The sequence below is a fragment of the Macaca mulatta genome, chromosome 15 (assembly GCF_049350105.2).
Source record: "Macaca mulatta isolate MMU2019108-1 chromosome 15, T2T-MMU8v2.0, whole genome shotgun sequence".
Classification (NCBI taxonomy): Eukaryota; Metazoa; Chordata; class Mammalia; order Primates; family Cercopithecidae; genus Macaca; species Macaca mulatta.
This window is the reverse complement of record NC_133420.1, coordinates 77,003,136-77,291,493: the sequence shown is the minus strand read 5'-3', so window position 1 is coordinate 77,291,493 and position 288,358 is coordinate 77,003,136. Positions and strand designations below refer to the sequence as shown.

The following is a 288,358-nucleotide window of genomic DNA, read 5'->3' as shown; positions in this document are numbered from 1 at the left end:
TTTCTTTTGGAAAAAGTTGTCCATAATTGTTTTTAATGATTCTTTGTATTTCTGTGGTCTCATTTGTTAACTTTCTTTTTTTGTTTGTGATTTTATTTACATGGGTCTTTTCTCTTTTCTTCTTAGTTTAGCTAAAGGTTTGTTAATTTATTTTTTCAAAAAAACCTTTTTGTTCATATTTTGTATTTTTTAGTCTCAATTCCATTTACTTCTGCTCTGATCTTTGTTATTTCTTTCTTTCTACTAAATTTGGTTTTGTTTTGTTCTCTTTTCTAGCTCCTTGAGGTACATCATTAGTTTGTTAATTTGAAGTTCAAAGATAATGTAGAATTACAGTGGTCATTGTAAGGAAGTTTTAACCTAGACAATACTGATCAGTTATGAAGTGGACTGGAAAAGAAGAAATTCAGAATTCCTCAAGAACAGTGGAATGTAGATTTTGATTATCATGCAGAGCCTTCCAAAAGACTCAATGAATCAAAATTTGCCTCTCTTAAAGACTTCTGGCCAGAAGCAGTGGTAATCCTAGCACTTTACGAGGCTGAAGAGGGCAGATTGCTTGAGCTCAGGAGTTTGAGACCAACCTGGACAACATAGGGAAACCTCATCTCTATTAAAAACAAAAATAATAATAACAATTAGCTAGGCATGGTGGCACAAGCCTGCAGTCCCAACTACTCAGGAGGCTGAAGTGGGAGTGTTAGAGTAGGTAGTTAGGCAGACATGAACATCAGAAGAAAAGCCCATCCCCCACCAGTAATGTCAGGCAACCATTAGGTGATGGTCAGGTAGTTGTTAAGCAGTCTCTTTAAAATAATAATTGGTTGCAGCCAGTGCCAGAGAAGGGCAGTCTCCCAATATATAGAAAACACTTGAAGGTGGTGGCCAACAGCTTCCCAATAAGGAGCTGGGCAAGCAGGCTCAAGCATGCACTAAGAGGCAAAATGGCATAGTTTAACTGGTGTATGACCTTCCTCTATGAACACTTGAGAAAAAACACCTCAAGTGAGCATGCACACAACTTCAGTAAATACACTGTGCATGTGGCCTCTCACAAGTGCTGGCAGGCCACTGTGCATGTGGACAGCCCACCCCAAGAAAAAAATCAAGAGAGGAGAGACACAAAACTCCAGAAGAATGCCAACATATAAAACACCAAGTCAAAGGTCAAACAGGGCACTTGGATTTCTCAGGTTACCCACTTGGCCCTCTTCCAAGTTACTTTACTTTCTTTCATTCCTGCTCTAAGACTTTTTAATACACTCTCACTTCTGCTCAAAAACTTGCCTCGGTCTCTCACACTGGCTTATGCCCCCCAGACAAATTCTTTCCTTTGAAGAGGCAAGAATCAAGTTGTTGCAGACCGATACAGATTCATTGCTGCTAACATAGTTTGATGCCACATGGCTTGGATACGTTCCCCAGTGACAAGAAATCTCTATGCCTCTCCTTCTTTGGCTGGAGAAGAAGGAGACCTGTACGCAGTTTTCTTCTCCCCTTTCACTCTCCTGCTTACTAACCAATCCCCAGAACAACTATTCTCAGCCACAGTGGCTCTGCACCCCCTGGCTGATCTCTCAGCTTATCCTGACAGGTGGCTTACGGTGGGAGGGGGAAGGACCTTGGAGTCCACACCATGTAGACCTGAAATACTAATGGCCCACCTAGACAGGAGGCTCACGAGAGTGGTAGGGCTAAAGCCTAAGATTGTGCAATGTCTGCAATTTCCTCTGCTTTTTCAAATATAATTGGCTTTTTCCCCAAAATCCACACCACCTATTCTCCTGTTTTCTCTATGTGTATTCTGAAATGGCCTTGTGTGCCCACCACTCTGTCTGCCTCAGGGGCAAGTATGCCTTTTCTCTTCTTTCGTTTTGTATGCCATGCAAGTTCCTTCTCTACCTTAAACACACACTCCCTGTTATTCGTGCACCCATGGCTCTTGTTGCATTTGTACAGCAGCAGAGAAACAGGCTCCCTTGCAGATGTCTGTTTGCTTGTTGCCAGGATAGACACGAATCAGAACCCCAGTTCTGTCAGCTCCTTATGACTTACCATACACTTTTCATCCTTGTTATGCTCCAGGGTCAAGTTTTTGGTGGCTTTTGAAGCAGTTTTTAATGGATGCATAGAACATCGTTTTATGGTTCTTTAAGGATCTCTCCTACTTGCTTTTTTTGAGTTAGCACCCCTTTGGGAGGAGAGAAAATTCTTCCTTTGCCATTTGTGAGCTCTTATCCCAAGCTCCAAGTTCTCCAAAGATTCCTCTTTATGTCAAGAGGGCAAATAAACATTGGTATTTTGAATCCCAGGGCTGCTGTTTATGTGAGCATATGAAGGCTTTCCATCAGTATTCCTCACGCTTCCTCCCACTTTCTCCTGTAGCAGAGGGATTGTCCTGTCTACTCAAGCATCTGTTCTGGATGTTACCCCAGGAGGACAGGGAACCTCAAAAACAAAATTTTCTCCATTCCTCTAATCACTTCCATACCCTCCTCAATGTACATAAGGACTCTCAAGGTCATATTTAAAGGGAGGGAAGTCCAGCCCCTTGCAGCAGTTGGCTGAAAAACAAGCTTCTCATCTACTTAAAGAACATGGGAAATGGATCATTAAAAAAAGAAAAAAGAGATCATCATTTTGTTGCTAGAATGCTCTGAGTAAGAGTCACTGTAAGATCATGGAGATAAGGATATAGGCCGGCCCAAGGTTGCAGGTGCAAGAGAAAAAGTACCCATAGGACAGAGAGAGATAAAGGCTGGTCCCAGGCTACAGGCACAGAACAGACTACCATTAGAACAGAGATGAAGGCAAGCTTAGGGGTACCCGGTAAAACCGGTTCATTCTGAAACTCCAAGGATAAATAGGGGACCCCTTTTCACTTGGGTATTTCCTCTGTTCTCAAGTGGATAATTGTGATGAGATGGGACAGAGATTTGGGTGCCCAGTAAGACATGTTCATTCTGGAACCCTAATGATGAATGGGGGATGCCCTGTTCAGGAAAGGATAATAGGGAAATAAAAGGAGATACCTTCTTTTTCCTTTTTTTCTCCTTTGTTCTGTCTTCACAGATGGGTAATCACATCTCTATACTACAGTACAAACCCTTCGGATGCATCCTCGAGAACTGAAACTTTGACCCCCAAACCCTGAAAAGGAAAAGGCTAATATTTTTCTATATCACAGCCTGGTTTTAATACAAGCTCCAGGAGCAGAAATCTTGACCAGAAAGTGGAAGCATAAATTTTAATATGCTCTATCAACTAGATTTGTTTTGCCGCTAGCAGGGAAAATAGACAGAAATCCCCTATGTACAGGTCCTAAGAAAAAACCCAGACCTTTGTTGGGCTTGTAAAATTGATCCAGTGATGATAGCAGCCATAGTCAGGCTGCACCATCTGGTTGGTTCGGGAGACCCCTCGTTGGGTTTACCCAGGGCTCAAGCCCTGGAGGAACCAAGAGTGGAGCTTAGCTCAAACCCTACCCTTTGACCCCATTATATCCAAGTCTCCTGGCTTTGGAGCCTTCCCTTTCATACCCAGGGCCATCCTCTGGACACCACCCCCTTGAGTTATGCTCCCTTCAAGAAGTTAGTTGACCTACTAGAGTTCAGACTCCATTTAATATGCAAGACCTGAGTCAAATTAAAACAGAACTACGGAAGCTTATGGAGATCCTGACAAATGCATCAAAGGGTTCCATAAAGTGGGCTTAACATTTGAACTCACTTGGAGGGATCTCTCAGTCATACTAGGACAAACCCTGTCTAAGGGAGAACATGACTCCATTATGGAGGCTCCCCAACAATTTGCAAATGCAATGCACATGTCTCCCTTGGGGGCTACCCTGTATGGGTCACCACAGTTCCTTGGGTCAGCCCCAGTTTGGATTACAATACCCAAGGAATTGCATGTTCCTATGTCTGTTAGAAGGAATGAAAGCTAGCAGAGCCAAGCCTGTAAATTATAATAAAATTGGTCTTAATAAATCAAGGACCTCTTGGAAACCCCACCACTTTCCTAGAGAGGCTACAAGAGGCCCTGGTGAAACACACTAACCTAGACCTAGAGACACCAGAAGGGCAACTGGTCCTAAAGGATCATTTTTTAACTCAGGCAGGCCCACATGTTTGGAGGAAACTCCAAAAACTAGCACTGGACCCCAACACCCTTATGCCTCACATCTTCAAAATAGCTTCCTCTGTCTTTTACAACCAGGACTAGAAGAGGAAATCGCTCAGGGAAAGAAGAGGTGAAAGGAAAAGCAGCAGTTCCAACTATTGTCTGCCCTGAAAATCCACCAGCCCTCTCCAAGTTGCCCTCAGAATACCCTCCCAGTTAACTGCCATCAGTGTGGGAAGCCAAGACACTGGAAGACAAACTGCCACAGTGGGACAGATGGGAAAAATCCCTACATGGCTTGCCCCTTCTGTCACAAACTCAACCATTGGAAATGGGACTACCCTGAGGGCTGAAGGGCCCCTAGGACAGAATCCCAATTCCTAATGGCCTTAAGCTAAAGGGGTCCTCCACTCCAGCCAGCTCCTGGATTGAATATTACTATTGAAGGGATGGAGCTAAGGGCTGCTTTGGATGTGGCAGGTAGGACTATAAGTTTTATTTGGGAAATGGCCTGCTTGGTGCATATCTCTTCATGGGAAATTATCCTCCAAGGTGATGGGGGTAAATTGGGTGCCCATAACCCAAAGGGTCACTCCTCATCTTTGCTGCCTGTGAGAGGAGACTGTCTTTTCTCATGCATTTTTAATGATAGCAGAATGTCCTACACTGCTTTTGAATAGAGATATTTTATTAAGATTGGGGCTCAGTTAACCTTTACCAAAAGCAATCTTATGCCTCAAGGAAGTCACACACAAGGATGAACTTTCCACAGACTTTTCCACTAATCCAGAGACATGGGGCTCAAGAGTACCAGGAAAGGTATTATACCTTTCTGGGGTCACAAGATATTCCAGACTTTCAATACTGGCATATGGTGAAATTATTAAGTCCTTATATCAGGTTCTAAAAGAAGGGACTGATTGGGACCCACTTCTCTGGGAAAAAGATCAGAAGCAAGTAAAAACTGAACTAAAAACTGTCAGTTTTAGTTCTAAACTGCCTTCTCACAAGCCCTAGCCCTTGGGCTACCCATACTAACCAAACCATTTCAACTTTTTGTCACTGAAAGGTAAGTTGTAGCCCTGGAAGTTCTAACTCAAACCATCAGGCCATCAAATGTCCTATAATTTACTTTTTAAAGAACCTAGACCCAGTAGTGCAAGGGTGGCTGCACTGCCTAAATGTAGTGGCTACAGCAGCCCTTTTACTCAAGGAGGCCCTCAAAATCACAGTGCAACAGTCAGGCTCCTGACATCCCACCAAATAGGTCCCTTATTGGATATAGAAAGACCACAATGGATCACTGATAACAAACTGCTAAACTACCAAGTCTTGTTGTCAGAAAGCCCACAGGTAACAGTTGAGTAGTGTTCCACTCTTAACCCAGCATCCTTACTGCCACTACTAGGAGAGGATAACTGAACACATTCATGTTGTGAGATACTTAACCAAATTTATGCCAGCCTGGAAGACTTAAAATATCAGCCCCTAGGTTATCTAGATGAAATATGGTTTTCAGATGGGGTTGGCTTTGTCAAGAATAGAGATAGATATGCACAGTATGCTATAGTGTCCCTTCACCCAGTTACAGAGGCGGTAGCTCTATACCCAGGGACCTCAGTGAAACTAGCCGACTCATCACATTGACCAGAGCCCTAAAACTTGGGGAAAGAAAAAGAATAACCATGTATACAGATTCTAAATATGCCTTCCTGGTGCTTCACACCCACATAGCTATCCGGAAGGGAAGGGGATACTTAACAGCTTGGAATACTCCTATTACGTACAGACCTCCAATCTTAGAGCTACTAGAGGCTGTTCATTTGCCTCAGGAAGTGGCAATAGTGCACTGTAATGAACACCAGAGGGGTTCTGATGAAACCGCATGGGGAAATATGTTAGCTGACCAAAAAGCTAAAGAGGCAGCCATCTCAAAAGATACCTCCGTGGGAACCTTACTGCCCTCTCTCCCAAGTAGACTGTCCCTTCTCCAATACACTAAGGAAGAAATAGATTGGGCCATCCAGCATGGGTATAAAGAAGAAACCAATGGAGGGTACATGTTGGGAGAACTTCTCCATCTACCTAATGCCTCCCAGTGGAAATTCATCAAGTGTTTACATGACTCATGCCACCTTGAAAAGGACAGTCTAGGGCAAATTTGTAAACGGGCGTTCAGTGGGAAGGGACTAAACAAAACTATTCAATAGGTTTGTCAAGCCTGCACCTTGTGCACCATAAATAATCCCCAGATGGGGAAGCCCTCTCCATTAATAAGTCAAATCCAAAGGAGAGATACAAGCCTGGGGAGGACTGGTAGATGGACTTCACTCAGCTACCCACATGCCACAGGTATAAGTACTTCTTGGTCTGTGTAGGTACCTTCACAGACTGGGAAGACTCCGGCCCCACAAGGACTGAAAAGGCACAGAAGATAGCTAACTTGCTCCTAAAGGAACTCATTCCCTGCTTTGAACTCCCCAGGTCATTGCAGAGTGACAATGATTCATCTTTTTTTCCTCAAGTAACTCAACAGGTTAGTAATGTCCTAGGCATAAAGTAGTACCCTCACTTTGCCTGAGAACTGCAATCTTCAGGAAAAGTAGAAAGAATTAACCAAACCCTGAAATGCATCCTCAATAATCTCTGTCAGGAAATAGCAGTCATGGGTAGACCTCTTACCTTTAACCCTCCTTCAAATCTGTATTGCCCCTAAGGCTCCCTAGCAATTATCTTATATGGTAGGCCATTTCTATATTGGGACTTATCTGATACTAGATGAAGAAACTGCCAAAATCACCCAGTATGTTTCTTCTTTAGCAGGCTTCCAACAGACTCTCTGGGAATATGGATTAAAAACAAACCCAGCATCGGAAGGGGAAAAATCCCAGCCTCTGTATCTTCCAGGCTCACTAGTTCTCATTAAAACTTGGAAGGTTGAAACCCCAAATTCCCAACTAACTCCAGTCTGGAGGGGCCACTTCACTGCTCCAGTATCTATTCTCACAGCCATTAAAGTTCCAGAGATAGCCAGCTGGATACATTATACCTGCGTGAAGTCATGGAAAGGCCATGGAACACCAGAGCCAGAACCAACACCCTCAGCTCCAGAATACACTTGTGAGGCACTGGAAGATCTGAAATTCCTCTTTTAGTGAAAACATAAGTAATTCCCCCTCAACATCCTTTCACATCAAAGTAAGGTGATCCTAGTATTCAGAATTTTCCTAATAATTACTCCAATTATTATCACTATTTTAACCCCAACTTGTACACCACCAGGATTTCCAGTGGCAGCTTGCTTTATGATCAATTTATCTCTTTCACAATCACCTTAGGTCACCGTGGCTCTGCCCCTTTTGGTTCTCATACTCATCGCTTTACTGGCAGCACACTGCCATCCTGATTTCCCATTATTAGAAAAAGCTCAGCAATTGCTCCAAAACACAGGATCCCCTCACTCCACCAAATGCTGGTTATGTACTAGCTCTTCTTCTAAAACACCAGGGAGAGCTTATCCAGCCTGTACCAGAGATTGGACAAACATAGACATAGAATTATGTATTTCCTCTCAACAGGACCCTAATCTGAAAGAGCTATTTGGGTCTGCAAATAACATTTTTTGCAAAAGCAAAGCAGTATTTCCTTGACATCCACAAGGAACTTCCCATTTTTGGATCAGTCTTTTCTAATATCACTTTAATGAGAATAACCCCTATTTTGTCTTATGGCCAAAAGAAAAAAAATGGAGTGGATATAGGTTATTTCCCAATATAGCCTGTAATGTTACTCGCTCTGTAGATTCTAACCAACAGACTAATCAAACATACACCCAAAACCAATTCCACCATCAACCAAGATTCCCCAAACCTTCAAATATTATCTTTCTTCAGGGGACTTTGCTAAATAAGTTCATTCAGTTTTGCCAGAAATGCCCAAGCTCATGCAGTACTTGAAATTTCTAGTTCCAGCCTGCTGATTGAAACCAATGTCTGCAAATTGCCAACCTCACCTCCACAGCAGAATGGGTTCTATTGGACTAAACTCAAAATTCTTTTTTGGGAAAATGAAACCAAGGCAGCTAATCAGAATCAAACCCCATGCACCCAAGTATTAGCAGGCATGACTGTAGCTACTGGCTACCTGAGTGTGTTGTCATCCTTGGTGTTTTGGGGGGCTGTCCTCATCTCTTATTTTGTTTCGACATCTATACTTGTCTTAAAACCCAAGGAGCCTTCTGTGTTTGTGGCCAGTTTACCAATGCCTTCTCACTAAATGGACTGGAACTTGTACCATAGATTATGCACCCCTGGCCATCTTTATACTCCCTGGCAATCTCTCTCTTCCAGTACCAATCCATGGGAATTCTATCTTGTCCAGGTGAAAAGGGCTATCCAATTAATTCCCCTTCTTATGGGCCTCAATATTATAGCTGGTACAGGAACCTAAATTGCCAGAATCTCAAAAGCCTCCTTGACCTATAGGCAACTCTCAAAGGAAATAGCCAGCAATTTTAATGTGATAGCTAAAACCTTAACCATGCCAAAACAAATTAACTCTTTAGCAGCTGTAGTCCTCCAAAATTGTCTAGATATGTTAATGGCAGCACAGGGAGAAATTTGTTTAGCCTTAGATGAAAAATGTTGCTTTTGGGTAAATCGATCAGTAAAAGTACAAAACAACATCAGACAACTCCTAAATCGAGCCTCCAGCTTACAAGAACAACCCTCTCATGGTTGGTTAGATTGGTAAGGACCCTGGAAATGGGATCTTCCCTGGGTTCTTCCCTTTTTAGGCCCACATGTTAGCCTCTACTTTTGCTCCTTTCAGTCCATGTCTTCAAAAATCTAATAACCCAATTTGTCTCCTTTCTCTCACCTTTAGATGATCAAGTTCCAGATGATCCTCAGTGAGGGATACCATCCTCTTAGTATTCAAGAGTCACCCTTCTACAGAGGACCCCTAGACTTCCCATCAGTGGGACATGGCAGAGGTGAAATCCTGCCCATCTCCCTTAGACCTGACTGGGTACTACTTTCACCAACCCATGCAGCCACCCTGCCCTGACAGCTAGCAAGAGGCCAAGACTCACGGAACAATCACCACCACACCTCTGTTGGCAGGAAGCAGTTACAGAAGACTGATCATCATCCATTTTCCCAAAGAATTGGGTCGTGAATTCTTGTGGGGGGAAATGTTAGAGTAGGTAATCAGGCAGACATGAGCAAGGGAGGAGAGACCCCCTCCAACTAGGAATGTCAGGTGACCATCAGATGATCGTCAGGTGGTTGTTAAACTCTCTCTCTAAAATAATAATAGGTTGCAACTGGCAACAGGGAAAGACAATCTCCCAATAGATAGAAAACTCCTGAAGCTAGTGATCAGCCGCTTCCTAGTAAGATCTCAGGAGTTGGGCAAGCAGGCTCAAACATGTGCACTAAGAGGCAAAATGGTGGAGTTTAACTGGTATACGGACTTCCTCTAGAAACACATGACTCATGCACATGTGGACAGCCTTCCCGAAGGAAAACTCAAAAGAGGAGAGATGTAAAACCCCAGAAGCATGCCAATATATAAAACCCCAAGTCTAAGGTCAAATAGGGCACTTGGATTTCTCAAGTTGCCCACTTGGCCGTCTTCTAAGTGTACTTTACTTCCTTGCATTCCTGCTCTAAAACTTTTTAAACTTTCACTCCTGCTCAGAAACTTGCCTCAGTCTTTCACTCTGCCTTATGCCCCTTGGAAGAATTATTTCCTTCAAGGAGGCAAAAATCCAGCTGCTGCAGACCCATACAGATTTGCTGCTGCTAACAGGAGGATAGCTTAAGCCCAGAAGGTTAAGGCTGCAGTGAACCATGATTATGCCACTGCTCTCCAGCCTGGCAACAGAATGAGACTCTATTTTTTTTTTCATTCTAATAAGACTTTTTACAAAAAGCAAAATGATAATGGAACTAAAAATGTACGTTGACTGACTTAACTCCAACTGCTTTTTCCCTCAACTGAAACCACCTTTGCAAAAATTATAACAGTGAGAAAATTATGGCAGTAGGGGTGATCTGATCAAGCCAAACTCCATCTTGCCTTTAGCCTTCAAGCTGCCCATAATTATTCCTGGGCTTAGGCCAAGCTAACTTTGGGAGACACTTGGTCTGTAGTTTAAATGATAATAGTCCTTCCCTAACATTCCACCACCTCAGCAAAGCTGATGAGAGGCCAGCAGGCTAGGAGGATAGAGGAACCTGAATTCTGCTAAGGTGTAGATATAAACAATTTCCAGCCACTATTCTGGAGGTCACAAAATACACAACTGCTTCAATTACTCCTGCAGATAACATCAGTATTTTAGAATCTAAGATTGGCCTTTTGAGGTGTCTTTTCAGGTTTTCTGTGTCTGACTACTGATGGCTCCACCTGGACCCACCAACCACTCCTGTGGCCCCTCCAGAAGCGACTCAGCATGCATAAGGACTATTTCCCACACCGCTGTGATTGCATCCCCAACCAATTAGCAGCAAGCACTTATTGCCTAACCAGCCCCATTCCTCCCCAAACCATCCATGAAAAACCCTAGCTTTCAAATTTCCAGGGAAGCTGATCTGAGCAATAATAAAACACGTCTCCCATTTAGCCAACTCTACATGTGTAAAACTCTTTCTCTATTGCAATTCCCCTGCTGCCTTGATAAATGATAAATCAGCTCTATCTGGGCAGCGGGCAAGAAGAACCTGTTGAGTCCTTACAGTATCCTTCTTTCTACACTCCTCTGCCTAATTACTCTGAATCTACTAACTTTTTCACTCAGTTATTTTTCCACTTTGAAGACAAAAAGTTAGAAAAAAAAAATGCCTTTTGAAATTAGTCCCTCAGAATAAACCAGCTGGGCTTTCTTTAGCCACCTGTATGCCTTAGTCAAATCTAAGCTCAGAGACAATAGTGAAAGGCTTTCTTATCCCAAAGGAAAACTCTCAGAAATTTGCTGACGCTCTCCATGCTGAATCTTGGTATAGAACATGCTTTGCCCTATTTACTCATGGGCACCATCCTGAACTCAGTAATCTAGCTTTTTTTTTTAAGCTGGGTTGGGAAGACACAGCTCTAACTGAATTAGTTGCCAAACTATGCTATCTGGCATAAAGATTATTTTGAGAGAGTTACTTTGAGACTCTTTGTAAGAGAAATTTATGTCTACAAAGGAAGTCTATATTTATAAGCTCGTCTCTCTCTCTCTCTGCATCAGGAAGAAAAGAAGGACTAAATCACCAAACAGTCTTAACCAATAGAGAAGGAGTTTAAGTAACAAACCTTCCCTTTGTTTAAGGTGCTTTTTCTGGCTCTCTGCCATTAAGATCTACATTTTCCACCCTGTCTCCTCTGGGACCTGAGGGTTATCTCTTTGACATGCAAATGCCAGGGAGATTACTCACCAGAAGAATAAGAAGAAAAAGAGCTATTTGGAAATTGAGCAAATAAAAAAATCTTGTTTTTTCTCCCAGAAACAGCGAAAAGCTTTAGCCATCTTGTAGATAATCTTAACTTGTTCCATCTGCCAGAAACACAATTTGGATTCAGAAATTCTGTTATAAACTGTTTTTGTATTATTGTACCTGGCACATGGCTACAGTTTTCAAATGAAAACTGTGAAATCTGCTTGTCTGTATTTTATGCATGTCTGTGTATGCATGTATGTGTAATATTTTTCTACCTCTAGAGACTATCCCAAAATTAACTGGTAAAGAGCTGTATTTAATTGCCTTAAAGAAAAAACACTTATACAAATTAAGTATTTTTTAAACTTTCAGAAAAATAAGACCTAGCCCAAATGTTCTTCAAGTTGATATTGTTAAAAGAAAAAACTTCAGCCAAGTTAAACTTAAAAGAGTTTAATTGAGCAATGAATGATTCACGAATCCGGCAGCCCTCAGAGTAACAGCTGATTCATGCAGACTCCAGGGATGCCTCATGGTCAGAAGAAATTTATAGACAAAAAAAGAGAAGTGACATACAGAAATTAGAAGTGAAGTACAGAAACAGCTAGACTGGTTGCAGGTTGGTGTTTGCCTTAGACACTCAGAAGTGTCTAAGTGGTTGAAGTATGGCTATTAGAACTGGCCAAGACTCAGCTATTCTTACAGGCACATACTCCTAAGTTAGGTTTTCAATCTTGTCTACCTGTTAAGTTAGGTTACAGTTCATCTGCAAGGACTCAAATATAGAAGTACAGAGTCCTTCTCAGGCTATCTTTAGTTCTCTTTAACAATATGATATAGGAAAATCTTCAGTAAATAAAAATTAAAGTTTGTTGGATTAACTAAAGCAGGCATGTCTTCAGAGCTGTCAACATTAAATATAATACATACATACACACAGTTTTTTCTACCGGGGTTACTAGGCAAATAAGTTTGTTATCGTAACTAGATGTTTAAGATTATAAAACTATCAGTTTAACAGCAAAAGTGAAAATGTAGTAGCTACTACTTTATTAAGTACAGCAGTAAAGCAAGTATATATTAAGTATAGCAGTAAAGCAAAAAAAAAAAAAGAAAAAAAACAAGTATTTAACTTTTTTTTTTTTTTGAGATGGAGTCTCACTCTGTTTGCCCAGGCTGGAATGCAGTGGCACAATGTCAGCTCACTGCAGCCTCCACCTCCCAGGTTCAAGCGATTCTCCTGCCTCGGCCTCCTGAGTAGCTGGGATTACAGGCATGCGCCACCACGCCTGGCTAATTTTTGTAGTTTTAGTAGAGACGAGGTTTCACCATGTTGGTCAGCCTGGTCTCGAACTCCTGACCTCGTGATCCGCTTGCCTCGGCCTCCCAAAGTGCTGGGATTACAGGCATGAGCCACTGAGCCCGGCCTTAACTTTTTTTTAGGTTCTTGCTTTTGTGATGTTTGGCTAACATACATATGCTTAAAAATAGTTAATAGGAAAATATTAATAACTTGAGATGTTGACTACCTTTGTTTAATGTCTAATGACATTTCACAAATAACTCAATTACAATGAAGAACAATTGGATTAATGTAAATAGAATAGAAATTATAAGTGAACTTTTCAATAGTAATTATTTTTTAATACGGATACTTAAAAACAGTGTCAACTTCTTAACAAAAGAAATGGAGGCAAAATTAATATAAATAGTTTATTTGGGCCAAGTTTGAGAGCTGCAACGTGGGAGACACATCTTCAAGTTTCTATGAATATAAACTCCAGTTAGCAGCAGTTACAAGTGTTTTGTTTTTTTGGTTGTTGTTGTTTTTTAAAAAAAAGAAGGGGCAGTTCTTTAGTTGCATGTAAACTATTGATTGGCTATACATTTTTTTAAATCATAAATTCCAGGAGCATGAACATAATGGGTGAGGGTCACATCCCCTGGGAGTGGGCATGGATTTGGGGCAGGGCGTGACAAAAATCTCATACTCATGTCTCTCTGGGCCTGATAAATTTTGCATACTTTATATAGTTAAGACTGTTCTGAGCTACATTTCTTTCTCTTCCTTTTGGTTGAGTTTTTTTTTTTTCTTCTGAAAGTATTGATCAACATTTTAGATGTAAGTTTGTCCCATGTCACTGGGAAAACTTGGTTTCAGCTAGTCTCATCCCACATTGGAGGAAGAGAGGAGAGAGAAAATGGCTTAAGAATGCAGTGACGTCTCAAGGCCAAGTTGATTGGCAACGCAAAGGGACAGGGCAATGGTATTTCAGGTCATCTGCTTACAAAGGAGCCATGGTATGTTGGATCATTTCTAAGCATCTAGCTATCATTATTTTAGTTTTTTGTTGATTTTAGACATCTAGAAATGCAAAGCATAATCAATTTGAGAATAAAAGACATGATGCAAATAAAGACAATTACTAACAAAACCCACATCTGAAAAATGTTTTTATTTCCAATGGCAATCAAATAAATATGTTGTCTACTTCTTGTGCTGATCTAAAGATCAAGGTATAGGAGATCTCCAGTGTTGAGGTTGTCCACTCAGGCAGAGCTGCCTTTTTAAAATAAAAATTATGAATCCATAAGTCAATGTATTTGAGCTTAGCTCCACAAGTATTGGTTAACAATACAGATATGGTGGCTTCCGAGGTGTTTGGAGGGAGTTTTTTATTTGATGGCGTTCCACATTGGAGGCCATGGTATTTGATGTCTTCATCTCCTGGAACCACACTGTATTCTTTGGACATATCTATCCAGACAGATGATGATAAATTTTGCATACCTCACATAGTTCAGACTGCTCTGAGCTACTTTTCTTTCTCAATAGCTTCTCGTTGTTAACATATGCCTGTAGAGTTTTGCTAAATTAAATTAGATAATGGACATTCACTAAATATTTAGATCATTTCCAAATAACATAAATGCTGAAACATTAATTGCTTAACATAAGTTAATCTACTTTTGGTTTTTATTATAAAGGAACTAAATATATTTACATCTGTTAAAAACACTTTTAAATGTACCATGAGAAAGAATATGCTTCTAGAGAAATTATAAAATGGTATATTTATAGATTTACCAATTTATGGAATTCCCCATAACAGTTCACAATCTCTTATTTCCTAGTTTTCACTAGAAATTGAAGTTACTAAGAGTTAACAATTTTGACTAATATATAGTAGTTAAAAAAACTAAAAATAATAAGGGAGATAATGCAAAGAAAATAAGACATGTTTTTGGTAAGGAAAGCTATAAGGTATAAGGATGTACTTTTTTTTTAAGGAAAAGGAAGAATAATTTTGTCTAGTTTGGAGGTTAAATGTTGTTTCAGAATGAATGAAAGATAAAATCTAAATGGATACAAAAAGGAAGAGAGACGACACACACACAAAATGAATGACTCTTGTAAGGACAAGTTGGCTAGGACTGAATGTATTATAAGGTTTTAAAAATGAGTCTTGACCAAATGCAGTGGCTCACACCTGTAATCCCAGCACTTTGGGAGGCCAAGGCAGGCGGATCACGAGGTCAAGAGATCAAGACCATGGTGAAACCCCATCTCTACTAAAAATACAAAAATTAGCTGGGCGTGGTGGTGCGCACCTGTAGTCCCAGCTACTACGGAGACTGAGGCAGGAGAATCACTTGAACCCAGGAGGCAGAGGTTGCAGTGAACAGAGATCACACCACTGCACTTCAGCCTGGCATCAGAGAGAAACTCCATCTCAAAATAAATAAATAAAAAAGAGTCTTAATATCAAAAGTAAACCAATGCAAAACTAGAATGTGGCCTTCTCTGTGAAAAATGACAGTTTTCTTTTTTAAGAGTGTTGCTCCAGTTTTTAAGAGTCATTGTGAAAAATTTTCCTTTCCGTTGTAACTAATCGGCCTACAAAATGAAGATTTTGTGTTTCTCAAAATAATTCTTTGTGCTTCATGTTGCCTTTTTTTGGTCTTTAATTACTTAAGAAAATTGAATCTTCTCAATAAAATAGCTAAAGTTTTGGTTGTTTTGTTTTGTTTAACAGTTATTAAACTTTATTTGCCTTTGAAACCTTTTAGTTGTTACTTTTTATGTCTTCACAGTGACTTGTGATATATTTAATCAAGTGTTCAAAACATTTGATATTTTTGCCAGACTTCCTAAAACCAAGTTCTAAACTAAATCTGTTTTTTAACCTCAATCTAAGTAGGATTTTCCAGATGGATTCCTGGAATATCTCAAAAGACTTTGTTATCTTTCCTTATAGAAAGAGAGGTCAGGCACAGTGGCTCAGGACTGTCATTCTAGCACTTTGGGAGGTCAAGATAGGCAGATCTCTTGAGCCTGGGAGTTTGAGACCAGCCTGAGCAACATAGGGAGACCCTTCTCTATCAAAATTAGCCTGGCGGCCCAGCATGGTGGCTCATGCCTGTAATCCTAGCACTTTGAGAGGCTAAGGCGGGCTGATTGCCTGAGCTCAGGAGTTCAAGACCAGTCTGGACAGCAAAGTGAAACCCCATCTCTGCTAAAAATACAAAAAATTAGCCTGGCATGGCAATGTGTGCCTGTAGTTGCAGCTACTTGGGAGGCTGAGGCAGGAGGATTGCTTGAACCCGGGAGGCAGAGATTGCAGTAAGCCAAGATCACACCACTGCACTCCAGCCTGGACAACACAGCAAGACTCCATCTCAAAAAAAAAAAAAAAAAAAAAATTAGCCTAACATGGTGTCTCGTGGCTGTAGTCCCAGCTACTTGGGAGGCTGAGGTGGGAGGATCACCTGAGCCTAAGGAGGTTCAGCCTGCAGTGAGCCATGATTATGCTACAGTATTCCAGGCTGGGCAAGAAAGTGAGACCCTGTCTAAAAGGAAAAGAAAAGAAAAGAAAGGAAGGAAAAAGGAAGAAAGGAAGGAAAGAAGGAAGGAAGGGAAAGAAAGAAAGGAAAGAAAGAGAAAGAAGAGAGAAGAAAGAAAGGAAAGAAAGAAAGAAAAAAATAAAAAAATTAAAAGAAGAGACGTTACACTAATTAGGCTGATTTGATATGTTGAATTGCATAGGAAGTTGTCAAATAAGGGTGATGTTTAACCTTTTTACATTATAATGTTATTTATGTAAGTTTTCCAGATGTTCTGTGAACTTCTAGAACTCCGATATGTCCTGATATGTTATCAGTCATAATTTTAGTTACCTTAAAATGTATTTCTCAGAAATAACAAATTATATCGTCAATTGCATTATAATGAACTTTCATCAGATCTTTAACCATGGCCATTTTTAAGTCTCTTGTCATCCACAAACAGTAGTTTTACTCTGATACTTTCCTGAAAGTTATTCCAAATGCTTTGTTTTCAGGAAGATTTATGGAAAATATTGAAAGGTATGGGTTTCTGGTAACTTTAAGGTCATAACATTGGACTGCATAACAATTTCCAGGACTCTATTGGAAAAACTAAGTTTATAAAATTGCTAACCCAAGATCAAGGAGAAGAAAAATTAATTAAATGGTGATATGGTTTGGCTGTGTCCCTACGGAAATCTCAACTTGAATTGTATCTCCCAGAATTCCCACATTTTGTGGGAGGGACCCAGGGAGAGGTTATTGAATCATGGAGCCTGGTCTTTCCCATGCTATTCTCATGATAGTGAATAGGTCTCATGAGATCTGATGGGTTAATCAGGGGTTTCTGCTTTTGCTTCTTCCTCATTTCACCATCAGGTAAGAAGTGCCTTTCACCTCCTGCTATAATTCTGAGGCCTTCCCAGCCATGTGGAACTGTAAGTCCAGTTAAACTTCTTTTTCTTCCCAGTCTCGGGTATGTCGTTATCAGCAGTGTGAAAACAGACTAATGCACATGGGATAAAGTGTATTGATAATAATGATAATTTTATGACTTTTTGTTTGAAAAATTGCTGTTTCTTTAATGTCTTGTTTTTCAGATTTAAGATAACTCTTTTCTTTTTTCCTTAAACTATCTATAGCTTACAGAAATTTAGCAGATTATGCCTTTATCAACAGAAAAGAAGCATATAATTTTTCTCTTACCTGATCCCTCCAGAATTCAGAAACTACTAGCAAGTATTATTATTTCCAAGGCAATATCATTATATGCACAACTGCAATAAGAATGTGTTCTTCTGGGCTGGGTACAGTATCTCATGCCTTTAATCCCAGCACTCTGGGAGGCCAAGGAGGGCTGATCACTTGAGGCTGGGAGTTCAAGACCAGCATGGCCAACATGGTGAAACCCCATCTCTATGAAAAATAATAATAATACAAAAATTAGCCAGGTATGGTGGTGCATACCTGTAATCCCAGCTACTCAGGTGACTGAGGCACAAGAATTGCTTGAACCTGGGAGGTGGAGGCTGAAGTGATCTGAGATTGTGCCACTGCACTCCAGCCTGGGTAAGAGAATGAGATTGTCTCAAAAAAAAAAAAAGAATATATTCTTCCTATAACAAGACACAATTAGAAACACTGGTTGTATTACCAAGGCTTTAACTAGAATATCATATTTAAAAATACACATAAAATTTTATATGACCAGCTGGGCGCGGTAGCTCACGCTTGTAATCCCAGCACTTTGGGAGGCCGAGGCAGGTGGATCACCTGAGGTCAGGAGTTCGAGACCAAGCCTGGTCAACATGGTGAAACCCCGTCTCTACTACAAAAAAATTCGCCAGGCATGATGGCGGGCACCTGTAATCCCCGCTACTCGGGAAGCAGAGGCAGGAGAATTGCTTGAACCTGGGAGGCAGAGGTTGCAGTAAGCCAGGATTGCGCCACTGCACTCCAGCCTGGGCAACAAGAGCGAAACTCTATCTCCAAAAAATAAATAAATAAATAAATAAATAAATAAATAATTATATGACCATACAGTTTTTAGGAACAAAGTTTGACTTTAAGAGCCCAATAAAGCCCCTTGGAAAAAACCGCCCTGGTACCTTGCTCACAGGATTCCTGACCTTACAGATTGAGAGAAAATTTACTTTTTTGAAGGGTGAGGACCCTTAAGGAGATTTTAAGAACCTAACGAAGAAGAGAATTCACCCAAATTTATAGGTATTGCAGATGAAGTCTGATGACAAGTGCTTGGCTTGCCTTCCTAGCTTGGAAAGACTTTTTAAATTCTAATTTGGGACTCCTTATTAAAAGCCCCAGCAAAGTACACTTTAAAAAAGCTTATATAATGAATCACTATTCATATGTAAGTAATCAGGCCAAGTGTAATGGGACTAGGCCTATTTTGCAAACAAATCAGTTTTACTGTGATTATTTTTGGAATGGGCATGACTATAAAGAGAAAAAGTATGTATTAGTAGAAAACTATAGCACACTCATTGTTAGATTCTAGCCTAGTTCACTGTCTTTGAGGTTTTGTTATCTACTTGTAAACTGAACTGGGTCCTGAATTCTAATTTCCTCCAGTATCTGGCTATGACTTCCACGCAGCTAACTACAAATTTGAGGGTCCATTGACCTCTTCCTCACGTTCAATAATTTACCAGAATGATTAACGGGAACTCAGGAAAACACTTTGATTGCCAGTTTATAATGAAAAATACAATTTAGGAATAGCTAAGTGTAAGAGATTCATGGGGCAAGGTGTGGGGGCTCTTTCTTCCATGCCTTCTCCAGGTGCACCATCCTCCTAGCACCTCATTGTGTTCACCAACCCAGAAGCTCTCTGAATCCCAAAGTTTAGAGGTTAGTATGGAGGTTTTATTACATAGGTATGATTACTTAAATTGTCAACCATTGGTGCTTGAACATTATCTTTATTCCCTTCCTTCCCCCAACCCCCAGAAGTGGACAGGGGTGCTAAAAGTTACAACCCTCTTATATTTGCTTTCAGGTGACAACTTTCAAAGTGAGTTGGAGCAAAGACCAAATATGTGTTTGTATGAAATCATGACACCCTATAGTAATATTCGATTTTTCAAACCCTGCACATGTAATAGTTACTTAAAATTTTAAATTAAATTTTAAAATGTACCAGTTATGCAGCTGAATTTTGGTACGTTTTCCCTTGGGTTTGTGTGATATCTGAATCCACCATCATTTCCCTGTACAATGTCTGCCATTGGAGATCCAATTGGGAAAATACATTTAAAGAAAAAATCTAAGAAGCATCTCATAGGCTGTGGCTCCCTTGCATCCACACTCATCACCACGGTATTCTCTTCCCCAAGGTGAGTAATAGTATATCCCTGGCTAATATCAAGATTAGCACTAGCTGTCTGTGGATACCATTTAGAAAAGTTTTCTCTACATGCCTTCTCTCACCACTCCTATTCAACATAGTATTGGAAGTTAAAAAAAAAAAAGTTTTCTCTACTTGAAACTAAAATTTATGGCAGACTGTATGCTTCTGAATGTTCTAAAGCCTCACTAGAAGACAAACACTGTCAAAGGTAGGAGTGTGGCCAAGATGTCAGGTAATGCCCATAACAAATTAAAATCTGGCGATTGCTGCCAAGATACCCACAAAAGTATCAGAGGCAGCTGCTGCTAAAAGACCATAAAGATGATTCTGGAGACCAGAGGCCTGTGGAAGTCAATAAAATAATGATCAAAGTGGACAAGATAAAAATTTAGGATTCAGAAAGAAGCCAATTGTCATTTAGGAAACAATTATTTGACAACAAAACTCAGTGCCCTCTTAGGGCTTCCATTCATGTACATATTAAATATTGTATAACTGATAGGGCTTGGTGGATTATATTTGCCAAAGGTTATTTGTATTTCAAAAAGGAATCAACTTTTGAGACAAAGGAATGCTTTAATTCATTCAACAAGTATTTGCTAAGTACCTACTTTAGGGATATGATGGTGTGTAAAAAAATTTTTGCTGCTATCTTGGAGTTTAGAGTATAGAGGTAAGGCTAATATTAATCTAGCAACATTAAATCTTGTGTAATTGCAGACTGACGTAGATAAGTGCTGAAGAAAAAAAAGGTTCTGTAAAAGCTTATATCAAAGATCCTGATCAAAGAAGTATTCTGGAGGAAATAATCATTAAACTGATAGCTGAAGGAAGAGTTGGGTTGAATGGCCTAAATCTTAAAATGAGATAGGATTTAGGGTTGGTGTATTAGTTTACTAGGGCTGTATAACAAAGTATCACAAATAGCATAGTTTAAATAACAGAAATGTATTGCCTCTAAGTTCTGGAGGCTAAATATCTGAGATCAAGGTGCTGGTAAGGCTGTTTCCTTCTGGGTTGATGAGGGAGATTCTTTTTCATGACTCTCTCCTAGATTCTACTGATTTGCTGGAAATCTGGTGTTTCTTGACTTGCAGACCTCTGCCTTTGTTGTAGATTGAATGTTGTCTCCCCCTAAAATGTATGTGATAAAATCCTAACCCCCAATATGATGGGATTAGGAGGTGACTCTTTGGGGCAACAATTAGGTAATGAGTGTGGAGCCCTCATAAATGGAATTAGTACCCTTAGAAAAAGGAGTCCAGAAAGTTCTCTCATCCCTTCTGCTATGTGGGGACACAGTGACAAGGGGACCATCTGTAAAGCAGAAAACAGGCCCTCACCAGACACTAATTCTGCCAGTGCCTTGATCTTGGACTTCCCAGCCTCCAGAACCATGATAAACAAATTTCTGTTGTTTAAGCCACTAGCTTATGGCATTTTTGTTGTAGTCCAAGCAGACTGAGATAGCCTTCATCTCCACATGGCATTTTTCTGTGTGTCTTTGAGAATAAATTTCTTCTTTTTATAAGGACACCACTCGTATTTGATTAGGAGTCTACTCTAATCCAGTATAAGCTTATCTTATTGAATTACGCCTGTAATGACTCTATTTCCAAACTAAGTGACATTTTGAAGTATTGCAGTTAGGACCTCAACATATGTATTTTTGGGGGGGACACAATACAACCCATACCAGTTGAGAAAGAGACAATGGGAGCAAAGAAGATTTGAAATTTACCTGCTGACCTAGCTAGGTTAATCATGAGAGGACAAAAAGCTTTCGCTTGAAAACGCTTCAGGAAATTCAGTGTCCTCAAAGGAGAGGGTACCTCTACAAGCTTTGGCCCCTTGAGCAGACCAGCAGTGGCGTCACAGCCCCAAAGCAGGGCACAGTTGAAGTGCCTGGGAGCAGTAAGATTGCCCCAGCCTCTCTTGCTGGACAGGGCTTGATGCCAGTTTCTGGCCAAGCAGTCCCACTTCAGCCTGAACTTGTCTAGCCACTCCAAACACCCCTCACCACTGGTATCCTGCCAGGCAACCCTCAATAGAGCTTCCAGCCCAGTAGTCCCACTTCTGTGTCAACTTAGCCCATGGACACAGCCTCCTGTTGTCCCAGGAAGCACTCAGACGTCAAGGCAGGAGAATGTACCCATCCTCACCACTGATAGCCAGGTGGGCAATGCTGCTACAGCTTCTGGCCCAGTGCTCCTACTTCAATGAGGACTCAGCTGGAGGGCTCAGCCTCCCGTTGTCCCAAGAAACACATGGACAGCAGGGTGTGTAGCCCCACCCATTCCCGCCACTGGTAGCCAGGCAGGCAATGCCTCCTAGACCTTCTGGCCCAGAGGACCTATATCTGTGGGAACTCAGCCAATGTGCACAGCCTTCTGTTGTCCCAGGAAGCATCTGGATGGTAGGACTGGTGTCCCCAACCACGCCTGCTGCTAGAAGCCAGGTGAGCCATACCTGTTAGAACTTCTGGCTCAGTGGTCCTACTTCTGCCAGAATTTGCTGAGGGTCACAACCTCCTGCTGCCCTGGAAACATCTGGAGAGGAGGGTGAGCAACTCCACTCATCCCTGCCTCCCATAGCCAGACAGAGCCCACCCACTAGAGCTTCCAACCCAGCAGTTCTGTTCTACCTGAACTCTGTGAACAGACACAAGCCCACATGTCTCCAAGAAGCACATGGATAGCATATTAGTGCTGCCTGGCAAAGATACATCTTGTCTGCCAACAGCAGCTCCTGCCTGAGGGAACACTGTGGACCCAAACACCCAACAAAAGAAACATAGGCACAGAGACAGTAATTGGAGGGGGCTCCTCCAAGACCCAGGAGTGGACTAGAATTGAAACCAGTCAACCAAAGCTGCCTTATACAATAAACACCCAAGGGCATCAAAGAAGAAAAAAGAAAAAAAAAAAATCCACTCAAATTACAGCAATGTTAAAGACTGAAAGAACAGCCCATGCAAATGAGAAAGATCCAGCACAAGAACTCTGGCAACTCAAAAAACCAGAGTGCCCTCTTTACTTCAAAAAACTGCACTAGTTTCCCAGCAAGGGTCCTTAACTAGGCTGAAAGGGCTAAAATGATGGAAATAAAACTCAGAATACAGATAAGAATGAAGATCATTGAGATTCAGACAATGCTGAAACCCAATCCAAGTAAGCTAAGAATCACAATAAAATGATACAGAAGTTGATCGATAAAATAGCCATCATAAAAAAGAACTAAACTGATCTGATATAGCTTAAAGATACACTGTAGGAATTGCAAAATGTAATTACAAATATTAACAGCAGAACAGACCAAGCTGAGGAAAGAATCTCAGAGCTCAAAGACTGGCTCTCTGAAATAACTCATTCAGATAAAAATTTAAAAAAGAATAAACAAAACCTCCAAGAAATAGAGGATTATGTAAGGAGACCAATTATAGGACTCACCGGCATCCATGAAAGAGATGGGGAGAAAGCAAGACACTTGGAAAACATATTTTAGGATATCATACATAAAACTTCCTCAACCTCATGAGACAGGCTAATATTCAACTCCAGGAAATGCAGAGAACCCCTGCTGATATTACACAAAAAGACCATCCCCAAGACCCATAATCAACAGATTCTCCAAGGTTGAAATTAAAAAAAAAAAAAAAATGGTAAAGGCAGCTAGAGAAAAGGGGCAAGTTGCCCACAAAGGGGATCCCATCAGGCTTTCAGGAGACCTTTCAGCAGAAACTTTATAAGCCAGAAGAGAGTTGGAGCCTATATTCAGCATTCTTAAAGAAAAAATTTACAACCAAGAATTTTACATCTGGCCAAACTAAGCTTCATAAGTAAAGAAGAAATAAGATCATTTTCATACTAGCAAATGCTTAGGGAATTCGTTACCAACACACTTGCCTTATAAAAGATCCTGAAAGGAGCACTAAATGTGGAAAGACCATTACAAGCCGCTACAGGAACACATTTAAGTACACAGACCAATGACACGGAAAAGCACACACACACAAAAAAGTCTGCATAATAACCAGCTAAAAACATGATTACAAAATCAAATCCACACACATTAGTACTAACTTAATGGGCTAAATGATCCAATTAAAAGGTGCAGAGTGGCAAGCTGAATAAAGAAGCAAGGCCCAATGGTATGCTGTCTTCAAGGGAACCATCTCACACGCAGCGACATCTTTAGGCTCAAAATGAGGGATGGCGAAAAGTCTGTGAAACAGAAGAAATCAGAGGTTACAATCAATTTCAGACAAGATGGGCTTTAAACAAACAAAGATCAAAAAATATAAAGAAGGGTATTATATAATGCTAAATGGTTCAGTTCAACAAGAAAATATAACTATCCTAAATATGATAGACATCTAACACAAGAGCACCCAGATTCACAGAACAAGTTCTTAGAGACCTACAAAGGGACTTAGAACCCCCTCACAATAATAGTGGGAGCCTTCAACACTCCCACTGACAGAATTAGACAGATCATCAAGGCAGAAAATTAACAAACATATTTAAGACCTAAATGTAATACTTGACCAAATGGACCAAATAGATACCTATAGAACTTGCCATCCAAAAACAACAGGAAATACATTCTTCTCATTGCCAAATGGCACATACTCCAAAATCAAACACAAAATACATTCTTCTCATTGCCAAATGGCACATACTCCAAAATCAAACACAAAATTGGACATAAAACAATACTCAGCAAATTAAAAAAAAAAAAAAAACAAATTATACCAACCACAATCTTGGACCACAGCACAACAAAAATTTAGAAATAAGTACTAAGAACATAACGCAGAACCATAAAATTACATAGGAATTAAACAATCTGCTCCTGAATAACCTTTGGGTAAACAATAAAATTAAGGCAGAAATCAAGAAATTCTTTGAAATTAATGAGAAAAAGATATAACATATCCAAATCTCTGGGAAACAGCTAGGGCCATGTTAAGAGAGGAAAGTTTTTAGCACTAAATACCCATGTCAAAAATTTAGAGAGATCTCAAATTAACAGCCTAACATCACAACCAGAAGAACTAGAGAAGCAAGAGCAAAGCAAGACCCCCAAAGCCACCAGAAGACAAGAAATAACCAAAATCACAGCTGAACTGAAGAAAACTGAGACACTAAAAACCATACAAAAGATCAACAAATCCAGGAGTTGGTTATTAGAAAATATTGATAAGATTGATAGACTACTGGCTAAACTGATAAAGAAAAAAAGACAGAAGTTCCAAATAAACACAATTAGAAATGATAAAGGAGACGTTACCACTGAACCCACAGATATATAAAAAAACCAAAGACTACTATAAACACTTTTAAGCACACAAACTAGAAAATTTAGAAGTCTGGGTGCGGTGGATCATGCCTGTAATCCCAGCACTTTGGGAGGCCAAGGGTGGATCACAAGGTCAGGAGATCGTGATCATCCTGGCCAACATGGTGAAATCCCATCTCTACTAAAATACCAAAAAAAAAAAAAAAAAATTAGCCGGACATGGTGGCACGTACCTGTAATCCCAGCTACTTGGGAGGCTGAGGCAGAGGAATCACTTGAACCCAGGAGGCAGGTTGCTGTGAGCCGAGATTGTGCCACTGCACTCCAGCCTGGTGACAGAGTGAGACTCCATCTCAAACAAACAAACAAACAGAAAACATGAAAGAAAATTTAGAAGAAATGGATGAATTCCAAGACACATAACACCATCCCAACAATGAACCAGAAAGAACTGAATCCCTAAACAGACAATGAGTTCCAACGTCAAGTCAGTAATAAAAAGCCAACTGTATTAATGTGTTCTTATGTTGCTATAAAGAAATACCTGAGATTGGGTAACTATAAAGAAAAGAGGTTTAATTGGTTCACAGTTCTGCAAGCTGTACAGGAAGTATGACAGCTTCTTGGAAGACTTCAGGGAACTTTTAATCATTGCAGAAGGTAAAGGGAAAGCATGTATGTCTTACATGGCCAGAGCAGGGGGAAGAGAGAGAGAGGGGAGATGCTACACACTTTTAAACAATCAGATTTGTGAGAACTCTATCATGAAAACAGCAGTAGTGGGATGGTGCTAAACCATTAGAAACCACTCCCATGAACCAATCACCCCCCACAAGGCCCCACCTCCAACACAGCGGATTAAAATTGAACATGAGATTTGGGTGGGGACACAGGTCCAAACCATATCATCTAACAAACATAAAAAGTCCAGGACTACACAGATTCACAGCTGAATTCTACCAGATGTAGACAGAATAGCTGGTGCCATTAATAATGAAACTATTCCAAAAAATTGAGGAAAAGGGACTCCTCCCCAACTCCTTCTGTGAGGCCAACATCATCCTGATAACAAAACATGGCACAGACAAAACAAAAAAAAGAAAACTTCAGGCCATTATCCTTGATGAACATATATGCAAAACTCCTCAACAAAACACTAGCAACTGAATCCAGCAGCACAGTGTAAAGCTAATCCACCACAATCAAGTAGGCTTTATCCCTGGGATGCAAGATTGGTTTAATATATACAAAACATATGTTTGTGTGATTCATTACACAAACAGAACTAAAACTGAAAACCACATGATAATTTCAATACATGCAGAAAAGGCTTTTGATAAAATTCAGCATCCCTTCATGTTAAAAACTCTCGATAAACTATGTATTGAAGAAACATACCTCAAAATAATAACAGCCATGTATTGCAAACTGAATGTATGTTGCCTTCTTTCAGTATGATCATACTGAATGGGCAAAAGTTGGAAGCATTTCCCTTGAAAACTGGAACAAGCCAGACACAATGGCTCATGCCTGTAATCTCAGCAATTTGGGAAGCAAAGGCAGGCAGACCACTTGAGCCCAGGAGTTTGAGATCAGCCTGGTCAACAGAGGGAAACCCTGTCTTTACAAAAAAATAACAAAAATTAGCCAGGCGTAATGGCGCACCCCTGTGGTCCCAGCTACTCAGGAGGCTGAAGTGGTAGGATCACCTGAGCCTAGGAGCTCAAGGTTGCAGTGAGCTGTGATCACACTACTGCACTCAAGCCTGGGTGAGAGTGAAAACCTGCCAAAAAAGAGAAAAAAAAAAAAAAGAGGCCAGGCGCGGTGGCTCAGGCCTGTAATCCCAGCACTTTGGGAGGCCCAGCACCTCAGGTTGGGAGTTCGAGACCAGCCTGACCAACATGGAGAAACCCTATCTCTACTAAAAGTACAAAATTATTGGGCATGGTGGCACATGCCTGTAATCCCAGCTACTCGGGAGGCTGAGGCAGGAGAATCGCTTGAACCCAGGAGGCAGAGGTTGCAGTGAGCTGAGATCATGCCATTGCACTGCAGCCTGGGCAACAAGAGAAAAAAAAAAAGAAGAAAAAAAAAAAGGAAGAAAAAAGAAAGAAAGAAAAGAAAACTGGCACAAACATGCTCTCTCTCACAACTCCTATTTGACATAGTATTGGAAGTGCTGGCTGGAGCAATTAGGCAAGAGAAAGAAATAAAAGGCATCCAAGTAGGAGGAGAGGGAGTCAAACTATCCCTGTTTCAAATGACATGATTCTATACCTAGAAAACCCCATAGTCTCTGCCCCAAAGCTCATTAATCTGATTCACATCTTCAGCAAATTTTCTGCATACAAAATCAACGTACAAAAGTCAGTTGCATTCCTGTACCCTGATAGCATTCAAGCTGATAGCCAAATCAGGAACACAATCCCACCACAATTGTTACAAAAAGAACAAAATACCTAGAAATACAGCTAGCCAGGGATGTGGAAGATCTCTGCAACAGGAATTATATAACACTGCTCAAAGAAATCTGAGACGACACAAACAAATGGAAACACATTTCATGCTCATGGATAAGAAAAATCAATATCATTAATATGACCATAGCACCCAATGCAATTTACAGATTCAATGTTATTCCTAACAAACTAGCAATGCCATTAGTCACAGAACCTAAAAAAAGATGTTTTAAACTCCATATGAAACCAGAAAAGATCCCTTATAGACAAGGCAATCTTAAGCAAAAAGAACAAAGCTGGAGGCATCACATTACCCAACTTCAAACTATGCTACAGGGCTACAGTAACCAAAACAGCATGGTACTGGCACAAAAACAGGCACATGGATCAATGGAACAGAATAGAGAGCCCAGAAATAAGGCCACAACCACTTGATATTTGACAAAGCTGACATCATTCTACCATAAAGATACATTCACACAAGTGTTCATTGCAGCACTGAAGACAAGCAATGGGGAAAGGACTCCCCTTTCAATAAATGGTGCTGGAATAACTGGCAAACCATATGCAGAAGACAGAAGCTGGACCCCGACCTTACACCACACACCTTAAGTTCCTATAAGGAACTTAAATAAATTTACAAAACAAAACAAAACAAATAACGCCATTAAAAAGTGGGCAAAGAACATGAACAGACACTGCTCAAAAGAAGACATACATACAGACAAAAAATGCTCAACATCACCAGTTATTAGAGAAATGCAAATCAAAACCACAATGAGATACCATCTATATTAACCCATTCTCACACTGCTGTAAATAGCTACCTGAACTGGGTAATTTATAAAGAAAAGAGGTTTAATTGACTCACAGTTCCACATGGCTCAGGAGGCCTCAGGAAACTTACAATCATGGGGGAAGGTGAAGGAGAAGCAAGCACCTTCTTCATAAGGTGGCAGGAAGTGGGTTGCAGGGGGAGTGCCACACTTTTAAACCATCAGATCTTGTGAGAACGAACTCACTATCATGAGAACAGCATGGGGGAAATTCACCTCCATGATCCAATTGCTTCCCACAGAGTCCCTCTCCGGACATGAGGAAATTACAATTTGACATAAGATTTTGGTGGGGACACAGAACCAAACCATATCACCATCATAGACTAGTCAGAATGGCTACTAATAGAAAGCAAAAAAATAACAAGTGTTGTTAAGGTTGTAGGGAAAAGGGAACACGTATACACTGCTGGTGGAACTGTAAATTAGTTCATCCATTGTGGAAAGTAGTATAGCAATTCCTCAAATAACTCACAAAAAAATTACCATTCAACCCAGCAATCCCATTATCAGGTATATACCCAAAGGGATATGCATCATTCTACCACAGAGATACATGCACACAAATGTTCGTTGCAGCACTATTCACAATAGCAAAGATGGGAATCAACCTAAATGCCCATCAAAGGCAGAGTAGATAAAGAAAATGTGATACATATACACCATGTAATACTATGCAGACATAAAAAGGTATGAGATCATGTCCTTTACAGCAAAATAAATGGAGCTGGAGGTCATTATCCTAAGCAAACTAACACAGGATCAGAAAACCATAATACCACATGTTCTTACTTATAATTGGGAGCTAAATGTGAGAACACATGGATACTAGGAGGGGTACAACAGACACTGTTGCCTACTTGAGGGTGGAGAGTGGGAGGAGGGAGAGCATCAGAAAAAATACCTATTGGGTACTATGTTTATTGCCCAGTGATGAAATTTTCTGTACACCAAACCCTTCTAACACACAGTTCATCTATATAACAAATCTGCACATGTACCATTGAACCTAAAATAACTATTAAAATAAGTAAATAAATACTTTAAAAAATCATTAAGAATGTCAGAAAATTCCAGGATTGTATTATTCTGCTCTTGCACTGTTATAAATAAACACCTGTGACTGGGTAATTTATAAAGAAAAGAGGTTTAATTGGCTCACAATTCCACTGACTGTACAGAAAGCATGACAGCTTCTGGGGAGGCCTCAGGAAACTTTCAATCATGGCAGAAGGCAAAGGGCAAGCAGGCATGTCTTACATGGCTGGAGCAGGAGGGAGAGAGAGAAAGTAGAGGGGCTACACACTTACACAACCAGATCTCGTGTGAACTCTATCACAAGAACAGCACTAGAGGGATGGTGCTAAACCATTAGAAACCACCCGCACGATCCAATCACCAGACCCACAAGGACCCACCTCCAACACTGGGGATTGATTGAACTTGAGATTTGTTTAGGGACACAGATCCAAACTATATCAAGGATAGAGTGTAGAATATGACAAAATAATCTAACTGTATTACAAATGTGTGAAACAACCTCACTGCAAGTGGTGGTGAAAGAAGTGCAGACCTAAGAAACTTTTGGAAATTAGTGGAGTCTCTAATACTAAATGAAAAACTGTGTATAAACACCACACTCTTGTTTTTCACAGGGATATGGGTTAACAAGTCTAACACTTCTATAGACGTGTATTGGAATTGAGCAGTTAAGTAAATTATGGTAAATTGTGGATAGTGAGGCTGGTTTCTCTCTGCTGGAGTGAGAATTTATGCCTATTCAAAGGGAGGAAGCTAAAATAATCTCTGTGGTAATGGATTACAGTTGGATATATTAAGATTAAATCACATTTGGCTTAATGTAGATACACATGGCTACATATACATACACATGGCTACATATAGACACATATAGATAAGTGTGCATACATGATTAGTATACAAACATTTCCTTCCACTGACAAATGAGAAAGCCTAGAAGCAACAGTACCCCAGTAGTAACAAGCACATCTGGCATCCAGTTCATGGTTTGTAATAGCACTCTGCAATAAAGGGAAACAGGGCTTCTCAGAAAAATTGGTGTTTCTAGGACTAGGGCAGGAAATATACAAGATGAACCTGTAACATTTTGTAGTGCCAGAAAGTAAAGAAGTGCTAACAACAAAAACAAGCCCACAAAGATGGGGCTGTGTCAAAGAGATGTACTGAAAGAACCAAGAGCTCCTGACGCCAAATCTGGAACAGTCTGGGGAACCAAATAAAGCAGTATTGAATTGTAACACAAAGTATAAAATAGATAACCACGAGTCTACACTAATGCAAGTAAATAAGTGAATAAAAATAAATAAGTAAATAAATAAATAAATAAGTGGTGGCAAAGAAACAATCTTGCATGCAGAAAAAATCCAAATGATTTATGTAGATACTCCAGCCTAAAGGAAATAAAGCATAACTCCTCACTGTTACAGTTCAGGCCACACATAGTGACTTTCTTCCAAATAGTACAGTATGAAAAAGGGAAATAAAAGAGCAACTTGTGATGGAAAAGCCTGACATGCACAAATTACCTCAGCGGGGTGATCAGGGTCAACATAAACAGTAATAAATCATATCAACAGTATGTTCTCTTAATATATGATGAAAATCCCCCCCCCCTTTTTTTTAAGATGGAGTCTTGCTCTTGTCGCCCTGGCTGGAGTGCAATGGAGTGATTTCGGCTCACTGCAACCTCCCCTTCCTGGGTTCAAGCGATTCTCCTGACTCAGCCTCCCGAGTAGCTGGGATTACAGGTGCCTGCCACCATGCCCAGCTAATTTTTGTATTTTTAGTAGAGACAGGGTTTCACCATGTTGACCAGGCTGGTCTTGAACTCCTAACCTTGGGTGATCCACTCTCCTTGGCCCGCGAAAGTGCTGGGATTACAGGCGTGAGCCACCATGCCAGGCTGAAAATTACCCTTAACCTCTGTAGTCTTCTTCCCAAAAAAACCATTGTCCCATCTAATAATGAGAAAAACATCTAACAAATCCCAAAAGATAGATATTTAAAAAACATCTGACCCATTCTTCTCAAACTGTCAAGGTGACCAAAGCAAGGAACAACTGAAAAGCTGTCACAACCAAGAGGGGCCTGAGAAGACAAGATGATGAAATGTTATATGGTATTCTGGATGGGTTCTTGGTTTGCAAAGGGAATTTATGCAAAAACTAAGGAAATTTGATTAAAACATGGACTTTGGATTGTGGTAATGTATTGATATCGGTTCATTAATTGCAATAAATATACCTTGCTAATGTAATATGTTCATAAAGGGGAAACTAGGTACAGGGTTAATGAGAACTCACTAGACTATATTCTAATATTTCTATAAATCTAAAACTATTGTAAAAATCAAGTGTACTTTAAAAATATTACTGACTGTCTTGCTTCTGTTTTACTACCTTTTTTTTCTTTTTTTGAGTTAGGATCTCCGTCTCTCACCCAGGCTGGAGTGCAGTGGGGTGATCTTGGCTCACTGCAACCTCTGCCTCCCAGGTTCAAGCAATTCTCCCACCTCAGCCTCAGAGGTTTGAATAATACTTTGTTTCAATCATTCAGCTCAGATTAAAAACAACACCTAATTTCTTAATGTCAACTATTGCCTTGCCCTCTGTTATACCCTACCTTCTCCCATTCGCTATACTAACTGTCTAGTATGGTATTGAGTTGGGGATGTGCATCTGCCCAACTAATTTTTATACTTTTTGTAGAGATGGGGTTTTGCCATGTTGCCCAGGCTAGTCTTAAACTCCTGAGCTCAAGCAGTCTGCCCACCTTGGCCTCCCAAAGTGCTGAGATTACAAGTATGAGCCACATTGCCCAGCCATTTCCATTTACTTTTCTTTCCCATTGAGCCTGATTCTTAAAAACATCCAGTGGCAGTTTAGCTCCGGTGTCCTCGTTCAGCTCTGGAGGTTTGAATGATACTTCTTTGTTTTAATCATTCAGCTCAGATTAAAAACAACAACTAATTTCTTAATGTCAACTATTGGCTTGCCGTCTGTTATATTCTACCTTCTTCCATTCAGTATCCTAACTCTCTAGTATGGTATTGAGTTGGGGTTGTGCACACACAGGCAAACACACACTCATCCACATCCACATACATACACAGTGGTGTGCTGAAACTGTCTCAAACCAGCTAGTGAGATCCAATTGTTAAATTTTCAAGAACATGGCAAACCAGTTGTTAAGCACATCCATTATTAAAAATTACAAGATAAAGTTACAATTAAGTAAATCATATTAAAAACAAAGGTTATAAATAATATCATTACTCCCTATTTATTTTACTATTATCTATACTTTTGAGGTTATGTCTATTGTATTTCTATAATGGAAATACTGCATATTGGTGTGCTTCTTCTTGATTTTATATTTGGTGATGTCACCCTGATATAACATCATATCATTGATATGATATGAAATAGACCATGGGTGGAGTATTTCTACCATGGATATTGAAAAAACTTAAAATGGAGCTTGAGTTATTGTTTTTTTGATTGTCTACTTAAAAAAAATGAATGTGCTTAATAACTGGCCTTAAAATGATGGGGGGAAATGTTAACATGGTTAATACTGTAGGTTAAACTCTAAAATGTCTGTAGCTGTTACATTGTGAATACCACAAAATATTGAGGAATATTCTTTAAGTGTTTGAAAACAGTTTTAAACTCAGCAAAGAGGTTAACTGATATTGTTAACAAGACTCAACTTCAGACATTCAATTCTATTGTTATACTCTCATCTTACTCATCAATATAAATGAAATTGTCAATCGATATTTATTTCAGAATTACTTTCATTTGTTAATTGCAACCATAGGTTAACTAAAGATACAAGAGTTTGGCTAAATCGGTGAGAATATTCTATGATAATAAGTTCACCATACAGAATACAGAATATTGTATATTTTATTATTATTTGTAAATTGTGTATTACATATCCTTTATTTCAGTAACATTTATAATAAACATGTATATATTTATTTTTTGCAGTTTGTTATTAAACAGTTACTAGCAAATTGCTGTTTACACACATTCCTCATCAAAAACATAAATGAGAACATATGAGGTTATAAGTAGTAGGTACAATCTTAAAGAGACAAACCACAAGTATGGTTGATACTTCCACTAGACATCTTGTCAAGAGAATTATATTCCCAAATAAGTATCACCACAAATTTTGTTGAAACTAGACCTTTCCACAAGTTATGGGTTCCTATAAATCCATATTTTTACCAGAGTTTCTTCATCTAATTAGATTTTCAAATTGTAGTAAGAATAAGATTCAGAGAAATCAATTAGATGCAGCCTGGCCAATACGATGAAACCCCATCTCTACTAAAAATACAAAAATTAGCCAGTGTGGTGGCAGGTGCCTGTCATCCCAGCTACTCAGGAGGCTGAGGCAGAAGAATCGCTTGAACCCAGGAGGCGGAGGTTACAGTGAGCTGAGATCACACCACTGCACTCCAGCCTGGGCGACAGAGCAAGACTCCATCTCAAAAAAAAAAAAAAAAAAAAAAAAGAAAAGAAAAAGAAGAAAGAAAGCAACTAGGTATATTAATTAGGAATCTGCTATGAACTGAATTGTGTTCCCCCAAGATTTATATGTTGAAGCTCTAACCTCCAATGTGACAATATTTACAGATCAGGCCTTTAGAGGTAATTGAGGCTAAATGAGGTTGTAAGGGTGGGGCCCTAATCCAGTAGAACTGGAGTCTTTACAAGAAGAGGAAGACACACCAAGGGTGCATGTGCACAGAGAAAAGGCCATGTAAGGACATAGTGGAAAGTGGCCATCTGCAAGTCAATGAAAGAGGCCTCAGGAGAAACCAAACCTGTCAACATCAACATCTTGATCTTGTACTTCCAGCCTCCAGACAATGAAAAAACAACTATTGTTTAAGCCGCCCTCTCTGTGGTATACCATGTACCATGGTATTTGTAGGGAAGCCCTAGTAAACTAAAACAAAATCTTAGATTGTAAGTAATAGAAATCAACTCTAGGTAGATTATAGCAGAAAGAGGACAGAAATGCAGGTAAAAGTTACAGTTGGAAACTGCAGTGCTATAGGAAGTCCAAGATGTTCTCTTTTTCTGTATCTGTTCTCTGCTATATCCTGCTATCTATTTTATTCTGCACATCTTTATCCCACAGCTATACTGTCCAATATGATAGGCACAAGGAACATGGGGCTTTTTAGATTTAATGAAATTCAGTACTTCAGTCACATTAAAGACATTGCAAATATTAAATAGCTATAATATGGCTACTGCGTTGGACACTGTAAATATAGCACATCTCCATCATTGTAGATAGCTCTTTTGGACAGCACTGGATTATAGGATTACCAGAGATCAAGGTAAACTTCCCTTGAAGTTGAAGGTAAACTTCCATTTAACCATCAGGACACCTCAGCTGTATCACTCCCTTTAAAGGACTATATTTAGTTTTGAATTTATAGTTTTTTATCATTTTTCTTAGGGACTGATATCACCAGTGACCTCTAGGGAAAGAAGTAGTAGTGAGGAGAAACACTAATTTTATTTTGTATTGTTTGAACGTAAATACATCCATGTACAAACTGCATAATATTTTTTAAGGTATCGGAGTTTTGTATTGCTCATCATTGTATCCAAACACCCAGTATAGTACCTTAACAGGTAATGTTAGGAAGTCTAAGAGATGGACATACGGTTAATACTAAATCCTGTGATGGTGAGAAGATGCTCTGGTTATGCTTAATTCTTTCTACTTCAAGCTCAGCTAGGTCTGGGAATTGCTTGGGGAAACTGGAAGCCTGAACCAGAGGACTGCGTGTGTGTGTGTATGTGTATGTGTGTGTGTGTGTACTGGTAGGTAATAACTACTGTGTATCTGACACTATGGTAATTTATATTTTTATGTCTACTCTAAACAACAACACTACAAAGTAGTTACCCTTGTACCCATTTTATAAATGAGGAAAATAAGATTAACTCATTTATCCTGGTGTGTTCTTTTTTCTTTTCCTGTTAGTGCAATTTGACAGTTACACAATTGTTACTAAATAGAATGTGGCCAATTCTGGAGAAACTTCATCCTACCAGTGCTTATTTTATTATTTTATTAGATAATTCATCACTTGAATCAAAAACTGGTAGCAAATTGTATTTAGTACTAAGTAAATCTTCCTCCACACACTACCCTCAGGCAGCAGTCAATAACTTCTTGTGTGTCTTTACAGAAATATTTTATGTATATACAACACACATATGAATACTTCTAAAATTTAATTTGGAGTATTTTACATACTCCAAATCTTTCTTTTTTTCACCCAACAATATATCTTGAAAATCATTACATATTACTAGATCTGCTGAATTTCTTTTAATAGCTATATGTTATTTGTTGTAGGAAAGCCTCAAATTTTATTCAAATCCCTACTCATTTATGATTGTTGTTTCGTATCTTTTGTTATTACAAAGCTTCAGTGACCATTCTTATAAATGGGCCCTTTTGCACATGTGCAAATATATCTGCAGAATAAATCTCTAGAGCTGGAGTTGCTGAGTCAAATTTAAAGACAAAGGGTCTTTAAACTTTTCTTAGATATTGCTAATTTTTATCCATAGATATTATACAAATATACTTCCCCTCAGCAATGTTTATCCATACCCTTTTCAATACTAAGGGAACACTTTCTTGTACAAGAGAAAAACAAAGAAAGAAAAATCAATCTAATTTGCCTATAGGCACCTAAATATAGATATACATTTTTTTGCCTTGCCCAGAAGTTATGCGTTTCAATCAACCCTACCCTCACCATCCCCATTTCCTGGAATATTAATACTACTTTCCAGCTGAAACTGTGAGATCACGTTCTTTCTTTTCTATTTAATTCAATACTGGTCTACTTTACATATGACTGGGATGGAGATTATTCATTCTGCTCATCTGTGTATTATGCAAATTTCCCTCCAAGCAGATGGGCCTCTTGCAACCCTGAGTCACTTTCTGACCGCACTTTCTTGAAGTCTTTGGTCCTGTGGTAGTACCCAGTGGACAATCTCACTTTCCTGTGAGCTACTTACTTGGGGTATTTTCCTTAACAACATGAAATACATTCCATTTCTCTCCTTGCTCTTTACATCAATCTCATTTCAATGGTCCTTAAAAAACACTTTTTTGATTATTATTTAGCTTTGTAATACTTATTTCTTCAGTTTCCCATCTATAAAGTCTTTGATTTAGAGGTCAAATCTGTTTTGCTTTACTATTCCTATCTAAAGCTTGAAAGTATGGCAATTAATAAAAACATTCTACATGTTAAATTAGCTTTAACATTAGCTTTAAAAGAAGATAGCAGTTAATCAGTCTTGATGACTTAGAGGTTGACAAGTAGAAGGATCCTAAAATTTACTTCCTGGGCTGCTAACTTCAAATCTCGTCTGTATCAATAGTTTTCTCACTTAAGTCATGAACATCAAAAATTATTTTATTAAATGATTTATAATTGGGAGAGTAATATTTCTCTTTCTCCCCACCTCCAATTATGAGAAAATACTTATCCCTAGCTTTTTCTAGGTAGAGCTATTCAATTTTTTGTTTTTTTAGATGGAATTTCACTCTTGTTACCTAGGCTGGAGTGCATTACTGCAATATCTGCTCATTGCAACCTCCACCTCCCAGGTTCAAGCGAGTCTCTGGAGTAGCTGCGATTACAGGCAAGTGACACCACTCCCGGCTAATTTTTGTGTTTTTAGTAGGAATGGGGTTTCACCATGTTAGTCAGGCTGGTCTCGAACTCCTGACCTCATGTGATCCACCCGCCTCTGCCTTACAAAGTGCTGGGATTACAGGCGTGCACCACTGCACCCAGCCCAATTTGCTTTTTAAATCTTTTTGGCACTCTTTACCAAATCATGAAGACTCGTCTTAGTTAGGGGAACAGGAGGGATTTGGTCTGTTAATAAATTTTTCTCCATGCCATGGGGAAGACTCTCTCAGAAGGCAGCATCTAGAACAGAACATTGAAAAGTTTATGAACAACACCAGTACTTACTACTTTTGTTTTATCTTCCCTTTGAGATAGATGTTTAGTCCTTTGCTGTTATTACCTAGCACAGTACCTGGCACACAGTAGGTGGCCACTGATTATTTCTTGAATGAAGTAAGGAATGAGAATATTACTTACAGAGTTAGAGCTCTGCACATTACTTCCTTCCAGATTTTATGTATCTTTTTTTTTAGTAATGAGTGCAAACAGACTTTGGGGCAGCTACATTATCCTTCTGAATGGAGACAGGGATTTGGCAATGCTTATTTTCAATTTCTTCAGAAATGCCTTAAAGATATTAATGGAAGTAACAACTTAAATAATCTCAAATGGTAATCCATAGACAGAAAATGTAACAGCTACGTCCTCTGATCTGTTCTTTGGCTTCTATTCCCTAGAGAAAAAGTTCTCTAAGACCAAACAGTCTATAGATAGAATTGTAGCAACAGTCAATTACTATTTTTGAGAGATATTTGAGAGACAGTTGAGAATTCGGAAAACTACTGAAATGTAAGACAACTAACTCAAAGAAAAGTTCTAATAGTGGAAAAGGGAAATGATGATGTATTCATTTATTTTGTTCTGTTTTTTCCAATTTCAAAGGGTAGAAAGTGCTGCCCATTTAATTAATTAACTAATTAATTAATTTTTCCATAAGTTATTGGGGTACAGGTGGTATTTGGTTACATGAGTAAGTTCTGTATCGGTGATTTGTGAGATTTTGGTGCACCCTTCACCTGAGCAGGATACACTGCAACATATTTGTAGTCTTTTATCCCTCACCCCTCGCTGTCTTCCCCCTAAGTCTCCAAAGTCCATGGTATCATTATTACGCCTTTGCATCCTCATAGCTTAGCTCCCACATATCAGTGAGAACATATGATGCTTGGTTTTCCATTCCTGAGTTACTTCACTTAGAATAATAGTCTCTATTCTCATCCAGGCCACTGCAAATGCTGTCAATTCATTCCTTTTTATGGCTGTGTAGTATTCCATTATATATATACCACAGTTTCTTTATCCACTCATTGATTGATGGGCTTTTGGGTTGGTTCCACGATTTTGCTATTGTGAATTGTGCTGCTATAAACATGCATGTGCAAGTATCTTTTCCAAATAATGACTCCTTTTCCTTTGGGTAGAAACCTAGTAGTGGGATTGCTGGATCAAACGGTAGTTCTACTGTTAGTTCTTTAAGGAATCTCCACAGTTTTCCACAGTGGCTGTACTAGTTTATATTCCCACCAGTGGTGTAAAGGTGTTCCCTGCTCACCACACCCACACCAACGTCTACTGTTTTTTGAATTTTTTATTATGGCCATTCTTGCAGGAGTATCGCATTGTGATTTTGATTTGCATTTCTCTGATCATTAGTGATGTTGAGCATTTTGTGGGTCACTTGTATATCTTCTTTTGAGAATTGTCTTTTCATGTCCTTAGCCCACTTTTTAATGGAATTGTTTTTTTTTTTACAGATTTGTTTGAGTTCATTGTAGATTCTGGATATTAGTCCCTTGTCAGATGCATAGATTGTGAAGGTTTTCTCCCACTCTGAGGGTTGTCTGTTTACTCTGCCTACTGTTCCTTTCGCTGTGGAAAAACTCTTTAGTTTAATTATGTCCCAGCTATTTACCTTTGATTTTAATGCATTTGCAATTTGGTTCTTGGTCATGAAATCCTTGTCTAGTCAATGTCTAGAAGGATTTTTCCTATATTATCATCTAGAATTTTTGTAGTTTCAGGTCATAGGTTTATGTCCTTAATCCATCATGAGTTGACTTTTGTATAAGGTGAGAGATGAGGATCCAGTTTCATCCTCCTACACGTGGCTAGCCAATTATCCCAACATCATTTGTTTAAAATGGTGTCCTTTCCCCATTTTATATTTTTGTTTGCTGTGTCAAAGATCAGTTGGCTGTAAGTATTTGGGTTTATTTCTGAGTTCTCTATTCTGTTCCATCAGTCTATGTGCCTATTTTTATACTAGTACCATGCTGTTTTGGTGACTATGCCTTTATAGTAAAGTTTGAAATCAGTAAGCATGATGCCTCCACATTTGTTCTTTTTGCTTAGTCTTACTTTGGCTATGTGGGCTCTTTTTTGGTTTTATATGAATTTTAGAATTGTTTTTTCTAATTCCGTGAAGAATGATGGTGGTATTTTGATGGGGATTGCATTGAATTTGTAGATTGTTTTTGGTGGTATGGTCATTTTCCCAATATTGATTCTACTCATCCATGAGCATGGGATATGTTTCAATTTGTATGTTGTCTATGATTTCTTTCAGCAGTGTTTTGTAGTTTTTCTTGTAGAGGTCTTTTGACTCCTTGGTAAGGCATATTCCTAAGTACTTGATTTTATTTTATTTTATTTTATTTTATTTATTTATTTATTTATTTATTTTAGCTGCTATTGTAAAAGGGGTTAAGTTCTTGATTTGATTTTCTGCTTCGTTGCTGTTTGTGTATAGAAGAGCTACTGATTTGTGTACATTAATCTTGTATCCACAAACTTTGCTGAATTATTTTATCAATTCTAGTAGCTTTCTGCAGGAGTCCTTAAGGTTTTCAAGGTAAACAATCATCGTCAGCAAACAGTGACAGTTTGACTTCCTTTTTACCGATTTGGATACCCTTTATTTTTCTCTCTTGTCTGATTGCTCTGGCCAGGACTTTCAGTCCTAGCCAGTTGAAGAGGAGTGGTGAGAGTGGGCATCCTTGTTCCAGTTCTCAGAGGGAATGTTTTCAACTTTTCCCATTCAGTATTATGTTGGCTGTGGCTTTTCATAGATGGCTTTTATTACATTAAGGTATGTCCCTTGTATGCCAATTTTGCTGAGAGTTTTAATCATAACGGGATGCTGAATTTTGTCAAATGCTTTTTCTGCATCTATTGAGATGATCATTTGATTTTTCGTTTTTAATTCTGTTTTCGTGGTGTATCACATTTATTGACTGGTATATGTTAAACCATTCCTACATTCCTGGTGTGAAACCCACTTGATCATGTCATGGTGGATTTTTTTTTTTTTTTGATGTGTTGTTGGATTCTGTTAGCTAGTATTTTGTTAAGGATTTTAGCATCAATGTTCAACAAGGATATCAATCTGTAGTTTTTAAATGTGCTTTTCTGGACCGGCACCGTGGCTAACGCCTGTAATCCCAACACTTTGGGAGGTCGAAGAGGGCGGACCACTTGAGGTCAGGAGTTCGAGATCAGCCTGGCCAAAATGGTGAAAATCCGTCTCTACTAAAAATACAAAAACTAGCCAGGTGTTGTCGCGGGCGCCTGTAATCCCAGCTGCTCAGGAGGCTGAGGCAGGAGAATCGCTTGAACGCAGGAGGCGGAGGTTGCAGTGAGCCGAGATCGCGCCACTGCACTACAGCTTTGGCGACAGAGAAAGACTCTGTCTCAAAAAAAAAAAAAAAAAAAAAGGTTCTTTTCTGCTATTTCCTGAACTTGATTACGTAAATAAGGCACGTGAGATCTGGAAGGAGGTGGAGGTGAAGTGAAGACCCTCCCACCTGGCCGCATCCAGAGTACCTGGGTGTAGGGCACTGGCGTGGGCCCCAGGGAGGATCCCAGCGAGTTTTGGTGCTGGAGGCCCGGCCAAGGGAAGGGCTGCTCTCCCGTCCCGCGGGCTCCGAGGTCGCCGCACCCCGGGCGCGCCTGGACCTCGCCAACCTCCTGGCGCGCGCCCCAAAGGAAGCTTTTACAGGTTTCGGTCGGCAGAGCCTTTTATTCCCCCTCTGCTCCACAGCCCAGGCGCTCAGTCGGTTGGTTCGGAGGTTTCTTTAGTCCGTGGTTATGGAAAGCCCTCGCCTCCAAACTGCAGTCCCGCATTCAATTCTGCAGCCTCAGGGCCTGGAACAGCCATGCTTAGAACCCATCCTTCTTTCCTGCTCCATCCACCCTTTCCCTCTGGTTTCTGTTTTTTTTCACTGGAGAAAGCCCACCCGAGTCTCTCAGCCTGCTTCGGAGGTTACTGCGGCCTCCTCCACCGGTAGTTCTGGGACCTGGGTCTAGTCCTCAGTTCCGGAGCAGGTCCTTCCCTGGAGTCGTCAGGCCCAGTACGCGTGTGCTCGGTGTGCTCGGGAAACGCGTGGCAGCTTTAACAGCAGATCTCCATAAAAAGGTCCCGGAGATAGGCTCTTCCTGGCCTGAGGTCCAGCGCCTCAAAGCGGACGCCTTTGCGCTCCCCGAGGTGCTCACACCACAGCGGAGCCTGCTGGCGAGTGGAGCGTAGGACTGCGAATCAGCAATCGCCCGAGAAGCGGCGAGGGGGAGGGGAATGTCTTCGAACCGGTTATCCCTCCCACCCCCAGCAGAAGTCGGGGAAATGGGGGTGGAAGGGGGAAAAAAGGGAGAGAACAGGAGTGGGGTTGAGGAAGGGTAAGGAGGACGGCGAGCTTCCTACAGTTGCGGGGGGAGGTGGAGAAATTTTTCAGGGGGACAGCTGAGTGGTAGAGCTAGCGAGCTTCAGAGAAATGTTGACAGACGGATGCCCAGAAAGTGAGGATGCCGGGCATGGGCACTGAGTACCAGACACAGGAGATATATGGAGGCAGGAAATTGGCACATCAGAAGCATTTGACCTTCCTGCCCTAAAACACAAATTGAACAACAACAAAAGATAATAGCGAAAGTGGCACAGTAGTGAGCTCATAGGGCCCATTCCTATACAGAAACACAGAAAAATAAGCAAAAGCTGCCAGAATTGACTTCGTGGGAACTCAGGGAAACAGTAAGAAACTTTACAGCAACCAAGGGAGTGCTGAACCCAGACAAACGTAATTGAAACACAATGATAGGGAAGAGGGGCAGGGAAGTGTTGGGTAGACAAAGACGGGTCCCTGGTAAGGGCCCTCCCCTGGGCCTATGCCCACTGGACCTAGGTGAGGACAGGCACTCCTTCCTTCATGCCCAAATGTTGCATATCCCAAGACCACCCTGTCCCGCCACGCTCCCATCCTTTGCCTATGAAAACCCTGAGACCCTAGCAGGCAGACACACAAGCGGCAGTACGTCCAGAGGAACTCATCGGAGGAACTGGACGTGGAGCTGGGCACCCCAGCGGCAGGGAGCACGCCAGTGGAAGAGCACACCGACAGCCCATAGGAGTCGGTCTGTTATCATAGTATAATAATATTATAAAATTATTATAATACAATAAAATATAAAAATATAAATAATAATTAATGTAATAAATAGAAATAAAATAATAATTACATATTTGTATTTATATGAGAACACTATGAATAAATTTAAGCCAAAAAAACAACTCGATGTTCATCACTGGATGAGTAGATGAGCAATTTCCAGTATATTCATGCAATGGAATATGATTCAGCCATAAAATGAAATGAAGTACTGATACATGCTGCTGCAGGAATGAACTCCTCAAACACTACACTTGGTGAAAGAAGCCAGACACGGAAGGTCACATATTGTATGATCCCATTTATAAGAAATATTCAGAATAGAGACAAAAGGAGATTTGTAGTTGCCAGGGGCTGGAGGCAAGAAGGGTTTAACAGGTATGCTTAACGCGGCCTCCTATGCAGTTGACGAAAATGTTTCGGGCTACATAAGTGATGGTTGCATAACATTGTTCTAAATGCCACTGAATTCTACTCTTTAAAAGTTTTAGTTTTATGTTATGTGGCATGTACCTAAAAAAAAAAAAAAAAAAAAATAGAGGCGCGGTGCTCCAGCCTGGGATGAGGCAGCGTGGACAGGAGCATCTCCCAACCCCAGTGAAGTCTGAGCTGCGTGCCTGCAACAATCCCACTGTGGCAGAGAACCGCAGAGTTCCTTCCGGTTTGGCGGCAGTCATTCGCAACCTCACATCCCTCTGGAACCGGGGAGCCAAGTCGGATTCCGAGACTGTGGGCCAGGTTTAGCCGGATTCAGTTACCTGGCTGAGGCCTAGTGAGCAAAATATCCCAGACCTCGCGTGATTTGGAACCGGAAGTCGGATAAATACGGATCTCCAGATGTGCTAGTCTACCGATATGAGGTCGCCCTAGAGTTTCTATTCACCATTTTAACAGCATTTCATCCATCTTGAGACACGCTTTTTGATATTTTATCATCTCAAGATAGTGTTGGATGTCTAACAGCAGCGTTTTTCTAAGAGATACATGAAACAACAGTGTCAGAAACGATGCTATATTCCATGCAATTAAATTGTTGTAATAGGTGCTCAATAAATGTTGATAATATATAAGTGAATGAATGAAAATTATTTTATTTTTATTTGAGCTTTGGTTCTGCCATTTGCTAGCAATGTGACTCAAGAGAAGCCAGTAACCCCTCTGAGCTTGCCTAGTTCACAAAAGCCTGTAATGATGTCGACAGCTTCCTCAGGCTGCGAGGCTCGCAAGAAGTGCTCACATAAATGTGCACTTAGGACGTGAGTACTCACTCCCGAAAACTCCAACACAGTGAAAAGGCAGAAGCGGTGTTTTTCTTTTTTACATTTTTATAACAATATATAAAAGATGACATAAATGGAAATTTACGGTAGTGGGGGAAGGCGTATATCTACTTCAAAAGGCAGGTCATTTTTAAAAGCTCTATTTTCTAAATTAAAACTACGAAAGCGGGGTGGGTTGTGGTGGGGGCAGTTGTAGCCCTGTAGGACCTTCGGTGATTGATGATCTAAGTTTCCGGAGGTGTCTCAGAGCCTCGGTGGATCTTTCAATCGGGGATGCCTGCGGAGGGCAGAAAGAAAACAGGCGTTAGAAACCAGAGGTCAAAGATGTGTGGCGCATCCCGCCCTCCTCTCTTGCCGTCCCTACCGGCATTGAAGTACTTATGGACAAGGTTCTCGCAATGGCTTCACGTGCATGTACCCGCCACCACCGCTCTCCCACACCTTCCTGGTCCAGCAGCGAGTCCACTGCCCGGCTGGCTGCTCCAGGCGCGCCGACCGCTCAAGCGCTCCAGGTCCGCCCGGTCGAGGGCAGAGAAAGCGCGACCGCCCGGCCCGCGGGGTTGCAAGAAGAAAACGAGTGTTATGTAATGACTGTCAGTGGTTGCTCACCATGCAAAGGCGAGAAGATGTGGCCTTTCCCTTCCCGCCTTCCCAGGCATCTTTTGCACCTGGTGCGGAATGAGCCAGCCAGCTAGCGATAACCAAAGGGCGCCTCAGGCTCTGGCGTTCCTCGGCTGAATCCCGTAGCTTCCCTGCGCATGCCTGCTTCTACAAACCCACAAATGGTTTCCTATCATTTCTGAAACAAAATGGATGCTCATTTATTCATATGATCTGGCTTCTGCCTTTCTCTCTAATCTCGTTGTGTACGGGCTCCAGCTTGCCGTTTGGTTCTCCCGAGGCAGCATTTACACTTGAGAGTCTCAAGTTTATTTTATTCCTGGGGCAGCATTTGCACTTGAGAGTTTCTTTTTATGTTTATTCCTGAGGCAGCATTTGCACTTGAGAGTTTCTTCCTCCCTAGCTTTCATTAGATTCTCCAACCACTCTTTATTTTCTCCTCCTATTCACACTTCATATTTACCCATTGCATTGGTTTTATAAACTGGCTCTCTGAAAATAGGTTGTTATCTTGCTTAACGTCTATTTCCCAGGTCGGCCACGATAGCTTGGGACTGTAATCCCAGTACTTCAGGAGGAGGGGGGAGGATCGCTTGAGCCCAGACAACAGGGTGAACCCTCGTCTCTATTAACAACAACAACAAAAACAAAAACAAACAAACAAAAACAGGCATCGTGGCGCGCACCTGTGGTCCCAGCTAGTCGGGAGACTGAGGTGGGAGAACCCCTTTAGCCAGGGAGGTTGAGGCTGCAGTGAGCTGTGATCGCGCCATGCACTCCAGGCTGGGCAATAGATCGACCCTGTCTCCAAATGTAAACCCCATGAGGGCAAGACTCTTGTTTGGTCTCATTCACCTTGGCGTGCCCACCACCTAGAATAGGGCTGATCACGCAGTAGAATCTAACCATGTAATTAATTGTGCTTGAAGAGGGGGTGTTGGGGAGTAAGAGAAGGAAGGGAGGAAGGAAGAAATGAAAGACTTGTGTGCTTGGATTAAATATCTTCGGTTTGGTTGAGTCGTTCAATTTATTCATTTGCTTGTGGCCCAATTCGATAGTTTTACTCCCTCTCCCACTTGGCTCCTCCAGCTTTTCGCTCAACCCTGGAACCGAGCTGTAATTGGCAACTCCTTCTAAATCCGGACCGGATGCTAGTTGTAATTGGAGGCGAAGTCTCCTTCTTCACCGGGACCCGGATGCTAGCTGTAACTGGAGGGAATTGGTGGGGAGCAGAGGCCGAGTAAAGAAGAACTTCGCGTCTTTAACTTCGAAGGTGATTTTGCGTTCTGTATTTACAGCATCTCCAAGTAGAGGGCTTAGAGCTAACTCTCCACCCCGTCCTCTCCAGCTCCCCTATGGCCCAGGGAGCCCAGTGCCCCGTTCTGGGCCAAAATAAGGTGGATTTCAGAATCTTCAAGGTCATGTTTTACCTTAAATATTCGTGTTAATTCCCGTGTATTGCTTCATATATATATATATTTTTAAAGGTGTTCCTCCTCTAGAAACAATTGAGTAATGTTGGCACTTTCAGCAGACAGCTGTGGGGGTAAGGAACTGGGGTCATGGAATGGGGGCGGAGGGAGGATGTTTTGAGATCGCAAAAAGGAAAGGCAAGGGCAAGGAGGACCACAATTCTATCTTCATCTCTCAGTGATCTCTTGCACAAGTTTAAGAGGGAAAGGAGAGGGCCTCTGTCTGCCACAGAGTGCTGCAAATTCCGGTGCACAGACTGCCAGGGTCAGCGAAGTCTTGGTCCTATTGCCCTCAGAATCCCCTGGGGCAGCTCTGGAAAACTCTACCGCATAAAGCGGAGGGTCAGATTAGTTGAGTTGTGCAGAAGAGCCGAGATTGAGAGATCTCCAGATGATGTCACGCATAATTGGGTTTGGAAATCCTGGGGTTGGTCCAGCCAGCTTGGTATGCAAATGAGGAAACATACCTGGTAAGTGGATGCAACTGGCCCTAGTTTGGAGGAAGAGGGGGCACTAGACCTCTAGCCTCTTGAGTCTTCACTGCTCCGCAGTCTAGGCCTTGAACTAGGAGAGGGTAGGTATGCTTTGGGAAGTATAATGTACAGAATGGGCTTTCACGTGCGCAAGTTCATGTCGGGATTATTTCCCATTTGCTGCCCTGGCGGGGAAGAGCGATCGGGAGACTCAGGCCCTCCCATGGATTGGCACGTGAGCTGAGGCAAGACCCGAGACTGGTCTCCCGGGCTGAACTTTCTGTGCTGGAAAATGAATGGTCTGAGCTTTGGAAGCTCTCCGGGTACAAATCCTTAGATCATCAGTCCTCACCTGAGGGACCTTCCGCGGCATCTATGCGGGCATGGCTACTGCCTCTGGTGCCCCCCGCAGCCGCGCGCAGGTACCGTGCGACATCGCGATGGCCCCGCTCCTCAGCCAGGTCCACGGGCAGACGGCCCCAGGCATCGTGTACGTCCAGCCGCGCCCCAGCCCGGTGCAGCACCGCCAGCGTGTCCAGGAAGCCCTCCCGGGCAGCGTCGTGCACGGGTCGGGTGAGAGTGGCGGGGTCGGCGCAGTTGGGCTCTGCGCCGTGGAGCAGCAGCAGCTCCGCCACGCGGGCGCTGCCCATCATCATGACCTGCCAGAGAGAGCAGAGTGGTCAGAGCCAGGGTAGGGGCCGGCATGATGGAAAGGAAGCTTGTGTGAAGCCCCCTCACCGCCAAGCAGACACCCACACAAGCCACAGGTGTCTAATTACCCCTACATTTGCTTCCAGTTTCCAATTTCCTTCTCGAGTTCTATATCACATTGAATTCCATTATAACCTCTGAACTTCTGCGGAGCTGTCGCCACAGGCAGAGAGCACTGTGAGGCATGGGCAAAATAGCAAAGGGGCAGGGACAAACTGACTTTTACTCCAGTCTAACTTCCTGTATTTCCCTTGAGATAAAACTACTGAAATTTCTTCCTGAAATTATGTTAGGCCTGGAGATTTTTTTTTTTTTTTTTTTTTTTTTTTTTTTGGTTCTCTGCTGTATATCCAAGCGCAGAATGTGGTAATTGTTAAAAAGAGAAAACTTGTTTGTTTGTTTTTTTAAACAAATTCTCACAAAACTTTTAAGTTACCCTTAGTTTCTGGGAACGTTGAACTTAAATTTCTTTTTCATTAAATTAGTTTTAAAATTACATATTGGCATAGTACAGTTGTATATATTTATGTGGTACAATATGAAGTTATGATCTTTGAACACAATGTGGAATTAAGTCAAGCTAATTAACCCATCCATCATCTCAAATATTTGATATTTTTGTCAAATGAGAGCATTTGGGATTTACTATTTAGCTATATTTATCATGCTGTGAAACACATCTCAAAAAAAATCAAACTTATTTCTTCCATCTTAACTGAGGCTTTGTATCTTGATTACCACTCCCCATTCCTCCCACTGCCCCCCTCCCCAGCTCCAGCAACCACCATTCTACTCTTTACTGCTAAGAATGTATTTGTTTTATATTTCACAGATAAGTGAGAACATGTGATATTTGTCTTTCTGTGTTTGGCTTATTTCATTTAGCATAATGCTCTCCAATTCCAAAAATTCAATTTCTTCAAGTATAAAATAAGAATGCTAGACTAGCCCTAAAATTCCTTCCTGTGGTAGGTTGAATAAGGTCCCCCCCCCCACAAATGTCTATGTCCTGATCCTCAAAAACTGTTAATTTATTAACTTATGTAGCAAAAGAGGCTTTGCAGATGTGATTTAAGTAATGGTCTTGAGGGAGATTATCCAGAATTTTCAGGGTGGGCCCAATAGAACCCCAAGTGTTTTTATTAGAGGGTCACAGTCAGAGAGAAGATAAAAGAATGGAAGCACAGGCCACAGAGAAAATACAGGGAATATGAGCCAAGGAATTTGATGGTCACTAGAAGCTGGAAAAGACAAGGAAACAGATTGTCCCTTAGAGTTTCCCAAAGTGGACCCATTTTTGACTTCTGATCTCTAGAACTGTACTGTAAAATAATAATTTTGTTTGTTTTAGCTAACACATTTGTGGTAATTTGTAACAGCAGCAATAGGAAACGAAAAGGCTTCCCAGGTTTATGATTTGAGAGTTCATTAAACAAGAGATGGTCACCTTTTTGGTTCCTAAATCATCTTGGAAACAAAGCCATTTCCAGAGAGGAATTTTAAAATACTGTCTCCAGTCATAGCAACCTTAAAATTTGAGTGTTGCATGGTGGAAATAAACAATTTATTTTAGGATAACTGTTATTTGTTATATTAGCTTGAGGATGGTTGTGTTAAAGAGGAATTACTTATTTTTAGGTACATTTCATACTAAACACAAATTGCATAATTTGCCTAAATCAAGGAATTATACTAAATTATATTATGGTTATTAAATGCTGTCCTGAGAAAGTGAAACTGACTTAGTTTTCAAAGAGACAAAGAGAAAGTATAAGCAAACCAAATTGCAGCTACAAAAAGAAAGACAAAATGTTGCAGCATATTTATTGTTCCGTGTGTTCACTGAAGTTCTCTTCGTCTTGGTCATAAAACTAGCCTTAAAGGTTTTTATTATATTTCATAGAATGAAAAACCTAAAAAGTAACCCATATGTAAATATTTAAATCATGATATAAATCCAAAGCAAAAAGAAAATGAATTCATTGAATTAAAATGTGTAGGATGCTTAAACCCATTTGATAATAAATTGATATGAATTTAGCATTTAAAAATATTATACAAATAAGTGTTCCTATATTAAACACCAGTGTAGTTAGGATTCTAAGCCAACAACACTTCCCCTTTTCTACATGTTCTTCTCCCTTCCCCATTAAAAATTGTCAAAACTATCCACTTTTCTTTTTCCTTTTTGTTTTTAAACAAATAAGGTCTCTTCTAAGATATTTTAGGACTACAAAGCCAAATTCCCGGGTCCAAGCTGTTGGCAAAATTTTAGAGATGCTAAGTTACCCATGCATTAATTACTTTTAAATCATCCCCTAACTCCCTCACAAAACCGGAGTAGGGAGAGGAGAAACACCACTGTTCAAAAATGAGGAATTGAAAACTCTATCACAAAATAAACTATTATCAAGTAAGCTAAAGATAGCAAAACAGTAAAAATATTAGCAGATATTCCCAAAATGGTGACTACATATTACTTCTGGCACGATCACATGAATGTAGCTCATTATTTCCTAAGTTCCTACAGCAAACATGTATTTATTTGCCCTACTCAGTTAAAAATAAACACAATATGTAGTTGCTTCTGAATGCTTTTTTTTTTTTTTTATCTCTCTCTTTCTCTTTCTTTCTTTCGACAGTCTCACTCTGTCACCCAGGCTGGAGTGAAGTGGCTCCCTCTCGCTGTTCACTGCAACCTCAGCCTCCCGGGTTCAAGCGATTCTCCTGCCTCAACCTCCCGAGTAGCTGGGATTACAGGCGCCTGCCACCACCCCCCGGCTAAGTTTTGTATTTTTAGTAGAGGCGGGGTTTCACCTGTTGGCCAGGCTGGTCTCGAACTCTTAGGTGATCCCCCCGCTCCTTGAGCTCCCAAAGTGATGGGATTATAAGGCGTGAGGCACTGCGCCCGGCAGCTTCTGAATAATTTCGATCAGAAATTTATATTCGATATTTATTCCAACATACACCACAGATTTCCACTGATAATCCCTACTAGTAAGAAAGATAAACTCCATCCAGGCATCTGTGAATTGGGGGCTAAGTAGTCCCAGCACATCTTACATTTCTTTAAGACTCCCGTTTTATCTCAAACCTTCGTAAGTTTTGTATCTGATAGAGCATACTTCCATCTAATACAAATATGTTCCCCCCTTCAGATCTTCACAGCATTCGAGAGATCGGCACGCGCGTGCCTCCTCATTCCTTCCTTGGCTTCGCAAGCACCCAGGGCTTCGCCAGCAGGAGGTCTGTGATTACAAACCCCTTCTGAAAACTCCCCAGGAAGCCCTTTTTTCCAGACTCAAAGCGCTACCTGATTCCGACTCCCCTGCAAACTTCGTCCTCCAGAGTCGCCCGCCATCCCCTGCTCCCGCTGCAGACCCTCCACCCACCTGGATCGGCCTCCGACCGTAACTATTCGGTGCGTTGGGCAGCGCCCCCGCCTCGAGCAGCGCCCGCACCTCCTCTACCCGACCCCGGGCCGCAGCCGTGGCCAGCCAGTCCGCCGAAGGCTCCATGCTGCTCCCGGCTGCTCGCTCCCTGCTCTCCCACTCTCCGCAGCGGCCAAGTGCACGCGGCCGCCCCACCCTCTGGTGACCAGCCAGCCCCTCCTCTTTGTTCCTCCGGTGCTGGCGGAAGAGCCCCCTCGGCCTCTGTCCCTCAACTCCTCTGGAGGGATCGCGGTATCTTTCCAGGCAGGGGGGCGCCGTTCGCGAGTGCTTGGAGGAGGTGCTATTAACTCCGAGCACGTAGAGAATGTGGCACCCCTGAAGTCGCCCCAGGGTGGGCCTCCCCCGGGGGCACCAGCCGGAAGCAGCCCCCGCCAGAGCCAGCGTTGGCAAGGAAGGAGGACTGGGCTCCTCCTCCTCACCTGCCCCCAACACCGCCCTCCGGCCTCCCTGCTCCCAGCCGCGCTCCCCCGCCTGCCAGCAAAGGCGCGTTCGAGTGCGTTCACTCAGTTAAAAAGAAAAAAAGAAATCCCCCCGCCCCCCGCCCCGTTTCCTTCCTGCGCGGTACAACCTTCCTAACTGCCAAATTGAATCGGGGTGTTTGGTGTCATAGGGAAAGTATAGCTTCTTCTTTTAATCATAAGAAAAAGCAAAACTGTTCCTTCCTAGTTGTGAGAGCCCCACCGAGAATCGAAATCACCTGTACGACTAGAAAGTGTCCCCCTACCCCCTCAACCCTTGATTTTCGAGAGCGCGGGGTTCACTAACTCAGAAATCCTAGTTCAAAGGATTCCTTTTGGAGAGTTGGCCTACCCTCTCCTTCTCCACCCCTTCCCCTCCTACGTGTAAAATGGCTGTCTGGGGCAAGGGTTTCTCAGACGTGTACATTGCCTGGTATAACAGCAGACTCTGAAAAGATGAGGTTTATTTAATACGGGGGAGATTTCTGCCTGTAGGCAGATAGGAAAATGGAGATGGAGTCATTGGAAGGACGGACTACATTCTCAAAGTCATAATTCCTAGACCAGAAAAAGTGCTCAGTGTTCTAGAGGCAGAGTTGCACAGTGATCCAAAGACCCGCTTTACACATTGTCCTGTCTCCTACACACTCCTCACATTTCTCTTTCCTACTGAAAATACTTTGCATTTTTCTTAGTTATAAAGGGAGAAGGGAATATGAGTACCCCCTGCTTTACAGGGGTGTTGTGAGTTTAAATGAATTGTTGTATATTAATACATATAAGACTTAAGAACACTGCCACACATCCTAAACTAATACCTGTTAGCTCTTGAATTATCCGTTTTGAGGATTGGCTTGCAATCTTGTTTTGAGGCATAGAAAGAAAATGCTTTGGAGCCGGACGCGGTGGTTCACGCCTGTAATCCCAGCACTTTGGGAAGTTGAGGCGGGCAGATACCTGAGGTCAGGAGTTCGAGGCCAGCTTTGGCCGTCTGTACTAAAAATACAAAACTTAGCCGGGCGTGGTGGCGCACGTGTGTAATTCCAGCTACTCAGGAGGCTGAGGCAGGAGAATCGCTGGAACCCAGGAGGTAGAGGTTGCCGTGAGCCGAGATCGCGCCACCGCCTTCCAGCCTGGGTGACAGAATGAGACTCCGATTCAAAAAAAAAAAAAAAAAAAAAAAAAAAAAGCTTTGGATAGAATTATCACTATTATATAAAAGGAAAGGCTGGACGCGGTGGCTCACGCCTATAATCCCAGCATTCTGGGAGACTGAGACAGGAGGATCACCTGAGGTCAGGAGTTCGAGACAATCCTGACCAATATGGCGAAACCCTGTCTCTACTAAAAAATACAAAATTAGCTGGGCTTGGTGGTGCATGCCTGTGATCCCAGCTACTGGGAGGCTGATGTAGGAGAATCGCTTGAACCTAGGAGGAGGCGCAGGTTGCAGTGAGCCAAGATCGCGCCATTGCACTCCAGCCTGGGAGACAAGAGCGAAACTCGGTCTCAAAAAAAAAAAAAAAAAAAAGAAAAAAAAGAAAGAAAGATCAAGAAGACCTTATTCCCTGAAAAGATTATGGGCCCCTCCACCACCCTCACTTATAAAGAAAAGTTAAACAGCACTAAAGAGTATAACAAGTGCAAGGAGGTAAAAGTTCTAATTTTTCCTGTGACTATTACTTTTTAAGCTTTTCAAAAACATATATTACGTTTTTAAAAAATGGATTGCTCAGACTTTGCTGATGCCTTAAGCACATGCTTAACCTACCTACTGGATAATCCAGCTCTGTTTAAAAGTTATATTTCAATCCCTGGTTGACTTAAACCTTGTAGACCCAGTATATCTTGTACTTTTAGTGTCTGCTTGATGTTAAAACACGTAGTTTTTAAAATGAAGCCAATGGAAACAATTTGGGATGTCAAGTATGTTATTAAAATCTACAATGCATTACTGTGCCATTTATATTTTCCTCGGAGTACCTCTCATTTAGCTGTGTAGCAATGATATGGAAAATTCAAACTATCGATAAATAAAATTTGTTTAGTTTAGCTTAAGGTATTTTATGATGGAGGAGGAAGAAAGAGTGGTTGCCAGGTTGGGAGGGAGGGAACACATTTCCATCACTAATACAATGGGTTTTTTGTTTGTTTTTTGAGATGGAGTTTCGCTCTGTTGCCCAGGCTGGAGTGCAATGGCACGATCTCAGCTCACTGCAACCTCCACCTCCCGCGTTCAAGCGATTCTCCTGCCTCAGCTTCCCGAGTAGACTAGCTGGGATTAGAGGCGCATGCCACCACACCCAGCTAATTTTTGTATTATTAGTAGAGACGGGATTTCACTATGTTGGCCAGGCTGGTCTCGAACTCCTGACCTCAGGTGATCCACTCACCTCGGCCTCCCAAAGTGCTGGGATTACAGGCCTGAGCCATTATGCCCGTCCTACAATGGTTCTTAATGGGGGTGGGAGAGTGGGAAGAGTAGGCTCCTTCAAGAGGCTGCTGAAATGCCTTCTTCTCAAAAAATAAAGTATGTAATGATTTTTTTTAAAAGATGTGTTCACTTCCACATGTATTTCTAGATAAAACTTTCAGGGAATTCAGGGATTTCTCTGAAACTCTACCATGGATTTCTACATCAAGAACTCTTTCAGCTCTTCTGAAATACATGTATAGCTATTGGTGAAGAAGATGGGAGATGCAACCATACAAAAAACAACATTTGGATGCATCATATACAGGTGTAAAAGTTGACTGCTTTGGAAATACCAAGAACAAGTTTTAGATATGTATACACTCTCTTACCTTGCAGTAGAGCACTGGAAGGATTATGGCCTCCTTGGGTGGGGCCCTTTTGCTCTAGAAATTGAAGTCCATTATCTATTATAAATCTTATGTAAATAGTTAATAATAGTGGGAAAACTTTCCTAGTTTTTCTATTAAAGAACCCACCACGCTCCCAGTTTACTCATACGTATCGACCTGAGTTGCAAACCCCTAGAAGAATGAAAATATACAGTCCTGGATCTCGGTGCTCCTCATGCCAGCCTCAGATTTCCTATGTGCAAAATGAGATTATAATATATTTCATGTGGTCATAAAATATGATAATGTATGTCCAAAAGCTTTTAATGTAAAAATTTACTACATTTACTAGAATTTACTAAAGTTTGTTGGTTATTGTTATTATTATTCTCACACTTACTTTTCCTCTTTCCTGAGAATGCCATTCTTTTTTAGATTTGCAATGCCTTGGCAGTTTTGAAAATCTATACTGTGAAATTTAAACCTGACTTAATTCTGATCAGTCTTATAACAAAAAAAGACTACCACCTGTTCATTCATTCAGCAAGCTCAGACGCTAAGGGCCGACATGGGGTGGGGGTAGGGGGAAGTAGGTCAAACATAATATCCTAGAGTCAGACTGCCAGGGTTCAAACCTCAGCTGTTCCACTTATTGGTTAACTTTTAACAAAGTTACTCAACATGTCTGGGCCTCTGTTTTCTCATTTGCGTGATTAGGATAATAACTGTACTTGCCTCAAACAGTTGTTTAGGGATTAAATGAGGCATGTAATGCTCTTAGAAGAGCAAAATAAAGTGTAGAATGATACAAGAAAATGAAAAGGGGACAAAACTCATTCTCATTTGTCTCTAGTAGGCAAAGGCTTCCTGGATGCTGAGAGCTGATCCCAGTCTTGAAGAATGATGTGAGTTTAAAGATGGAAAAGCAGGAGAAAGATATTCTAGGCAGAGGTAGAGGATGTGCAAAGGCATAGACATTTAGGAAAACTGAAAGTAATTCATTTAGACTTATTCCTGAAAAACAGCCTGTGAAGGACTCCTCAGACAGTCAAAAGAAAAACTAGGAGAAGGGGTGGCAAGGAAGTGAGGACACTGTGTTGACTACTCTTTCATAACTTGGTTGTGATAGTTCAAGGCCCTATGCCATGAAGTGAGGCAGATGGAAGGTGGAAGAGACCTGAACACACACATACCTAGAAGGGCAAGTGCCAAGTGAAGAGAAGGGAAAGTCAGAAGAGAATAAAAGTGAAGTACACAGGTAAGATAGGATATTTTTGAGGACCCGAGGTCCCTCAAAAGTAATGAAGAAATAGAACTCAATGTACAGTGGTGGTTATAGATTTTGTCACAAGAGATACATGGATTTGGGAGGGAGAAAAGGTCAGAATGGGGACGAAGTTGAGGCACTTCATTCCATGAATAAGGAGGTTAGCTTGTTTGCAGAGTGAAAATAAGATGGTGGGTTAGGAAGTTTGAGAATGGTAAAGGTTTGGAATACCTCTTATGAGTAGAGAGGAGTAAGACTCAGATAGAGAAGCGTTTTGTTTTGTTTTTTAAAATCAGAGTGGAGAACCCAACTGAGGGTTCATGACACAGTAGGGACACCTGATTACTTTCTTTAAAGAAAGCCCTGCAGTGGTGTTACTACTTCAGCAACCCTACAAATCAAAGACTAGTCATACTAGATGTGAATATTAATTCAACGTATTACCAGAAAGAGACAGAAAGATACTTGAGAAAGTAGTGTCCTAGAGTTAGGTTCTGGTTCTGACGTGGCATTGTGGGATTGGCAAGGTACAATATGCACGTATTTCATGTGATAAGCAGATGATTTCATTAAGAAAATAAAAGGATTTGAGGCAATAGCTCTACACTGAGACCAAGTGACAGTTCTCATTTATCTAATGAGAGAGTTCTCATGTATCTCATGTATCTATTTTTTTGACTGTGAAATCTTTTGAGATTATATCTAGATTCATTGTCCATAATTTTCAAAATGGGCTCTCTCTTGTTCTATTCTTTATACTTGAAGTGAGATAATACACACATATTTCTTTATCACTTTCAACATTATTATTAAAGATAATTGTTTTAAATATAGCTTGATGTTAAAAACAAAATATACATAGAATATCTCTGGGGAGATACAGGAAAAGCTGTTACCCGTGAGGCAAGGAAATAAAGAACTGGGATGGGCATGTGACTTACTTTTCACATTCCATGATTTGTACTGTTTGAATTTTGTACTATATGCATGGCCTTTCTAATGAATTAAATAAACATAATAAAACTAGCAGACAAAAAAGAGTTACTTTTATTAGAATTATCATTCATAACTGTATTTGAAAAAGAGTAACTGAGTACCTACTATATGTCAGGCACTGGGCTTAAAGTTGTCAATATTAATTAAGAAAGAAGGGTTCTTAGTCAAGAGCATGTATTGGTAACAACCATCAATATATTTGTTTCTCTGGAGGAGGAAGGTGGTATCAACTGGGATGAGCTCTTGAGTAGAGCCCACAGTAATCATTTGAGGAGGGAAGACTGGAGTGATGCATTCTGATAAATGACACTTCACACTTGTGTTACCAGGAAAAAAAGGTTTCAGAGTCTGGAGACAATCCCATAATTAAAGAGAATTCCTTAGGAAGTAGCTTATGAGAGCAAGACATATGCCCTGTAAAGGAGTTCCTAGGTGCAGCTGTGTTAAGCCTTCTTGATGAGTTCTAGAATAGGATATTGGGTGCAATAGATAATTATTTGAAGGCAAAGGCGATGGAGGAATAATTCCATGCATCCCTTTAATTTAGGAAAGCAATAATGTAAGGAAATTAGAGTCCCTGGCCTAGCTCTACCACCTACTTTATTACCCTGAATAAATGACGTTTTTTTTTTCTAGCTTCAATGTCTTGATCTACAAAATGGGCAAATCACAAATGTGTGAAAACAGATTGTGGTTTGGCCCTGAAGTGCCAAAGTGCTCCTGAAGCTGCCCCAGATAAAAATTAAAAATTCTGATAATTAAGGTCCAATGTGGGTGGTGAGAGTATTTTAAATGGGAAAGAAGTACTTTCTTAGGTAAATAATTGCAAGGTATTTAATTATTTATTTTCTACAAGGAAAAAAGATCGCTTCAGCATGAAAGGGAGACCTCTGAGAAAGTAGAGCAGACCTCCAAACAGATTTGCTAAGAAAAAACAATGTGTCCCCTGGGAGCAGATCTGTAGAAGTTTCAAGACAGAGGATGTTTCTTTCTCCCCTTTACTATCCTCTATTTAATTAAATTCAGTATAACACAATTATTTAGTATTTGCTATAAGGAAGGTACTCTTTTAGAAACTCTATGCTATCTTCGCTCATTCAGAATTATTGTAAAATTTCTCTTCCTGCTCAAACTGGATCTTAGCAAGGAGTACAAAATGCAAAATTCTTTGATGTTTTGCAGATTTAATGCCTAATTATAGTTAAGTCATAATTTCCAATCTTAGTTTCCAAAATGTTAACTGGATGTAGAATTAGCAGTACCTATTATCATCTTCCCAAGAATATTCTGAAGGAAACTTAAAAGTATATTACTTATTATATAGCAGGTGTCTTTTCTAAATTATGTGCAAAACAAATGTGATTTTAAATCTATGTAAGAAATTTACTATTAAAATGTCTCTAGGGTGTATGCTTGTGAAATGAGGAATCTTTGCAGCTCATGAAAACAATTATTCCCTAACATTTTGGTAAATGTTTTTTATGTTGATAAATTACTTGTGGTGAATTACTTATACCTATTTGTAGCTATTTGATCAGCTGAGAACACTAAAACATTAGCACAGTATGTATGTATGTACATATTATATGCACATATTTGGTATATATGTATATTATGTACAGCACAGATATTGAGAATTGGCCTCATCCTGAGGAACAAAATAAGTAATAAACATAATTAGAGGAGATAGGCAGGAAGAAATAGAGATAATAAAAAATTCATTAAAAGTTGCCCAGAAAATAACGGCTATCATTTTTTGAACCCCAACTATGTGACAAGCATTAAGCAGTTTTATACGTGTAATTTACAATTCCACAGCTGTCCCATGGGATAGGGAGTATTATTCTTTCTTCATAATGCAGACAACAAAAGGCTCAGAGTGCTTAAGTAATAAGGAAAATAAGATAAAGTTCAAACTTAAGGTTCTCAGTTCTGTTTGAGAGGTCCTCACTCTCCCTACTACAATATGTTTTCCTAATGATAATTTATCCAGTATGTGGTGGACAACTCATCAATGCTTCCTTTTCTTTGAGGATTGTGCTTTAGAGCAAGTTGCAAAACCTGGGCCAAGATTACTGACTCTCCATTTTCAGAAACTACTGTGCTTCTATGATTATTCTTCAGTAGTAATACATAGTGATAGAAATTTGGAACTTAAAGACACGCAAAGTCTCCTGAAAGTCACTTAATTCAGTCCCCTCATTTTTGAATGATTTGCTTTCCTGATTAAAGCTCACACATGTAAAAATAATTAAGGAATTAGCTGCACATAGAAGATGAAAAACTACCCTACACAAAGCAATAATTATTAACATTTTGAAATACTTCCTCTTTTTCTTTGCTTAATCTTTACATTGTGAATATTATGCAATTTTGAAATGAGCTTTTTCTAACTTATTAGAGCATTTTCCAAACTTCTCCAAAAACACTTCATAAATGCTACTTTTGACAGCTGTAACACATTCCATTGGAAAAATAGTTATAATTTACTTAATGATGTCCCTGTTGTCAGATATTTAAGGTGTTTCTAATTGCTACTAAAATTAGTATTGCAGTTTTTTAAGGGTAGAAAGGTCTTGAATATATTGCAAAACTGCTTTTTTTAAAGTCACCATTTTGATTTATAGATAACAAAATGGAGGAGTGGTACATATTGAGGAACTATGTAGCTATGGTTACTCAGCTAATAAATGTTTGCTTTAACTGTTGAACTCAGTTCCTCTCTCCATTCTCCATTCTTTCTATGGCCACAGCTACTTAATTGGACTTAATGTGGGTGGGGGGAAATGCCAACCATATCCTTAATCATAATGAAAATGACACATATGCAAGTGGGACAAGGCTAGTCTTTAAACTCAGATAGAACTGACCTCTCATTTACCAGCTCTGTGGGCTTGAATAAGTTATGTAAACTTTCTGAGCCTTTATTTCCTCACTTCACAAACTGGGGAAAATAAAATTTACCCCGTAAGGTTACTGTGAGGAATAGAGAATGTCAGATATATAAAAATCCGGGTGCAGGGTAGGCTCTCAATAAATGGTGCTTTTTAATTTTTTGAGAATATGTATGACATTTATTATCAAGTTATTTATTTAGGTCATCAAAATAAATGTCCTTTTGAGTAATTTTTCATTAATTCCTGTACATTCTGGCAGGTATCTGTGATTTCAACAAGCAAATTCTCTTCTAAAAGGTGTGATGCTACCTCTGAATTCTAACTTCCTAAAAAAAACAGCTTCTTTGTAACAAAGCTGCCCATGTTATGACAGAAGAATTTCCAAAAAAAATCCCTCATTAAATCATGAGAAGTGACACTGGAGAGTGTCACCGTGTTCAGTATTTCCTCTGCATTCATTGCTACCCACCTCCACTGCTTGGAGTGCATTTTAAGTGGAAGGTACAATGGGGAAACTACAGTTAAAACTGAGGAATTGCAAAATTTTCTGTCTCTAAACTTCTATTCCTAACCTCCCTCTTTTTCCTTCTTGATGGGACAGATTTTCCCCTCTCAAACATGCTGTCCTTTTTAGTTGCTAACACAAGCATATATAATATCTCATTTCTGCTTATGCTGCTGATGGATGTATGTGCTGTTAGAGCTCTGAGATAATGTTGAAAGTTACAGGTAAATAATATTGTATTCGGTTTTCACTCCCGGGAGTGGAGGTTTAGTATTCATGGTTCACTGATAGGTTTAACAATGGTTTAGGATACTCTAATTTCAGGGGGACCACCTACATGGAAGCTTTCCTCATCAAATGGAGAATGGTTGTCCCCCTTTTGCCCCTCTAAAAAACTATCATTTAAAAGTAGCCTGCTTTTTTGGGACTTTATAGTCTTACTGTTAATGTTCAATTTTCTGTGTCCTTTCCTGAACTTAGGAGAGTTCTGAAGCCAATCTCCCCTCTGATATTATTAAAGATTGCAAGAAAATTTTCTTGTGTTAGACCATTCTTCCTCAAATCACATTCTTCACCTGATAATGTGATTTAACTCCCCTCAGGGGAATCAACTTCTTGATGAAATGTAATCAACTTTGATTAAATAAGTAAATGCTTCCTATTCATGTTTTAGCAGTTTTCACAGGCAGATTTAACATTTCCACTCATGTTTTCCTTTGAGTCTCTGACTTGAGGGTAGAGTTTTATCTTTTGTGTTGTCATAGTTAAGATAACTTCCATAATTAATTTCTCGAAATGGCAGTGATAACAGAATACACTGTATATTTACTCTGTACTGATTTAAAACCCCCAAGTCAATTTAGCCTTAAGAAAGCATACTATTTAGTGTATTTTGTGTCTTTCTTTGATATCCTACTGTTTAATATTTCTTTAATGATTATGAATACTAGAAGAGTTTAGAGGCACACCCTAAAGGTCACCATATAGAGCTTCTGTACAGATGTGAATTTAAAAGTATGCAAATTTACACTGATTTTACCTAACATCTTGGAATATACCAGGAGTCTGAATACATACATTTTTATTATATGTATATTTTTAAAGTGGAGTTTAGAAATTTCTAGCTACACTGAAAAATTATAATGAAGTAGGTATTTACTGTAAAAAACTAATGTGCTTTCTTAAGGGCATAGTTTAGTTAGGCACTATAATAACTGACAAACATATGCTGTTTAAAAATTTACAGTGAATCTTCACACATACTATTTTATCTACCTCTTATTACCTGAATACCATAGGGTCTCAGGTTTACAGATGAGAACATGAAAGCACTGAGAGTTTCTCATGCTTCATTCTGGTACCATGACAGCTATTAAGTAAACGAAATACAATCTGCTCACAGGTCATGTGAATGCTAAAGAAAGTAATCTTTCAACTGCATGCTTCAAGTGGTTCCTGTGCTGGTGAATAGGTATCCCATTTATTGCTTTTAAATTAAGGTAGGAATAAGTAATTTATACGTACAGTCATATGAGAATTTTTCATTGGTTTTATTTTGATCAAAAAATAAATTTTTGAAAGATGTTAACCTCTTTTCAACCAATAAATATTTACTGTGACTTATATGACTGATGCTTGAGTATAGCAGAGGCCCAAAGGGGTTAAGCAACTTTCAAAAGAATAATTAACTAAAAAAGATGGAGCTGAAACCATATAAATATGTACAGCACTCCATGGGCAACCAAGTTCAACTATATACGAATTACCAGTCAATGACTTTTGGCAGGCCATGCAACCTATCTGATCCTCAGTCTCCAGATCTATGAAATGAAAAAATGAAACATCTAAAACATAAAGATATTGTGATAATTAAATGAGATAATGGAAATTGAAGTGTCCTATTATTGTTAAGCTCCTCCTAATTATTTTTGAAGAAAATGATAACTTTACCATGTGATTTAGGAAGAAAGTTTTAATAAGCTTCTTTTAAAAATTAAATGTTTAATATATTCAACTTCAACTATTCAGTATGTAAATTGCATGGAGTAAAATTCAAAGTGTCCGATGTTGGACATTTACCAATTAGATTTTCAACTGGGGGAGTCACTGTTCTCTAGATAGCTGCTGTTTCTTTAAATTGGGTGAGAGAGTTATACAATTGCTGAGTCAGATGATCTGGCAGCCTGAAAGAGAATGAGAGCAAGAAAATGGTGGCACTCGAGAAAAGAAAGCAAAACAAGCTTTTTCCTAATACATCAGCAAAGTCACTGGTGTAATATTAGACAAACTGTAGCTTAAAAGCAGAAAAATGATCATTTGAAAGGCATGATATTTTAGTTTTTCCTATAATTGTTACTTTTTAGCTTACATTTTCCATCTATATTTTCCCCCTTCTCACTGTGCTTTTACAGAGACATAAAGACCCATCATTTTGTCCATAAATGCTTTATTCTGCTATGGCTACATTTTCATGCAATCTTGCCCTGATCTTAGATAAGCACAAGTTAAACCTGTGAAACACTTGTGCTTTGATTTTTCTTTCTTACATAATTTTAGGTTGTCATGTTTATTACGAGCCTGGTCTGGATCATAAAATGAAAGAAACCCCCATTACAACACACACACACACACACACACACACACACACACACACACACACACAGAGATCCATTCATTCTGTACAAAAAGAAGTAAGTGTATATAGTGTTTTAAAAAGACAACGTATAGCCTATGTGGAAAATTTCTGTATGGTTCTGTAAGCTTTAAAACACAAATATACCTTGTTATATTTTTTCTCTTAAACTATGTTCTGATTGTAAAAATGTAGTATCTAAGAGAAATTCTTTTCCAATTCATACAAAGGATCCCATAATAATAAAGGGTCTCCTTCATTTGGTGAAATAACTCCTCCACTGATTACTCAGACTGTCCTCCCTGGGATCCAGTAAACTGACTCTAAACTTAAAATCTTACCTAAAATCCTGGACCTCAGTTCAAAGATAAATAAGCAGAAATAAGGTTAAAAAAGTAAAATTGGTCATATTCATCAAATTGTGTCCCAATGGGCCACTTGTAATAGTATCTCCTTTAAGTGTTTATTTAAAATGCAGACTTATGGGACCCACAGCAAATCTGAATCAAATTTTCTGAAAGTGAACCCCAGAAATACGTATTTTTAAAGGCAGCCCAGGTAATAATGCTGTTGTTAACCTTTGCCATATTTTTAAAATTTCTAGTTACTCACATTATTCAATTAAGAAAGCAAAGACTTTTTCAATTTACATTACCTCTATTGTACGATTTTATTAGTTTCAATTTGATTAAGAGATTACATGTCTTTGTTCATATAATTCTGAACCTCTATAAAACCTTTCTCTCTTAAAAAAATCCTACTGCCTTCACAACTATTTAAATAATTTATGATATTTTATTTTGAAGGTGAAAGAGAAAACTAAGAAATAGTTGAAGAAGAATTAAAAAGTCCTTTGTGATAACATGTTTATATTTTCATGAACAAAGCCAATCAATATGTCATAAAAAATAAAAATCAACGTACTATTTTTTGAAAGGATCTCTGATGCTTTGGGAATTTCAGTCTTGTAGTTGATGGCTTTCACTTTTTTTTTCCTTTTATTACTTCTTTTTGATTGTATAGTTCTGCCAAAATGCAACCATCATTCCAGGGCTCATTAATTAAATAAATGCACTGAGAGACACTGACAAGCACTCAGAATTTCTTCAACCACCCTTTTTAAAAAGCAAATGCTAATTGGACATAAAGATGAGAACAACAGACATTGGGGACTACCAGATGGAGGAGAAAGGGAAGGAGCCAGGGCTGAAATACTACCTACTGGGTACTGTGCTCACTACTTGAGTGACAGATTCAGTCGTACTCAAAACCTCAGCATGGTGCAATATACCTTTGTAATTAACCTACACATGTGCCCCCTCTTTCTAAAATAAAAGTTAAAAAAAAATCTACGGGGCATTATATATTTTTTAAAAAATATCACTATGTACAATGCACTGTGCTATATCTGGAACTACAAATATTAGTTAAACAGTCCAAGACTCAGTGGGTTCAGGGACTCTAAGGATTTGCCACTCCTTTTAGATGGAAACCTTCCTTGGTCCACCAAGCCCTATCTTTCTGCCCTTTGAAAATTCTCCCTCACTTTCTTCATAATGCCGTCCTTGATTAATTCTCCTCTAGCAATACTACTGGTTTTTTGTATTTAAAATCATTCCTGTAATTTCTTCTGTTTAGATGGCTTCGTACATGAGATTCACGTTCAACAAATAGAAAAAAAACGCTATTGACATTTGGTAGCTTCGACAATTGTAAACACATGTGGGTTTGCTGAATACACATTAAAATAGCATGAATTAGGATATGGTGAATCTGTTGAGGTCCCAAGTTGGTGGGTATTTTCCAGGAAGGGTCAGACCCTTTAAAAGGACCTTTTATCATCTACCAAACAAATCCTTCATTTATTAATTCCTAAGGTTTTTTCCATCGGTTGGTTTACTGTCATGGAAATTGATCTTGTTTTAATAGCTACTGTCGTTTTTTTATTCTAATCAATGATTTCATTTGAAAAGAAAATTTTCAAACATGGGGAAAGCTGCAATACAAGAAGAAAACAATGGACAGACATCATCACTGGAAAAATACTACGGGCCACTCTCTATACCATCCTGCACCACCAGATGGAGAAACTGAGGGAAGGCGAGGCCTTTCAACACTCTTGGGTCTCCATCTGGCATGTAAGGGAACGAAATGGCTGTGGAGTCTCGAAGCGCACTTTCCCCGTGGTTTCTCCGAGTAACCCTGACTCACTTCTCATCTACCCATCCCCTCCAAAACAAGGCCTAGCCAGTTCCAAGCTGGAGAGGTGACCCAGAGTTGCCTTCTGTCATGTCTTGCCTTTCGTCCACTAAGCCCACTCAGACTCTGTCTGCTCCAACCCCCACTCCGGCTAGTGAAATCCCAATCGTCCTCCACGTGGAACCCCAGGTCTGCAGTTATGATAGCGGATCACATCGCTCCTGTGGAAAGTGCGCGCGGTGGAGTGATAATTGGACCAAGCGTCTAAATTCTTGATGGAGGACCTCGCTCCAGCTGCCAGTTAAACCTCTGGGATCCGCAGCGTCTCTAGGAATTGAGAGAGTGGGGAAGTTAGGATCGAGGAGGAGGATGGTGGGGGCTGAGGAATGGAGGAGCAGCGTGCATCTCATCTCTTGTCGTCGGTCGCTCTTTGGGGTCCAGGGCCCTTGCATCCCCAGCGTGGCTCGGAGGCAGCGAGACCTGCCTGAAATTGATTGGAGGGGACTAGAGTGTGCTTGTAGGGTGGGGTAGTGGGGGCGGAGAGAAGGGATCCCAAGAAGGGCGCCAAGTGCTGTTACCAGAGGCCTAACACGAGGAACCTTGGAAACAGGTATAGCTACGGATTTATGGGTTTAAAAATGGAACTTCTTGGTGAACGGACATAGCGTACATTACAGTCTGAAGTCACAGGCCTCGCAGGTTTTCCCAGACCTTAAAGCCACGTTCTCGTGTATGACACTTAAACAACTCAGTTTCCTTGTCTTTCCTCCCTCCCTCCCTACCTAAGGCTAGAGAAGTTCTCAGTTCATCCACTGTGTAGGATTGTTACCGTGTCAAAGGCTTTGGAAATGTATATTTTACTGGTGATGGTCATAGCACTTTGGAAAACTCAAAAGTGAAACGAAGAAAATAAGTATCACCAACCATTTTCCCAACCCCTCTCATCCTGAGGAAACCATTATAACTAATGGGGGAGGGGGGGAAGGAGAGAGAGAGAGAGAGAGAGAGAGAGAGAGAGAGAGAGAGAGAGGAAACTGTTTACTGTTTTGAATCTTGCTTTAAAAAAAACCTGACTTTATAATGCAATCATTTAACCGTCTATGAAATATTCTTCAGATATCTGATGATCCAGAATATAACTGTACCATAATTTAACACTTTATTGCTAGAATTTTATGCAGTTTTTTATTTCTTGCTACTACTTATCCATCTGTATTAATCTTTGTCAGAACCTTTCTTTCCTTAGGATGATGCCTGAATATAAAATAGCTGAATGAAAGTGGATGGGTTCATTTTAAAATACAAAATTGTTTTTCTTGACGGTGAGGTGTTTAAGAGGTGGATTAATCTCACTGGGCAAAAAATAGAGAAGATATTAGTAATATGAGAATCAGAATTTAGATAATTTGTCTTAAAAGTTCGTATTCAATGTAATAATTTTATATTTAGAAAATGAAACTGTACCCATTGTTTATATAACTTAAACTGCCAAAATAAAGCACCACAAAAACTTTTTATCAGGTTGATTTTTGTATCAGGCTGGGCTTTGCAGCAGATGGAAAGGCTAGGGCAAGCTTGTCCAACCTGTGGGCCCGAGGGCCACATGCAGCTCAGGATGGTTTTGAATGTCGCCCAACACAAATTCATACACTTTCTTAAAATATCATGTTTTTGTTTTTTTTTTTAAACTCATCAGCTATCGTTAGTGTTAGTGTATTTAATACGTATCCCAAGACAATTCTTCTTCTTCCTATGTGGCTCAGGGAAGGTAAAAGATTGGACACGCCTGGCCTACAGTGTTCCACTATGAAGTTTCAGTTTTAGTTCGGCCTATAATGTTTTAGTACAGAAGGCAAGTGAGATTTTCTCTGTTTCTCCAAGGATTTTTGAAAAAGTGTAAAAGCACTTGGTCCACTGTTGAACCCTGCTATAAAAAATATTTTTGATACCATTTGTATCGCTTTACTAACAGGAATTGTTCATATGTTGGGAAAATGGTTTAGCTTAACTCTACCATGGTAGTTGATAGTGATGAACTAACATGGAATAACAGACCTGTAAGCCATCATAGATGGTACTAGGCTATGTTGTTGCTACCTTAAGATGATAACAGACTTTCTAAAATTCAAGAGTACGCAAAGTAGTAAAATGAATATTAAGTTTTAATTTCTAGAAGGGCTATGATTCATTTGGAAGTGCGAATCATGTACACATTGGGAATAATGGTTTATACTAACTGTACAGTGCTTACCTTGAGAGAACTCTATGCTCTTAAAGAAAAAAATAATGTGAGCCTTCTAAAGTAGCTATAAACAAATTACTATTTAACTTCATAATAAAAATATGACTATTTTGTAAATGCACCAAGGTAGAAGTAACAAATCAGCTGAGGCAATTTATCAGGTTTCTGTGGTTAAGAAATTGGTAATGTGGAATTTTAGTATACATATTTCCAATCATATAAAAATAAAAAGTAATAAACATATTTGCAGAAACTTAAAAAAATTTTAAAATAACATCTTATTTGCAATGATATTAAATAATTCATACGGGTAATTTTCAGCATGTGTGCCTCTCAAGGAATTGTATAAATCCTAACACAATTAGTATCCATATATATTCCCAAATCAATGTAACCATAGGCATAAAATATATTAATGTGAAATATATAATTACGTATCATTATAATTAACACCGCTAGATTTTATATTATGTATATCCTTTTACATATGAAATTGGAAAAGCGCATATATTTCAAGGCAAACATTCTATCCAAGCTGTGTGTTCTATTTTCAGAAACTTCCTGAAGATTGGGCTTTTCACATATGTCCTGAATATTGATTTATACCTAAATAACAAAAAATGATTTATTTCAATGAACCTATCATTTAAATAGTTTTGCATTTCATGCATATACATTAACATACTATAAAATATTTTCTCTAACTTAAAATCACCACAGTGTTATGTTTTATAGGCCTAAACTAAAAAATACATATTTATGGCATTTATATACATTGATATGTTCTACTTTGTTACTATAGATTTTCAGAAGCAAATTAATAATTTAAATAAAATGATTTTATATAGAATAATATTAACTAGAGTAATAAATATTTTTATATAGACAATAATATTAAGAACTATATTCAAACAGTTATGGATCACAGTGGCTAAATTTTTGCTGATACGGCTAAACCACTGTTAAAAAAACAACCACCAGGGTCTTTCAATGTTTCAAAATGAATTAAAATCAAATCCAGCAACAGGCCCTGAAATCCTTTATAAGCTCCTTTGACTAAATTAAAAAAAAATTAACTTTCATAATATGAAAAGTAAAATATGCTTTTATCCTATAGATTATAAATTTTTGCTAATAGAAAGTGAGACACTAAATTAAACACTGATAGTTTTAACAGATTTATATTTCCATGTCAAAGAGACAATTAACATTGCAGTAAAAAAATAATTACCCCTCCGCTGGCCTTTGCTTTTTGAAGCTATATATTCCTGGCGAAGCCTCATTAAATTACTTTTAGACTTATTATACAAGTTTTAATTAGCATTGTGCACATTTTAACTGTATATATATTCTTTCAGTTTTCCTGGTTATAGGAAATTACACCGGCTGTGTCAACATTTGTCAATGTGAGGACAAAACTACCTCCGATTCTGTTTTTCAAGAAGTAGGCCTCATTTTTAAACTGTGCTAACTGTAGTCTGAGATGACTAAAATATTATCAGTTGGGATTTTTCAGGAACAGTTCTGCATTTCTGTCGTTTGCTAAACATACGAGCAAAGTCCCGAGCAGTTTCAATCACTCAGGCCGCCGGACCTCTACCTCTAACTCACAAAGAAAGCCCATTTTCCTGTTGGCTGCAAAACTCCCCCCAGAAGCAAGTGCTGGCTCCTCGCAGCAGTAACTGATCCTACGATCCTTGTTAGCATTTCAGGAAGTCACTGCCTGCGTGGTCCTTCTCTCTCGGGTCCTCCACTCTCCTGGAAGGTGGGAGAAGGTGACCCCGCCGGCAGGTTGGGGAGAAAAAAGGCCGCCTCCAGAAAACTTCGATGGTTAGCAATAATTCCCCCCAAGGAGAAAGAAAGTGTGCTTGAAATACACCTTTCCTACTGTGTGTGTGTGTGTGTGTGTGTGTGTGTGTGTGTGTGTGTGTGTCTTAGTCATTCCTACCCAGGATATTCGGGAGTCACTGACTTCTGAGGTGGGTTTAGAAGCTCTGTTCGCCTCAGTTTCACACGATTGAGGGTGCTGTGTGAAGGGAGGTCCAGGTTCAGTGGTACTGCGAGAACCACATGTCTAAGTCGTTGTAACCCGAATGGAGAAGCCTCCACCGCCGGTTATCTCCTCCTCCTAGCCTAGGCTAGAGACGAATTATCTGTTTACGAAATCACACCAAACAAAACAAGTGTCGAATGCGCCCCGGACTTTGCGAGGGCCTTTCCTACCTGGTCTTCTAGGATGCGGCTGCTGCCCTAGACGCTGGCTCCTCAGTAGCATCAGCACGAGGGCCACAGCGGCGGGCGCCCCTGGCGCTGCCCACTCCCCCGCGAGCCGCGGGATGTGAACCACGAAAACCCTCACTCGCGGCGGGCCGCACGCGCGCCGAATCCGGAGGGTCACCAAGAACCTGCGCACCATGTTCTCGCCGCCTCCACTGCCGAGCTCGGCAGCCGCTGCGCCGCCCTTTGGCACCAGAGGTGAGCAGCGCCGCTCCTGCCCCCCTAACTGCAGACTGGGACCCACGCGCCGCCCCCTGCCCATCTCCGCCCTGCAGGCGCGCACCCGCCTTCCCTGAGCGCGCCCGCCCCCCACCTCCACCCCCACCCCCACCCCCGCCCCCACTTCCACCCGGACCTCCAAGATCTCGGAACGGCTCTGAGCCCTGCGCACGCGGGAAGGGCTGCAGGAGGCGCCGGTAGAGAGGCGCGCGCGCGGGCGGCTCGGGGCCCGCGTTCCTCTCCCTCCCGCCTACCGCCACTTTCCCGCCCTGTGTGCGCCCCCACCCCCACCACCATCTTCCCACCCTCAGCGCGGGCGCCCCGCGGTGACGGCCCAGGGGCCGGACGCCTGGAACGCAACTCCAGGCAGCTCGCCCCCTAGCTACATCCGTCACCTGACACGGCCCTACCAGGAACAGCCGCGCTCCCGCGGGTTCTGGTGCTGCTCGCGTCCCCGCTCCCCTATTCCCCTTGCTTTATTCCTAGCTCCCCTCGTCGAAAGTCTTACATTCTTCGAACTAGATTGTTTAAAAAAGCAAAAGGAAGAAAGGAAAGCGAGGTCATCTCATTGCTCTCTCCGCCAATCAGGAGGCTGAATGTCAGTTTTGAACTAAAAGCCGCTCCGCTCCTCTTCTAGATTGGGAAAACAAGCGAAATTAAACGAAACCGCTGCACGCCTCCGACGCGACATCTGGACACGGCGTGGCGCTGGCGCTGCGGGAGCTGCGGGCCCGGCCTGGCGCCGGACTAGGTAGGTGGAGTCGCACCCGGGGGTCCCAACTGGGTCCGGGCGCCCCTTCCCCTCCCAGCTGCTCCGTCGCCGAGGGCGCCGGACTGGGACAAGAACGGAGTCCTTTGTGTCTAGCCCATTTTTATTTTCGGTTTTAACCTTCATGACAGGCGCAGAGCATCAGAGCGCTTCTTCCTCTTTCCTCTTCCCCCCGCGCTCTCCTCCCCTGCGGGCCGCTCTCCTCCTGTCGCCGCGTCCTCGCGTAGAATGGTTGTCTTGGCCACCGTTGACTGCAGCCGCCTCCACGCTCTTTCAGGCGCCCAGACACCCCGACACCCCTTGATCCCGCCGCCTGACTCCTAGGCGTAAGCTCTCGCTCCTGTCTCCCCCTCCGTGTCCCCTCCTCCCCTTTTCTTCCACATCGCCGATCCTTTCTGGACTGTCTGTCTCCCTTCTTCCTTTCCAGCCGGGGCACAGGAAAAGCGGTCCTGTCTGGGAACAGTAAAAGCAGGGCAAGGAAAGGAAGGAGCGGCAGAAAGGAGGGGTGAGTCGAGGACACAGGGGTAGCCCGAGAATGCGGAGGAGCCGGGTCCTGAGCGCGGTCTAAGCGAGGCTCGGCTCTCGGCCAGGAACTCCGACGCGGGCTCGCAGGCTCTCCGCGCGCGGGAAGTCGAGCCCAGGACGCCGCCTTCAGGCCGGCGCGCTGACCCGGTGCCCCGACCCGGAGTCTGCGGTCTGCTTGGATCTGTCCTAAACCCGCGGCCTGAGTGGCTGGGTGTGTGCCAGAGGATACGGGACTAGGCCCAGCTCCCGGAACCTGGAAATGTGGCCAGCTTCTCAGTGGCTTCCTGTTCATGCGCTTGGGCCTAGTGGCCTAGTTGAAGAAGTGGAACCACAGCGTGAGCCGACAGGGCCTTACAGATCAGAAGTCAAGCCCCCCAACCTTACAGGGGAGGAAAGTGAGGCCTGCACTGGCGGAGCCACCCACTAAAGGCGGTGCGGTAGCCTAGAGGAGCGGCAGACTTCTCTTTCCCCATCCCCCGCCCCATCGCTTGACTTTGCTGCCGGACCTCTGTCCAAACCCAAGACAAAACGGGGCCGTTTGGATAAAGTGAGATTTAGTGATCACTCTTACGTGGCCACTCTAAATATCTATCTAGATATTTACAAATGCACCTCACCGGTAGGTAGAGTTCACTTAGAATTTACCCAACACCGTGCTTTGTGCTGGGGCCACATGCCACCTGTCTGTCTAGTATGACTGCTCTTTCTCCCTCTTCACAAATCTAGCTCTTTTTCCTTCAGGTCTCTTCTGAAGTAGCCCATCCTCAGAAATGCTTCCCTTTCCAGGCACCCTCATACCACCGTGATTTTTTCCTTTGTTTACTTTTTTGTTGTGTAGAATGTCAGCTCCATGGGAACCAGATCCTTCTATGTGTCTTCCTGTGCACCTATGCCATGCCCCCAGCATTCCCCTCCTCCCACCACCTTCACCAGGCCTCTGCCTCTGTAGGAGGGCATTAGATTTTGTGTCCTACAGACAAAGGGCGCTTTAGAAAGGGTTAGTTCATCCTGGAAGAAAAAGGATGTCGGATGCCAGCATAGTGTCATTTAAAGATACTGGAGGAATGGAGTGGGGGCGGTGAAGAGTTTCTTGGGCCTAGACAATGTAACTAGTTGTTGCAATGAAGCATGGTAGGGGAAGGAGAAAAGGCAACTTATTAAACATCTTTTGAAGTCGCTATCTATATCAGTCAGTTCTCCAGAGAAACAGAACCAATCGTGTGTGTGTGCGTGCCACACATATGTATATGTATATACACACAGTCATGGGGTTGCTTAACAACAGAGATACATTCTCAGACATGTATGTTTAGGCGATTTCATTGTTGTGCAAACATCATATGCAAACCTGGATGGTATAGTCTATTATACATCTAGGTTATATGGTATGGTCTATTGCTCCTAGGCTACAAACCTGTACAACATGTTACTATACTGAATACTGTAGATAATTGTAACAGAATATAGTTTTATATCTAAACATACCTAAACACAGAAAAGGTAGTATGTTGTGCTACAACTTTAGGACAGCTATGACATCACTAGGGGGTAGGAATTTTTCACCTCCATTATAATCTTATGGGACACCATCAATATGTGACTGTGGTTGACTGAAGCATCGTTATCCAGCACATGACTCTGTGTGTGTATACAATTTTATGTATACATACATTATATGTCTACACACATATGTTGGGGGGGGGAGAAAGGGAGAGAGAGAGAAAATACTTATTTTAAGGAATTATCTCAGAAGATGGTGGGGGTTGACAAATTGGAGACACAGGGGAGAGTTGATGTTGCAAGTCTTGAATCCAAAGGCAATCTGGAGGCAGAATTTCTTCTTCCTTGAGGGACCTCAGTCATTTCTCTTAAGCTCTTCAACTGCTTGGATGAGGACCACCCATATTATTGAGAATAATCTGCTTTTTAAAGTCCAGTGACTTAAATGTTAATCACATCTAAAAAATACCTCCACAGCAATATTTAGACTGGTGTTTGACTAAAACACTGCGTACCACAGCCTAGCCAAGTTGACATACCAAATTAACCATCATATTATCCCATCGTGCCTGAGGGGTTCTCTGACCCTCAGTTTTCTGAGGATCAAATTTAAATTGAGGGATCTGTTTTTATTTATTGGACCCATATAGCTCAAAGTATAATCATTTTCTCTCCACAGGAACTAGACCTAGAGATAAGGGTAATTGCTTATTTCAGAGGAATGCCATCTGAATAAGAGGATAATTACATAGTAAGCTCTCTGTTCAAAAAATGTAAATGTTAAAATTTGAACTCTGAAATTCCATCTTAGTTTCCGCCACTGCTGCTGCCCAATAACTGTTCTCTTTCAGTTGCAGTATGCAGGGGAATTTTAAGTTTAATATTAGTCTCAGCAAAATACAATGATGAAGATGACTCTCTAGCATAACAATGGGTATGTGGTATTCCAAATCCTTTTGGAATTTGGAGTGAGTTTTGGCTATGTGCTCTTCAAAAAATTAATAATGAAGAACCGAGCATGCACTTTCACTTATATTACTTATTTTATCCTCACAGTGGCCTTTCAAAATTGGGATTATTACTCCTGTTTTACAGGTGAAAAGAATGAGGCCTAGAAAGGCTCAAATCTTGAACACTTCACAGCCAGAAAGAGCCAGGGCTGGAATCATCAGGCAGGCCTTTGGGCTACAAGCCTTGTGCCCTTTTTGTTGTCCCAAAGGCCAGGGTCGATAGGGAGTGAGTTATCTGTGGGTCAGTTACACAGACAGAATCACTGAATATTGGAACTTTTTGGGGTTCTCTTCCATTGGCCTAATAACCTGAGTTAATTGAGTTTTTTTAACAGGGTAAACAATTTGCTGTTTTAGATCAGTGAATTCATTCCATAGGTGGAGATAGGAGAGAAAAATATTAGTGAATATCCCTTGTCTTGTTCTCCTCCTCCCGCAACTTAATGTCCTAGGACACTAGCTTTATCCCTTAGGTAACTCTTCATTATCCAAATTTCATGAGAAACTTTCCTAACATTGCACATGCTCAAAGTCAAAATCCCAAAGTCATAAGAAAAAAGATGCCATAAGCAAGATTAAAAAACAATTATTTGATCATATACGTTAAGAGTAATTACTAGACTCTATAAGTAAATACATAATCCAGTAAAACAACAATTGAATTAAAAAGGGCGAAGGATATAATAGTTTATAGTAGAATATGTGCAAATGGTAAAAAAAATGAAAAGATAATCTTACTCATTAATAAACAAATGTAAACAGAAACAATGACATATAACCACAAGTGTGGCAAAAAGAAAAAAGACTACTTTGACAAAGTTGTCAGGAAACAATCACTCTTACTATTACAACTTGGCATAATTGTTTTGAAAGGCAGCATTACAATATCTATCAAAACTGTATGTTCATATTTGTACCCTCTGACTCAGCTATTCCACTATTTTAAGTATGTAAAGACACACAAATAATGTATGGCAATATATACACACATACATACTATATAATATATAGTTCATATGTATATGTTTATGTATATATCTATATACTTATATACACCCTTCGACTCAGCAATTCTATTCCTATAACTCATATATGAAACATATATAATACATATGTTTATATACACATACGTACACACATATCTGTAAGTATGGGAAGATGTACACACACATACACATATATACATACTTATGTATATATGTATTTTATGTATGGATACATATGTATATATGGATAGATTTTACACCCACAGACACATTTAGATGTGTAACTTCAGCTAAAGCAATTTCACTCCTATATAAATTGCTACAGACAACTTGTATAAGTATGCAGAAATGTTTCTTTATAGCTGTGTGTATTAGCAAATAAAGTGCAAGAAAGAGAAAAACAATTGACATGCTTGTGAGGAGACTGTTTTATTTATTTATTTATTTTTTTGTTAGGGCTCATTCATAAAATACAAAACCGTGCAGCCATAAAAAATAATGAAGTACATCTATATGCACTGACAACAGAAGTTGTCAAAGATCTATTGCTAATTAAAGAAAGCAAATGACAGAATAGTATGATCCCATTCATGTTTTCCAAATACACGTGCTGGGGGAGAGATGTTTGCAATTATATGTACTTATATTTCTGGAAGGATAATTAAATATTTGTAATAGTGGTTACCTTTGGGTAGTAAGAATGAGAGTGGGAAAGTTTCAGATTTTTGCTTACCACTTTTTGCTTTCTGGACTGTTTGAAAGTTTACCATAAAGCAAGAATTATTAAATAACAACCACAGGAATGTTGGGGCTCAAACCTAGAAATTCTAATTTTGTACACCTGGAGCTGATCAGCAAGTCTAAATGTTAAAACATCCCCATGGGTGATTCTGACATGGAGCCAGGGTTGAGAAATAATTTTCTCAAATGGAAGGGATTTTAAACTTGTTGCCCTCAAATGACTACTGAGGCAAACACCATTCTTACAGACATAAGAAACACTTGGAGCAAATGTGTAATAAAGTGTTATGCTTCCCTAGAAAGGGGACGACCTTAAATCTTTCTGTTTATGGTGGTATTTAAACATATTAGAAACTCCTAATTTTGGAATAGGCTTATTGTGATAAATCTAAATATCAAAGGCAGTCCAGAGATTAGCAAGTAATGGAGGATGATCAAATGTTTCTCAGAAAATATTATAGGTGGCATTTGGGCAGGAGATTCCGAGAATGGCGAAAGGGTACCTCTGTGCCCTAGGAAAAGTGATAGAGCTTAGAAACTCAGAACTCAGATGGAATGAGGAGCCATGCCATATACATCTTTCCAACAGTCACCCTCCAGAAGAAAACTCTGTGTTGACAAAAATCTGCTGACTTGTCTGTGGGTTTGTGAACAGAATAAACTGTTTCTTCTTTTATGTTTATGTATTATTGCTTATAACTATATTCTAAAATATATAATAACAAATAATAACAGTACTTGCAGCTTAATGAAAGAAAAAATGCAAGTATCTTATTTATACTAAGAGAGGAGAGAAAACTGAAGAACAATGGATTATCCTTACATATTTGGTTTGGGATTACATTGAGAGCTACCTAAATACCAGAAACTCATTCTTGGTCCTGACTCCTACTCTGTTATCCATAGCTCAGTACCTACTATCTGGTGCAGAAAGAAGTGGAATGGAATTATCAGGAAGACCCAGTTTTTAGCCAAGACTAAAAGTTTTTAGCTAAGGGGATAGAAGAATTTGTGCACAGATAGAAGGCAGATGGGAATTTGTTTAAAACGGAATGGAGACCCAGAGGTCACATAAGACAGGGTTTAGAGGAAGTAGCCCCAACAACATCATAATACAGAGCACTGATAATGAGATGATAGATAGATTATGCATTTGGGGAGGAGGCCAAATATAAAAAATAAGACATGGTTTATTTACTGTAATTGGTCTTAAAGTTTTGAGTGGAACTCTGTTGTAAAATATTTTCTGTGCCAGAGCTGACTCCTTATACCTACTGGAAGTCTAATGCCAGGGGCTTCTGAGTGGGAAGTGGATTAGTAGGTGTTTGGGGTCCTTTGTAAACTTCTAGTGTAATATGAATAGCTGTGAGGTAGTCAGCGTGTCATCTTAATACATTGTTCTTAGTTCTTTTTCCAGCAAACTCTTTGTTTTACATTTAGTTCACACCGCAAATTAGTAAGTCAGGCTTGGTGCTTTTTGACCCACACATTAATTTACAATTAATGTGCTTAATGTACACTCCGTGCCAGTTACATATTATTAATTAGTGGCACTAGTATTAGTTCAAATTTTCTTTTATTATGTAATTAATAGGGCCTATGTTTGAAAGTTACTGTGTTTCTGTAAAATGAAGTATTTTTTTCCTTATAAAAGGAATGACATTAAAATCTCCTGAGTAGGGAATTTAAGAGGCAAGAAAGGAGTAATTTCATTTGGATAGCTGAAATTGAGAAAAGTTTTATAGAAACTTTTCAGGTATGAAGGATAGTAGTAGAGATGTTACATGAGTTAGCACTCATATATTGAATTAGTTAAGGAACCAATGTGGGAATCTAGGTCTTCTATCTTCCAGTCAAGTCCTAGTTTCACTTTTCTTCATTCCCTCTTCCTTTCCTGTCGTTATGAGTAGAATAGGAAGATACTGAAAGTGTTGAGGCTCAACTGTTGCTCCTTTAAGTAATTTCTAAAATTAAAATTGTCTTATTTTCATATATATGTGATTGTGTATCTAGGTATCTATTTGTAGCTTAGTAGTTGAACACCGTGAATTACACCAACCTAAGCATTATTTTCCAAGTTTTCATCAAATAACTAGTTTCTGTTAATACTGAAAATCTAGTAAACGTGTCAGAATTTGGTTATGATTAGTTGCTGACATAAAACATGAGGGCAGACTTCACTGTACTTTAGAAGATACTGGCTTTCACATTTGCCACAGAAGGGAATTCACATGAGTGCTTCTTCAGATAACGTCTCTAAGTTTTGCATATCATTAGTTCTACTTGCTCCACTTTTGATAGAGTGGCAATGTATTGAACATTGTAAAAATTATGCCCTATGATTAAAAAAATCCATCTCTGGTAAAGCATAAAAAGAAAATGAGTATATTTTTCACTGTTTAAAATAATTGAGGGAGTAATTATAGAGTCAGCAAAAAGAAAAAAAGAACCCTACTGACTTATCACATATCAATGCACACAGTGTGTTTTTAATATTTTCAAAAAAGGGAAGGCAATCTCAATGTAAGTGTAAATGAAATTAGTTTTTGCATATATTTGCTGAAGGTCAGTTACCTAGCTTCATACGATAAATTATTTGGCCCTGGACACAATATTGTGTTTGCCATACTAGGGAAATGAAATATGAAAGTATTCCTAAGTATAGATTTTCCTAGAGGCATTTGGGGTTTTATCAGTCTCGAGCTCTCCTCTTGAAACTGTTTCATTCCTTAGTTATGAAATTACTAATTTTAACCATTTAAGGCACAGGAAATTTTACATAATTTTGATTCAATAGCAAAATACCCTTTAAAAAATTAATCCACTTAGGTGAAAAAGACAAAAATGAAGCCAAATGAATGTTATTAAATTTATAAATTTATTTTACTTTCCAGATCTTCTTGGAATAAATGTCAGTAGAATTTGTATAAACCTTGGTAATGTCTTAGACTTAGATACAAACTTAACAGGTATATTTAATTTTCTGTAATTCCACAATGGAGCCAGAAGCAGGACTCATGAAAATAGTAACTATATGTTTTTGCATGTATCCTTCAAAGTGAAATCCTTAACAAATTTAACAGTATATATTAGGCTGCTGATGAAACAGCTAAACCTGTCTGCCAGGTGGCTTCGAATATGGAATTAATTTTTACATGGCATCGATAAGTTACTATTTCAATACAACCATGTGGTAATTGATACCTAATAATGTTTTAGGTTTGTACCCGCCCCCCCCCCAAGAAAAAAACCTAACAAAACTAAAAAGCAGTGTAATATAGTACTGTGGGATCCACAATAGCATTTTCTTTAGTTTCCCTTAATATCAGGTTGTCATTAGGAAAGATTCCACAAGTTATTTAAACTAGAAATGAAGTAACATGTTTCATATCTATTTCAAGGGATAATTTTTCATGACCCAGTATAATGCAACTAACAAATTTAAACGTCTTGGAATTTAAGATATAGAGGTCATATTAAGGGATTTTATAAATCAAACGGCAGATTTTAAATTATCAACTGACTTCCTTTACATAGAATGTTTTCTAGTAATTGTAAAATACTGTCACTTTAAAAATATTATTCTTGTAACCTCTAATGATTGAGTGCTTAAGTGATAACTAGAAATATATTTTCTGTCTCTGTGCTTCAGTTTGAAAATGGAGGTTCCATAATCTTTGTTCCAAACATTTGGGTTCTTATAGGTGTTTTTTTTGGGGGGTATTCTCCATATTGTTGACATTTTAAAATAGTTTTCAAACAAGCTGTTTATATTCACTAGAAGTTAGAGAAAGAAAAGCCTCCTTAGGAACTTACAAGGGAGATCACTGTGTATTTCTGCTTTTTTTTTTTTTTTTAAGTTATCTTCATGTGTATCATTATTGATTTTGGAGGACAAGCTGGTGCAACGGGAAGAAAAGCAAGACAACCATAATCAGCTTTGGAACTAGATGCACTTACTTTGTGCACCCATGGAATGAATATCTTGTGATCTTTGGCAAGTTATTTGATATTTCTTTGCCTCATTGTCCTCATCTGGGAAACAATACCTCTCAGGTTTATGTATTAAATGAACAAATATATTTTAATGCATACCTGGTACAGATTATGTGTCAATAAATATATCCTTTCCCCAATAATATAAGATCTGATTCTCAACTAACTTTCCCCAGTAATATGTTCACTTTGGGAATAGGAATTGGTAGAGAAGTAAAGATTTGTGTATTCAACTCAGATGTACTCCTTCTTATAAGTCTCCACTCTCCAATTACTTTTTTCTGTTCCTTTTTTATCTTTTAAATGTGTATCTAGTGGAATGAGCATTTAGAAGCATAATACATGTATAAATTTTGTGTTTAATTTTCTATGGCATATGTAAGCAGTTTTTATGAATTGCTGGTATTGCTTCTGAGCAATTATTACAAATGTTGAGAGAAGGGAACCCCTGTGAACCTTTAACATTTCTCAGGAGTTAGTGGTAAATCCATGAACATACATTTTTAAACCAAATTACCCACCTCTTGGAGTTCAATCTCTGTTAATTCTTTATGAAAGCAGTGAAGTATCAGTTCCAATGATATAATGATAAAGCAACCCTGGAAATTAAATCCCAAAGCAGTGCACCTTTAGATTGTTCAGGAGATAGTAGGACATCCCATGAGCCATCACATATTTTCAAGTTTTTATAGTCAATCTATTTTTTCAGCAATCTTTTGGGAAATATGCCAAGACAATTTACTGCATACGTGCATCTATCTTCTAAAAGACATTTGGGATATTTCTTAGTCTGACCTCTGCACCCTGAGACACTCTATAAAGGAAACAATCAGAAAAATTTAACAAAGAAATAAATAGGTTAAGAAGAAAGCAATCTAGGCATTTGCACTGAGTTTGCTACAGCGCCATTGCTACATTTAAGAGCTGTAGTTCTTCCTCACATTTTAACTGAGAGCCACCAGTTATAATGTTACTTAAAATCTCCCCATTAAATAAGACAGTTGCTGAACAACTAAAAAGTACAAAATATCACAAAATCAAAAAGCAGCAAGTCACAAGGCGATTTCCGCATCCTAGCATATGTGTGTGTGTGTGTGTGTGTGTGTATGAAAGAAAACGTTACAGTTAACCGTTAAAATTGCTTTCACTCCATTCCACCACCTCATCCTGTGGAGTCTGCCTCCGGAACGCCGCGGGAATCTCTCAGTGTAGTTAAAGCAAAGGCCAGCACCCTCTGCAAAGGTGCTCTGCGGCGTCGTGATCCAGGGATTTTAGGATCTGTCGTGGCTTGCACATCCTCTCTTACCCCTCTGCTATCTGGTGGAGTTGGGCGCGGGTCTCCAGGGCTTCCAGAGAGTGTCGTTTCGCGTGTTACTTGCCATGCACACAAATTAAAGCGCCGCCGGGCACTTACTGAAGCCCACCTCTGCCCTCGTCCACTTTGTCCTCAGTCTTCAGGTTTTCCTTTTTGCCTCTAGGGCCTAACTTGTGGGTTCGCCTTAACTCCTCAGCAGACAGTGGAGTGAACGCATCGACTGCCCCCACCCAAATGCCAATCACTGCCTTCTCCCGCTCGGCGCTGGAGTCATTCCATCGGAAGATTCTTCTGTAGCCACCAGGGCCGGTCAAGGATTTCATATGCACTTTCCCTCAGAAAAACCTCTGGAACGTCACACACTCCTAAATATCCCTGGAAATCTGCGTCTCTGTGTTTGGCTTCATGGTGAGTATCGAGGGCCAGATCCAGACAAAGAAAAAAATGTATGGAAGGTTATTCCCGGTCGGCTCCTCCTTCCTGCGAGTCTCAGACAGGCTTGTAGGCTTACAGGCTTTCCGCCACTCCCCGTTGGCAGCCTTCATCGAATTAGGTGGGTGGGGGTGGGAAATTGGGGAAGAAAATAAAGTCGTTGTGGGCAGCTGGGGAACCGGGCGGCTGGGGAACCTGGCGTCAGTCCCCCGTGGCCGCGCGCAGGTACCCTGCAACGTCACGGTGGCCCCGCTCCTCGGCCAGGTCCACGGGCAGACGACCCCAGGCATCGCGCACGTCCAGCCGCGCCCCAGCCCGGTGCAGCACCACCAGCGTGTCCAGGAAGCCCTCCCGGGCAGCGTCATGCACCGGTCGGGTGAGAGTGGCGGGGTCAGCGCAGTTGGGCTCTGCGCCGTGGAGCAGCAGCAGCTCCGCCACGCGGGCGCTGCCCATCATCATGACCTGCCAGAGAGAGCAGAGTGGTCAGAGCCAGGGTGGGGGCAGGTATGGGAGATGCCGGCAGGGGCAAGGCAGGTGGAGCCATTTAAAGAAACACCTATTTGTGAAGTATTCACCCAGTGCAGAGGTGTTCAGGTCTCTGGTGTCTGGTGTTTCTTCATTTGCTGATGCAATCCGCTTTCCCACCCCACCTTCAGGTTATACTCCACTCAGTACAAATTAAATGCCATTTTATTCTCTAAACGTGTAGAGACAAGAAAGTTGATGGTAAAGTGATGATCGTCATTGTGGAAAAACAAATCTTGATTTCCATCGGAACATGGGAATCTATTTTGTTAAGTGATTTATGGGCAGAGTTAAATTTATTTGGCTTTTAAAGTTTTAAATTATTTGCCTTCCTGACCCCTCCTCCATAATCCAGGTCCAAAAATGTTTATTAGGTACTCAACTACTGTTTGTTAGAAGTTGGGAGTAATGGTTTAGGGGAGAAAATAAACAATTAAGTTTCTTTTTTCTTCCTTTCTTTTTAAAATTTATTTAGTTCTCATAGCAAATCCTGTGTGGAAGGCTTTTGTTTGTCATGTGTCTGTGCTCATAACTGGATTGTACTGTGATAATTTGAGCCAAAGTTGGAGATTAGAAGGGAAAAGTAAATTAAATCATGCAAAATCTTATAAAATTACAAGAATAAATGATTTTTCCTTAATAAACAGTTCATCATTTTTATTTTAGAGTATAACATTTTTAATGTAACATAAAACTAACTATATATACTACAGGATTTTATAATAGCTAAGATTTAAAAACGTTAAACAGTAAATATTTTGCTGTATAAAAAGAGCTTGGGCCAGGCACAGTGGCTTATGCTTGTAATTCCAGCACTTTGGGAGGCCAAAGTGGGCAGATCACCTGAGGTCAGGAGTTCGAGACCAGCCTGGCCAATATGGTGAAATCCCGTCTGTACTACAATAAATAAATAAATAAATAAGATGGGCATGGTGGGGCGTGCCTGAAGTCCCAGCAACTCAGGAGGCTGAGGCAGGAGAATCACTTGCACCCTGAAAGCAGAGGTTGCAGTGAGCTGAGATCACACCAGTGCACTCCAGCCTGGCTGACAAAGTGAGGCCTCGTCTCAAATAAATAAATAAATAAATAAATAAATAAATAGAGCTTGGATGTTAGCAATCAGGATGATGCATAACTTAGAAAAAAATGATGTTTTGCAGGAGTAATCCTGTAGCAGCCGTTTGTGAACATGAACATTATGAAAACATTTGCTGTCATATTTTAAGTTAATTATAAGACAATTTTTGGTAACAAATGTCTAAAATTGAGTTATTTGTTATGGGTTTATGTACTTTAAAATATACCATTTAATTGAAAGGCAGTATACTTCTCATGTTTTGTCAGCTTGTTTCATTAATATTAGAAATGTTCATTTCATCTCTTGAAAACCATAAGTTATATCTACTAGTGATGTAAGGATAGTTTACATAGAAAAAAGAGGGGAAAATAGCTGTTCTTAGTATTTCAGAAAATGGTGAATTACATATATAACTTGTTTTATAATTATTAATAGAATTTTAAGTTTTTAAGAAGCACTTTACAATAGTTTTGCTCCTTTAAAAATCCCTTATTTGTTATACCACTATTCTAAGAATTCAAAAGAAATGAACACTTCTTTAAAATCTACACTATTAACAAGATTCCTTAATATTAGCTTAGTTTTGGAGGGTGATAGTGAGGTGAATACTGAATATGGCCAATAGCCAACAGTAAAGTACAAAAGCATTGTCCTAGATTGTAAAATAAATTAAAAATATCAGTACTAATTAAAGCAGGATTCGTAAACATTGAATAAGTGTATTTTAACGATGAAGATAAGGATGCATTATTTATGAAGATCCTTTGCCATTCAAAAAGGACCTAACAGTTGCTGCAGGAATATTTTTGTAATCTGGGCACTGAGTATGATAATTAAAGAATGAGAAACCTATAGAACTATATATTTTTTCTCTTATGCATCACTCATAAGACACTGCTAACATAAAAGGAACTAAGTGCTGTGGCTGAGGATTCCGGTCTCATTCCTTTGAATTCAATTAGCCTCCATGAGAAAACAATACAACAGATTTCATATAGTAGCTTAAAAGTTTACACTGATTTTTTTCCATGTACTATGATTTTGTAGAATTCCTTAAATCCAATCCAGAATGTGTAACTTATAGTTTACTTATCTTTATCGTTGAAAGCAAACAGACAAGATAATCGTCCTCCCTAAATAACCTTTCCTTTTCGCCTTTTCTCCCCAATTCAATCTATTCCTTGCATCTCTGATGATGAGATGGCAGAACAAAAACCACTAGAAAAGCTTAAACAGTGGATTTTTCAATGTCTCTCTTTAGAATTTTTGCTGGATAAAAGCTTGTTTTACGCCTGGGCTGCACACCTCCGGCCAAGGGAGACTGCTATACAAATCTACATCGGCGATCTTGATTCCAGCCCCGACCCGCCGAGGCCGCGCCCCGCGTTCGCGCGCCCCCTGCCGGCGAGGCCCTGGGGCCCCAGCTACCTGGATCGCGCGCCTCCCGAAGCGGTTGACTCCGTTGGGATCCGCGCCGGCTTCCAGGAGCTGTCGCACCTTCTCCACTAGTCCCCGCGCCGCGGCGCTGGTCAGGCCCTCATCGCTGCCGCCTCCACTGGGCATGCCCTTGTTCTCCTCGCGCATTCCGCAGTCCCCAGACGCGCAGAGGCCCGGATAATCCACCGTTGGCCGTAAACTTAACGACACTCCTCCCTTCTTTCCCACGCTGCTCCGGCGCACTCTCTCCTTCCTAGAAGAGCTGGGCTCAGCTTCATTACCCTCCCGCCGTCCTTCTGCGGCTTGGGGCCCCGTGCAATGGTCGAGCCGCCGGTAGTTAGCTCCGGGCTTTTCCTGGCGCTCAAGAACTAGCGGGCGCTCCTGGATTGCTTCTGGGGAAAAGCGCCTAGCGCGGCCGCAGCTGAGCTCAAAGCGGCTCTGGCCGCAGGGTGCGGACGCGTCGCGGAGTCCTCACTACCCCGCCTCGCTCTGGCAGAGTGGGGAGCCAGCCGGCAAAGAATTCCGTTTTCAGCTGGGCCAAGGGGCCGGCCTCTCCCCACCCCCTTAGGCTCCGCCCCCTGTCCGCTGTGCTCGCCGGGAGGCCAGGCCCCGGCCGACGCGTCACGAGGGAGGGGAAGCCTGCCCAAAGGTGCTGAGACGCATGCGCCAGAGACTGGGCCAGGGAGCCGCCAGGAATGCCGGCTGGACTGCTCGCTGGATGTCCGGTAAAGCCAAGGCTAATATTTTGGGAATGTTGACCCACTACCCTCAGCAACTAATCCCCAGTAGGCGGAGCAGAGGATTTCTGTTCCTTCAGCCTTATGCCAGTTGGTTTCACTGTGGAGACGTTAGTGGCTCCCTTGTGGCCGAGAGAAAGGCATTGAAAATAACTCTGTCTTTCTTAAGATGTCTGAGAGCGACAGCTCTGCACCTGTCATACAAGTTAAATTCATCCCTAGGCAGTACTTGAACTTCACAAGTTTCATATCTTGTGTCAACCTTAGCGGTTTTCTCTTGGATGTGTCTTTCTATTTGAATTTGTCAACCATAAAAATAGAGAAAAATCCCGAGAATCATGTTTTGCATGTGCTTTTTAATTCTTTCCATGTTTGCATTATGGATACAACCCTTAAAAGAGAGAGAGAGAGAGAGAGAGAGAGAGAGAAAACTAGTTCGAGATTGAGAGTGGCAACCTAGCACACAAGACAAAAAAAAATTGTGCTTTAAGAATCTGAGATCCCAGTTTCATCATATTTGCACAGTAAATCTTTGCACTCTTACCTATTTAAACCCACTTTGTCAAGTATTTTATTTTTATTTATCATGAGTAATAAAGGAAATTTATGCAGTAATAATGAAACATAAGAGAGGGGTGTGGTGCTGGGCTTGTCATTAAACAGGCTGAACCTGTCATTAAATTCTCTTCTGAAGATTTAAATGCCAAGTGCTTTTATTTTCTTTCTAATCTTCCTGGGTGAGTTTGAATCAACATTTATTACTTTAAATATTTAAAACATTTCAGCGGATGCTACATTGGATAGGAAGAGAACCACAAGTTATGGATTTGTTGCCTAAAAACTTTGGTGAGGAACTACATAAGTGGACCTCTCCTAAAAGTGAACAATTTTTATTTACAGAATCATTTTGGTTCGGAGTGCTGAGGAAGAAAAAGTCTTAACAGGAGGGCAATTGCTTGCTTATTGCAAAATGAGAGTCTTCACGTTTTTTTTTTTTTTGGAAACCTTAGCTCTGACTCCTCATTACCCCAAATCCCTGTAGAATTTTAAAAAGCTCTTTATTTTAAAGGCAATGGGGCCCATGGAAGTGGTGGTTAGGGCTGAAAATCTACTGATAGAGCCTCAACAGAGCTGAAATCAACCTGGACAGGGAAGGGAACCGGGTAGCATTAGTAACAACTTCTTTCTCTTTCCCATCCAACCACCATTTCCTAGTCTTCGGTTTCTTAATTTCTTTACCTTTTACTCTTACGCTTTTGCTTTGACCTTTGAGTTTCTCTGAAACCTATCAAAAAAGTTAGGACAAGATAGTCTGAGCCAATTCCTGAGCCATTTTCTTAGGTAGTAAATGTCTCTGAAAAATGAAAACTGTTTGGAGTTGATAAGGAAAGGGAAGATGATGTTTTTCTTTGAGGGGGACATAAAGAATGGTGATAGGGAAAGAATCAATGAGTAAGTAGAATGACTGAGAATCTTCCACGAAGCAGACGTGTGAGCTTTGCGAAGCAAGTTGACTGAATGCAAAACAACCTTGGGTAGGGAGAATGTTGCCGGGGGCATTCGCGCTTCCTAGCACCACGGACAGCGCTTTGCTTATACTCATGCCTGGGTGGTCCTGACCAGCTCCAGACAGAATTCTAAAGCTTCACACTTGATCTTCCAAAGCCCCTTTTCTCCCATCAAGTAGAAAGAACATTATGGGAGCTCAATGGATTTCTTTGAAAAATCAACCTGCTCAACCTGGTTTTCAAATATTATTGGATTTTATCTAATATTCTCTGTATAAAGAATATTATATAGTCTATATTTAGAAGAAGAGAAGAGAAATCAAACTTATTGTGTACTCTGTACCAAGTGCTTTACAACTGTTGTTTCATTTAACACTCATAGAACTCCTCTGTGGCATGTGTCCATATTTCAATTTTACAGACAACCCTAAAGGATCAGAGAAGTTGAGTGACTTGTATACTAGCTAATCATGTTTGGAGGTGGGTATAACTTGTGCGACTTCAGAGTCTTTTTATCCTTTATACTACATAGTGTGTTTTTAGCAGCTGTCATGGTAGGCTTAACTGGAAAAATGTAATAAACTGGCTTATAATTATTTTTCAGTCTACACTGTGTTTTCCAGATGGCTCACTTCACAGCACACCCTTAACAGACTTCAAAGATGACATTTCACATGTAATACAATAGCACATTTGTCTTGGACAACAGAGTGAGATTATGAAACATTCTACCTCTCTTCCTCTCTTTGAAACCCAGCTGTCTCTAGGGTGAAACACAATCTGTTGTTAATGCTTTAAACACATTTAAAAGGTGAAGTGGATGGGAACATAGTGGGCAGCTGAAACTTGGAATTGTCAGAGTCATGTCTTTTAATAGGTGCATAATTTATAATGAGAAGAAAGAGAAAGTTAATGGCAAATTGGCATGGAATTTTGGAGGTCAGTGGAAGGGAATGATTAGTATCCATTCCAATGTTGCACATAACTCAGATCACTAGTAATAATATTTTTATATTCTAGTTGGTGAAATTGTCTGTATATGACCTTGCTATAAAAGTATGAATAGATCCGCCATCCTCTTTTTCCTCAACAAGGTGGCTGAGCTGCAGACGCAGATATGCAGCTCTTTGTGGAGACCCTCACGGGCAAGACCATCATCCTTGAGGTCGAGCCCAGTTACACCACTGAGAATTTCAAAGCCAAAATTCAAGACAAAGAGGGTATCCCACCTGACCAGCAGTGTCTGATATTTGCTGGCAAGCAGCTGGAGGATGGCTGCACTCTCTCAGACTACAACATCCAAAAACAGTCCACCATGCACCTGGTTCTGCACCTGCAAGGTGGCATTACTGAGTCTTCCCTCTGCCAGCTCACCTAGAAATACAGCTGCAACAAGATGATCTGCCACAAGTGCTATGCTCGCCTGCACCCCTGTGCTGTCAACTGCCGCAAGAAGTGTGGCCACACCAACAGCCTGTGCCCCAAGAAGGTCAAATAAAGCTCTTCCTTCCTCGGAGGGCAGCCTCCTGCCCAGGCCCCATGGCCCTGGAGCCTTAATAAAGTGTCCCTTTCATTGACTAGAAAAAAAATGTATGAATAGAACTAGTTGACTGGCCAAGAGAAACAGCAACCTAACCTTGCCCTCATTTATGCACACTTTTGCATATGGTTAGGTCTAAGATAGTGTTTATAAGTGAGAAGAGAAGAAAATTCATAGTCTCTTTTGGGGCTTTTTCAAGTTTTTTATGACACACCTTCCCATCAGGAGGTTTGATTTTCTCCATTTTATGAGTTGGAATTTATTGCCCCATGATCCACAGTATATCCACTTCTGTATTCCCATGTGTTTTTCAAGATTAATTAAATGGTGGACTTGTTCATCATTTTAGCATCTGTATTAGTTTGCTAGGGCTGCCATAACAAAATATCACAGACTGAGTAGCTTAAACAACAAATATTTATTTTCTCAGAGTTTTAGCTTCTCCTGAGGCCTCTCTTCTTGACTTGCAGATGGCCATCCTGCTACTGCCTCTTCACATAGTCATCCCTCTGTGCACACATGCCCCTGGATCTCTTCTGTGTGTCCAAATTTCCTCCTCTTTTGAGGACACCAGTCAGATTGGATTAGGGCCCACCCCAGTGGCCTTATTTAACTTAGTCACTTTAAGGGCTCTATTTCCAAATACAGTCAAATTGTGAGGTATTGGAGTTAGGACTTTAACATAAGAATTTTGAGGAGACAGAATTTACCCATAAAAACAGCATCTTAATTTTTACACATTTTACTTTTCATTTCTTTTAAAACTGTTATTAATAATTTATTCATTTGAATAAGGATTAAAATAAGGCTAGGACATTGAAATTGGTTGAAATAGCTACCAGTCTCTTGTATCTCTCTGTCTCTTTTTCTTAATAAGGGACAGATTTTACCTTGTCGACCAGGCTGGAGTGCAGTAATGTGAGCAAGGGTCACTGCTGCCTCGAACTGCTGGGCTTAAGGGATCCTCCTGCCTCAGCCTCCAGAGTATCTGGGACTACAGGTGTTGGCCACCATGACTGGCTAATATTTTTACTTTTTTGTAGAGATGAAGTCTTGCCATCTGGCCCAGGCTGGTCTCGAACTCCTGGGCTCACACAGTTCTTTCACCTCAGCCTCCCAAAGTGCTGGATTACAAGCGTGAACCACTGCAGCTGGCCTCTTGTTTCCTTTAATCTACAGTTTCCCCCTTTTTTCCTTTCAATTTATCTATTGCGGAAATCAGCTTTATCTGTAGTTTTCTAAAGCTTGTATTTTACTAAATGCTTCTTTATAATGACACTTAACATTTTTCTTTGTCATTTGTATTTCTCATATTTTATTATTTAGGCCTAGAGTCTGTATGTGATTCAGGTTTGCTATTTGGGCAAAAGTATTTAATAAGTGGTGTTATGTACTTTCACCAAGAGACACATAATATGGTTGTCTCTTTCTATGATTCTAGCAGCCATGGATAATTATTTCATAGCTTATTATTTTCTTGGGGGTGGTAAAATGGTGATATTCTAATTTTACTATCCCGTCATTTACGAGCTGGAATGTCTTTCTAAATTTTCTATTTATTTATTTATTATTATTTGAGACAGAGTCTCGTGCAGTCACCCAGGCTGGAGTGCAGTGGTGTGATCATAGCTCACTGTAACTTGCAACTCCCAGGATCAAGTGATTCTCCCACCTCAGCTTCCCCAATAGCTAGTACTACAGGCACACACCACCTGGCTAATTTTTAAATTTTTTTGTAGAGACGAGGGTCTTGCTTTTTTGTGCAGGCTGGTCTCAAACTCCTGGGCTCAAGTAATCCTCCTGCTTCAGCCTCCCAAAGTGTTGGGATTACAGACATAAGCCAGTGTACCTGGCCTGGAATATTTCTATATAGAAAGTTCTCTTCATTATCTACTTGATTGCCTTCAGGCATATGTAAGAAAAACAGGATAAGCCACTAGATTTTGAAATGCATTTATAAATTTTCAAAATAATGAGTTGAGTCTCTAGCATCTTTCAAAGGTGACTAATGATTTTAACATTACTATAAACCTATAGATTTAAACATAATTGTTGTGTTTCAACCCATTATAGTTATTACTCCTGTTGATGATCAAGCTCTGTCTTTGGCCAGTGGGAGCCTCTGCAAATTGATTTCTGAATCTTTTTGACATGGAACTATTAGTCTTTGACAAAATCTTTGATTTCTGATATGACAATCTATTCCAGTTTTATCTTATACACTTCCAGTCCTATATATAATATTAACTATTTTTCAAAGAATTGCTGGTTTTATTTTTAGTGGGAAATGGCATTTAAAATAAGGAAGTCAGCCAGGCGCGATGGCTCACACCTGTAATCCCAGCACTTTGGGAGGCCGAGGAGGGCAGATCACAAGGTCAGGAGTTCAAGACCAGCCTGGCCAATATGGTGAAACCCTGTCTCTACTAAAAACAAACAAAATTAGCTGGGCGTGGTGGCACATGCCTGTAGTCCCAGCTACTCAGGAGGCTGAAGCAGAAAAAAGTAAATAAAATAAGGAAGTCTGCCTATATGGGTTATCCACTTCTTTTTTAGGGCTCAGCCTACCCCTTTCACACAAACCCAACTGAATTCGGACTCTCTATGTGCTAGGCAAGTTTGAGCTTTTTCAGGTGTATACACGGGGTTTACTGAACTCTGGCATAGAATAGTTTATTTCTTCATTTTATCAAGTTTTGTCCTATCATTGAAATTCATTCTTGAATAAAGTTATTATATATAGTTCAGTTACAGCAGAGATCCCATTTTGAAAAATTATGTCAACATTGGGTTGTGTACGTTGTCACATCAGTAATGTACAGTTCTTATTTGCCAGAAATTTTTGTATGAACAACATATTGAAGTTATTAAGTTAATGAATTCTGCCAAGGTATTGATATATATTTGTTTATTATAAGCGTTTAAAAACAAAGGGAACCTTTTAAAGTTGAAGATGATTTAATAGGCTGTTGCATGCAAAGATGTATTGCATTAGTAACCAAACTTAAGCTACTGCTGAAACAACTTTATGCTTGAGTTACATATGTTGATGGCAGCCAATAATTATTTGTGAAATTTCTGTATCCAGACTCTCTTCTGCTCTACTTTTAATGGATCTAGTGTTAATGTTAGAATCTAGTGCATTTCACAACTGTTGCTATTATAGATAGAATATCAGGAGGGATAGTGAGGTATTGAGTTAGATGCAAACATTTTCTAAAAGTATCTCATGCCTGTAATCCCAGCACTTTGGGAGGCTGAGGCAGGTGGATCACCTGAGGTCAGGAGTTTGAGACCAGTCTGACCAACATGGTGAAACCCCGTCTCTACTAAAAATACAAAAATTAGCTGGGGGTGGGGGCAGGCAGCTGTAATCCCAGCTACCCAGGAGGCCGAGGCAGGAGAATTGCTTGAACCCAGGAGGCAGAAGTTGAGTTTTTCCCACAGCTTTGGATCCTGATGACTTTTTTTTTTATTGTTACTTTCAACTTCCTTGCCTTGACTGAAGCCATACTTACATATTACTGATAACATATGCCATGGGCCGGGCATGGTGGCTCACGCCTGTAATCCCAGCACTTTGGGAGGCCGAGGCGAGCGGATCACCTGAGGTCAGCCGTTCAGACCAACCTGGCCAACATGGTGAAACCCTGTCTCTACTAAAAACACAAAAATTAGCTGGGCTTGGTGATGGACGCCTGTAATCCCAGCTATTCAGGAGGCTGAGGGAGGAGAATTGCTTGAACCTGGGAGGCAGAGGTTGCAGTGAGCCAAGATCAGGCCACTGCACTCCAGTCTGGGTGACAGAGCAAGACTTCATCTAAAAACAAACAAACAAAAACATAATCCATGTATGTGATGTAAAGAGCACCAACATGTTTATATCCTCCTATTTCAATCTACTTTTACTTCATCTACATTTTTAGCAATAATGTGAACATGAAATCTTAAATAATTAGCTATCTGTAATATATTTACTCATCCACTCAAAATATTGAGCCCCCCAATAAACATCATACACTATATTCTAGGTACAGGTGATAAACAATTCAGAGAGTATTAATTTCAAAACATGGTAAGTGCCATGAAATAAAAATCCTGGATGCTATGTAAATGGATAGTGAGAGAGCTGATCTGGTCTGGTAGTTGAAGGACTCGAGATATTTGAGTTGAGGTCTGCAGTATTATAGAAAATTAGCTAATCAAAAGACAGGCAGTCTTTCCAAGGAAGGGCATGTGAGTCAGAAGAAACTGCATATGGCAAGCTCTGAGGTGGGATAAAACATGGACACATCGAAGGAATCGTGACTGGAGCATAGGGATGGAGGAAAATATTGTAGCTAGCTGAGAAATAAGCATGGAAAAATGTTGTAGAGTTGTATAGGCCATGTTAAGGACTTTTGTCTTTATCTTAAGGAGAAGCCATTGATGTGTTTATGAAGACACTTGATGTGATCAGATTTTCAGTTAAAATTAAAAAATACTTGGAATGCATTTTGGAGAATGGTTTGGGGGAGAGGCAAGAGTGGATTCTGTGAGCCAGTATTTCAGAGGATGTGTTATGGTAGCTTGGACTAAAGTGCCTAAGCCAAGATGGAGAGAAGTAGACTGCTTTAAGACATATTTGAAGAATAACATCAGCAGCGCTTAGCAATGAACTGGAGATGGAAGATGAGGGAAGGGAAGGTGTTAGGCAGATTTTTACAATGAGAGAGGTTGGTGATCATAGCCATCAAGATAGGGAATGCTGGATAAGAATGTAGTTTAAGGTGAAGATTATGAGTTCAGGTTCAGCAAAACTGAACTTGAGACATGGTGAACGATATATCAAGGTGCAGATATCCAATGGAAGTTAGAGAGAGTGGTCTAGAGCTCAGGGAGGAGTGTATATCCCTAATTTAGACTAATTTACACTAACAGATATAGTAATGCAATTTTCTTTATACTGAAATGCAGATATTTGAGTATAGCAGACATTTGAATATAGAACAAAGATTTATTTTTTTCAGAAAAAGAATAGTAGAGTGTAAGCAATAATATTTAATCCTAGGAATTAATTTCAAACCCTTTTTTATTAACTTTTATTTTAAGTTCAGGGGTACATGTGCAGGTTTGTTACGTAGGTTAAACTTCTGTCATGGGAGTTTGTTGCACAGATTGTTTCATCACCCAGGTATTAAGCCTAGTACTCATTAGTTATTTTTCCTGATGTTATCCCTTCTCCCACCTTACACCTTCCAATAGGCCCCAGTGTGTGTTGTTCCGCTCTGTGTGTCCATGTGTTCTCATCATTTATCTCCCACTTATAAGTGAGAACATGTGGTATTTGGTTTTCTGTTCCTGCATTAGTTTGCTAAGGATAATGGCTTCCAGCTCCATCCATGTCCCTGCAAAAAGACATGCTCTTGTTCTTTTTTTATGACTGCATAGTATTCCATGGTGTATATGTACCACATTTTCTTTATCCAGTCTATTATTGATGGCATTTATGTTGATTCAATTTTTTTGGCTATTGTGAATACTATTGCAATGAATATACACATACAAGTGTCTTCATAATAGAATGATTTATATTCCTTTGGGTATATAACCAGTAATGGGATTGCTGGGTTGAATGGTATTTCTGTCTTTAGGTCTTTGAGGAATCATCACACCATCCTCCACAATGGCTGAACCAATTTATACTCAAGAGTGTCTAAGTGTTCCTTTTTCTCCACTACCTCAACAGCATCTGTTATTTTTTTGACTTTTTAATAATAGCCATTCTGACTTATGTGAGGTAGTATATCATTGTGGTTTTGATTTGCATTTTTCTAATGATCAGTGATGTTGAGCTTTTCTTCCTATGATTGTTAGCCACATGTATGTCTTCTTTTGAACAGTGTCTGTTCCTGTCCTTTGCCTATTTTTTACTATGGGTGTTTTATTCTTATAAATTTGTTTAAGGTCTTTATAGATGCTAGATATTAGACCTTTGTCAGATGCATAGTTTAAACAATTTTTCTCCCATTCTGTAGGTTGTCTGTTTACTCTGTTGATAATTTCTCTTACTGTGCAGAAGATTTTTAGTTTAATTAAATTCCATTTGTCAATTTTTGCTTTTTATGCGATTGTTCGTTGTGTCTTCCTCATGAAATCTTTGCCTCTGCCTATATTCTGAATGGTATTCCCTAGATTGTCTTCCAGGGTTTTGATAGTTTTGGGTTTTACATTTAAGTCTTTACTCTATCTTGAGTTAATTTTTGTATATGTGTAAGGAAGGGGTCCAGATTTAATCTTCTGTATATAGCTAGCCAGTTATCTCAGCACCATTTATTGAATAGGGAATCTGTTCTCCATTGCTTGTTTTTGTCAGGTTTGTTGAAGATCAGATAGTTGGAGGTGTGTGGTCTTATTTCTGGATTCTCTATTGTGTTCCATTAGTCTGTGTCTGTTTTTTTTTTTTAATTTTTAAAATTTATTTATATTTATTTATTTATTTATTTTTACCAGTGCCATGTTGTTTTGGTTGCTGTAGCCCTGTAGTATAGTTTGAAGTCAGGTAATGTGATGCCTCCAGCTTTGTTCTTTCTGCTTAGGATTACCTTGGACAATTAGGGCTCTTTTTTGGTTCCATATGAATTTTAAAATAGTTTTTTCTAGTTCTATGAAAAGGTTCAATGGTAGTTTTGTAGGTATAGCATTGACTCAATAAATTGCTTTGGCCAATATGGTCATTTTCACAATACTGTTTCTTCCTATACATGAGCATGGAATGCTTTTCCATTTGTTTATGTTATCTCTGATTTCCTTGAGCAGTAGTTTATAGTTCTCCTTGTAGAGATTTTTCACTTCCTGGTTAGCTGTATTCCTAGGCATTTTATTCTTTTTCTGGCAATTTTGAATGGGGATTTGCTCCTAATTTGGCTCTGGGCTTGACTGTTGTTAGCGCATTGCAATGCTAGTAATTTTTGCATATTGATTTTGTATCCTGAGACTTTGCTGAAGTTGTTTATCAGCTTAAGAAGCTTTTGGGCTGAGACAATGGGGTCTTCTAGATGTAGGATCATGTGATCTGCAAACAAAGATAGTTTGACTTCCTCTCTTCCTATTTGGATGCCCTTTATTTCTTTCTCTTGCCTGATTGCTCTGGCCAGAATATTCAATGCTATGTTGAATAGAAGTGGTGACAGAGGGCATCCTTGTCTTGTGCCAGTTTTCAAGGGGAATGCTTCCAGCTCTTGCCCATTCAGTATGATGTTGGCTGTGGGCTTGTCATAGATGGCTCTTATTATTTTGAGGTATGTTCCTTCAATACCTAGTTTATTAAAAGCTTTTTAACATGAATGGATGTTGAACTTTATTGAGGGACTTTTCTGCATCTATTGAAGTACTTATGTGGTTTTTGTTTTAGTTCTGTTTATGTGATGAATCATATACATTGATTTGCATATACTGAGTCAATTTTGCATCTCAGGGATAAAGCCTACTTGATTGTGGTGGATAAGGTTTTTCAGGTGTTGCTGGATTCAGTTTGCCAGTATTTTGTTGAGGGTTTTTGCATCAGTGTTCATCAAGGATATTGGCTTGAAGTATTCCTTTTTTGTTGTATCTCTGTTAGGTTTCAGTATAAGGATGATACTGGCCTCATAGAATAAATTAGGGAGGAGTCCCTCCTCCTCATTTTTTTGAAATAGTTCAGTAGGAATGGTGCCAGTTCTTCCTTATACATCTGGTAGAATTCAGCTGTGAATACCTGTGGTCCTGGGGTTTTTTTGGTTGGTAGGCTATTAATTACTGCCTCAGTTTCAGAGCTTCTTATTGGTCTGTTCAGTGATTCGATTTCTCCCTGGTTTAGTCTTTGGAGGGTGTAGTTTCCAGGAATTTGTCAATTTCTTCTAGATATTCTAGTTTATGCGCATAGAGGTGTTCATGATATTTCCTGATTGTTGTTTGTATATCCGTGGGGTCAGTGGTAATATCCCCCTTGTCATTTCTGATTGTGTTTATTTGAATCTTCTCTCTTTCCTACTTTATTCATCTAGCTAGTGGTATATCTATTTTTATTATTTTTTTCACAAAACCAACTCCTGGATTTGTAGATCTTTTGAATTGTTTTTGTGTCTCTATCTCCTTCAGTTCAGTTCTGATTTTGGTTATCTCCTGTCTTTTGCTAGCTTTGGGATTTGTTTGCTCTTGGTTCTCTAGTTCTTTAGTTGTGATGCTAGGTTGCTAACTTGAGATCATTCTAACCTTTTGATGTGGGCAGGCATTTAGTGCTAGAAATTTCCCTCTTAACACTGCCTTAACTTTGTCCCAGAGATTCTGGTATGTTGCATCTTTTGTTCTCATTAGTTTCAAAGAACTTCTTGATTTCTACCTTAATTTAATTGTTTACCCAAAAGTCATTCAGGAGCAGGCATTTTACTTTCCATGTAATTGTATGGTTTTGAGTGAATTTCTTAGTATTGATCTGTAATTTGATTGTGCTGTGGTCTGGGAGACTGTTATGATTTCAGTTCTTTTGCATTTGCTGAGGAGTGTTTTACTTCCAATTATGTGATCAATTTTAGAATATGTTCCATGTGGTAATGAAAAGAATGTATATTCTCTTGTTTTTCACTGGAGAGTTTTGTATATATCTATCAGGTTCATTTGATCCAGTGTTGAGTTCAGGTTCTGAACATCTTTGTTAATTTTCTGTCTTGGTGATCTGTCTAATATTGTCACTGGGGTGTTAAAGTCTCCCACTATTATTCTGTGGGAGTCTAAGTCTCTTTGAAGGTCTCTAAGAACATGATTATGAATGTGGGTGTTCCTGTGTTGTGTGCATATATATTTAGGAGAGTTAATTTTTCTCATTGAATTGAACCCTTTACCATTATGTAATGCCTTTCTTTGTCTCTTTTGTTCTTGTTGGTTTAACGTCTGTTTTGTCAGAAACTAGGATTGGAACCCTGCTTTTTGCTGATTTCCATTTGCTTGATATATTTTTCTCCAACCTTTTATTTTGAGGCTATCTCATTGCATGTGAGATGGAGCTCTTGAAGACAGCATTCCAATGTGTCTTGGCTCTTTATTCAACTTGCCACTCTATCTTCTAATTGGTGCATTTAGCCCATTTACATTTAAGGTTATGATCCTGTCATCATGATGCTAGCTGGTTGTTTTGCAGACTTGTTTTTGTGGTTGCTTTATAGTGTTACTGATTTATGCACTTCAGTGTGTTTTCATAGTGACTGGTAATGGTCTTTCCTTTCCATATTTAGTGCTTCCTTCAGGAGCTCTTGTAAGGTACGTCTGGTGGTAACTAATTCCTTCAGCATTTGCTTGTCTGCAAAGGATCTTATTTTTCCTTCACTTATGAAACTTAGTTTGGCCAGATACAAAATTCTGGGTTGGAGTTTCTTGTCTTTAAAAACGTTGAATATTGGCCTCCAATCACTTCTGGCTTGTAGGGTTTCAGCTGAGAGGTCTGCTCTTAGTCTGATGGGGTTCCCTTTGTGATCTGGCTTTTCTCTGGCTGCGTTTAACATTTGTTCTTTCATTTTGACCTTAGAGAATATGATGATTATGTGTCTTGGGGATGATCTTATTATGGAGTATCTTACTGGGGTTCTCTGCATTTCCTGAACTTGAATGTTGGCCTCTCTGGCTAGGATGGGGGAGTTCTCATAGATGATATCTTAAAATATGTTTTCCAAGTTGGTTACACTATCTTCCATCTTTTTCAGGTACACCAATGAATTGTAGATGTGGTCTCTATACAATATTTCTAGGAGGTTTTGTTTATTCATTTTTATTCTTTTTTTCTCTATTCTTGTCTGCTTTTCTAATTTTGGAAAGGTAGTCTTCAAGCTTGGAAATTCTCTCCTTCACTTCGTCTATTCTGTTATTAATACTTGTGGTTGCATTATGAAATTTTTGGGGCTGGGAGTGGTGGCTCACACCTGTAATCCCAGCACTTTGGGAGGCTGAGGCAGGTGGATCATTTGAGGTCAGGAGTTTGAGACCAGTCTGGCCAATGTGGTGAAACCCCACCACTACTAAAAATGACAAAACAAAAAACAAAAAACAAAAAACAAAATAGCTGGGCATGGTGGCACATGCCTGTAACCCCAGCTACTGGGGAGACTGAGGCAGGAGAATTGCTTGAACCTGGGAGACGAAGGTTGCAGTGAACCGAGATCATGTCACTGCACTCCAGCCTGGATGAGTTGAGACTCTGTCTCAAAAACAAACCTACACATTTTTTGTGGCGTGTTTTTAGCTCTATCAAGTCAGTTACATTCTTCTGTATTCTAGCTATTTTATCTGTAAGCCCCTCCAATGTTTTACTATAATTTTTAGTTCCTTTGCATTTTGTTACAACATACTCCTATAGCTCTGTGAACTTCATTCCTATCCATATTCTGAATTCTGCTTCTGTCATTTCAGCCATCTCAGCCTCAGCCTGGTACTGAACCCTTGCCAGAGAGGTAGTGTGGTCCTTTGGAGGAAAGAAGGTACTCTGACTTTTTGAGTTTTCAGTGGTCTTGTGCTGATTATTTCTCATCTTTGTGGGCTTATCTACCTTCAATCTTTGAGGCTGCTGACATTTGGATTTTTTTTTTTCCTTTTATCCTATTTGATGACCTTGAGGGTTTGATTGTGGTATAAGGTCGATTCAACCAACTGGCTTTGTATCTGCAAGATTTTAGGGTGCCATCCCAACTCCTGGACTGCATGCTTTAACTCTGGATGACTTGTATTGGGCCCCAGCTTTGTTCTCTGGTTCCTTGAGGTTTGGAGTCTACTTTGCTGGGGGGACCAAGGTGTGGCAGCTGCAGCTGAGTGCTAGCAGATTCAGGAGTGCCTGCCTCCCTGTGAGCATTCACCATGCCATTGGAGGCAATTCATTTTTGTGGGGAACAGGGGACTCCTGCTATAGGCTCTCCGTGCGTTTGCAATGGAGGTGGTGTTGGTTTGGGGTGAGGCGCTGGCCAGTGCAGATCTGATTGCCTTCTTGGTCACCTGCAAGCGGGAGGGATTGCTCAGGGTGTGGGAGGATCCTCTGTTCTCCATGCAGCATTACCACAAGAGTGAGGCACTTTCAGCAGCAGGGCTTGCTGGCTGTGTGCCGCTAAGGTTCTGTCTGCAATGGTGGTAGGCAGAGGTCAAGGGGCATACTTCATTCCTGTACGTTGGTGGGGCAAGTAAAGCAAAATCCACCTGTGCAGACATATGCCTACAAAGTGATGTGGGGAGTCTCCATGGGCTCAGAGGAAGCTGCAGTATGGGGAGCAAACACCTGGGCTGGTGTGCAGCAGTAAGGGCTGTCTTGCTGGAGTTCTCCACTGGTCAGGCATGGTCCACTGGTGCAGAAGCTACTGTGGGCCACCACAGCACTCAAGATGTCCCTGAAAGAGGCCAGCAGACCAAGGAGCGCTCAGGTTGCACCAGCCCTGACTGATGTGCAAGACCACTCTGCAGAGATCAGGTCTGAAAATTCCCTTAGGGCCAAAGTCTCTTATGGGAGCAAGTTGAGCCTAGAGGGATCACCATCCCTGTCCATGCTCTGCTATAGACACTCCTGCACTAAACCTTCTGGGCTCCACATCAGCTGGCTTGCTGCTCTACCACTTTGCTTGTCTCCTGGGGGCTCCGCCCGAGAGAGATGTGGGTCAACAGTTGCTCAGTTCAGTCAGCCCAAGATGGAGAGTCTGTGCTGTGGGCCCAAGCTGGGGGCTCCCTGTCTACTGAGGAGCAGTTGAGGGGTGAGGTGGGACCTGTGGGAGATGGACTGGCCTCCTCTCCTTGAGTCAACTGCTGCTTATTGGAGGTGTGGATACGACACTTAGGGTCCTTGCTCCTTTATTAGTCAGAGGGTAGCAAGGACAGTTCCACTGCAGAGGTAGTGGCAGAGAGGCTTTCAGTTGTCCCTGGAAGCTCTGTCCAGGGAGTGGCTGAGTTGCTATTGGCTTGATAGCTCTGATGGGGTGTGGCTACAGGTCCAGGCCTGGAGGACCTGCTTGTTGAGGAGATATGGGAATGGGCACCCACATAACAGTCTGTCCACTTATCCACAGGGCTGCTGTAGTATGCTGGGGACCTGCTCCAGTCCCTAGTCACTTCAGATTTTCCAGTACGTGGAGGTATCACCAGTGAAAGCTGTGAAAAAGCAAAGATGGCGGCCTTCCTCTTTCTCTGGGAGCTCTGTCCCTGGGAAATACAGGCCTGTTGCTGGCCCGAACACACCTGTAGGACATGGCTGAATACACTAGTTGGGAGAACTCACCCAGTCAGGAGGAATGGGATCAGGGACCTGTTTCAAAAGTAGTCTGGCCCCATTTTCATAGAGCAGTTGTGCCATGCTGGGGGTATGCTTTAGCTCCTGATCGCCTCAGACACTCTGAAGTCCAAAGGCTGGAATGGCTAATTTGCTTAAACAGCAAATATGGTGGGCTACTCCTCTCCCTGGGACAAAGGTCCCATGGAGGTCTGAAACTTCTGTCAGTCAGAGAACACCAGTTGGGGTAACCAGAGACCCCAGTTGGGAGACTCTACCCAGTGATGAGGAATAGGATTGGGGACCCGCTAAAAAAAAGTAGTGTGGCCACATTTTTGTCGGGCAGCTGTTCTGTGCTGGGGTACCCCTTCCACCCTGGTTGGCTTAAGCTCTCCAAAGCCTGAAGGCTGGAATGGCTAAGTTGCCCAAACAGCAAAAATGGCAGTCTGCCCCTCCCTCTGGGAGCTCTGTCCCAGGGAGTTTTCAAATCTCTGTCAGCTGGAGAACACTGGCAGGCATGGCTGGAGGCCCCAGTTGGGAGGTCCCGCCTGGTAAGGATGAATAGGATTGGGGACCCACTTAAAGCAGCAGTCTGGCCACATTTTGATAGAGCAGCTGTGCTGCGGGATCTCTTTCACCGCTGGTTAGTTTGGACTCTCCAAAGCCCAAAGGCCATAATGGCTACGTTGCCCAAACAGCAGAGACGGGGACCTGCCCCTCCTCCTGGGAGCTTTGTACCAGGGAGGCACAATGTTGCTACTGGTGACTAGCTGGAATTCCAAGCCAGTGGGTCTTATCCTGTGAGGCGCTGTGGAAGTGGGGCCTGTAGACCTTCTCTGCTGATCTTGCTGGATTCAGCCTCTTTCCTGGGGTATATATGGGAGTCTAACCTCCTGGGGTATGTTTGGGGGTCTAACCTCCAGCTTTGCAAGAGTCGCAGCTACTTTTGCCCAGACACCCAGAAAGTTGGAGTATCTAAAACTCTTGGGTCTCCGTGCATGCTTGAGTGGCTGCTCTGCTGAGACTCCACGTAGCTGTCTGTGTCAGACTGAAGGCCTTAATAGAGTGAGTTAACAAGGGGATCTCCTGATCTGAGGATTGCAAAGATCTGTGAGAGCAGTGTGGGTTCCCAGGGTTGCGCATTCACTCACCACTTCTCTGGGAAGGGGAGCTTCCCTTGACTCCATGTCTCTCCCAGGTGGGGTGTCTTCCTGCCTTGATTTGCTCTGGTCTCCGTGGGTCAAGTTGTTTCCTTGATTAGTTCCAATGCAAATACCTTAATGTTTCAGTTGAAGGTGCTGTATTTAGTCACCCCTTTTGCTTCTCCCTGTGAGAGTCACACACATTAACTGCTTCTAGTTGGCCATCTTGGCCACTGCTGCCCTAAACCTTTCTAGCCAAAAACAAAACAAAACAAAACAAAACGTTAATAACATGTTGATCGACCTCTTCTCTCTCTTTAAATTTAATCACTCTGAATTTTTTTTTACATTTCTTTACATTGTTAAGCTGTTTTATTTTAAAAATTGTAGGTCCAGCTCTTCCTGGATTACTTTTATATAAGGAACATATCTCAAGAAATAAATAAAATTCACATTTAGATGCAGAAGAATCTATTGGGAAAAATTCAGAGGACAGGATAAAAGCACTCAGAAACAATGCCAGGAGAAGGCGTTTATCACATAATATAGCTGATAAGAGTCGCTCAAAAATTTTTCTCTCTCTCTTCATTCTTACCAAATACAGAAAGTGAACAAAACAATATTAGTATTAGAAAAAAAATCTAAAAATAATGACCTTTCTGAATGAAGACTGCTTTTTTTCATGGTTACTCTTTTTGGGGTACAGTTCTATGTTGATTTATTCAATTTATCAAATAGCCATTCAACAAATATTTATTGAGTGTCTATTATGTCACAGGCACTCTTTTTGGTCCTTAAAATACATCAGTGACAAAGAGTAAAAGATTCCTGTTCGTGGCTCTTACATTCCAGGAGGGATAGCAATTTCTGTTGTAAAGTTAATCACACAACAGAAATGCGAAATGATATTGATGCTGTAGGGAAAGGAAAAATAAATGAAATAAATTAAAAAAGAAATGTGACATAATATTTAAAAGAGGCTATATTTTATTGAATAAAAATAAAAGAGACTATGTTTTATTGAATATGCTCTCTGTTTTATACTATATCATAAAATATACAAACATACAAGATCTGGCTTTTAAGAAATCAATATCTTCATCAATATCTTCATTCAGACTAATCTAGATTAGATTACTCTGAATCTAATCACATAGAGACTTGTCTGACAAATCCAGATTTTTTGGATGTTCTGCAGGACTATTTGTCAGGACATTTCACAGGATTCTAAGACAGAATATTGGTGTCCATGCTATGATGATTCCTCAGCTCCTCCCATCTGATAAAATATTGATTTCTTATAAATATAAAACAAAAAAACACATTTAAAATATTTTTTGTTATATGAGTGAATCAATAATAAAACCATTATCTCAGTAATCATAAACTGATTTCAAAGTGATTGTTCATCTCAGAAAAACCTTGGCAGTCAAAATAAAAGTTTCAAAATACAGAACTTAGTATTGAGTTCTGTAATTTTACAAAATTAAGGCAGTGTTAGGTTTCTAATTTTGCGATTCACATGTTAAATGAATATTCAAAACTCAGTAGCTAATACTAGCTAGGGTTTTAAATAAGACATAGTTAAAATGAAAGTTTAAAAAAGGAATCACAAACGTCGGTATCATCATAATGGCAGTTTTAGGATTTTAATTTTGACACCCTAGTCTCAAGTTTGTATTTAATGTGGTTATATAGCTAGGCAGTGCTGAAGTGAAAGTTTCAAAACAAATTAAAATCAAAAGTTAAGAAAAAAATATGAAGGCAATTTTAGGGTGTTTAATTTGGCACTGTAGTTTCAAAGTAGTACCTGAAACTTAATAGCAAAGTATCAGATTCATTTATAAAACAATGTGACTGCTCTTTCTGTATGGTTTGTGAAACATTTATGCAGTGTCACTTCAGAAAACTCTGCCATTATAGACTTGAATTGATTAAGGATATCCACTCCTTTCCTTGGCATGATACAAATAAATTACTAAAGTATAATAGTGACAATGATAAATATAAGTGACAATACCACCATATTACCATGAAACACTTACAGATTGATTATGGTATAATGCAATTTAGCATCTCCATATTTTTGAAAATGAACTTGTTTCTCTATCTAGCTTAATTTGGGACAATTTGGACATCAAAAAGAATGACAATGCAACTTAAACCATACCAAAAAAAAAATAATAATAATAATCCAAGGGGTGGTAGTGAAAGTCTTCTTTCTAGAAGAATAGCAGCTAATATACATAGAATGAATCTTAGAATTAGAATATCAGTATATATATATATTCATATATAGTGATTTTTTTTTTTTTTTTTCCGAGATGGAGTCTTGTTGTGTCACCCAGGCTGGAGTGCAGTGGCGCGATCTTGCAAGCTCCGTCTCTCGGGTTCACGCCATTCTCCTGCCTCAGCTTCCCCAGTAGCTGGGACTACAGGCGCCCGCCACCTCGCCCGGCTAATTTTTTGTATTTATAGTAGAGACGGAGTTTCACCGCGTTAGCCAGGATGGTCTCGATTTCCTGACCTTGTGATCCGCCCACATCGGCCTCTCAGAGTGTTGGGATTACAGGCGTGAGCCACCGCGCCCGGCTAATTTTTTGTATTTTTAGTAGAGACGGGGTTTTGCCGTGTTAGCCAGGATGGTCTCGATTTCCTGACCTCGTGATCCGCCCACCTCAGCCTCCCAGAGTGCTGGGATTACAGGCGTGAGCCACCGCGCCCGGCCGAAAATCACTATATTTTGATCCCCTTTCCCAAAGGGTGACAAAACCATTGGTAGACAGTGGTTGGGAAACAGAATAGTCTCAGGATATCACTCCATGGATTTATTTATTAATTAAAAAGGGAAAATGTGCTTTGCGAGAGAGAAAGCTATTACCGTCTTTACCAAATAGAAGAGCCTGATCATGTGTGGTCTGAAGTTTATTTAAATGGGATTCCTGATGGAATGTTTAGTCTGAATGCAATCACATAGAGACTTGTTTGACAAATCCAGATTTTTTGGATGTTCTGCAGGACTATTTGCCACGACATTTCTATTTGCCATGACATTTCAAAGGATTCCAAGAGAGAATATTGGTGTCCATGCTATGATGATTCCTCAGCTCCTCTCATCTGATCTCTGTCCTTGCTTCCATGACTTTCTTTGTGGTAGTTAGGGTGTGATATGTGCCACTGAGGCCCACACCTATTGCTGTATGTGCTGTTTGGGAAATCATCTTTCAGGGCTGTGTGATAAAAGAGCCATGGGGAAATGTCTCTTCCAAATTTAATCTTTACATTATTAGAAAATATTTTAATAACCTGTTTTCAAATATTTTCTTATAATTTTCCATTTTCATGTATTTATTCTGACAGTTTATTTTATCTTGTGTTTGTAATCACTAAGGTGTTAGTATTGTGATATTAATATTACATGATTTAAATTAGGAAAAATGTGTTTTCTATTACAAAATGGATAGTGGATAATTTAAGTACAGGAAGTAATATTTTCTATATGGGACCATTTCACTCTCTGTAATTTCCTGAATTCTAATTCCCACCGTAGTGAGCTATAACTTTACTAATCAGTTTTCTTACAATTGATTTTAAGTCTATTTTGCTAGATCTAAAGACATAAAGCTAAAAGTTCTTGAAGAGAAGCACATTTTGTTACGTTTATAACTTGAAATATCTGGTTTTAGTCAAAACTCACATGTCATACTGAAAAAAAGAAGGGAGGTGTTGTCTTTTCTTGAGGAGAGACTTCTCTGCAGTTAAACAGCTCACCACGTGTTTAGAGTACATAGACTATACACTTCCTCCTTTGTAATGTAGATGTCAGCTTTTTGCTTATAGAGTTATCATTGGCGTGGAGGTTATACAGGGAAAGTAGTGAAAAATGTAGCCAACACCAGGAACCTTAGAAAGTGTCTGAACTTCATCTTTTCTGTTGCTCCTTTGCCCTTAGGGGGTGAGTGTGAAAGAGTTTGGGCTAGGAAGAGATTGCTTCTTTTACTCTATTTAGTTTGTACTTCCTATCTGGGTATTTGGCAATAAATGACTCATTCTCTTTGTTTGCCCTGGTGTTGAAAAATTTTCCCATATGCCAGAGAAAAAATGTTACAATGATACTATGTAAAATTGTAAGAGGTGGAACAATACGAGGTATGGAAGTTCAGCCCTTTAAAACTATTGGCAGAGTAGATTTTACACAGGCTTCAGTTAAGTAGACCTGAATGTAAATTCAGCTCTGCAACTTATTAGGTAAGTGACTTTTATCCTCTTTAAGGTTTAATTTCCTCATTATAGGATATAATAATACAATTTTTCTGAGGTAAGTATTAATTGAAATAGTATATGTACATTCTAGCATACAGTGATCCCCTAATAAATGGAAGTTATCATTAATACATTGCTAGGAAAAGAAAAACATATCAGGGAACAAATGATGTAACTGTCTTATTGATAACAGGGGATGGATTCTTGTGGACAAAAAATTTATAATTGAATTTTCAAGGAGTCATTTCTTTCACCAGCTGTAGTTAGGTTTGCTCTTACGGTGACAATATGTCTGTTTAACTTCTTAAACCAGCATCATGGAACATTAATTAATAAACAGAATTCAATGTATTTGTGGGGCATTTTATTTTTTATGCAATCATTTGTATATATCACCTTCACAATGCATGCCACATTCTCAGACCGCCTATTATGTTATTTTCTTAACATTTCTCTTCAAATTCACTCACCTTTTTAAAAACTTCATTGAAGTCTCACTTAAACACATAATTTGTAAAATCATGGGTTTGTTGTACAAGTTATGTTTTTCTAATGCACTCTAAACCAAATCCTTAAACGAGTTACACCAACAATCCATATACCACCCATAATCATCTCAAGTACCTCCAGTGCTTGTTACTGCACTTTGGAAAACACTAACATACATTATTCTCCTTAGTTTTTATAATAGTTATATGAGGTGAATAGAGAAGGCATAACTATACCCATTTTAAAGATGAGAAAAGCAGGTTCATGGATAAAATCTCATAGTAAATTGCTAGAATTGGTCCTGATACTCATGCTTTCTTTAGATCAACCCAGTGCTCTTACTGTAATTAATACCAAATTCTTTAAGGAAACTTAGAGCTAAAGGCAAAATTTTTTATATTTAGACCTGACTATTTTGTGGTGACTTGAATATAGGTCAATATGAAAAAAAAAAAAAAAAAAAAAAAAAAGAGGAAACAAAGAAACTGAGAGTAGATCACCAAGTTGTGGTAGGTTAGTGTAAGATGGCTTTTGGTTTTCTCAGCCTTCTAGTAGTCACAGCTTTGTGTAATCCCCTCCACTTGAGTAACTTGCTCCTACCAATAGAATATGGCAGTAGAGTAGATATCACCTCTCTGATAAGTTTACAGAAGATTGTGACCTCTGTCTTGCCAGAGTACTTCCTCTCTTGCTGGTTTTGATGAAGCAGGCTGCCATAGGAAAGAGGCTCACATGGCAGGGACCTGAGGGCAGACTCTGGCCAACAGCAAGCAGTAAACAGATGCCCTCAGTTCAACACCTCTCAAAGAAATGAATCTTACCAACAGTCAGTTGTGTTATCTGGGAAGCAAATCTTTCCCTAAGGGAGACTTCAGATGAGGCCCCAGCTTTGGTGGACACCTTGATTGCAGTCTTGTGAGAGACTGTGAAGCAGAGCTATTCTCAGAATCCATAGGTGTTTTAAGCTATGAGGTTTTTATTTTAGGGGGAGAGTGGTCATTTGTGATTCAGCTATGCATAAGTCTACAAGAGTCATTCCAGAAGTGATTGAGTGGAGGTAGAATCATGTGGCTGTGAGCCCTGGGCACTTGGAGTTCTGATAGAATTGTGACTTCTAACACTGGACACCTTTTCTTTCTCTCTTATTCTCCCATTTTTTTTCCTTTCTTCTTTTCCTCCCTTCCTTCCCTCTACTTTTCCTGTACTTGTAATTAATAGAGCAGTTGGAAACACAAAAGCAATGTCTGTGTCTACAAAATGTCATTATTTATACTTTATATCCACAATGCCCTGCCTAGGGCTTCATGGCTGAGGTGCATCTGTAGAAGGTGCTCAACAAAGGCTTGGCTGTTGGTATTACTGAATCACTGTGGAGTTTATTCATTGTTGTCCATGCCATTTTGAATTTTCATTTATGAGAGTGTCTTTATTCTTTTAAAGAGCTTTGTTTGTATCCTCATGTTTTCTCTCTCTCTGTTCCTCCACAGGCAATTTATAGCACTGATCTGTCATCAATACCACTTGCTGTCTTGGATGTGAAGATGATTTTTCCTGCAGGGATTCCCTCTACAAAATTAAACACACTGGGCATGAGGAAATAATATTCATGCTTTAAATTGTCTTTTCAATTCACTACACCAGGGGTCCCCAACCCCTAGGCCACAGACTGGCCCTGGTGTAATGAATAGAAAAGACAATTTAAAGCATGAATATTATTTCCTCATACCCAGTGTTTTTAATTTTGTACCGGGCTGTGACCTGTTAGAAACCAGGCTGCACAGCAGAAGGTGGGCAGCAGGTGAGCAAGCATTACTGCTTGAGTTCTGCGTCCTGTCAGATCAGCAGCGGCATTAGATTCTCATAGGAGCACACACCCTATTATGAACTGCACATGCAAGGGATCTAGGTTGCGCGCCCTTTATGAGAATCTAACTAATGGCTGATGATCTGAGGTGGAACAGTTTCAACCCAGAGCACCCCCCACCCACCTGCAGAAAAATTAACTTTTACAAAACCAGTCCCTGGTGCCAAAAAGGTTGGGGACCACCGCTGCACTACACTACCTAAAAGATTTTCACTTTCACAGTATTGCTTGCTTCTGTTTTACATGCACAAGCACCTAAAGCTAGCCTTCTGGTAAATGAAGGGGCAGAGCAGATGGTGCAGGAGTATATACGGATGAATTTGAATCACAATTTCCTCACTGTATGCCAGCAAAATTTAGTAATAGCACCTAAACATACAAATGCATATGTAAATGAGTCACACTATAAACACTTTTAACAAGTACTGGCAAGTCAGATGGCAGACTTACCCCGAAACCTGCCACTCCAATAAAAACCTCATAATTAAAAACAAGGCTGTCCGTAAAGCATAACATATAATAATTATTTGCAACTGGTACAAAGCTAGATTAGAAAGTTAAAAGTTATCTTTCTCAGGTAAAAATGCTTTTCCTATGCAGTATGCAGTCAGCAGTTTATCATCCATACTTTGAGTAGTGAGATGCCACTTGCTCCAACAATCAACACCTTTTGACTTTGGTCCAAGAAGAGACTGAGGTGATGCAGTTTCACCTGTTTTGTAAGAACAACACTGGTGTTTGCCATCTATTGACAGAATGCCTACTATGTGCCACATGCTTTGTTGGCACTGAATATGCTATCTCATTCCAGTTTCTTTATACTCAGTGAAAAACCAACCACATTTATATTGCACTGAGGCTTAAAAAGTCGTTTACTGACTTGCCTAAGATTATACAAGTAGTAGGTGGCCATAGCAGGGTTTGAACCCAAGTATGCTTGCTTCCCCAAACCATGCTTTTTAAAAAATCAAGGGTGTAGCTTTTATGAAAGACGTGAAGTTAATGAATATATGAAAGCTGGTGAATAGATACAATGTGGCCTTAGGCCAGATCCTGTTGAACATGTGGTGGGATAGATAAGAGAAGGTTCTTCTCTGTTGCTACCTGGTTCTCAATTGGTTATTACTTGATGTGCTTTCCATATTAAAATTCTATTATTCTGGTCTATAAATTCACCCACCCAGGCTTGCCTAAACTAATTAAACCCTGAAATTTGGCATGTCTTTTTTTCAGACTGCCTCTATGATAGGTGGTGAGAATGAAAATGGAATTAAAAGTTTTGTGAAGCTATAGCACTACTTTTTCATTGTGTTCCTCCCTGACTTTCTGCCTTAGGTGTTTACTTTGGTGAAATATCCTGGGAGAAACTGAGGTGAAAAGAAGCCGGAGTTAGGATTGGGGAAGAGATGAAGTAGTCAATAAAATTCAAATTTCTTGTATTCTGAAATGCAACTATTCTTTCTCCAACTTGGTTTTGGACAGAATGTCTTAGGGTAGCTGTTAACAAAGAAATTGATGACAATTAACTCCCATTTCTCAGAATTTCATCATTCTTTGAAAGTATTTATCATACTCAAACTTCCAAAAATCCTTAAGGCATACTACAGTGTAGAGGTTGGCAAACTTTTTCTATAGAAGTCCTGATAGTAGCTTGTTTCGCTTTTGAGGGCCATAGAATTTCTGTCACAACTACTCATCTCTGCTGTTGTAGTAAAGACTCACCCATAGACAATACATGAATGAATGAGTATCTATGTTCCAATAAGACTTTTAAAAATAAAATTAGGCAGCAAGACTGATTTGACATAAGGGTCATAATTTGCTGACCTGTGGTATAGTGATAGGAGTTCAACTAGAGTTTGATTATGGCTCTGCCATTCTAGTTGAGTATTTTTAGGAAAGCTATTTAATTTAGATTTGATGTAGTTTTCTTATATGTAAAATGGGGATAATAAAACCTGCTTCACAAGACTTCTATGAAGAGTAAGCTATGTAGCTAAATATAGCAAAATATCTGGCATCTAATAGATCCCTAATAAATGGCGACTATAATGATTATTATCATTACTGTATTATTTTAAACATTTCTCTTAGTTTTTTTTAGGTTGTTTGTTGTCTAATGTATTTAGAGAAAATAAGTGCTGTTGAGGGCAGCTGGAACTGTTTTGCTGGTTCATCAGTGACGTTCTAGTTCTTGTTGGTGCTTATTTCATAATTATGAAACTAATTCTTTTGAAAAGAACTTGAAGTAGAGCAACAAGAATTAAGAGAGAACTAACACCATTCTCTCTCAGTTCTTATTGCTCTACTTCAAGTTCTTTTGAAAAGAATTACATAGATATGGGTGCATGTGTTTACTTTATTTCTTTATTTTCCTTGTTGGGTAATCGTGAACATGTTGATTGGCATCAAACATGGGTCTCACCTATCCCCACGGCAATCAGCTTCTGTTGACTTGAATTCTGACTAGTCCTGGTGGCCCTGTGAGTGGGAAAGTCTAGGTGTGTCTAACTTGGTCTGTGGTTCCAGGAGGGGTTGGATGCACCTGTTCTACTTGTGGAATGTTGACACCAATATAGTGGCTGCTTCTCCGAGTATTTGCCTTTCTCTTCTTTGTGAAAGGTCACTGGCTGGTTTGAGCTACTGGGCTGTTTATGCCACATCCTGTGCATGCCACACTGGCTTTCTTTCTGTGGTGTTTCTAGAGATAAGTTTGCCTCATAGGAGTCAGACTCTGTGGCTTTTTATCATTATAGATTTTTCTAGAAGGAGAAGAGGCCATGATCACATCTGAGGAATCCGAGTCATTATAGACATGTACTGAATTAAAGAGAATTTTTTGACTAAAGGAGAAAATTGCATCAATCACAGCGAAAGAGATGCCACAGGACAGGGCCTGGGGTGTTGGCTTAGCCACAGATGTAAGGGCTACAGTTAACAGACAACTTTCAGTTTCCGCTATTGGAAGGGATGGTCAGTCCTTCCTTCCTCTCTTTTCTTGAGCCCCATTTTTCACCTTTCTTTTTCTCTCTACTTTCTTATGATGAAGAATAAAGACAAATGATAACAGATCTACCTGCGGCTGATATAGGGCAGGGAATCCATTTAATAACAAAAGGTGGGTCAAAAATCACTTTTCTCCTTTCAAATTGAAGTTATATTGTGCATGGGCTAATTAGATTGAATGCTGTAAACATGAAGATAATGCTTGCAAAGCAGCTACAGAGACAGAGAAAAAGCCTAAAACAACCAGTAGTGCTTAGGACCAATAGTATAAGTCTTCACACACTACATTTGAATAATACTGTAAGACACAATTTTTTGATAGGTTAAATAGCAAATCCAAGTCCCCCCAAATTATAAAAAATTGTCATTATAATTCTAGCGGTGTAACACAATAGTGTGTAAGTTGCATCAAATAACAGTCTACAGCCTAAATTGTTTCCTCCTGCTTTTTTCACTTCTATGCATATTTTTTTACTTCCATGCTAGAGCTACCTCATTCTTTTAAAATTATGAACTATTCTATAATTTATTTGCATTCCCCTATTAATATATTTTTAGCTTATTAGTTTACTTTAAAAGGTTTATATTTGCCTTCTAATGGCAAAGTTAGGAGTCGTGTGTCCATTTAACAGGTGGTATTTTCTTGTGTAACTCCTCTGCCTTCATGTAAACCTTTGAGAATGATCTCTTGAAACAAGGCTAAAATGCCTTTGGAGAGGTATTATAGATGATCATATCTACTTTGTGCCTATTTCCATGACTTAGCTGCATTAGAGGCCCAGCTGTATAGGTGTAACTCAAAATCTACCAAAACTAATACTGTGGTTAGATTCTGGTCAAACAAGTTGCCACTGATCCAGATGTAGGATGGGATTGAAAGGTGGCTCTTCCACACCCTGACATGAATGTACCAATTTGCCTCTGTGCATTCTTTCTCCCCTTCTCCCTTTACCACCCTCATATAATTTTTTGTGTACATGTCTGGCTTCGTCACTACTCTGATGGCAAGGATCACGCATGCTTTATTCATATTTGAATTATTCAAGGATTCTACTCTGGGTTCTATTATGAGGCTTGGCCTAAAGTGGTTGTTCAAGAAATGTGTGTTAGAGAAATCATACATAAACTAGAAATTCTCATTTGCATTTGTGTATCTGAACAACTAACTTACAGCTTCTTCAGTGGGATAAAGAAGAAAAATGGGGTTTAAAGTGCATACTATTCAGTATTAATGTAGAGTTTAACAGCTGCCATCCAAGTGCAGAATCCTGTAGTTTCCCAGTGTTAACCTCCCTTCTATCTCTAGCCATGTCTCAATGCTGGGTGACTCTTTCCTGGCATGTTCTGGCAAGACTCCACCTGGTTTGCATAATCTACATTGGCTTCTAGTTTCCACAAGAATTGTTTATATGCATTTAATTTTAGCTCTTGGGCTATAACATGTCATTGTTCTTTTTACTTATCTCCTCTTACTTTTGGAAACAGGGCAGGCATCTTCGATACTTGCTGTTCCTGTTTGGTGTGCTCTTAGATTAATTTTAGCTTTGCTCTTCAGCTTTCATGACACTTCAAGACATTTTCCAGTCATATTTCCTGTACAAGAAAATACAGACTATGTCACCACAAAGGGAAGTGGAGACTGGGGGGCATAATTTAATTCATTCAGGGAACTCGTATTTTGGTGTGAATGGAAATCAAAGCAAAGTATTTGGATTAATTTATCTCCTTTGGTTGTTCTATATTCTATTTAGAGGATAACATATTAAGCTGTTACTCAATTTTGTCTGTTATGGTCATAGTGAATCTGGGAAAAATATATCTGGGGCTTAGTTTTCATATTTAGGGGAAAATGAATACCCTAGGGAATAATAATAAACGTTAGGGAAAATAATATTTTCCTAAGAGTAGGCAATGAAAAACTGAAGGTACTCAAAGCAGTCTTGCACAAGTGCTTTGAAAAGCCTCTTGCACAATTTTATTTCTTTATAGTACTTACACAATCATATTTCATAATGGCTTGCTATAAACAATGTTCTTGACAAGAAGCTTAAAGATGCAAAACTAAAGGAAGCACTTTTTGGAGAAAATACTTTTATATTTGCTTACTTCTACACTATAACAGATGTAAAACTATGGATTTTTTTCAGTGCAATTTTCATATGTCAGTTCTAGGAGACAGGAAATGTGAAACACTGTAGGAGGTATGAGTTTGCCACCTAGAGGAGAGAGATGAAATTCAACTTTTCTCTGATTTCTTTAGTAGAATTAATTAATTTATTTAATTATTTACTCATTTAATTATTCAAAAATAATTATCTACCAAGCTTAACTATTTTGCCCGTGCAGATTTGATAAATCTGTTCAAGATTTATGAGCTCAAAGCAACCACAAAGTGCATCTTACTTTAATTGCTCAGCTGCCTCTTTTAAAAATCTTTTACTTTTAAGAGAGTATAATACAAATATTTGAACAATTCTAAATATCCATACTTGGGATGGATATTACTTTGAGCTCTTGCACTATAATAAAACTTTATTCTTTTGTACTAATTCAGTCCTTTTACTTTTTCTTTTTTAATGTTTAAGAAACAAGTTGGATATGGACAAGATGTAATTTCTTCTGTCAAGGAACCCACAGGATAACAGGTTAGCGATAGAGACCAACAATGCTGACGCATTTTTAATGACGGGGATAATGTCTAGAAAAAATCCGTTATTTGGTAAAGACGAAGTATGCATGTGTATTCCTTTGTTTCAATTATTTTTAAAGTTAAAAAACAATTATTTATCTCCTTTTGTACTACAAGCAATATCTGGTGTAGTGTGTGCATAGTAAGTATTCAAGAAATAGTAATTTCATTGTTGACTTGGTTATGTTGGAGTGGAACTTACTCTGGAAGAGATCCTAACATTCGTTTATCTGAAAAACTTTCCAGTTAGGACATGGACATTTTTTTCTTGTCAATATTTATTCTTAATGGGTTTAGAATTTTAGAAAATGGGTTTAGGGATTTAGAAATTTCTTTACTAAATAATTCTAGGGAACAATACCTTAACAAATATTTAAAATGACAAAAATTGTAAACCACATCTAATTTTTTAAGGCCAAGAATCATTAAAAAGGGATCCAAAGCTTTAGACTTCATTGCTCAGTGGAACTAGAATCATTAATATCTCACTCAGAGGAAGCCATGTCAACTCAGTGGTTTAATCTCCTGTGAGCTTCCCATGTGCTCTCCCTGCAAGGACCATCTCAAATCCCTCAGCAGTCCTGTCTTTATGAAACCGGTATAATGTTTCTTTTCGTTCTTGTCCTTCACCTTCCTGTGGCAACAAGAGTCAATTCTCCATATGTAAATCCTCGGTCACTGTTTTAGCTGTATCTTAATTGTGCAACATCTGTTTACTCTGTGTTTTAACATCTGCATGCATAGCAGTGTTGTTGTAATATTTTGGCTGTAAGCTTCCAGGAGGTAGAGGCCAGCATTTTTTCCTCCATTTTTAGGATGAGAAAATACACATCACTACAATCAAAGTAGAATGACAACTGATAATAGATATTTGTATAATTTATATAGTCTCTTAAAAAACAGATTATAGTAAGAAGTGGCTGAGCAATTAACTATGGCACACTGCATGGTTTTTCTGACCTCTCAGCTCCTAAATAAACTTTGCCAAATCTTCAGGCCCTCAAATTTTTTTCGTTCCATTTGTTTTGAGCTGAATTGTGTTCCCCCGAAATGACTATGTTGAAGTTCTAACTTCTAGTGCTTCAGAATGTGACCTTATTTGGAAACAGGGTCATTGCAAATATAATTAGTTAAGATGCGATTTTACTGACATAGGAGAAGCTCCTAATCATGGTGTCCTTATAAAAAGTAGGATTTTGGCTATAGAGACATGCACTAGGAGAATGCTGTTTAAAGACTGGAGCTATGCTGCTAAAAGTCACAAAATTAACAGAAGCTAGGGAAGAGACCTTGAATAAATTCTTCCCTGTAGCCTTGAGGGAGAGGATGGCCCTGCCAACTGCTAATCTCAGACATCTAGGTTCCAGAGCTGTGAGACAATTTCTCTTTTTAGGTCACTCAGTTTGTGGCACTTTGTACAGCAGTCTTAGGTGACTAACACACCACTGTAACTGTTGATCAAGGCAAGAGCCTGTGATCATGTATTATCTTGATTATTCCTCATTAGTATTCTATGGAGTAGATATTAGTGCCATCTATATATAAATTAGGAAATGGAGCCTCATAGAAATTAAATGACAAGTTCAAGCTTTCATGGCTATTTCAACATAGTGCCATTGTTTGAACACAAGTCAATTTGACTCCAAAACATCATTACTCTACTCAATTCTAGTTCAATCCAGATGTTCACAAACAACCAGACTATAGTAGAGATGTGGGTGGTGGGTTGAGAAGGAGATCATAACCAACATCGGACGGTCAATGAAGCAGGCTGGGAGAAATTATATGAAGCCAAGCAACTGTGCAGGGTACAGTAGAGATGGTCAGATTGTTCAGATATATGGATTCCATCTTCTGAGGAATGAACTCCTTGATATTCCTGAGTTAGTCCAGTTTAGGCAAGAGTAAACAGAAGGTAAACAGAAGATTGGAGACTGTGTATGCACGAATGCCTCCCTTGCAGCTGAGCGTCTAACATCATGAACAGCCACACTCACATGAATATAGAGATATATGATTTACAAATTAATGCAACATAAAACTCTCATGCAGTTGGATTTCATCTTATTGACATTTCTGTCAGATGGAGTCAGTGTTAGCATCTTAATTATATAAATGTGGAAACTGAAGTATTCAGGAGGTTCCCTGACTTCCCAGGCCACACGGTAAGCTTTGGTGCTAGAATGTATCTCTAGGCTTTCTCATTTCAACCCAGCATTCGTTATGCTGTTGCTCACTGCATGTAGAATCAGATTTGATTTCTCTGACTTTTCTTAGTCACTTCTGTGGTTTCGCACCACTCCCTCTCTCTCACTAAATAACTGCCTGCAAAAGTAAAAATTTCAATGAAAACAGAAAACAGATGTACCAGAAATGTTGATGGTATAAGTGGTAAAACTGGGATAAAGAGAAGATGTGTTGGAAAGTGGTGTCCTTTAATGCAACAGAAAAGTATATTAGGAGAAAAAGAAAAGAGAGAAAAATAGACTATCTGAAGTGGTGAGAGGAGCAAATGCTACAGATGTACCTGAACCTCTTCAGTAGGTGTGATCCTAAAGAGTTGTGTATAACAACAATGAACAAAAATAAAATGTACTGTGAAAATTATCTAGCTGTTGAGATCCTACTGTGCGATATTTTTCAAAGTGAAAACTCCAATCAACCCTGGCTTATTTATGGAGAAGACTTTGCCCCACTGTACCCAGAAAGTTTCTTCACAATATCACACATGCATAATAACCCTGACACAATTTTTGTTTACCAGGAAAAGATATAAAAGGGAACATTAAACTTTGTCTAGTTCTACTGCATAAACATGTGATAATGTGCATGGTGACCTTCTGTTGTAAATGGAAAGAGTTAGGCTCTCTGAATCTACTGCTGAAAGGTGAAAACACTTCCTTAGGGCTTTGAACTTCAGTTGGACTCTTACTGAAAAAAACACTACAAACTGTATTTTCTTTAAATTTGAAGATACTTTACATAAAAATCTAAAGCAGTTTGACTTATGTTTTCATCCACTTGAGAAGGAAACTCACAGACTCCAAAGCAACTGTTGTCTGTTTTGAAAAAAAATTCAGAAATCACCAGAAGCAATAGGGAGTGGCCTTGATTCCTGTTCTTTTATTTATGGGTAGCTAAAGTTCATATTTCTCAACATACCATAATCTCTGTGTAATTGGCCAAATTCCATGGTGGATAATTAGATCTAGCTTACCAGGGCAGATTTGGATGGTGAGAGCAGTCACACTGTTCTGGGAATATGTTAGCCAAGTTTACTATGTTTTACATGAGTTGACAGACTCACCTCACTTGCTGAAGGACTAGCCCAGCAGGTTCTACGGGTGAGATCACTGCTAGCTCATTCAGTGCTGGGCTTGGTAGGCACAAGAGGCCAAGAAATAAATAATGTGAACTTGGGCTTCAGAAGCTCTCTTTCCTATTTTCTTTTCTAAACCCTTTCTTCTACTAGCTGTCTAGGGGCCAAAACATTTTCATACATTTCTTAACTAATTCAACAAATATTTGCCAACTATGTTTCAGGCACTGAGCACTAGAAATATAATAGTGAACTAGACATTTTCTGCCTTCAAGGGTCTATGAACAAACAATTACAATACTCAGTGAAAAATACTACAATTCACAGAGCTCAGTAATCCAAATCCTTATTATTTCTGTCTTAAAAAGCAGAAAGTAAAAAATGCTCATAAAAGAGGATGGCATAGAAATGTATTTATGCATTGCAACAGATAAAATTAAGGAATGCACGAAGACTGGTTCATCTGTTTGGTTGTGAGTCAAGAATAAATTCCACCCTCCCTAAAGTACTCAGACTCTACCTTGCCCCATGGCCACCACTGTGGCCCAATGGAAGCACCAGTCCAGGGGGTCTCCATTCATGCTGTCTTTGGGTGTCTTCAGAATGTTGTTTCACAAGTACTCAAACTCAACAGTAAGATTTTAAAAACTGTCCATAATATTAACATTGGCATTATTATGTTAAAGAAAGCAAAACAGATATCACTGAATTTACTTCTCAAAAAAACCTTACGTTTCTGCAAAAGTTTCTTGAATTCTGACTCTTTCATACAATCACACAAGAATGGCTATACTTAAACCCTTCTAATCAATTATATCCTTAATATATATGACTGAGTGATGTGTTCTCATGATTATTAAATGTATACATGTTTGGAAAATCTATTCACAATAGAGTTTTATGATATTCCTATTAACAGGCTGTCATTGTAACATGTTTATGCAGGAATTGTAATTCCATCTATTTTTATTTTTACCATCTTTTCTCCCCATCCCCCAAATTGTAAGGAGCTATCAGGTCTGTATTTTATTTGGTTTTGAAGCTTTAGGTTATTTGTAGTTATAATAGCCATATCAATTATTCATTTAGCAAAAATGTATTGAGTGCTACTATGTACTTAGATTTTTCCAATATTGTGAAGGATAATTGGCTAAAACTTTTCCACTTTTATTAGTAATCTGAGAGTTTTTTTTCTCCATGGATTTTAGTCACTGGTAAAGGCTGTTTCATACTCATAGATTTTTTTCTACAGTAAGAAACATATGATGTTGAATAAGATATGAATTACAAATTAAGGCTTTTCCACATTCGCTGCCTTTATAATATTTTTTTTTTCTTCATCAAAATCTATTCACACACACACACAGACACACACGTGCTGTTTTGATTTTCTTCAGATATATCCAGTGTTCAGTTCTTGAGCACATATTAATATACTTGCCTAGATGAAGACTATGTGTCCTCAGGAATTTATAAGATAGCAGATGACAGATTTGCTTCTTTCAAAATGTGACTCTACCTCCCCACTTCTTAGGTTGTGAAAGCAGTTGTTTATGCTTTATTTCATTGTTTTCCAAACTTTAGTTATTTAAGTACCATCTTCATGATTATGCTATTCACATACCACCTGTACTATTATACTTCTGAAAATATACTATGATTTTCAACTTAATTAAATTTGTTTAATAATAACAATATCTGTGGCCGAGTGCGGTGACTCATGCCTGTAATCCCAGCACTTTGGGAGGCCGAGGTGGGCAGATCACAAGGTCAGCAGATCAAGACCATCCTGGCTAACACGGTGAAACCCCGTCTGTACTAAAAATACAAAAAATTAGCCTGGCCAGGTGGCGGGCGCCTGTAGTCCCAGCTACTGGGGAGGCTGAGGCAGGAGAATGGCGTGAACCCGGGAGGCAGAGCTTGCAGGGAGCCGAGATCGCGCCACAGCACTCCAGCCTGGGTGACAAAGCGAGACTCCGACTCAAAAACAACAACAACAACAAAAAAGCCCCCCAAAACAATATCTGTTACATCACTAGGTTGATGTGCTAGTTAAAAATTTTTAAATATACTTTAATATAAATATGTTACTACTAAATTATTTTTTTGTCTGTATGCATCCAAAATCTTGCCTTTAGTAGTACTACACATATCATGCTTTGGGAAACTCTACCCATGAGATTCACCTTCAAGTGTGAGGAATGGTAAAAGAAAATACAGAAATAATGATAGTAACCATAGCAATGGTAATAAGAGCTATTGTTTATTGAGGACTTTACATATGTCATTTATCTTATTTTATCTTCACAACAAATTTTAGGCATGAATATCAGATAAATAGGAGGCAAAAGGGCAGGAAAGAAGGAACAGTGGAAGTCAAACTTTTTTTTTGCCTAGGTCAGGTATAACTAACACGACATGATGTTTTAGTATTTGTACTTTTTTTTTAGTCAGCTCAGATTTCACACCTGATTATTTTACAAAAATTTGGATGTGATGGTGGAAGATTAACATACTTATTTTCAGCAATTATTATGGAACAAATTAGATAAAGATTGTAAAATGCTTAGAAACAGAGTAGAATATCCTATAATTAAGTTATCAAACAATTACTCTGATTATTTTTCACAGTAGTTCAATTAAAGTGTAACTTTGGGTCTGTTAGTATACATGAGTGTGAATGCTCTGGAGTTTTGATCCTTGGCTTTCCTATGTAAGTATATACATATGTGTGTGTGTGTGTGTGTGTGTGTGTGTGTGTATATGTTATTATCCTGTAAATAACTGAATTATAGTACAGTGATTCTGTAAAAAAACACTTTAGTTATTAATATTCCTTGGTGTGAAGTTCACATTAAAAATTGTTATATTTCCAGAACCTAGATTTTACCTGTGAAAGTCAATGCATCCTTCTTTTAATCCTCTGCATTGGTTTTGTATAACTTGATGAAATATGACATGCTTCTCCTCCCTCCCCCTCCTTCCTGTGCCTGTATCCCCACCAGTTTTTTTCTATTCCTCTTGGTACTGGACTTCTTTTTCTGCCAAATGAGTCAGTAAGAGAGGAAATGTTTAACCCACATTTGTCATCTTGGCTGGGAAAGAAGTTTGAAGGCAAAAGGTGCCTGAATATGTTTCACTAGGATGCTGACACAACCTTTTTGACTCTCTCCTGAGAATGCTACTCTATATTCAAGTTATAAAGTGCTAAATGATCCATTTCCACCATGCATACATTTCACATGATTAATACTTATTTTGTAACTTTTTTCGTTGAGAAGTATTTTTCTTTTGGAAAAATATCATTTATTATGTGTGTGTGTGTGTGTGTGTGTGTGTGTGTATTTATTTTCTTTTAATATGTGGTCTCCCTACACAAAGGATTTCATTTTACAAACATGAGCAATAGGATTAAGAGGATAAAGGAAAAATAGGAGAAGGAAATATGAGTATCATGATAAGGTAAAAATGAATTGCTTGTATTCTAACATAGAATAGCTACTACCTGTTGAGTGTTTGTTATATATTAGACATTTAACACTAATCAAAATATCTAATCTAATGAAATAGTCACTGTTTTGAATTTGTTTGGATTTAGTAGATGTAGAAACTGAGACTTAGAGAGGTTAATTTACTCAACTCCAAACTGCTAATCACTGGTGAAAGCGGAATTTGAATCCTCTGGTTTTCTCATCCAGCACATCGTCACTATAACCCTTATAGTTTGCTTTTGGCACAAGTATTCATTATTAATGGAAATGCATAGTATTATCTCAGCAAATGTACAATAGTTTAGCTTCACTAAACTAGTCAATTTTTTTTCTAAACATCAATGCTTAGGAAGCAAAATAGGCTGGGGGAACAGTAGTTGTCCTGGTGGCAGCTGTGGTGCTGATGGAGGAAGTGGTGGAATGCATAGGCTGCTCATGCTTTTGGTCACAATGAAGGTCAAAAAGTAGATCACTTAAAGTCTAAAGTCATCCTTGGGTGTCATACTCTTCACCAAAAACTAAATAAACATATAGACTTAGTAATATGCTATAAAAGTGAAGATATAGCACTATAAAATTCTACCATAAAGTAAATTGTTCAAGATTGTGGTCCAAGCTCTTCAAAATGCTCATAAATCAGAAGGTGCATTTATTAAACAATATTTTATATGTACCTATAATAACACAATACTATACTACACGAATTGGAACTAAAATGAATTCACTTGCTATATTAAATATTAAACATTAAATAGACAGAAACTTTGTTTGCACTGGACTTAGAATGTAAGAAGAAAATTTGGGACAACTTCAATAGTTCAGGTCTCTTGAGAAACCCTTCAGCTTCTTTTCTTCCAAATAAATTTCTCTGTAGCAAATGGAAGTCATCCAAATGATTCCCTAGCTACCTCAAAGTACTGTAATTTGTCTACTTCACAAAGTAGAGGGCTATATCTAGCAATAATTCAAGAGAATGCAGCGACACCCATTATGTCTTAGGCACTATGCTAGGAACTTTATGCATATCATTTAATTTGATTTTAATAGTAACTTCATGAAATAAATCATCATAATAAATCACTATTTCAGATATTGAGAAACCACAGAAAGATAGAGAAGTTAAATAATTTTCCTGTGAAAGACCACATCAGTGATGAAGCCAGAATTTGAGCTCATGTACTTAACCATTGGACTACTTGCCTGCTCTGTCAAGGAACTGCTAAGGTTGTCATAGAGACTTGACTGTGTATAGATAGTTGTTTCAAGAGAGAAAAAAGGCAGGAGGATCTGGGGCATAGGTTTAAATCAGGCATTGGCATCTGTACTAGAATTGAAAGGTGGAACTATTATTGTGTTCTATTTAGTGAGTATAGGTATACCATATTCAATGTATTTCTCTGCTTTATACACTATCCAAGGTGATAAAAGGTTTATGAAGAGGGATTAGGAAATATCTGCTATGTTTAGGTCACAGTCCAACCAAAGGATTAATTAACATTTGCCTATTTTTTCTCCTACATCCAGTCTCCCTTTTGATGAGAATAAGCCTCATTCTGATTCAACAGCAGAGATCAAAGAAAAGATTTCTGTTTTCTGGCCACCAGATATATGTTATCTGTGATTAAAGAATTGAAAAACACACATCAAAGGAGCATTCCCTTGGAAAGAGAGGTAATGAGATACAGTGAAAGAAAATGTAGATTCTTTATATCACAGTTACCTAGGATCAAATCCTGTGATTAGCACTTTTTAGTAATGTAGCCTACTTCATTTCTTTGAGCCCTAGTTTATTTTTCTGAAACATGAGGGTGATCTAAATTGCTTCTGGAGTAGTAATAAAGATAAAATCCATGTGATACAGGTAAATTCATGACAATAATAGACATGAAACAAATAGAGTCTTTCATCTCCCTCCTTTGCTCAAGCATTGCTTTGTTCTTCTCATCTCCTTTCCATTCCTTTTTCTTTTCTTCCTCTTTGTTTTGTCTGTACACAATAGTTTTTCCCAAGCCTTAAAACTTTGTATTTATATATTGTTGCAGCAAAATGTATAAAGGAAACACTTATTATTTGCATCCATTTATATGCTGATATAAATATTTCATCCTCACAAGTTTCAGAGAGAAAGACTGGATGCTGGTGATTTGGTGGGAAAGAAGCAACTATTTCTGTGATTTAATTTCAACCTGAGCATTAAAGAGGCACCCCTTCACTACTGTTAGTAACTCCATGCTTCCAAGAACTAATGAGCTGAAGAACTTAGCACTTGTGATGGGTTAGTCAAGCAAAAATTATGAAGTGAGTGTAACATTATAGTACATTACAAATACTGACATATATTATTATTTATTATGATTCTTATAGCTCATTTATACAGTACAAAATTCCTTCCATCATTTTATGAAGATGTTATACATATACATAACAAAACATAGCTAATTAGATACAAAGAATATAGAACCAAATAACTCTTTTCTAAATATTTTCCCTTTAAGGAGGTTTTGCAATCCAGCTTTGCTGTGGTTAGACACTGTTTATGAGAAAACTTTTTTTTTTTTAAAAGACAGGGAATCATTCTGTCCTCAGGCTGTAATGCAGTGGCACAATCATGGCTCATTGCAGCCTCAACCTCTTGGGCTATAGTTGTCCTCCTGCCTCAGTCTTCTGAGTAGCTGGGACTATGTGGTGCGCACTCCCATGCCCGGCTAATTTTTGTATTTTTTTTTTTTTGTAGAGGTGGATTTTCAACATGTTGCCCAGGCTGATCTTGAGCTCCTAGGCTCAAGGGATCCACCTGTCTCAGCCTGTCAAAGTGCTGGGATTACAGGTGTGAGTCACTGCGCCTGGCCTAGATGAGAAAATATTGAGTTGGAAACCCAAAAGATGACATAAATAATTTGATATATTTTAGAGCTGGATTTCAACAACTTTTCAACACTGTCATCCTGTAAATGTCTTCCCACCTTAATCCCATTGCCCATGCACTCAGCAGAAGTGTGTGCCTCTAAGGTGGATGCTGGTATGAAATATCTCAGCTGGGGCAGGCTCTGAAAGGGAGAGATCTGGTTAAAGTGCTCATACCAAACAAAGCTCCTCATCATGCTGGCCTAACTATCCCAATCCTGCATTTCTCAACAAAACTTTTTCTTCTTCTCTTTCCCGTAACTCCCATGGAATAATTTCCATTGAATTGCATGGAAGAGGCTGTTCATGGGGTTAGTCTGGCAGTTAAGAGGTCTCCATTGGATCTTTTCATTTTGCAATCAGTTTCACACATATACATACATACTTTTCTTGGAGTCATAGTTCATTCTCAGGTCTTTTAGAGTTAAATATCTTTCATTTCTTCTTTTAAGGTCTTACTTTTTTTTTTTTTTAGTTTCGTGGGAGATAACCAGTCGCCAGTCCAATCCATGTCAGGGGAAAAGTATGACAAATGAATGAAATTTGTAACCACCTTGGATGATGGAATAAGACATTTGGGAGAACACAGGAGAAGTGGGGAGGTCAAGGAGGGATAGCTCTGTGAAAATTTTGCATTACTCTTGCCTGAGGTCTACTCTTCCTTGTCATGTTGGTGGCTGTTGTGACAATGAGAAATATTTAATGGCAAACTTAGTCTTCTAATTTGAAAATGGAAATCATAACAATTCTTGCCTCATAGGGATAGTGTGAGACAAATGAAATAATCCATGTAAAAGGTATAGTACTATGCTTGCCATTCTGTAAGAGCTCAACAAATGTTCGCTTTTTACCTATTAGTATCAGTCTCAATTCTAAAATTCTATTATTTAAGTATTTTCCAGTGGTGTTTCTAAATAATATCTAATAACTAGGCTAATACACTATGTGGTTCTTCCAGGGTTCAAGCATTATTGTTAGGTGTGCTGGAATCCTTTCCCAAGTCAGTACTGCTTTCTAGAACAAAACCGGGAGATCCATTTGGAATGTATCTAACTCCAAAGAAACCATCAGAGGTAATAGGTGGGGGATATGAAACAACCTTTTAGACATGAACCCTAATTGAATAAAAGTTGTCAAGCAGCTCATCCCAAACATCTGAAGAAGAGTTTTAGTCTAAATGGAATGGCTGGAGAGTACAGGAAGAGTTCTTTCCTGCTCTGTCTAAACACAAGCCTCTGTGACATTTATCAAAGAAATGCAGCCCTTTAAAGCTGGGTATAAATCCCAAAGGTGCTTTCCTCATGAAGCTTCTTTTGTCCTCTGCTTTTAGAACTCTTTCTGCACACTGCTTTCTCTATGTCACCCTCCAGTACATCTGCTCTTACACAAGGGGCCCCACAGGGACTGGCCCACACACCAGCCAGGGCACATGGGCCAACTTTTAATAGCAAAAGAAAATGCTAAATCCTAGAGTAGGGACAGATGAGAAAAATGGCATTCTTCAGAGAGCCAAGATGGCTCAGATTAAGATCAAGGTCCCCGAAGTAAGACAGACCTGAGTCTGAATCTCAATTCCAACAATAAATTTGTTTATACACTTAAGGCATCATGTATAGTACTGTTAAATAATAGATACTTTACAAGATTGTGACTAAGAGGAAGCAAAATAATGTCTGTAAAGTGTTTCATAGATTGGCCAGCATATAGTAAACATATAATAATTAGTAGCTATTATTATTTTTCCTTAAAATATTTTTTTTTCTGGCTTCCTAGCAATCATAAAATTTAGTCTTGTGTAAACTCCATGGCTAGGACTTGCAGAATTAAAAATGGTCTGAACAATTTAGACATTGCCTTTTTTTTCCTCAAACCAAGGGGTGAATTTTTATTATAAAATATCCAGATTGTCCATATTACTTAACCAGTTAAGTGGTAAGTCTGTATTTCTCTTTTATGCAATTGGGAAACATTAAAAAGTTGAATGTATGTACTGTACACATACATGCACACACATAGACTTAAGTACATAAATGTGTGTATACCTTCTATAGCACTTAGCTCATCTGTTCTTTCCTATGACTTTTTCTATAATCCTGTGAGGTAGATTTTATATTATCCTGTTTTGTGGTTAAAGGAGAAGGGAACACAGAAAAGCAGCCTGGCTTGGCCAGAGGCCTCGCAATTGATTATGTATAGAGACAGGGAGTCCTGACTGCTTTTCAGTTTTTCTTCCTCTGTACTGCTCTGATGACTGTGGAAGTGAAATACTTCTTTGGCTGCCAAGGAAGTCCCAGCTGAAAGGTAACCAAAGGAAAGGAGTATTTGGGAGCAGCATGGCTGAAATCCAGTTAACAGTTAAAATCCCGTTGGGCAATTTCTCCTTAACTGACAACAGGAATTGCTGCCACTGTCCTGTCTAGCCACTTTCAAACAGTGGGGATGTTAACAAGAGCTCCCAGTGAATGCTTCCTAGGGGACCAGTGATTGCTTTGGCTAGCTTCTGCTGTAGCAGTTTTCTGGCAGTAAAAAGTCTGTACTAAGACAATTGGAGGTGGTAATCATTTGCTAATAACCACCTCAGGCTTTTGGCACCTAATTCGCTGGCGCGGTCTAGGGAAGCTCCTTTTGCTACCTCATGCTTCTTGTCATGTCAATCTGCTTATCTATTTTGCTGGGAAATCTGGTATCACCCTTCAAATAGTTCACCTCAGTGGGATCCAGTGTGTGCCCTGCAAAGTGCTCAAGGAAGAGTCTGATGGGCTCTGACAAGCAAACAGCAGAAAGAAGTTTTGAAAAAACGGCTACTGTTTTTGCAGCTTTTTCACTGTGGTTCCATGGTGTTTGAAATCAGAATGTAATATTGAGTTAATGACACAAGGAAACACTTGGATGTTCATATTGTCTACTAGGTTTTCATGAACCTCACATGGACTGGCTTCATCCTGTTTCAGAGTCCATTCAACTGTAATTGCCACTCCACTTCCTGTGCAGGCCTTCCTCTGGTTTGTGGGCTGTACATTTCAGCCTACTCCTTTAAGAGGCCCCCTGAGCTGAAAATGAAAGAGACTTTTTGTTGCTTCTGCTACTTGCTTATCATCCATTCCCAATCTCAGGTTTTCTTTTTCTATTTTTTAAACCCGAGTAGCACTTTTCCAACTTGTGTGTAGCTTTTTCTTTCAATTCTCTGCTCTTCACAGTAATTAAACAAGAGCTAGCTTCCTTTTCCAAACGTTGTTTTTGTAATACCTTTATTCCCAAAGAGTTATGCTTATAAGACTAACATAAATATGTTAAACTTGGTATTGATTTGATGATTTCATAAACCCCAGACTCCTTGAAATTCTGCAGGTTTTTGTGAAAGGACTTGCTTAAAATCTTTGCTAATCTACCTGAATTTTCTTCCAAAGGCAGTTACATACAATGTTTCTTAAAACTAGTTCTCTAAATTTGCAACTTGTCAGCATCCTACTGGGACTCTCAAGGGTTGATAAATCATGGAGAGTAGGTATTCATATCGGAACTATGAAAGCTCTATGTAGTAAACACTACTTAAGAAGGCCCTAAATTTCATAAAAAGTTCAGAGATTTTTGTGGAGATTCATAAAATGCATCCTTTATATCAGTGAAGTTTTTGCTTCTAGGTATATTATACTCACATTGAAACACTCCAGGGATTTTGTTTTCAACCTGAATATACTGTGTCTATTTATAACCTGGATAGATAAACTAGATGTGTACATTTACAGGAGTTTGCATCAGCTGCTGCTAGGACGTTTTCCTTGTGTTAGTTAAGATCCTGTGAAACAACCCTTGACATTTCACTAGCTGCACAGTTTGTAATAAAATCTACTTTAGCCTGAGGTTAAATGATGACTGTGGTCCTCACAGCATGGTGGGGGATTCTGATGGTCAGATAAAAGGAAACTCTACATTCTCATTTCTGACTTCCCTACAAACTTACATTAAGACCTTAATTGAAAAACTTATTGCCTCTTTCACCAAAATATTGCAAATTTTAATAGTTTCCCCCAACCAAGAAATGAAATTACAAACACTATATTACTTTTGTCAGTGCCCTTGAAATTTTAAGGCTGGCTGGGGGGCTTCAATGTCTGACTCATTAAGTGTTCTATATATAGAGCCCTACATGGTCCCTAGAGCATAGTAGGTACTCAGTGAATGAAATGAATGAACGAAAATCTAGAGTCACATTTTGGTGACCTAACTGTATATTTTCAGAGTAATGTAGTTTTTAAAAAAGGACAATGATAACATGTTTCTACGAAGAGATGCATGACAGATAACACTTCTCAAGAAGAAGGAATTTAGCTTCTGTCATTTGATCTAGGTGTTCAATTACAGAGGCATTGAGAATTTCCTGTGGCTGGATAAGGGCGAATCTTTAAGGCAAATTGAAGACCCAGGCTGCCCATGTGGACATCAATACTCCCACAGAGCACTCTTCATGAAGAAAAGTGTGGGCTTGCTGTCTTTTCATCAAAACTCCTAGAGTTTGGCTGACTGCCTGGTTTATCCCAGGACATTAGTCAGCCCACAAATCCCGCATTTGTTTATTCAGTCCAGAGCAAGTGAATGCTGCCATTCTCTCATCTCCTTTGTTGGCAACACTTTGTTAACCTGAATTGAGTTCTGCAACATAAAATGAAGTGACTAATCTTTTGGGGGGTTCCCCCTCCCAGGTTCTTGTATAAGCAACTAAATCTATACACCACAAAGCCCCATGCTGTCATTTTTTCTCATGCTGCCCCTTTATTTTGATGATTCCGCATTGTAGTTCATGAAACCAATACCTTCTAGAGTGTGGTTGAACTGGCGCCAGCATTAAGAAAAGGAGTTTCCAAACTTTGGTTTTGTGAGAAAATGTTAGAGGAAGAGGGAGGTTAGGTTGATTATTTATACTTATGTAATCTTCTGTGAATTTGCAGTAGTTATCACCTTGTACTCTCAAAAGTTTTCTGGCTCTGAGTATGTGAGTCTGAAAGTGCAGGAAGTAGTAATCTTAGCACAAAACAACCAGTTTGGATTATCACACAATTAAATATGGGGCAGAGCTGGAGTATGGACCTAACCAGAATGTATATTCTTTATCATTAGGTTATTTATCTATCTACAAATGTCTAGGAAGACCTGGGCTGTTTTAGCAAAAGTTTGAGAATCTAGGTTTCTAAGTTTCCATTGACCATGAAAGAGTGATTAGTTTTAGAAGATAGTTGGGGGCAACATCATGCAAGACAGAAGAGGGGATGAAGAAAATCATAAAGCTGAACATGTTCACCATAGGCCCAGGCTGTTTTTCAGCGTGTTTCACCTAGCAGCTTGGCAGATTATTCTCAGTGATCATTAGGTCTATGGAAGTTCTATTTGGTTTATAAAGTTTTAGCCCTGACTATGTGTACCACTGATAACTTGTTTTTCTCTCTCCTTCTTCCCTTTTCCTCCAACTCATAGCCAGAGCTACCTTCCAGATGACTTCTTTCTACCAATTTCTTTCTTCCCAGTGTAAGAGAATGCAAGTATGTGCTGATGTTTGGAGCAAGAACGTTCAAAAATTTTCTTATTAACGTAACTTCTAATGGAAATGCAGTATACTACTATGGTGCATATGAAGAAGAAATAGTAACATATATTCATTTTAGACCTGGTTGCTGTCTTTTATTCCTTAGGTCCTCCTTGATGTCTTGTAGACTGTCACTAGCTGATTGTTATAGCCATCGAAGGAAAAAATAAGGATTTTTACCTAGGACATACATAACAGAAAAAGAGATGGTTTAGTGAAAAAGCATAGGCTTTTCAATAAGGCAGCCTTGAATTAAAAAAAAAAATAACTCCTAACTAACTGTGTGACCTGGGATAAGTTACTGACCCTCTTTAGGGCTGAGGGTCCTAATCTGTAAAACAGAAATTATAATAATAACCTTAGCTAGCATTTACTGTGCACACACTATAAGCTGGTGATAATTTATACACACTATCTCATTTAATCCTCACAACAATCCTATGAGAGAGGTACTATTATAATTTCTGTTTTACAGATGAAGAATCCAGACATAAGAAGCAAAGTTAAGTAACTCTCTCAAGGTCACACAGCTACTATATGATGGAGCTGGAATGTGAATCTCTGCAGTTTATTGCCAGAGTGCATGCTCTTAGTCGCTGCAACGTTTGTCTACAAATCTAAAACACATAAGACACATAGCAGGTGCTCAGTTGGTAGTACATATTATTAAATCAGACTACAAATAATCACCAGACAACACTTGAAAGGCCACAAACAATTTCTTAGGATTTGTGACAATACAAATAGTTATAACTGATTATGAGCCTACCTTGTGTCAGGCACTTCTTTTCATAGTAATTCAGTAATTCAATAACTATTTAAGAGATTTATTCTTATTTTTATTTTTCTAGTGAGAAAACTGAGGCTCGAAAAAGCCGACAAATTTGTTTAGGATTACAAACATATCAAATGATAGGATTGAAAATCAAATCCACCTCTTTCCTATGTGGAAACCTGTGTTCTTTCTGCTCTGCTGCCTTTTTATTTTTATTCATTTTATTTTATTTGTTGTTGCTGCTGTTTTTTTCTTGAGACAGAGTCTCACTCTGTTTCAGCTCACTGCAACCTCCACCTCCTGTGTTCAAGCAATTCTCCTGCATCTGCCTCCCAAGGAGCTGGGATTACAGGCACCTGCCACCATGCCTGGCTTATTTTTGTATTTTTAGTAGAGATGGGGTTTCACCACATTGGCCAGGCTGGTCTTGAACTCCTGACCTCAAGTGATCTGCCCGCCTTGGCCTCCCAAAGTGCTGGGATTTACAGGTGTGAGTCACCATGCCCGGCCTGCCTGACTTTTTAAAATTATTAAACTCATATTTATTATTTATCAGATGCCTCTGCCTCTTTATTTTTTAAAAATTTATTTATTTTTATTAAGGTATAGTTAATAACAATTCTATGTATTTATTGTGTACAGTGGAATGTTTCGATATATGTATACATTGTAAAATGGTTAAATCAAGCTAAGATATTTGTCACCTCATATGCATGCCATATTTTTGTGGTGAGAACATTTATGATCTACTCTCTTAGCGGGTTTTAATATTCTGCTGTTTGACTTCTAACCTAAGGTTTGGATTAGGACAGTCTTTGTAGCTTAGTTTTAGGTTCAGGGATAACAAAAGTTGTTTCATCCTTTGGGCTTTTGCAACTTGCCATTTTCATAATGAAGATCTGGGGGAAAGATTAGTTTAAATGGTTTTTTAAATAGCCATTAGCTCAGGACATATTCAGCCAAAGCAGGATAAGTAGTGTTGCCAGCATTCTCCTATAGGTAGGTAGGTTGGGTTTTTTTGTTGTTGTTGTTTGTTTTTATTTGCCACAGTCTTTTAAAAAAGATAACTTGAAAAAACCCTTTGTTTTCTGGGATTGGTCTCTTTCACTATTTTTCTATAGAGGGCCAGGAATATGAGTAAATAATTCTTGGGCTTGGGTGCAGGTGATCCACGTGCTGGCAGACAGAAATCTAAAGGGACAAAAGAGGTTGTCCTTTGAAGATACTTTTCCTGGCTTGGGTTCTATGGTTTTGGATTTGATTCAGTGAAAATTTTTATTGAGGACCTACTGCATACCAGACACTCAGCTACAATATGAGGGGTTTGGGAGCCTATATTGGGATATAGGGAGGATGAATAAAGAATACAAACAATTACAGTACAAATCAGAATAAAATTTGGCATGCAATGGGCTATCAGATAGTACGGAAGAAGAGAGTATATTTTATTTGTGGAGTTAGGAAATGTGTTACAAAGTTGATGGCATTCTTGATGGGTCTTGAAGGATAGATAGATTTTTTTTTCCTTTTTTCTTTTTGAGACAGAGTCTTGCACTGTCGCTTGGGCTGGAGTGCAGTGGTGCAATCTTGCATTCCGGGTTCAAGCGACTCTTCTGCCTCAGCCTCCCAAGTAACTCGGATTATAGGCACCTGCCACCACGTCCAGCTATTTTTTTGTGTGTGTGTGTGTATATATATATACAATATAAATATAAATATAAATATAAATATAAATAAAATTACATATGTATTATATATTATATATAAATAAAATATAAATATATATATATTTTAGTAGAGACGGGGTTTCACCATGTTGGCCAGACTGGTCTTGAACTCCTGACCTCATGATTCGCCTGCCTCAGCCTCCCAAAGTGCTGGGATTACAGGTGTGAGCCACCACGCCCGGCGGACAGAGAGCATTTTGACAGATGAGGAGGTATTCCAATGCAGAAGAATAATAGGAACAAAAGCACAGTGGCGAGAAATTGGAGGGGAACTGTGAAAATTGCCACATAGATTAGAGGCAGGAAAATAAAGGACGGCTAGGTTTGTATAACAGTGAGCTGCATGGACACAGGTGACTGTTGTCTCCTTTTTGAACCCCTGCTTACTCCAGAGTCACCACCTCTCCTGGCTTTCTGCCAATCTTCTTGGCCACAGTTCTCAGTCTTCTTTTCTGGCTTCTCTTCCTTGGCCTGAATGCTACACATTGAATGATGTCAGCTTCAGTTTTCTTAACCTCTCTTCTCTTAAGTTGCTATCATTCAAATATCTTTAAATATCATCTACATCCAAGTGACCTCTAAACCAGTAACTTTACCCATGCCCCATCTCCTGAACTCCAGATTGTATATAAAATTGTCTACTAAACATCCTCACTTTTGATGTCTAAATCTCTATGTCCAATTTAGAATTCTTGATTCTTTGCTTTCCCTCTCTGCTGGAAATCCTGCTCTTACCAGTCTTCCCCATCTTAATTAAAGAACCTGATATTCACCTAGTAGCTTAGTCCTCAAAACTAGGGATTAATCTAGATTTAGTCATTTTTCTTACTCTTGCCATAAAATGGCATATTATTTTGAGTTTACCTCTACCTGACCCCAAATAGGTAACTGCTGCTTTTGTTATAAGATAGTAATAGTAATATTTGCCTCTGAGTGTATGTGAATTATTTTGGTAAAAATAAATATTATTTTTAAAATATTAATTTTACAGGGGTTGTCTCTTGATTTCTTTCCAGAAGTTAACTCATAAGTTGTTCAGCAGAGCTATGTATTCTTCAGTATGTTATAATTTTGTTCCATCTTCCAAAAGAGGCTTCACATTCTCCTGGCTTACAGACTCAGGTGCTATGGATTAGATACACAAGTACATGTTCCTGTATATCTATTATATGGTGAATATAACAATTATGATTGTGATCTTCAAAAGCTCATATTTTTAATCAAAATTAATTAAATATTCTGAGCCAAAGAATAAAGGTAGATGCAGCATCTAGTCAAAACGATATTTCTGCTGGCCACACTCAGGAAGACTTAAAGATATAGTTGTAGAAAATGATATAGTATTGGCCAGGTGTGGTGGCTCACACCTGTAATCTCAGCACTTTGGGAGGCCAAGGTGGGCAGATTGCTTGAGCTCAGCAGTTCAAGACCAGTTTGGGCAACATGGTGTAAACCCCATATCTACAAAAAAATACAAAAATTAGCCAGCTGTGGTGGTGGGCACTTGGAGTCTCAGCTACTCAGGAGGCAGAGGTGGAGGATTGCTTCAGCCTGCGAGGTGGAGGCTGCAGTGAGCTGAGATAGTGCCACTGCACTCCAGGCTGGGCGATAGAGTGAGACCCTGTCTCAAAAATAAAAACAAAAAACAAACAAACAAAAAACCAAAAAACCCAGTGATAGGCAGGGCACGGTGGCTCAGGCCTGTAATTCCAGCAGTTTGAGAGGCCAAGGCGGATGTATCACCTGAGGTCAGGAGTTCGCGACCAGCCTGGCCAACATGGTGAAACCCTGTCTCTACTAAAAATATAAAAAAGTAGCCAGGTGTGGTGGTGGGCACCTGTAATCCCAGCTACTGGGGAGGCTGAGGCAGGAGATTTGCTTGAACGTGGTAGGCAGAGGCTGCAGTGAGCCGAGATTGTGCCATTGCACTTCAGCCTGGGCAACAAGAGCGAAACTCCATTTCAAAAACAAAATAAAACAAAACAAAACAAACCCAGTGAAAACCAGTATTGAAAATAGATGGCCTTTCCCTTGCTTCATGGTCTATTCTTATGCAATTTTCAAGATAAGTTTATTTTGGTGGGTACTGACAAATTTCCATTTGTTTACTTTTTTCCCTTACATTCATATCTTCTCAGTCTCTCCAATGAACACCTTCACTGATATCCAAAGCATGAAGACACACCAGGGAAAAACATGGACCTAACACAGGACAAATGGAATTATTAGAAACATTTTCTAGGAGAAGAACACTATTCTGTTGCCATTTGAATCTTTGCTTCTTTCTAGGTTTGACAATGAGCCTATCATACAAGCCCAAATGTAAACAGAGAGAGGTTGAATCAGTCACGATAAACCCAGTTATGCTGTGGTAACAAACAACCTCAAAGTCTCACTGGCTTAAAATACACAGAATTATTCTTACTCATGGCACATATCCATCAATCATCTGCAGGGGATCTGCTCACTGAAGTCACTTAGGAACTTCAACTGATGGAACTGCCACTTTTTGGTCGCTATATGTATTAATCTGTTTTCATGCTGCTGATAAAGACCCAAAACTGGGAACAAAAAGAAGTTTAACCAGACTTACAGTTCTGCATGGCTAAGAAGGCCTCAGAATCATGGTGGGAGGCGAAAGGCACTTCTTATATGGTGGCAGCAAGAGAAAAATGAGGAAGAAGCAAAAGCAGAAACCTCTGCTAAACCCATCAGATCTCATGAGACTTATTTCACTATCAAGAGAACAGCTTGGGAAAGACCAGTCCCCATGAATTAATTACCTCTCCCTGGGCCCCTCCCTCAACATGTGGGAATTCTGGGAGAAACAATTCAAGTTGAGATTTGGTTGGGACACAGCCAAACCATGTTATTTCACCCCTGGCCCCTCCAGATATCATGTCCTCACATTTCAAAACCAACCATGCCTTCTCAATAGTCACCCAAAGTCTTAACTCATTTCAGCATTAATCCAAAAGTCCATAGTCCAAATTCTCATCTGAGACAAGGCAAGTCCCTTCTGCCTATGAGCCTGTAAAATCAAAGCAAGCTAGTTACTTCCTAGATACAATGGTGGTACAGGTATTGGGTAAACACAGCTGTTCCAAATGGAGAAATTGGCCAAAGCAAAGGGGTTACAAGGCCCATGCAAGTCCAGGGATCCAGCGAGGCAGTCAAACTTTGAAGCTCCAAAATGATCTCCTTTGACTCCAGGTCTCATATCCAGGTTATGCTGATGCAAGAGGTGGGTTGTCATGGTCTTGGGCAGCTCCATCCCTGAGGCTTTGCAGGGTACAGCCTCCTTCCAATCTGCTTTTATGGGCTGGTGTTGAGTGTCTGTGTCTTTTCCAGATGAACAGTGTAAGCTATTGGTGGATCTACCATTCTGGGGTCTGGAGGATGGTGGCCCTCTTCTCACAGCTCTACTAGGCAGTGCCTAGGGACTGTTTGTGGGGGCTCTAACCCCACATTTCTCTAGCAGAGGTTCTCCATGAGGGCCCCACTCCAGCAGCAAACTTTTGCCTGGGCATTCAGGCATTTCCATATATCTTTTGAAATGTAAGTGGAGGTTACCAAACCTCAATTCTTGACTTCTGGGTGCCCACAGGGTCAACACCACGTGGTAGCTGCCAAGGCTTGGGGCTTCCACCCTCTGATGCCACAGCCTGAGCTATACGTTGGCCTCTTTCAGCCACAGCTGTAGCAGCAGCTGGCACACAGGGCACTAAATCCCTAGGCTGCCCATGGCACAGGGACCCTGGGTCCAGTCCATGAAACCACTTTTTCCTCCTGGGCCTCTGGGCCTGTGATGGGAGGGGCTGCCATGAAGGTCTCTGACATGATCTGGAGACATTTTCCCCATGGTCTTTGGGATTAGGCCCCGTGCTACTTACGCAAATTTCTGTAGCTGGTTTGAATTTCTCCCCCAAAAATCGGTTTTTCTTTTCTATTGCATAGTCAGGCTGCAAATTTTCTGAACTCTGTTTCCCTTTTAAAACTGAATGCCTTTAACAGTACTCAAGTCACTTCTTGAATGCTTTGCTGCTTAGAAATTTCTTCTACCAGATACCCTAAATCATCTCTCTCAAGTTCAAATTTCCACAAATCTCTAGGGCAGAGGCAAAATACCACCAGTCTCTTTGCTAAAACATAACAAGAATCACCTTTGCTCCAGTTCCCAACAAGTTCCTCATCTCCATCTGAGACCACCTCAGCCTGAATTTTATTGTCCATATCGCTATTGGCAATTTGGGCAAAGCCATTAAACAAATCTCTAGGAAATTCTAAGCATTCCCACATTTTCCTGTCTTCTTTTGAGCCCTTCAAACCGTTCCAATCCCTGCCTGTTACCCAGTTCCAAAGTTACTTCCACTTTTTCGGGTATCTTTTCAGCAACGCCCCACTCTACTGGTACCAATTTATTGTATTAGTCCATTTTCATGCTGCTGATAAAGACATACCTGAAACTGGGAACAAAAAGATGTTTAATTGAACTTACAGTTCCACATGGCTGGAGAGGCCTCAGAATCATGGCAGGAGGTGAAAGGCATGTGGCAGTGGCAAGAGTAAAATGAGGAGGAAGCAAAAGTGGAAACCCCTGATAAACCCATCAGATCTCATGAGACTTATTTCACTATCATGAGAATAGCACAGGAAAGATCGGCCCTCATGATTCAGTTACCCCTCTCTGGGTCCCTCCCACAACAGGTGGGAATTCTGGGAGATACAATTGAAGTTGAGATTTGGTGGGGACATAGGCAAACCATGTCACTATACCACAAGTTTTTTAAAAAAACCAAACTTCTGAGAATCTTGTACTGATAATCAGTATCTGGTCTGGAAGTGAAGCACATTTCATTTTCTTGCAACTGGCCAGAAACCAGCTAGATGGCCCCACCAAGCCAACGTTGTGGGAGAACTGAAATATTTGGCGAACAGCACCCATGACCATCACAGCTGGAAGTTCTCAGTCTGGAACTCCTTCCCCAGGCCTCCCATTTCTGGAACTCTGGGAACAACAATCCAGGAATCCGATGACATCTTTTCCTTTGCTAGCCAAAATCTGATGACATTTTTTCCTTTACTAGCCAAAAGGGAAAACAATAAGCAAATAAACTCAATTTTCTCCCATTTATAGTTTTAAATTTGAGAACCAATTGTGTGTTTATAAGAAAGTGAGGGTTGAACATCATGAAGAAAAATATAAAGATCTGTACAAAGTATATAGTTGGGCCTGGCTACAAACATGGATCATTATTAATATGTGTCTGAATGACATTTAAAATGCATAATAATAATCAAGCCTGTTAGACACAAAATTCATCCATTAATAACAACTAGATATCATTAGATAAGTAGTAGAGATGTGTTTAAAAGAGTAATCTATTTGGAAACAGGAATTAATATTCATAATATTGTTCTTAATATATTTGAAAATTAGATGTGTTTATTTGTCCCAGCCTTACAAGGCGTGTGGTAATGGTTAAGGTATTTCTCCTCTATCTGCCTAAGTTTTCTTCTTTATAAAAAGGGGGAGGGAATAATAGCACCTGATTTTACTTTTGTTGTCAAGATTAAATTTGTACATGTATATCTATATATGCACTTATATATATATGTAAAATATTTAGGCTTGTGCCTGACATTAAGTACTAAACAGTACTAGCTATTATATTTATCCTCATATTATTATCAGATATGACACATTCATAATTTAAACAAAAGCCTTCAAAGAACTTATAAGTTGAAAGAAGATAATCTCTTCACAAGAGAACAAATTTTGGAACAATTTTTTAGAGTCTCTAGACATCTGTTACTGACGTTGTGAGTGAAATGCGTCTGAGAAGGGAGGATACAGGTGGAACTGGGCCAGTGTTTGCAGAGGACAGTGATATTTCTATATCTCTGTTGACTCTTTATTAGTTCTAGAGCTAGTTCAACTAAAGCCTCCATAACCTCTGGACAAGAAAAATGCACCATGCTATTATTAGCATGATGAATGAATTTCTTTTTGTTTAGCTTACGAAAAGTTAATAGTTTTCCAAAGGGTCTTTAGGTATACAATTGAAGATACTGCATTCTTGAAAAGGAAATATTTTATGACCAGTTGATGGGTGCTGACGAGTTGATGGGTGCAGCACACCACCATGGCACATGTATACATATGTAACAAACCTGCACGTTGTGCATATGTACCCTAGAACTGAAAGTATAATAAAAATAAAAAATAAAAAAAAGAAAAGGAAGTATTTACAGCATACAGTTCCCTGGTGCTAATGCCTCATTTCTGGGCATAGCCTGATGTGGAGGTATAGTTTGTGTTCTATCTGAGGAAAATTTAGGTTGATGTTATGTTTTGGGCTAGCTCTGCTGGAAATATTATTCTGTTTTCTTTTAGAGCCAGGACTGTGGGCTGTGTCACTTGTGACTTGGCAGCCCTTACTGGGGCTACACGAGGAAGACATTTCCTTACATGATTCCAAGCGTCTTTCCCTGGGGTTCTGAGGTAGTCTTATCTATGTTTCTTGGAGATATCGTTGGCTGTAAAATTTCCCCTAAGTGAGGTGATATTCTGTCATCTCATGCATGGGTTTTGGAGACTGAAGGGTGTCTGGGCTGGCTCCACCACCTACTAGTTGGGTAACATTGTGTAGTTTTTTTTTTAAACCGTTCTCAGCTTTAGTTTCCTTATTTGAACAGAGTTAAAAATTGGGCTTGAGAGAAGGTTTGGAGATAATATTAGTAGATATTGTTGAATTGGGTGAAGCAGCGGGAGGGGGCAAGTTTGGCTCCCTTGATTTCTGTCTCAAACAAGTGGGTGGTGATGCCTTTGACTGAGGAGATAAGAAAAGTGACATGTGTGTGTGTGAAAGAGAGACACACCCACACACACACACACACACACACACATATATTTATTTATTTAGAGAGAGATTTATATATAAATTTTGGACATATGGTTTCAAGGCATGTTTCTGGATATATAAGTGGAAATGTTCAGTTGAAGTTTTAGTGGTGCTTAGGAGAGAGGTCTGAACTGATAATAGAGATTCCAAAGGCCTTTACATCAAGAGGATAACTGAAGCTATAGGAGCAGATGAGGCACACCTCTAAAGATGAGGAAAGAGGAAAGCCTAGGGTAGCTCTGAGAACTTTGCTATTTAGTGTCCTCATAGAGGGGATGGAGGATTCTTCACAAAAAGTTCAGTTTTGTGATACCACATTCCCCTGATTTTACTCTTACCTCTTGAGACACCAATTTTTTAATGAAGAAGAAAATTATGTTGTCTGCTTAAAGTAAGGAAGGCAGGTGTTGGTGGGATTCCTTAATAGAGATATATAGGTTTAACCCACTATTCACAATAGCAAAGACTTGGAATCAACCCAAATGTCCATCAGTGACAGACTGGATTAAGAAAATGTGGCACATATACACCATGGAATACTATGCAGCCATCAAAAAGGATGAGTTTGTGTCCTTTGTAGGGACATGGATGCTGCTGGAAACCATCATTCTCAGCAAACTATTGCAAGAACAGAAAACCAAACACCGCATGTTCTCACTCATAGGTGGGAACTGAACAATGAGATCACTTGGACTCGGGAAGGGGAACATCACACACTGGGGCCTATCACGGGGAGCGGGGAGCGGGGGAGGGATTGCATTGGGAGTTATACCTGATGTAAATGACGAGTTGATGGGTGCTGATGAGTTGATGGGTGCAGCACACCAACATGGCACAGGTATACATATGTAACAAACCTGCACGTTATCCACATGGACCCTAGAACTTAAAGTATAATAAAAAAAAAAAAAAGAAAACTTAAAAAATAAAAATAAAAAAAAGAAAACCTAATAAAATAAAATAAAATAAAATACCTACAAGAGTAGGAGATAGAATTGATGAAGTAAAAAAATTGAAGAGATTAATTGAAGTCCTAAGATCAGAGACCATATGTTTGTTGTGACAATAATCTGAATTATTGTAACAATGTCTTTAGAAGTATTTAGCCTTGTAGGTACCAAGATCGCATTGATCCTGTGTTAGGAGTTTGCCAGGTGTGTGCAATAGTGAGAGAGACATGAAGGGATTTGAGGTTACTGATGAGTGACCAGTTCAGATGACAACTAGTTTCTTCAACTTCAACTGTCTGTTTTGGGGAAGGCTAGTGGCCTGTGAGGAAATGAAGACTCCGAAGCTGGAGGACTCAAAGAGTTTGGAGAGCAGACATGTGCGAGTGAGGGTTTTGTGAGCCCTGGAGGACAGGCAGCTGAGGCAGAGAGTGTGTTATTTGCAGTTATGATATTGGGTGCAGAGCTATTTTTGGTGACTGTGAAGCTCAGGATTTTTTTTTTTTTTTTTATTATTCTCATAGGTGATGGAGGCTTTTTATTTTGCCACAAAACCACTGCCGACGTTGCCTGTGGCCACCTTGGAGATGACACTGGAGGTACACAGGATGTATCTCTGGAAGTGGCAGGGGTTATAACTTGAGTAGAAGGAGATTTGTTATTGAATATTTAAGGTCTAGGAACAGATCAAGGGTGTTGGGTGGATTGCCCACTAAGACACTGGGGTTTTCTAGCATGATGACAGAAATTGGAGTTGAGGGGGAGAAGAGTTCTATGGTGTCTTGAAGAATGTGATCAGGAGGTATTATGACACAAACATAGAAGTATGCACACTGGCATAGTCAGATGGCATGAGTACCAAGGTGGAAGTGTGGTGGTCCTAAAGTGGCATTAAGGAACCAATAAATTGTCATTCCTACCCTTAGCTCTGTGTCAGATGAAATACACAGCATAGTGTGGGGAGAAAATGTTGAGCTTATTGGGGATGGGTTCTGTTCTTTCACATAAAGGAATAAGATTTCAGATGGCATAGTGCTATGAAAAGAAGAGAAGCCAAAGGGAGGAAGGTCAACAAAGGGTTAAGAATAAGGGGAGGTGAATTGACTTTCTTTCAGCATATGAGGATTATAGGAATGGAAACCTTAATTGGAATTAATTGACCACAAATATGCCAAAGATAGAGTGAGTCAATTAGAGAGAGATATATAAGGGTCTGAGGGTCTGAGGTAGGATTTGGCCCAGTCATGTGTGGGTGGGTTCACTGTGTGGAGCCTGGGGTCTTGAGGATCTGAACATGGGCTGCCTCCTGTGTGCATGGTGGAGGCATCTGGACTTTTCTCCCTGGGATGGACTCATGATGAGCTGAGTGGCCAAACACACAATGGTTTTCATATAACATCTCATTTCTAGCCTAATGATAAATTTAAAAGGTGGGCATAACAATAATGTTAATAAAACATCTGCATTTCTTCCATCCTTGGAGTTGTGAGGATTTAATGCAATTGTTTGTGGGAAAGCACTTTAACAACTCTAAATTACGATATATATGCTAGGTTTTATTGTTACCCACACCTTTGATGTATTTCTCTTTGTGCTCTTCACTGTATCTGTAACACATTCCCTAGGATAATTAGGGCTACCCTTTAACAAAGCCAAGACTCTATTTATAGTGGTAAGCTGGCACCTGGGCTGATTCTCTCTAGTGATTATGTAGTTTTGATGTGGACTGGCATCCTTCCCTGGAGTTTGAGTACCTCCCTCAGCAGTTTCTCCCATCCAGAAGTTCCATCTCTGTGTTTTTCTATTACAAAGCCTAGACTCCCACCTAGGCCACCCACCAGGTTCCTCTTTCCAGTCTTAAGGACATCTTTAGCTCCTGGCTCATTTGTGAAATGGCGTGGACTGACATGCCCTAAGCAAAGATTGCCAGCCTGGTCTAGTTTTCCAGGTCCCCCTTGATGACTGGACAAGAAAGTAACCACTAGACTTTGAGAATTGCAGTTTTACATTGTCCAGAGTTGTCTAGACTTTCATGAAGATAGGCAAATATGATTCTAACCAAGATGTATTAATACCTCCTACTTCCTTTGAAATGTAACTGAGACTGTACTTGAGTTGTTACAATTTCTTGGAAGGGGAAAGGAAGCTTCTGTGATTAAACAAACTTTTTGTTAAGGTAGCTCCCAAGCAGATTCAATAGCTTTGTTCTATCATCACTTTTCTACTGACAGTGATTTTTTTCCTTTCAAGGCCTGGAACATGGAGACTGTTTTTCTGCAGAAACCACATCCCTTGGAGTAATGAGCTACACCTACCTCAATTATTCAGTGCAGTACAACACTCCAGGTCAGCTATTAAGAGGTGCACACATTATTTTTAGAAAATGTGAGTCAGTCTTGGGAGAAACAAGTCTATGCTATATATTGTCTTTACTCACTTGATTTACAATATACTGTGATATATTCTTTTTCTATTCAGCATCTGCTTGTACCGTTCTGAGCATAAATGTGACCTTTTGGCTTCAGGTAGAAACTCTGCCTCAGGAGTACTCCCTGGACACAGAAATTCTTCGAATTATCACTGATTTTGTTTAAGCCTTCATGTTTCCCTGGAAGGCTGATTAACCTTAGCGCCTTCTTTCTCTAATAGCTCATATTGAATTATCTCCCTCTGTCTGATTATATCCATTTGAATCACCACATTTCTTTTGCACTTCTACTGTGAGGGCAATGTGGGTGATGAAGACCTGAAATCTACTAGGTAAGCATTAGCTTTTTTAAAATTCTATTTTTTTAAATTTATTTTTGAGACAGGGCCTCCGTCTGTCACCCAGGCTGGAGTGTATTGGCATGATTACAGCTCACTGCGGCCTTGAACTCCCAGGCTAAAACCTGAGCAGCTGGGACTACAGGTGCACCACCATGCATGGTTAGTTTTTAAATTTGTTTTGTAGATAGGGGGTCTTACTATGTTGCCCAGGCTCATCTCAAATTCCTGGTCTCCAGAGATCCACCCGCCTCAGCCTTCCAAAGTGCTGGAATGACAGACATGAGCCACTGCACTCAGCCAAAAACTCTTGTTCAAATTACATTTTCTGCCTTAGTAATGCTGCTTTCCTAGGTTCTGAGAATTTCTAAAACCCGATGGTAACTTGATACTAAAATTAAAATACGAATGTCCTTTTTAAAACTGCACAATCTCTTTGCTATTGTGAATAGTGCTGCAATAAACATACAATAGCAAAGAGATGGTGCAGCTTTGAAAAAGAACATTTGAATTTTAATTTTAGCATAGAGTTACCATCGGGTCTTAGAAATTCTCAGAAGCTCCTTTCTGCCTGTGGACGCTGCGGAAGAAGCATCATTAAAATCTCTCTTCTCCCTGCCATCATGTCTAAGTCAGAGTCTCCTAAAGAGCCCGAACAGCTGAGAAAGCTCTTCATTGGAGGGTTGAGCTTTGAAACACCTGATGAGAGCCTGAGGAGCCATTTTGAGCAATGGAGAACACTCATGGACTGTGTGGTAATGAGAGATCCAAACATCAAGTGTTGCAGGGGCTTTGGGTTTGTCACATATGCCACTGTGGAGGAGGTGGATGCAGCCATGAATGCAAGGCCACACAAGGTGGATGGAAGAGGTGTGGAACCAAAGAGAGCTGTCTCAAGAGAAGATTCTCAAAGACCAGGTGCCCACTCAACTGTGAAAAAGGTATTTGTTGGTGGCATTAAAGAAGACGCTGAAGAACATCACCTAAGAGATTATTTTGAACAGTGTGGAAAAATTGAAGTGATTGAAATCATGGCTGACCGAGGCAGTGGCAAGAAAAAGGGCTTTGCCTTTGTCACCTTTGATGACCATGACTCCGTGGATAAGACTATCATTCAGAAATACCATACTGTGAATGGCCACAACTGTGAAGTTAGGAAAGCCCTGTCAAAGCAAGAGATGGCTAGTGCTTCATCCAGCCAAAGAGGTCGAAGTGGTTCTGGAAACTTTGGTGGTGGTCGTGGAGGTGGTTTCAGTGGGAATGACAACTTCAGTCATGGAGGAAACTTCAGTGGTTGTGGTGGCTTTGGTGGCAGCCATGGTGGTGGTGGATATGGTGGCAGTGGGGATGGCTATAATGGATTTGGTAATGATGGAAGCAATTTTGGAGGTGGTGGAAGCTACAATGATTTTGGCAATTACAACAATCAGTCTTCAAATTTTGGACCCATGAAGGGAGGAAATTTTGGAGGCAGAATCTCTGGCCCCTATGGCGGTGGAGGCCAATACTTTGCAAAACCACGAAACCAAGGTGGCTATGGCAGTTCTAGCAGCAGCAGTAGCTATGGCAGTGGCAGAAGATTTTAATTAGGAAACAAAGCTTAGCAGGAGAGGGGAGCCAGAGAAGCAACAGGGAAGCTACAGGTTACAACAGATTTGTGAACTCAGCCAAGCACAGCGGTGGCAGGGCCTAGCTGCTACAAAGAAGACATGTGTTAGACAAACACTCATGTGTATGGGCAAAAAACTCAAGGACTGTATTTGTGACTAATTGTGTAACAGGTTATTTTAGTTTCTGTTCTGTGGAAAGTGTAAAGCATTCCAACAAAGGGTTTTAATGTAGATTTTTATTTTTTGCACCCATGCTGTTGATTGCTAAATGTAATAGTCTGATCGTGATGCTGAATAAATGTCTTTTTTTTAATGTGCTGTGTAAAGTTAGTCTACTCTGAAGCAATCTTGGTAAATTTCCCCAACAGTGTGAAGTTAGAATTCCTTCAGGGTGATGCCAGGTTCTATTTGGAATTTATACACAAGCTGCTTGGGTGGAGAGCCATTGTCTTCGGAAACCTTGGTGTAGTTGAACTGATAGTTACTATTGTGACCTGAAGTTCACCATTAAAAGGGATTACCCAAGCAAAATCATGGAATTATTGGTTATAAAATTGATCGTTAGCACATCCTATGCAATATATCTAAATTGAATAATGGTACCAGATAAAATTATAGATGGGAATGAAGCTTGTGTATCATCCATTATCATGTGTAATCCATAAATGATTTAATTCTGTTGAAAAGAAAAGAAATTCTCAGAAGCTAGGAAAGCAGCATTAGTAAGGCAGAAAATGTATTCACAAAAGCAAAGACTTGGAACCAACCCCAATGTCCATCAATGATAGCCTGGATTAAGAAAATGTGGCACATATACACCATGGAATGCTATGCAGCCATAAAAAAGGATGAGTTCATGTCCTTTGTAGGGACATAGATGAAGCTGGAAACCATCATTCTGAGCAAATTATCACAAGGACAGATAACCAAACACCCCGTGTTCTCACTCATAGGTGGGAATTGAACAATGAGAACACTTGGACACAGGGTGGGGAACATCACACACCAGAGCCTGTCATGAGGTGGGAGGAGTGGGAAGGGATAGCATTAGGAGAAATACCTAATGTAAATGATGAGTTAATGGGTGCAGCACACCAACATGGCACATGTATACATATGAAATAAACCTGCATGTTGTGCACATGTACCCTAGAACTTAAAGTATCATAATAAAACAAACAAACAAACAAAAACCCTGCACAATCTCTAATATTCAGATGGAGACTAAGCATGATTTTTCTTATAAGAGAGCAGATCAGAATGTTGTATCTTTTATTCAGAAGACTGGACTTAATCACTGTTATCTTTAGTACTTAGTGCTGCCAAGGCTGTGTGTTCAGAATGAGGACAGGATGTCAAATAAATGAAGCTTCATAGAACAAGAGCAGGGTCGAGTCATGTAAGCAACTATTTTAGCTTCCTCACCTAACTTAGCACCAAAATGTGTTATTACAGAGTGCTGATTTAAAGGAAAATAAAAAGAACACACACACACACACGTGTGCACGTGCACACACACATGTAACTACATGTCTAGGAAGGATGTGGAGAGTTGACATATGAAGGCAAAATAAAGCATTTCTTTCAAAGTATACAGCCTACAGTGGTTAGCACAATGCTGGCCACATAGCAGGGGTTTCATAAATGCTTGTTGATTAAAGTCTCTTTTTTGAAAGCAATAATGTAGAAGTAAAGAGCCTAAAGTGTTTTCATAAATCTTAAGAAGTAGACCTTTATGTTCCAATTCAACAAAACACACATTTGAAGGCAATATGTACATTAGGGTTCAGGTGAGGAAGGCAAAGGAATCAGTGAAATTGGAAAAGCATTCCAATCTGCCTTTTCTCTTAAAATTGTCTTTCTCTCATTCTCTTCTCCCTATTTCAGGAATCCAAATATCCTGTTTCATCAATCTTTTGTTTTCTGACTCAAGATAACAACAATAATTTATTGAGCACAAACCATGACTTGTGGGTCTGTGTAGCCCCCCAGCTTCATAGTTCAATGTCTGACACATAAGAGGGGCTTACTCTACACTTACGTATCAGTTTTGTCCTCACTTTTTCTCTTTCTCAGAGATCTCCCTTTTCCCCTTTTGTATAAGCATGAAAAAAGCTTTCTTTTCATTCTCTCCAAGTTTAATCAGATAACTCCATGTACATACATCTTTGTTCACAACTATGAACAAGACAGAAAGGGTCCTGGACCTCAAGGACTTTACAATCAATTTGGGAAGGCAAACATTTAACATATAACGTCCAGTGTGATAAGTGTTAGGGTAGGAAAACTCAGAATGCAAGAGAATATAATCTAATCTAGGAGATCATGGGAAATATCACTGGGGAATTGGGAACTAAAGGAAAAATAAGATTTGAATAGGGGAAATTGAAGGATCTGGGAGTCAGTGGGAGAAGAGTGTCCCGGCAGATGAGACACTATGTACCAAGCCTGAGCATGATTTCTGGAAGGAATCTAAAAGGTGTAGTTTCCATAGCAGAAGTGTAAGGGTGTTACTCGTAGGAGGTCTCTATTGAACTCTTTTCCGGTGACGTAGTCTGTGGTCTTTAAGTGGCTTTGCAACGCTAATAAGATAAGCACTGCATTACTGAATGAACTCCTTTAGTAAACATGGATTCATGCTTTCTGAATCTATTTGTTTGTTTTTCCCAAGTCATAAACAGTGAATCAAGCAAATGAAACATAATCAAGCTTAGATAGTATCTTCCACTAATTTCCTTGGTCTTAAGTAAGACTGATAGTAAACTGGTGGTCAACCTATTCAATGGGCTTTAACAAGTAGTAGCCACATCCAGTCAACAGTACAGGCAATCAGGGCCCCTGGACTACAGCGTGTCATGGGAATTACGCCAGGGACCTATGCTCTGGGATTTGTCCTTGCTAGCAGCTATAGATGCCATCAGAAACTCATTTACACACTCTTATAACCGATATAAGGGCAGTGGTTAGTCTCTTGTCATTATATGTTAGCTTTCTTTCCCTTTTCTAGGCTTTTTCAGATGCCCCTTTTACATTATTACTTTTAGTGTGAAAATAATGAGTGGGAAATGGGTAGGTCATACAGAGCAATAATTTCATTCCTGGGCCCCTGTCTTGCCGCTCCCTAAGTTTTGCACCTGGCACTCCTCTGGCATAATAACCTCTGGCAAACCCTTGGGTAATTTACTAGAGGAATAGCAAAACCCATGGATAATGGAGGAGTAGCAGGAATATTATGATTAGCTAACAAATTCCCAAAGTACATAGAATTTTTTTTCTCGAATTAACCGCCATAGCTGAGGAATATAGATTAGTGACAAAATTGTGCACTCAAACTCTATTAAAAGTATTTCAGTATTCTAGTTCTTTCCTAGGAAAGAACTCCTAGGAAAATGATTCATTGAGAGATATATGATTGTATAAGTACTGAGAAACAGTCTTTCTTTTTGCTTTTTATTTGTTTATTTTGTAGACATTATAGTTATACATAATTATGGGATATAATTTGATGTTTTGATACATTTTTATGTTATATAATAATCCAATTAAGGTATTTAGTGTATTCAGCACTTCATGCATTTATTATTCCTGTTTGATGAGAACATTCAAAAGCCTCTCTTCTAGCTCTTTCGTAATATCAATACCTTATTGTTAATCACAGTCACTCTACTATGCAATAGAATGCTAGAATTTATTCCTCCTATTGAATTGTAACTTTATACCTATTGACAAACCTCTTCCCATCTTCTTCCCCTTCCTTCTTCCTTCCCCAGTCTCTGGTAGCCACTGTTCTATTCTTTTTTTTTTTTTTGGTGGAATCTCACTGTCGCCCAGACTGGAGTGCAGTGCACAATCTTGTCTCACTGCCACCTCCGCCTCCCAGGTTCAAGTGATTCTTTCTATTCTTTGGGAAAGTGCATTATCTAATACTCAGGTGCCTCAGATTTAATGGTGGTAAATCTCACTCATTTTATGAAAACCAAATGAATACTATCCTAACAATGGGTAGAAAGCAAGATCAGCTCAACTTCATGAAAATATGATTATAAAACCATTCATTATTGCCAAGGGTTGGAGTGGAGTTGAGAGAAAGATGCATTATTTTAAATTGTGTTTTAGGTGACAGAACAGGAGTCAGTAATGTTCCAGTTTGGAGAAATTAGAGTTAATTGGTTAATTGATTGATTTGTTTCAGTCAAATTTATTGAATGCTGTTTCAGACGCTGTATTTGGTTTTGGGAAAACACAGATAAATTAGGCATAGTTTTTTTCCCTTCAAATGTCAGTAGTCCTTGGAGAAGACATGTAAACAAATGAATATAATGTGATACATAGTCCAGTCAAGGCAGGTAGGAAGGTCTAAGTACAATTGAGTGGTCAATTTCACTTAAGGGAAGGGCAATGATCAGAGAAGATTTCCCAGGGAAAGTGATGCTTGGGCAAATAAGCATTTTACATAGAGACAAGGAAGGATAGGGCATCCTGGACAGAGGAAGGACTGTGTACAAAGGCCAAATGACATGTGACAACACTGTACATGAAGGAAACTACCATCAGGCAGAGCTGAAGTGGTGGCACATGGTGAAGTGCTAGTTACTGGTCCCAGCCATGGCAGCAGTGTAACAAATGCCTGCCTCTGGTGCACAGTGAGATATTAAGATTCCTCAAAACAGTTCATATATTTTATAAACTAAGATAGACATTAACAGAAACTCATAGAATCAATAAATGCAAATATAAGTGACGTAAGAGGCATTTTGTTCAGCATAGTTATTGATTTTGCCTGACCCAAAGGATTTGAATTTGGGAAGATGTAGGCCTAGAGTAGCTGTCAGTTATCTTGTGATACATGGGCCTTGAAAGCAAGGTAGAAGGACACAGCAGACAGATAGGGGAAGATTAGGTCCTGGTGATGTGAGTCAAACCACTGGATTAAACCACATCTGAAACGTCTATTTCTGTACTCTTCGGTTACAAGAGATAAGTTAGTTTGAATTATTTGCTTAAGTCAGTTTTTAAAAAATTCAATTGCAACTTAGGAGATACATCTGGCCTCTTCATTTTACAACTTAGGAGACTAATATCTAGTATGACAAAGTGACTTGCTACCAAATGGCTGGTGAAAAACTGAGACTAGGACCCAGGTCTAATGACTCAAAGGCCAGGCTTAGAAATATCTAGCTTTTTTTTTTTTTTTTTTTTTTTTTTCCGGAGTCTTCCTCTGTTGCGCAGGCTGGAGTGCAGTGGTGCAGTCTTCGCTCACTGCAAATTTTCAAAGCATCTACATATGAGGGCCTAAGCATACAAGTACCTAGAAATCTATTTTGTAGCTACTATATATTTGAGAGTGTGATTCAGTTTAGTTTAAAGATGACATTTTTTAAGTGGTCGTGCTGTCAAAAGAACATTGCACTGAATCAAGAATCTGGCATTCTGTGTTCATAGCTCACTTTTGCCACTAATTATTTTTGTGACCCTTGGTATTTCTTTCTGGGACTCTGTTTATTGGCTATGAGTATCTCTAAATCTTCTTTAACTTCTACGATTCTAAATAGATGTACACTCAATTTTCAAGTATCCATTATGGATTTTATATACTGCTATGTATCCTGACAAAATCTTCCTTTTGAATTATTTTTTATTAATGAGTTCGACCTCACAAATATTTACTGAACACCAATTACGAGCTAGGTGATGTAAAAGTGAATAGTTACTTCTAGTCAGTATTGCTTACTTTTGTATTTCACAGTAGCAGTTTGATATTGTTTGTTGTTCCAAAGCATTAAACAATGCCTTTTAATCTAGGACATGTGGAATCTTCAAATAAGAGCAGAATTGCAAAGAGTGTTAGACTGTCACTTTGCATCAGTCTGAGAGGCAAGACCATAAGTGTTCAGCAGTCAGGGGGAGGGACGGAGGAAAGTCCTGAGCAGTGCAGGTGGATTAAGAACTAAAAATGCCTCAAAAGCACATTCATGCCTACATATCATTGGGTTTGGATCATAGGCCTTGATAAGACCTGTACCATCACCGTGGGTAACTTGGGCCCATTTACAGTACTTGCCTCTGAGGGAAATAAAAGTTTGCTAACAGTTTTCTCTAAATGACATTATTATAAGCACTTAATTGCTTGATAGGATTTTTAGATAATTTTTATAATGAAGCAATTAATTTTATTCACCAAAGCAAGTTTCTAGTTTATGTAAAGACCAGATCTGGCCTACTTTTTAGCTTGTCTACTTTTGAGTAGTTCCATTGCTTGAAAATGACCCTGAAGCTTTTCAATCTCACTTGAAGAGTCCAGGGGAGGGGCAGAGCCACTAGTTATGCAGTTTACTAGAGCCAGGTTCCGTTTCATCTCTAATAATTTTTGCCTATGTGAGCCTGCACATATAGCTTAAGCTGTCTAAGCATTAGTTAGTTTTGTCATAAATCAAAGGGGAATAGTGATATCTCCCTCCAAGGGTTGCACAACATGGTGATTATTTATAGCATAGCCAGAATAAATGTCATTAGATAATATAGTCTCAGCCAGGTTTTCCTTGGACCATGTTTTAGTGACATATTAGACTCCAGAGAAGCAAAATGCCAGAAGCACAAGACAGCCTAACTTCTGAGTTGATGTGCAGTGTGAAGATGCTCCACAGGTTTAGAATTTCAGTTGACTAGAAGAATAAGTGGTAGAATTTGTCCCTCGTTGACCACTATCTTTACTTTGTGTCTTTGGGGAAATATTTAAGCTCTCCAGACTTCTATTTCTTCATGGTTAAATCGGGAATAATATTCCTATTTCATAGAAATTGAAAGGAGATAAATAGGAAAGTGTTTATGAGAGTAGAAATCATAAGTGTGAAAGTTCATGCTATTATGGCACAATTGATATTGAAAGTTGATATTACAGACCATTCCTTTTTTGCACAGTGAAAATTGTTTTATATCCATATTGGCCCCTGTCACATATTAAAATATTATTTTCTCTTATTAATTTCTGTGAGAATAATACTGTCTTCATACTTTTATAAAGGGACCTAGAAAACCAATATTTGTCTAATGATTCAGGCTAAAGAGTAAAAAGGAACAGGTATACTCTTGAAAATAGATGGCTATTGTCAATATTTTTCCTACCAAAAAAACAATTCCTTCTCTGTAAAGAGCTGTTACTGTTTAGAGCAATATTTTCACAATTCAGAAAGATTATCTGACCATAACTGACCCCTGCAAAATATTTTAAAAGCACTCTGCATCTAGGCTGGGAAGTATGCAAAATTAGCAAAAATCCCCTAGCATTTTCACACCAAGCCATGTGTATTTAATATACACCACCTCAAAGAGGAACATTACCACCCTAGCACTATGAGTGAGGTGAGACAGAGAGATTTCTAAGAATATATGGGTGTAATTTTCTGTTAACTGAGAATGATTGACAGTTCGTGGAAATCTGCCTCCAAAAAACCTGTTTTGCAGCACCCTTAGTTTTATTTGATATGAAGAAACTGCCTGTTGTTTTGACCCATTTAGCTACTAGGAACTCTGTTTACTACCCTAACTGTCTAAATCCCTATGGATAAATTAGGCAGTATCCGTTTATTTTAGTTTACATTTATTTTTAAAACCAGTGTTCCTTTGACTGTTCTTACTATATCTATGAAATAAGATATATTGAAATAAGATCATGTAAATAAAAATACAATGCAGTCTAGATCTAAAGTCACTGTACATACCTAGATAAATTTTTTTTTTTTTTTTTTTTTTGAGACAGGATCTTGCTCTGTCTCCCAGGCTGGAGAGCAGTGTTATGATCAGAGCTTACTGCAGCCTTTGCCTCCTGGACTCAGGTGATCCTCCCATCTCAGCCTCCCTAGTAGTTGGGACTACAGGTGTGTGCCACCACAGCTAGATAACTTTTCTGTTTTTTTTTTTTTTTGAGATGGAGTCTCACTTTGTCACCCAGGCTGGAGTGCAGTGGCCAGATCTCAGCTCACTGCAAGCTCCGCTTCCCGGGTTCATGCCATTCTCCTGCCTCAGCTTCCTGAGTAGCTGGGAATACAGGCGCCCGCCACCTCGCCTGGCTAGTTTCTTGTATTTTTGTAGAGATGGGGTTCTGCCATGTTGCCCAGGCTGGTCTCGAATTCCTAGGCTCAAGTCATCTGCTCACCTTGGCCTCCCAAATGAGAGGCATTACACGTGTGAACCACTGTGCTTGGCACCTAGAGGATTTCAATAAAATTTGAGGTCCTATGATTTTTAAGATCACATTTCCAAAGGAAGGAGTTTTGCTTCATTTCAAATGCATGGACAATGAGCAACTATGTTGTTTTGGTAAAACTAGTAGTCCCAAATAAGAAAGAGGGCCTACTAGTCCCTAGTAGTCTAGTACTTTGACTAGAAGAAAAAATCAAGCCCAATTTATTTTATTTGCAGGACTTGGTTTAAGGGGGATTATAAAACTATCACCACATAAAGTCTTTGATGAAGAGGACATAGGGGGAGGTATGTAGGGAGTACTTCAGAGATGCATCTGGTCACTCTGGAATACATAACATATTTATGTAAATATATATGTAAGTAAACTTCAGATTTCATGTATTTGTTTCCTTTTGTTTCCCTGTTGAAAATCTTTATCCAAGCTGTCAATCACAGCACACTGCTCATGTAGAAGCCACTGCTGAGAGCTGGAAGCTGAGAGTAAAGTGGGCTGGAGAGTGACTTTCTTCGGACTATTCTGCTTTTCTTGCACTTTACTAGGTTCCTGTTCTTCCCCACCCACTACCTCTCCTGGGCACTGATTCCAGGCAAGTGAGGTGCATATCTGTGGACTATGGTTAAGTGAAAGCCTTGTCCTGGAAAGCTCTATCTGGTTTCTCTTATGCCAGACAGACCAGCTTGCCATGAAGGCTTTCACAGGCTCTGATCCACACTTCAGACTTCAACTGATCTGCTACTGACATTCTAGACTATTGCTTCTCCAAGTAAAGAATAAGTATACCATTGGTGGTGGAAGAGAGAATTTTAGGTGGTACATAGACAAATGTTTTTATTGTGATTGTTATGTATTTTTAATTCATGTGAGAAAAATGTTTTCCATTCATGGTAGCAATATACAATTTCTTCTTTAATTACATTTACTTAAAAAATGTGAGTTGATTTAAAGAGAAATATTAATAAGACTTCTGGAGAAACTCAGGCATGACAAAAAACATGAAGGTGACATGTGAGTAGTTGAGGTTTAGAAAGCACTGCAATGTTATAGACTCTAGGCTACCTCCCTCCCTATCCCTAGGTCAGTTAACTAGTTGAATTCTCTCAAGTCAGGATGTCTTTGCCTGTTGGCCTTTACCTTAAGAATGTCAGGCAATGATGAGGAATTACACGTCAGGAGATTGTAGGAGACCTTCAACTTAAAAAGTGGTGATGAATATGAAAGAAGGAGTCATAGTATATGACCAAAGTAGAGAGGACTTTGAGACTCAGCGGTTGGGATGTAGGAGGGTTTCCTGTAAAAAGAAGTTCTTAACTGGGCTTCAAAGGATGAACAGGAATTATCCTGTGGAGATAGGATATGACATATGCCAAGACATAAGCAGGAGAATGACATATGCCAAGTTTGTTTCTTAAAATCACAACCCCCAAATTGTGGGCTCTGGGTCTTCATTTGGTGGGGATGGGAAGCACCAGGCTATCTGTGACTTCTTTTCTGACACGGGCTTTCAAGTGCATGTAACTTGACATTTACGATTTCCTCTGCAAAAGAAGAAAGGAACAGGGTGATGGTGCCTCTATCATCAGTTGCACTTATGGGTGCAACAGCAAAGGAGGTGGGACACCTAAGGGACAACCGTTCATGTGAAATTGAGGAGGGATGAGAAGAAATTCCCCTTTGTATTTCATACATCCCAGAAATGAACCACTTTATTATCTGGGACTGTTAAAGCAGAGAAACTATACATTTCTAAGAATGGGAGCTCTGCTCAAATCTTTGTACTACAGTACAAAGAAGGGTGAGGGCAGGAAGCAGTGGTGATCTTGCTCTTTTTGGAAGAATTTGTGTCTGTCCTTTTAAAGTCAGGTATGATTGATAGGAAAGTAAAGTACTGGCATCCTCAGATTGGAGTTTTTTTCTTTTTTTTTTTTAAATGGAGTCTTGCTCTTGTCGTCCAGGCTGGCAATGGCATGATTTCAGCTCACTGCAACCTCTGCCTCTTGGGTTCAAGCAATTCTGTCTCAACCTCCCCAGTAGCTGGATTACAGGTGCCCGCCACCACGTCCATCTTAAATTTTGTATTTTTAGTAGAGACAGGGTTTCCCCATGTTGGCCAGGCTGATCTCGAACTCCTGACCTCAGGTGATCCACCCACCTCGGCCTCCCAAAGTGCTGGGATTACAGATGTTAGCCACCACACCCAGCCTGAGCTTAACATAAGCAAAGAAATAAAAATAATATAATCTCTCAAAATAGCAAAGAACAGGGTTGTCTAGTCAAAATATATAACTACATATTTTTAATGGCCACATTACAAAAGTAAAGAGAAACAGGTGAAATTAATTTAACGTTAAAAATATATTTTAAGGTATACAACATGATGCTATGAGTAAAATGGTTATTACAGTGAAACAAATTAACATCTCCATCATCTCACATAGTTACCAGCTTCCCTTCCCACTCCCAACCCCTCATTGCAAGAGCAGCTATAATTTACTCATTTAGCAAAAATCCTGAATACAATTCACCATTTTTATTATTTTTTTAATTTATTTTTTTGAGACAAGGTCTCACTCTGTCACCCAGGCTGGAGTGCAGTGGCACAATCTTGGCTCACTGCAACCTCCACCTCCCATGCTCAAGCGATCCTCTCTCCTGAGCCTTGCGAGTAGCTGGGACTACAGGCACGGGCCACTACATTTGGCTAATTTTTGTAGAGACAGGGTTTCACCATGTTGCTCAGGCTGGTCTCTAACTCCTTGGGCTTAAGTGATCTGCCCACCTCGGCCTCCCAAAGTGCTGGGATTACAGGCGTGAGCCGTCACGCCTGGCCTACAATGCACTAATATTAACTATAGTTGGCAGTTTGGGCATTAGATCTCCAGACTTCTTCTTCCTACATATTTGCTACTTTGTATCCCTTGAGGTACATCTCCCCATTTCCTCCACCCACCCTACCTCTGGTAATCACTATTTTATTCTCTATTTCTGTATATTTGACTTTTAAAAAAATTCCATACATATGTAAAATAATGCAATAGTTTTCTTTTTGTATCTGGCATATTTTACTGAATATAATTTAAACAATATACTTCATTTAGCTCGATATATTTAAAGTATTTTAACATATAATGAATGTAAAAATATTGAAATATTTTGCACTTTTTTCATGTATGTATTTAAAATTTGGGGTATATGTTACAGTACATGCCATTTAGGATATTAAGTTACCACTGGAAATAATATTTAGATTTTATAACATTTGCAGTTGAAAAAATAGATACATGTATCCAAGTTGTTCTCAACATACTTAAAGTTTTCCAATAACTGAATTAAATATCAGTTTAATATAAATAATTAGGTTAAATGAAAATAAAATTTCAGTTCTTTGGCTCCGTTAGCCATGGTTCAGGAGCAGAATAGTCACCTGAGGCTAGTAACAACCCTTTTGGATCATAGGAAAGAAGAAAAAAAATCAAAATAATTTTTCTTGGTCACTTTTAGCTCCTTTTCTTCCAGGATGATTATGGAGCTACGAATTTCCTACAAAGCTGGGTGATAAAAGCACTTTGGACAAAAACACAGATAGCTTCATTCTATACCAGGATCCATCACTGATTAGCTGTATTATATTTGTCTATACTGTAATTTGAGGAGAATGATACCTGCTTCTGTATCTTGTTGGGTTTTACAGATGATGTATTGAAAGTTCAATAAAATCTATAAACAATAAATCTCTGTGGGTTGAATGGTCCTCAGATGTCTTGACTAATGATTCTCAAATGCTTAACCATAGACCGTTTTCTCCCCCCACATGACACTGCTTCGTATTTTTAAGTTTTTTTTCACCAAATATTTTATTTAATCCATCTTCAAGCCCTGAAACTTTTTTTCTCCCTCAGACATGACTTCAACTTTACTATCCTGGTTCCTTTCTATTGAATATGTTTTGTTTGTGTCTATATTTCTTATTATGTCTTGAACTGATTGTACTTACGATATGATTTGACTAGCATAAGATAGAATAGGGCAGTCATCTTCTTTGATCTAGACTACATGCTATCCTTCTATTAATGCAGTTGCTAGTTTTATATTTGCTTGATTTCAACATTTTTTTTTTTTTTAGATTTTGGTAGCCACAGTTACTTGACTCATATCAAACTTATCAGTAACTAAAACCCCCATTTTCCCTCTTCCTGTACTTATTTGACTAGTTTTGTTGCACTTTCTGAAATGTCTCTCATTTGTTTTTGACCAAAAAATAAAAATAACAAATGCCATTGATTCTGTGTCTATACTGTTTGAGGCAGTTAGGCCTTTACTTACTCCTTCCAATATTTTAAGCAGTGTTGCATTCAATTTGAACAAGAGGAATAAAAAGGCTTGAGAAATCTTAGGGAAGTGTGTCTCAAGCTTTAGCAAACAACAGATCTGCAGGAGATCTTGTTAAAATGCTAAATTCTGATTCAGCAGGTCTGGAGTAGCATCCAAGATTTTACATTTCTAGTAAGTTTCTATGGATTATGTTTTGAGCAACAAATTCTTAGAGTGTCTGAAAGGTTTTTAAAATAACTGATCTCCCTTCGACATCTTCTTCATTAGCAGTAAAATATACATCTTCTCACTCTGTAAATCAGCTCTGAGATCTTTTATAATCTTAGCTGAGGTTTGGGTATGCAGAGTTTTGAAACTCTTATTTGCTTAAGAGAAGGAGCCACGTATGATCTTCTTTTGGGTTTCCCCATTGTCTGGTAAAATGAGGAGCATTACTAAATGGCACTCACTTTTACTGAGTTTGTTTGGATTCCCCAGAGAACTGAAAAACATCACCATTATGGAAGTCTTATCAGAGAGATGGGGAGAACTCACCCCAAAGCAGTTGTCAATATCTGGAAAATATTTTTTCTAGTTGGCCTTATATTTCATTTCTATTTTCCTCAGTTCTAATCAGTTTATCACAATTAAAAAGAAACCAATGAAAAACATAAATATTGGAGATCATTTAATTTCATTGGAGGCTGGAAAGGAGAGAAAGGCTGAAAAAGGGGCCGTGCGCAGTGGCTCATGCCTATAATCCCAGCACTTTGGGAAGCCAAGGTGGGTGGATCACCTGAGGTCAGGAGTTCGAGACCAGCTTGGCTAACATGGTGAAACCCCATCTCTACTAAAAATAAATACAAAAATGAGTCCGGTGTGGTGACACGTGCCTGTAGTCCCAGCTACTTGGGAGGCTGAAGCAGGAGACTTGCTTGAACCCAGGAAGCGGAGGTTGCAGTAAGCCGAGACTGTGCCACTGCACTCCGGCTTGGGTGACAGAGCAAGACAGAGTGTGACAGAGCGAGACACCATCTAAAAAAAAAAAGAAAGAAAGAAAAAAAAAGGCTGAAGGGTGTGCTGGGTCTCATCCTGGGTGAGGGAACAACTTGTGGAAAAGTGAATTGAGGCCTATTGGAATGTTTGGGGCTCCTCAACACTGTTTACACTCTGAGATACAGACCAAAAGTGAGGTAAAAAGTGAGTGTTTCCTTTTTTTCAGAATAGGACTTTACTCCAGATTTTCTTACTCTTCTCTTGATTCCTTGACCATCCTTGATCTACATTCACCTCGAATGCCCATGTCCCTTCTCCACTGGCAAAGCTTGTTTTCTTCTTAATCTTCTTGTGTTCATCTAGCCTTACATTGCATTTGTCACACTTCTTTGAAAACCTACTGTTTGTCAAAGTGTCTTTCTAGTAATCCAGATACCTCTCCCCCCATGCCTTTGGTGTGGTTTTGGTAGAGTCATACAGAGCAGCAATGCCTTATGAAAATGAATTTGACAGAATCTGCCTGTTCATCAAAGGAGGCCAGACAGGAGGTGAGAAAAACCAGGTGTGTCCCACACCAGTCTCAATGAAGCCTTTTGGGGTGTCTTGTGCTCTTGACTAAATCTCAGATGATACTGAATTAATAATTACCAAAGGCGTGAGCTGTTAAGGAATCCCAGTTTGGCAGGCTCTGTGCAGTCAGATGTAGCCAGCCCTGTTTATGTGTGAAAGGATTGGGTTTTCCCCAAGCTGTTTGGTAATGTTGCAAGAACAGACTTTCCCCTCCCTGGCTCCCTGGAGTAAAATGGCTGCCAAAGTATTTTGGAACAGAAACTTAGAAATGTACTGACCACTAGAAGAGAGTAACAAGGGTCCTTTGATATTTTCCGTGTTCACTATGATCAAGTTGGCATCTGTTTCCTTCTGAGCTAAAGATTCTGAGCTATCATTGGCTGATGTGAGCTTGTGACCTAGCTACTTCTCTTCAGAATACACTGCGGAGGGGCAGCGGGGGCAGCCCTGTTTGGATTGAGAGTCCTTAAGGAGAGCTTTACAGATGAGTTCTAGTGGAGCCCATAAGGAAGAAGAAAACTAAACACAATGTGTGGTCCTGTGTTCTACTACACCACTCTATGGAAATGGGCTGTTGGGAGGAAGACTATATTTCTGACAGTTTACAGAGCCAAAAACCTGTTGAAGGCTTTTTGTCAGGTAGTGGAGAAAATGGCAAAACCTTTAAAACTTCAGGGAAATTACTTGATAGTTCTGATGACCACAGGCCACCAGACTGCTGGGCCATGGAATTACAGCAATATTACAAAGAAAATAGGAGGGTGGGCTGAGCCGGACTCAGAAACTATTCCAAATGTACTGTGACTTTTTAGGAAGCTAGTTCTTTTTATTTGAAATATTTTGTGGTTTTTTTGCATGAGAATTAGCCTATGCTTCTTAAAAATATCATAAAATGCCAGTTAGCAGAAAAATAAACAGTTTAATCTCCAGTCCCACTACCTAGAGTCAACCCTTGTTCATACTGCAGTACATTTTATTTTCTTTTAGTTCTTTTCTACGCTTTAAATAAAAACATAATTATGTCAATATGGCAATATAATTTTGACTCCTTTTAAAACTGTAGCTTATATCATAAGTCTATTTCATATTGTTTTGAAGTTGTCATATAAATTTTGTCATGCAAGTTTTTAATGGCTGTTTTTATGGAGTTGTGCCCCAAGTTACTTATTCATTCCCATGTTGTCAGATATGTTGTTCTTTAGCTTTTTTTTTTTCCCATTATAACTAATGAAGCAATGTGTCTTGAGTATTTTGGATTAACTCTCTAGAATTGATTCTCAGGGAGGTTATTTACTTTGAAGTGATGGACAGAGTCTGGTGGATTTATGAGTGAACTCTTGTGTGATTTGGAAAGATAGAGTTGTTTAGGCTAGGTATTACCAACCCAAAGTTGACACTTGAGTCACCTAAGTTCTTCTCTACTCCAGAGGCTTGGCCCTGCTTGGCCTGATCCCAGGAAAAGAGATTTTAGGGATTACAGAAATGGGAACTAGTTGTGGCTCTGAGCGCAGCATGCAAATTAATTCAACACAGTCCCTGGGACAGGCTCATGATCAGTGAGCGGAAACTCCCCCTTCGAGTGCTTTCATGATTAGACTCCTGCCTAGGAAGCTTGTCTATTAGTTGTGTAATCTTGGAAAAATCTCTTAACACTCCTCTGACTCCATTTCCCCATATGGCACCCAATCTTTTATAGTGTTGTGAAAAATAGAGAAAATGTAGAAGGGAAGAACGTGGCACCCAATCCATAATGGACACTCAGTGAAAGTTAGCTATCATCATTTTTGCTGTTTTTGTGTCCTGCAAATGTATTTTCCCAGGAGTTTTTTTAATTCTATCTCCTCTTTTCCTCCACATACCCCCAGCCAGTGGCTGAGGTCTTGCTTCAACCACCATGTACCTTTCTGAAATCCAAAAGTTTTACTCCCTGATAAAGGTATTGACCTCTTGTTGGTCTCATCCTCCAGATCTACCTATACCTAAGAAAATGACATCTCTTTAAGCTGGTCCCCAGTTCACTTGTTTTCCCTAACACTTTAATTCACAAGATCAATCACTTTCCTTACAGGCCAGCCTTACTGCAGAGTTGATTTTTATAGTTTTGGGCCTGTTGGTCTGGTTGTACTTTTCTCTTTCTGCTGGTCTGCTAGTTGCAGCGGGTCTTGAAAGCAGTGATATGTTATGACATTGTCATCACCCTCATTATTGCTCTTTATATAACAGTAGCAGCATAACTGTGTTTTGATTTCTTGTACAAGGCATAAAGTGTGCTAGTGGCTCACTATTCACATCAATTTCATCAGAAAATGTTATTTCCTCCTTCTATTGATCATGATGTAGAGGCCCAGTGACATTAGGTAACTTGCCCAAGATCACACATGTGGAAAGCTGCAGAGTCAGACTTGGAACTGAGTCCATTATATCTGAATCCCACTGCACTCCAAAATTTGTTGAATGAAGGAATAGATAAACGTATCATGATTTTGATGTTCTGACTAATTCCTAGCCAGTACTTTACTGTTATTGGAGCTTAAGCTTTAAGTACTGGCTAGGAATTAGTCAGAATTTTATTTTTAAGGAGGAGCATATAATTATATATATTTTATACCTGTAGTGAATTGGGCACTATAGAAAACATGTAGAGGATTGTGTTTACCAACTTCATGTGGAGTCAGGATACCCGACTCTGGCTTGCTGATAGTCAGGTAAGTCAGACATGGGCAGGGCATAAACCAAATTAGACTATTTCCATTTGATTAAGCCATATAATCAGGTGTAAGCCACGGAAAGAAATCTGGAAGGACAGGTGCAACATTAGAAGATGCCACACGACAGTGATTGTTAGAGGTTCAGACTTGAGAAAGCCAATTGGAATCAAGAAGGCCTAACCCTGGGATTCTCTCACTGAAAAGAAGACTGGTAGCAGGAAGAGGACATGTAACATGAATTACATTATTAGATTTGTGTCATAATAACAAAAACAATAATGATAATAACACTAATAGCTTGTTATATACCATGCCCTGTACTAAGAACTATACATATGTTATCCCATCTAAATCACATTTAATAGATTCCCATTTTTCTCATGAGAAAATTGCATCATACAGAGATGAACTAACTTGCTCAAGGCTATAGACCTGGTCATCAGCAAAGCAGGGATTTGAATTTAGATGTATTTTTCTCTGAAGCCTGGGTTTAGATAAATGGATCTGGAAGCACTGGGAAGGATGAATTAATGGGATGGAGTATAGGGGATGCAGAGTGCCCACTTATGGAATGATTTCATTCAAGAGAGACAGGAGGGCCAGAGGTAAGAATGCTGCTGCTGGGACAGAGAAGAAGGTACAGATATGAGATATGGTAAGAAGGTATACTACAGCAGTGGCTCCCAGATCTCAATGAGTAGCCAATTCTCATGGAGGTTCTGTTTATTTATTTTTGATGACGATTCCCATGGCATACCTTGAATCTTCTGAATCAGAATCTCTGGAATACAAGTTGGTATTCTTATAAAGCACCCTAGGTGATGCTGAAGCTCTGCCAGGTTCAAGAACCACAGCTCAATCGGCCTTGATTTAGAGGTTTGGGGTGGAGCATGAGAGAAAGAAAAGATTTTGGGGTGGCATCCAGGTTTCTGAATTTTGTGACTAAATGAAGTTTTTGGAGGGTAGGTAAGATGCTGAGTTCAGTTTTGGATATGTTGAGATGGTCTGGTCCTGTGGATTTAGTTGGATATTAGCGTCTAAAGCTTAGAACAGAAGTCAAGGCTGTAGATTTAGATATAGAGGACACTGGTGTTTGGGTGGTGGTTGTTCTATATTTTACATGGAATTTTCAAAATACTCAAAACTTCAGTTTTCCCTCAATAATTAAATAATCACTTTACATCTTTGTGATCTTAGATCTCTTTCTGACCATTGATTGAAACTTTTGCTTTTAAAATTTATGTTACCATTTCTTAATAGTTCCTTAAGAGTCATGCATTATTATAAGTACTTATTTGCACCATCTCATTGGATTCAAACCAACAATTGTTAAAGTAAAATTTATTGTTCCTGTGTTTTAGATGAAGAGACTTAGGCACGTTATGTAACACACCCAAGGTAATATAGTCAAATAATCGAGCCAGGATTTGAGCCCAAGTCTCTTTCTGACTCTAGGCTTAGAGCTTTTGGGCTATTTCACAAAAGGGTTGTTCCTAGGTCAGGCAGATAACTTCTATATTACCTTCATAAAAGAAGAATATAATCTACCACGATAAGATTTTGCAGGTTAATGTCATATTATGTTTAAATACAGAAAAGTTTATTTAAAAGTCAGTTGAATTTCTCTTGAGAAATTGGCCATGTAGTAAATTATATTTAATAAAAGAGTGTGTGTACTTCCCAGGGAGCAGAGTATTAGCCTGATCAAAGCACCTTTCAACCTTTGTTTAACAGCATGTGGGTAGTCTACATTTTTTGTACTCTCAGAGAAAGCGGGTGGGGAGGGGTGTGACATTGGTTTTTGTCTCTGGGAGTTCTGTTGCATGATTTGACTTCCCAACTTGTTTTGTGGGGCATATCCAACTTTGGGTTGAAACTAAAATGGGTTCTTGGTAATCTCAGATTGAAAATATGTCTCAGCAGTAACATTGTTTATCTTCAAGTTTAGGTAAATACAGACATTTACCATGCCTTCTTGGTAGCAATGTAAGAATGAGTAGGGCTATGAAAAATGCACAGGGCATTCATTATGAAGACTGGCTGGTTAAAACTGATAAACTAAAGAAATTGCATTCTTTTCCACAAGCTGAGTCATACAAATGAAATTGTGGAATCATCTGGGCCAGCAGCTGTAATATGATACTTAATCTCCATAAGTGACAGATATCTAAGATAACACTAACACCCAGACGACAACTCAGGCAACACCAGCACAGTGTTTTGGTATGAGAACAGAAGAAATGTTAGTAGAGTGAGCATTTTTCCACAGAGAACTCAAATATGGTAACACTCTCATAGCTTTGATAATCCCCAATAAAGTGTGGTTACTAAAATGCATGACAAAAAGAACTTCTATCTCTAAAGAACTTCTTTATATATTTCCATGTATAAGACATGGAAATACTTGGGTTAGGATCAAGGAGAAAAAAGTTTATCAGTTAATTAAGAGTTAGGTAGCTAGTTTGCCCACAGATTAATTTGTATGAGGCAAAGGAAATCGCACCTAAATAGGAAAAAGCAAGCTTACCCTCAAGGTATGCTTTTCCCAACCCCACCTTGCCAGGTGCACTCCTTATTCCTCAGGTGTGCCTGTTTATCCCACGGACCTTGCCACACTTACATCTTGTTCTGGCCCCACAGCAAGGAACATATAAAAGATCCCTGTCTTGCCGGATGCGGTGCCTCACGCCTGTAATCGCAGCACTTTGGGAGGCCGAGGCGGGGGGATCACGAGGTCAGGAAATCGAGACCATCCTGCCTAACACGGTGAAACCCCGTCTCTACTAAAAATACAAAAAATTAGCCAGGCGTGGTCGTGAGCGCCTGTAGTCCCAGCTACTCGGGAGGCTGAGGCAGGAGAATGGAGTGAACCCGGGAGGCGGAGCTTGCAGAGAGCCGAGATAGAGTCACTGCACTCCAGCCTGGGCGACAGAGACTCCGGCTCAAAAAAAAAAAAAAACAAAAAAAAAGGTCCCTCTCTTTAGATCTCAGGGTATCTTGGAGTCACTATTGATCCTTGACCTCCCTCCTTTCTCTGACCGTGTCTCGACAAGTGTTCGGGTCTCCTGTGCTAAATGTCTATTTGTTGTCTGGATTAGGTTTTGTCTTGTTTTTCTATTTCTTTGCATCTCGTAGCCCATTTCTTTGATTCAATTTCACAACCTCTTGATTTTGTCCTTAAGTATGTGGCAACACAATCCCTCGGGAGGCAGGATAGTTCAATAGAAAGAAGATGAACCTTGGGGATCAGAAGATTTAAACTTCCAGAATTTAAATTTTCATTCTACTATTACTAGATTTATAAACTTTATCAAATCACTCTCCTACTCTGTTCCTTAATTCTACATATTTAAAATTGGCATAAAAATCTCAATGTGGTAGAGCTATTGAGATGAAAATCAGAATAGATACAAAGAACTTGATAGCCCCAAGAAGCTTGATCACTATTTGTTTAATGGCCCTTCCTGTCTTCTCATATCTCAGTTCAGATCCTACTCAGCCATTTATTTTATTTTGTTCCTTTTGGAGTACGGAATAAAGCCAAGAATTATGCTTAAAAATTAGCATAATTAAAAGTATTTAAAACACAAGTAACTTGAGAAAGGTGAGTTGGAGGTTTATGTCTAAACTCAGTATTTTTTGGAGAGAAATTTACCTGTCAGGGTCAGATTAAAACATTTACAAGTCCCATGCACATGTGAGATGAAGATGCCCGTCCACTTACCTCACATGTAAGTTAAAAGTTAAAAAGTGAAAATGTCTACTAGAGTTCAATAATATTCTTAATTTTTTCCCCATGACTTCTCTGAAGCTTTTAGAAAATATGAAATTCTTAAAAACAACAGTAACCCACATTTTTATTGCCCTGGTTTGCCCTATCGTATCTTTCTCCTGCTCACAGGGTCTGAGGCAGCTGGGATGGGAGAGAAGGATTATCAGCCAATCAATATTTTTTGAACCCCAGAGATTATTTATTTATCTATCCATTTATTTATTTTGAGATTATATTTTATCTGGAACCTTAAAAAAATATTAGGTTCCAAACTGTGTCTACTGTGTTTATTTTATCAATATGTCCCAGATTTGTATTACTTATTTGTGATTCTGAATAATATTTTTTCCAAAATTAATTATCAGCCTCTCTATGCCCCCCCAGAATTATTACAACCTATGTTAATGCACACTATGGCAAGCCATGTGAATTTTCTACCCAACAGTTGTTTTCTTCATACTTCCTTGCCAAGAGAACCCCATTATTGGTCAGTTACTAGTCACATGATCTTCTTTAGCCCCTCCTTAGCCCCTGTAGGTGAATCAGGAGTAAGCTAAGGCAATTGTGGTAATTCTCCTTTTTCTTGGAAATGTTTGATTTAGATATGGAGAAGAGGTGCAACCTTGCTTATGAAATGAGAGGGCAAATATGGGAAACTTTGAGGTAAGTTTTCTTTCCCCTTGAAAGGGACCAAAAAGTTGTGGTTTATACTTTCTTGACTTTGGTCACTGTTGGGTGAAGAGTTGGTGCTATAGAAGCCACCTTGAGACCATGAGGGGACAAGTCTGAGGACACAATTACGTGCTACTGGTGGCAGAGGACACTATAGCAAGAACCTGGATCCCTGATGACATTAAACCATTGACTTGGTCTACCGTGGAACCATCAGGAAATAATCCTTAGTTTTTTTGTTTTTTTTTTTTTTGAGATGGAGTCTCGCTCTGTCACCCAGGCTGGAGTGCAGTGGTGCGATCTAGGCTCACTGCAAGCTCCGCCTCCCAGGTTCACGCCATTCTCCTGCCTCAGCCTCCCGAGTTGCTGAGACTACAGGTGCCCGCCACCACGCCCGGCTGATTTTTTGTATTTTTAGTAGAGACGGGGTTTCACCATGTTAGGCAGGATGGTCTCGATCTCCTGACCTCGTGATCCACCCGCCTCAGCCTCCCAAAGTGCTGGGATTACAGGTGTGAGCCACGGCGCCCAGCCAATCCTTAGTTTTTTAAAGATGCTTTTAGTTGTGTTTTCTATTACAAGTATCTGAAAGCATCCTAACTAGTCAATGCTACATGTATCTCTCACAGTTTATGCTTATTTTTCAGAAATGCCTAGTGGAAATTTCTATTGCTGATTGTATTTGTCCTAAATAAATTGAATAGACTGTCAATCTTTTGAAAATAAAAGCATGACTTGATTAGCAATTGTTTAGTCTGATGTTTTCCAAATTTCTGTCATTTGCATACCACTTCTTTGATTTTGTCATATCCTTATATCATCTGCACTAATAGAAATATTTTTCCTTAAGTTGTCTCCTCTTTAAAAAATTAAATCCATTTATTTTGAAGAGAAACTTTTTCACTAACTCTAAATTAAAAACCAATATCATTTGCCTTAAATAGAAGACTGTCATAAAAAGAAATGCTGTGAGTGAAGTAATGTTATTAAATGTTTGTCAGATATAGTTTCCTATGAAGACTCTGAGCTTGTGGCTTGCTGTCTCTGTTGAAAGGAGAGACTAAGGAGTGTTATAGAAGTGGTAAAATAATCCTTCCCCTGACTGAGAATATTTCCTTGCCACAATCAGAAGAACTAAAGGAAAGGAGGATATCTGTTAATATATGAATTTACCTAAATGTCATGCTGTGACTTCTAAAATCATGTGGTGTGCTCGGTTTCCCCTTGGAGCTGACCTAGGCAGAGAGCCCTCTCAAGAGCCTGGCGTCCCAAACGATATGTACTGGAGCAAAGCTCCAGGAAACCCTGAGGAGAAGAGAAGGGCTTAAGGAGCAATCAGCTTTTGATTGGTGGGATTATGAAAGGTCGTAAGAAGCGAATGTTGCAATGTTTTATTATACTTGATATTAAAGCAAGGACCAGTAATAATTTATTATTCTCTCCATGTCAGTGGTATTTACCTTTTTGGAATCATGTGCCCCATTGAGAATTTCTGGAAAACCATGGTTCTTCTACTCAGGAGAATGCACAGTTGCACACATACACAAATGTGCAAACACACACACACATGCACACACACCGAATTTTCACAGAAGGTCAGTAGGTTCACAGGCCCTAGGCTGAGAACCAGCATTCTGTGTATTTTACATGTGTTCTCTTACAAGTCACCGTGTGATTCAGTTCACTCCAAACTGCTGTTAAGTGCAAAACATGGTTTTTGAATATATCTATCAATTAGTAAGAGTGGTATGTTAATTTAAATACACTAAAGTGGAGAATTACTGTCCTCTCAACAGCTACTTTAAATAGACATAAGTTACAGTGATATTGCCTTCCAGGAGGCTTCAAGAGATTAGCTCAGGCTCTATAGAGAAAAAAATCACCCAACCCTATAAAGTTATCCTTGTGAACTTTGAAACACCACTGTATGTACCTAGTAAAAATTATCCCTGGGTAAGCAGACTCCCAGACCTGGGTGGAGTTCACATGAGTCCCTTTGCTAAAATAAACAGAAGTGACTGGGAACTTTGGATTGTCTTTGTCTGAACTTGAGTGTCTGGATGGATCAGCATCAGCAGCATACCACACACCTGCTTGTCCAGCCAAAGAGAAACTCAGAGACTTGGCATTTGTTTTTTACATTGTCAACCGTGCAAAAATATCACATGATTCTAATTTATGAGGGTCCATTCATTTTAAAAACACCCCCTGACATTTTTCTAGCCAAATAATTTTTCCTTTAAAAGGCACAGGTTGAGCAACAAGATTAAGTAGATCACTTTAATCTCTAATTTCAAAAGATAATAGTTAAAAATTCAACTGTAGGACTAACACATTAACTATGTAATAAGACTCAGAATAGTCTTTGGAGCAAATTTCAGTGGATACTTGATCAAACTAATGTTCAAGACAAAATCTTGAATTGATGATATTTATCTGATACAATTCTTTACATAACAAATGTTAAAAAAATTAGAAAAATTTCATAGGTTAGATGTTCATTATCTTCAAGTGAAGTTACTTGTTTTGTATTAAGAACCACAAAAACTTACTGAACTTTTTTTTTTGGACAGGGTCTCACTCTGTCACGGAGGCTGGATTAGAGTGGCTCAATCATAGCTCACTGCAGCTTGACCTACCCAGATTCAAGCGATCTTCCCACCTCAGCCTCCCAAGTAGCTGGGACTATAGGCACATGCCACCATGCCTGGCTAATTTCTTTCTTTTCTTTTTTTTTTTTCCTTATTTTGTAGGGACAAGTTTTCTCCATGTTGCTCAGGCTGGTCTTGAACTCCTGGGCTCAAAGCAATCCTCCCACCTCAGCCTCCCAAAGTGCTGGAGTTACAGGCATGAGCTACTCTGCCCCCCTAAATGTCTTACTTTTTTTTTTTTTAAATTTGGTATTAGATTGAGCCAATGATTAATTTCAAACATTTATAAATGACTAAATTCTAACATGTTACTTCCAACCATTAAAAGGAATGTTTGACTTAAAAGTACTTGATCAACGTAATGTTGAAGAGAAAAAAATCTTGAATTGATAATATTCACCTGATACAATTATTTACATAACAAATGTTAGAAATATGTTAGAAAAACTTCATAAAAACTTAGATGTTCAGTATCTGCAAGTGAAGTTACTTGTTTTATATTACAAAACACCCACCAGCTTCCTTTAGTTTTTAGTTTACTCATGGCTTGGCTAGAGACATCTAAAAGTTATCAAGTGTCTCAAATATCAAGTGTCTTTATTTCAGGTCAGTAAAGAAGAAATTATCTGCCGCACTGGCTTGTGAGCTTAAAATTGTCTCTGGAAGGATTTCAGATTTAATTTCTTTTTTTTTTCTTTTTTTGAAACAGAATCTCATTCTGTTGCCCAGGCTGGAGTGCAGTGGCATGATCTCATCTGAGCTCGCTGCAGCCTCCGCCTCCCAAGTAGGTGGGACTACCAGCATGGGCCACCACATCTGGCTAATTTTTGTGGTGTTTTGTTTTGTTTGTTTGTTTGGTTGGTTTCACCATGTTGGCCAGGCTGATCTCTAACTCCTGACCTCCGTTGATCCACCTGCCTCAGCCTCCTAAAGTGCGGAGATTACAGCCATGAGCTACTATGCCAGCCTCAGATTTAATTTCTTAATAATATCATGAAACTGTAGTAGTAGCCACAAATGTTTATTCAAAATTTATTTTTCCAAAGCAAATAAAGATTGACTGAATTTAGTTGGTGGCAAACGTGTTCCAGGGATTTGAGCACAGAATCAGTTTGATGACAATTAAATTATAATGCTGACTTTCTTTGTGGCCTCTGAAAATGTAAACTCTCCTTCCCCAACTTCTTCATCTATGAAGTGATGCTCTCCATGCATACTTTTTTTTCTTTTTTTACTAATATTGGAGACGTTCACTGGGTAAACTTTCTGAAGTGCATTAAAACATTTCTGATGAATGTGTGAGAAATGTAGTTTAAATGAAACATGAGTAGCTCTTTGTGGGTTACAGAAAACATCAACCCATCATCCTTTATGTAACAATAGGTATATATTTGATATGACTATATATAGTCTAGCGGGGACTGAAATCTAAGACTAGATTGTATGGGGTAATAAAAATAGACTAAAAGTTCTGTTAAGGCTCTCATGTGAACGCACACACTTGCATTTGTCAAAGGAGTGTCTATTTTGTTATTGATTTTATTCTCAATCATTGAAGTATGTTATATTTGCACAAATGCTTTAAGTTGGTGAGTGATAAATGCTTCCTTATAAATAATCCCCTTAAAACAAAAGTTAGTCTTAAATCTTACTGAAAATCCCATTTAGATTCTTAAAAATGGTGTTGGTTTAAAGGAATAAATACACTGATTTAATCCTAGGGCAGTGTTTTAGTGTGGTCCCAGAGCTACCAACTGAAAATCACCAAGAGCTGGTTCAAACTCTAAATGTCTGGGTTTCTGGGCCATAGAACTTTTCTATTGGCCAGAATTTCCTAATGTTTCCCTGCTATTTGACATCTTATTAAATGCCACAGATTATTTTATGTGCTGGGAGGTTAAAACTGTTGTCCTAGAGAGTTTATCTCTGAGGATTCAAGTCATTTCCCTCCCTGAAGAAAGTTAACTGTGAACAGCATTTCCATTTCTTATAGCTCTAGAGGACAGACGGTAGTTTGTTTTAGGTAAGAAGGGAGAATCAAGCTGAAGACATTATCAACATAATCCTTCCTAATCCTGTCCTCTTCTTTATCATCACCACTGCTATAGTTGCTGCCATTTATTGAGCATTTGCCATATGCCAGGCACTGTGCTAATTGCCTTTCAAACATGACCTCATTTAATCCTCATAATGGATTTTATGGCTGCCAGATTACAAGAAAGGAAACAGGAGCTTCAGTTCATGCAGTTGGTACAGGACAGGGCTGGGAAGGGAAGCTTTATGGTTTTCAATAGTGACTTTAAAGTGGTTGTCATGACCTAAAAATAGAGAACTGGGTGAGGAAAGAAGCAACATTTATTATGCACTTTTAGTCAGCCAGATACTTTACATGTGTGGTTATATTTACTACAGTCAACAAACCGTGAGGTGTCTATTTCTATCTTTACATTACAGATGTCAAAACTGAGGCTCAGCAAGTTTAGATACCCACCCTAAGTGACCCTGATATTGGAAAGGCTCAGATAAAACTCTCTCTTTTCTCTTTCCTCCTGCTTCAGCTTTATGCAGAGTCAGGCTATACGGGTTAAAATCTCCATTCTGCCACATGCTAGTTTTGTGATTTACGGCAAATTGTTCAACTGCTCTGTGCCTCAGTTTATTCATTTGTAAAATAGGGATAAAATAATGTGGATGTTAGAGAGATTTTATGAGGATTAAAATGACTGCCATTTACATAATATAAATCACTTAAAACAGTGTGTCACAAATCTAGCACTCTACACGTGCTAATGATAATTATTTTATCGTGAGGGTGGAAATTAGATGCAAAATGTAAAATGATTAATTTTAGAAAAAACTGAAAGAGAATCAATTTCTAGTTTTTTTTAATATATTTTAGTTGGAGGGAGTGAGTTGTAGACTGTATCACGTGGGACAGGATCCTGGTAACCGGGGTTGGAAGAAACTCTTGCAAATAGTGGAGAATGCCCATGATCACACTAAGGAAAACAGATACTAAGGGAAGAGAGACCTCTGCACTGGACATTGAACTCCTGTTTATGAAAAGGAGACTGAACGGTTGTTGCAAAGATTCTTATTCAAACTATTGTTTCTAATTCAAAAGTCAACAAAATCATGATTGTCACTGGAAAAATTTTGAAAATGAGACAAAAACACATTGCTCTTCATTTGTACAATGATAGGAAGCCTGTGTTTGTCCCTAGAATGCTATGTACAATTGTGACCCCTGTAGCTTCTTACAAGATAATTTGGATAAAGACAGGCTCTGAAAGGCAAATATAACAAAAGATGAATGGGCTATTTTATGAGACTCAGACACAAAAGTTGAGAGGACACATAGGAAATCACAAAGGCAATAGATTATGTGAACCACAGAAATATTTTCCAGCTCCCAGGGTTCATGCTAATGGTAGCCTGAGATGACTTTAGAATACAAAAAGAAAAAACTGCTTTATATATTGAAGAGTAAACATGAATCAAATTAGGAGCTGATGGAATATAATTAACTTCAAGAAATAGACAATTAAATTTCACAAGACATTATTTGAATCTTCTTTATGATTGAGGCTTGGGCTGGGAACTGTTGAGGAAGCAAAATAAGACAGTCCTTGCCCTCTAGGAGCTCAAAATCTAGAGCTATACACAAATAAATTATAGTGCAAAATGATGAATGCAACAAAAACCATATAAATGAGAAGGTACACAACAAGAACCAGGGAGCAAGTAGATGAAGAGGAGCCTTCTGTGGGTCAGCATAGTGGTGGGAGGTATTGGTATTACAAAAAGCTTCTCCCCCGTGGGTCAAATCTAAGCTGAGTGTTGAGACATAATTGAAATTCGCAAGACAGATAGGAGATAAGGGTAAGGAATTCTAATCAGAGGGAATAGCTTATGTAAGGCAAACAATACAGTGCATCTGGGAAAGCTATACAATTTTATTGTAATAGGACAAATATTGGGGAATGTTGAGAGATGAGACTGGGAGAGTGAGGCAGAAGTTAGCATTTATTCATTTATTCAGCTGACCTTTATCTGTTACCTACATTGCACTAAGTACTGCATGAGCATTAGAGACAAAAAGTTGAATGAGATTGAACACCATTCATCATGACTGTGATGGACACACTTCATTCATGACTATGAACTTGGCATTGTTCTAGGTACCAGAGATATAATAATGAGAAACAGACATGCTCCCTCCCCTCATTGAGGTTACAGCTTAGTGTGGAGACAGACAGATGCCTAATGCACCATAGTATGGAAGGTGCTATGGACACAGTGCTTAAATCCATAATCTACATAGGTATGAGAGTGAACTGTCTACAACTTAAATCTGATCTTGTTGTTCCCTGCTTAAAATCCTACAGTGGCTCCCAGTAGTGCCTTCTGGTTAAAATACAAGATATATAGTATGCTCTCTCAAGGTCCTTTGTTATTTGTCTCTGGCCACCTCTCCAGTTTTTCACCATGACCCTGGCCCTGTCCCACTGGCATTCCATCTCCAATTACACTGAACTATGTGGAGTTATTAAAATGCCCCATGTTATTTCAAGACTCAGAGATTTAGTGCCTCAGCATGTCTTGTTCCCTCTCTCCTCCTCCACCTGGCCTTCTCCGGCTCGCTCATCAGTCTATTAGACTCAGGCATCACCTGCTTGCCTTCATAACCCTCCCCACCCCCTCGCCTTGCTGGATTCTGTGCCTTTGCTTGCTGGTTCCCAGAGATCCCTGCCCTTATTTTTCTTTGCCTACTGGATTTGCAGTGTTGTGGCCTATATGGTGTAGAAAACCAGCTGAGGCTCCCACTTCTCTGGGCTTATGTGGTCAGACGCAGTCCTGTCTTCCAATCATACAAAAGGCCATCAGGGAGTTTCTTTTGTCTTCTTCACCAGCCCATTCTTAATCTTTCTGATAAATTTTCTGCAGTGTGTGCTGTGACAATTGGGTCAGGGTGATGGTAATTTACAGCATGAGATGGTGATCTTGCTGCCTGTGCTGATGAGCCCATTGGATTTCCCCTAACTAGTCTGTTTCCCTACCCAGGTGGAGAACTTCAGCAAAGGAAGTGGGAGTTAGGAATTTGGGAATGAGGAGCACGGTGGGATTAAACTGGGGCCATTCATATGAGAGTTTAAGAACTCAGGTCAGTGACTTAGGTGAGTAAAAAAATCAGAAAAAGGGAGCGAGGTTACGTGCAACTTGGGCCATAATTAAACTTGTCAATGAAATGAAGGTCTGTTATTCTAATGCGTACATTTTGCCAAACCTTTGTGCTTATAACTTTATCATTTGCTATGATTAACAAAATTGAAAGAATAATAACTACTTACAAAGCCCAGATCACCTCCTTATACCACTAGCTTTTGCTTTCCATACAGACGTAGCTTTAAAAAGTGCAAATCCTATTTTGTACCTGAGCCACAACCCTAAAAGGGAACTTGTTTATAATTCTAAGAATAATATTGTCCTTTAAAGGTGAAGGCTCTCTGGAAAACATGTCATTCATGTGATAAAAAGCAGGTAGCAGGTAGTGCTAAAGACTTACGAGTCTGCATGTTTGTGCTTTCTGCTGCATTCCTCTAATCTCAAGGCAGTATAAGGAGATAAGATCTTCACAGCCCTTTCAGCCCTATTGCAATTTCTTTGACCCTGGCCTGATATAAAAGGCAAACTTAGTTTTTCACTGTTCTAGTCATGCAGTTTCTTTGTGGTTCCCTTTAGAAAGACTTGAGGCTATGAGTCAAAGCTTTTACCTCTTGCTGATAGTTCAGAGTTGTGATGTGAAGCAATAAATAAAATCCCTCTTTCCATATACTTGTCTCCTTGATTAGAATCATTCTGGGCAAATTTAGAGGCTCATAAAGTCCATTTAGATATTTAGTGAAGAAAACCAGCCCTCAGAACCAGAACAGAATGTAGATAATGTAGATGGAATATCTTTCTCTCTCTGTCTCTGTGTGTGTGTATATATATGTATTTATATATGTGTGTATTTATATTATATATGTTTATATTTATATATGTGTGTATATACATTTATATGTGTATATATATTTATAGTAAATATATCACATATATTTACTATATATATACTAAAAAAGAGGGGACTATATCTTTATATGTGTTAGCATTTATTTTAAAAAGAAAACACAGGAAAGATCTAAAAGAAACTATTACTTATAGGGGTTATGGAAAATGCCATGGGCAAGAATTGTGTGTGTGTGTGTGTGTGTGTGTTTTATCACCATGCTTTCTGAAACAACATGATATGTAACACCTTTACAAAAATAAAGTAAAATAAAAAATGAAAAACGAAGTCCACTCGTAACCAACATGTCAGTGGCATGTGTGCTTTCAGGGTACAACAAATGCATTCTATAGCATAGGATGTTCCAGTCACTCTAACAAAAGATGTCCTGTTTGGAACACCAATTCTGTGTCAGTTACTTCAGACACTTTCTCTCATTGAGTCCCTTCAGCAAGCCCTTGTAGGTTTATGTTCTTAGATGAGGAAACGAAGTCTTAGAAACATTAAATGACCAAACTAAGATCAGAGAGTTAGAAATGTCAGAGCCCAGAACTGGCATCTTCTGACTTCAGATCCCGTGTACTTTCCCCTACACTGTGCTGACCACACCTCCATTACTGCAGATGTGTTGATTACATCTAGGGGCCAAAGTACACGTTCATCCAATAAATGCTTACTGAATGCTTACCGTGTTCCGGGCACTGTGGCAATCTTTTGTAATGCAAGAAAAATAAGAGTAGTGAAGACAGTCAAGGAAACAAAGAAGCCTAATACTAGGCAAGAAGTGCTTTTGATGGAATTAAGCACAATGAGGGTGTTAGTACAGAAAGGACATTTAATTGAACTGGGAAAGTTCATGGCAGTTTTCCCAGAGATGAGTCTTGGAGGACAAATGGTATTTAGCCAGGAGGAAAGGGGGTCAAGTGTATTCCAAGGAGCGGGAACAACATGTACAAAAGCACAGTTTTGAAAGAACACTCCATTTTTGAGGAATAGCCAATAGCTGGGCATGTCTAGAGAACAGGGTAGTAGAGAGAAAGGAGGCCGGAAATGGGAAGAGTCTTGAATACCACATTCAGTTATTTGGACTTCATCTTGTAGCAATGGGAGGCTACAAAATTTTAAGTAGAGGAATAAAGAGATTCCATCTAAAACTTAGAAAAATTACTTTGGCAGGGTAAGAGACAATGAATTGATGGGGAGCTGGGTTTGATAGCAAGAAACTGTTTGGGAGACTGTTCTAATTATATATTGTATTATTTTTAGACGCACATATATGTACTTTTTAAATATTTCATTTCTTTCTGAAATTGTAATGAATCTTACAATCAATGGCATGTTATAATTTAATTGGCAGCATTATTTCATCTCTTAAGGGCCCCCAAATAACAGTGTGTCATATAACTGATAGCATCTCAAATTAGATGAAATACAATGGTCCAGGCAAGAAATACTGAGGTGGTGGGGTGGTAAAGAGGGAAAAGATTTGAGCCACATTTAGATCCTGATATGGTATTAATTATTAAGTAAAAAAAATGAATGCGCAGAACATACTCAGTGTGCCACAATTGTGGAAAAAAGGTGTGCATGGACAGATGCACATGTATGTATTCATAAACTTAATGTGGATGCTAAAACGTCTTTAGAATGATACACAAGAAACTAATAACCCTGGTGGCTTTTAGTGGGGGGCATTGGGTGACTGAAGGAGAACAGTGGTAGGAAAATTTTTCATTGTGTTCTATTTTATACATTTAATAGTTTGAACTGTGTATTATGCACTTGAAATATTTAAAAAGGTAAAAAGTAAGAGATATTTAGAAAGGACCATTGGCACGTTTGTTGACAGATTGGTTATGGGATAAAGGCAATAGTGTTTTATTGACTATATTTTATTCTTTTAATTATTCCTCTAATTTCTTAAAACAACTTTATTGAGGTACAACTTACATGCTATAATTTCACCCATTTTAAGTGCATGAATTCAGTGATTTTTAGTAGATTCAATGAGTAGTGTAATGATTCCTACAACAGTTATAGCACATTTTTATCATCCTGATAAGATCCTTCATGCTCATTTGTTTAATCTCCATTCCCATCTCCAGCCCCAGGCAACCATAATTTTCCATGTTTTTTTAAATAGCTTTGCCTATTTTTGGATGTTTCATACAAATGGAATCATACAAAAGGTGGTGTTCTATGTCCAGCTTCTTTCCCTCAGGATAATGTTTTTTAGGTTTATAAACATTGCAAATATCAGTATGATACTTCATTCCTTTTTATTTATGTCTACAAAATACTCTATTGTATGTATATACCATCTTTTGTTTTTCCGTTCATCAATTGAAGAACATTTTAGCTGTTTTTGCTTTTTGACTCTTATGAATAATGCTGTTATAAACATTTATGTTTAAGACTTTGTGTGGAAGTATTTTTTCATTTTCTTGGGTAGACACCTAGGAGTAGGATGTTGTATGGAAAATTAACATTTGACTTTTTAAGAAACTGTTTTCCAAAGTGACTATAGTGGTTTACACTTCTACCAACAATGTATGGAAGTTCCCACTTCTTCACATCTTTGCTTACACTTATTATTGCCTGTCTTTTTGACAGGCGTGAGCCTAGTGGGTGTGAAGTGGTACCTTATTGGGGGTTTGACTTCCATTCTCTTAATGACCAATGATGTCGGACATCTTTCAAGTGCTTATTAACCATTCATGTATCTTCTGTGATGAAATGTCTATTTGAATATTTTGCCCAGTTTAAAATTGGCTTGCTTACCTTCCTATCATTGACTTGTTAGGATTCTTTGTATTCTTAACTTTAATTTGACTGAGGATAACGATCCATCAGTAAGGAGAAACATTTATTTCTGTATTTCTGAAAATCTTTAAAATTCCTCTACCTTTCAGAGAGACCCTTCAACAGCCTGCATTTCTTATTTTCAGAGTATGTGTTTCCATGATAACACAAGGACCAATTATAAATATTCATTACAACTTTCCCTCCTCACTGCAGACTCAACCAAGAGTTATAAATCTGTGTATTACTTTCAATGCTCATAACAATCTTCTTTTTTTTTTTTTTTTTGAGACGGAGTCTCGCTCTGTCGCTCAGGCTGGAGTGCCGTGGCCAGATCTCAGCTCACTGCAAGCTCTACTTCACGGGTTTACGCCATTCTCCTGCCTCAGCCTCCCAAGTAGCTGGGACTACAGGCGCCCGCCACCTCACCCGGCTAATTTTTTGTATTTTTAGTAGAGACGGGGTTTCACCGTGTTAGGCAGGATGGTCTCGATCTCCTGACCTCGTGATCCGCCCGTCTCGGCCTCCCAAAGTGCTGGGATTACAGGCTTGAGCCACAATGCCCGGCCAACAATCTTCTTAAACACCATAGGCAGACTGAAAAAGTCAATCTAGTTGAATTATTTTACTTTATAATGCGTTTATAAGATACTCAGTTTGAAACTGAAAGATAGGTAGCTCTAGAAATGTGATAAATGGCCACAGAAGTAACAACTTTTAATAAAGTAAATTATGGATGCTATGTCAATTTTAAGTAATATTTCAGTTTTATATCTTGTTACCTGACCTAAATATCATTCCCTTTAGTAAAATATCTGTTAATGCTTTGTGACAAAATAAGAACAGAAAAATGGTTTCTGATTTTCAGCTTTCTCTGGTGAATAATTTGTTTTCTTTTACTTTTCCTTCTAAAATAATCACACATTTCATTGCAAGGCCTCTATCCCTAACCCTTTTCAACACACACACACACACATGCACACACACACACACGGCCTCTAGGACTACATGTACAAAAGTAGAAATCAAACTACCATAGAAAAACTAAGAAGTGAGGCCTAGAAGCAAGAGGTGATACACTATCTCATGCTTCAACAAAATATTTATCTCTGACTATACCAAGGATGGGGAGAGCTTGCATGTAAGTGACTTGGGCTAGCAGACTGGGTTTTGAAGGAGGACAACAAGGCCCTATTCTTGGTTCTGTCACAAATTGTCTATGGCACATACCTTAAACACTGTTGGAAGGGTCTATTAGCTCCAGAGACTGCAACCAACTGCATGTGGTCATAATTCAGCTCTCAAACACATTTGGTTGTGCCCATAGAATGCTGTTTTGTTTGCTTTTTAAACAAACACTTAAAATTCAGGGAATTTAAGATAAAACTTGATAAAAATGGGAAGATTTGGCCTTATTGGGCTCATGGTAACAGTGAGATGCTTCTGAATGATAGTGATTCCTCTGAATTGCACAGTTGCTCTTATTTTTACTATAGGCCACTCTCACTTTCTGTTTTTTCCCTGCCTTTGAAATGATCAGTTTTAGTACTGAAAAATTATCTAGGATACTAAAACCAGAATTTCCCTGCTAGATGGCTTGCTCATTACATTATCTACATGATTCTCTGTAAGGGATTGTGTTAGGTTTCTATGGTTGCCATAACTATCGCAAACTTGATGGCTTTAAAACAACAGAAATGTATTTACAGTTTTGGAGGCAGAAAGTCTAAAATCAAGACTTCTGATTTGAGTCTCCCTAAGAGCCTCTGCTGGTACAGCCATGCTCTCAGCAGAGGCTCCTGGGGAGAATCTGTTCCTTGTCTCTTCCACCTTCTGGTGGCTTCAGGTGTTTTGTGGCTTGTAGCTGTATCACACCAATTTCTGTCTCTGTTTTCATAGGCCCTTGTACTCTCTTCCCTTAGTCTCTCCTTTAGGTGGCTGCTTGTAAGACACTCACCTAAAACCCAAAAACAATCTAAAAGATTTTGCAAGTATAAACATTTTAATTATCTTAGAGCCAAAATTTTCTTTTCTGCTAAGTGAGGAGATGGTGCAGAGAGCAGGAGAGATGTGAAACTAGATAGCATACAAAAATAGGTATTCATAGATCTGGGCCTAGCAAGGGTGTGGCCGGCAACTCTGCCCTGCTTTATCAGCATTAGAAAGCCAGTTGTTTCAGAAAGTACCCAGTTAGCTAAATTCATGAGATGATAGACTATTAAGGTGGAATGGACCTCAGAGATGGTCCTCGCTCTCATCCGAGGCTTCACTTGGGCCAGTCAGAAATGTGGGAAAATTGAGGCAGGTCAAATAATCAGGAGTACAAACAAAACACAATCTATCCAGAAACCTAGAAATCTTACTAGTGACTATTCACAGGTTACTTTCTGCATTCTGGGGTTTTCATTCTAGAAAAGTGTGTGTGTGTGTGTGTGTGTGTGTGTGTGTGTGTGTGTGTGTGGTGTGTGTGTGAAGAGAAGGGAGGGCTTCCCAGAAAACCATACCCACTTTCCCACATATCCCAACTACGACGGGGCAATTATGTCATTATCACCACTGATATATAGCTGGAAGAGTTCAGTGTTGCCCTGCTAAGATCTGGATTTTGTTTTCTGGAGCTTGGCTACCGGGGCATTGAGAAGTCCAGCCAGGAGGTTGGTCAGAGGCTAACCCAAAAAGCTTTGCTTAACTCTGGGCTACAGCTGGGGGTTGCCAGAGAGAAGTGCCTGGCATTCCTGCATGCTGACATCAAGCTTCGAAGTTGCTGCCCTCTGGTGAGTCAGCAGCAAAGGCCCACATCGTTCGAGAATGCTGCCCAATCAGAAGATGTGATGCCACACCTCAGAAATCTTTCTAAACCTCAGCATTCTGTAGACTTCAAACAACTCCTCCTGAGAAAGAATGTAGAAATAATTAAATTTATAAGATTAAAGTTATAAAAAACATAGAGCCTATAATAATAACAGCAATAAGATAAACTCCACATTTGCTTTGAAGACAATTTATGTGAGTGGATAGCCAACCGCCCCGTACTGTACTCCTTTAAAAAATGTTTTAGGCTTTTTAAATGCTGAGGCAAGGGGACATACCAAACACTAACAGGCACATTGGGGTTTTCTGGCTATTGAAATAAAAATGTACTGACATAACACTGATGTACTGGAATAGCACTGCATTTCAGTGACAGTTATTGCAACTCAGCCAGCATATCTGTAGCTTGAGAGCTTTTCTTATCAGAATTTTATCTATAAATATACATATATGTAAATTCTATTGTGAAATAAAAATAAAATGTAGAATCTTCTCATCTTTCTTATTAGTCAATATTGTGCTACTCTTTAATAATTTCTCTCAATTTTTTCCTTAAGCAGATATTAGTAGGGAAATATACATGAGGCAGAAGGCAAATTATTTGCTTAGTGCAATGCAAACTTGCTTATCAGGTAAGAGCAGAGTCCCTTCCATAGCATTGCCACCATATGGCATTGCCATATCGTGGAGGCCATAAAGAGGAATGACATTGTAAAGATTAACTGGATTTTACTTGGCAAGGTCAGGCACCTAGATGGCATGCTATAAAATGGTTAGAAGTGGAAAGGAAACCTGTAGCTAGAGGCCATGTGAGATTATGGAAGTGACTTTTCTTACAGTCCTGCCATCTGGTTTGGATTGTCAGGATCAAAACATTTCACTTGCCCAAGTGAGGATGCTCTCTACATGGTTTTGGGGGTGAAGGAGTCTCAGAAATAATGTTTGTGGTACTGTAGCACCACTAGGAAAAGAGAAAAATTGGACCTGACATGAAGAGAAGCATGCAGCCAGCCACTAAGACTACTTCCCACAGAACCGGAAATCTCTACCACTTTACCTCTCCTACATGCTGGGTATACGAAGTTAAAGGGAAGGCAGATTATACTTACCTACTCTTTCCTTCATTCATTCACTCATTCATTTATTCATCCATTCACCATTTGTTTTTTTGTTCATTTACTTATTTAATAAAAATATGTTTTGTATATCCTAGGTGCTGGGCATTGAAGATCCACTGTTATTGTTCTCAAATGACTGACAGCTTAGAGGAGAAAATGGCAGAATAAATAGACACTTTAGAGGAGAAAATGGCAGAATAAATAGAGCAATATAATAGTGCTCTAATAAGAGCAACATATATTGAATACCACTGAATATTAAATACCAGGGACTTTGCAAGGAGCTATAAATTAATCTCCACGGTACATCTAAGATGGAAGTTTTACTATTACTCTCTTTAGGAGGAAACAGGGGTCTATAGAGGTTAAGACCCACAGCCTGGAAGGAGTGAACAAAAAAATACTTAGCCTTAGGTATTCTGACTAGAAGCTTGGGTCCTTAACCACCTACACACCAATTTGAAGAAAGATGATTGAAACCGTAACAGTTACACTGACTCTTGAAAGCAAAGTAACTCTTTAAATGAGGGTATGTGTATACTGACTGGGATATTGTGGGCTCGTGATGACTTGTAGGCAGAGGCAGCTGCACATATGAAGACCATGGAAGGTATACCATCAGCGGAAATGAAAGTGATTAGTGTTGGAGGTTTCAGTGCATATTCTGGTTTTCTATTACTGCAAAACAAATCACCCTAAAATTTAGTGACTTAAATAAACATGATCATTTACTTAGCTCATGAATTTGCAAGTTGTGCAGAGCTTGGCTGGGATAGCTCGCCTTTCTTCCACGCAGTGTCTGCTGGGACTGGATGATTACATGAAGAGGGTCCGGGTAGCTGGAGCTCTTCATGCAACTCTATTTTTGCATGATATTTTCACAAGGTCTCTCAAGCATGGGAGCTTCAGAGAGCAGAACTTCTGACATGACAGCTTAGTCCTTCGAAGGTGTATGTCTGAAAAGAGAGAACCAGGCAGAAGCTATATTGCCTTTTGGGACCAAGGCTTGGAAATCAATAATCGCTCTTGTGTTGAGGTGGTTATAAGATCCTGCCCAGGTTCAGGAGGGAGCATAAATTTCACCTCTGAATGGAGAAATGCTAATGTCCTGAAAAAGCATGTGGGCCCAGAAATACTGTTGTGGCAATTTTCTGAAAAGTGTGATAAAGACAGCATAGTGTAGTCATAAAAAGCAGATTTGGAGCGCGATGTGCTTTGATTTCAACTATGGACTCTATCACTTACTAACTGGGTTACTTTGGTTAAGCTGTTTGACTCTTTTGTTTTTTGAGACAGTCTTGCTCTGTCACCCAGGCTGGAGTGCAATGGCACGATCTTGGCTCACTGCAACCTCTGCCTCCTGGATACAAGCGAATCTCATGCCTCAGCCTCCTGAGTAGCTGGGATTACAGGTGCCTGCCACTACATCTGGATAATCTTTTTTTTTTTTTTTCGAGCCAGAGTCTTGCTCTGTCACCCAGGCAGGAGTGCAGTGGCATGAACTCGGCTCACTGCACCTCCCTTCCAGGTTCAAGCCATTCTCCTGCCTCAGCCTCCTGAGTAGCTGGGATGCACGCACCACCATGCCAGGCTAATTTTTGTATTCTTTATAGAGACGGGGTTTCACCATGTTGGCCAGGTTGGTCTCGAACGCTTGACCTTGTGATCCACCTGCCTTGGCCTCTTAAAGTGCTGGGATTACAGGCATGAGCCACTGCACCCAGCCTAATTTTTGTATTTTCAGTAGAGATGGGGTTTCACCATGTTGGCCAGACTGGTCTGGATTTCCTGAAATCAGGTGATCTGCCTGCCTTGGCTTCCCAAAGTGCTGGGATTACAGGCATGAGCCACTGTGGCCAGCCCAAATTGTTTGACTCTTGATTCTCAGCTTTCTTATTTGTAAAGTGAAGGTGCTAGTACTAATTTGGAGAGTTGTTAAAGATTAAATAATATATGTAAATGCCTTGGCATAAGGGACTGGCACAAAGTAGGCACTTCATATATAAAAGCTGTGATTATTGATGAACCAGTAGTAAAGTACATAACTGGGGAAGGAGAAGGGGCCAGTTTTTGGGAAGGCTTTTGTAGCTATTAATAATAAGGTGGTAAAATAACAATAGTAATAATAACCAAAAGTTACAGAAAACTAAATACAGTGCTAAACTCTTTAAAAGGAGTATCTCATTGGATCTTAACAACAAACTTATGAAACAGGACTAATGTTATCTCATTTTATAAATGAGGAAATGTAAGATCAAACAGGTTAGGAAACTTTCCCAAGTTGATAAGTAGCAAAGACAGGATTCGAACCAAGGTAATGGTCTTATCAGAAACTGTACTAGGATAGTCTGCATTTCATGGTAAAGGCTATCAGATGCCACTAAAACTTTTTAAACAGGGAAGTCTTGTGGTCAAATTTGCTCTTTAGAAGGCAGTATGGAGTGCAGATCAGATGCTGGTAGCAGGGAGATCAGTTAGAAGATGGTTGCTCTAATTCAGGTGAGAAATACTGAGACATCTGAAATATCGAAGACATCAGTAGTGTGGGCGATGTGAAAGTGGTTCTAAGAAGCTAGTGGCAATCATCCTTCATTACTGATTGGGCGTGGAGAGAAAGAGAGGTAACATCGGTAGCTTTAGTCAGCTCTGAGTGCAGGCATTGTGGCATGTGCATTATTACCCAGGGCTCTAAGTGGAGAAAGAAAACAACCCCAGGGTGTCTTCAAACCTAAAGCATATTTCCTAAGCCTTTGCACTCTCAGTCTAGACTGAAAACAAACAAAGCAGCCTCCTCTGAAATGCTGGAAACCCTCCCCACTTGAAACTCTCAGATCTCTTACCTTGCAATTCTAGCTTTCAAATTCCAAGCTGAGCTTCCTTTCCCACACCCTGAGTCCTTGTACTGGGGATTACAATGATCATTTATGTGTACTAGGTGATTGTTCCTTCCACATCAGGGGCCTTGGAGCGGATGACCTAAAGCTGCTTTCTCCTGTCCTGACTTTCTCCACCCAGCACTGCAACCATACATGCAATTTTCTGGTCTTGTAGAGAATGACTGACTGGTCATTATAGTCTTCCAAAAGGATAAGAGATTGGTATCATGATGTGGTCTTCAGGCAGCCAGGGGGAATCTCCACATGAGGTACTTGTTGACTGTATTACTTAGTTTTAGGTGAACTTCCTGTGGAGGGACAATATGTGCTTAGAAGGACAGAGGAGGAATATATTAGGTAAGGCATTCTACATCTCAGATAAAGAACTTCAATGAATTGTTGGGTCAAGGTCTAAGAAACAAACCAGCCATCAGTGGGAAAGTTAACCAAAATGAAGAACCCAACATACAACCCCAAATCCTAGTTTTTCTGACTATGTTTTCTTAAACTGAAATAATTTCTGAGATTAAAAAGAAGTTGCCGTGACTTTGTCTGATAGATGTATTTTTTGTTATATATTTGTTTGGGCCTTCTATCTCTCTTACTCTGTTTTCTTTATAATAGAATTAATCTCTGAAAAGTAACTTTACTGTATCCTGATGCTCCATTTTGAATAAGTCAGTGCTTCTCCCAGTGGGCTCCAGAGATTGGCATTTGATTGAACAGCTTTTGTCTCTTGATTGTTTTCTTTTAGGTAGACTGGGTACTCCATTTAACTCAGTATTTCTGACAATAAATCAGTTGAGAAGGGAGTATTACTCTAATGGTTTGAACACTTGTCTATGCACATTGCTTGGTCATTCAATAAATAGTTATTGATGAGATCTGGCACATTCAGGGTGGTATGGCCATAGACAATAAATGGTTACGACTCTGTCTTCAGCTGTGCCAGTATTTAAGTTATAAGGTACTGAGGCTACACCAGTGCAAAATCATACAGTTTGGTCACAGTCCTACTCGAGGATCTCAAACCTAGCTCCCCTTAACAAACAGGGAGGCTTAAACTTGGCTTTGCACACTGAATTATTCCTTTAGAAAAATACTTGGTATACAACTCAGCCTTTTCATTTACAAAGAAACAAATTTGAGCAGTTTCACAACTTAAAAAGTCTCCCAAATGGATTATATTTAATTGTCCATTTCCAATGAAACTCACTAAATTGGTAAATAGCAGTGAGTGAATAACTGATGAGGTCATACTTCCTTGTTTTGGACTACTACAAACACCACAGAGCAACAACAGATTAGAATATAAAGGTTAGGTAAGGGTTTAGATTTTGTTCAAAAGCTGTTTTGCTTGTTACAAAGGCTACCAAACCATTGAACATCAGACCAAACCAAAACCAAACCAAAATAAAACAAAGAAAACCCCCAAAACTGAAAGATGAAAACATAGTTTGATAACCTAAGCTGTCTTCCTTTATTTAACCTTGAATTTATGAGATTATTTTTTTCCCTAGAAGAAAAATTCTCTTGGGACACCTTCAGCAATTTAATATTTTCTAAGCATTACAGCAAATAAGAGGCAATCATTCTTCAGTCATAAAGATAAGCCAAGGAATGAAAGTGCTTTTGCAGGTCGTCACCTGACAGAAACTTTGGACTGGTCCTTTCCTGGTTCAAGAGTTCAGCCATAATACCCACTTTCCCTATCAGCTGGCTCAAGCTGATAAGGTCCTGAAGCAAGCAAAGGTTCTTTACGAGCTTTTATTTAATTGTCCTTGCCACATAAGGGTTGAGGGGATTCGTCTGTACAGAGTTACTTCTTGTTCTATTTTTTCTTTGGAATAAATCGCCGTCTCCCCTGATTGGGTAGAGTAAATAGAATTTGTTTAAACACTTTTCTTCAAATTCCTAGTGCCTAGTACAGAGCTTTTAACCCTAATAGGTCTCCTGTGAGTACTTATTGAAGGAATAATGACCAACTCTGCCTTAGATTGGTGACTGGCTAGGGAGAAACATGGTTCAAGAGCAGAGTAAGTAAGAGCAAGTATTTTATTGTATGCCCATCTAATGTATTAGATGCTGGTGATGGAGGTAAGAGTGTGATTGAGGCTGAGTTCTCTGAAATTACGTATGAGATGTTGTATGCCATTTAGTATTAGCTGTGTCTGTCTTTTTTTCCAGGAATTTGGCCTTAAATGAGATCATTCAAAAGTATTACCCGAATAGTGATTTATCAGGCTTGTATTGTAGGGTACCTTTAGTGGATTTCAACTGGTATGGTCCCTTTGAAGGGAGCTGGTGCAAGATTTTCCATGCCTAATCATACTCATTTTCCCTTCCACTCCCAATGACCTCCTATCTTTCCTTCTATTTGGTCTGATAAACACCAACAGTAGGATCCTTTCTGCAGCCTCCATCCTAACTTGTATTCTAGTCTTGACACTGCAACAAACTCACTGTTAACTAGAAGTCAGTTGACTTCCCTGAATGTTAGATTCTTCAGCTATAAATAAGCAATTGTGTGAGGTGATGGTTAAGGTGATTTACTAATTTTTCAATTCTATTATTTTATGACTAGACCCTAGTTATGATAGCTTGAAGTAGATACTTAATCCACTATTACTCTCTTCTAAGATATAGTTACTAGTTGATCATATTTTTCCTTAAAGGCTGAACTGAATTCTCTGATATCAGGCAACTAAACATCTCATATTTGTCAGTATGAACATCCACTGGGTGCCTGTTATTTAACCAGGTAGACTTCTTAGCTGTGATGGAAAATCTAGGTATCTCTTCTGGTACTATCACTTGGATAAGTAAAGTTTGAAAACCATTAACTTGACAACTCTAATAGGACTGTGGATTTAACATAGATTCCCAGAAGTCTTGGAATACAACAGCGTACACAGATGAAGATACACTGCTTTTTGGTATTTTCTTCTTGCAAGTGGTACAAATATCTGTATGTCATAGCATCATCACTATGGATCTCATCTTTCAATGAGAGCTTAGTATATGCTACACACTGTCACTAAACATGTAGGATCTTGTTTAGTTTTCTCAAAATGTTGTAGTTACTATGATTATTTTTTGTGTCTTGAAATCATCCTGTATAAGTGCATAAACCATATATCTAGAGTTTATAGAAGAATTAAAATTCAAAAACCCTATACACCTCTCTCATTTTTTAAAAATACAATTTTACCTGTCTTTAGATGCCCTGTATTCCCTCTCCAATCTCTTCCCCCTCCTACTCTTGAAAGTGATCACTATCCAAATTTTGTGCCAAACATTAACTTGTTTTCTTTAGCTTTGCCATCTATGTATATATCCCTAGATAATACATGGCTTAGTTATACTTGTTTTTAAATTTGATGTAAATGCAATTCTATAGTATGAATTTTCTAAGATTTGATTAATTTATTAACATTTTATTTTGAGATTCATCAATATTGATGCGTGTAGCTATAGTTTATTCATTGCTATTGCTGAATAATATTCCATTAGATGACTTTGCTACAATTTATTCTACCATTGTTGGATATTTGGGTTGTTCCCATTTTATTTATTTTATTTTATTGCCATTATGAACAATGTGGCCTTGACCATTCTTGTACATACCTGACATATATATGTATGTATCTATCTGTCTGTTTGACTTTTTGCCTTAAGATGCACTAGAAAACTGAGACCCAGAGTCACCAAGCAACTTGTTTAATGTCAGAGTGAGTTGGTGGTGAAGCCAAAGTCTGAATTCAGCAGTCTGTCACCATAGTTTTCATCCTTAACCACAATACTGTATGAATCCTTATTTTAAAAAGGAAGGTCTGGAGAATTTAAAATAACTTCCTAAAGAGCAGGGATTCAACAAAGCTCAGTCTGACTAATGCCTTCCATTTTAAAAAAATCACCCAAAGCACATATTATGATTCTATTTGTGAAGTATTAGCTAATTACAAGAGAATGAGTTCATACTTGGCACTATTATCTCTTTCTTACAAGTGATCAGATGTCAAAATGTGAAAACTATAAATTTCACATTATCTATATATATTTAATGTAACATTTTTCCTTTAGGAATATGAGTAGAAATAGAAAGACAGGTTTTTACAATGAAATACATTTTTTTTCTCTCTCTCTTTAGCCTACCAAATCTCTTTCACAATACCTAACACTTATAAATGCATTTAATTTCAGTGCCAATTAAAAAAATTCAAAAGTAGATAACAAGATAAGTGAGACAAGCTCCCAGTAAATGTTTATGATGTGACACTGACAAATTATGGGCTGCTATAATCAAGATAGCATTAAAAAGTTAAAAGTGTTTATATGAACAAACCATTTTGGAAGGAGTGTTTGGTGTGGCAGTGAGCAAAAACAACCCAGTAACTATGGCAGTTAGTGTTAAAGCTCTGATTTTGACATGAAAGGAATAAAAATGGAAGTCCGGCTGAATCACAAGTGTCCTGGAGAAACTTGGATGAGTTTCTTGGCTAGAGGTTTTTCCCACCACAGTAAGTATTTTCAAAGGAAAACAAAGTAAAATTTTTCTGTTGTATGAGTCATATCTCTGTTGATTGTAAGTGGCTGAAACTCATCTTGAACTACTAAGGTAAGAGAAGAAACATACTGGTTAATGGAATTCCAGAAAGGACTGAACAATCAAACCATTTTGAAGGACAAGCATAGAGCTGGACTCTAGAACAACCAAAACAAGGGGTTCAACCACTGTGAGGGATCTATGTCCAACTCTTGCTCCGGCTTTTCTCCCTGGCTTGACTTTCTTCTCTTTCACTGTAGATTGGCTTCTCACACATGGCAGGAAACACTGCTGCTAGCACTTCCCGAGTTCTACATCCTACAACATCCACCACTGGTGAGAGATTAGCTTATGGTTTTTCTGGTGAAAAGTTAAAAATTACCTAGGGAAAGTCTGATTGTCTCAGATTGGAGATATTGCCCATCTCTGGACCAATATACTATTATGTGTGGCTGATGGGACTACATAAAAACATGGATATTTTCTTGGAATCACTTGGCTTGACTGTGAGAAAAGCATTCTCAAAACAAAGGGAGTGCAATTTATAGAAGGTAGTAGAATAGGCAGATAAGACAGTAATTCTGGCCGGGTGCGGTGGCTCAAGCCTGTAATCCCAGCACTTTGGGAGGCCGAGATGGGCGGATCACGAGGTCAGGAGATCGAGACCATCCTGGCTAACACGGTGAAACCCCGTCTCTACTAAAAAATACAAAAAACAAAAAACAAAAACTAGCTGGGCGAGGTGGCGGGCGCCTGTAGTCCCAGCTACTCGGGAGGCTGAGGCAGGAGAAAGGTGTGAACCCGGGAGGCAGAGCTTGCAGTGAGCTGAGATCCGGCCACTGCACTCCAGCCTGGGCGAGAGAGCGAGACTCTGTCTCAAAACAAACAAACAAACAAACAAACAAACAAACAAAAAAAACAGTAATTCTTCACTATATAGCTCAAATAAGCCCCATGACATTTTTAGTACATTATAGAGTTCTAAAGTGTTTCCAAACTATTATAGCAAAAATTAATCTTATAATATTTTCTTCTTGAACTATGTATAATTTACCTGAAATATTTTCCAAAAAGTAATCAATGTGAAAAAATGAGAGCCTTGTCTTCTTAAAAAAATGAGTGAAAGTCCACAGGTTCAGAACAAAAGAAAATGAGGTAAGACCTAATTCTAGACAAAGTCACATCAGCAAAACTAGAAGGTTGGTACTGTGCTTCAGTTTACTGCTTGCTGTTTGGTTAAGAGGAGGGATGATGTGATAAAAATAGTGATTAAGTGAGAAAACTTATGTATTAGTTTTCTATTGCATTATAACAAGTCACCACAAACTTAAGAGGCTTAAAATCACGCCCATTTATTATCTTGCAATTCCTGTGGGTCAGACATCTAGGCACTGTGTGGCTTGGCTAGGTTCTCTGCTTAGAATCTCACAAGTCAAAATCAAAGTATCAATGGAAGCTGCAGTTCTCCCAAGCTGGAGCTTGTGTCTGTTTTAAACTCTCAGGCTGCTGGCATAATTTATATCCTTACCAAGCCTTCCATATGATCCTCTCCATCTTCAGGCCAGCAATGGCCTATCAAATCCTTCTCATTCTTTGAAAATCTCTGACTTCCCTTTCAGTCACAGCTCTGTAACTTCTTTTCTCTTCTGCCACCAGCAGAAGAGGTTTTTAAGAGTTTATGGGATCAGATTACATCCCTCTGGATAATCTTTTACTTAAAGGTTAACTATGCTATATAACATAGTCGATCACAGGAGTCAATGATGTCTCATCACATTCGCACACTGCAGAGACTAGGGTATAAAATCTTGGGGGTCATTCCTAGAAATTCTGCCTGCTACAGCCTGGTTTCTTGGTTGGACTCTAGCATATATTTGCTAACTCTCCTAAGCCTCAGTTTCATTATTCACAAAAGTGAGTTTTAATGCTCTTTGCCCTGCTTGCCTCACAGGATCTTAATGTAGATGTAAGATCAAATGTAATAGCATGTCAAACAATGTGTAACTCAGTTATACAAACATTACTGTATCTCATTGGGGATACAAAGCTCTACACACTTGAAGATGGTGAAGGAATATAAAAATGTAAGTTACTGCTTTTATAATAAATGTGTTCCTATTGGCTGAAAATTTCAATATCTGATACAAATAGTCAACTTTCTATTTTACTTTTTCTAATTATGCAAGACCTTGTAATCGCAAATGTAAAAATTGCAAGCCACATGCCACTAGGGCCAAATAAAAATTTATAGAATTCTCTTAAAAGGACTCTATATATAGAGTCCAAATAAAAATACTTTGAGTCATTTTAAAAGGATCCAACCACATATATCAGCTGAACTCTACATGTTACCGAAAACAATGGAACCTTTTCAGATTCTCTAATTGGCCTTTGGAACTTGTGTAGCATCAAGTATGCAAATGAACAACTTCAGACCTTGATTACTCCAACCTCCTCTCCCACTGTCACAACCACTTCTGTCATGACCTAGTTATTCTCAGAAAGTTCCCTCTTATACCTGGTCAAACTTCTCTTACAATCACCTGTTACTCTCCCTCTTGGTCTTGGATCAAATAATCCTAAATACATTAAAAGTCCTGATTCTTCCTGCCCCTTATATTTATCTCTACTTGAATCACTATGTTAGTTCAGGTCCTCTGAGAGAAAGATGCTAAGATGAAATTAGATGTGCAAGAGATTCGTTGAGGAAAACCTTGTGGGAGAAAATGGAGAGGTACCTAGAGGAGCCTGGGCAGACTGTCTGGCTGCTATGTAAGACTCATCCCCATGAAGGAGAAAGGACAGGAAGGCAAAGAAGAAAACCCTTAAGATTTCAATTTTAAGAAAGTTTTGACAAAGCTGATTGGGAGTATTTAAGGCAAAGCTGCCCGCCAGAAGAGTACTGCATCTTTCAGGAACGAACTTGCTTTAGTACATCTGCTGTGCTTAGTAACTGGCTGGGAGCAGCCACAGAAAGCATGGACTCAGAAAAAACTTGGTGATGAATTTCAGAGGCAGCGGCTAAGACCATCAGTCTATTATTATTCTTGCAATAGTTGTCATAATTACTATCAAACAATTTTTTGTGTGTGAATTCATGAGATAATGGTCTTTTCTTTCCTGCTTTCAAGAGCCATGTCATTGAAAGAGCTAATCAATTACATTTATGCTGCATTACTGACTAAATACTTCCATTTATCATACTTTATTTTAAAATACTTTAACTCATAGCCCAATGGTTTTCAGTTAACCAAATTCTCACTTACCATCCTGGTTGCCCCTTTTGTCTTTTCCTTAGAAACGTTATTATAATATTTGCAAGATGTCCTGAATCCTGAACCCCCAATCTTCAATGAGCACCAAATGGTGATTATAGATGCCCAACTGTAGAGATATATCAGACAAAGGAAACTTCATTAGTATGTACCAATGTTTGGACTCCAAACGCTTTTGTGTCTGAGTCAAAAGGACTCCTCTTCCTTGGTGGCTTAAAGTTAGGCTGAAGAAGATTTACATCATGTTGTGCATGACCTCTTTAGTTTGGTTCTACTTATTCTTTCAAGAAGGCAAGAGTGGGGAAGGTGTCCCTTAGTGAGCATATTTTGTACAAATGAAAACAGGGTACTAACACTTATGCCAGGACGCATGCATAAACTAGAGTGGTTCTGAGAAAACCAGGATATATGATCACTCTAGGGTCTCCCCTCTCAGGGGTAAGGGAGACTTAAACCTTTTATATCACCAAGTAAATGGAAAGAAAGACAGCAGGGAAGTGATTCCAAAGAGAAACCTGAAAAAAGCAATGCAGAAAGAGAAACACTTTAGCCTTTTCTTTCTTCTCAAAACTTCACATTCCTTTTCACTCTGCTTCACTTATGCTGCCCTAGTTCCAGAGTGTTTCCTCTCTTGGGTGAAGATGGGAACAAGAACATGGGCCAGCAAGGCATGGGTGGGACCTGTGCTCCCATTAAGGTTCTTCCAGAATCATTTCTACATGATTACCAGCTTGGATCACATGGACTTGGGGACTATTGGTAGTTTTCTGGGGGTAAACAGGGCATATTGTGTCAGAGGACTTATTTTATCTGTAATAATTTGGGGGAATTTTCTTTTCTATTAAGTAAAACTGAGATATGTAATGAATTAGGATGAAAAATTCATCTGAATTTTATAAATGAATCATGAGAACTCAAAGATACTTAGCCCTTGGGACCACTTTATGCTCCTGTTCAAATCCCTTCGGCTAAGCATGATTATTTACTATTTTCAGCTATTAGTTATGTCTTGGAAAAGTTTGAAAAGAACTGCCCAATAAATTAGAGTGTGTGCTCAACATTCTCTTAACTTCTTTGTCTCTTTCCAAAATTGGATCAAACAATATTGGACATGATCAGCTTCCTACTGTTTTGACAACCATCTGAGGATACTTTTATAATTGATAATTTGGACTAGATTACCCAATGTGTGATGAGACACAAGGCAGTCTGGACTCCCCATGATATGGGGGGGTATATCAAATGGATATACATTTGAGTAGGTAGAGAGATGAGCCAGGGTTTATTTCTTCAACTAGTATTTACTGAATGGTCCTATGTGCCACAGCTGTTCTGGAAACTGTGATACATTAATTAACAGATAAAGCCTTTCCCTCACAACGCATAACAGACCTGACAGAGAATAATGTACATACAAACTAGTAAATGAGAAAACAAATAAAAGTATTCAGATAGTGCTATAACTAGTGGGATGTAAATCGAGCAGGAAGGAAGATATAGCCTGCTTGAAGTGGGAGTCAGGGATAGCCTCTCTGAGGAGGTGACATTCGACCGGAGACCTAAATGAGAAGGAGATAGTCAGATGAAAATGAGGGAAGTAGCAATGGCAAGTACAGAGAACTTGAGACAACTTGGCCCATTGGAGGGACAGAGACAAAGCCAATGTGGGACTACAGTGGATGAAAGGGAGACTGATTGGAGAAATAGGCAGTGCTGAGGCCATAAAAGGTCCTATAGGTCATGGAAGGACATTTGGTTACTATTCTAATGACAGTGAGATGTTACTGGGGAGTTTTAAACTGGGGAATGTCATAACTGTCCAGATGTAACCAAACAGTAAAACCATTCTTCCTGAATAACTTGGCTAAAAAGAATATTATGACTACAGATGTACATGAAGATTAAGCAGAACATGGAAGAAAGGCCTCAACTAAACTTGACCTCACATAAATATGGCAAGAAGATCAAATGGAAGCTGGGAGTGTTAAAAGAATGTAAGGGGAATGACTTCTAATAATGAACAAAAGGCTATATTTTATTATGAAGAAAAATATTATGCATCTTATATATGCAGAAGAAATTCCCATTCAAAAGACTTGGAAAAGTCTTGAGTGTTTAATAAACCTTTTAAGATATAGAAAATTCACATATTTAGAGCTTAATTTCTAAAGAGCTCAGACTTCTCAGTGTATTATATACTATGAAATTTTGTTTATTTTTAATTTAACCTACTTGAGTGCAAAATCAATAAGGAAGCTTAAGGAATATAAACAACTATTTAACATGGCCATTTAAATATATTCAAAGTTAAGAATATCAGCACAGTGTGTCTTTGATATGACAACCCCTCCTCCCAGGGCACTTAAATGAAGGGTGGGTGGGGGGAATCTTAACGTGAAATTGAAAACCCTGAAATCATGTTTCCAAGGAAAGAGAAGGAAAATAGGAAAAACAAAAACAAACAGCAGCAACTCATTTGGAAGCTCATGGGAGAGGCAGAGGAGGGTTCATGCATCTCAGACTGGTTTGCCTTAGCAAGTGAATTATTTAAATAGGAAAAAAAACAGGGGTCTGACTCAGCTTCAGCAAACTCTTGCTATCCCCTGCTGAGGTCCTCGCTTGGTGTGGCCCCTGCCACTCTCCTGGGACCTTGCTGCCCTCCTCCTTTGTCACTGTGGAGAAACAGGAAGGAATGTTTATTAGCCAGACTGACTGGGGTCACACCCAAGGCAATATCAGGTTTTTACCTCTCATGGGCCTGGGAAGAGGTTCAAGGATCAAGGACAAGGTCCCGGTTAGAGTGAGAGGCAAGTTCAAACCTTTGAAAAATAAACTCACAGCCAGCATTTGGCACAGGCCTCTGGAGTTTACAGAATGTATCTGCCTGTGTGTGATTTCATTAGTTCCTCCTGCCAATCTAATGAGATTTTATGTCTTGTAACAGGAGGCAATTGGAGTCTCAACAGGGGAAGGAGCTTGCCTAAAACTGTAGGATGGGTAGCACTTGGATCCTGACTTTCTGACTCCTAGGATTGTGCTCTCTTCAGATGATCACATGCCTTCTTGGCAGATGTTTCTAACAAACGAGAGAATTGCCCAGGATGGGACTCTGCTAGCTCCCTTGTCATGAGCCATTCTCTCCACATTGCCTTTTAGTTGCACCACATAGTCACCTTCAATTAGCTGTGTGAATAGGCTCACTCCTATGTTACATGCACTAAAAGTGAAAATGGGGAGAGGGAGAGAGAGATAGAGATAGAGAGAGAGAGAGATAGAGAGAGAGAGAGAAAAAGAGAGAGAGAGAGAGAGAGAGAGAGAGACTCATATTATGGTATGTTCCCTGCCGCACCCCACTTCACTCCCTCTCAACAGGGAGAAAGTACCCAATGAAAATTATTGCTATGAAGGGCATAGCCAGCTAAATGGGTGTCACTTAGTCTGAAAAATCTCAACGATGTCAATAAGCCACTCGAGACAACAAGGAACCTGTTTTCCTGTCGTCATTCCTTCTCAGTCATTGGCTTTGGGAAGGGTAACTTTATGGAAAGAGAAGAACCTCTGTGAAGTTAAAAGCTTTATGAACTTTATTCTCTGGAACAAATCAGTGGAACAGCCTTGTTCCATAGGCTGATGGTTTTCCCTTTCCCTTTCCTTTTTAACAGCTATATATCTCATGGTCCAGACTTGGAGTACAAGTAATAAGAAGAATAAAACTTAATCCCTTAAATAGATTCACCATAAGTTAGCTCAGGGCAATTCCAATACAAGTATGGTCTGTGATCCAACAGGTGGGTGACTCTGCTGCTGAAATTCACATGCAAAATCACTGTGGCCTTTGCTTTTTAGCATACGCTAATCCTTTTGTCCATTTTCATCACACGAACTTCCGAATATAGGATTATTAAATGGATGGGGAGATATTATGAAAATGATTAAAGAAAAAAGTTCTTATTTAGGGGTGCATACCTGCCTATCTCACCATTGTCCTTAGGCAATCAGGATCTTGCTTTAAGAAAAAGTGGGCACTGGAGTCAAGCTGCTGGAGTATGAATCATTATGCTATCATTTTTCATTTGTCTTTCTCTGTGACATTAGGAAAGTTATGTAAAATTTTGTGCCTCAGTTTCCTCATTCAATATGGGTATAATAACTGTGCCTGTCTTATAGGATTATTGTGAGACCCAAGTGCAATAATATATAGTACACTGTGCCTGGCATCTAGTAAGCATTCATTAAGATGACATGAAGATAACACAGATATATCTTAACATGTAATTATGATTTTTCTTATTCAAGGCCAGGCGTTCCAACTTAATGGAGTTAGGCAAACACAGTAAATTAATTGCTCTTTCCTTTTTATGCTACTTCCTTTGAAGAGGCAGTCAAGTTCCATTTGACTGATTTGGAACTTTTTAGCAATGTATATTATGCTGACTTCACTCTCACGTGCCCTCGGGGCTATAATTCATCAAGTTAGGCGAGCAAAGAAGTGTGTTGGTGAAAGAGAAATGAGGAAGAACAAGGAAGAAAAAAAAGGGTCATGAGCTTATTCACTGCCAATATTTGTTATATGAAACAATGACCATCCTTCAGAAGTGTTTGTTCTCTACCGTACCGTAGGTGTGGAAGAATTATCATTGCTCAATAGCTGTCTCAGTCACTACCTGACAGACTTGGGAGGTCTGGCTATTTCAGGGCACATTTGACACACATGACATTTTTGGATTAAAACTTTCATGATGAGTGCCAGTCTGGGTCCGAAATGATTGAAAGCTGTCGCCATCTATAGGCTAGTTGTTTGTAGTAAAATAATTTCCCTTACCGCATTACATTCTTGGTACCATTTATCTAGCAGAGTTCTTCAGTGGGCTTGAGGCTTAGCAGTAAAGTTAAAACAATAACCAACATCCCAAACCCAGTGACTCTCAAATCTCAGTGAGGTGGCATAGAACTTTAGCATGAACTTGGGTTTGGGTTCAGCTAGACTTTCGTATAAATCCTATATGAACACATAGTAGCTCATATGTGTGACCTATATGATCACATATAGTAGCTGTGTGATCCTGGGCACTGATATTAAACCTTTATGAGAAAGCTATCTCTGAAATATGGGAAATAAATCTTCCACTTAGGTTGTTGTGAAGATTCAATGAGTTATAAAGATTGTGTATACTATAATGATCTATATTATAGATGTTTCATAAATATGATTGCCTTCATTTTATTCTTTTCTTGTCTCATTCTTCCCAGTATCTTACAGACAGCACGTTGAACATTGTGGGATGCATAAGCTATTGAGGCCTTTGAAGCTTTCTACTACATGGAGGCTAGGGTCAGAGTCAAGATTTATGTTTTGCAGCACACTGGTCAGCTGTTTTTGCAAATCAGGTTAAATGATTTTTACATGAGGCTGAGAGCATGGGAGATACTAATGTGTGTTCCCTAATGAGCTACTGCATAAGTAAGTGCTTTGTAAAATGTCAAGGGCTCTAGGATTATATGGTATTACTGTCACTGTTGTAAGCACTTCTACCTTTTCTTTCTCCTTTTACAGGTTAGGAAATCGAAACACAGAAAGATGAAAAGTGATTTGCCCAAGCCTATAGATAAAAGCAGTGGCAGAAACAGGACTGGAACCTATATCTCTCTACTAATTTTTTTTATTATAAAAATAATCTTGTTTCAAAATATTAAGAAGTCACAACATATTGGCATATGTCTTTCTGGAATATTTTCCTGTGTTGTCATCATTATCATCTCCATCATCATTATATCCATCATCATCATCATCACCATCATCATCGTCATCATCATTATCATCACCATAGCCAACACATAATGCTTACCTAGTGCCAGATGCTGTCTAGGCATTTTACATATATTACTGGTAACTCATGTAATCCTTATAACAACCTTATAAGGTGGTTGCTATTTTCCCCATGTTACATATGAAGAGACAGAAGCATAAAGAAGTTGTACAGCTGGTAATTGGCTGGGATTTGAACTTAAGCAGTCTAACCTTAGAGTAACGATTTTAACAACTACACTATATACATACAAATTTACAAAATAAAACTGGGCTGAGACAATAAAAACAGCTCTCTTTTCATGTTATAATACTTTTTCACTTCATAACACATAGTCACTAGTGTTTTAAAGATCAAAACAATGCACATAAAATGTATTGGTTTAAAAAAAAAGAGGAAATAGCCACTTACGTCAACCAAACTAACTTGGAGATAGATTGGATTGATAATGGCAAGGGTGATGGGTAGGTGGGTAGAGGTTGCACAAAAAGAAACACAAGATATATCCTCTTTTAAGGGTTCTGATGCTTTGCTCAAAGTTATTTTTTTTAAATAAAAAAATTACTGTACAAAATTCATAGGGTACATATTGGTGCTTTGATATGTATAATGTATAGTGATCAGATCAGGGTAAATAGCATACCCAGTCATCCTATAGTGGTGTGGAACACCAGAACTTATTATTTCTATCTAGCTATAATTTTGTATCCTTTAACAATTCTCTCCCTATCCCTCCCTTCCCCCTACTTTTCTTAGCTTCTAGTATCCTCTGTTCTACTTTTTACTTCTATGAGATCAACTTTTTTAGCTTCTCTATGTGAGTGAGAACATGCGGAGTTAGTAGGAAATTTCTGTTCCTATCTTATTTCACTTAACACAGTGTCCTCCAAGAGCATCCATCCAGCATTTTATTGGCTTTCATGGCTTAATAGTATTCCATTGTGTATATATACCATATTTTTTTTGTCCATTCATTTGTTGTTGGATGCCTGGGTTGATTCAATAACTTGGCTATTGTGAGTAGTACTGCAATAAACATGGTCTGTAGATATCTCTTTGGTACAATGATTTTCTTTCCTTTGAATAAATTGCTAGTAATGGGATTGCTGAATCCATAGTTCTATTTGTATTTTTTTGAGGAACCTCCATTCTGTCCTCCATAGTGGTTGTACTAGTTTATGTTCCCACCAACAGTGTATAAGAATTCCCTTTTTTCTATATCCCTACCAGCATTTTTTTTTTTGTCTTTTTGACAATAGTCATCCTAACTGAGGTGAGATGATACCTCATTGCGGCTTCAATTCCACATTTTCCTGATGATTAGGGATGTTGAGCATTTTTTCATATATTTATTGGCCATTTGTATGTATTCTTTTGGGAAATGTCTGTTCAGATCATTTTCCTACTCTTTAATTGGATTTTTTTTTTTACTGTTGAGATGTTTGAGTTCCTTATATATTCTATATATTAATCCCTTGTCAGATGAGTAGTTTGCAAATATTTTCTTCCATTCTGTAGTTTGTATTTTCACTCTGTTGATTACTTCCTTTGCTGTACAAAAGCTTTTTGGATTGATATAATCCCATTTGTGTATTTTTGTTTGTGTTGCCTGTGTTTTTAAGATATTATTCAGAAAATTTTTGCCCAGACCAAGGTCCTGAAGCATTTCTTCTATGTTTTCTTCTAGCAATTCTATTTTTCATGTCTTACATTTAGGTTTTTGATCCACTTTGCAATGATGTTTATATAGGGTGAGAGATGGGAATATAGTTTCATTCTTCTGCATATAGATATCTAGTTTTTCCCAGCACCATTCATTGAGGAGACTGTCCTTTACCCACTGAGTGTTCTTGATATCTTTGTTAAAAATCAGGTGGTTGTAGATATGTGGATTACTTCTGGTTTCTCTATTCTGTTCTATTGATCTGTGTGTCTATTTTTATACCAGTACCATGCTGTTTTGGTTACTATAGCTTTGTAGTATACTTTGATGTCTGGTAGTGTGATAACTCCAGCTTTGTTCTTTTTGTTCAGGATTGCTTTGGCTGTTCGGGGTCTTTTGTGGTTCCATATAAATTTTAGGATTTTTTTTTCTATTTCTGTGAAGAATGTTATTAGTATTTTGATAGGCATTGCATTGAATCTATAGGTTGCTTTGGGCAGCAGATATCTTTCCATTTGTTTATGTCCTTTTCCATTTGTTTCATCAGTATTTTGTAGTTTTAGTTGTAGAGGTCTTCCACCTCCTTGGTTACATTTATTCCTTGGTATTTTATTGTTTTTGTAGCTATTGTAAATGGGATTGCCTTCTTGATTGCTTTTTCAGCTAGTTCATTGTTCATGTATAGAAATACTACTGATTTTTGTGTACTGATATTGTATTCTGAAACTTTACAGAATTTGTTATCAGCTGAGTTTTTTGGTAGAGTCATTAGATTTTTCTATATATAAAATCATATCATCTGCAAACAGGGACAATTTGACTTCCTCCTTTCCAATTTGGATGTCCTTTATTTCTTTGTCTTGCCTAATTGCTTGGGCTAGGGCTTCCAATACTGTGTTGAATAAGAATGTTAAGAGTGGGCATCCTTGTCTTGTTTCAGTTCTTAGAGGAAATGCTAGTGTAACTGAGGAGAGAAATGAAAACAGGGCGAAAACTTCAGTAGAAGTTAGGGAGAAATAAGCTTGCACCAAAAGAGGTGAGGGATGGAACTGAGGGGAGTCTCGAGGGGTAAGAGAGGCCAAAGAGCTGGCAGATGCTGCTATTAGGATGGCCAAGGATCCAGAAGTAATGATGAATGAGAAGATGGATTAAAAAAACCCTGAAGTTGTTTAATTTGAAGAAGAAGACAGTCAGAGAGAAGTGAGGGCTTACTTTTAATGTTTAAAGGCTATTATGTGGCAAAGGGATTAGATTTATCTGTGTTGTTCTAGAGGACAGAAATAGGTCAAATGTATGCAAATAGAGTGAGGAAGATTTAAAACAAATAGAGAGGACCTTCTAAAATCAACTACAATGACCATAAACAACAACAATGGAAAGGACCATTTTTGCAATTGTGTAGTTCTTGTTCCGTATAGATAGATGTGTAAGCAGAGGCTGAATAACCATTTACTGAAAGTATAAATAGAAACAAAGCAAATTGCAGACAATAAATATTGTATTAGTTCCCATTTTGTAAAACTTATTCAGGTATCATATGCATAGACAAATACACCAAACTGATGAACATTTGCCTTGTATAATCTTTTTTCAGTTTTTTTATGAACATATATTACTCAAACAATTTAGAACAATCAGCAATATATATGTTTTTAAGGTTAGGAAGATTAATTGCATTTTCTGAGGTCACAGCTAAAAGCCAAGATTTTAATCCATTTCTATTTGGTGTAAAGTCTGGTCTTTTTTCAGGAAACCATAATCCCACATTTTAAGGGGATTAAGAAAAGAATGGGTAGACAAAATGTGGAGGTAGTAGATACAGAATACAAAGTTTCAAGAGATTAGAAGCTTCTAAAGTAACAAGCAGCCAATTTGTGGAGTGTCACTGGAAAATGACAAAGAGGACAGTTAAGTTAGTTGGAACTGAATTGAGACCAGACAGAGCTGTGGGACAAGTCAGGGTGTGGTCATTCTGGTAAGCAGCAGATGCAGAATCAAGACAGAGTTGTTTCTCCTTCTCTCTCTCTCTCTGTTTAATTGTAACGCCTTTTATAACAAATATTATGCTTATTTCCGTCTTTAAATTTTTTTCAGTAATTTCTCATCACTTAACCTCTATTTTTTTAAAAAACTAACTTTTCTCTTGTTTTTCTAGTTAAGCTATCATTCACATTTATTATGTGGAACTAGAGGTAGTCCTGGCTACTTGGGTACGGAGTGGAGTCTAGCCATGTCATGGCCAGAAGTGGTCTCAGCTAAGTTAGAATGTGATACCATTATTTACACAAGGGTGGCCTGCCTTCAAGATGGGGTGACGTGTTTTATGACCACAGGCTTTATGAGTTATAGCTATAAAACAATCAATCTTTTAAAGCAAACACATCACAATGTATACATGCAAATGAGAACCGTCCTTCAGGGCTGTGACCTTGGGAAACTTTTCACACATACTAGCATAAAACATATTTAAACTCTTCACTGAAAATTTCTTTCAGACCTAGTTTCTCTCTCAGTCTCTCTCTCTGTTTCTCTCTCACATGTACATGCATGCACACATGTGTGTGTGCACACACACATGCTCACATCATTTTAAGATACATCTCATTTTTAACCAAAACCGTTTTATCTTGCTTGATAACCAATTTTATTTATTAGATGACTTGGCTGTAAATGCCTTTGGCTCTCAGGAAAATAAAATCTATCATTAAAAGACACTGTTACCACTGAAGAAGTAAAAAATGAATGGGCTACTGACTCTGAAGATCATACCCAAAGTAGAGCTGCAAAGATATTTGGAATATTGGTAATATCCAATAAAGAATAACGTTCATGCTATTTTGAGGAGATGTTTAAATGTTGAATTATTGAAATATTTATAAAATAAAAATAAACCAACTCTACTTCATATTCCAACTTGTGTATGACACTTCATTTCATTCCAAATTTATGGTCACTACCCTACTGTCATTCCTCACTAACCATGTGATCAATAGTTCAAAAGCAGCCACTCGCAGAGGTAAGCAAGATATATGGCAAATACTATGTTGACAAAAGTATGCAGAAGCAGTCATATTTATACAGTAGTGGAGGAAATGTAAATTGGACAAACTTTTTGGAAGATTAGTTGAGAATGTCAAAAATCAAAACACACTTTCTGTTTTATTCAGCAATTATGAGTCCTTTGTTTTACAGATATGATCACAAATATATACAAACATGTATGCACAATTATGTTAATTGTGGTATTGTGCTAGGAAAATACTAAAAACAAACCAAATGTTCATCAATAGGGAAATTGTTCAATAAATTATAGTATATGTAAAAATAGAATAATACATGACAACTGAAAAAATGAAATAGTTGATATAAGCAGATATTCCAAGATCTGCCAGACATATTGTTAAATGAAAAATCTAGATATAAAACTGTTTATAGTTCTCTTTCATACTATAGCCAAAGAAAATTCAGAAAAAAACTATTTACAGTTGATCCTTGAATAATGCAGCAGTTAGGGACAGCAGCTTCCTGCACAGTCAAGAACTGCATATAACTTTTGACTCCCCCAAAACTTTACTAATAGCCTACTGTTGATTAGAAGCCTTACCAACAACATAGACAGTCGATTAACACTGGAAAAGGAGGGGTTGGTCTTAGTGTCTCAGGAGTGGCAAAGGCGGAAGAAAAGCCACCTATAAATGAACCCTTGAAGTTCAAACCTACATCTTTCTAGGGCAACCATACATCTATGTGCATATTCATGATGAATAGGTGAAAGCGTACATAAGAAAATGTGATAGTAGTTTCCTTTGGAGAATAAAATGAGAGGTCTATTATAGGTGAGAAAATAATTTTTTATTATATATTCTCTTGTAGGTTTTTTTATGTATATGTATTCTTTTCAAAATAATAAAAACAATAAAAAGATTAAAATATACAAGGGAGAATGCATTAGCTAAGGTTTAGTTGAGAGCAAAGTTTGCTTATATTTTGAAAGAGGTGAACTGAGCTTTTCCTTTTGCTCTTTGGGTACACTTGAATGGGGATGGAGTGAGTGAATTCTAAGGAGTATCTGGAACAGTGATTAAATCAGAAGGTGGGGAGGTGTCATAAGCTTATTTGTAGGTGAAGTATTAAGACTAGAAGAATGACATTGTGCATCAAATCTTTTACATTGTTTGATCTCTTTTACTTAAAAACACAACAAGATACTTTTCTGTTGTTTGATAGATGACCAATTAGTAGCCAGTTGGGGCTAAATGTTTTCTTTTTTTTGTTTTTCTTTTCTTTCTTTTCTTTTCTTTTCTTTTTTTTTTCCTTTTTTTTGAGACATAGTCTCACTCTGTCGCCCAGGCTGGAGTGCAGTGGCATGATCTCGGCTCACTGCAACCTCTGCCGCCTAGGTTAAAGCGATTCTCCTGCCTCAGCCTCCCAAGTAGCTGGGATTACAGGCACCTGCTACCACGCCCGGCTAATTTTTGTAGTTTTGGTAGAGACGGTGTTTCGCCATCTTGGCAAGGCTGGTCTTAAACTCCTGACCTTGTGATCCACCTGCCTCAGCCTCCCAAAGTGCTGGGATTACAGGCATGAGCCACTGCGCCCGGCCTAAATGTTTTGTTTACAAGCAAGGTAAGTATGCCTAGATGCATTGCTTCTTAGTAGTTTTTGAGGATGGATTAGTTTCATTAAATTGCTTCCCTTTCTCACAGCTGGTGAATTAGAAAGATACCGAGTTTACAAGAGCTTTAATGAGAAAAGGATGGTCATTTTTTAACAGAGAAGGATGGTTTGGGTGAGCATTTTTGTGTTTTTAGAGGGGAACATTGAGGGCAATCAGTATTCTACCTGTATCCACTGAGGATCTCCGGGCAGGGTAAAAGGAAGGCAGGGATGAGAGTGAGGAAGGGAGACAGGAGGGTCCCAAGTACCAACTTTGGCTTAACGAGGATGATTACTAGAAGGGAAAGATTGTGGATTCATTGATGAGATGTTGAACCATGAAAACTCTAATTGCAGAACTCACTTCAAACTGAATTGAGTTGGCTTTCAGTAGCAGAAGCCCTTTGTCTACTTCTCTAGTACTGAAGTGAATGCAAATTTCTCAATGTAAGAAAAGTAGAGTGGTGAAATAAGAGTGTGGGTTCCAGGGTCAGACAACTGGGTGCATAAAAAGGGTAAGGATGCTACAACTGGTTAGCCTTGTGTGAATTATTTAATCCTTCTATGTCTCATTCCCCTCATCTGGAAAATGCTGATCATACTAACTCATGAGATGTGTGTACAGAGTAGATATAATATTGAAACATTTCTGATACCTATGCATTGTATTGGATCAATATATATTTTGAAATAAATGATCAACTTTTTATTAATGAAGCTTTAGTACTTATTTCATAACATGAGATTGTTTACTTCTACTTTACTATTTAGTATTGTCTAATACTATTTAATATTTACTATTTAGTATTGTCTAATACTATTTAGGATTTACTATTTAGTATTGTCATTATTATTGTTGCTGTTATACTGCGACTGCTGTTGCTATCAACTCTTTATGAAGTACCTAATATGCTCTAAGCCTTGCTCTAAGTGTTGTATATGAAGTATTTCTAAATCTAAAAACCATCTAAGATGGCTCAGTCTAGCCCATTTTGTAGACGAAGACTGAAGCCAAGAGAGTTGAAATAATGAGTAAAGTTGAGATTTGACTTTGTCTTCCAAATAACTAGAAGTGTAAAGCAAAGTGACAGGGAGGGGCATTAGTTTGGCCCATAGGCTGCAGAGCCTGTGACCACAGAGCCCTATATAGTCCAGTGGTGAATTATATTTGAGAATGTGGCAGACCATATGGCTAAGGCGTCGTTAGACATGAGCTGGAGAGAGGCAGATACATGGTTACGGACTGAGTTGAGCGATGCCATGGAAAGGAGGAAGAGGAGCCTGGGAGTTAGAGCAACTTCACTTATGGGGAGAGAAGCTTATGGGGAGATAAGCTTTACTTCACTTATGGGGAGATAAGCTTCACTTATGGGGAGACAAATAAGGAAGGAGGGATCTCTAGAGGATGTGTATTATGCCTGGTACTTTCATTGTTCTTTTTCCTTATTCTTTATTCTTTTCATTATTTTAACTAGGTTAGATGTTAAATATTTCCTGTTTAGTCAGACTTCCTTTTCTAATTATAAGACTAAACACTAAGATTCATTTGTAGATATAATTATTAGAGAATTTTGATAAAATTTCCAAACAGTGTTCCCTGTGTTTATCATCATGTTCCCTGCCATTATTACTTTACAGTTTGATCTGGAATTACTCCAATTAATCTTGGAGTTTCAGGAGAGACATTGTGCTCAGGGTACATGAGAAGAGAAAGTTTAGAAAGCAAAGGACTTCCCTGTCTAGTTTCTAGCTCAGAAAAGCAAAGATATTCTACTTTCGTATGTATCATAATTGGAGCTGAGCTGACTTTCAAAGCAGATAATTTTTCTCTTTTATCCCCAATAAATAATAATGCTTAGAGCAATGAGTGTTGTTGGTAACAGATTCCACCAATGGGTGTGGTGTGAAGTTGAGCATTTGTGGACTGTGCAGCTTCTGCTATTGTCTACAGCATTTCCTCTCTTGTCTCGGAGGTTCATACTTTCTCAGGCAAGGACACTTTTAACTCCAGATAAATGTCTGGGTTTTTTCACTCCAAGGATAAGAAGGTGGGGGTGATGGAGTGGTGGTGGTAGTTGTGGAGTTGTCTTCCTGGCAGGGATTTCCTTGTGGGGGAAAGTCTGTCTTTAGAAAAGGAATGTAAACTGGGGGGCAAGTAGTCTCATCAGTTAAATGATTTCCTTGTTGATATAAGGTGAGGAAAAGAAGAATAACTTTTGGGAAAAGTAACTGTGAGAATATAAGGGAAGAAGAAAAATAAGGGGTTGAACATTGAGGAAGACTTATGAGAGAGATGAAGTATAAAGGCAGATAATTTGTTCTTTCAATTTGGCATGGGGACAGTAAAAAAATTTTTTCCTACCAAACCAATAAAGCTCATATGTTTTTTCTGCTCTGGGAGCACCAATTATATTGAGCCTCTAAATAAAGAAAGTCGACTTCCACAAGTGTTCTAAATCCCATCTTGTAGTGAGAGTCCTGAAAATTGCAATAGCTAGAGTCAGTATTTGGAGTATATGCATAAGAGGTGGTGTCTCAAATAAGATTAAGGCCTGCTCTTGGCATCTTCTATTATTGATATTGTTTCTCTGTAAATATTGTTTGGTATCACGTTAGACAAAACTGCGTCATCTTTGAGAAAAACTCAGTCTAAACAATGGAAAAAAATGCATAGCTGCACATTTTATTTGCATATAACAAACCCAAAGGATGCTTTAGATACTAACAGTAGCCTGTCCTTTACTCCAACCCATTAGTATTATGATAAATGTGGTCTGGGGAAGTGCTTGATCTGGGTTGTTCAGTTTGTGTTTTTGTTTCCTTCCATCATTCGGGTTTTGAGTCACCTGTTGGTCTGTGTCAGTGTCAGAGCACTGGGTCACATCCTGCATTGTCCAGATTTTATTGGTCCCTTTCTTTAATTAAAGCTGATTTTCCACTTAAAGAGAATTCTGTCTCCTTCTGCAATTGTTCAAAGTCTAACATCTCAAATGCAGACTCTAAAGTGTAAGTATATGTAAAGTGTATATGCTATTTATCTTCTAAGCTTTGAATTCTCTAGAAATGCAATACGCCAGAGGTGTGATTCCTCTGTTATTCAAGAGTGATTTGCAAATTGTCTCAGCCAGCGTGCCTACACAAGTTGTTTGTAACTCAGGGTGTAATGGGAAATGCTTTAAGTGGCTTTTGATGGAAAAACAGACAAACAAGCAAGCAAACAATCAGTGTCCTCCTAAGACTTATACAGTCCTTGAAGCCTTTTAGGCTATTCCTGAGTCTTATGTTGCATCCATACAGACTGTTTAGCCATATTCAACACCATCCTCTTGCTATTTTGTTAAGATTTGACTGTTGATTTTTTTAAATATAAATGTGTGATCACACACACACATACACACAATGATGTGTAACTCATAAACATGAAAAGTGAAAATTTGAATTTTAACAAGAAAAATCAGCATTATTCATAAAAAGCTAGTAAGATATTTCTAAAAGTGGAAATTCATGCAGAAAATCGATTTTTAAGCCCTTACTAAATGCCAGGAACATTTTACCAGCATTTTCTTATTTAATTTTTAAACAACTTTGAGAGATAGAGATGTCTTATCTTATAGATGAGGCAACTGGAGTTCTGAAATGTGAAATAACTTGCAAAGGCTGTGGTTAAGTGCAGGGCCAGCCAGGTGTCTGGTGCCTCTGACATCTGAGATCACACACTCTATGCTGGGCTTCAATTAATTTGCAGCTACTTGTTGCGTTAAATTCACAATCCTGCTTTCATCATAATAAAAACAATAATAATCATATAACACAACTATTTTCAGTGAGCTCTGGCTAAGGCCATTTGATTCAGAGTCAAAACCTTCTATTTGTATAGTATTTTACATTGTCAAAATCTAATAAGCATAGTTTTCATATCTGACGTAAACCAAGCTGATCTCTCTCCATTTGATATAGTGACATATCAAATTGTTACTTTCATAAATTTTAGTCACCCTCTATGTAGACATATGATAGATCATTCTCTATGTTTTAGAAAGTAAAGAATTTAAAATTACTTTTGAAATATTTCTTCTCCATAAACAAAAAGTGATTACATGTCCCTTTGAAATGCAACATCATCTTAATGAGAGAGTAGAGATGAGAATTCACACTCATAACAAAGAGTTTATTGTCTTTCCTAGTATACCATACTACCTGGTAGCTAATCTGTCTAAAGACATGTTTCTCATCTAATAATAGTCCTATTAATAATGTAAGTCCTACTAATAATGTAGCTTTAGATATGCCAAGCTATTACTGGCTGGGGAACTAAAAAAGCTTCCAGAGTTATATCTAGAAAGTCTTTGGGGTTTCTTAATGTTATGTAATTAGCAACTGAAACTGTGACAGGAAGGAAGTCCGCATGAATTGAGCATCTACTATTTTGCAGATTTATCATTAGGCACATTACTTATAATAACTTTGTGAAGCTGATATTAACTTAACAATGGATAACAAGATAGATAAGTTAGTAATTTACCTCCAGTGGTGCAGACAGCAGGATTTGAATCTAGTCTGTCCAACACCAAAGACTCCATACTTTTCATTACCCTGCATCCATCTAGTTTAAAAAACAAATGTACTTGCACCCACAATCCCAGCTACTTGGGAAGTTGAGGCCAGAGGATCACTTGAGCCCAGAAGTTCAAGGTTGCAGTGAGTTATGAGCACTCAACTGCACTCCAGACTGGGTGATAGACAGACCCTATCTCAAAACAAAACAAAACAAAACAAAACAAAACAAAACAAAAAAAAACAGAGCGAGAGAGAGAGAGAGAAGAAAAGAAAAATCAAATCTATTGCATTTCATGTCTGGACCACCCCATGAGAAAATTGGGCACTTTCTCTCTGAAGTAACTCATACTAAAAACAAACACCTTCTTCCCCCCATGAGCTTCCCAAGGTTGAAGAGAGGAACCCTGAAGCTCTGATATGCCTAGGATGCTGTCTGGTGTCATCTGAAATCAAAAGATATCACCTAGAGCACTTATTTATTTATTTATTTATTTATTTATTTATTTATTTATTTGAGACAGAGTCTCGCTCTATCACCCAGGCTGGAGTGCAATGGCATGATCTTGGCTCACTGCAACCCCCGCCTCCCAGGTTCAAGCCATTCTCCTGCCTCAGCCTCTCGAGTAGCTGGGATTACAGGCACACGCTACCACGGCCAGCTAATTTTTGTATTTTTAGTAGAGACGGGGTTTCACCATGTTGGTGAGGCTGGTCTCGAACTCCTGACCTTGTGATCCACCTGCCTCAGCCTCCCAAAGTGCTGGGATTACAGGTGTGAGCCACTATGCCCGGCCAGAGCACTTTTTTGTCTTAATTTTTTATGATGGAATATTTCAAGCATACATTAGGTAGAGAAAATAGTATAATGAACAACTGAATACTTAAACCTGGTTTCAATAATTTTTAATTTTATGTTTTGTCTAATATTGACATAAAGTATAGTTTGTATGTATTTGGTGGTGAGTACATAATGGACGACATGATTTTTACCTTTTAGGTTGTAGTTCTACACCCGTATAGGATGGTTGTTTTTTCTTCCAATACAAAATCTAAAGGGTTGTCAGCAGTGACATTTTTAAAAACACAATATGATACACAACAATAAATCAGCTATTAAAATAAGATAAAGTAGGAATATAAATATTTCACCTTGGAAATAAAGCAAAGTCAGGGGAAGAGTGTGAAGACTGTGAAGATTAGGAGCATGAAAATAAACAATTATTGGGAGCCATTCTATTCCCATGAGTGAATGTGTATTGGTTCCATTCAATGTTGGGAAGGGCAGTAAAAGGGAATAGCCATAAGGATAAGACCACTGGATGACCTGAGAGCCACAGTTGTCCCTTGCCACATGGAGCATCTGCCCTAGGTATTATGGCTCTGTGAGAAATGGAGGTTCAAGGAAAGAAATTTGTTATTTTTCAATTATCCACATAAATGCTTTGGAACAGGGGCATGGCTTATAAACGATGTAAGAATATAAAAAGCATTTGTATTTGACTTTAGAATGTATTGTACTTACATTTGTCTAGAGGTGTGTCTATTCTGGCTACTCTCTTTAAAGGAGCCATTCTATCGTGAACAGATCCTGTTGGAGCTGTTTTCTTGTTCTACCAATCTTCAGCCACCTCTCTGTCTTTCATATTACTTATTGGCAGGGTTTCAAAAGGTTTTAGTCCTTACTTAATATAAACATACATGTACAATATTGACAAAGTTGCAGTTAAGCAGATGAAATTCTGAGAGTTAAGCTGGGATTTTCCAAAATAATCCTGTTAACAGACTTGAAAGCACTTGTCAGTTCTGTCTAATGAAGACATTAGAACACCATAACCTTTCTGACCCATTTTCTTTGTCAACAAGGATTCTTGCCTTATCAACAGCTCACCTCCAGCTTTAGTTTTCCCATGACGGTAAGTCTACTAACCCCCGATCTGTCTTCTGGCCCCTCCTACCCAGGATGGGGAAGGTTTTTGACTTTAATGTTATTCTCAGAACAAATTTTGGGAAGTAAATATAAGGTTTTCCGGCTGGGTGCAGTGGCTCACGCCTATGATCCCAAGCACTTTGGGAAACCAAGGTGGGTGGATCACCTGAGGTGAGGAGTTCGAGACCAGCTTGGCCAATAGGGTGAAACCCCGTCTCTACAAAAATAGGTGGGCGTGGCGGTGGGCACCTGTAAATCCAGCTACTCAGGAGGCTGAGGCAAGAGAATTGCTTGAACCCGCGAGGTTGCAGTGAACTGAGATCACGCCACTGCATTCTAGCCTGGGTGACAAGAGTGAAACTCCATTTCCAAAAAAAAACAGATAAGGTTTTCCTTAAGAGCACTAACCTACTATACTGCACAGGTGCCTGTATTCATGCATCCCACACAGGAAGAGAAAAATACTTGTCTTATCTTGTCCATAAATTCGGAATCCTGCCCCTTAACTTGTATAAACCTGGCATACTCTTATCTGAAAACTCACTCTATTAGAAAAGCAAAGCACTGTGATTTTCCCATCCTGATTACCTGGCACTGTTTTTTATATCAATGCTTCTGTTTCTTTGCCATGTAAATGCCTGTGATTTGCCAGGTGATTTGTCCTGATTTTAGTTCAAACAGTGCAGTCATGATACTTGCAGAATGATACAAAATAATATAAAATATATTGCCTTTGTACTAAACAGAAGTGCCTCTCTGTGAAATAATATAAACAAAAATAATAATTAGTGATACTTATTGTGTGTTCACTCTCTACTAGCACTGTATTGAGTGCTTTACCTGCATTGCTTCATTTTCTCCTCACAGTATCCCTATTAGGTAAATTCAGTTATAATTCCCATTTTACAGATGGGGGCATTGAGGCTTGATGAGGTTAGTCAACCTGCTTCATGGTAGTAAAAGCAGAGCTTGGATTTGAGCACAGCATGAATGAGTCCAGAGCTTACACACACTCACACACATATCCCCACACACACCCACTCACACAAGGAGAGAGAGGGGGAGAGAGAGAGAGAGAGAGAGAGAGAGAGAGAGACAACTGCTGAACATAGACCCAAGGCAAAATATCCTTGACTAGAGGAACAGTGTGAGAGTGAAGCTGTAGTGCTGGTTAGGGTTAATCAGGATGGGCTCACTGGGCAAGACCAGGTTGTGGGAGGCAAAGGAGATGGAAAATTGTGTGAAGAGAAGAAGGGTGGTCAGTGGACTAGGTAGATAAAGGTAGTAGACTAGGTTATAAAGGTGGTAATTAAGACATCCACTTTAGGCTGCAAATCACTTTAGGAGAAGTGGTGGTCTATTGCTTTGCCCGTTAGTAGCAACATGATTATTATACAATTTAATAAGATTCTGTCCAATACACTGTTTTAAGGGCTCCCATCTCCCGGATTAGAGCTGAGTTCTAACTTCCTTTTCCAGTGGTAATGATCTGAGAAATTTCCTTCATGTTGCACTTTTTTTTTTTTTTCTAAAGAGTTGACACTGATTGAGAGAAGTGAAACCCACCTATGCTTTTGATTTTGGTGACTAATGTTAATTGTTATGTATTACTAATAGTAAATCTGCATTTTTAAAGTCTTGTTTGAAAGCACATTAGGTGTGTATATAAAGATATTAACCTTGAAAGTATGAAGGTGTCCTCTATAGTTAGTCCTATGATAATTTAAAATTTAACAGGTACTTGACACATTTGATAAAGGCTTTGTCTACTATGGTTTTATTGGAATAGATAACTTATCTTTTCTTAAGGTACATTTTACCTTGGTACCAGGAAACTTGAAACCAAAGTAAAATGTAATACTTTAAAAAATGCCTAAATAGGAACTGTCATATGTAATTATATTTAAGGTTGATTCATATTTTGAAATATATTCTAGAATATAAAAACTACTATATTTTAAAATTACTTTACCAAGCTCTCTAGTAATACCTGTTTACCTTTAAAATCTTGGTCTTTCCCACAGAGGACAAGTTATTATATTTTTAATTGTTAAGCCTTCTGATCATATGAATTCTTTTCATATTTCATTGAAATTATATAAAACATTTTACTTCAAAGGAAAAATGTTATGAATTTATAGGGCTTTTAAAATGTAAAAATCTGTTTCCCATTTTGTTGATTAAGACAGAGAAGCATTGCTTGTGAATAAATAACATGCTATGCTGAAAAGAAAATTATGAATCCTGATGTTTCTCTGCCAGATAGGACAAAAACTAAGGATGCCACAGGAATTTTTCAACATTTTTAACCTCTTGACAATATGTGGGTCGTATAAAGGACAAATGAATGTTTGGATGGACTGAGAATGCCAATTTTAACAGACTGTCCAATCACTGTAGACAAATATTTGTGTTCGTGGGGATTATCTGATTTTTATCAAAGCAAATTGAATTGGAAACATAGCATGTATTAGGTCATTAGTACTTATTGTCTAGTTCTTTTTCCCATAGAAGTGTCTATGTACTGGAAGAGCACTAAGTCATCAGTTAGACATACCATGTAATGATCTTTATCATATCCAGACAAAATAAAAACCTTTTAAGAAGCTACTTCACAAGACAACTGCATAACTTTCTTCACAGGAACTTGTTAAATAAATAATGATTATTAAAGCAATTGGGTCAGTCTCTTACACTAATTTAACAAGAGCAATTCCAAGATGTCTAGCCCATTCCACATTCCATGTGACTAACCATGGTATCCAGAGCTTGGAAAATATCCAGGCAACTCACAGTAGCTTTTCTTAAATGCATTATGGACACTGGAATTTAAGGAAAGTGATAGAACTAGGTGAACAAGAAGAGAGTCTTTAAGGCATACCCATTGTCAATGTCGTAAATGACCTCAATTGTATGTTGAACATTGTTCAAAAGCACCCATGGCTGAAACAGTGTAGATTTAGCTCCTATCTGTATTGAAGTTGATAAATGCACAAATCTTAATGGTTGACATGGAAGTTTATTGTATTCAATGAGACAGATATACTTGGAGTTTTCCACAAACCACCAATAAGAGTCTATTGTGAATTGGAATGATTAGCTTTTAAAGATGTATACATGTTAACCACCCTTTTATATTAGGCTGGTGCACAAGTAATTGTGCTTTCAATGGCAAAAACCGCAATTACTTGTGCACCAACCTAATACTTACAGTTATGCCACGATAGGGGTAGAAGCAGAGGGAAGATTTAGAGTAGGAAGATAGAGAGAAGAGATAGGGAGGACAGGAATTGAGTCAAACAAAGATTCTGGAAAGTCTGTGATTAATTCTGTGGTTGTTAATTAAGTAGGAGAAGCAGATATTATAATACTCAATATACAAGTGGTCAAGTTCAGGAAAAGCCAAGGAGGAGACCAGTTGATATTCTAGGTCCACGTTTCTTGTAAGCAAAATTTGGAAACTAGAACTTTGGCTCTATGTCAAGAGCCCAAGGTAAGAGGCTTTAGAATAAAGTCTAACCCAGGCCCAGAATCTGGGTAACAGAACCAGGGATCTCCTAGGGCACTAGCACTAACAGGTGGCCAAGGCAAGTACTTCTACATTTTCTGCTTTGAGTCCAAACTTGTGAAAATTTTTAGAAGGCCTAAGCCCACAGGTTTATTTTTTCAGCAATTCATATTTATTAGGCACCTATATATGCCAAGCACTGTATTAGGAGCATGGACTATTGGAGAACTCAATGGACATATTATCTGTTTTTATAAAGGAGATTTATGCTGGACCAGTAAATAAAGAAATGAACAATTAGCTCTAGAAGGAAATAAAAAGGGTAATAAATCAGAGAATCTAGGAGAGGGTGTTTTAGATAGAATGATCAGGGAAAGCCTATTCAAAGAAGTGGTGTTTGAGAATGAGAATTAAGTTTGAGAATGAGCAGAGCACATATGTGAGGAGCTGGAAGGAGGACACTCTAAAGTCCAGGCCTAGTGGAAAGGCTTGGAGGGGAGAAAGACCTTGGCATGTTCAAGGTTCAGAAGGAAGTGGATTTAGAGACTAGCAAGCAGAAAAGAGAGGGTGTGAGTTGGGGCATAGAGAAGTTGGTAAGAGCCAGATCAAGCAGTTGGAGGGGAAAGGCCACTTAGCTAGAGTAAGGGATGGACCAAGTACTCTATAGAACAGATATGAAATTATTCAGTGTTTTTATAGCTGTAAACTGGAAAATAGATTACAGGGACTGAAAATTCTGCCTAAGTACTCCATGCATTGTGAAGGGTTTACTAATGAAATCTTCTTAGAGATGGAAACATGAGGCAGACCATTAGTGCTAGATCATGGTGTTCATATTAGTTTCTGGGGAGTGCAGGGTTAAAAAAAAGAAGTTTCAGGGCAAAGCATTGCAGTTCAAGAGAGTGGTAGTAATAGCTAGAGGGTTTTGTCTTTGGATGATGAAACTGGTTGGCAAATGACAGTGGAGCAGTGTAGTGAGTCACTCAGTGTGGGCTGGTTTGAAACACAGCATAATGTGAGCGAACCTGGGATGCACATGAATAGCAAGATGGAAGAAACATAAAGCATCATCCTTCTTAGGATTTCCTTTCTTCCACAGAGTCAGCTAAGTTATAGGTGCCCTGAGGAGGTCTTCCAAATGTTTAACACTATATTATGCTCTTCCTTTGAATTTTTAGTTTGAAAATTTGTTAATAATAGCCAAACAATAGTAATAATATCCTTACCACTCTTATGGATTGAGTGATGTCCCCACCAAACCAAAACATCAGTTAAGTCCTAATCCCCAGTAGCTCAGAATGTGGTCTTATTTGGAAACAGGGTCATTGCAGATGACATTAGTTAAATGAAGATGAGGTCATACTGGAATAGCACAGGCCATTTATCCAACATGACTGGTATCTTTACAAGAAGAGGAAATTTGAACACAGTGGGAAGATGGCTGAATGAAGACACAAAGATGGATGCAGTGAGTCATGGTCATGCTACTGCACTCCAGACTGGAGGACAGAGTGAGAACTTGTCTCAAAGGAAAAGAAAAAGACAGAGAAAAAAAGAAAAAGAAAAAGAAAAAGAAAAAAAAAACTGGGCATAGTGGTTCATGCCTGTAACCCTAGCACTTTGGGACGCTAAGGCTGGAGGATCACTTGAGCTTAGGAGTTTGAGACAAGCATGGGCAACATAGCAAGACCCCATCTTCGAAAAAAATAAAACTAGCCAGGTATTGTGGCGCATTCCTGTAGTCCCAGCTACTGAGGTGGCTGAGGTGGGAGGATTGCCTAAGCCCAGCAGGTCAAGGTTGCAATGACAAGTGATGTTACCACTGCAATCCAGCTTGGGTGACAGAGCAAGGCCCTGTCAAAAAAAGAAAGAAAAAAAAGAAAAGAAAAGAAAAGAAGGAAGGAAAAAAAGAAAGGAAAGAAAGAAAGAAAAGAAAGAAAGAGAAAGAAAGAAAGAAAAAGAAAGAAAAAGAAAGAAAGAAGAAAAGAAGGAAGGAAGGGAGGGAGGGAGGGAGGAAGGGAAAGAAAAAAAGAAAAGAAAAAAGAAAGATACAGAGCTGCAGAAGGAGAATGTTATGTGAAGATGGAGACAAAGATTGAAGTGATGTATCTATTATCAAGGAAATGCTAGGGCATGACACCTGTCATCACAAGCTGGTCTCCCATCTCTGACATGGAACAGATTCTTCCTTAGGGCCTTCCAAAGGAACCACCACTGCTGACACCTTGACTTCAGAAGTTTAGTCTCCAGAACTGTGATACAATAAATTTCTGTTTAAAGCCACCCAGTGTGTGGTACTCATTAGGGCAGCCCTAGAAAGAGAAAACTACTCCTTCGCATTTCTCTTGCCATATTCTTTTCCACTATTTTGTCTCACACACTACAATCGATGAAAACCAAACTGCTTTTTCGACAACTTGTGCTCTTTCAGCCCAGAATAGCCTCCTTCTCTTTTTTTTTTTTTTTGTCTCCAGGGACGTATTTTAAAACAAGAAAAAAGTTTTTAAGCGTAGTACCTGATAGTTTTTTTTATCTTCCCCCACTCCCACCCCTTCCCCATAATTTTTTTGATTATGAGATATTTCAAGTAAACACAGAAAATAATGTGTCATGTATTATTCGAAAATCTGGATTCATCAGATTACAACTTTTTGCCATATTTGCTTCAAATCCCTCCTTTTCACCCTAAAAAAGAAAATATTACTGAGAGAGATAAAATCTCTCTTCGTACTTTCTTTCACTTCACTGTTTGCATCCTTAATATTTATTTATTTTTAATTTTTTTTTAGAGACAGAGTCTCTCTTTGTTGTCCAGGCTAGAGTGCAGTGGCACAATCATAGCTCACCACAGCCTCAAACTCCTTGGCTCAAGCAATCCTCATGTCTCAGCCTCCTGAGTAGCTGGGACTACAGGAACATGCCACCATGCCCTACTCCAATTCTTATTTATTTTAAAGTGGCATCACTTTGTTTGTAAAGCCTTCCCATTATCACTCAGATTTACTTAACTCTATCACCTATTCCCACAATATTTTATACACAAATTATAGCAACGATCATATGGTATTTTAATTGCAGTCACTTTTTCTCTATAAGAAAAAAATGACTTGGTCATTTTTAATCATCTAGTGCCTATGCAATATCTAACTCATGGTTAAACTGAATTTTAATGTAGTAGTGTTTACATCAAACCATTTGACCTTCAAAAGAGCCCAATAGTCAGGACTAGAATTGTCATTCTTTATTCCAGAAATGGCAACGTTATGACTTTTACATGTTTAATGTGGTTGATTATTGTTTGTCACTGTTGGTGAAGTATACCTCCTTGCCTTCCTGATGTTGGGCTTGGCTATGTGATTTACTTAGGCCAATGGAATGTAGGTGGAAGAGACAACGTGTCAGTTCCAAACTGAGGCTGTAGGAAGTTCACATATTTCTGCTTTCTTCTTTGTGCTTCTGACATTCACCATGAAAACATTCCCTGAGTAGCTGTTGGTCCCAGAAGGAAGAGACATATGGAGCCAACCTGAACCCAACTTGAAGGCTGAATGCCAACAAGCATAGCAGGATCACAGCAAACCTGAAGTGAATGCTCGCTGATGTCAGTTACCAAGATTTGGGGTGGTGGTTACCCAGTATTAGCATAGTTGAAGCCTCACTGATACACCTAGATGGTTGATAAAAAAGCCCGAACTAGAATACATATTATCCGATTAGCAATCTAGTGTCTTTTTACCAAATTATTCTGTTATTCATTTGCACATTCAGCAAGTATTTAATCACATATTTACTGTAGAAAACAGCACATCATTAAATAGACAGACTGTGGTCTCTGCCCCCAAGAAGAATATATTTCTAGTAAGGGAAAGAGATAAAAATGCATCAATCTAAGCTGTAGAAAATGGCAAACTCTATAGCACAAATGTCTTTTGAGAGAGAACAATGGGTGAGGGGAAGGAAAAGAGATGACTACCTTTAAGGTGGCAGGGGTAGTGCTCTTTGAGTGATAGCAAAGCAGAGAAGATGCTTCAAGGAAAAGAATTACATCATTCTCTCCCTGGAATGGTCTCAGTGGTCTCAGATAATGGTTTCAGTTTTCCATATTCCTTTATTTATGTAGTTTCAGGCCAACAGTGTACTTTTGCTCCAGGCTAACTAGTTGTCCTTGGTTTGCATCCCGTGTATTCAGAAAGCTATTGGATTGTTTTGTAAGTTCTTAGAGAAAGACTGAAAAAGGCTTCATTTTCCCTTTTTCCAAAGGGAACAATTACATACTGTCACTGGAATAATAAACTTAAGTCCTAGACTGTGAATGAAATCTGATTTATCTCAGGTGAGAGGTGTTTTGTATATGGAAAGTTAAGGAAAAAAACGCAACTTTTTTTTTTTTTTAAACAATCCAGTAGGGAACTGTGGTCAGCATTGAGCTGATAAAGGCCTTTGTTTTGATGTTTTGATTGGCCCAGTGAGAAGCCTCGAGCAGTTTGCACACCCATCTGTGTCCATACTGGTGGGACAGAAAAGTGCTGACACAGGATTGCAGATTAGCCCCTGCGGCTTGCCAGGGTAAACTTGTGTAATGCACTGTACACCACTCCTAACAACAGTGGTTCTTTTGTCACTTAAACAGAGGTTATTAAGAACATGAGTCATTAAAAAGAGCTTTAGAAAAGCAGGCAACATTTTCCAATACAGTGGCTTTAGGGGATCTTTGGAAAGTATCAGAAGCTCCGGAAGAAGTGAAGCATTTCATTAATAACTAACAATAAACACAGAATCAAAATCTGAATTGATGGGAAAAAATAATATTTAAAAATGTAATTTTTGAATGTTGAAAGGAGCCCATTTTTATAGAGAATTGGATGAGGATTAACTTAGACATTTTCTTGAATGTGTATAAATATTACATATAAGAATACTTTCAAATCTTAAATTGGCCCGGGGATCTCCAGCTTGCTGATAAAAACAAATCAAAGAAACTACCTTTAGGACTCCTTTTTCTTATTTTTGAAACATTAAAAAGTTGCAAGTGTAGGAATAATGGGGGGAAAGTCTTTATTCTATTATCCAGAGGAAAAGCTGGTCAACATTTTAATGCTGTTTCTGCTGGTATTTTTCTCTACAAATACTTTTTATGTAGTTGAGACCATATGTTATATGTAATCTTGTTTCATTCATTTTCTTTCACTTTTGTTATTCCTTATTCAGTGGTTGGAAAACTATGGTTTACAGGCCAAATCTGGACTACTGCTACACGTGGAACACAGCCACATGCATTCATTTACATATTGTGTATGACTGCTGTCTCTGTACCACAATAGAATTGAGTGGTGGCTACAGAGCTTATGTGACCCACAAAGCCTAAAATATTTGCTCTCTGGCCTTTTACAGAAACCGTTTTCCAGTTTGTGAGAGAGATGATTAGAGTCACATGGACACAACAGAATCTTATAAAAATATGCTAAAAGTTTATACAGTCATTGATACTTTCACCAGCATTGTCTGATGAATCTGTTTTATTTCCTATAACAATATATATGGTTATACATATATAACCACATATACATAATAGCCAGCTATATATATGTATAATTTTATATGTATACAGTTTTGTATTTAAATAGACATAGACTGGTAGTGTATCTCTTTTTTGCTTTAATATTTATTTCTTTGAGTAGCAGTTAGACAAAATGATTTTCCATTTTTTTAGTTCTTTAATTTTCTCTATCTTCAATTGCCTTCTTATGACCCTTGCCCCTTTTTAAATAGAGGATTTTTTAAAAAATTAAATTGGTAAGGGCTTCTATATAGATTCAGAATACCAATTCTTATTGTTTTTACTTTGACTATATTTTCTTAGTTTTTTAATCCTTTGAGAGATTTTTGGAAACTTGAAAGTTGTTTAATCAGTGTAAAATTTCCTCTGTGATTTATTTCCAAGCTTCTAAGTTTAGAAATTTCTCCAATATATCATGCTGAGGAAGTATCTTACCATTTTTAATTTTTAAAAAATTTATAAAGATTGACATTTTATCAAAGGCCTCTTGAGTGTCTATTTATTTTTAAAAATATACTTTGTTCTTTAGAACAGTTTTGGACTTACAGAAAAATTGAGAAGATAGTACAAAGGGTTCTCATAAACTCCACAGCCATTTTTTCCCTGTCATTAACATCATTCATTAGTATTTTATTATTAGTGTCTTTCATTAGTATCGTATGTTTGTTACAATCAGTTAACTAAGATTGATGCATTGTCATTACCTAAAGTCTATATTTTATTAGAGTTTTTAAAGTTTTTACCTAATATCCTTTTTGTTCTGGTATCTCGTCCTAGATGCCACCATTCAACCATTAATTTAGTTGTTATGTCTCCTTACTTTTTTCTTGGCTTGTTATATTTTCTCATAGTTTTTTTTGTTTTTGATGACCTTGACAATTTTACAGAGTATTGACTAGGCATTTGGTAAAATTCCTTTCTATTAGAATTGGTCACTGTGAGCAGTCCACATTTTAGGAATAGGAAGTTTTATTTCCCCATCTTGAGGGTGAAGTTGTTGCATAAACTTCTGGGGATTCTTCTGCATAGGAGATTTTTTTTCTACTTCTCCTTTTATTTATTTATTCAATCATTCAGTATGAGCTCATATATATTAATTTTATACTTTAGGTTATAATCCAATACTTTTTAATTATTTTGTTGCTTACATATTCCAGATTTGGCCACTGGGAGCTCTTTCAGTTGACTTCTATATTTATTTGACATACCTTGGCAAATGTAGGATTCATGTGTGTGTGTATGTGTGTGTGTGTGTGTTTAAAAGCACATTTTTTCATTTCTGGCACTACAAGATCCTCCAGGCTCATCTTGTTTATTTCCTGTGCCAGTCCTAGGATTAGTCATCTCTACAATGTGCCCTGATTCCTTTAGTCAGTGTTCTTTTATTAGGAACCAAGATCTGGACACAGGTTACGCTTATTGGTACAAGTGTGTAGTTACTTCCGGGCCCTCTCAGCTTACAGAGCAAGGAACCATACTACCCTATGTGTGTTTATGCTAAGCTGTGTATACACACACAGAAATACACACACACACACACACACACACACACACACTTCTTTTTTTTTTTGAGACAGAGTCTCGCTCTGTCACCCAGGCTGGAGTGTAGTGGCGTGATCTTGGCTCACTGCAAGCTCCGCCTCCCAGGTTCATGCCATTCTCCTGCCTCAGCCTCCCAAGTAGCTGGGACTACAGGCGCCTGCCACCATGCCCGGCTAAGTTTTTGTGTTTACTAATTTAGTAGAGATGGGGTTTCACCGTGTTAGCCAGGATGGTTTCGATCTGCTGACCTCTTGATCCGCCTGCATCGGCCTCCCAATGTGCTGGGATTACAGGTGTGAGCCACCATGCCGGGCCTACACACATATATATTTCTATACATAGTCATCTGTATCAATTTTGAGCTAAACATGAGTGTTTATACTGATGTCTCCAACTCTAATCCAGTATCACATATATCATTTTAGCCTTATCCCCTTGTTTATCTGTACACTCCCATTCCAACAGTGATAATCCTGGCTGCTGCCATCTGTCAATTCCAGCATACATGTATTGGAATATCAGAATTTTTAACTTGTACCCTAGTTATTTTAACTAAGAAATAACTTCATTAACTAGAGTACCATGCTTATGTAGAGTTCCTTTTACTTTTAATCTTAGAGATGCCACTCATTTCCAAAGTTACTTAGGTTCATCTCCTGATTTTTAACTCTTATTTACTGCATTTTAATCCAGATTTATTTATTGTTCCTGGTCATCAGCCCTGAAACTAAAGTGATAGTAAAGGAAACAGGTGGTATATGTGAGAGGCTTTCAAATTCCTTGAGATCATAAAATATACATGTATGTGCATATATTTAAAATAAAGCCTTGAACAGGCAGAAAAACTGATATTGCCTTGTAGATAACAAATGGTATAAAACACTTATGTAGAATTAATCCCATCAAAATATGTAAAGAAGTAAGACTCGATAAAAGTTGTGGGCATTATAATAAAATATTTATCTCCCTTTATATTTGCTCCTTGTCTGTTCTCAGTAAAATAAGTTCAACTCTGTATAATTAATTTTCTGCCATGTCTACTGCTTGTAATTGAGAACAAATACTATATTATAATGTAAAGATATGTGTGGAACTTGGTTTCAAAAGTCAGGTAATGCAAATATCAAAAAACAGATGATATCTCAAACACCTTGTGATAAGTCAGTCACCTTATAAAGTGCTCTGCAGAACTCCAACCAACGAACAGGTTGATTATCAGTCAAGTATCTCATATTTTCAGGTAGTCCTCACACTAAGAAAGCTAATGAAAAAGAGTTTGAGCTCACGTAATTATGAGAAAGTACAGTTCAAACCATCTTCCCAAATTTCTTGCTTCAGTTTCTTCTCTTTTTATTCACTATTTTTCTTCTTACCTCAGTTTACTTTCTGGTTTTCTTGGCTGAGTGCCTTTTTGACTGCTTAGAAGTAAAATGCTATCTTCTTTATCAGGTTTGCAAATTATTTATTGAATTTAGCAATTAAAATAGTCGCTTTGTTTGAACTAGAAAATGTCCTTTTGGTACTTGAACTTACTGAATATAATGACTGAAAAAGCATTTCAAACAAACAAATCAACAAACAAAAAATGTCAATTAGCTTGTTGCATAGACATAATAGTAACTCACAGCATTGTCATATTACTTTTGATTCACAAAACACATATAGAGGCTGGCATATATTAGACATGGAAGCCACTTATTAAGTATTTATTTAATCAATGAATGCATCAAAGGATGAGTAATATCTACCTAAACATAATCTTGTAGTATATGTAATATTTTTCCTCTTCCCTACCTTTAACAATGAGGAATATGAGCTCAGAAAGATTAAGTGAATTACTTGAAGTTATATTATTAGTTAAACTACTGAAGCCAGAACACGAATCTAGAACTTAATCATATAGAAGGGCAACTACTACCTCCATCTATGTTACTCATGATAGTATTAACACGGTAGCACAGTGGTGCATAGTAGTTGCTCATTGAATATTATTTAATAAAAGAAATGAAAAGAGTGGTGCTAGATATTTGGAAGAATAAGAATTCTAAGATTAGAATAAAGTTGTGTATACATATTCATTTGATAAGTATTCAAATAATAGTTAAAGAGATGCATAGGATAGTGCAAAGCTCTTTCAGAATTGAGAAGCTGAAATTAAAAGATTTATTAGACTTGTTTCCATCTTAAATCACCATCATATCAAGTGACAGACATTGGTACTTTCAGTATTTCAGTGGCATTTGATTTGTTTTTTCCTGCAGAGTTCTATTCATACAGAATTTTAAAATTTTATTGTATTTCATTTAAAAAATACTTTTTAAAAGCGAGAACACTGCATTTTTCTGGGCATAAGAGACAAGGTTGCGTTTTGCATGCATGTGTGCAATTCTAATCTTTAAATTTCCTATGTCTTTATTTTTTCCCCTGACTTTAGAACCTAATATTGACTAACAGCTCATTCTGAAAGATAAAAATCCACAAAATAATAATTTAGAAAGTGAAAACGAAAAATTACATTAACTTCTCTTCTACCATTGTTTTTCGTTCATAACCACAGTTAACATGAGTTGATTTATTTTTTTTAAATGCATCTACTGTGACTGGCCTTATGATCCACCCATTCGCCTAAGTTTGAAACCACATTGATTCAGTCAACAAACTCTATACCACCTACTAATTGATAAGTAATGATTAGTTTGTTAATACTTCATTACAGCAATAGTTTCGAGCAAATTTTCAAAGTGAAGCTTTTCTCAACTTTTCCTTGTTGATTCAGTATCTGAAATAGCTTGTTAATTCATTCATTCCTTGTTTCCACTGACACTGCCAATCATTTGTAGGTGAAACCTCTAAACTGGTCTCCTTACTATCCCATTTTCTGCCTTAATTCATCTTCTCCAGTGTCTCAAGTGTAATCTTTCTAAAATACAAATCTAATTATGTTATTCCTCTATTTACAGTCTTTATATGTTTTACCAAATTAAATCCAAACTCCTTGAGAAGTTCATACAAGGTTGTATCAGAGCCTCTGAAACGCTAACCCATATCTTCACAGCTTCATCTCTGATTCCAGTCTGGATGCAATGGGCGTTCTGGATTTGACTCATATTATAACAGAATAATCTCAAGTGAATACCATGCACTTTTCACTTTTTCTCCACTAGGCTTCTTCAATGCCACACCTGGGAATGGGGTTTTATTTGTTAAGCTTACCTATGGAGCTCCAAAACGCATGGAAGTTTAACTTTCCAGAGCAATGTTCAACCAGTAAGGGAAGGAAACATAGGAATACATGCTTTCCCAAGTTATTCTTCTAGCAAACAACTCTAAGGTACATTCTGTATGCTTATTACCCCTAGATGCCAGGGTTGAGTTCTAGTGTCCCAAAGCTATGTAACAAAAATGCAACTGGGTATAGACTTTCCCCCCTTCCCTTATCCTCTTTGGTCTCCTTTTGTACTCCATAGGATTATCCCACTGACTGGGCTTTGCTTTCTGGTAGAACCCAAGCTATAACATATAGTACTAGACTGTCTCACCAGGAGTGATTTAGGATGAGGAGGCGTTGAAAACTGAAGCTTTGGACATCTGAGATAGCTAAAGCACTGGTAATTTCTGGCATTTATGTAGTCAGTGGTAGTGGTGAACAGCAATTGCAGCAACCAAGGCTTGACAAGAGCAAGGTTGTCAAGAGCTTAGATTGTTTAGAGCTGAAGGTCTGAGTCACCCCATCAGGCTAAAAACCTAGAAAAGTAGAAGTGCTGATGGAGGGTGAGGAAAATATAATATGGATTGTGGCGGAAGGAAATGATATGTATAAAACATAACTGCAGGACCTGCAGTTGTAGCAGTTAACTTATTTAATTAATATTTGTGTGTTAAGTCACATGTAGCGATTGTGGCTGACAACCACCTTGAAGACTTAGAGGTTGCTGGAACTTATTCTAGGGCGTAGGTGTATCTGTGTGGTACAAAGGATAGACTGTATGGGTTGTTTTTGGCTTTCTGACTCATATCCTCTTGGCTTCATCTCTGATTACAGTGTAGATGCAGTGGGTAGTTTGGCTTACGTCAGGCTGACATCTTTCCTCAAGCACTGGATATTTTGCACTTTTGCCCTTGGGTTTTTCCAGTGCCACCATTGCCATTGGGAAGCCATCTGTTCAAGCAGGCATGCTCAGTCGAGAAGGCAACAGGGGTTTACATCCCCAAAGCAAACCTTAACTAATGGGGGATACAAGTTGATGGATAAAAATAATCAAACCTTAAGTACATAATTCCAAAAGGCATTCTAAACACTCCTTAGAAGATTCCAGGCAGGGCTGAGCACCAGTTGCCTACAATGGCGATATTAATAATGCATCTATGTATTTGCCTTTTCACATTCCCTCACTCTTCTGTCTCTTACTCCTGCTCCCTGTTTATAAGCTTTTGCAGCAGGCTCTGCTTTTGGGAAAACTCAAGCTAAAACAAAAGTCCTTAAATTCCAATATGCCTCTGTCCTCCACTTTCTACCGAATTTTGTGTTGTTTCTTTTGGCTGTTTCCCTGATATATGCCAAGAAAATAAATGGAGAAAGAGAAGGGTGGGACTATCAACAAATACTTTAACAGAATTTCCAGAAGGACTTAAGCTGTCATATTGAAAGGATCCACTAAGTAGCCCAGAAAATAGTTTAAAAGTTGGTTGTTTTGAAGTTTTTTTCTCCCTAGTTTGTTTTAATCTCTACATCTGGTGTACAGCTGTCCTCATGAGATGCCTTGTTACTATTATTCTCTTGTGCCAAAACTTCTATTTCTTATCCTTGTATGTTTTCTTTCTTGGAGCACCTCCTAAATAGTCTTAGAAAGGATGCATGGGAGGTAACTTTTTTCTGAGGCCTCAAACATCTAATGAAGTCTCTATTTTATTTCCTTTGACATGATTGAATGATTATGGAATTATAGGTTAGAAACTATTTCTTTCAAATATGTGAAGGCAATGTCTTATTTTCTGTGCTGCTATTAAAAAGTCCTAATGCAATTCTTTTTATCGTTCTGTATACAGTGTGTGTGATTTTCCTCTCTGGAAGCATGTGGAGTCTTCTTTAGTCCCCTGTGTTCTGAAATTTCAACAGAAATACCCTTATTAAGGTCTGCTGCTTGGTCTCTATTCTCCATGTTAAAACATTCCACACATGTTTGGTAATCCTTGGAAGTGTTTAAATTTTCAGTTATCTTTTAAGTAAGTTAAGAGAAGAAAAAACTTTAAAAAGGTAGTTTTTATGTTTACTCATGTATTTCCCATTTCTGTTGCTCTTCATTCTTTCCTGTAATTCTTAGTTCCCATTTAATGTCATTTTCTTCACCTGAGTAACTTCTTTTAGTGCAGATTTTCTGCTTATAAATTCTCTCAGTTTCCATTTATCCCATAAAGTCTATTTACCTTTATTTTCAAAGGATCTTTTCACTGGATATAGAATTACGGTTGACAGTATTTTGTTGTTGTTGTTAATTTACTTCAGTACTTATATATATTCTAGTTTCTTCTGTCTCCACTGTTTCTAATGAGAAGTCATTATTGGTATCAATGTTCCTTTGTATATAATATGTTCTTTTCCCTCCAGCTGCTTTCAAGATTTTCCCCTTGTTTTTGTTTTTTTGGTTTGATTGTGATATACTTAGTTTTCTTTATGTTTAACCTGCTTCAAGTTTACTGAAATTCTTGGATATGTAGGTTGATGTTTTAAATAAATTTGTAAACATTAGACCATTATTTCTTCAAATATTTTCTTCTTCTCTTCATCTAAGACTTCAATGATATACAGGGAGACTCCTTGATATTGTTCCATTGTCACAAAGGCTTTGTTAACTTCTCTCAATAGTTTTTTCTTTTTGCAGCTTGAACTTAAAGTTCACTGCGCTCTGCACCTCCTTTTCCCCCCTTGAAATCTCTAATCCATTGTTAAGCTCATTCAGGATTTCTCCACTTCAGATATTATATGCTGTAGTTCTAAAATGTCCATTTTTCTGCTGGTATTCCATATCCGTTCACTGATTATGACCATAATTTCTATATATTTTTGAGCTTATTTATAATAACTGCTTTTAAGTCCTTTTCTACTAATTATACCTCTGGGTCATTTCAGAGTTCAGTTTCTCTTGACTACTTTGTCTCTTGAGTATAAGTCACGTTTAACTTTTTCTTACAGTTTCTAATAATTTTTAAGTTATATACAAAGCCTTAAAGATAATTTGTTGGCTGGGAGCGGTGGCTCATGCCTATAATCCGAACACTTTGGGAGGCCAAAGTGGGCAGATCTCAAGGTCAGTAAATCAAGATCATCCTGGCTAACACTGTGAAACCCTGTCTCTACTTGAAAAAAAAAAAAAAAAAAAAAATTAGCCGGGCATGGAGGCGGGCACCTGTAGTCCCAGCTACTTGGGAGGCTGAGGCAGGAGAATGGCGTGAACCTGGGAGGTGGAGCTTGCAGCGAGCTGAGATCGCGCCACTGCACTCCAGCCTGGGTGACAGAGCTAGACTCTGTCTCAAAAAAAAAAAAAAAAAAAAAAAAGATAACTTGTAGAGATTTTGGAGTGTGTTACCTTTCTCTGAAGAGTATTGATTTTTATTGTAGCAGCAGGGCATCAGCTGAAATCTCTGCTCAGTTTACAAGTCTTTTGTTTGTTTGTTTTTGAGATGGAGTTTCATTCTTGTTGTCCAGGCTGGAGTGCAATGGCGTGATCTTGGCTCACTGCAACCTCCGCCTCCCGGGTTCAAGAGAGTCTCCTGCCTCAGCCTCCAGAGTAGCTGGGATTATAGGCATGTGCCATCACACCTGGTTAATTTTGTGTTTTTAGTAGAGGCGTGGTTTCTCCATGTTGGCCAGGCTGGTATCGAACTCCTGACCTCAGGTGATCCGCCCGTCTCAGCCTCCTAAACTGCTGGGATTACAGGCGTGAGCCACAGTGCCCGGCCTAGTCTTTTAACTATTGCTATCTGCTGGGCTATTTGGAGTCTCCACCATGCACGCATAGTTCAGTAGTTAGCCAAGGATTTGAAGGGAGTTTATATGCAGATTTTATGACTTCCTCCTCTGTGAGTCTCTCCTTTCAGCAATTTTTCTGTTTAAATTCAGTCACTCTGAAATCCCTGAGCTCACTCTCTGACTCCACAACTCGGAAAGACAATGACTTTCTTTATGAATTTTAGCTACCCTGCATTACTTGGGCTGCAAGATGCCCTCCAGAGAAAATCTACATTAAAACAAATCTCACTCAATGCAGTTACCTTCTTTCAAGGGCTGAATCACCTTCTTTTTGAATCCGTTTTAGTTGTTGTTTTGTACCTTAAATAATTATTTGTAATACTGGCCCAGAGTTCATAATTGTTATCTATGAGGAGTGTTAGTCTAACACAAGATATTTTGTCATTTCTAGAACAAGACTACTCCACTCTTATGTAGCTATGACATTCTCATGCATTTCTTTAAAACATTTTAGTGGCTCTTTATTGTCTGTCAAATAGAAAATATTCCTTAAACTGCATGTACTCTGTTTTTTCATTGTTTCCCATAACAATGAAATATTATTTTATTGAAATATTGAAATATTCAGCATGCCTTCAAATATTATGTTTCACCATGTTCTTTTCCTCATACCATTTTTCCATCCAGAATACTTTTTCCCCCTACATTTGAATGTCCAAATCCTGCCTATTCTCTAAGATCTAGCTTCAATGTCAACTCCTCCGTGAAAGCTATTCTTCTCTCTCCAGTTTGAAGTGACTTCAGTTTTCACTAAATTATCTGATTATATTTCATTGCTTTACTCATGTTTTATAAGGACGATAAAATATTAGTGCCCTTATAAAAGAGACCCCACAAGGCTTCCTTGCCCCTTCTACTATGTGAGGACACAGCAAGAAGACAGCCAACTACGAGCCTGGAAGCAGGGTCTCATCAAACCTTGAGCATACTGATACACTGATCTTGGACTTTCCAGTCTCCAAAACTGTAAGAAACAAATTTCTGTTGTTGATGGCCTGGCATGGTGGCTCACGCCTGTATTCCCAGCACTTTGGGAGGTTGAGGCGAGCGAATCACGAGGTCAGGAGATCGAGACCATCCTGGCTAACACGGTGAAACCCCGTCTCTACTAAAAATACAAAAAATTAGCCGGGCGTGGTGGCGGGTGCCTGTAGTCCCAGCTACTCGGGAAGCTGAGGCAGGAGAATGGCGTGAACCTGAGAGGCAGAGTTTGTAGTGAGCCAAGATCGCGCCACTGCACTCCAGCCTGGGCAACAGCGTGAGACTCCGTCTCAAAAAAAAAAAAAAAAAAAAAAAAAAGAAGGAAAGAAAGAAAGGGGGGGGAGGGGGAGAGAGAGAGAGAGAGAGAGAGAGAGAGAGAGAGAGAGAGAGAGAGAGAGAGAAGGAAAAAGAAAGAAAGAAAGAAAGAAAGAAAGAAAGAAAGAAAGAAAGAGAAAGAAAGAAAGAAAGAAAAAGAAAGAGGAGAAATTTCTGTTGTTTATAAGCCACCCAGTCTATGGTACTTTGTTACAGCTGCCTGAATGGACTGAGACACAATCTGAAAGTACATTAGCTTCTTTTTGATTCTCATGTTACCACCTTTTCTCAAACCACCAACTCTCTCTGGACTTCTGAAATATTCTGGTAACTGGTTTCCCTGCTTCCATTCTTGTACCCTTAAACCTTTGTATTCCGCAGTAGCCTAAGAGGTCTTTAGGATATATAAACAAAATGACATTAATTTCCTGCATCTAATCATTCAATAACTTCCCATTGCGCTAAAGTAGAACCCTTTCTTTAGAGTCCTTGCCATAATCGATAAGTTCTCCTCTCCTACAAGGTATGGGCACTGCCTGCTACTCTGACCTCATTTATTACACTCTCCCCTGCCTTAACATATTCCAAAAGTATTCGACCTTTCCTTCAATTCTCAAACACTGCAAAAAACCCTCCAAAGGCCTCCTACTTTACATTTGCTCTATCTTCTGCCTAGAATGCCCTCCTCATCTTTATAGATGGCTCCTTCTTTTAAGTTCTTAACAAAAATATCATCTCCTTAGATGGACCTTCACTCCGTCAGTCGCGTCCTTGTTTTAAATTCCTCGGACTCTCATGATTATCTGAAATTATCTTATTATATTTCTTTATTTGTTTGTTTAATGTTTCTCTCTGCCACAAAACAATACTTTTTTTTTAAAAGCAGGGATGGGCTGTATATTCTTCATTCTTTGTTGACCTCTAGGAGCTGCATCAGCTAGGTTTCCCTGCCTCTGCCCTCCAGTTGAGTTCAGTTAAGTAGTGACCAGAGGATGAGAAAGAAGGCAACTGTGTGTTTCTGCTGAGGGTTATAGCTCCTTTCAGGCAGTCCTCTTCTACAGCTTTTGGGTTCCATAACTATTTCCTCTCCTTGATGATCTCGGGTAATTCAGCTTGGCTACTTGGTTTCTCTTTCTGTCCTCCTCACTGTTGCTAGCCTTAGGGTAGTTCAGTTTCCCTTAAGGCAGTTCACATCTTTTAAAAACAGACTCTTCATTAAATTCTCTTTAATGATTTGTTTCAGGTATGACATATCTTTCTTTCTGGAACCTTGAATTTTATTCTTCAAAATATTACCAGCGCTTAGCACAGAACCTGTTACATGGTGACGTTCAACATATATTTGTTGAATGAATGGATGAATTAATCAGCTCTTTTGCTCTTCATTCAGAATCTATTAAGCTATACACTCCCTCAGTATTTTAAACCCAAAATTCGATTTTTAAAATCGAAACTTCTTGAGAGCATAGTCTACCTATATCTCTTTAAAATTTAGGCCTAAGAATTCGTGAAAATCCCATCATTAAGGAAGGGATTATATGTTCAGTTTTTGAAAGGATAATGTGTTATTTTTAATATTTGCTATTTCCTGGAATCTGAGTTCTAGGATACACCATAAATGTCTGCTTTTATAGGTGAAGAAACTGAGGGCGAGAACTGAAGAGCGATTTATCTGAAGATGTTATGGTAGTGGAACTAATTTTTACTTTTGTGTTTTTGCTATCTTGATGATATTAGATGGTTTCATCAATTACTAAGTAAATTCCTAAGATTTCCCTCAAAGTCACATTACCCTATTAACTTATTCTCCAGTTGTACCAATTTGCCATTTCACTGTGGTAACAAAGCTCTCTTACTACAATTCAGAAAATATTTGGGAGGCAGCTGCCACTGAGCCCAGACTTTGACAAAGCATCCTCCCACAGAGGCCCAGTTAAACTGTGGATTGCACTGAGCATTCTGTCCTTAGGTGCTCTGGCCTCCCAGTAGATGGCGGATGCTGTGGTAATTTATCACAACCCTCTACCCCTCCGATCACCTGCCAGGTGACTCTTTACTCCTGGCTTCTGCAGCGTCTGTTCTCCCCAAGATCCAGCTCTCTCAGCCCACCATCTAAGGTTGCACAGTTTAGGTATATGCTGAAATCATCAATACAGAATCTTTTTAAAATTCGAATTAATTGGCTGAGTGTCTTGTTAAGACCTGATTGTGGGCAAGGACTATTTGTTAAATGCTCTAAATTCTTAGAACCCAGCAGAGTACTTGCTAGTCATCATTTAAATATATTGAATGATACAGAAAATTCTTCTGATCACAAACTTTATACCAGCATTTTCAAAATTATAATGATAGAGCACCTCATTTTAAGCAAGTCCTGGGTTGGGAAACTTAACAATTTTAAAATTTGGTATAAATTCAATAAAATGACATAGTATGGTTACAATGTCTGTCTGTGGAGGCAGGGCAAGAACAAAGAAAATTGAAAGTAGATTGTTTTAGTGTAGTAAAATTACTGGATAATTTTCATTTCCTTTGCTCTTTAAAGAATTATTTGTAAAGAGTATTTGAAATGAATACAAGATTGGAGAAAAACAACTTGGAAGAAAATCATAGGCAAATAACAGTAACGATTGAAGAGTTGTGAATAAGGAGAGTTAGACATCAAGTGGTTCCAGGCTTGCAGAATCTGAAAAGAGCCTAGTGTGAGGAGGTTGATCTGTGAAGGATCATGATGATCTCCATTAAGGACCAGACAGGAGGCAATAGGCTTAAGCTGCAGTATGAGGGATTTAGATAAGAGAAAAGGAAAAATTTTCAGACAGTGAGGTTCATAGATACTGGAATGTGTAACTGAGGAAGCTTGTGGAATTTCCTTCTCTAGAAGTTTTTTAAAAATAGGGCAGCGTCTCATCTGCCTGAAGGATGGACTCTATTTGACCTCTCAAAGTGTCTACTGAACTCAGAAGGTGTACCACACCTTAGAAAAGAAAGAGAGCTTGAATGATCTTGGATAGCTTGAGTTATAAAAATAGGGTGAACAAGTCATGTTTATTTTGATTTATATATGTCATATATGTAAATTATGTCTGCTATAATTCCTTTTTTTCTTTCAGTTGAATGTTTTCATTTTTAAGTCCTAGATATTAGAGTTTAAGTAAAGATATTATAGGAAAGGAAGGAAGAACTCTTTTATCTTACTGTAGTACCCATTTTTAGAGGGACGAAAGGAGAAAAGGAGATATTGGACATATTTGATTTTGATTTCACTCCCTACTCTAAATTTAAAAAAATACACTGCCCTTTCTGTTAGCTTTAGTATTTTAAGGGTACATTTCAAAAAATTAATTTAGTATAAGTGTTTCTCACAGTGTTTTTGGCAGAACCAGTATCCCAAACTGGAAGAGGTTCTCTGTATTTAATTTCCTCTCAGGAAGTTTACCGTCAGAAGTCCAAATGTGAGGTCAAGTTTTGGGTTGCCGGAAATGGTAATGTCCTTTACTGTCTGAACACCCAGACAACACTTAATGAAACATTCTACTTTGTGGACATTGATAGAAATTAAAATGCTCTGTTTCCTGCTTTTTATGATTGGTGATTTCTGTACTCAGTCTTCTAAAACTCAGAAACAAGACTATGTGTAAGTAAGAGCATCTGCATACTCAGGATTAAGTTATAACTGCAGATTTTCAGTTACAGGTGATATTCATCTTTTTTTTTCTTCCTAAAAATAAAAATGTACTTAGGGCCAAAGGAGACGCAAGCTTTAGAACTCATTATCTGCTTCAATAAAAACAATTCCAGGGGCATTCTAAACCTGATTTGTTTCTAACTCTGTTTTAGTTGACCTGAGGACATTTACAGGTTAAAGCAGTGAATCATTATATCTCACATTCATAAACTCTTCATATTTGTCAAAGTAGTTACTCATCTAATATCTAATTTGACGTTAATAAGAAACTTGTGAATGTCATTATCTTGTACATGAAAAAATGATATCTTCATAAGATGTAATTTGCTCAAGATCACAAAACTAGAAAATGTAGTTTGAACACTTCTGATTTTAAAGCCAGGGTCTTCTCCACTACACCATGCTATACTGTTTTTGAGAATTTGTGATTTCCTGGTGCTGTATTTATTTTTACCATTGATGAGATTTTTGCCTGTGATTTATCCTGAATCAAAATAGATACTGTGATACTCAAGTAATTGTCACCAAATAAAAAGTTGTGCTAGTATTCTTATGAAGTATAGCACAAACGATTTTCAAAGTACTTTGCTATTTTTACATAATTAGTCTTGTAAATTTCTCATAGGGCACTCCTTATGAGATTACAACCCATTCTGATATATGCTAGCTACTTATTATTAAGCAGTATGTTGTTTTTATTACAAAACCTCCTTTAATTATTGCATCAGTCTCTGGCAGAATATTAAAAACAACTCCCATAATCCCTGGCACTTTGTCCTGGGTGTCTTCGGGGGTATAGTGGCTTTATTTCCTTCCCTAATAGTTCGGAAGTTTGTTTAATACTGACTCAGAGGAAGCATTCTAGCTGAGTCCTCACATGGTCTTGTTTACAGCTCCGGAGTGTACATAATAGATAAGCTACTGGCTTCCACAAGACCCCCACGCTTCCGGGGTGTGTGGGTGTGTGTGCTTGTGCTTGTGAATTAAGGTTGTGCAATCTCCCTGCTAGCTGCATCAGGTTGCAAAGTCATTTACTTCTTATTCCTCTAGCAAGCCTGACTTCATAAACCAAAATCATTGTGTTCCCTGGTAGATGTGCTGTTAACTAGTAATAAACACTAAAAATCCTATGGATTTATAACAAGATAAAACCTGATATTGGGGCAGGGTATAGAGAAATTTGCCTCAGGAGATATTGTGAAATAAAGTTGCGAATGGCTATAGATGAATGCTTTTCTATCTATAAGATTTCTTTTCTTGATTGTAATTATAAATTCTTTTCCTGGTTGTAAATATAATTATGATTCTTACATTGCCGAGTCTTTACCAAGAACTTTGTTAGGCCAACAACATCTTACTTGATTGTAGTAGTAACCTTAAAAGATAAATATAGGTATAATACCTTTTCAGAAGAAAGACTGGAGAATTCAAACATGTTCTGCATTGCATTGATGGTAAATGAGTAAGGAATAGGGTCCTTTGACTCCAAAGATCAACTAGATTCTTTCCGCATATCTCTCTTTGGTTCCCTTTTTTGATATGACTGTATGAAACTTAATTGTATTTACATACAGTACAGTAGAGTTTATTAGAAAAACTATTTCTGAATCTTAGGGTTCAGACTAAAGGTGTTTGGAGGCTGATGATGGTGGGCTGCAAGTAGCTTCATCAAACACTTGAATATGTCAGGGAACGCAGATTCAAGGCAGAAATGTCACATGGGCCCCAGATCATTCTTGCCTGGAGAGAAAGAAAATATACATAATTATGTGTGTAATCCATCTTGGACATAGTACTAAAGTGATTAAATTAATCATGATTGAGTGTTGAGTGTTAAAATCCAAATGCAAATATCCTTCAATGAACCTCTTTGCACCAAAACTAAGCAGACTTTATCATCTCAAAATAGTGCTTACTAAATATAGTCACTCTTTGTAACTCTTAGTTTTAAAAACCAAAATAACTGTTTCCCTCTGTTTTCTCTCCTGAGCTGCTGCTGCTGCTGTTGCTGCTGCTAAAATATAAAGTATACCATGTATCACTTTTGCAGAAGACAGCCTTGTTTTTGCAAAGTGCATGGAATGGAGTTTGTGGGTATATTGATTGCAGGCACTGAAAGACCTAAATGAATATGTAAGAATGACCACAAGGCACCAGACGTGGGTGTATTTATCCGTTTGCCTCATTACTAAAAGGTTTTAGTTCCAAAAAATATCCAGAAGAATTTAGTTTTGGGGAAGTAGAGAGGCAGAGGGAGTGGAATTAAATTTTTTGAATTTTTAAACAAGTAATTTGAGCTTTCAATTGATATATTCTAATTTCTTTGCATTGGAATAATGCTTTCTTAAGGAGTAGTTGAAGAAAGATTTTCTTTAGAAATTAGAAATTGACAGCCAGGCGTGGTGGCTCACGCCTGTAATCCCAGCACTTTGGGAGGCCGAGATGGGTGGATCACAAGGTCAGGAGATCGAGACCATCCTGGTTAACACGGTGAAATCCCTTCTCTACTAAAAATACAAAAAATTAGCCGGGCGTGGTGGTGGGCGCCTGTAGTCTCAGCTATTTGGGAGCCTGAGGCAGGAGAATGGCATGAACCCAGGAGGTGGGTCTTGCAGTGAGCCGAGATTGTGCCACTGCACTCCAGTCTGGGCAACAGAGCGAGACTCCGTCTCAAAAAAAAAAAAAAAAAAGAAAAGAAATTAGAAATTGACTTTGAAATTTATTTATTATGTAAACAGGAAGATATTTTATTGCAAAGACAATTGGAAATTGGAAAGTGTAATTAGTTATTAAAACAACAATTAAGATTTTGTGGGCTTAAATATATGTGTGTGTTTGTCTTGGTGGCGTGTGCTCTGCTCCATTTGCACATTAAATTATGTCCATATAGTTATATCTGATTCTTCTCTTTAAATAGGTCCTGTAGTTTCATTGACAGAGGGTGAATGAAGCTCCTTTTCATTATTTTCAGAGATAGCATGGGATAATGGTAAGGATATTTAGTTTTGGAGTCAGTCTGCTTGGATTAAAATCCAAGCTCACCTCCACTAAGCTTTGTAACCTTGAGCAAGTTAGTAAACTTGTATCTCAGCTTCTTTATCTGAAAAATAGAGATAATACTGTTACTTATTTCATTGGGTTATTATGATGATTAAGATGAAAAATTATGTAAAGATCTGGCATATGAGATCAAAATAGAAATTTTAAAACATTTAAATTATATATATATAGTAGTAGTTGCCTTTTTTAGTTTACAGTTCTGAGTTTTAATACAGGCATAGCTTATTGTAACCACCAAACACCAAGACAATAGGATACAGAAAAAATTCCACACTCCCCAAAATTCTCTTTGCCTCTTTATCTTCAGATATATCACCTCCCTCCCATTCCACCAAATCCTTGCTACAACTGATGTATTTTCTGTTCCTATAGTTTTGCCTTTTGAGACTGCTATAGTAATGGAATCATACCATGTGTAATCTTTTGAGACCTAGTTTAATGTCTTTGAGGTACAACCTGATTTTCCAAGGATCTTATCTGAAGAGCTGACTTCATGGAAAAAGATTTAGAGGAGGTGTTTTTTTAATTTTTAATTTTTGATCAAAGGGAAGAAAAATTAAACTCAGATTAATATCATCCAAAAGGGGAGTTTGGATTTGTATGAGAATTTTTTTTCAGCATTTCAAACTATCAAATAGGATGTATCTTCAAGAGGAAATTACTTTCTTGTCATTAAGGACACTGAAATATAACCTAAAGAGCCACTTGGAATGCAAAATGCAGAAAAATAAGAGAGTCAAATAGAAATTAAATAAGATAAAAGTGTTGATAATGGTTATGTGTGGTGTGTGTGCGCTGCGGATGGAGTGGGGGCAAAGTGTCGGAAGGTCACAAATAATCCCAAATAACCCATAAACATAACCAGAGTAGCTTAGTATCATCTGGGGGCAAGTTAGCTACTGTTGGGGGTCTTAGAGAAGACTTAGACCCTAATCACTTCCCAGTGAACTACATGAGTAGGGAGGTTAAGAAGCAGCTATTATGAAAGGGGAAGAGAGACCATGTCTTGACCAGGACCGGGAGAATGATGGCATGGAAGAGGGCAAGAAGTGAAGTAAGGGAAGGAGCTGAGGGCGTGGCTGGGTGGATAAAGCTGCAACTGGAGAGGAGTTGTATGTCAAAACAGAAACACTGCATATTTGATCCTTAATAAAGAAATAATTATTATGATTTTTACTGCATAGTTTCCTAATTTATTTGTGTGTATATATATGTATACTAAAAATGTGATATTAGATGTATGGATGTGTTTTTAACTCAACCCATCTTAAATCTGCAAATCAGTTAACTTGCTCCTGAAAAATTTAGAGTTTACCATATCAGCTATGATTTTCTAGGCATGTGCTAGGGTAATGTATACGCTATTTGATTTTTTCTTATTTTTTAAAAAATTTCAATAGTTTTGGGGGTACTGGTGGTTTTTGGTTACATGGGTAAATTATTTAGTGGTAAATTCTGAGATTTTAGTGTACACTGTACTCCGTATGTAGTGTTTTCTCTCTCATTCCTCTACCAACCTCGTCCCCTACCTGCCGAATCCCCAAAGTCCATTATATCTCTCTGTATGTCTTTACATCCTCATAGCTTAGCTCCTGCTTAAAAGTGAGAACATGGCCGGGCGCGGTGGCTCAGGCCTGTAATCCCAGCACTTTGGGAGGCCGAGGCCGGCGGATTACGAGGTCAGGAGATTGAGACCATCCTGGCTAACACGGTGAAACCCCATCTCTACTAAAAACACAAAAAAATTAGCCGGGCGTTGTGGTGGGCGCCTGTAGTCCCAGCTACTCCGGAGGCTGAGGCAGGAGAATCCCTTGAACCCAGAGGCGGAGGTTGCAGCAAGCCGAGATCGCACCACTGCACTTCAGCCTGGGTGACACAGCGAGACTCTGTCTCACACACACACACACAAAAAGTGAGAACATATGGTATTTGGTTTTTCTATTCTGAGTTATTTCACTTACAATAATCGCCTCTGGTTCCATCCAGGTTGCTGCAAAACACTTTATTTTGTTCCTTTTTATGGCTGAGTAGTATTCCATGGTGTATATATATCACATTTTCTTTATCCACTCGTTGGTCGATGGGAACCTAGATTGGTTAAATATCTTTGCAATTGCAAACTGTTATTTACAAGTATTACAATTGTAAATAACAATTTGATTGCAATTATAATTATTATTTAATACTTGAAAGAAAACTCTTTGGGAGAAATTTTTTCCATTTCATAGCGGAGGAAACCGAGGTTCTGAGAAGCGAAATGAGGTACCCAGAGACATGCAGATCATAAATGCAGGCAGAGGCAGAATTTGTGCTCAGAAATGTCTGTTTATCTTCTGAGCCTAGGCTCTTCTCTTTGCTGGGCTTTTGCTGTTTTCTCTGCTTTTACGTGGTGGTGAGAATGTAGGGTTTTGAGTCTTCTTTCTATTTTAAAATCTATGATCCAATTTAAAATGATGGAAAATGGTATCTCAAATTTTAAAGTATATTCTAAAAGGATACTTTCTCCTTGTGTCTTTTATTGTTACTAACTGAACTTAGCAAGGAATTTAGGAAAAAAGGTCAAGCTATGGAAAAATCTTAGAATGAGAGGGCCTAAGTCAGAATTTCAGTTCTGCTCATTATAGCTGCTTGGCCTCTCTCAGCCTGTGTTCTTTGGTAAATTTGAAATGATAATATTTGTTACTATTATGAGTTATTATGTGGTTTAAATGAGAAAAATTATAGGCAAATGTGTAGTTATGCTTATCACATGGCAGATATTTAATGGAGTTTGAGAAATTCGAAGAAAATATAATTAAGAAGCATGTTTCAAGACTTAAGTATAAGAAAAAAGGGTATGGCTTTATTTATTCATTTGGACTAGTTAATTTGGGGTTCTGGTTTGTGCCCAGTGGTTTTAGAGGAGGATGCACGGGATATTTTTTGAGCATAAAGGTAACAAAAGAAAGATCTGTCTGTAGACAAATCTATAGATATGATTACATAAAACATTTACTTCTGAATATTTATAACATAATAAACAAATGTGGTTTTAGAGGAGGATGTGGTTTTAGAGAAGGATGCCCATGTCAGTATTTCATTTACCTTCAATTCAGTCTCATGCATATAAGTATGAATCTAGTTAGATCAACAGGGAATACACTGGATAAATTAAATTTAAGTATGAAATGTATAAAGATTTGTTTTTGTCCATGACAGTTTTCACCAAAATAATATGCTCTTTATTTTATTCCCCTCTTAATTCCTCTCAATTTAAGACTAATACATTTCTCTGAGATTTTCTTACAAAAAGTTAAAAAAAGCCAAGTTAGGTTCAGACATTATTTGTATTTTCTTTATTTAGCACTTGTTCTTTTTTCTTAAACCACTTCTTTCTGATCTGAGCAAAATGCAAATGTGAGCAGTCAGGGAATTCACGATTCGTTAGAATTTAACTGTAACATAATTTGTGGGCTGTGGCTGCATTGCTCCATTTTGAGACTAATATCTTCCCCCCCCCCTTTTTTTTTTGCTATGCTCTTGAAATTCAGTCCCAGTCATCAAAAATACTTACTGAAAGTTTGTTTCCAGCAACTCACATGCTGGGACTTGTCGACAAGAGGGATAAAGCCTAGCACACCATGTGAGGACATAGAAATTTGGGAAACCATCAAGGAGTCAGCGCCTGGTCAGGCAGGAAAGAAGAGAAGCCAGCACGGGTAAAAATGAGGATTGATTATTATGAAAGCAGGATGCTCAGCTGTAGGTAGCTGCAAAATTGTTAAAGCAGGAGGAGGGAGGGCAACACTCCAAATTGCTGCTGGAAGCTTGGCTGCTTCCCCAGAGCATAGCCATTTCATTAATCCTGGCAGCCCTAGTGTGTGATCCTTCCACTGTTTAAAAGGCATAGATCACAGCTTAAGATACCATATGTCAGCAATCTACAGATTTGTTGGAATTAACAGAGAAGAGAGTTTATGCAAAATTCACTTGTTGAATGTGCTTTTAAGGATGACTGTAAGCATGATATTTGCCCTATTTGTTTATGACTATGGTGAGGATTTTTATGTCTTCTGCTCACAATTCTTCGTTATACAAGTGACTCCGAGGTGGTCATTGATGAAAGGCACAGAGTAATAATGTTAGGTTTTACTCTATTCCTTGCTTCACTCAAATGGATCACCTAGAATTGAAGTTAATTGCAAAAACGTTTAATGCAGAGCACTCAAAAGCTAAAAAGATCTTTCGTGTGTTTCTTAAGCCCCTTTGGTATATTTGACAGGTTACATAATACCAATTTTTTCTAAAAGTTGGCATCTTTACTCCAGAAGTTACTGAAAAAGACATGGCAAACATTTTCAGTGCCTTCCCAGTGAATATGAATTTATTATTAATTTTTCCAATAGTTATCAACATTATCAACATTTCTGTTTTTTAAAAATTAAAAACACACTGTTTTATACCTTACAAGAATTCCTCAGCTACCTCTCACCTGCATTTGCACCTTACAGGAAATTCATGATATAGATATTATCTCCATTTTATGGTGGAGAAGACAGTATCAGAGAAGTTAAGTACTTTTTCTAAGAACACAGAGTCAGTAAAGAAATAAAACCAGCTTTTGAATCTTTGTACACTTACCCTAGAATCTCTCCTCTCTCTCCTAGAGCATACAGCTTTTGTATACATGCTGACAAAATATGGGGTGATATAGATGATGTTCACGGGAAATGAATTTATTGTCTTTGCAATAATAGTGTCTTGCCCTTATCTTCTCGCTCTCATTTTTTCCCGGTTCATTTAACAAGTTTATTCACCAGTTACAAAATCATAGTAATGTGGTGCAGGCACAACATTCAACAGTAAGAGGAAGTCATATTATCAGGAAGGTAAGAAACATACCAGAGTATATATAGAGATCTATTAGGTCAGGTGATATCTTAAATCAGTAAGAAAAAAAAATTATTGGCTTACTATTTAGAAAATAATAAAGTAAGATCCCAACTGACACCATAAGCCATACAACAAAATGAATTCCAGACGGATAAGAAATGTAAAAGTAAAAAGTAAGTCATTAAAAAATCCTATAAGAACATAAATATTTAGCTCATCTCGGGAGATGGCAGGATTTTTTAAGCATAAATGTAACAAAGGAAAGTTCTGTCTATAGACAAATCTATAGATATGATCACATAAAACATTTAATTCTGTATATTTATAACATAATAAACAAAATAAAAATCAAGCACAAATGTGAAAATATTTGGCATTAGATAAAAGGTTATTTCTAAAATATCAAAAGCCCTTACAAATCAAAGACAAAAAAATATAATACCAAGACTACAGTTAAAACATGGGTAAAAAGCATAATCAGATAATTTAATGCAGAAGACATGCAAATGACTACTTTTTATTAAAATATTTAAACCCATTTTGTAAAGAAAACATTAATTACAATAAGCTGTACTTTATAAAAATAGAATGGATGTTTCAAGATACATATATGTAATTTTGGTCATGGTATAGTGAAATGGACACATAGGCATTGCTGGGACTATTAATTTTGTGCAAACTTTCTGGAATGTATTTTTAAAATAGTTTTTAAGAACCTCAAAGAGGCCGGGAGCTGTGGCTCATGACTGTAATTCCAGCACTTTGGGAGGCAGAGGTGGGTGGATTGCTTGGGCTCAAGAGTTTGAGACCTGCCTGGGCAACATAGTGAAATCCCGTCTCTATAAAAAATACAAAAATTAGCTGGATGTAGTGGTATGTGCCTGCACTCCAGACTACGTGGAAGGCTGAAGTCGGAGGATTTGTTGAGCCTGGTGTCAGGCTGAGGCTGCAGTGAGCTGTGATGGCACCACTGTACTCCAGCCTGGACAAAAGAGGGAGAATGTGTCTCAAAAAAAAAAAAAAAAAAAAAAAGAAAACCTCAAAGAACTTCATGTCTTTGACTTATCATGCTCCTTCCTTAAATATACTCTATGATTTTAGTTGAAATTTCAAACAAACAACAACAAAAATATAAATATATAATATACATATATTTGTATTTTGATATTTTAAGAAAGCTTTTTATTATTGACATCTTCCATCAACATAAAAGTAGAAAGAGTACTATAATAAATCTCTATGTACTCACTATCCAGTTTTGAAAATTGTTAATATTTTTCCAGTCTTATTTTATCTATTTTATTCTCTGTCTCTACAGGATTACCTTAAAGCAAATCCAAAGCTTCTTATTATTTTATTTGTAAGCACTCTGTATAATAAAAGTTTTAAAAAGTAACCAGAGACTATTATTAAGTTTAAGAGAATTGAACAAGTTTAGGCTCAAATTTCTCAATTGTCTCAAGAATGTCTTTTTTACAACTGTTTTGTTCACATTAGAATCCAAACAAGGGCTACATAGTGCATGTGGTATTCATATGGCCTCTTAAGTTGCTTTAAATGTATAACAGTTTCCCCTTTCCTCTTTCTCCTGTTACTTATTTGATAAATAAACTAAGTATTTTGTCCTGTAGAATGTCTCATATTCTAGATTAGCTGATGGCTACTTTATGGTATCATTCTTTTTTTTTCCTCCTGTATCACTCTTATTTTCCATAAGCTAGTATTTAAAATGAAGGATTGATTAGAGTCAGGCTCATTTTTATTTTTATTTTTTAGCAAGAATACTGTATATCTGAGATTCTGTACTCCTATTGTACCACACCAGAAAGCACGTAACTTCTGGTTACCCCACTTTTAGTGATGTTAAGATTTATTAGTAGGTTCTGGTGAGTTCTCCGTTATCAAGATCCTCATTGAAATTTTACCTCATGGTTATAACATTCATTAGTGATCGTTTCCTAGATCTATAATTTCATTGATTTATAAAATGGTATTTTTCTAATTCTGTTGATTATTTCACATTAATTAGATAGTAATTTTCTGTAAAGAAAATCTTTCCCTCTCCAACAATTTTGTTACCCTAAAACAGTTCATGCTGAAAAAGCGTGTATACACTTGTTTTTTCCCTCTATTAATCAATTTTCAGAACAATGAGTTGGTGACCTTGCAACCTCCATCTTGTTAGTTTATGACAGAGAAAACTGGTTAATAACATAAATGTCCAAAAATAGAAGATATATTGTGGTATGTCCATGCTGGAGAGCCATGTTGTAAATATTGTGCAGTCTTTAAATTTCAAATAATATTTAATAACACAGAAAAATATTCAGGATAAAGTAGAAGTAAAAAAACCCCAGAATATGTATTTAGTGTGATTCAAATATTATCTAAAATATATGCATTGTAGAATACTGTCTTAGCTTCAGACACTAACATGATTATCATAGATTTGTAAATTTTAGGGTCTTCCAACTTGAATCTTTGTTTTCTGTAGGACCTTTTATAAAATACATGATTTTCATCATTGAAAGAAAATGTAAATTTGTTTAAAGGAAAGGTCTCCGGATGGATCATCGTACATGAAGAGATTCATGAGTGCTGGTCTTTGTTCCAGCTTAATTTTTAATTTTTATTATAACTTTGGACCTTATCTCCTATATCTAAACCAGTCTTCATGGTGCTAACCGAGCAACTGGATGGATTGAAAACATGCTCAATTCTGTAGATTCTGAGACATCTTTTTCATTAAACAGAACCCTTTCTGTTGACTTACATAATAAGAATAGGGTCTTATTGAGTCATACTCAGTTTGACCAGTTCAGAAAACAGATAACTGAATTACCTTTGTGTGTGTGTGTGTGTGTGTGTGTGTGTATTTTATCAGCTGATCCATTGATCCATATCAGATGAAGAGATGAACCACAGTCTCAAGATTTGGTCTTCCTGCTAGGGCTAGTTTACTTGTTGCTGAAAGAATGAATGAAGGGAACTTTGCTTGCTGCTTAGTTTTATGGTGAATGAAGGGAACAAACACAGTGGTTTTTACTTCTACAAATTCCCAGTGATCCCCAAGAAAGTACTTGGATCCTCCAGGAAGCTCCCAGTGGCCTAGTTTCTATCTGTGTAAAATAAGGATCAGATGATATGACTCATAGGGCTGTTACCAGCACAGTGTATGTAAAATTTCTGCTACAATATTTAGCAATCAAAAGGTTTGCAACAAATGCTTGTTTTCTCTTCTCTCTTCCCAAAAATAAAAGGAAGCAGTCTTTTCCATTTTTACTATATTCTAATATTAGAGAGCTAATTTTGGCATCAGGCTGCCTAGATTCAAATCCAGCTCTACTCTTGGATTTGGGCAAGTGATATAAGTAAACTCTTTGTGACTCAGCTTTTAAATCTGAAAATTGGGATACTAATAGTGGTTATTTATAGACTGCTATGCATATTAAATGAGTTAGTGAATGTATAGTGTTAAAACTTTTTCCTGGCATAGAATAGGAACTATAAGAGTATACACTATTATATTTTTTATCTGCCTAGTGGAATAAAATTTCCAAGCTCAAGGTTCAAGGCACCCCCTCCTTGGATGATGTAGGAGATATGCTCTGACCACTTCTTGTTTTTCACTTCTCTTTTTCTGGGTCTTATATAAACCTTCTTCTTTCTGTTGATGTATTTAATTCTTATAGCCACAAATTTAGATTTTGATAAATTAGATAAATGTTTTCTCCTGCATTATTAAGTGATTAGGATTAGGTGAAGTTTGTCCCGTTTTCTTGTTGTTGTAGTGGTCATGTGTGTGCATAAGTGTCTGTGGGTGCCTGCATGTGTGAGTTGAGGTCCTGAAATACGGTGTTACAGTCTCCCTGATAACTTAGGTGCAGTTGCAACTTTCCAGACATTTATTTTCTGACTCGTCTTTCTTTTTGGGTAATTTCTACAAATTTTTGCGTCTGTCATGTGAAACTTTACTAGTATATTGCTCAAAAGGTAAACATGGCACTGTTCCTGGGAATGGGGTGACCTAACCTCTTCCAAATGTGTTTACAATAGAAGGATTATTAGATGAGTTTAGGAGAGGCTGCTGGATAGCTCAGAGATAGGGACAATCCACATGGATTCAAGGAATATGATGCTTGCTTAGTACATGAGGAGCATGAGGTCCTAATGGAAGCATTACTTTCCAAATATAGGGACTGTATCAGAAAACGTTTCCTGCTCATAGTGAAATAAATAAATAGATCAAAAGTGGATATAATATACCCTCTAGGGCAGTAAATTAAAAGATAATTTTCAAAATGTGCTGCTGATGAGACCAAGATGGTCCTCCTAATTAGTCATAGGCACCAAGGTATTTCTCAAGTTCCCCCAGAGTGATCAGGGTGTGTGCCTTAGAAAAACAGGACAATCATAGTTTAACACTCATATGATAATGTCATGTGGTTGAAACAGATCCAGTTATAGAAATGGAGTTTGGAAAAGTGAATGCCAATAAATAAAGCCTTTTCATCAGGCAGCCGGAAGTTCTCAGAATTCAAGGTAATCTGATTCTGGGGACAGGCCCCACTTGACTGGATAGAAATAACTATCTAGGAAAAGGACAATTCATTCAGATACTCTACTCTATGGAAACGATTGATTGAGAGCATGCATGTCCAACTGTTTTAATTCTGTGCTCACAAGGGCACCGACTGAGGTGATCTTTGTCCTACTGATTGTACCCAGCAGAAGAAAGTCATTTGTGCAAATGTCTGTTGACAGTGATCCTGTTAATTGAACTTTCTGTCTGGGGCAGATCACACAGGGCCCAGTAGGCCACACTAGCGATTTGGAGGATTGGGAAGCCATTTGTGTATTTCAAAGGAAGCGAGAGAAAAATGTGATGCTATTTATAGATACATAAAATGTGAATTGGAAACATCATCTGCTTGAACTATTTTAAATTTTAAAAAGAGTCATTTGTTTTTCATTCACCAAAACTTTGGAACCACCCTAAAGTAGTATGTGAATGTACATGAATTGGCTCATGTGATTGAAGCCTGGAAATTCAGATAACAGTTGATATTATAGTATTGAGCCTGAATTCCACAGGGCAAGAGGCTGGAGACTCAGCCAGGGTTTCTGTGTTGGAGTCTTAAGGTGAATTTCTTCCTGTTCAGGAAACCTCAGTCTTTGCTGTTACAGCCTCCAACTGATTGGATGAGGCCCACTCACATTATGGAAGGCAACCTTCTTTACTCAAAGTCTACTAATCAAATGTTAATTGTATCTAATAAATAGCATCACAGCAACGTCTAGCTTGGTGTTTGACAAAAAACTTGGCACCATCAACTAGCCTAACTGACACAGAAAATTAACCATTCCAGATAATAAAGAATTTATGATATCACCCTTAGTTTAGAGGTGACTTTGTTAGCCCAGGAAAGGCAATTGACTGTTTTTGTTTCAGACCTGCAATCAGTAAGCGAGAGGACCACTCTCTTTATCAGCTTCACACTTGGAAGGGGAGGCATAAGGTAGCTAGAGCATTTTATAGCCCCTTGGAAGTCTAAGGTGATAAGCATGATTATTTGAACACAACCCTTTTTGTCCTATTACCACACAACTTTTTTATTGTGTGATAAGTCAGTGATAAGGGCTAATGTCCCTTAACTTCATTATTGACATTAAAGAAACTTACTAATTGATGTTTTCATTAATTTCCTACTTAAAAAATGAATGCCTTCATTGCTAGTGAACAATCTTTTCTTCTTAGAAGGCAATATTTACATGTTTAAAGAAGATGAAAGACCATGTTTAAAGAAGATAAAGACCATGTTTAAAGAAGATGAAAAAGAATATTGGAATGAATTTTGGAAGGTTGTTAACAATTTTGTTTGAGGACAGAAAAGGGAGAGTTTCCTTCTTACTTTCTGGTTTTATAAGTCTTTCCCTGTACATTGCGGAGTCGTGGTGGTAAATATACCATGGTTGGTGATAAATATACCAAACAACAGAGAAACCTAATATATATACAGTCCCAAGCTTATTAGATATCACCTAAGGTTGACAAGAAAAAAAAGTTTCTTAGAAAAAAATGGTATTTATTTACTTATTTATTACTTTTTTGTTTTTCTTTTAAAGAGACAAGATCTTATTCTGTTGTCTGGGCTGGAGTATAGTGAAATGATCATAGCTCACTGCAGCCTCCAACTCCTTGGCTCAAATGATCCTCTCACCTCAGCCTCCCGAGTTGCTGGGAATACAGATGTGTGCCACCATATCCAGATAATTTTTTTATTTTTTTAAAGATGGGGTCTCACTATGTTGCCCAGGCTGGTCTTGAACTCCTGAGCTCAAGCGATCCTCCCACCTCAACCTTCCAAGTAGCTAGGACTACAAGTGTTTGCCACTATGCCCAGCTAAATTTTAAAATTTGTTTGGAGGTGGGGTCTTGTTATGTTGCCCCAGCTGGCTCATTATTTAATTATAAGACAGTTAAAGGTCATTTTGTGATGCATTATTTGAAACAAAAATAATCATAACAATTTCTAATAATTTTCCATAAATTTTAATTTAAACTCTGACTCAAATTCATTCAGATCAAGTTTCAACAAAATAAATAGGATCAAGAGCAAATGATGTATTATCAATTGATATTGTCCAGTGCTAATAAACATGAGTTTGAGTCTGACATGAGCCATTTGATTTCAAGGCCTATGCTTTAGGTTACATTCCAAGGTTTTAGCCTATGTTTCTACCCCTCTGAAATATATCCTTAGCCACTATGGGAACCTAGCAAGAGGTTATGGGTAAATGAATATGTGCAAATGCTCCTGTGAGAAAACAACCCAGACTTACAAGCAGTTGAAATGTAGTGGTGGGTAAATTATGTCATTGCTATGTTATGGATGCATATGAAGAGGTAGCATCATCCTTTCTGTCATTAAAAAAATGACATTTTAACTTTCATTTGAAATCAGCTAGCAAGTAATGCATTTATGTCATGTGTGTCAAAGTATACAATAAAGGTTGCTACTATTGTTTATTAGATGTTTAAGATCTTTTTTCTCTCTCATCTATATTACTTACAAATTGTTGAGACTGAAAACTGAACCTCTAACTAATTCTATTCATTATCTGATCTTGAACATTACTCGTCCATATGCAAGATTTGTGTAAATGAATGTTCTTTCTTTGTTTATGGGACCTAACTTAAATAATGGTTCCACTGTGACACTCTTGTGCAGTGAAATGGAAAGTTTCTGTGGATCTAAGATTTGCTAAGGGCCTCCCATAGGCCGGACATTGATATGGAAATATTGAGGTCAGGCATGGTGGCTCATGCCTGTAATCCCAGCACTGTGGGAGGCCAAGGCAGGTGGATCACTGAGGTCAGGAATTAGAGACCAGCCTGGTCAACATGGTGAAACCCTGTCTCTACTAAAAACAGAAGAAATTAGCTGGGCGTGGTGGCACATGCCTGTAATCCCAGCCATTCGGGAGGCTGAGGAAGCAGAACTGTTTGAACCCGGGAGGCTGAGGTTGCAGTGAGCTGAGATCACGCCACTGCACTCCAGCCTGGGCGACAAAGTGAGACTTCATCTCAAAAAAAAAAAAAAACAAAAAAAACAAAAAAAACAAAAAAACTATTTTAAGGAGTCCTCTGCCTCTAGGAGTTCACAATCTCATGAGGGACCCAGGTAAAGGAACACTTGTAATATATTTTAAACAATGATATAAAAGAGTTTTGCACATAATTATGCTTTCTCCTCTAGCTTTTCTCACACTACCCACAAATGCTTTGTCATAGGCCCTATTATTTTTGCCCGCTCAGCGTTCCTTACATCTTCTCAAAGACTTTACATCTTCACCAGGACCCCAATTTTCCTTGGTGATTCATACCTTTCCAATTATGATCTGTCATTTGAAGTATACCGGGCTGTCATTCAAGGTTGACTATATTCCTTTAACCAAGGGTCAGATATGTGACCCAAGAGAGGCTAACCTACATCTCTTGCACCAACTTGAGTCTCAGTGAGTGACTTAGGAAATGAGGCTTAATTTCCATGGTCACATCCTAAAGAGATTATCCAACCCACCTTGACAACCGGTACTTCCTAGTCCTGCGTGAAACCTAGTTGTTAAAGTTTACTTTGATTTTGTGAACAAGCTACTTCATCCCATATCTTTCCATAAATTCCTTAAAAATTTTAGTTTACATTATTTTAAAACAAAGAATCCCTGATATGATCAGAGATTCAATAGCAAAGCTCTCTCTAATTCTCCTTTTTCTGCCTATGCCTTCATCCTGTCCTCATGAAAATTGCATTCTTTTTTTCTGCTATTGTCTACGTTTTGCCTCTAGAGTATAGTGATTGCCATTTTAGGAAGATTCTTGGCCCAATTGAGGCAGATTTGGATTTACTCTTATATTAATCTCATTGGGTAGGAATTAGAATGATCATTTTTGAGAGTCAATTGTACATATCTCATTTAACTATTACAATATCTATCTCATTCATTTAACTATTATAATAAATCTATGGATAATTATCTCAATTTTATAGTTAAGGAAACAGAAGTTCAGATAGGTTAAGGAAATGGTTAAAGTTTATCTACCAGGAATATGTTAGAGGCTTAATTTGAACACACATCTATCTGACTTCAAAACTCAGACTTTTCTTGGGAATTCCCTGCCATCTGACATCGCAACTTTGTTATTTTGAAAACATCACTTTACTTACCTCTGTGAATCTTAGTTTCATCGTCCATAAAATGGGACTATGAATGCCTATGACATATAGTTGGTGATTAAATTGGAAAATATACAGACAGCCCTTAACCTTTGTAGGTGCTCAAAAATGTGGGTGATTTCTAATTCATGTATTACCAAATTTGATTTATAAGACTAGTGAATTCTTCTGAATTATGGAGCATTCAAAATCTTGGTTGAACTAGTCGTTTCCAATTATAGCATACTTTAGCAAAATTTTTACCAGCACATCTAGCAGCTGAAAAACATTAAATTCCATTATGGTCTCCTTGTTCCCTCTGTCCCTATACCTTCCCAACTACTGGGAAAAATGCTAACAAACAATAAAACATCTGTAGTAGAACGTCAATGACAAAGTCTATTCATAAATTCAAACTCTTAGTAAGTGGAAATTGCTCTTTACATATTTGCCCCTGGGATTACATATTTGCTTATTGTGTTTCACATGTCATTTATCAGCTTAAAAATGTAACTCATTTTTATAATATTTTAGAATATATATATATTCAGACATTCTTATATATATGTGTGGTATATATATGTGTGTGTGTGTGTATGTATATAGTCCTATAAGTTTAGAGGGAATTTTCAGTATAGCAGTGAAAATAATAGCAGTTCTACCTCACAGTGTTGTTGTGAGGTGTAAATAAATAATATATGATAACAGTGCTTAGTGCAGAGTAAGTGCTCAGTAATTGCTAGATATGATTATTAGGACAGTTATGTTTCCAGCATTTTGAACATAATTGATGCCTAGCAACTTTTTGTTGAATTGAATAGTTAACAGTCGCAAGAAAAGTTTTCATGAGATAGGTTAGTAGTTGAAAAGAAAATATTTTAAATTGTACAATGTTTAAATGCAAAGTGTGGAAAAGAAGTAGAATTCAATTAAAAGTTTTGTTTCCTTTAAATCTAGCAGAGTTTTCTGGTGTGAGATTTGATTATTATTGATTCAAATGAAGTTTTCGATTTTAGCTTCAGGTTTGAGTTTTGCTCATTTTCCTTACTGCCAGGAAGTAATGCCTGTACTGATAGTTTGAGAGGGAAGTCATACTTTTGAAATGTACCACATTCTACAGGTAGTTCATTATCCTCACAACTGTAAATGAAACCCACATCCTTTTCTTCTGGCCAAGGCGATGGTAAAAACACCCCAGAAAATACATTTTGTAAGTATGTATTTTATACACCTTGGTCAAAGGGACATTGTTGTGAGAATCACATGTTTAGAGTGGGTGGATGAGGCACAAGAACTACAGCTTTAGTAGCATCAGCTACCCATGTGGAGCTCTTATCTATTTGTGGTGGGGGAGTCTGGGGTGGGGGGTAGAGTAGGGAGGCTAGAAAGGCTGGGGAAGGAGAGATGTGAGGAATTCAATGGAATCAAGGTTAAGTCAGTAGGAATAACTGAAAGCATGATAAATCAAGGTCTATTGGAGTAAATCTAAGGTATACACATCAGGGAAAGAACTTATAAACAACACTTGTGGTGATACTGGCAAGGATACTGGAGACTGGGTCAAAGAGTTGAGTTCAGAGCGGAGTAAAGAACGTGAGGATGTGACAGCACACATCCTGATGGCCTAACTCTCTTTATGTGTGCAGATCATGCATGGCAAGTCTACTGCTAAACCAGACCAAGCAGCTCAATACTCTGAGGCAGGAAAGATTAATTCCTGAGGCAAGTCTTGCTATATGTAAGCAGAAGACTCATATCAGTTTGGAAGGCTTGAGAAATTCTCATAAACAAGAGGCTTCATCTTCTATAATAAGATATTTATTTACTACCGTCCACTCAAATATATAGCAGAATAAGAGACCAAAATTGAAATTAAACAAGAGAAGTATCATTGTATCCCATCATAATTGTCCTCTCCATCTCTGTCCCCAACTATGACGAGAAACATGTTATAGGATGTATCAATAGGAGCAATATTTTAGATGGCAAGTTTTTGTAGATTGATGTTGACATGAGTTATACAAATATATTTTTGTTCCCATTTATCACTGATGGATGTATTGACTTGTTTAACAAAAACAAGAACAAAGTGCTTCTTTTAAAATGTGATGAAAGCATTAAAATTTGTTGAGATTTTAAAAATCTTGATTTTCATCATGGCTGTTAACCTATTTCTAGAATTCATGTAGTCACATCTATTGTTAATAAAAAAGGAGGAGAATGTGTGAGGGGTCCAGAGGAAGGGAGATAACTCAAAAGCCAGTGATATTTTACACTTTAACACGATGAGTAGTGAGAAAAATTTTCCACCCTTTGATGGTATAATTCTGTCTGAATTCTTTAGAATGATGTCTTTGTATCTATTAAATATATTTATTAGTAAATACTAATATTATTCCTTTGACATTTTAAAAGCTTTATTGTGAAAATCTAATATATACCAAAAATATGTTAGATTTTTGAGAAAAAATCTATAGATTTAGATTAGGTTATAGAGAAAAACGTATAAATTTAGATTTATAGATTATAGTTATATTTACAGTTTGATTATAGAGAAAAATATGATAAATTATCATGGACATTCTCGATCAGCTGCAAGAATTATTAACATTTTGACAATCTTGTTTCATTTAGTTTCCCACTTTTTTTTGAAGTATTTAGGCAAATTCTAAACAATGCATAATTTCACCCATCAATACTTCACTGTGCATTTCTAACTGAAAGAACATATTTTATGTATAAACTGTTATCACCATAACTTACAAAATTAAAAATATTTTAATCTAATCTAATATTTAATCCATATTTAAATTTACTGGATTGTCTCACATATTTTTAACAGTATATCCCATTTATTAGAATTAAGCAAAGTCAATGTGAATGATTAGAAATCATAAAAGACACTTGAAGAAACATTCATACTAATGGTAATATGATGAAAATGATAATGAGGATAATGATAGGCTTGTGATTATTGTAGCAAAAATAATTATTGTCCCTGGTATTAAGCTGCAAAAATCTTTGGTCTTAAATTGCATTCTTTAGAAAGTCAATTTAAAAGTTTTTGCTTTTTAGATTTTAGTAAAACTTTGATTTCCTAAAAAATAATCATAAGAATCTTGGAAAATAAATTGTAATTTCATCACCCAGTGATAACCACTTAACATCCTGGGATATTTCCCACAGTCTTCTTTGTGGATATATGCATATAATATATGCAAGTGTGTGTAATGTGAATAAAACTAGGATTTCCGAGGAGGACAAGATGGCAGATTAGAAGCAGCTGTGGTCCATGACACAGAGAGGAATGAATGAAAGGGGTGAAAACCTATGGCACCTTCAACTGAAATATCCAAGTACTTGCACTGGAACTGACTAGAGAAACAACTCGACCCACAGAGAATGAAAAAAGCAGGGCAGGGTGACAGCCCACCCAGGAGTGACACGGAGCCAAGGGAACCCCCACTCCCAGCCAAGGGAAGCAGTGAGTGAATGTGTGATCCCAGGTAACCATGCTTCTCCCATGGATCTTTGCAACTCCTGGATCAGGAGATCCCCTCCTGAGCCCATGCCACTGAGGCCTTGATTCCAACACACAGAGCTGTATGGAGTCTGAGCAGAGCAGCTGCTCAGGCATGCACAGAGACCCAGGAGCTTTACATACTCTGACCCCAGGATCCCCAACAAAGGTGTCTGCAACTCAGACAAGGCAGGATGTCTGTACATAACCCTAGGAAGGGAGTTGAACCCAGGGAGCCAAACAGCATCAGCGTGCAGGCCCCACTTCCATGGCACCTCACAAAATAAGACCTACTGGCTTGGAGTTCCAGCCAGCCACTAGCAGCGGGATAGGGCCTGCCTGAGATGACAGGCAGTCCCTGGGAAGAGAGGCAGGCCACTATTCTGCTGTTTAGTTAACTCAGCCATTCCAGTCTGCAGGCTTTGGAGAGTCCAAAGTGTTCAGATGAGGAAAGATCCCCCTAGCGCAGCACAGCTGCTTTGTCAGAATGTGGTTTTTTAATTTAAAAATAAAAAAGACTGCTATTTTAAGCGGGACCCAGACACATTCCTTCTCACTGGATGGGACCTCCTAGCTGAGGCCTCCAGCTCCCCCTGCCCACGTATATTCTATAGACAGAGCTCTGATCTCCATGGGACAGAGTGCTGCCCATGGCTCTTACCATGAGGGGAGGACTGCCACCTTGGTTGTTTGGACCACTCAGCCTGCAGGCTTCAGAGAGTCCAAGCCAACAGAGGCAGGGGCAACTCCCCGGAACAACAACTGTTTTGTCAAGGACAGACTGCGTCCTTAAGTGGGACCCTGATTCACTCTTCCTCCAGAGGAAGATCCTCTTAGTCAGAGCCTTTGGCCACATCTGCCTGTATTGTACAGCCAGCAGAGTTTTAATTTCTCCCTGGGATGGAATGCCCGGGGGGCAAGGCAGGCCACCAGCTTGGTTGTTTGTCTGTTTCAGCCAGTCCAGCCTGTGTGCCTTGGAGAGCCCAAACCAACTGGTGGCTGAAGGGATCCCTAACACCACACTACGCTCTATCAAAAAGCAGCCAGACTGCTTCTTTAAGCAGATCCCTGATCTCGTTCCTCCTGACTGGGTAAGACCTCCCAACTGGGGTCACCAGAAACCTCCTACAGGTGTGTTTGGGCTGGCAACAGGTCAGTAACCCCCTAGGATGGAACTTCCAGAGGAAGGGGTAGGTTGACATCTTTGTTGTTTTATAGCCTTCACTGGTGATACCTCCAGGTATGGGAAAAACTGAGGCAATTAGGGTCAGGAGTGGACCCTAAGCAAACTGCAGCAGCCCTATAGAAAAGTGGCCAGACTGTCAAAAGAGAAACAAACAAACCACCTCCACCTCTACCACCACCAGCACCACCCCCAACACCAACAAGAACAAAAACAAACGACAAAAAGCCCATCCAAAGGTCAGCAATCTAAAAGCTTCAGGGTAGATAAGCCCATAAAGATGAGAAAGAATGAGCACAGAAATGCTAAAAACTCAAAAAGCCAGAGTGTCCCCTTTTCTTCAAATAACTATAACACCTCTTAAGCAAGTGCTCAGGACTGGGCTGAGGCTGAGATGGTTGGAATGACAGAAGTAGGCTTCAGAATATGAATAAAAGGAATCTCACTGAGCTAAAGGAGTATGTTGTAACTCAATGCAAAGAAGCTAAGAATCATAATAAAACAATGCAAGAAGTAACAAAAAAAGTAACCAGTATAGAGAGGAACATAATTGATCTAATAGAGCTGAAAAACACACTACAAGAACCCCACAATGCAATCACAAGTATTAATAGCAGAATAGACCAGGTGGAGGCAAGAATCTCAGAATTTGAAGACTACCTTTTTAAAATAAGACAGGCAGACAAGAACAGAGAAAAAATAATAAAAAGGAACAAAAAAAACCCCCAAGAAATATGAGATTGTGTAAAGAGACCGAATCTACAACTCATCAGGGTACCTGAAAGAGACAGGGAGAATGGAGCCAATTTGGAAAATGTACTTCATGATATCATCCAGGAAAACTTCCTCATCCTAGCAAGACAGGCCAACATTCAAATTCAGAAAATTCAGAGAACTCCAATAAGATACTCCATGAGAAGTTTATCCACAAGGCACATAATCATCAGATTCTCCAAAGTTGAAATGAAAGAAAATTGTTAAGGGCCAGAAGAGAGAAAGGCCAGGTCGCTTACAAAGAGAAGCCCATTCAGACTAACAGTGAACCTCTCAGTGTAAATCCTACAAACCAGAAGACATTGGGGGCCAATATTAAACATTCTTAAAGAAAAGAAGTTCCATCCCAGAATTTTATATCTGGCCAAACTAAGCTTCATAAGCAAAAATGAAATAAGATCCTTTTCAGACAAGCAAATGCCAAGGGAATAGTTACCACCAGACTTGCCTTACAAGAGTTCCTGAAGGAAGCACTAAATATGGAAAGGAAAAACCATTACCAGCAAGTACAAAGACACACTGAAGTACGCAAACCAGTGACACTATGACAAAAACACATAAACAACTCTGCAAAATAAGGAGCTGTCATCATTATGACAGGATCAAATCCATATGTAACAATACTAACTTTAAATGTAAATGAGCAACATGCCCCAATTAAAAGACACTGAATGTCAAGATGGATAAAGAACCAAGACCCATTGGTATGCTGTCTTTAAGAGACCTAGCTCATATGCAAAGACACACATAGGCTCAAAAATAAGGAAATGAAGGAAAATTTACCAAGCAAATGGAAAACAGAAAAAAACAGGAGCTACAATCTTAGTTTCTGACAAAACATATTTTAAACCAACAAAGTTAAAAAAAAACACACAAAGAAGGACATTACATAATGAAAACGGTTCAACTCAACAAAAATAACTAACTATTCTAAATATATGTGCAGCCAACTCAGGAGCACCCAGATTCATAAAGCAAGTTCTTAGAGACCTTAGACTCCCACACAGTAATAGTAGAAGACTTTAACACCTCATTGACAATATTAGACAGATCATCATGAGAGAAAATTAACGAAGCTATTTTGGACCTAAACTCTGCTCAAGATCCAGTGGACCTTATAGATATCAACAGAATTCTTCAACCAAAAATGAGAGAATATGCATTTTTCTCAATACCACATGACATTTACTGTAAAACTGATCACATAATTGGAAGTAAAACACTCCTAACAAGTGCAAAAGAACTGAAATCATACCAAACAATCTTTCAGACCACAGCACAATCAAATTAGAACTCAAGATTAAGAAATTTACTCAAAAACAAACAACTGCAGGGACAACCTGCTCCTGAATGACTTTTGGGCAAATAATTAAATTAAGCCACAAATCAAGAATTTATTTGAAAGTAATGAGAACAAAGATACAATGTACCAGAATCTCTGGGACACAGCTAAGGCAATGTAAGAGGGAAATATATAGCACTAAATGCCTACATCAAAAGCTAGAAAGATCTCAAGTTAAGAACCTAACATCACAACTAAGATAACTAGAGAACCAAGAGTAAACAAACCCTAAAGCTAGCAGAAGACAATAAATAACCATGATGAGAGCTAAACTGAAGGAGATACGGACATGAAAAACCCTTCACAAAATCAGCAAATCAAGGAGCTAGTTTTTTGACAAAATTATTAAAATAGACTGCTAGCTAGACTAATAAGAAAAAAGAGAAGATTCAAATAAACACAATTGGAAACAATAAGGGAGATATCACCACTGACCTCACAAAAATACAAGTAACCATCAGAGAACACTGTAAACACCTCTAATCACATAAACTAGAAAATCTAGAAGAAATGTATCAATTCCTGGACACATATACCCTCCCAAGACTGAATCAGGAAGCAACTGAATCTGCAAAAGACCAATAATGAGTTCTGAAATTGAGGCAGTAATAAATAGCCTACCAACCAAAAAAAGCCCAGGACCAGACAGATTTACAGCTGAATTCTATAAGAGGTACAAAGAAGCCCTGAAACTATTCTAGAAAATTGAAAAGGAGGGACTCCTCCCTAACTCAATCTATGAGGCCAGCATCATCCTGATACCAAAACTTGTCAGAGATATAACAACAAGAAAAAAACTTTAGGCCAATATCCTTGATAAGACTTGATACAAAAATCCTCAACAAAATACTGGCAAACAAAATCCAGCAGAGCATCAAAAAGCTTATCCACCACAATCAAGTTGGCTTCATCCCGGGATGCAAGCCTGGTTCAACATACACAAATCAATAAATGTGATTCACCACATAAACGGAAGTAAAGACAAAACCACATGGTTATCTTAATAGATGCAGAAAAGGGCTTCAATAAAATTCAACATCCCTTCCTGTTAAAAACTCTCAAAAAACTAGGTATTGAAGGAACATACCTCAAAATATTAGGAGCCAAATATGGAAAATCCACAGACAATATCAATTTTGCCAATATCGAATGAGCAAAAGCTGGAAGCATTACCCTGAAAATTAGCACAAGACAAGGTTGCCCTCTTTCACCACTTCTATTCAACATAGCATTAGAAGTTCTGGCCAGGGCAATTACACAAGAGAAATAAATAAAGGTATTCAAACAGGAAGAGAGAAAGTAAAACTATCTCTGTTTTCAGATGACATGATTCTATATCTAGAAAACCCTATAGTCTCAGCCAAAAAGTTTCTTATGCTGATAAGCAACTTCAGCAAAGTCTCAGGATACAAAACCAATGTGAAAAAATTGCTAGCATTCCTATACACAAACAACAGTCAAGCCAAGAGCCAAATCATGAATGAACTCCCATTTACAATTGCCACAAAAGAGTAAAATACCTAGGAATACAACTAACAAGGAAAGTGAAGGGCCTCCTCAAGGAAAACTACAAACCACTGCTCAAAGAAATCAGAGATGACACAAACAAATGAAAAGCCATTTCATGCTTGTGGACAGGAAGAATCAATATCGTAAGCATGGCCATACTGCCCAAAGCAATTTATAGATCCAATGCTATTCCCATTAAAATGCCACTGACATTCTTCACAGAATTAGAAAAAATTGTTTAACAAATTGATATGGAACCAAAAAAGAGCCCAAATAGCCAAGGCAATCCTAAGCAAAAAATAAATAAATAGATAAATAAATAAATAAAGCTAGAGGCATCACACTACCTTATTTTAAACTGTATTACAGGGCTACAGTAACCAAAACAGCATGGTACTGGTCCAAGAACAGATACATAGACCAAGGAACATAATAGAGAACCCAGAAATAAGACTGCACACTTACAGCCATCTGATCTTTGACAAAACTGACAAAAACAAACAATGGGGAAAAGATTTCCTGTGCAATAAGTTGTGCTGGGATAACTGGCTAGCCATATACAGATGGTATACTTCCTTATACCATCAACGAAAATCAACTCAAGATGGATGGAATACTCAAATGTAAAACCCAAACCTATCAAAATCTTAGAAGAAAATCTAGACAACACCAAACAGGACATAGGAATGGGGAAAGATTTCATGATAAAGATGCCAAAAGCAAATGCATCAAAAGCAAAAATTGACAAATGAGATCTAATTAAACTAAAAAGCTTTTGCACAGCAAAAGAAACTATCAACTGAGTAAACAGACAACCTACAGAATGGGAAGACATTTTTGCAATCTATGAAAGTGACAAAGTCTAATATTCAGCATCTATAAAGAACTTAAACAAATTTACAATGAAAAAACAACCCCATTAAAAAGTGGGCAAAGGACATGAACAGACACTTTTCAAAAGAAGACATACAGGTGGCCAACAAACATATGAAAAAAGCTCAACATCACTGGTCATTAGAGAAATGCAAACCAAAACCACAATGAGATACTGTCTCACACCAGCCAGAATGGCTATTATTAAAAAGTCAAGAAGCAACAGATGCTGGTGACGTTCTGTAGAAAAAAATGCTTTTACACTGTTAGTGAGAGTATAAATTAGTTCAACCATTGTGGAAGACAGTGTGACGATTCCTCAAAGACCTAGAGGCAGAAATACCAAATACTATTTGACCCAGCAATCCCATTACTGGGTATGTATGCAAAGGAATATAAATCATTCTATTATAAAGATACATGCACACATATGTTCATTGCAGCTCTATTCACAATAGCAAAGACATGGAATCAATCTAAATGCCCATCTGTGATAGACTCAATAAAGAGAATGTGGTACATATATACATATACACCATGGAATACTGTGCCACCATAAAAAGGAACGAGATCATGTCCTTTTTAGGGACATGGATGGAGCTGGAGGCCATTATCCTTAGAGAACTAACACAGGACCAGAAAACCAAAAGCTACATGTTCTCCCTTATAAATGGGAGCTGAATGATGAAAACACATAGACACATCGGGATGAACAACACACACTGAGGTGGGAGGAGGGAGAGCATCAGGATGCAGAGCTAATGGACGCTGGGCTTAGTATCTGGGTGATAGGATGATCTGTGCAGCAAACCACAATAGATTTACCTATGTACAATTTACCTATGTAACAAACAAGCACATCCTGCCCATGTAACCTGGAACTTAAAATAAAAATTTGAAATAAAAAAAAATTGCGGCACCTATCAACCCGTCACCTAAGTTCAAAGTCCAGCATGCATGAACTATTCTTCCCGATGCCCTCCCTCCCTATGCCCACCTCCCCAACCCCAGTTGTTCCCCTCCCTGGGCTTTTGTGTTCACATTGTTCTGCTCCCACTTACAAGTGAGAACATGCAGTGTTTGGTTTTTGTTCCTCTGTTAGTATGCTGAGGATAATGGCTTCCAGCTCCATCCATGTTCCTGCAAAGGACATGATCTCATTTCTTTTTATGGCTGCATAGTATTCCATGGTGTATACATACCACATTTTCTTTATCCAGTCTATCACTGATGGACATTTGGTTTAATTCCATGTTTCTGCTATTGTGAATAGTGCTGCAATGAACATACACATGCATGTATGTTTATAATAGAATGATTTATATTCCAAAAAAGGATTTCTTTGTAACCCACTCATTTCAATTTACATTTTATTTTATGCATTTTCCAAGTCATTGGACAGCGATTAACGTATTCACGAATCTTTGTGTTAATCTATGATTATTCAATAGCATAATTACCTAAAATGGGACTCCTATATTAGAGTATACATACCTTAAAATTTTTAGTATCTATAGCCTGAATATCCCCCAGAAATTGTCTTCTAATTCCATTTCCAGAAAATCACTACCCATTTTAATTCAACTGCATCAGTATAAAATATTAACATGTTACTTTTTGTTTAATTGTTGTATGAAATATTACATCTGTTTTTCTTTTCTTTAATATTTTGTGAGAATTAATTATTTTCTGATGCTTTTTAAAAAATTCTTTTAAAAATGTTTGCATCTTGCCCAGTGCAGTGGCTTGCATCTGTAATCTCGACACTTTGGGAGGCCTAGGGGTGCAGATCACTTGAGGTCAGAAATTCAAGACCAGCCTGACCAATGTGGTGAAATCCTATCTCTACTAAAAATACAAAAATTAGCCAGGCATGGTGGAATGCCCCTGTAATCCCAGCTACTTGGGAGGCTGAGGCAGGAGAATCTCACTTGAACCCAGGAGGTGGAGGTCGCAGTGAGCCGAGATTGCACCACTGCACTCCCAGCCTGGGTGACAGAGCGCGACTCCATCTCAAAAAGGAAAGCAAAATGTCTATCTGTAATCATAATTCTTTGTGGAATTTTTATTCATGTTTCCCCAGCTTTCTATTTTAGGGCTTGGATTTGTGAAGTCTTTGTCTATAGTAAATATACAAATACTGTATCTTCTCTCGTTAAATATTTTTCCAGCATTTTCTTTTAATTTTATTTTTTCCTGAAGAGTTTTTACAGTGGTTTTTATTGTTATTACTTTCAAAGATTATACTTAGAAAGTCCTTCTCATTTAGGCTGGGTGCGGTGGCTCACACCCATGATCCCAGCTCTTTGGGAGGACAAGGCAGGTGAATCACAAGGTCAGGAGATCAAAATCATCTTGGTTAACATGGTGAAACCCCATCTCTACTAAAAAATACAAAAAAATTAGCTGGGTGTGGTGGCGGGCACCTGTAGTCCCAGCTACTCGGGGGCTGAGGCAGGAGAATGGCATGAACCCAGGAGGCAGAGCTTGCAGTGAGCTGAGATGGTGCTACTGCACTCCAGTCTGGGCGACAGAGCGACACTCCATCTCAAAAAAAAAAAAAAAAAAATATATATATATATATATATGTATGTATACTTAAATTTGCCTCATGTTGATTTATGATTTAAAAAAATACTTAAGTTTCTATTCCTTCTGGAAAGATCATATGAAGGGAGGCACTGAAAACATTTTCCAGTTATTTTATTTCCATATTATATAATGAATAATATTTTCTTTCCCTACTTATTTTTTAATAGCAACTGTATTACACACAAACGTTTATGTTCACTTTGGCATATAACACTGCAATGATTTGCACATAAATGGGTTATGAAGATAGTAGAAAGACATGCTGTTTCCTCAGTAGATTGTTAGAAGATGCCTTGTGTAGACTTCTTTTGTATCTCCTATAGTACTTTGAATGTGGTAGCCAATAAAAACTTCTTGTATGACATGAATGATTAATGAGTCATAGATATGCCTGGGAACGTTTTTTTGATTTTTAATTTAACTGTTCTTTTAAGTTCAGGGGTAGGTTATTATATAAATAAATGCAGGTTTGTTATATAAATAAACTTGTGTCATGGGAGTTTGTTGTACAGATTATTTCATCACCCAGGTATGAAGCCCCATACCCAGTAATTATTTTTCCTGATCCTCTCCCTCCTCACAATCTCCATCCTCCGATAGGCCCCAGTAGGTGTTTTTTCCCTCTTATGTGTCCATGTGTTCTCATCATTCAGCTCCCACTTATAAGTGAGAACATGTGGTATTTTGTTTTCTTTTCCTGCATTGGTTCACTAAGGATAATGGCCTCCAGCTCCATCCATGTCCCTGGAAATGACATTATCTCATTCGTTTTTATGGCTACATAGTATTTCATGGTGTATCTGTGTCATATTTTCTTTATCAAGTCTACCGTTGATGGGTATTTAGATCGATTCCTGTCTTTTCTATTGTGAATAGTGCTGCAGTGAACATATGCATGCATGTGTCTTTGTAATAGAATGGTTTATATTCATTTTGGTATATACCTAGTAATGGGATAGCTGAGACAAATAGTATTTGAGGAATCACCACATTGTCTTCCTCAATAGTTGAACTAATTTACATTCCCACCAACTTTGTATAAGTGTCCTTTTTCTCTGCAACCCCACCAGGGTCTGTTGTTTTTTGACTTTTTAATAGCCATTCTGACTGGTGTGAGATGCTATCTTATTGTGATTTTTATTTGAATTTTTCTAATAATCAGCGATGTTGAGTTTTTTTTCCCTATGATTGTTGGCCTCGCATATGTCTTTTGAGAAGTGTCTGTTCTTGTCCTTTGCCCACTTTTTAATGAGGTTGTTTATTTTTTCCTTGTAAATTTGTTTAAGTTCCTTATAGATGCTGGATATTAGACCTTTTTCATGTATGTAGTTTGCAAAAGTGTTCTCCCATTCTGTAGGTTGTTTGTTCACTCTGTTGATGGTTTCTTCCCTGTGTAGAATCTATTTAGCTTAATTAGATCCCATATGTTAACTTTTGCTTTTGTTGCAATTGCTTTTAGCATCTTCGTATGAAATCTTTCCCCATTCCTATATCCTGTTTGATATTGCCTAGGTTTTATTCTAGGGTTTTGATTATTTTTGGGTTTTGCATTTTATGTCTGCAATCCAACTTGAGTTGATTTTTGTGTATGGTATAAGGAAGGGGTCTAGTTTTAATTTTCTGTATATGGTTAGCCAGTTTTCCCAGCACCATTTATTGAATAGGAAATCCTTTCCCAATTGCTTGTTTTTGCCAGGTTTGTTGAAGATTAGATAGTTGTAGGCTTGCAGTCTTATTTCTTGGTTCTCTATTGTGTTCCTTGGTCTATGCATCTGTTCTAGTACCAGTACCATGCTGCTGTTTTGGTTACTGTAGCCCTGTAGTATAGTTGAAGTCATGTAGCATGATGCCTCCAACTTTGTTTTTTCCCTTAGGACTGCCTTGGCTATTCGGGCTCTTTTTTGATTCCATATGAGTTTTAAAATAGTTTTTTTTATAATTATGTTAAGAATGTCAATAGAATGTCAATAGCATTTTAATGGTAATAGCATTGCATCTATAAATTACTTTGGGCAGTATGGCCATTTTCACAATATTGATTCTATTCATGAGCAAGGAATGTTTTCCCATTTGTTTGTGTCATCTTTGATTTCTTTGAGCAGTGTTTTTTACTTCTTCTTGTAGAGATCATTCACTTCCGTGGTTAACTATATTCCTAGATATTTAATTTTTTTTGTTGTTGCAATTGTGAATGAGATTGCATTCCTGATCTGGTCCTCAGCATGACTGTTGTTGGTGTATAGGAATGTTTGTGATTTTTGCATTATTAACATTTTTATATCTCAGAGGACAAATTGATTTTTGTATCCTGAGACTTTGTTGAAGTTGTTTATCAACTTAAGGAGCTTTTGGGATGAGGTTATGGGGTTTTCTAGATATAGGATTATATTATCTGCAAACAGGGACAGTTTGAACTCCTCTGTTCCTATTTCACTGCCTTTATTTTTTTTACCTTCCCTGATTGCCCTGACCGGGACTTCTAATGCTATATTGAATAGAAGTGGTGAGAGAGGGCATCCTTTTCTTGTGCTGGTTTTCATGAGGGATACTTCCAGCTTTTGCCCACTTAGTGTCATGTCGGTCATGGTTTGTCATAGATGGCTCTTATCATTTTGAGGTATGTTCCTTCAGTACCTAGCTTATTGAGAGTTTTAACAGGAAGAGGTATTGAATTTTATTGCAAGTCTTTTCTGCATCTATTGAGAGAATCATGTGGTTTTTGTATTTAGTTCTGTTTATGTAATGAGACAAATTTATTGATTTGCATGTGTTGAATAAAGCTTGCACGCCAGAGAAAAAGCCTACTTGGTTGTAGTGGATAAGTTTTTTGATGTGCTGCTGAATTAGGTTTGCTAGTATATTGCTAAAGATTTTCACATCAATATTCATCACAGACATTGGCTTGACATTTTCTTTTTTCATTGTGTCTCTGCTAGGTTTTGGTATCAGGAAGTTGCTGGCCTCATTGAATGAGTTAGGGAGGAGACCTTCTTCATAAGTTTTTTGGAATAGTTTCAGTAGGAATGGTACCAGCTCTTCTTTGTACAACAGGTAGAATTCAGCTGTGTATCTGGCTTTTCCTGAGCTTTTGTTAGTTGGTAGGCTGTTTATTATTACTCAGTTTCTGAGATCATTATTTGTCTGTTCAGGAATTTAATTTCTCCTTGGTTGAGTCTTTGGAGGGTGTATATGTCAATAAATTTACTCATTTCTTCTAGATTTTCTAGTTTACATGCATATACATGTTGATAGTATTCACTGATGATTATTTGTATTTCCTTGGGGTCAATGGTAATATCTCCCTTGTCATTTCTGATTGTGTTTATTTGAACCTTCTCTCTTTTCTTCCATATTGGTCCAGCTAGTGGTCTATTTTATTATTAATTTTTAAAGATTTTTTGATGTTTTGAATGTATTTTCATGTCTCAGTCTCCTTCAGTTTATCCCTAATTTTGTTTTTATTCTTATCTTCAGCTAGATTTGAGATTCCTTTAGTTGTGATATTAGGTTGTTAACTTGAGGTCTTTCTAACTTTTTGATGTAGGGATGTAGTGCTATAATTTACCACTTACACTCTCTTAGCTATGTCCCTGTTATTCCGGTATGTTTTATCTTTGCTCTCATTACTTATGAAGAACTTCTTCATTTCTGCCTTAATTTCATTACGTACCCAACAGTCATTCAGGAGCATGTTATTTAATTTTCATGTAATTGTATTGTTTTGAGTGAATTTCTTAGTCTTGATTTTTAATTTGATTGTGCTACGGTCTGAGAGACTTTTTAAATGATTTTAGTACTTTCGCGTTTGCTCAGGAGTGTTTTATGTGCAATTATGTGATTGATTTTAGAGTTTGTGCCATGTGACAATAAGAAACTTACAGTCTATTGTTTTTGGATGGAGAGTACTCCAGATGTCTATCAGGTCTATTTGATCTAGTGCTGAGTTCATGTGCTAAATATTTTTGTTAAATTTTTAGATTAATTTTTTTGTCTGGATAATCTATCTAATAATGTCAGTGCAGTGTTAAAGTCTCTTACTATTATTGTGTGGGAGTATATGTCTTTTTGTCAGTGGAGTTCTCTGCATTTCCTGCATTTGAATGTTGGCCTCTCTAGCAAGGTTGGAGAAATTCTTATGTATAATGTCCTGAAATATTCTTTCCATGTTGGTTCCTGATATGGTTTGGTTGTGTCCTCAACCAAATCTCACCTAGAATTGTAATAATCCCCATGTGTCAAGGGTGGGGCCATATGGAGGAAACTGCATTAGTGGGGGCAGTTTCCCCCCTGCTGTTCTCATGGTAGTGAATAAGTCTCATAAGATCTGATGGTTTTATAAAAGCGAGTTCCACTGTACACCCTCTGTTGCCTGCCACCATTTAAGATATACTTTTGCTTCTCCTTTGCCTTCTGCCATTACTGTGAGGCCTCCCCAGCTATGTGGAACTGTGAGTCTGTTAAACCTCTTTTTCTTTATAAATTACCCTGTCTCAAGTATGTCTTATACAACATGAGAACTGACTAATACAGTGAATTGGTACTGGTAAAGTGGGGTGCTGCTGTAAAGATACCCAAAAATGTGGAAATGACTTTGGAACTGAGAATCAGGCAGAGGTTGGGTTAGTTTGGAGAGCTCAGAAGAGGACAGCAAGAAGTTTGAAGGGAAACTTTGGATCTTCCTAGAGACTTGTTGAATGGCTTTGACCAAAATCCTGACATTGATATGTGGACAATAAAGTTCAGGTTGAGGTGGTCTCACATGGAGATGAAGACCTTGTTGGAAACTGGAATAAAAGTGACTTTTGCTATGTTTTGGCAAAGAGACTGGCATTTTGCACCTGCCTTAGAGATCTGTGGAACTTTGAACTTGAGAGAAATGATTTAGGGTATCTGGTGGAAGAATTTTCTAAGCAGCAAGGCATTCGAGAGGTGACTTCAGTGCTGTTAAATGCATTTGGTTTTATGTATTTGCATAGATATGATTTGGAATTGAAACATGTTTAAAAGGGAAGCAAAGCATGAAAGTTCAGAAAATGTACAGCCTGATGATGCAACAGAAAAGAAAAACCTAGTTTCTGAGGATAAATTCAAGCTGGTTTCAGAAGTTTGCATAAGTAATGAGAAGCCAAATGTTAATGACCAAAACAATGGGGAAAATGTCTCCAGGGCATGCCAGAGGTCTTCCAGAAGCCCCTCCCATCACAGACCTGGAGGCCTAAGAGGAAAAAGTGGTCTTGTGGGCTGGGCCCAGGACCTTGCTACGTTGTGCAGTCTCACGACTTGGTGCCCTGCGCCCCAGCAATGGCTAGAGCTCAGGCCATTGATTCAGAGGGTGCATGATCCAAGCCTTGGTGGACTCCATTTGGTATTGGGCCTGTGGGTGCACAGAAGTCAAGAACTGAGATTTGGGAACCTCCACCTAGATTTCAGAGGATGTATGGACCTGGAACATACAGGTTCCAGAGGAAGTATGGAAAGGTCTGGATGAACAGGCAGAAGTTTGCTGCAGGGGTTGGGCCCTTAGGGGGTGGAAGGGAAATGTGGAGCTGGAACCCCTACACAGATTCCCCACTGGGACACTGCCTAGTGGAGCTAGGGAGAAAAGGGCCACCTTCCTCCAGACCTCAGAATGGTAGATCCACCAACACCTTACACCATGTACCTGGAAAAGCCACAGACACTCAATGCCAGCCTGTGAAAGCAGCTGGGAGGTGGGGTGGAGCTGCCCAAGAAGCCATGGGAGCTCACCTCTTGCATCCCCAGGACCTAGATATGAGATGTGGAGTAAAAGGGGATCATTTCAGAACTTTAAAATTTGGCTGCCGTGCTGGATTTTGGACTTGCGTGAGCCTGTAGTCCCCTCTTTTTGGCTGACTTTTCCCATTTGGAATGGGTGTATTTACCCAATGCTTGTATCCCCATTGTATCTAGGAAGTAACTAACTTGCTTTTGATTTTGCACGATCATAGGTGGAAAGGACTTGCCTTGTCAGATGAGAATTTGGACTGTGTGGACTTTTGAGTTAATGCTGAAATGAGTTAAGACTTCAGGGAACTGTTGGGAAAGCATGATTGGTTTTGAAAGGTGAGAACATGAGATTTGGGAGGGGCCAGGTGTGGAATAATATGGTTTGGCTGTTTCCCCACCTAAATCTCACATTGAAGTTCAATAATCCCCACGTGTCATACGAGGGACCTGGTAGAGATAATTGAATCATGGGAGTGGTTTCCCCCATACTGTTCTCATGACAGTGAATAAGTCTCATGAAATCTGATGATTTTATAAAGGAGAGTTTCCCTGAACACACTCTCTTGTCTGCCACCATGTAAGATTTCCCTTTGCTTTTCCTTTGCTTTCTACCATGATTGTGAATCCTCCCAGTCATGCTGAACTGTGAGTCCATTAAACCTCTTCCCTTCATAAATTACCCAGTCTCAGACATGTTTTATTTGTAGCATGAGAACAGATTATACAGTTCCCTCCTCCCCATCTCTTTTAGGGACACCCAGGAGTCATAGATTTCTTCTCTTTATGTAATTCCACATCTCTCAGGGATTTTGTTTATATCTTTTCATTCTTTTTTCTCTATTTCTTTATTACTGTCTTATTTCAGGAAGACAGTCTTTAAGCTCTGAGATTCTTTCCTCCACTTGGCCTAGTCTGCTACTAATACTTGTGATTGCATTGTAAAATTTCTTGCAGTGTATTTTTTAGCTATATCAGGTTGGTTAGGTTCTTTTCTATACTGACTATCTTGTCTATAAGCTCCTGTGTTGTTTATGATTTTTTAGCTTCCTTGCATTGGATTTCAACTTACTCCTCTAGCTCAATCATTTCTATCCATATTCTGAATTATATTTCTGTCATTTCAGCCATCTCAGCCAGTTCAGAACCTTGCTGGAGAGGTGATGTGTGTTTTTGGAGGTAAAAAGGCACTCCGGCTTTGTGAGTTATCAGGGTTCTTGTGCTGATTGTTTCTTATCTTCTGGGCTTATCTTCCTTCAGTCTTTGAGGTTGCTTACCCTTGGATGAGTGTTTATTTTTCTTTTATCCTATTTAATGACCTTGAGGATTTGATTGTGGTATAAGGTGCAGTCAGCTAACTGGTTTCATTTCTGGAAGAGTTCAGAGATTCAGTGCTCAGCTCTCAACTCTTGGACTGAGTTCTCTAACTTTGGAGGACTTGTATTGGGTCCCACTTTGTTCTCTGTCTCCTTGAGGTTAGGAATCTGCTATCCTGGGGGCACTGAGGTGCTCCTGGACCACTGTTTACTACACACTGATGGGTGATGTCAGCCAGAATGTTTTGTGGTGTAGTGACAGTGGGATCCTTCTTGTGTGCATGTCAACAGCATTGGTAGCAGTAGCTGTGGTGGAGTGCTAGTGGGTTGTGGGGGGCCTGCCTCCCTGTGGGCATTCATCACAGTGGTGGAGGCAATGCAGCTAGAGGGGGGTGTGCTGCCTATGACTGTGCAGTCGCACTCAAGGTGGTGTTGACTTGGGAGCAAGATGTTGGCAGGCACTGGTCTGGGTGCCTTCTTTGTGCCCCACAAGCAGGAGTGGTCCCTCAGGGCAGGAGTGGATCCACTTTTCTCTGTATAGTGTTTGCATAAGGGCAGGGTGCCTGCAGCAGGAAGGCTGGTTTGCTCTGTGCCTATCAATGTTCCATCTGCAATGGCAATCAGCAGGAGGCAGAGGGGCTGACTGCAGTCCTGCATGCTGATGGGACAACAAAAGCAAAACCTGCCCTGTGCAGCCACATGCCAGCAAAGCGATGTGAGGAGTTGCCAGGGTCCCAGAGGAAGCTGCAGTATTGGAAGGGAATGTGTGGACTGGTGTGTGGCCATAGGCACTGCCCACTGGAGCTCTCCATCTGTCAGGCATGATCCACCATTGCAAAAGTTACGATGTGGGCCCTCAGGTCACCAAAGGCTGCCCTGCAACCATGTGTGGCCAGGCTGTGGCCCCAGGAGAGTCTAGCAGACCAAGGGATGCTCAGGTTGGACTGGTCCCATCTGATGGACACGACTCCCCTACAGAGTTCAGGACTGACAGTTCCCCTATGGCTAAAGTCTCCTATGGGTGCAAATCGAGCCTAGGGGGATGGCCAGGCTTGCCTAGGGCTCCTTTGCCTTTGCTTTAGAGTTGAATGCCCCAACCCACTCAGCAGAGAGGTGTGGTGGTGAATCCCCTCCAAAACTCTCTTTCTTCTCCCTTCCTGGCTTCTTTGCAGTGTTGAAAGATAGTATTCAACAAGTATTTTTGTTTCATTACTTGCTTAAATAACACCTTTGTCTCATACTGGAAGTCCACAGTATCTGGTTCTTAGTTCCCATTAAATAAAATCGAGGGGCCGAATAGATGAGGGGTTTTCAAATTGTGATTAAAGTCCTTAGGAATAAAGAGGCACTTTGGGGGCACTGTTGTAAACAAGCAAAACAAAATAGAAAACAAAACAGCCTCCTCTTCCCAACAGCCTTGTAAAACCGCGGAAGCAGGCAATCCTCCAATGCTAGTCACACTAGGTCAAGTATAAGTTTAATTAATTAGAGGGTTTTTTCCCACCCTTGGGCCTTGGCCACTCCTTTCTTCAGTGACCTTAGGGTGAGTCACTTGCTGGTCTGTGGGAGTTTGCAGTGCTCCTGCCTGATTCCCAAGAAGAAATCCATGATCCTACTCCATTACTAGAGAGCATGTTAGGACCATGTACTTTCTTTCTTTTATGATTAAACCACTCTTCAAAATCTACTAATTTACTAAGTCTGTTAAGTATTGTTGACAAGGAACCTGTAAGTTTGGTGCCAAAAAGTTAAATCAAATGAAATAGAATGAAAAGCAGGAGGTCACTTGGAATGGAAAAATGTTTATACCTGGAATCATTTTATGGTCAACTTTCTTGGATTTAAAAAAAATTTCACTTAGTTATTCTCAAAAAGGCCAGCATAAGCATTAATGATAAACCCTGGAATTAACCTATGGCCTAGGGATCTGCCTCAATAACTTCTACCTCATCTAGAAAAAGCCAACTGAAGCAAAAGAGATGTACTCTTTTCATAAAGACTACTCGGTTTGCACGTTAAAATCGTTTCCTAATAGTTTCTTCAAAGACATAGATATAATAGTCTGTTGCTAAGCATATTGACATTTTTGGTATTGTAAAACCCAATAAGCCCAAATTAACAGCTTATTCCTGTTTGAATTATAAAGTAGGGCTCTTTAGAGATTTTAGCAAGTCATTTGCTAATGTACTCTAGAAATTTAGTTTGATTAAAAAGTTTAAAAGTTTGAGGGTCCTTATATACCATGCAAAATAATTTGGAGAGCACTTAATAATCTTTAAAGATTAACGGTAATATTAGTTTTTAAAAATGAATGAAAAAGTTTAAGTTTGAGCAGTTGAGTGAATACCAGCAGCAAGAAAACGAGACCCCTTATTCTCTTTAGTGGGGACTGATATTAGGGGCTACAATCTGGGCACCAAGTATGTTCAATGCTACTATGGTATTTCTGCCTCTAGGTCTTTTTGCGGGCTGAGATAAGAAATACATACAGGTATATAGATATATAAACACCTACATATATACTTACTATATGTATTTTTATATATACATAAATTAGATACATATACATGTACATATATACATGCATATAAATGTGTATGTGTGTGTGTATATATGTATCTATTTAGAAATCTTGAGTCCATGCTGATACCACTGATTCTGATCCACCCTCATTAAGTGCTTGCTTTCTCTGTTTCATGTTCATTAGACCCCTTTTCGACAGTAAGAAAACAAGTAGCTCCCAATAACTTCGATACATTTACTAATTTGTTTACTTTTATAATAGATCTAAAATAATTTCAGAATTGCTTTGCCCATACCTCTGAAACCCTTCAGGATTTGTCTGGTGTTCTCTACCCTGTGCATGTAACTTGCCCAAAGCTAAGGGTTTGTAGTCAAATGCTGTGATCATAAGCTACTCAGGGTTGTGCTTTCATTGCCACACCATCCCTGTAATATGCTACATTTTTCTTTTGAAATAACATTGGGTTCATGTTTGCAGTTTGCTTTCATTTTCTTTCCTTTCTTATCCTTTTTCAAATTATCTTTATTCTTTGAGTATGGAGAATATTAAGATAACTCCATGTCCAACTGTAAAAACAGGAATTCTCAGGGAAGTGTCACACTTTGCATATATGTTCCACACGCTTCCCCTGAAAACTTCATGGTTTTCACTTTTCCTCTTTCTTTTTGTAAAGATATGCATGATTTCTTACTTCCTAATCTTTTTTACACAAAAGGTGACATGCTATATGTATTCTTCTGCACTGTGCTTTTGGTTGTTTAACAATACATCTTGGAAATTTCTGCACATTGGTTCATAAGTGTCTTATTCTTTTTTTTTTTTCTATAGCTTCATGGAACTTAGAGAGCAACAATTAGCTAGCGATTCAGAGAGAGAGAGAGAGAGAGAGAGACAGAGAGAGAGAGAAAGACAGAGAGAGACAGAGATAAAGCTACTGTTGTATGATGTGGGGATTTGGAGGAAGAAGATAGGTAAAAAACATATTTTGGAAGTTTTCTTTGGGGTATGAGGTGTGAGGTGTAATTCACTGTACATCCTTATCCCCTAATAAAAATCTCAGAAAAGGCCACTCTTCTGTTCGATTGAATATGTCACTTTGATGAAGCAGTTTGAAAGTGAAACACGAAGGTTGAATTTGAATTACAGGAGAGCATCAATGCTATCATATGGTGAGTCATGTAAAATTTCTGTTTCAAGTGTAGCTAAAGTTAAAGGGTCCTTCCAGGGCTGGCTGTGCTGCAAGAAGAGGGGCAGTGGATGTCCAGATCCCTGTCCTCTGGAAATTGGAATTTCGAGGCTAATCCTAGACAGGGAGATTTCCCACAGAGGGTAATAGAGACTGAAAAATAAGCTGAGTGAGCAGAGTCACGGAATCCGCATGAAATAAACATTTCATTGACAGTCTGGGATCCACAGGGTTAGATGTAGACATCAGAGCTGGGTTATTGTGCCCAAATCTGAGAACTGGAGATGAAAGGAGGCCCAAACATTTGAAGAATAAACAGGGAGGGACTCAGGATGATCTTCCAGCTAGAACAAGCACTGCTGTTCACAGCTTCTTTTGAAGTTCTGCTCGGGTGTGGTGGGTCAGCTGAGTTTAACAGATCTAAGATACAAACACGTAGAAATCCAAGGCCTGGAATAGAGTGGCACAGAAAAGGTCCAGAGGGGGAGTTAAAGTGAGCAAAATATAAGCATGAAGGGAAAATAGTTGAATTTCACTTCTATATTTTGGAAAGAGATCTAGGATGAGATGTAATGAAGGAACCTTATTAAACAAATCCTAGAATACTCAGGTTCTTGAGTAGATATGTCTGCAAATTAAGTTATATTTTAAATATCAGGTAGTAAATATAAGTAATTTACTTCCTTACTAGGCTGAAAATATGCCTCTCTGCCAGTATGAATTCTTAGGTGAGTAATTTAGAATTAACTGAAAGACTCTGTCTCAAAAAAAAAAAAAAAAAAAAAAAAAAAGAATTAACTGAAAGAAAGTAGACATATTCAAGTAATTGTTTTTCTTTTTTGGTAAGACAGGATGTAAGAGCTTATAGTGTGATCAATTGCAAAACACCTTTCCCACTTCTTCTTTCTCTGTTTACTGCTTTCCTCTTTCATTATTGAATTTGTGACAGACATCTATAATAAAACCTGAAGGCCAAGAGAAAAATACACTTAGTTAAATTTGTTAAACGGGCTGTATTTAAGGGTTTTCTTAGAATTAAAAAATAAAAGGTAAATTAAATTTGATTTAAATTTTTAGATAGTCATAACATTTTTTCTGAGTTAAAAAAATTTTAAATAAATAATTGCATCTACTTATGGGGTACAGTGCAGTGCTTTGATATATGTATTCATCCCTGAGTTTGTTCTGTAGTATTATTTTTGGCTGTCAGATGAAGCCTAGGATGCCTTCAAATAGTGATTTTTAAATGGATATAATAAAATACACAAAATTACTAAAGAAGCCAATTAAATTGAAATATAGCTACCAAAAAATTTTTTAAAATTGTAATACGGTAATATATACACTCTTTAAGTTTAACAGAATGAATAACAGGGAAATAACTTTAGGTCTATTATAATGAGTAATATGATACTGGTGAATATAAACAATATTATTTTGTGACAATTTTTATATGCTATAAAAATATCTTAAATTTACATTGGTGAAAAAGTCAAAGTTATTGTTATCACTTCTATGGTTTGTTTTTTATGCTCATAATTAAATGAAATGATAGATTCCAGTTAGCGAAAATAAATACTTAAATTTTTCCTAGTTCACAGATTCCCTGAATTGCAGGGATTTTGAACCCCATTTAGGAACCTCTGCTCTAAGGAATTATTATATGATATGGTATCTTAATATATAAATATGAAACAAAGATGCAAGTGTACAAAAATAAATACATCCTCCTGTGTTGGTCACCCACCACCTTAGTGATTTCCAATTTCTATGATTTCATTTTCAGGAATTTTGTTTTAAAAAGCTGTCTGATAATTTTTATACCTAATTTCTTGTCATATACCTTTATACCTATATATTTTGTTAAAATATGTATCACATTTATTAATTTGAGTATTTTTTAAAATGTATTATTTCTACTGACTTTTATCCATAGTGGCTGATTTCATTGCATGTTTTATTAATTTTGTGTTACACATTTTATAAATTTATTACATTTCATCATGTGCCTTGCATGGTCAAATGTAATAAGATAATTCCCACTTTATCTGTGGGAATTCTTTGAGGCCTGAGTTTATATGCTTTTTCTCTAGAAAGGATTTATATTTACTTCTTTCAGGTGCCTGGAGACACTACCAACCCAGCAACCATTTAAACCAAATTTTCAGCTTTATTTTTCTCTTTAAGATCCACATAGGTATTGTGACCAGAAGGTCCTAAATCTGTGTGTGAGTGCAGGATTATAGTTAGTAATTTTCTGGGTAGATTTCTTTTTTTTTTGACCCAGATCTAAGGATGAATCAAGAAAGTATCTTTATGTCTCCTTGAAGGTGTGGCCTTTTAGAAATGCCAGATTTAGGTGTCTTTTCCCACCTTATTGACTTCCTGGGTCCCATAGTGGGTCACCAGATGCTCACCAACCAAATGCAGGCCCAAGTATTTGCTTAACTCTGTAGTCATGTATGTTTTTCATTGTTTTTGGCCTCTGAGAATTTCCCTGACTTTCCTGCCTACTCAGGCTTGCATTAGTTTATACAAAAAATTACTTTCTACAGCTTTTTAAAAATTTGGTTATATTCTCTACTGGGAGGAATTCTTTGGATAGCTAGAACACCATTTGTAAGATTTGGTTCTGATTGACATTCTATCTTGTTTAATTTTGTTTAATCTTTACAATAATCCTGTGAAGTCTCTCTCATGTCCCCTTTAGTTATAAATGTGGAAAAGAGAGTCAGCAAGAGCAGCTAAACTAGTCAACATTATAGCAAATTGGTGGCAACGGTGGGATTTAAAACAATGTCTGCTAGGTCACTACCAGAAGAACTCATGTTCTTTCCCTTTTGCTCCCCTGGTTTTCGTTCTGTGCCTTAACACAGCGTTTTGTCATGTACATTATACCAGAATGTTAAGTCTGTTCTAGCAGAGAGTTTTGTCTGTTTTGCCTTCTCACATACAACCAGCATCTAGAGCAGAGCTGACTCACAAGAGGTCAGTAAGTATTCATTCGATCGACAAATCAGTGAATTTTTACGCTACCACGTAATCTTCATAATGATAATTTTTGAGGCTATGTAACAAGCAATTTGAGTTGATTAATTAAGAATCTCTTTTTTGAAGATCATTGTGTTTTTACCTTAGTCTAAGAAAAAAAAAATCTATATGTACTAAGATGTCATGGTAAGAGCTATCTTATAAGGGCAAACAATACTCAGGAACTGGTCAATTATTTTTCTTTCTTGTTGTGTCTCTGTCCCACATTGCTTAAATCCTTTTCAATGTTGTTTTGTTTTGTTTTTAAATCAAATCAAATCACATCATGAAGTTCCTGCATTTCAACTTGTCACATTGGTCTGATGGGTTCCCCACTCCTAGTTTCGAGAGCTTCGGAGGTGGCTCCCTTTCATCTTCTGTACTATTCTTTGTAGAGATTAGTCACAACAACAACGTGATCTCAGTCATTTCTTCTCCTGTGCAGCTGACCATGAAGCAAAGTAAAAGGGCAAACTATTTATAAGTCAAGCGGTTACAGGTGCAGAGAATAGATAAGTATTTAGCTTTGTCCAGGTTGGGAGACCATTCTTACTGGATTTCCTTGTTTGGACTATTATAGCATAGGCTCACATTTACAGGCAGGTCTCGAGCTTTTTAAAAAGCACGTCTCAGTGGCTGAACGTAACCCCACCTAAACTGCCTTGAGAAATCTCTCAGTCAATGTCTCTATTATCAGTTGACATTTTTCCAGTCAAAAACTCTTAAGTAATGTACCTACTTAATGCTTCCTCCAATGCTATGCAAGGAAGAGGTAAAATTCATAGGGGACAGCAAAGAAATTAGTAATACACAGAATACTTGCTATGACTGATATATATGCAGCCATGGGAGCATCCACTGGAGAACTGCTCCCTTTGGTGTGGGCAGGGATGGCTCCACAGAGAGGAGTCAGGAAAGTATATCAATGTTGCTACGAAGGTGTGGCTTCTTGGAAATCCTAGCTTTAGGGGGTCTTTTACCTTCTCTTACCTTCTCCAGTTATTCACAAATAGCCTTACCAGGTTCATTGTTCCTCAACATGTTTCTTTTTTCATCCTTTCCCTCCCAGCTTGGATTTGTATCTATTAATTACTAGTAGATGTGATGATTTATTGTTTACAATTAAGATGTAATTTATTTCTCCAGGGAGAGGAACAGCTATGGTTCTAACTCCTCCTCACCCCTGATAATCACTTGTATTAATTAAGTCCTTTAATATGCATGCACCTAGCAAACACTTTTCCCAGTTTGTCCCTGAAATGTTTCTATTTCCTGTATTCAAGGAGCAACAATTCTTTGATGCTCACCTACCTTTGTTTATTTGCTTTTTAAAATTTATGTACTTACTGACCAGGCGCGGTGGCTCACGCCTGTAATCCCAGCACTTTGGGAGGCTGGTTAACACGGTGAAACCCCGTCTCTACTAAAAATACAAAAAAATTAGCCGGGCATGGTGGCTGGCGCCTGTAGTCCCAGCTACTCGGGAGGCTGAGACAGGAGAATGGCGTGAACCCAGGAGATAGAGCTTGCAGTGAGCTGAGATCGCACCACTGCACTCCAGCCTGGGCGACAGAGCGAGACTCTATCTAAAAAAAAAAAAAAAAAAAATTATGTGCTTACTTATTTGTACTCTTGATTGACATGGTCTCTCTTGCCTCTCAAATTGTAGGAATATTGAACATATAATTCTTACCAAATTAGCTGTTTGATCCCACTACAAATCTAGTATTTTTATCTTGAACAACTTTTAACAATGTGTGTGAAATTTTTCCCAATTAATTCTTTGGAGTTCAAGGGTTAGATGTTATTTATCATGCTTCATGGGTTTGTTTTTAGATTTAAGATGTTAATGTACACAAAAATAATACTAAAATGCTTAGGTTCATAAAATAAATATTAATTTCCCAGAGTTTGTGTCTTTTTGCCCTTTCCTTTTCAAATTTCCTTTATTGTATATTCATTCATTCTTTATTTCTGTAACAAAAAGTTCCAAAATATCTTTGTTCTCAGCACTTTGCAGGCACAGGGTGTACACAAACTAATAAGATGTGGACTCTTCCACGGAAGATGGGAGGACATGCTGTTTGAATACATCAATAAATAAGAAATACTTTCATGCTATTTTTGTTCAATATGTATTTAATGATAGGTTTTACTCTTTCTTTGATGTCTGTGAAGCTTCTATTACTTTGTGAGAATTTTGTTTACTGAATCAAATTTTCTGCCTGGAGGCCTTACGCTGCTGTGACAGACATGTTGAAATTTTTATAATGCGTGAGTAGAGTATCAGTGTTGAGGCTCAATGCAGGGCATTTGAGAACATTGGTTTTTCTGTAAGGAAACAACTTCCTATCACTCTGACCCTAGGCAACAGATTTACAGATGCAATTAGGAAATCTAGTGGTCTTTACTATCTGTTATCTCTAAATGTGACTGAATTGCATTGAATAAATATTTGCTGAGAGTCTACTAAGAAGAGCCTCCAAGATTCTGCATTAGATTTGTACAGAGGTGGCTGTAATATGCTAGGAGAGCCATCAGAGGAGACAGAAGCAAACTCATGGTGGTAAGAGGATGCAGGAGTCTGTGGTGGCTGTGGTCTTAGGAATATTTCAGGGTATCAAGGAAGTAAGCTGATGAATGATTTCTGAAAGGGCTTTGAATACTTGGCTGGCAATGGCAAGTTACATATGACCAACCTAATTATCCCTTTGCTCCTCATCCAATAATGAGTCAGTGTCTGTCTGGTGAGGTTCTGACGCACCCAAAGTGCTCTGCCAGCAGATATATGAAACCCCGAAGAATAGTCTTCATATGATCTTTGGTTGTGATATGATTAGGAGGGAGTAGTCTGAATTGTGGGGCTCCTGAAGTCTTCAAGCAGGGTTCTGGTCAGCAAGTTCTCTCCTGGAAGGTGGGAGGGGTCCTGAGGGGTCATGATCTATTCAAGCCCCCAACCAACTCCCACATCACGAAACATTCCCATTTATGTCTTCTGGTGCTTCATGTTACATATGAAGTACAAAGACCGTTGGATACTTTCGCTTTCATTTTGGAAATCCTATCTATTGAGCTTAGGAAATATGGTTTCTAGGGTTTGTTGACCATTTAGTTACAATTTGGGATTGCAACTGACTTGCAGGATTTCAGACAATGCAAAGGCAAAGTGTAGTCTATTCCTAGAAGAAAAACCGTGGGTTGGAGAGACTTTTTTTTAATCTATGCCACGTTTTAACCTTTTTTTGGAGGTACTGGCAGTTATAGCCACATAACTCTATTAGGCCATCGACGGTTGGGTCTAGATCTGTGACTTTCAAATTAGTTCCTAATAGGGTTGGAATAGGGTTATAGTGGTGTCAATTGTAAATTGGTTCCTAAAATTTTATTTATGTCCCATCTACTCCTTTAACAAATATGCCTTAAGCACCTACTATGTGAGGGACTCTGTGTTAATTCTTGTCAAGAGATATAAAAATGTATAGTCTTGGCCAGACACGGTGGCTCACGCCTGTAATCCCAGCACTTTGGGAGGCTGAGGTGGGCAGATCATGAGGTCAGGAGATCGAGACCATCCTGGCTAACACGGTGAAATCCCATCTCTACTAAAAATACAAAAATTTAGCCGGGCGTGGTGGTGGGCGCCTGTAGTCCCAGCTACTTGGGAGGCTGAGGCAGGAGAATGGTGTGAACCTGGGAGGTGGAGCTTGTAGTGAGCTGAGACCGTGCCACTGCACTCCAGCCCAGGTGACTCAGTCTGAGTGAGACTCAGTCTCAAAAAAACAAAACAAAACAAAACAAAACAAAAACAGTTGTCTTGCATGCCTCTTTATCACCTGTCAAGGGTGATAAGTTTAAAATTATTTTTTTCTCTGGGATTTGAAGATATTCACCTGTTTCTTTTCTTCACTATTTCTAAAGATGAGAGTCTGATGTCCTGTGAATATGTAATAAGCAAAGAACAAAAGTAGTTTTCTGACCTTTAACTGTTTCAGAAGAGTTTTGAATATATTAGTTAAAATAGCATAATATTATGTCTTCAACATGAATACAATATCTTAAATTTTATGAAACATGCCACATACTTGTTCTGTGTAGTAAGTGTAATAAGGCAGGCATCGTTAAATGCCCTATTTTGTAGATAGTGACTCATAGGTCAAGTAACTTCATTATGACTGGTCAAGTGGCAGAACCTGAACTGGAAAGGGGAGTGTGGTGCCCTTTCCATTGCTTTACATTTCCTTGTAAATGTCAAGAGCAGCTGAATGTTAGTATTATTTTCAAACTCCAAAGTGACTTTTCAGCAATCGGGGTTGTTGTCTGAAATGTTTTTAAATGGCTTGTCTTATGTCTTTCCCTCATAGGAAAAGAAAAATACAACACATAGCTATGGTTGAAGAAGACATGTATCTTCATCTGAGAAGACATCTGAAAATATTCTGGTCACCATTAAACTATATCCAATTTTTAAGTTGTTTATTTTTTAAGTTAGGGCTGCTTTTACAGATAAAGTTTAAAAAGTCTGGCATTGTTGACATATATTTTACATTAACTTTTGTTTTTGGAAGGACCAGATATTCCCAAATGTTAGTGTAATCATATTTTTTTGATTAATTGTTATGTGGCAGTTACATGTACTACATTTTTAAGTTGTCATAATAACCTGGTGAGAGAAGTACTGTTATTATTTGACTTTTGTAGATGAGAAAATTGAGACAGAAAAGTTAAGTGACTTGCCCAAGTTTATACAGCTAACAAGTAGGAATACTGAGATTTAAACTATGATGGACTTGTTTTAGAGCCCATGTTTTTAACCACAGCATTATAATGACCTGTCTTGGCACTGCACTGATGAGGTGTGTGATCTTTCTTAGGTCACCTAATGGTTTTAGTTTTCAGATTCATTTACGAGAAGGAGAATGCATGGGATAATTTATTTACTGAGCAGTATTCCTTGTATGCATATATATCTTTATTTAATCCTCACAAGAACCCTAGACATAGATAGAATTATTATCATCCGTATGTTATATATGGGAAAATTAGAACTTAGAGAGTTCAAGTAACTGCTAAAGGTGACATAATTGGTGTAAGAACTGGGAATTGCCACCAAGATTTCAATCACTATGCTTTACTGTCTTTCTTTTTTAGGGGCTTATGCTGCCTTCAAATTCTATACATTGAATCCTGGCTTTTTATTTTAGAGTCATAATGGCAACATGTTTGTTTCATAAAACCTTTCATTTAGAATTCATCCAAGAAGTGACTTAGTCTACTTATAGCTGCAAATATTGGGGAGCCATTAGCACAGATAACAGCAATCTTAACAATGAAACATTGTGCTATTAATATTATATTATTATTTTTTTGAGGAGTCACATGTGTAGCAAACAGGATGTAACCGGACATGTCAGGCAAGCTGTTGCTAACCCTGAAGACTACAAGGGATTAAATTCTCATTATTACTCAGAGTTAGTCCCCACATATCTGTGTATGTTCAGTTTCTTCAGTTCGGCAGGAAGTTTTAAAGAACTAAACAGCATGCCCTTCCGCCTGTGGCATATTCATAAGCTATTTTTGGGTGAGTCATCGGAATTCTGTGGTTTGTATCCTGAAGGGGGAGAGGAGACTCTGTATGTTTAGCCTTTTTTTTTTGAAACAGCCAGTTGAAAAAAAAAATCTTTGATAAAAGTTCAACATTAGGTAAGAAATATCTGCAGCAGGATCTTTCCATTGTGATAAATATTCCTCTCATGTTCACATCTCTGGGAATATTATACAAGTTTAATTATTTGACCTGTGCATATTCATGGCTTGACCTAGTGCACACAGACGCTCTGGTCTTGTGTTTAGCTGAGGCAATTCACGGGGAATAAACAACTGGCTAAACGAGTCTTCTTCTGTCCTTGGAGTCTCTGCTCCCTAATGTCAAATCAATGCTCTAAGCTGGATAAAGTTGTGGACATTTATGAAAATACAAAGATCAAGCCAAACCTTTTGAGGCCTGTTGGGTAATATAACTAATACCGTAATTGTGGATTATGATTAAATATTTGTAATGGTAAAAAAGAAGTGGGTGAAAATTGACAGTCTTTCTCTTTGTAACAACAAGAGAGCCTATGAGGGAATTCCAGTAATTAATACATATTTTCCTATCTCATCAGGAAAAGGAGCTGATTGTTAGTGGAAGAAGGAAGAAATACAAGTTTGTTGGGTATTTAGTATATGCCAGATGCTGTACTAGGGCTCAAAAAAAATTCCATAGAGACCATTTAGATCTGGCGAACATACTACTTTCAGAAACTGAAGTGAGTCTGTGGTCTACAGCATCAGTAGTCCATAAGTCAGAGATTTAAGAAAGGAAATGGTGGTATTTAACATCCATGTTCAATTACAGTTATCCATAGGATATGACCGACTGATTTGTAACTGTCAACAGACATATTCATAGAGGACAATTTCAAGTTAATCTTCAAAATGGGAGAGTTAAATGATGCCTTTTTAAAAAATAAAGAGTGACTACTGTTTGGTCCTTAAGATGATGTTAGATGGATCATGAATTAGGCATTAAATGGCACTAAAACACATAATGAGAAAATACTGTTTTTTAAATTCCCTCTCAATTTTCTGAATATGTCAAGCAGGAAGTTTCAGTGTGATGTTAGTGAAATTTTAGCTCTTCTCAGGGCAGGCAACATCTCCCTTCGTAACGCTTCTTTTTAGAATCACATTTTATTATGTTTTATTTCTGGCAAGTGAAATTGGTTTCCATTTATATGGAGTAGACATTAAAATGTATTCATATGAAATATTAATTGATTTTAAAATATTAACTAAATAATACATGTAGTGAGCTGAATGGACAAAGGGACACTACCCTGAAGAAATTATCCACTGTGTAAAACTTCACAATTTTAGTGATTAAGAGGCAGACGGTTTCATAAATGAAAACAAAAAATATAGTTTGTTTAAGATCTACCTGCTTGTCCAGAGCAGTTGTGTTCAAAGTGTGGTCCATAGACAAATTATGGTCTATGAACTTTTTGCCTGTCTGCAAAAAATAGATATAGAACTCCTGAGTAACCATTTAGAAGCTTTTATAGCTTTTATGGCTTATAGCTTATTGCTTTGATATCCAGTTGCACGAAATATTTTTCTTTTTTTTTTTTCTTTTTTCCGTCTCGCTCTGTCGCCCAGGCTGGAGTGCAGTGGCTGGATCTCAGCTCACTGCAAGCTCCGCCTCCCAGGTTTATGCCATTCTCCTGCCTCAGCCTCCCGAGTAGCTGGGACTATAGGCGCCCGCCACCTCGCCCGGCTAGTTTTTTGTATTTTTTAGTAGAAACGGGGTTTCACTGGGTTAGCCAGGATGGTCTCGATCTCCTGATGTCGTGATCGGCCTGTCTCGGCCTCCCAAAGTGCTGGGATTACAGGCTTGAGCCACCGCGCCTGGCCACGAAATATTTTTCTAGTAATTATTTTTGGTATTTTACAAAAGGGTCATTCTGGGATAAATTAGGGGAAAACCTAATCATTTGAGAGGGATTGATCTAAAAGATGTGTTTAGAACAAGAACTAAGAAAAGTGGTAGTCTAAGCAGTCATGGAAAAAGAACATGCATTGGTAGAAAGTATGCAGTCATCACAGGATCTAGAAAACAGGAGTAAAGAGACTAAGATGGTACCTTTGTAAAGATTGGAACTGTCACAATTATCTTATAGTTGTATCCCAAGGCTCCAGTGTAGGTCTTGTCATATAATCAGCATTTGATAAATATCTGTGGAGTGAATGAAGAAGTAAATGAATCAATGAATGAGCTATGGTGCTTGGCAAGTAGGTCTAGTGCAATCACCAGAGAAAATGCTCTATTATATTGCAGTAATAGTTCATGATGCTTTTCCATTTCATAACACTCTCTAATTCCCTTTTTTTCTGGATATATAAATATCAAGTGAATTTCCAAGTATGTATTAATTAGCTTGTCAGTGAATCTTGATTCCAAAAAGGTGGTGCCTCAATTTAAAATAAATACTTTTAAATATTGGGTTGAATACTACAACAGCAAGCATAGACTAGATTGTGTTTCCGTGGGAAAAACCTCAATATCTTAATGGCTTAATCTAACAATCACTTATTTCTTATTTCTTTCTCACATACATGTCCAACAAAGGTTGACATAGGGCTTTGCTTATTACAGTCATCTCAACCTGTGTTTCCATGATAACCATAACAAAAGATGTAGCATGTAACACACTGCCTCTTAGAGCTTCTGCCTGGAAGTGACACATTTTACTTCTATTCCCTTTTTTTTTTTTTTTTTTTCTGAAAGCAATGAGTTCACATCTAATATCAGCAAGGTAGGGAAATGCAGTCTTACTATGTACCAGGAAAGTGGAAAGCCAGAAAAATTTCTTGAAGAACACTAATAACCAGCACATATACCCATATGAATTAGATTAATAATAATTATTCTACCTCTGGTTGATCTTCTGTGATTGTACCAACAGCATTGACTTTATGCACTGCCAGATAACTGGGCTGAATCGTCAATGTGGTGATCCCGTGAACATACTGCTGTTGATACACTTCTGCCTCAGCTGTCAGCTTGCTTACTTTAGCGGCAGCTCTGTTTTCCATTCTTTCTAATATCAATAGTGACATCTGCTACAGAATACCAACTTCTCTGGTTTGAATTCTCTCTCTACCAACTAAACATTACAACTGAATATTTCCTCCCATGAGAATGAAAGTGATTGGCCTTAGATCTTGGTCTGAGAGATTTGTTCTAATGAGTTTTTTAAGTGGCTGCAAATGTAAACGTCCTGTAAATATTCTTGTGTGAGATTGTTAGAATGAGTCAAGTTCCAGGAAGATGATCGAGTCTGAGAAAACTGAACATATGAAATTTCTAGACTTGCAAACTTGAGAAAGAGGCCTGAGGTCCTAGTGATCTGTAGTATTCATGCTATGAGAGTTCAACATTTTCTGTCTGTCTGTCTGTCTGTCTGTCTGTCTCTCTGTCTCTCTCTCTCTCTAACCTACTTATTATCTAAAAGTCCTCCAACACAGGACATACCAACATGTCTAAAGTGGGCTGGAAAGGATACTTCTGAGGTACATAAACATTTTTGCTCTGTAATTCAATATAAAATATCTCTGCCCCTTGCTAATATTTTTGCATAAAGTACTTATACATTTTCCAGAAAAAAAGATTTACCTTAAAGACATCACTTTTTTATGATACTATCAGCATTATGTGGACTTCCAAAATTAGTGGAATCTGAATCCAGATGGGTGAAATCTAACGGCACACTAGAGAAACCCATGATTTTCAGAATTATAAATCAGTATCAAAGTATCAATATCTGCCTCTGTCTACAAACAGATGATAGAAGGAGGCAGAGGTTTGAGACTTTGAAATATGATTAGTATTAACAGTTAAATTAGATTACTAAATGTCTTTAAAGCCACTTTGAAGAGGCTTTTCCCCAAGCTGTCTGTATTGGACACATTAACAGAATGATTTCCAGATCTTTACAAGATTGTGCCAGTGGACACAGACTGATCACCCGCTGAATTATGGGGGAATGGGGGAGGATTTTTTATTACTCCTGCATCAGCTGTGGCACATCTAGACATGTAACTAATCATTTCTTAGCCTCTAATTTTGGAAGCTGGCTTTAGATGATAATCCTCATCAAAAGCTAACAAGGAGATGCCTTTGATAAGGCAGTAAATCATTAAGTGAGAAATAAGCAGTTGATTTATGACTCTTAAATGTTTTAGTCTCTGAAAGACAAACCTCCATTTCTGTTTTACAAGTGATATTCCTATTGTTCCTTAAAAAAATTAAACTTTGATTACTGATGCAAAGATAACATATTTCCCCCGGTTTCAGAGATTGTAGTTGAGTGACTGAACTTAAATACTAAGATCACTTCCAATTTCCAGAGCCTACTTACTAAGTTTCTTGAAACAGTCTGTGTCTCCAGAGCAGTCGGCCTGGCATTGGCACAGCAGATGCTCTGTTAGTATATTCTGGTGTGTGGTGCATCAGTCCTGTGTTAAAAATTTAAGATTCTATAGGCAAAATATTACTCAAATCATAAAATATTATCCTTTTAAAAAAATCTAACACATCCTTCATGTTCTTGTTTCAGGACCTTTGCATCTGTCATTCCTCATAGCTAGAACACCCTTCTCTGAGATATCCTGTGGCTTATTCCTTTATGTCTTTCAAGTCTTTGTTAAAATCTTGCCTTCTTAGAAAGACCACAGCTGGCCACATTTTCTATAGTATCGCCTCACTCACTCTCTAGCCGTGCTGTTATTTTCTTCATAAAACGGAACTGTACTAACACATTAATTTGTCTATCTACTTATCTTTCTCCTTTATTAGAATGTAAACTCCATGAGATGGAGTGGTAGTAGTGTGGGAAGTACTTTATATTTTTATAACTGTTTCTATAGTGCCTAGATTAATGCTTACATCTTACCCACTGAGCACTTAATACTTTTAATAAAAGAATGAAAGGAGGTTGGAGCAAGGTGAAGAAATAGAAGGCCCCGCTGATCATCCCCCAACCTACCTTGGTAAGGACACAAATTTAACAAATATCTACACACAACAAAGCACTTTCATGAAAACTAAAAACCAGGTGAGCACTCATAGTACCTGGTTTTAAATTCATATCGCTGAAAGAGGCACTGAAGAAGCAGAAAAAACTGTCTTGAATTGCCTGTGCCATCCCTCCCCCATCCCTTGGTAGTGGCAATGTGGTGCAGAGAGCTTTTCTGCACCCTGGGGAGAGGGAGAGCCAGCAACTGTGAGGCATTGAACTCAGTGCTGCCCTTGTTATAGCTGAAAGCAGAGCCGGACCAAACTCAGCTGGCACCCTCCCGCAAAGGGAGCATTTAAACCAGCCCGAGCCAGAGGGGAATTGCTGATCCCAGTGGTTGGAACTTAAGTTCCTACAAGCCTCACCACTGTGGGCAAAAGTGCTTTGGGGCTTCAAATAAATTTGAAAGGTAGTTTAGGCCTCAAGGACTGCAACACCAAGGTGAGTCATAGGCTGAATTGGACCAAGAGACAGTAGACTGTGATTGCATGCGACCTACTGCGACACCAGCTGGGGCAGCTAAGCGAGTGCTGGCATCACCCATCCCCGAACCCCAGGCTGCACAAATCCTGGCTCTAAAAGAGACCCCTTCCTTCTGCTTGAGGAGAGGAGATGGAATAGTGGAGAAGACTTTGTCTTGCATCTTGGATACCAGCACAGCCACCGCAGGATAGAGCACCACTTAGAGTTGTGAGACCCTATTTCAGGCCCTAGCTCTTGGACATTTCTGCACACACACTAGGCCAGAAGGGAATTCATTGCCTTGAAGAGAAGGGCTCAGTCCTGGAAGAATTCATCACTTGCTACCTGAAGGGACCCTGAGCTGTGAATAACCAACAGGGATATTGTATCTCACTACATCAAAGGCCTTAGGTGAGATACTGAGACTTGCTGGACTTAGGAGAGACTCGGCATATTTCCAGTTGTGGTAGTTGATTAGGATGAGACTCCTACTTGAGAAAAGTGAACCGAAAAGTGAAGGAAACTTTGCTTTTCACTGTAAGTATCAGCTCAGCCATAGTGGAATAGAGTACCAAGTGGGCTCTTAGGGTCCCCAGTTCCAGAACTTGGCTTTTGGATGACATTTCTGGTACTTCCCATTGCCAGAGGGGAGCTCACTCCCCGAAGGGTGAGTCCTAGCCAGGCAATATTCACTACAAGCTGACTGAAGAGCCTTTAAGCCTTAAGGGAACATCAGAGGTAGTCTAGTAGTAGTCCCCGAGGGTCTGAGGTAGTGATATCCACTGGGTGAGGCTCCTCTGTTTTGGAAAGGGGAGGGAAGAGTGAGAAGGACTGTCTTGTGGTTTGAGTGTCGACTCAGCCACAAACAAAAGGGAACCCTCGTACACTGTTGGTGGTAATGTAAATTAATACGTTGATACAAGCACGATGGAGAACAGTTTGGAGGTTTGTCAGAAAAACTAAAAATAGAGCTACCATAGGAGCCAACCATCCTACTGCTGGGTATATACCCCAAAGAAAGGAAATTAGTTGTTGCAGCTCTGTTTACAACAGCTATGATTTGGAAGCAAACTGCATGTCCTTCAACAGATGAATGGTAAAGAAAATGTACTATACACAATGAAATACTATTCAGCCATAAAAAGAATAAGATTTAGTCATTTGCAACCACCTGGATGTACTTGGATGTCATTATGTTAAATGAAATAAGCCAGGTACAGAAAGACAAACATCCCATTTCCACTTACTTGTGGGATCTACAAATCAAAACGATTGAACTCATGGAGATAGAGAGTGAGAGAGTAGACAGATCATTACCAGAGGATGGGAAAGGTAGTGGTGGGTTGAGGGAGAAGTGGGGGTGGTTAACTGGTACCAAGAAATAGTTAGAATAAATGAATAAGACCTAGTATTTGATAGCACAACAGGGTGACTATAGTCAATAATAATTTAATGCTACATTTAAAAATAACTAAATGAGCATAGTTGAATTGTTTGTAACACAAAGCAAAAATGCTTGAAGGGATGAATACCCCATCTTCCATGATGTGATTATTATGCATCGTATGCCTGTATCAAACATCTCGTGTCCCATAAATATATACACTTACTGTGTACCCATAAAAATTAAAAATAAAATAAACAAGAATGGAAATGGATAAATGAATGAATAAGTTGATTAATCTGTAAGACTGGAAAATTTCTCCGGCTCCCAGAAGCATATTTTTTTTTCTCTAAACTTAGTTAAAATGTAGTAAAATCAGATCTTGATATAACTTTTTGTAATCTATCTTGGTACAATAGTCATATAATATAGGCTTACTCTTTTATGAAGATAATCATTTAGTTCTTTTTTCTCAGTATGCTGTATCCTCATTTGAACTAAAGTGGATTAAACAGGTTTTATTTGGGGGAAATTAGGGTGTTAGAATAATGAGGTAAAGTCTGATAGCAAATGCTACCTCTCTTCAGTTTGTAGTGAGAAAACGTTAGCCTTTTAAATAACAAAGATGAGGACTTTTAGACGTAGTTAATTGGTGAGCACTAAAAATTCTCAAAGTAAAGTTCTAAAAATTATATATTGTTTGCATGTATGTAGTCTTTAGGAACTCATGATGAAAGGATATATTTTAAAATTAATATGGAAATTTGAAAATGAAATCTCTTTTCCAATTCTAAAAGAGTTTTTCTTCCCTTCCCAAGGCTCTACAGTTTTAATTTAGCACTGTATTAATCCAATAATAACAAAATAGGGTTTATTTTAAAAATCCAAAGATGTTTAAATTAAGAAATCCATTATAATATTTTATCCCCAAAGAACTTTTCTAACATGCTGAGAGCTGAGAATCTCAAACGACTGCACCCACCCCCCTACCTGCTTCTTAGAAAATTTCTTTTCTGTAAAAAAATGGACTCATAAACAGTCTTTCTGAATTCCAACAGCATGTTCAGAGAGGCACTTGGGCAGGGAAGCATGGTAGACAGTTTTGGATCTGAGCTTGGAAGATCTCTTTTCACATCTCACAGTGAAAAAACAAATCTATAGAAAGAAATTTGAAAAAACATGCTAGTCAACCCAGTGCCTAGGATTTTAATAATCCTCAATTAGAATAAATACTTATTATCGAGCTCTGGTATCCTATTTCCTCTTTGGATCACTCACATAGGCAGTTCAGGAATATTTGTGCCAATGTTTCCCTGGGAGTATATAAAAATGGTAGAAATTATGAAGAATAAGTACACCAAGGTAATATCATTTTGTGAATAAATACAATTTATATTTGTGTTCAGCTGAGAATTTCCTAGTAACATACATGATTTTGTTGTAATTTAATTAGGCTCACATAGCAAGCCACTCCTGTAAATGGCTGTGGTTATTACTCTCATGTCAAGTTCTTCAGAACTCTTCACCCCCTTGCCAGGTGTGTGCAGGGAGAGATCACGATGTGTGAAAGCAGGAATCATGTAGGTCTGGAAGACACATTATGTAGACATGGGACATTGTCATCAGATCCTGAGAAAGACAGTTATTCTCTCTGGTCCCCATTTGTTTTAGGTGTGGAGTGGAGTGAGACAACAGCATTCATATGTGTCTAGGTTATGCTGGTGAAGACTGATTACTTCCTACTTTTATTTTATAACTAATGTTTTTTCTTTTTTCTAATTACAAACATAATTCATAAAAATAGTTACTTCAACTTTTTATGGTATTTAAAAATTTACATAAAATATTTTTAATAATGTTTTAAATCTATTCATATATTTATTTGGCAACTATCCATGAAATCCCAGCTAAGTGCTAGAGTGTATATTTATTAAAGAAACAGACATGGCCCTTGCTCTTGTAAGTGTTGTAGTCCAGTCCTAGGTATATTCTAACTTTCATTAGGACTTTTTGTTTGATCTGTTAATTATTTAATAAAGTTGGTTTATGATTTTCCCCAAATCTATTTTCTTGTAATAATTATTTTTACTGATTTCAGATATTATGGCACTAAGGACATACAACATGGTCTGAATGACACGTACTGAAATTTACTGAG

The 288,358-nt window shown here is 38.6% G+C and overlaps 3 protein-coding genes, 1 long non-coding RNA gene and 1 pseudogene across 10 annotated transcripts in view; 3 read left to right on the top strand and 2 right to left on the bottom strand.

The window, feature by feature from the left end:
• Positions 1 to 43,893: 43,893 nt before the first annotated feature.
• Positions 43,894 to 69,785, bottom strand: CDKN2A (cyclin dependent kinase inhibitor 2A). 5 transcript variants are annotated; one of them, XM_077966006.1, is made up of 3 exons: positions 69,601 to 69,785; positions 46,785 to 47,091; positions 43,894 to 44,143 (listed from the first exon to the last, which is right to left on the bottom strand). In XM_077966006.1, exons 2-3 carry the CDS (start codon positions 47,086 to 47,088, stop codon positions 44,130 to 44,132), a joined length of 318 nt encoding a protein of 105 aa, XP_077822132.1. In that variant the 5' UTR covers positions 47,089 to 47,091; positions 69,601 to 69,785; the 3' UTR covers positions 43,894 to 44,129. The 5 variants fall into 5 exon arrangements, with proteins under 5 accessions (XP_077822132.1, XP_077822130.1, XP_077822131.1 ...); XM_077966004.1 differs by having other exon boundaries at positions 69,229 to 69,767; XM_077966005.1 differs by having other exon boundaries at positions 69,503 to 69,767.
• Positions 69,786 to 77,482: 7,697 nt separating this feature from the next.
• CDKN2B (cyclin dependent kinase inhibitor 2B) lies at positions 77,483 to 83,834 on the bottom strand. Its single transcript, XM_001107263.5, has 2 exons — positions 83,398 to 83,834; positions 77,483 to 80,828 (listed from the first exon to the last, which is right to left on the bottom strand). Exons 1-2 carry the CDS (start codon positions 83,551 to 83,553, stop codon positions 80,568 to 80,570), a joined length of 417 nt encoding a protein of 138 aa, XP_001107263.1. The 5' UTR covers positions 83,554 to 83,834; the 3' UTR covers positions 77,483 to 80,567.
• Positions 83,835 to 84,004: 170 nt separating this feature from the next.
• Positions 84,005 to 200,626, top strand: LOC708923 (heterogeneous nuclear ribonucleoprotein A1-like). 3 transcript variants are annotated; one of them, XM_015117613.3, is made up of 3 exons: positions 84,005 to 84,131; positions 140,788 to 140,883; positions 141,351 to 143,226. In XM_015117613.3, exon 3 carries the CDS (start codon positions 141,927 to 141,929, stop codon positions 142,887 to 142,889), a length of 963 nt encoding a protein of 320 aa, XP_014973099.2. In that variant the 5' UTR covers positions 84,005 to 84,131; positions 140,788 to 140,883; positions 141,351 to 141,926; the 3' UTR covers positions 142,890 to 143,226. The 3 variants fall into 3 exon arrangements, 1 of the variants encoding a protein (XP_014973099.2); XR_013404809.1 differs by lacking the exons at positions 140,788 to 140,883; positions 141,351 to 143,226 and adding exons at positions 164,073 to 164,133; positions 195,825 to 200,626 and having other exon boundaries at positions 84,008 to 84,131; XR_013404810.1 differs by lacking the exons at positions 84,005 to 84,131; positions 140,788 to 140,883; positions 141,351 to 143,226 and adding exons at positions 184,241 to 184,485; positions 195,521 to 195,731; positions 195,825 to 200,626.
• Positions 86,426 to 87,516, top strand: LOC144334686 (ubiquitin-ribosomal protein eL40 fusion protein pseudogene; annotated as a pseudogene).
• An 86,781-nt stretch (positions 200,627 to 287,407) lies between the features above and the next one.
• Positions 287,408 to 288,358, top strand: part of LOC144334687 (uncharacterized) — a 10,061-nt gene continuing 9,110 nt past the window's right edge. The window contains exon 1 of the long non-coding RNA XR_013404811.1: positions 287,408 to 288,358. This exon is cut by the window's right edge and continues 2,364 nt beyond it. This is a non-coding gene — a long non-coding RNA (uncharacterized LOC144334687).

Excerpts from the sequence above, each read along its gene's own strand:
- CDKN2A (XM_028835126.2), bottom strand. The coding sequence starts at position 50,661 with ATGGAGCCTTCGGCGGACTGGCTGGCCACGGCTGCGGCCCGGGGTCGG. Across the intron at positions 47,092-50,535 it reads ACGGTCGGAGGCCGATCCAG|GTCATGATGATGGGCAGCGC; the intron begins GTGGGTGGAGGG and ends TCTCTCTGGCAG.
- CDKN2B (XM_001107263.5), bottom strand. The coding sequence starts at position 83,553 with ATGCGCGAGGAGAACAAGGGCATGCCCAGTGGAGGCGGCAGCGATGAG. Across the intron at positions 80,829-83,397 it reads TCGGGAGGCGCGCGATCCAG|GTCATGATGATGGGCAGCGC; the intron begins GTAGCTGGGGCC and ends TCTCTCTGGCAG.
- LOC708923 (XM_015117613.3), top strand. The coding sequence starts at position 141,927 with ATGTCTAAGTCAGAGTCTCCTAAAGAGCCCGAACAGCTGAGAAAGCTC.